General features: G+C 43.3%; 3 protein-coding genes and 1 long non-coding RNA gene across 16 annotated transcripts; 3 read left to right on the top strand and 1 right to left on the bottom strand.

The window, feature by feature from the left end:
- Window positions 1-47,233: 47,233 nt before the first annotated feature.
- Window positions 47,234-74,618, top strand: LOC124117095 (DNA-binding protein P3A2-like). 7 transcript variants are annotated; one of them, XM_046478818.2, is made up of 9 exons: window positions 47,234-47,521; window positions 49,363-49,569; window positions 51,316-51,430; window positions 52,220-52,355; window positions 66,823-66,972; window positions 67,399-67,557; window positions 70,830-71,105; window positions 72,303-72,507; window positions 72,623-74,618. In XM_046478818.2, exons 2-9 carry the CDS (start codon window positions 49,380-49,382, stop codon window positions 72,796-72,798), a joined length of 1,407 nt encoding a protein of 468 aa, XP_046334774.1. In that variant the 5' UTR covers window positions 47,234-47,521; window positions 49,363-49,379; the 3' UTR covers window positions 72,799-74,618. The 7 variants fall into 7 exon arrangements, with proteins under 7 accessions (XP_046334774.1, XP_046334772.1, XP_046334778.1 ...); XM_046478816.2 differs by having other exon boundaries at window positions 47,235-47,525; XM_046478822.2 differs by lacking the exon at window positions 47,234-47,521 and adding an exon at window positions 47,542-47,563.
- Window positions 74,619-77,605: 2,987 nt separating this feature from the next.
- On the bottom strand, window positions 77,606-199,264 carry LOC124117092 (adenosylhomocysteinase-like 1). Of its 6 annotated transcripts, none has more exons than XM_046478810.2 (18): window positions 198,626-199,264; window positions 168,208-168,292; window positions 120,066-120,124; window positions 114,660-114,747; window positions 113,632-113,732; window positions 99,164-99,235; window positions 97,961-98,086; window positions 96,858-97,034; window positions 95,399-95,445; window positions 91,138-91,201; window positions 90,268-90,356; window positions 89,191-89,261; window positions 86,349-86,443; window positions 85,050-85,148; window positions 83,208-83,276; window positions 82,484-82,562; window positions 80,614-80,734; window positions 77,606-79,693 (listed from the first exon to the last, which is right to left on the bottom strand). In XM_046478810.2, the coding sequence occupies exons 1-18, from the start codon at window positions 198,695-198,697 to the stop codon at window positions 79,687-79,689; spliced, it is 1,521 nt and encodes a 506-aa protein (XP_046334766.1). In that variant the 5' UTR covers window positions 198,698-199,264; the 3' UTR covers window positions 77,606-79,686. The 6 variants fall into 6 exon arrangements, with proteins under 6 accessions (XP_046334766.1, XP_046334765.1, XP_046334767.1 ...); XM_046478809.2 differs by lacking the exon at window positions 198,626-199,264 and adding an exon at window positions 173,413-173,604; XM_046478811.1 differs by lacking the exons at window positions 168,208-168,292; window positions 198,626-199,264 and adding an exon at window positions 152,280-152,352.
- LOC124117094 lies at window positions 154,830-215,654 on the top strand. Of its 2 annotated transcripts, XR_006858225.2 has the most exons (4): window positions 154,830-155,009; window positions 169,775-169,878; window positions 173,633-173,958; window positions 215,404-215,654. It is a non-coding gene; the product is annotated as an uncharacterized LOC124117094 (long non-coding RNA). The 2 variants fall into 2 exon arrangements; XR_006858226.1 differs by lacking the exon at window positions 173,633-173,958.
- A 168-nt stretch (window positions 215,655-215,822) lies between these two features.
- LOC125383247 lies at window positions 215,823-236,374 on the top strand. The gene is made up of 6 exons (XM_048401570.1): window positions 215,823-215,856; window positions 215,887-217,073; window positions 231,648-232,952; window positions 233,640-233,717; window positions 234,030-234,106; window positions 235,382-236,374. The coding sequence occupies exons 1-2, from the start codon at window positions 215,823-215,825 to the stop codon at window positions 217,029-217,031; spliced, it is 1,179 nt and encodes a 392-aa protein (XP_048257527.1). The 3' UTR covers window positions 217,032-217,073; window positions 231,648-232,952; window positions 233,640-233,717; window positions 234,030-234,106; window positions 235,382-236,374.
- The last annotated feature ends 51,984 nt before the right edge of the window (window positions 236,375-288,358 follow it).

Raw genomic sequence — 288,358 nt, 5'->3', positions numbered from 1 at the left:
CCACTCCCTCAATAAGAGTTGTGACCTCCACTCCCTCAATAAGAGTTGTGACCTTCCACTCCCTCAGTCAGAGTTGTGACCTCCCACTCCCTCAATAAGAGTTGTGACCACGTACTCCGTCAATAAAAGTTGACCTCCCACTCCCTCAATAAGAGTTGTGACCTTCCCCTCCTTTAATACGATTTGTGACATTCCACTCCCTCAATAAGATTTGTGATCTTTCACTCACTCGTATTTCCTCAATAAGTGTTATGACCTCCCATTCCCTCAATAAGATTTGTGATATTCCGCTCCCTCAATAAGAGTTGTGACCTTCCGCTCTCTCAATAAGAGTTGTGACCCCCGACTCCCTCAATAAGTGTTATGACCTCCCACTCTCTCAATAAGTGTTATGACCTCCAACTCCTCCAATAAGTGTTATGACCTCCCGCTCCCTCAATAAGTGTTATGACCTCCCACTCCCTCAATTAGAGTTGTGACCTTCTACTCCCTCAATAAGAGTTGTGACCTTCCACTCCCTCAATCAGAGTTGTGACCTCCCACTCCCTCAATAAGAGTTAATAGAAGTTGTGACCTTTCACTCCGTCGATAAAAGTTGTGACCTTCCACTCCCTCAATAAGAGTTAATAGAAGTTGTGACCTCCTACTCCCTCAATAAGAGTTGTGACCTTCCACTCCCGCAATAAGAGTTAATAGAAGTTGAGACCTTCGACTCCCTCAATAAGAGTTTTGACCTTCCATTCCCTCAGTAAGATTTGTGATCTTTCACTCACTCAAAAAGTGTTGTGACCTCGTATTTCCTCAATAAGAGTTGTGACCTTCCACTCCCTCAATCAGAGTTGTGACCTCCCGCTCCCTCAATAAGAGTTAATAGAAGTTGAGACCTTTCACTACCTCAATAAAAGTTGTGACCTCGTACTCCCTCAATAAGAGTTGACCTCCCACTCACTCAATAAGAGTTGTGACCTTCCCCTCCTTTTATACGAGTTGTGACCTTCCACTCCCTCAATAAGATTTGTGATCTTTCACTCACTCGTATTTCCTCAATAAGAGTTGTGACCTTCCACTCCCTCAATCAGAGTTGTGACCTCCCACTCCCTCAATAAGAGTTAATAGAAGTTGTGACCTTCCACTCCCTCCTTAAGAGTTGTGACCTCGTACTCCCTCAATAAGAGTTGTGACCTCCCACTCCCTCAATAAGAGTTGTGACCTCCACTCCCTCAATACGAGTTGTGACCTCCTACTCCCTCAAAAAGAGTTGTGACCTTCCACTCCCTCAGTCAGAGTTTTGACCTCCCAATCCCTCAATAAGAGTTGTGACCTCGTACTCCCTCAATAAGAGTTGACCTCCCACTCCCTCAATAAGAGTTGTGACCTTCCCCTCCTTTAATACGATTTGTGACTTTCCACTCCCTCAATAAGATTTGTGATCTTTCACTCACTCGTATTTCCTCAATAAGAGTTTTGACCTTCCCCTCCTTTAATACGATATGTGACCTTCCACTCCCTCAATAAGATTTGTGATCTTTCACTCACTCGTATTTCCTCAATAAGAGTTTTGACCTTCCTCTCCCTCAATCAGAGTTGAGACCTCCGACTCCCTCAATAAGAGTTAATAGAAGTTGTGACCTTTCACTCCCTCAATAAAAGTTGTGACCTTCCACTCCCTCATTAAGAGTTGTGACCTCGTACTCCCTCAATAAGAGTTGTGACCTCCCACTCCCTCAGTAAGAGTTGTGACCTCCACTCCCTCAATACGAGTTGAGACCTCCTACTCCCTCAATAAGAGTTGTGACCTTCCACTCCCTCAATCAGAGTTGTGAACTTCCACTCCCTCAAAAAGAGTTGTGACCTCGTACTCCCTCAATAAGAGTTGACCTCCCACTCCCTCAGTAAGACTTGTGACCTTCCCCTCCTTTAATACGAGTTGTGACCTTCCACTCCCTCAATAAAATTTGTCATTTTTCAATCACTCGTATTTCCTCAATAACAGTTGTGACCTTCCACTCCCTGAATCAGATTTGTAACCTCCCACTCCCTCCATAAGAGTTAATAGAAGGTGTGACCTTTCACTCCCTCAATAAAAGTTGTGACCTTCCACTCCCTCCTTAAGAGTTGTGACCTCGTACTCCCTCAATAAGAGTTGTGACCTCCACTCCCTCAATAAGAGTTGTGACCTTACACTCCCTCAATCAGAATTGTGACCTTCCACTCCCTCAAAAAGAGTTGTGACCTCGTACTCCCTCAATAAGAGTTGAACTCGCAATCCCTCAGTAAGAGTTGTGACCTTCCCCTCCTTTAATCCGAGTTGTGACTTTCCAATCCCTCAATAATGTTATGACCTCCAACTCCCACAATAAGAGTTGTGATCTTTCACTCCCTCAATAAGTGTTGTGACCTTCCACTCCCTCAATAAGAGTTGTGACCTCTTACTCCCTCAATAAGAGTTGTGATCTTTCACTCACTCAATAAGAGTTGTGACCTCGTATTCCCTCAATAAGAGTTGTGACCTTACACTCCCTCAATAAGAGTTGTGACCTTACACTCCCTCAATAAGAGTTTTGAACTCCTACTCCCTCAATAAGAGTTGTGACCTTCCGCTCTCTAAATAAGAGTTGTGACCTCCCACTCCCTCCATAAGAGTTAATAGAAGTTGTGACCTTCCACTCCCTCATTAAGAGTTGTGACCTCGTACTCCCTCAATAAGAGTTGTGACCTCCCACTCCCTCAGTAAGAGTTGTGACCTCCACTCCCTCAATACGAGTTGTGACCTCCTACTCCCTCAATAAGAGTTGTGACCTTCCACTCCCTCAGTCAGAGTTGTGACCTCCCACTCCCTCAATAAGAGTTGTGACCTTCCCCTCCTTTAATACGATTTGTGACCTTCCACTCCCTCAATAAGATTCGTGATCTTTCACTCACTCGTATTTCCTCAATAAGTGTTATGACCTCCCATTCCCTCAATAAGATTTGTGATATTCCGCTCCCTCAATAAGAGTTGTGACCTTCCGCTCTCTAAATAAGAGTTGTGACCCCCCACTCCCTCAATAAGTGTTATGACCTCCCACTCCCTCAATAAGAGTTGTGAACTCCTACTCCCTCAATAAGAGTTGTGAACTTCCGCTCTCTAAATAAGAGTTGTGACCCCCCACTCTCGCAATAAGAGTTGTGACCTCCTACTCCCTCAATAAGAGTTGTGAAATCCTATTCCCTCAATAAGAGTTGTGACCTTCCGCTCCCTCAATAAGTGTTGTGACCTTCCCCTCCCTCAATAAGTGTTGTGAACTTCCGCTCTCTAAATAAGAGTTGTGACCTTCCGCTCCCTCAATAAGAGTTGTGACCTTCCACTCCCTCAATACGAGTTGTGACCTTCCACTCCCGCAATAAGAGTTGTGACCTTCCACTCCATCAATAAGAGTTGTGACCTTCCACTCCATCAATAAGAGTTAATAGAAGTTGAGACCTTCCACTCCCTCAATAACAGTTGTGACCTTTCTCTCCCTCAATAAGTGTTATGACCTCCCACTCCCTCAATAAGATTTGTGATATTCCGCTCCCTCAATAAGAGTTGTGACCTTCCGCTCTCTAAATAAGAGTTGTGACCCCCCACTCCCTCAATAAGTGTTATGACCTTCCACTCCCTCAATAAGAGTTGTGAACTCCTACTCCCTCAATAAGAGTTGTGACCTTCCGCTCTCTAAATAAGAGTTGTGACCCCCCACTCCCGCAATAAGAGTTGTGACCTCCTACTCCCTCAATAAGAGTTGTAACCTTCCACTCCCTCAATAAGGGTTGTGACCTTCCACTGCATCATTAAATGTTGTCACATTGTATTCCCTCAATAAGAGTTGTGACCTCTCACTCCCTCAATAAGAGTTGTGATCTTTCACTCACTCAATAGGAGTTGTAACCTCGTATTCCCTCAATAAGAGTTGTGACCTTACACTCCCTCAATAAGAGTTGTGACCTTACACTCCCTCAATCAGAGTGGTGACCTTCCACTCCCTCAAAAAGAGTTGTGACCTCGTACTCCCTCAATAAGAGTTGACCTCCCAATCCCTCAGTAAGAGCTGTGACCTTCCCCTCCTTTATTCCGATTTGTGACCTTCCAATCCCTCAAAAAGTGTTATGACCTCCCACTCCCACAATAAGAGTTGTGACCTTTCACTCCCTCAATAAGTGTTGTGACCTTCTACTCCCTCAATAAGAGTGGTGACCTCTTACACCCTCAATAAGAGTTGTGATATTCCGCTCCCTCAATAAGAGTTGTGACCTTCCAGTCTCTAAATAAGAGTTGTGACCCCCCACTCCCTCAATAAATGTTATGACCTTCCACTCCCTCAATAAGAGTTGTGAACTCCTACTCCCTCAATAAGAGTTGTGACCTTCCGCTCTCTAAATAAGAGTTGTGACCCCCCACTCCCGCAATAAGAGTTCTGACCTCCTACTCCCTCAATAAGAGTTGTAACCTTCCACTCCCTCAATAAGAGTTGTGAAATCCTAGTCCCTCAATAAGAGTTGTGACCTTCCGCTCCCTCATTAAGAGTTGTGACCTTCCCCTCCCTCAATAAGAGTTGTGACCTCCTACTCCCTCAATAAGAGTTGTAACCTTCCACTCCCTCAATAAGAGTTGTGAAATCCTAGTCCCTCAATAAGAGTTGTGACCTTCCGCTCCCTCATTAAGAGTTGTGACCTTCCCCTCCCTCAATAAGTGTTGTGACATTCTATTCCCTCAATAAGAGTTGTGACCTTCCGCTCCCTCAATAAGAGTTATGACCTTCCACTCCCTCAATACGAGTTGGTGCCTTCCACTCCCGCAATAAGTGTTGTGACCTTCCACTCACGCAATAAGAGCTGTGACCTTCCACTCCATCAATAAGAGTTGTGACCTTCCACTCCATGAATAAGAGTTAATAGAGGTTGAGACCTTCCACTCCCTCAATAAGAGTTGTGACCTTTCTCTCCCTCAATAAGTGTTATGACCTCCCACTCCCTCAATAAGATTTGTGATATTCCGCTCCCTCAATAAGAGTTGTGACCTTCCGCTCTCTAAATAAGAGTTGTGACCCCCCACTCCCTCAATAAGTGTTAGGACCTTCCACTCCCTCAATAAGAGTTGTGAACTCCTACTCCCTCAATAAGAGTTGTGACCTTCCGCTCTCTAAATAAGAGTTGTGACCCCCCACTCCCGCAATAAGAGTTGTGACCTCCTGCTCCCTCAATAAGAGTTGTAACCTTCCACTCCGTCAATAAGAGTTGTGAAATCCTAGTCCCTCAATAAGAGTTGTGACCTTCCGCTCCCTCAATAAGTGTTGTGACCTTCCCCTCCCTCAATAAGTGTTGTGACATTCTATTCCCTCAATAAGAGTTGTGACCTTCCGCTCCCTCAATAAGAGTTGTGACCTTCCACTCCCTCAATACGAGTTGTGACCTTCCACTCCCGCAATAAGAGTTGTGACCTTCCACTCACGCAATAAGAGCTGTGACCTTCCACTCCATCAGTAAGAGTTGTGACCTTCCACTCCATCAATAAGAGTTAATAGAAGTTGAGACCTTCCACTCCCTCAATAAGAGTTGTGACCTTCCGCTCTCTAAATAAGAGTTGTGACCCCCCACTCCCTCAATAAGTGTTATGACCTCCCACTCCCTCAATAAGATTTGTGATATTCCGCTCCCTCAATAAGAGTTGTGACCTTCCGCTCTCTAAATAAGAGTTGTGACCCCCCACTCCCTCAATAAGTGTTATGACCTTCCACTCCCTCAATAACAGTTGTGACCTTTCACTCTCTCAATAAGTGTTGTGACCTTCCACTCCCTCAATAAGAGTTGTGAACTTCCGCTCTCTAAATAAGAGTTGTGACCCCCCACTCCCTCAATAAGTGTTATGACCTTCCACTCCCTCAATAAGAGTTGTGAACTCCTACTCCCTCAATAAGAGTTGTGAAATCCTAGTCCCTCAAAAGGAGTTGTGACCTTCCGCTCCCTCAATAAGAGTTGTGGCCTTCCCCTCCCTCAATAAGTGTTGTGACATTCTATTCCCTCAATAAGACTTGTGATATTCCGCTCCCTCAATAAGAGTTGTGACCTTCCGTTCTCTAAATAAGAGTTGTGACCCACCACTCCCTCAATAAGTGTTATGACCTTCCACTCCCTCAATAAGAGTTGTGAACTCCTACTCCCTCAAAAAGAGTTGTGACCTTCCGCTCTCTAAATAAGAGTTGTGACCCCCCACTCCCGCAATAAGAGTTCTGACCTCCTACTCCCTCAATAAGAGTTGTAACCTTCCACTCCCTCAATAAGAGTTGTGAAATCCTAGTCCCTCAAAAGGAGTTGTGACCTTCCGCTCCCTCAATAAGAGTTGTGGCCTTCCCCTCCCTCAATAAGTGTTGTGACATTCTATTCCCTCAATAAGACTTGTGACATTCCGCTCCCTCAATAAGAGTTGTGACCTTCCACTCCCTCAATACGAGTTGTGACCTTCCACTCCATCAATAAGAGTTAATAGAAGTTGAGACCTTCCACTCCCTCAATAAGAGTTGTGACCTTTCACTCACGCAATAAGAGCTGTGACCTTCCACTCCATCAGTAAGAGTTGTGACCTTCCACTCCATCAATAAGAGTTAATAGAAGTTGAGACCTTCCACTCCCTCAATAAGAGTTGTGACCTTCCGCTCCCTCAATTAGAGTTGTGACCCCCCACTCCCTCAATAAGTGTTATGACCTCCCACTCTCTCAATAAGTGTTATGACCTCCCACTCCTCCAATAAGTGTTATGACCTCCCGCTCCCTCAATAAGTGTTATGACCTCCCACTCCCTCAATTAGAGTTGTGACCTTCTACTCCCTCAATAAGAGTTGTGACCTTCCACTCCCTCAATCAGAGTTGTGACCTCCCACTCCCTCAATAAGAGTTAATAGAAGTTGTGACCTTTCACTCCGTCGATAAAAGTTGTGACCTTCCACTCCCTCAATAAGAGTTAATGGAAGTTGTGACCTCCTACTCCCTCAATAAGAGTTGTGACCTTCCACTCCCGCAATAAGAGTTAATAGAAGTTGAGACCTTCGACTCCCTCAATAAGAGTTTTGACCTTCCATTCCCTCAGTAAGATTTGTGATCTTTCACTCACTCAAAAAGTGTTGTGACCTCGTATTTCCTCAATAAGAGCTGTGACCTTCCACTCCCTCAATCAGAGTTGTGACCTCCCGCTCCCTCAATAAGAGTTAATAGAAGTTGTGACCTTTCACTACCTCAATAAAAGTTGTGACCTCGTACTCCCTCAATAAGAGTTGACCTCCCACTCACTCAATAAGAGTTGTGACCTTCCCCTCCTTTTATACGAGTTGTGACCTTCCACTCCCTCAATAAGATTTGTGATCTTTCACTCACTCGTATTTCCTCAATAAGAGTTGTGACCTTCCACTCCCTCAATCAGAGTTGTGACCTCCCACTCCCTCAATAAGAGTTAATAGAAGTTGTGACCTTCCACTCCCTCCTTAAGAGTTGTGACCTCGTACTCCCTCAATAAGAGTTGTGACCTCCCGCTCCCTCAGTAAGAGTTGTGACCTCCACTCCCTCAATACGAGTTGTGACCTCCTACTCCCTCAATAAGAGTTGTTGACCTTCCACTCCCTCAGTCAGAGTTGTGACCTCCTACTCCCTCAATAAGAGTTGTGACCTTCCACTCCCTCAATAAGAGTTGTGACCTTCCACTCCCTCAGTCAGAGTTGTGACCTCCCACTCCCTCAATAAGAGTTGTGACCTCGTACTCCCTCAATAAGAGTTGACCTCCCACTCCCTCAATAAGAGTTGTGACCTTCCCCTCCTTTAATACGATTTGTGACCTTCCACTCCCTCAATAAGATTTGTGATCTTTCACTCACTCGTATTTCCTCAATAACAGTTGTGACCTTCCACTCCCTCAATCAGATTTGTAACCTCCCACTCCCTCCATAAGAGTTAATAGAAGTTGTGACCTTTCACTCCCTCAATAAAAGTTGTGACCTTCCACTCCCTCCTTAAGAGTTGTGACCTCGTACTCCCTCAATAAGAGTTGTGACATCCACTCCCTCAATAAGAGTTGTGACCTTACACTCCCTCAATCAGAATTGTGACCTTCCACTCCCTCAAAAAGAGTTGTGACCTCGTACTCCCTCAATAAGAGTTGACCTCCCAATCCCTCAGTAAGAGTTGTGACCTTCCCCTCCTTTAATCCGAGTTGTGACTTTCCAATCCCTCAATAATGTTATGACCTCCTACTCCCACAATAAGAGTTGTGATCTTTCACTCCCTCAATAAGTGTTGTGACCTTCCACTCCCTCAATAAGAGTTGTGACCTCTTACTCCCTCAATAAGAGTTGTGATCTTTCACTCACTCAATAAGAGTTGTGACCTCGTATTCCCTCAATAAGAGTTGTGACCTTACACTCCCTCAATAAGAGTTGTGACCTTACACTCCCTCAATAAGAGTTTTGAACTCCTACTCCCTCAATAAGAGTTGTGACCTTCCGCTCTCTAAATAAGAGTTGTGACCTCCCACTCCCTCAATAAGAGTTAATAGAAGTTGTGACCTTCCACTCCCTCATTAAGAGTTGTGACCTCGTACTCCCTCAATAAGAGTTGTGACCTCCCACTCCCTCAGTAAGAGTTGTGACCTCCACTCCCTCAATACGAGTTGTGACCTCCTACTCCCTCAATAAGAGTTGTGACCTTCCACTCCCTCAGTCAGAGTTGTGACCTCCCACTCCCTCAATAAGAGTTGGGACCTCGTACTCCCTCAATAAGAGGTGACCTCCCACTCCCTCAATAAGAGTTGTGACCTTCCACTCCCTCAATACGAGTTGTGACCTTCCACTCCCGCAATAAGAGTTGTGACCTTCCACTCACGCAATAAGAGCTGTGACCTTCCACTCCATCAGTAAGAGTTGTGACCTTCCACTCCATCAATAAGAGTTAATAGAAGTTGAGACCTTCCACTCCCTCAATAAGAGTTGTGACCTTCCGCTCCCTCAATTAGAGTTGTGATCCCCCACTCCCTCAATAAGTGTTATGACCTCCCACTCTCTCAATAAGTGTTATGACCTCCCACTCGTCAAATAAGTGTTATGACCTCCCGCTCCCTCAATAAGTGTTATGACCTCCCACTCCCTCAATTAGAGTTGTGACCTTCTACTCCCTCAATAAGAGTTGTGACCTTCCGCTCCCTCAATCAGAGTTGTGACCTCCCACTCCCTCAATAAGAGTTAATAGAAGTTGTGACCTTTCACTCCGTCGATAAAAGTTGTGACCTTCCACTCCCTCAATAAGAGTTAATGGAAGTTGTGACCTCCTACTCCTTCAATAAGAGTTGTGACCTTCCACTCCCGCAATAAGAGTTAATAGAAGTTGAGACCTTCGACTCCCTCAATAAGAGTTTTGACCTTCCATTCCCTCAGTAAGATTTGTGATCTTTCACTCACTCAAAAAGTGTTGTGACCTCGTATTTCCTCAATAAGAGTTGTGACCTTCCACTCCCTCAATCAGAGTTGTGACCTCCCGCTCCCTCAATAAGAGTTAATAGAAGTTGTGACTTTCACTACCTCAATAAAAGTTGTGACCTCGTACTCCCTCAATAAGAGTTGACCTCCCACTCACTCAATAAGAGTTGTGACCTTCCCCTCCTTTTATACGAGTTGTGACCTTCCACTCCCTCAATAAGATTTGTGATCTTTCACTCACTCGTATTTCCTCAATAAGAGTTGTGACCTTCCACTCCCTCAATCAGAGTTGTGACCTCCCACTCCCTCAATAAGAGTGAATAGAAGTTGTGACCTTCCACTCCCTCATTAAGAGTTGTGACCTCGTACTCCCTCAATAAGAGTTGTGACCTCCCACTCCCTCAGTAAGAGTTGTGACCCCCACTCCCTCAATACGAGTTGTGACCTCCTACTCCCTCAATAAGAGTTGTGACCTTCCACTCCCTCAGTCAGAGTTGTGACCTCCCACTCCCTCAATAAGAGTTGTGACCTCGTACTCCCTCAATAAGAGTTGACCTCCCACTCCCTCAATAAGAGTTGTGACCTTCCCCTCCTTTAATACGATTTGTGACCTTCCACTCCCTCAATAAGATTTTTGATCTTTCACTCACTCGTATTTCCTCAATAAGAGTTTTGACCTTCCACTCCCTCAATCAGAGTTGAGACCTCCCACTCCCTCAATAAGAGTTAATAGAAGTTGTGACCTTTCACTCCCTCAATAAAAGTTGTGACCTTCCACTCCCTCATTAAGAGTTGTGACCTCGTACTCCCTCAATAAGAGTTGTGACCTCTCACTCCCTCAGTAAGAGTTGTGACCTCCACTCCCTCAATACGAGTTGTGACCTCCTACTCCCTCAATAAGAGTTGTGACCTTCCACTCCCTCAATCAGAGTTGTGAACTTCCACTCCCTCAAAAAGAGTTGTGACCTCGTACTCCCTCAATAAGAGTTGACCTCCCACTCCCTCAGTAAGAGTTGTGACCTTCCCCTCCTTTAATACGAGTTGTGACCTTCCACTCCCTCAATAAAATTTGTGATTTTTCAATCACTCGTATTTCCTCAATAACAGTTGTGACCTTCCACTCCCTCAATCAGATTTGTAACCTCCCACTCCCTCCATAAGAGTTAATAGAAGTTGTGACCTTTCACTCCCTCAATAAAAGTTGTGACCTTCCACTCCCTCCTTAAGAGTTGTGACCTCGTACTCCCTCAATAAGAGTTGTGACCTCCACTCCCTCAATAAGAGTTGTGACCTTACACTCCCTCAATCAGAATTGTGACCTTCCACTCCCTCAAAAAGAGTTGTGACCTCGTACTCCCTCAATAAGAGTTGACCTCCCAATCCCTCAGTAAGAGTTGTGACCTTCCCCTCCTTTAATCCGAGTTGTGACTTTCCAATCCCTCAATAATGTTATGACCTCCCACTCCCACAATAAGAGTTGTGATCTTTCACTCCCTCAATAAGTGTTGTGACCTTCCACTCCCTCAATAAGAGTTGTGACCTCTTACTCCCTCAATAAGAGTTGTGATCTTTCACTCACTCAATAAGAGTTGTGACCTCGTATTCCCTCAATAAGAGTTGTGACCTTACACTCCCTCAATAAGAGTTGTGACCTTACACTCCCTCAATAAGAGTTTTGAACTCCTACTCCTTCAATAAGAGTTGTGACCTTCCGCTCTCTAAATAAGAGTTGTGACCTCCCACTCCCTCAATAAGAGTGAATAGAAGTTGTGACCTTCCACTCCCTCATTAAGAGTTGTGACCTCGTACTCCCTCAATAAGAGTTGTGACCTCCCGCTCCCTCAGTAAGAGTTGTGACCTCCACTCCCTCAATACGAGTTGTGACCTCCTACTCCCTCAATAAGAGTTGTGACCTTCCACTCCCTCAGTCAGAGTTGTGACCTCCCACTCCCTCAATAAGAGTTGTGACCTCGTACTCCCTCAATAAGAGTTGACCTCCCACTCCCTCAATAAGAGTTGTGACCTTTCCCTCCTTTAATACGATTTGTGACCTTCCACTCCCTCAATAAGATTTGTGATCTTTCACTCACTCGTATTTCCTCAATAAGAGTTTTGACCTTCCACTCCCTCAATCAGAGCTGAGACCTCCCACTCCCTCAATAAGAGTTTATAGAAGTTGTGACCTTTCACTCCCTCAATAAAAGTTGTGACCTTCCACTCCCTCATTAAGAGTTGTGACCTCGTACTCCCTCAATAAGAGTATTGACCTCCCACTCCCTCAGTAAGAGTTGTGACCTCCACTCCCTCAATACGAGTTGTGACCTCCTACTCCCTCAATAAGAGTTGTGACCTTCCACTCCCTCAATCAGAGTTGTGAACTTCCACTCCCTCAAAAAGAGTTGTGACCTCGTACTCCCTCAATAAGAGTTGACCTCCCACTCCCTCAGTAAGAGTTGTGACCTTCCCCTCCTTTAATACGAGTTGTGACCTTCCACTCCCTCAATAAAATTTGTGATTTTTAAATCACTCGTATTTCCTCAATAACCGTTGTGACCTTCCACTCCCTCAATCAGATTTGTAACCTCCCACTCCCTCCATAAGAGTTTATAGAAGTTGTGACCTTTCACTCACTCAATAAGAGTTGTGACCTCGTATTCCCTCAATAAGAGTTGTGACCTTACACTCCCTCAATAAGAGTTGTGACCTTACACTCCCTCAATAAGAGTTTTGAACTCCTACTCCCTCAATAAGAGTTGTGACCTTCCGCTCTCTAAATAAGAGTTGTGACCTCGTACTCCCTCAATAAGAGTTAATAGAAGTTGTGAACTTCCACTCCCTCATTAAGAGTTGTGACCTCGTACTCCCTCAATAAGAGTTGTGACCTCCCACTCCCTCAGTAAGAGTTGTGACCTCCACTCCCTCAATACGAGTTGTGACCTCCTACTCCCTCAATAAGAGTTGTGACCTTCCACTCCCTCAGTCAGAGTTGTGACCTCCCACTCCCTCAATAAGAGTTGGGACCTCGTACTCCCTCAATAAGAGGTGACCTCCCACTCCCTCAATAAGAGTTGTGACCTTCCACTCCCTCAATACGAGTTGTGACCTTCCACTCCCGCAATAAGAGTTGTGACCTTCCACTCACGCAATAAGAGCTGTGACCTTCCACTCCATCAGTAAGAGTTGTGACCTTCCACTCCATCAATAAGAGTTAATAGAAGTTGAGACCTTCCACTCCCTCAATAAGAGTTGTGACCTTCCGCTCCCTCAATTAGAGTTGTGATCCCCCACTCCCTCAATAAGTGTTATGACCTCCCACTCTCTCAATAAGTGTTATGACCTCCCACTCGTCAAATAAGTGTTATGACCTCCCGCTCCCTCAATAAGTGTTATGACCTCCCACTCCCTCAATTAGAGTTGTGACCTTCTACTCCCTCAATAAGAGTTGTGACCTTCCGCTCCCTCAATCAGAGTTGTGACCTCCCACTCCCTCAATAAGAGTTAATAGAAGTTGTGACCTTTCACTCCGTCGATAAAAGTTGTGACCTTCCACTCCCTCAATAAGAGTTAATGGAAGTTGTGACCTCCTACTCCTTCAATAAGAGTTGTGACCTTCCACTCCCGCAATAAGAGTTAATAGAAGTTGAGACCTTCGACTCCCTCAATAAGAGTTTTGACCTTCCATTCCCTCAGTAAGATTTGTGATCTTTCACTCACTCAAAAAGTGTTGTGACCTCGTATTTCCTCAATAAGAGTTGTGACCTTCCACTCCCTCAATCAGAGTTGTGACCTCCCGCTCCCTCAATAAGAGTTAATAGAAGTTGTGACTTTCACTACCTCAATAAAAGTTGTGACCTCGTACTCCCTCAATAAGAGTTGACCTCCCACTCACTCAATAAGAGTTGTGACCTTCCCCTCCTTTTATACGAGTTGTGACCTTCCACTCCCTCAATAAGATTTGTGATCTTTCACTCACTCGTATTTCCTCAATAAGAGTTTTGACCTTCCACTCCCTCAATCAGAGTTGTGACCTCCCACTCCCTCAATAAGAGTGAATAGAAGTTGTGACCTTCCACTCCCTCATTAAGAGTTGTGACCTCGTACTCCCTCAATAAGAGTTGTGACCTCCCACTCCCTCAGTAAGAGTTGTGACCCCCACTCCCTCAATACGAGTTGTGACCTCCTACTCCCTCAATAAGAGTTGTGACCTTCCACTCCCTCAGTCAGAGTTGTGACCTCCCACTCCCTCAATAAGAGTTGTGACCTCGTACTCCCTCAATAAGAGTTGACCTCCCACTCCCTCAATAAGAGTTGTGACCTTCCCCTCCTTTAATACGATTTGTGACCTTCCACTCCCTCAATAAGATTTGTGATCTTTCACTCACTCGTATTTCCTCAATAAGAGTTTTGACCTTCCACTCCCTCAATCAGAGTTGAGACCTCCCACTCCCTCAATAAGAGTTAATAGAAGTTGTGACCTTTCACTCCCTCAATAAAAGTTGTGACCTTCCACTCCCTCATTAAGAGTTGTGACCTCGTACTCCCTCAATAAGAGTTGTGACCTCTCACTCCCTCAGTAAGAGTTGTGACCTCCACTCCCTCAATACGAGTTGTGACCTCCTACTCCCTCAATAAGAGTTGTGACCTTCCACTCCCTCAATCAGAGTTGTGAACTTCCACTCCCTCAAAAAGAGTTGTGACCTCGTACTCCCTCAATAAGAGTTGACCTCCCACTCCCTCAGTAAGAGTTGTGACCTTCCCCTCCTTTAATACGAGTTGTGACCTTCCACTCCCTCAATAAAATTTGTGATTTTTCAATCACTCGTATTTCCTCAATAACAGTTGTGACCTTCCACTCCCTCAATCAGATTTGTAACCTCCCACTCCCTCCATAAGAGTTAATAGAAGTTGTGACCTTTCACTCCCTCAATAAAAGTTGTGACCTTCCACTCCCTCCTTAAGAGTTGTGACCTCGTACTCCCTCAATAAGAGTTGTGACCTCCACTCCCTCAATAAGAGTTGTGACCTTACACTCCCTCAATCAGAATAGTGACCTTCCACTCCCTCAAAAAGAGTTGTGACCTCGTACTCCCTCAATAAGAGTTGACCTCCCAATCCCTCAGTAAGAGTTGTGACCTTCCCCTCCTTTAATCCGAGTTGTGACTTTCCAATCCCTCAATAATGTTATGACCTCCCACTCCCACAATAAGAGTTGTGATCTTTCACTCCCTCAATAAGTGTTGTGACCTTCCACTCCCTCAATAAGAGTTGTGACCTCTTACTCCCTCAATAAGAGTTGTGATCTTTCACTCACTCAATAAGAGTTGTGACCTCGTATTCCCTCAATAAGAGTTGTGACCTTACACTCCCTCAATAAGAGTTGTGACCTTACACTCCCTCAATAAGAGTTTTGAACTCCTACTCCTTCAATAAGAGTTGTGACCTTCCGCTCTCTAAATAAGAGTTGTGACCTCCCACTCCCTCAATAAGAGTGAATAGAAGTTGTGACCTTCCACTCCCTCATTAAGAGTTGTGACCTCGTACTCCCTCAATAAGAGTTGTGACCTCCCGCTCCCTCAGTAAGAGTTGTGACCTCCACTCCCTCAATACGAGTTGTGACCTCCTACTCCCTCAATAAGAGTTGTGACCTTCCACTCCCTCAGTCAGAGTTGTGACCTCCCACTCCCTCAATAAGAGTTGTGACCTCGTACTCCCTCAATAAGAGTTGACCTCCCACTCCCTCAATAAGAGTTGTGACCTTTCCCTCCTTTAATACGATTTGTGACCTTCCACTCCCTCAATAAGATTTGTGATCTTTCACTCACTCGTATTTCCTCAATAAGAGTTTTGACCTTCCACTCCCTCAATCAGAGCTGAGACCTCCCACTCCCTCAATAAGAGTTTATAGAAGTTGTGACCTTTCACTCCCTCAATAAAAGTTGTGACCTTCCACTCCCTCATTAAGAGTTGTGACCTCGTACTCCCTCAATAAGAGTATTGACCTCCCACTCCCTCAGTAAGAGTTGTGACCTCCACTCCCTCAATACGAGTTGTGACCTCCTACTCCCTCAATAAGAGTTGTGACCTTCCACTCCCTCAATCAGAGTTGTGAACTTCCACTCCCTCAAAAAGAGTTGTGACCTCGTACTCCCTCAATAAGAGTTGACCTCCCACTCCCTCAGTAAGAGTTGTGACCTTCCCCTCCTTTAATACGAGTTGTGACCTTCCACTCCCTCAATAAAATTTGTGATTTTTAAATCACTCGTATTTCCTCAATAACCGTTGTGACCTTCCACTCCCTCAATCAGATTTGTAACCTCCCACTCCCTCCATAAGAGTTTATAGAAGTTGTGACCTTTCACTCCCTCAATAAAAGTTGTGACCTTCCACTCCCTCCTTAAGAGTTGTGACCTCGTACTCCCTCAATAAGAGTTGTGATCTTTCACTCACTCGTATTTCCTCAATAAGAGTTTTGACCTTCCGCTCTCTAAATAAGAGTTGTGACCCCCAACTCCCTCAATAAGAGTTGTGACCTTTCACTCCCTCAATAAGTGTTATGACCTCCCACTCCCTCAATAAGAGTTGTGATATTCCGATCCCTCAATAAGAGTTGTGACCTTCCGCTCTCTAAATAAGAGTTGTGACCCCCCACTCCCTCAATAAGTGTTATGACCTCCCACTCCCACAATAAGAGTTGTGACCTTTCACTCCCTCAATAAGTGTTGTGACCTTACACTCCCTCAATCAGAGTGGTGACCTTCCACTCCCTCAAAAAGAGTTGTGACCTCGTACTCCCTCAATAAGAGTTGACCTCCCACTCCATCAATAAGACTTGTGACCTTCCCCTCCTTTAATACGAGTTAATAGAAGTTGAGACCTTCCACTCCCTCAATAAGAGGTGTGACCTTCCGCTCCCTCAATTAGAGTTGTGACCCCCCAATCCCTCAATAAGTGTTATGACCTCCCACTCTCTGAATAAGTGTTATGACCCCCCAATCCCTCAATAAGTGTTATGACCTCCCGCTTCCTCAATAAGTGTTATGACCTCCCACTCCCTCAATTAGAGTTGTGACCTCCTAATGCCTCAATAAGAGTTGTGACCTTCCGCTCCCGCAATAAGAGTTAATAGAAGTTGAGACCATCGACTCCCTCAATAAGAGTTTTGACCTTCCACTCCCTCAATAAGATTTGTGATCTTTCACTCACTCAAAAAGTGTTGTGACCTCGTATTTCCTAAATGAGAGTTTTGACCTTCCACTCCTTCAATCAGAGTTGTGACCTCCCACTCCCTCAATAAGAGTTAATAGAAGTTGTGACCTTTCACTCCCTCAATAAAAGATGTGACCTTCCACTCCCTCATTAAGAGTTGTGACCTCGTACTCCCTCAATAAGAGTTGTGACCTCCCACTCCCTCAGTAAGAGTTGTGACCTCCACTCCCTCAATACGAGTTGTGACCTCCTTCTCCCTCAATAAGAGTGGTGACCTTCCACTCCCTCAATAAGAGTTGTGACCTCGCACTCCCTCAATAAGAGTTGACCTCCCACTCCCTCAATAAGAGTTGTGTCCTTCCCCTCCTTTAATACGAGTTGTGACCTTCCACTCCCTCAATAAGATTTGTGATCTTTCACTCACTCGTATTTCCTCAATAAGAGTTGTGACCTTCCACTCCCTCAATCAGATTTGTAACCTCCCAATCCCTCAATAAGAGTTAATAGAAGTTGTGACCTTTCACTCCCTCAATAAAAGTTGTGACCTTCCACTCCCTCCTTAAGAGTTGTGACCTCGTACTCCCTCAATAAGAGTTGTGACCTCGTACTCCCTCAGTAAGAGTTGTGACCTTCCCCTCCTTTAATACGAGTTGTGACCTTCCACTCCTTCAATAAGATTTGTGATCTTTCACTCACTCAATAAGTGTTTTGACCTCGTATTTCCTCAATAAGAGTTACTAGATGTTGTGACCTTCCACTCCCTCATTAAGAGTTGTGACCTCGTCCTCCCTCAATAAGAGTTGTGACCTCCACTCCCTCAATACGAGTTGTGACCTCCTACTCCCTCAATAAGAGTTGTGACCTTCCACTCCATCATTAAATGTTGTCACATTCTATTCCCTCAATTAGAGTTGTGAGCTTCCACTCCCTCAATAAGAGTTGTGACCTTTCACTCCCGCAATAAGAGTTGTGACCTTCCACTCCCGCAATAAGAGCTCTGACCTTCCACTCACTCAATAAGAGCTGTGACCTTCCATTTCCGCAATAACAGCTGTGACCTTCTACTCCCTCAATAAGAGTTGTGACATTCCACACCCTCAATAAGAGTTGTGACCTTCCGCTCCCTCAATTAGAGTTGTGACCCCCCAATCCCTCAATAAGTGTTATGACCTCCCACTCTCTCAATAAGTGTTATGACCCCCCAATCCCTCAATAAGTGTTATGACCTCCCGCTGCATCAATAAGTGTTATGACCTCCCATTCCCTCAATTAGAGTTGTGACCTCCTACTCCCTCAATAAGAGTTGTGACCTTCCGCTCCCGCAATAAGAGTTAATAGAAGTTGAGCCCTTCGACTCCCTCAATAAGAGTTGTGACCTTCCACTCCCTCAATAAGAGTTGTGACCTCGTACTCCCTCAATAAGAGTTGACCTCCCACTCCCTCAATAAGAGTTGTGTCCTTCCCCTCCTTTAATACGAGTTGTGATCTTCCACTCCCTCAATAAGATTTGTGATCTTTCACTCACTCGTATTTCCTCAATAAGAGTTGTGACCTTCCACTCCCTCAGTCAGAGTTGTGACCTCCCACTCCCTCAATGAGAGTTGTGACCTCGTACTCCCTCAATAAGAGTTGACCTCCCACTCCCTCAATAAGAGTTGTGACCTTTCCCTCCTTTAATACGATTTGTGACCTTCCACTCCCTCAATAAGATTTGTGATCTTTCACTCACTCGTATTTCCTCAATAAGAGTTTTGACCTTCCACTCCCTCAATCAGAGCTGAGACCTCCCACTCCCTCAATAAGAGTTGATAGAAGTTGTGACCTTCCACTCCCTCATTAAGAGTTGTGACCTCGTACTCCCTCAATAAGAGTATTGACCTCCCACTCCCTCAGTAAGAGTTGTGACCTCCACTCCCTCAATACGAGTTGTGACCTCCTACTCTCTCAATAAGAGTTGTGACCTTCCACTCCCTCAATCAGAGTTGTGACCTTCCACTCCCTCAATAAGAGTTGTGACCTCGTACTCCCTCAATAAGAGTTGACCTCCCACTCCCTCAATAAGAGTTGTGTCCTTCCCCTCCTTTAATACGAGTTGTGATCTTCCACTCCCTCAATAAGATTTGTGATCTTTCACTCACTCGTATTTCCTCAATAAGAGTTGTGACCTTCCACTCCCTCAATCAGATTTGTAACCTCCCACTCCCTCAATAAGAGTTAATAGAAGTTGTGACCTTTCACTCCCTCAATAAAAGTTGTGACCTTCCACTCCCGCAATAAGAGTTGTGACCTTCCACTCCCGCAATAAGAGCTCTGACCTTCCACTCACTCAATAAGAGCTGTGACCTTCCATTTCCGCAATAAGAGCTGTGACCTTCTACTCCGTCAATAAGAGTTGTGACATTCCACACCCTCAATAAGAGTTCTGACCTTCCGCTCCCACAATAAGAGCTGTGACCTCCCACTCCCTCAATAAGAGTTGTGACCTTCCACTCCCGCAATAAGAGTGTGACCTTCCACTCCCTCAATAAGAGTTGTGACCTTCCACTCCCGCAATAAGAGCTGTGACCTTCCACTCCTTCAATAAGAGTTGTGACCTCCCGCTCCCTCAATAAGAGTTAATAGAAGTTGTGACCTTTCACTCCCTCAATAAGAGATGTGACATTCCACTCCCTCATTAAGTGTTGTGACCTCGTACTCCCTCAATAAGAGTTGACCTCCCACTCCCTCAGTAAGAGTTGTGACCTTCCACTCCCTCAATAAGATTTGTGATCTTTCACTCACTCAATAAGTGTTGTGACCTCGTATTTCCTCAATAAGAGTTGTGACCTCCTACTCCCTCAATAAGAGTTGTGACCTTCCACTCCCGCAATAAGAGTAAATAGAAGTTGAGACCTTCGACTCCCTCAATAAGAGTTTTGAACTATCACTCCCTCAATAAGATTTGTGATCTTTCACTCACTCAAAAAGTGTTGTGACCTCGTATTTCCTCAATAAGAGTTGTGACCTTCCACTCCCTCAATCAGAGTTGTGACCTCCCACTCCCTCAAAAAGAGTTAATAGAAGTTGTGACCTTTCACTCCCTCAATAAAAGTTGTGACCTTCCACTCCCTAATTAAGAGTTGTGACCTCGTACTCCCTCAATAAGAGTTGTGACCTCCCGCTCCCTCAGTAAGAGTTGTGACCTCCACTCCCTCAATACGAGTTGTGACCTCCTACTCCCTCAATAAGAGTTGTGACCTTCCACTCCCTCAATCAGAGTTGTGACCTCCCACTCCCTCAAAAAGAGCTGTGACCTCGTACTCCCTCAATAAGAGTTGACCTCCCACTCCCTCAGTAAGAGTTGTGACCTTCCCCTCCTTTAATACGAGTTGTGACCTTCCACTCCCTCAATAACATTTGTGATCTTTCACTCACTCGTATTTCCTCAATAAGAGTTGTGACCTTCCACTCCCTCAATCAGATTTGTAACCTCCCACTCCCTCAATAAGAGTTAATAGAAGTTGTGACCTTTCACTCCCTCAATAAAAGTTGTGACCTTCCGCTCCCTCATTGAGAGTTGTGACCTCGTACTCCCTCAGTAAGAGTTGTGACCTTCCCCTCCTTTAATACGAGTTGTGACCTTCCTCTCCCTCAATAAGATGTGTGATCTTTCACTCACTCAATAAAAGTTGTGACCTTCCACTCCCTCATTAAGAGTTGTGACCTCGTACTCCCTCAATAAGAGTTGTGACCTCCACTCCCTCAATACGAGTTGTGACCTCCTACGCCCTCAATAGGAGTTGTGACCTTCTACTCCCTCAATAAGAGTTGTGACCTTCCACACCATCATTAAATGTTGTCACATTCTATTCCCTGAAAAAGAGTTGTGACCTTCCACTCCCGCAATAAGAGTTGTGACCTTCCACTCCCGCAATAAGAGCTGTGACCTTCCACTCTCTCAATAAGAGCTGTGACCTTCCACTCCCGCAATAAGAGCTGTGACCTTCTACTCCCTCAATAAGAGTTGTGACCTCCCGCTCCCTCAATAAGAGATGTGACCTTCCACTCCCACAATAAGAGCTGTGACCTTCCACTCCCTCAATAAGAGTTGTGACCTTCCACTCCATCATTGAATGTTGTCACATTCTATTCCCTCAATAAGTGTTGTGACCTTCCGCTCCCGCAATAAGAGTTGTGACCTTCCACTCCCGCAATAAGAGCTTTGACCTTCCACTCTCTCAATAAGAGCTGTGACCTTCCACTCCCGCAATAAGAGCTGTGACCTTCTACTCCCTCAATAAGAGTTGTGACATTCCACACCCTCAATAAGAGTTGTGACCTTCCACTCCCGCAAAAAGAGTTGTGACCTTCCACTCCCGCAATAAGAGTGTGACCTTCCACTCCCTCAATAAGAACTGTGACCTTCCACTCCCTCAATCAGAGTTGTGACCTCCCGCTCCCTCAATAAGAGTTAATAGAAGTTGTGACCTTTCACTCCCTCAATAAGAGATGTGACATTCCACTCCCTCATTAAGAGTTGTGACCTCGTACTCCCTCAATGAGAGTTGATCTCCCACTCCCTCAGTAACAGTTGTGACCTTCCCCTCCTTAAATACGAGTTGTGACCTTCCACTCCCTCAATAAGATTTGTGATCTGTCACTCCCTCAATAAGTGTTGTGACCTCGTATTTCCTGAATAAGAGTTGTGACCTTCTACTCCCTCAATCAGAGTTGTGACCTCCCACGCCCTCAATTAGAGTTAATAGAAGTTTTGACCATCCACTCCCTTAATAAAAGTTGTGAGATCGTACTCTCTCAATAAGAGTTAATAGAAGTTGTGACCTTTCACTCCCTCATTAGGAGTTGTGACCTCGTACTCCCTCAATAAGAGTTGTGACCTCGTACTCCCTCAGTAAGAGTTGTGACCTTCCCCTCCTTTAATACGAGTTGTGACCTTCGACTCCCTCAATAAGATTTGTGATCTTTCACTCACTCAATAAGTGTTGTGACCTCGTATTTCCTCAATAAGAGTTACTAGATGTTGTGACCTTCCACTCCCTCAAAAAAAGTTGTGACCTTCCACTCCCTCAATAAGAGTTGTGACCTCCACTCCCTCAATAAGAGTTGTGACCTTCCACTCCCGCAATAAGAGTTGTGACCTTCCACTCCCGCAATAAGAGCTCTGACCTTCCACTCACTCAATAAGAGCTGTGACCTTCCATTTCCGCAATAACAGCTGTGACCTTCTACTCCCTCAATAAGAGTTGTGACATTCCACACCCTCAATAAGAGTTGTGACCTTCCGCTCCCTCAATTAGAGTTGTGACCCCCCAATCCCTCAATAAGTGTTATGACCTCCCACTCACTCAATAAGTGTTATGACCCCCCAATCCCTCAATAAGTGTTATGACCTCCCGCTGCCTCAATAAGTGTTATGACCTCCCATTCCCTCAATTAGAGTTGTGACCTCCTACTCCCTCAATAAGAGTTGTGACCTTCCGCTCCCGCAATAAGAGTTAATAGAAGTTGAGCCCTTCGACTCCCTCAATAAGAGTTTTGACCTTCCACTCCCTCTATAAGATTTGTGATCTTTCACTCACTCAAAAAGTGTTGTGACCTCGTATTTCCTCAATGAGAGTTTTGACCTTCCACTCCCTCATTAAGAGTTGTGACCTCGTACTCCCTCAATAAGAGTTGTGACCTCCACTCCCTCAATAAGAGTTGTGACCTTCCACTCCCGCAATAAGAGTTGTGACCTTCCACTCCCGCAATAAGAGCTCTGACCTTCCACTCACTCAATAAGAGCTGTGACCTTCCATTTCCGCAATAACAGCTGTGACCTTCTACTCCCTCAATAAGAGTTGTGACATTCCAAACCCTCAATAAGAGTTGTGACCTTCCGCTCCCTCAATTAGAGTTGTGACCCCCCAATCCCTCAATAAGTGTTATGACCTCCCACTCACTCAATAAGTGTTATGACCCCCCAATCCCTCAATAAGTGTTATGACCTCCCGCTGCCTCAATAAGTGTTATGACCTCCCATTCCCTCAATTAGAGTTGTGACCTCCTACTCCCTCAATAAGAGTTGTGACCTTCCGCTCCCGCAATAAGAGTTAATAGAAGTTGAGCCCTTCGACTCCCTCAATAAGAGTTTTGACCTTCCACTCCCTCTATAAGATTTGTGATCTTTCACTCACTCAAAAAGTGTTGTGACCTCGTATTTCCTCAATGAGAGTTTTGACCTTCCACTCCCTCAATCAGAGTTGTGACCTCCCACTCCCTCAATAAGAGTTAATAGAAGTTGTGACCTTTCACTCCCTCAATAAAAGTTGTGACCTTCCACTCCCTCATTAAGAGTTGTGACCTCGTACTCCCTCAATAAGAGTTGTGACCTCCCACTCCCTCAGTAAGAGTTGTGACCTCCACTCCCTCAATACGAGTTGTGACCTCCTTCTCCCTCAATAAGAGTTGTGACCTTCCACTCCCTCAATAAGAATTGTGACCTCGTACTCCCTCAATAAGAGTTGACCTCCCACTCCCTCAATAAGAGTTGTGTCCTTCCCCTCCTTTAATACGAGTTGTGATCTTCCACTCCCTCAATAAGATTTGTGATCTTTCACTCACTCGTATTTCCTCAATAAGAGTTGTGACCTTCCACTCCCTCAATCAGATTTGTAACCTCCCACTCCCTCAATAAGAGTTAATAGAAGTTGTGACCTTTCACTCCCTCAATAAAAGTTGTGACCTTCCACTCCCGCAATAAGAGTTGTGACCTTCCACTCCCGCAATAAGAGCTCTGACCTTCCACTCACTCAATAAGAGCTGTGACCTTCCATTTCCGCAATAAGAGCTGTGACCTTCTACTCCCTCAATAAGAGTTCTGACATTCCACACCCTCAATAAGAGTTCTGACCTTCCGCTCCCACAATAAGAGCTGTGACCTCCCACTCCCTCAATAAGAGTTGTGACCTTCCACTCCCGCAATAAGAGTGTGACCTTCCACTCCCTCAATAAGAGTTGTGACCTTCGACTCCCGCAATAACAGCTGTGACCTTCCACTCCTTCAATAAGAGTTGTGACCTCCCGCTCCCTCAATAAGAGTTAATAGAAGTTGTGACCTTTCACTCCCTCAATAAGAGATGTGACATTCCACTCCCTCATTAAGTGTTGTGACCTCGTACTCCCTCAATAAGAGTTGACCTCCCACTCCCTCAGTAAGAGTTGTGACCTTCCACTCCCTCAATAAGATTTGTGATCTTTCACTCACTCAATAAGTGTTGTGACCTCGTATTTCCTCAATAAGAGTTGTGACCTCCTACTCCCTCAATAAGAGTTGTGACCTTCCACTCCCGCAATAAGAGTAAATAGAAGTTGAGACCTTCGACTCCCTCAATAAGAGTTTTGACCTATCACTCCCTCAATAAGATTTGTGATCTTTCACTCACTCAAAAAGTGTTGTGACCTCGTATTTCCTCAATAAGAGTTGTGACCTTCCACTCCCTCAATCAAAGTTGTGACCTCCCACTCCCTCAAAAAGAGTTAATAGAAGTTGTGACCTTTCATTCCCTCAATAAAAGTTGTGACCTTCCACTCCCTAATTAAGAGTTGTGACCTCGTACTCCCTCAATAAGAGTTGTGACCTCCCACTCCCTCAGTAAGAGTTGTGACCTCCACTCCCTCAATACGAGTTGTGACCTCCTACTCCCTCAATAAGAGTTGTGACCTTCCACTCCCTCAATCAGAGTTGTGACCTCCCACTCCCTCAAAAGAGCTGTGACCTCGTACTCCCTCAATAAGAGTTGACCTCCCACTCCCTCAGTAAGAGTTGTGACCTTCCCCTCCTTTAATACGAGTTGTGACCTTCCACTCCCTCAATAACATTTGTGATCTTTCACTCACTCGTATTTCCTCAATAAGAGTTGTGACCTTCCTCTCCCTCAATCAGATTTGTAACCTCCCACTCCCTCAATAAGAGTTAATAGAAGTTGTGACCTTTCACTCCCTCAATAAAAGTTGTGACCTTCCACTCCCTCATTAAGAGTTGTGACCGCGTACTCCCTCAATAAGAGTTGTGACCTCCACTCCCTCAATACGAGTTGTGACCTCCTACGCCCTCAATAGGAGTTGTAACCTTCTACTCCCTCAATAAGAGTTGTGACCTTCCACACCATCATTAAATGTTGTCACATTCTATTCCCTGAAAAAGAGTTGTGACCTTCCACTCCCGCAATAAGAGTTGTGACCTTCCACTCCCGCAATAAGAGCTGTGACCTTCCACTCTCTCAATAAGAGCTGTGACCTTCCACTCCCGCAATAAGAGCTGTGACCTTCTACTCCCTCAATAAGAGTTGTGACCTCCCGCTCCCTCAATAAGAGATTTGACCTTCCACTCCCACAATAAGAGCTGTGACCTTCCACTCCCTCAATAAGAGTTGTGACCTTCCACTCCATCATTGAATGTTGCCACATTCTATTCCCTCAATAAGAGTTGTGACCTTCCGCTCCCGCAATAAGACTTGTGACCTTCCACTCCCGCAATAAGAGCTGTGACCTTCCACTCTCTCAATAAGAGCTGTGACCTTCCACTCCCGCAATAAGAGCTGTGACCTTCTACTCCCTCAATAAGAGTTGTGACATTCCACACCCTCAATAAGAGTTGTGACCTTCCACTCCCGCAAAAAGAGTTGTGACCTTCCACTCCCGCAATAAGAGTGTGACCTTCCACTCCCTCAATAAGAACTGTGACCTTCCACTCCCTCAATCAGAGTTGTGACCTCCCGCTCCCTCAATAAGAGTTAATAGAAGTTGTGACCTTTCACTCCCTCAATAAGAGATGTGACATTCCACTCCCTCATTAAGAGTTGTGACCTCGTACTCCCTCAATAAGAGTTGATCTCCCACTCCCTCAATAAGAGTTGTGACCTTCCCCTCCTTAAATACGAGTTGTGACCTTCCACTCCCTCAATAAGATTTGTGATCTGTCACTCCCTCAATAAGTGTTGTGACCTCGTATTTCCTGAATAAGAGTTGTGACCTTCTACTCCCTCAATCAGAGTTGTGACCTCCCACGCCCTCAATTAGAGTTAATAGAAGTTTTGACCATCCACTCCCTTAATAAAAGTTGTGAGATCGTACTCTCTCAATAAGAGTTAATAGAAGTTGTGACCTTTCACTCCCTCAATAAGAGATGTGACATTCCACTCCCTCATTAAGAGTTGTGACCTCGTACTCCCTCAATAAGAGTTGATCTCCCACTCCCTCAGTAACAGTTGTGACCTTCCCCTCCTTAAATACGAGTTGTGACCTTCCACTCCCTCAATAAGATTTGTGATCTGTCACTCCCTCAATAAGTGTTGTGACCTCGTATTTCCTGAATAAGAGTTGTGACCTTCTACTCCCTCAATCAGAGTTGTGACCTCCCACGCCCTCAATTAAAGTTAATAGAAGTTTTGACCATCCACTCCCTTAATAAAAGTTGTGAGCTCGTACTCTCTCAATAAGAGTTAATAGAAGTTGTGACCTTTCACTCCCTCAATAAGAGTTGTGACCTTCCACTCCCTCATTAAGAGTTGTGACCTCGTACTCCCTCAATAAGAGTTGTGGCCTCGTACTCCCTCAGTAAGAGTTGTGACCTTCCCCTCCTTTAATACGAGTTGTAACCTTCGACTCCCTCAATAAGATTTGTGATCTTTCACTCACTCAATAAGTGTTGTGACCTCGTATTTCCTCAATAAGAGTTACTAGATGTTGTGACCTTCCACTCCCTCAAAAAAAATTGTGACCTTCCACTCCCTCATTAAGAGTTGTGACCTCGTACTCCCTCAATAAGAGTTGTGACCTCCACTCCCTCAATACGAGTTGTGACCTCCTACTCCCTCAATAAGAGTTGTGACCTTCCACTCCCTCAATAAGAGTTGTGACCTTCCACTCCCGCAATAAGAGTTGTGACCTTCCACTCCCTCAATAAGAGTTGTGACCTTCCACTCCATCATTAAATGTTGTCACATTTTATTCCCTCAATAAGAGTTGTGACCTTCCGCTCCCTCAATAAGAGTTGTGACCTTCCACTCCCGCAATAAGAGTTGTGACCTTCCACTCCCGCAATAAGGGCTGTGACCTTCCACTCTCTCAATAAGAGCTGTGACCTTCCACTCCCGCAATAAGAGCTGTGACCTTCTACTCCCGCAATAAGAGTTGTGACATTCCACACCCTCAATAAGAGTTGTGACCTTCCTCTCCCACAATAAGAGCTGTGACCTCCCACTCCCTCAATAAGAGTTGTGACCTTCCACTCCCGCAATAAGAGCTGTGACCTTCCACTCCCGCAATAAGAGCTGTGACCTTCCACTCCCTCAATCAGAGTTGTGACCTCCCGCTCCCTCAATTAGAGTTAATAGATGTTTTGACCTTCCACTCCCTCAATAAAAGTTGTGACCTCCCACTCCCTCAGTAAGAGTTCTGACCTCCCACTCCCTCAATACGAGTTGTGACCTCCTACTCCCTCAATAAGAGCTGTGACCTCCCACTCCCTCAATAAGAGTTGTGACCTTCCATTCCCGCAATAAGAGCTGTGACCTTCCACTCCCGCAATAAGAGTGTGACCTCCCACTCCCTCAATAAGAGTTGTGACCTTCGACTCCCGCAATAAGAGCTGTGACCTTCCACTCCCTCAATAAGAGTTGTGACCTCCCGCTCCCTCAATAACAGTTAATAGAAGTTTTGACCATCTGCTCCCTCAATAAAAGTTGTGACCTTCCACTCCCTCAATAAGATTTGTGATCTTTCACTCACTCAATAAGTGTTGTGACCTCGTATTTCCTGAATAAGAGTTGTGACCTTCTACTCCCTCAATCAGAGTTGTGACCTCCCACGCCCTCAATTAGAGTTAATAGAAGTTTTGACCATCCACTCCCTTAATAAAAGTTGTGAGCTCGTACTCTCTCAATAAGAGTTAATAGAAGTTGTGACCTTTCACTCCCTCAATAAGAGTTGTGACCTTCCACTCCCTCATTAAGAGTTGTGACCTCGTACTCCCTCTGTAAGAGTTGTGACCTTCCCCTCCTTTAATACGAGTTGTGACCTTCGACTCCCTCAATAAGATTTGTGATCTTTCACTCACTCAATAAGTGTTGTGACCTCGTATTTCCTCAATAAGAGTTACTAGATGTTGTGACCTTCCACTCCCTCAAAAAAAGTTGTGACCTTCCACTCCCTCATTAAGAGTTGTGACCTCGTACTCCCTCAATAAGAGTTGTGACCTCCACTCCCTCAATACGAGTTGTGACCTCCTACTCCCTCAATAAGAGTTGTGACCTTCCACTCCCTCAATAAGAGTTGTGACCTTCCACTCCCGCAATAAGAGTTGTGACCTTCCACTCCCTCAATAAGAGTTGTGACCTTCCACTCCATCATTAAATGTTGTCACATTTTATTCCCTCAATAAGAGTTGTGACCTTCCCCTCCCTCAATAAGAGTTGTGACCTTCCACTCCCGCAATAAGAGTTGTGACCTTCCACTCCCGCAATAAGAGCTGTGACCTTCCACTCTCTCAATAAGAGCTGTGACCTTCCACTCCCGCAATAAGAGCTGTGACCTTCTACTCCCTCAATAAGAGTTGTGACATTCCACACCCTCAATAAGAGTTGTGACCTTCCACTCCCTCAATAAGAGTTGTGACCTCCCACTCCCTCAATAAGAGTTGTGACCTTCCACTCCCGCAATAAGAGCTGTGACCTTCCACTCCCGCAATAAGAGCTGTGACCTTCCACTCCCTCAATCAGAGTTGTGACCTCCCGCTCCCTCAATTAGAGTTAATAGATGTTTTGACCTTCCACTCCCTCAATAAAAGTTGTGACCTCCCACTCCCTCAGTAAGAGTTCTGACCTCCCACTCCCTCAATACGAGTTGTGACCTCCTACTCCCTCAATAAGAGCTGTGACCTCCCACTCCCTCAATAAGAGTTGTGACCTTCGACTCCCGCAATAAGAGCTGTGACCTCCCACTCCCTCAATACGAGTTGTGACCTCCTACTCCCGCAATAAGAGTGTGACCTTCCACTCCCTCAATAAGAGTTGTGACCTTCGACTCCCGCAATAAGAGCTGTGACCTTCCACTCCCTCAATAAGAGTTGTGACCTCCCGCTCCCTCAATAACAGTTAATAGAAGTTTTGACCATCTGCTCCCTCAATAAAAGTTGTGACCTTCCACACCCTCATCAAGAGTTGTGACCTCGTACTTCCTTAATAAGAGTTGTGACCTCCCACTCCCTCAATACGAGTTGTGATCTCCTACTCCCTCAATAAGAGTTGTGACCTTCCGCTCCCTCAATAAGAGTTGTGACCTTCCACTCCCTCAATAAGAGTTGTGACCTTCCATCTCGCAATAAGAGTTGTGACCTTCCACTCCCTCAATAAGAGTTGTGACCTTCCACACCCTCATCAAGAGTTGTCACCTCGTACTTCCTTAATAAGAGTTGTGACCTCCCACTCCCTCAATAAGAGTTGTGACCTCCCACTCCCTCAATACGAGTTGTGACCTCCTACTCCCTCAATAAGAGTTGTGACCTTCCACTCCCTCAATAAGAGTTTTGACCTTCCACTCCCTCAATCAGAGTTGTGACCTCCCACTCCCTCAATCAGAGTTAATAGAAGTTGTGACCTTTAACTCCCTCAATAAGAGTTGTGACCTTTCACTCCCTCAATAAAAGTTGTGACCTTCCACTCCCTCATTAAGAGTTGTGACCTCGTACTCCCTCAATAAGAGTTGTGACCTCCCACTCCCTCAGTAAGAGTTGTGACCTCCACTCCCTCAATACGAGTTGTGACCTCCTTCTCCCTCAATAAGAGTTGTGACCTTCCACTCCCTCAATAAGAATTGTGACCTCGTACTCCCTCAATAAGAGTTGACCTCCCACTCCCTCAATAAGAGTTGTGTCCTTCCCCTCCTTTAATACGAGTTGTGACCTTCCACTCCCTCAATAAGATTTGTGATCTTTCACTCACTCGTATTTCCTCAATAAGAGTTGTGACCTTCCACTCCCTCAATCAGATTTGTAACCTCCCACTCCCTCAATAAGAGTTAATAGAAGTTGTGACCTTTCACTCCCTCAATAAAAGTTGTGACCTTCCACTACCTCATTAAGAGTTGTGACCTCGTACTCCCTCAATAAGAGTTGTGACCTCGTACTCCCTCAGTAAGAGTTGTGACCTTCCCCTCCTTTAATACGAGTTGTGACCTTCCACTCCCTCAATACGATTTGTGATATTTCACTCACTCAATAAGTGTTGTGACCTCGTATTTCCTCAATAAGAGTTACTAGATGTTGTGACCTTCCACTCCCTCAATAAAAGTTGTGACCTTCCACTCCCTCATTAAGAGTTGTGACCTCGTCCTCCCTCAATAAGAGTTGTGACCTCCACTCCCTCAATACGAGTTGTGACCTCCTACTCCCTCAATAAGAGTTGTGACCTTCCACTCCATCATTAAATGTTGTCAAATTCTATTCCCTCAATAAGAGTTGTGACCTTCCACTCCCTCAATAAGAGTTGTGACCTTCCACTCCCGCAATAAGAGTTGTGACCTTCCACTCCCGCAATAAGAGCTGTGACCTTCCACTCTCTCAATAAGAGCTGTGACCTTCCACTCCCGCAATAAGAGCTGTGACCTTCTACTCCCTCAATAAGAGTTGTGACCTCCCGCTCCCTCAATAAGAGATTTGACCTTCCACTCCCACAATAAGAGCTGTGACCTTCCACTCCCTCAATAAGAGTTGTGACCTTCCACTCCATCATTGAATGTTGTCACATTCTATTCCCTCAATAAGAGTTGTGACCTTCCGCTCCCGCAATAAGACTTGTGACCTTCCACTCCCGCAATAAGAGCTGTGACCTTCCACTCTCTCAATAAGAGCTGTGACCTTCCACTCCCGCAATAAGAGCTGTGACCTTCTACTCCCTCAATAAGAGTTGTGACATTCCACACCCTCAATAAGAGTTGTGACCTTCCACTCCCGCAAAAAGAGTTGTGACCTTCCACTCCCGCAATAAGAGTGTGACCTTCCACTCCCTCAATAAGAACTGTGACCTTCCACTCCCTCAATCAGAGTTGTGACCTCCCGCTCCCTCAATAAGAGTTAATAGAAGTTGTGACCTTTCACTCCCTCAATAAGAGATGTGACATTCCACTCCCTCATTAAGAGTTGTGACCTCGTACTCCCTCAATAAGAGTTGATCTCCCACTCCCTCAGCAACAGTTGTGACCTTCCCCTCCTTAAATACGAGTTGTGACCTTCCACTCCCTCAATAAGATTTGTGATCTGTCACTCCCTCAATAAGTGTTGTGACCTCGTATTTCCTGAATAAGAGTTGTGACCTTCTACTCCCTCAATCAGAGTTGTGACCTCCCACGCCCTCAATTAGAGTTAATAGAAGTTTTGACCATCCACTCCCTTAATAAAAGTTGTGAGATCGTACTCTCTCAATAAGAGTTAATAGAAGTTGTGACCTTTCACTCCCTCAATAAGAGTTGTGACCTTCCACTCCCTCATTAAGAGTTGTGACCTCGTACTCCCTCAATAAGAGTTGTGACCTCGTACTCCCTCAGTAAGAGTTGTGACCTTCCCCTCCTTTAATACGAGTTGTGACCTTCGACTCCCTCAATAAGATTTGTGATCTTTCACTCACTCAATAAGTGTTGTGACCTCGTATTTCCTCAATAAGAGTTACTAGATGTTGTGACCTTCCACTCCCTCAATAAAAGTTGTGACCTTCCACTCCCTCATTAAGAGTTGTGACCTCGTCCTCCCTCAATAAGAGTTGTGACCTCCACTCCCTCAATACGAGTTGTGACCTCCTACTCCCTCAATAAGAGTTGTGACCTTCCACTCCATCATTAAATGTTGTCAAATTCTATTCCCTCAATAAGAGTTGTGACCTTCCACTCCCTCAATAAGAGTTGTGACCTTCCACTCCCGCAATAAGAGTTGTGACCTTCCACTCCCGCAATAAGAGCTGTGACCTTCCACTCTCTCAATAAGAGCTGTGACCTTCCACTCCCGCAATAAGAGCTGTGACCTTCTACTCCCTCAATAAGAGTTGTGACCTCCCGCTCCCTCAATAAGAGATTTGACCTTCCACTCCCACAATAAGAGCTGTGACCTTCCACTCCCTCAATAAGAGTTGTGACCTTCCACTCCATCATTGAATGTTGTCACATTCTATTCCCTCAATAAGAGTTGTGACCTTCCGCTCCCGCAATAAGACTTGTGACCTTCCACTCCCGCAATAAGAGCTGTGACCTTCCACTCTCTCAATAAGAGCTGTGACCTTCCACTCCCGCAATAAGAGCTGTGACCTTCTACTCCCTCAATAAGAGTTGTGACATTCCACACCCTCAATAAGAGTTGTGACCTTCCACTCCCGCAAAAAGAGTTGTGACCTTCCACTCCCGCAATAAGAGTGTGACCTTCCACTCCCTCAATAAGAACTGTGACCTTCCACTCCCTCAATCAGAGTTGTGACCTCCCGCTCCCTCAATAAGAGTTAATAGAAGTTGTGACCTTTCACTCCCTCAATAAGAGATGTGACATTCCACTCCCTCATTAAGAGTTGTGACCTCGTACTCCCTCAATAAGAGTTGATCTCCCACTCCCTCAGCAACAGTTGTGACCTTCCCCTCCTTAAATACGAGTTGTGACCTTCCACTCCCTCAATAAGATTTGTGATCTGTCACTCCCTCAATAAGTGTTGTGACCTCGTATTTCCTGAATAAGAGTTGTGACCTTCTACTCCCTCAATCAGAGTTGTGACCTCCCACGCCCTCAATTAGAGTTAATAGAAGTTTTGACCATCCACTCCCTTAATAAAAGTTGTGAGATCGTACTCTCTCAATAAGAGTTAATAGAAGTTGTGACCTTTCACTCCCTCAATAAGAGTTGTGACCTTCCACTCCCTCATTAAGAGTTGTGACCTCGTACTCCCTCAATAAGAGTTGTGACCTCGTACTCCCTCAGTAAGAGTTGTGACCTTCCCCTCCTTTAATACGAGTTGTGACCTTCGACTCCCTCAATAAGATTTGTGATCTTTCACTCACTCAATAAGTGTTGTGACCTCGTATTTCCTCAATAAGAGTTACTAGATGTTGTGACCTTCCACTCCCTCAAAAAATGTTGTGACCTTCCACTCCCTCATTAAGAGTTGTGACCTCGTACTCCCTCAATAAGAGTTGTGACCTCCACTCCCTCAATACGAGTTGTGACCTCCTACTCCCTCAATAAGAGTTGTGACCTTCCACTCCCGCAAAAAGAGTTGTGACCTTCCACTCCCGCAATAAGAGTGTGACCTTCCACTCCCTCAATAAGAACTGTGACCTTCCACTCCCTCAATCAGAGTTGTGACCTCCCGCTCCCTCAATAAGAGTTAATAGAAGTTGTGACCTTTCACTCCCTCAATAAGAGATGTGACATTCCACTCCCTCATTAAGAGTTGTGACCTCGTACTCCCTCAATAAGAGTTGATCTCCCACTCCCTCAGTAACAGTTGTGACCTTCCCCTCCTTAAATACGAGTTGTGACCTTCCACTCCCTCAATAAGATTTGTGATCTGTCACTCCCTCAATAAGTGTTGTGACCTCGTATTTCCTGAATAAGAGTTGTGACCTTCTACTCCCTCAATCAGAGTTGTGACCTCCCACGCCCTCAATTAAAGTTAATAGAAGTTTTGACCATCCACTCCCTTAATAGAAGTTGTGACCTTTCACTCCCTCAATAAGAGTTGTGACCTTCCACTCCCTCATTAAGAGTTGTGACCTCGTACTCCCTCAATAAGAGTTGTGGCCTCGTACTCCCTCAGTAAGAGTTGTGACCTTCCCCTCCTTTAATACGAGTTGTGACCTTCGACTCCCTCAATAAGATTTGTGATCTTTCACTCACTCAATAAGTGTTGTGACCTCGTATTTCCTCAATAAGAGTTACTAGATGTTGTGACCTTCCACTCCCTCAAAAAAAATTGTGACCTTCCACTCCCTCATTAAGAGTTGTGACCTCGTACTCCCTCAATAAGAGTTGTGACCTCCACTCCCTCAATACGAGTTGTGACCTCCTACTCCCTCAATAAGAGTTGTGACCTTCCACTCCCTCAATAAGAGTTGTGACCTTCCACTCCCGCAATAAGAGTTGTGACCTTCCACTCCCTCAATAAGAGTTGTGACCTTCCACTCCATCATTAAATGTTGTCACATTTTATTCCCTCAATAAGAGTTGTGACCTTCCGCTCCCTCAATAAGAGTTGTGACCTTCCACTCCCGCAATAGGAGTTGTGACCTTCCACTCCCGCAATAAGAGCTGTGACCTTCCACTCTCTCAATAAGAGCTGTGACCTTCCACTCCCGCAATAAGAGCTGTGACCTTCTACTCCCGCAATAAGAGTTGTGACATTCCACACCCTCAATAAGAGTTGTGACCTTCCTCTCCCACAATAAGAGCTGTGACCTCAAACTCCCTCAATAAGAGTTGTGACCTTCCACTCCCGCAATAAGAGCTGTGACCTTCCACTCCCGCAATAAGAGCTGTGACCTTCCACTCCCTCAATCAGAGTTGTGACCTCCCGCTCCCACAATTAGAGTTAATAGATGTTTTGACCTTCCACTCCCTCAATAAAAGTTGTGACCTCCCACTCCCTCAGTAAGAGTTCTGACCTCCAACTCCCTCAATACGAGTTGTGACCTCCTACTCCCTCAATAAGAGCTGTGACCTCCCACTCCCTAAATAAGAGTTGTGACCTTCCATTCCCGCAATAAGAGCTGTGACCTTCCACTCCCGCAATAAGAGTGTGACCTCCCACTCCCTCAATAAGAGTTGTGACCTTCGACTCCCGCAATAAGAGCTGTGACCTTCCACTCCCTCAATAAGAGTTGTGACCTCCCGCCCCCTCAATAACAGTTAATAGAAGTTTTGACCATCTGCTCCCTCAATAAAAGTTGTGACCTTCCACTCCCTCAATAAGATTTGTGATCTTTCACTCACTCAATAAGTGTTGTGACCTCGTATTTCCTGAATAAGAGTTGTGACCTTCTACTCCCTCAATCAGAGTTGTGACCTCCCACGCCCTCAATTAGAGTTAATAGAAGTTTTGACCATCCACTCCCTTAATAAAAGTTGTGAGCTCGTACTCTCTCAATAAGAGTTAATAGAAGTTGTGACCTTTCACTCCCTCATTAAGAGTTGTGACCTTCCACTCCCTCATTAAGAGTTGTGACCTCGTACTCCCTCAGTAAGAGTTGTGACCTTCCCCTCCTTTAATACGAGTTGTGACCTTCGACTCCCTCAATAAGATTTGTGATCTTTCACTCACTCAATAAGTGTTGTGACCTCGTATTTCCTCAATAAGAGTTACTAGATGTTGTGACCTTCCACTCCCTCAAAAAAAGTTGTGACCTTCCACTCCCTCATTAAGAGTTGTGACCTCGTACTCCCTCAATAAGAGTTGTGACCTCCACTCCCTCAATACGAGTTGTGACCTCCTACTCCCTCAATAAGAGTTGTGACCTTCCACTCCCTCAATAAGAGTTGTGACCTTCCACTCCCGCAATAAGAGTTGTGACCTTCCACTCCCTCAATAAGAGTTGTGACCTTCCACTCCATCATTAAATGTTCTCACATTTTATTCCCTCAATAAGAGTTGTGACCTTCCGCTCCCTCAATAAGAGTTGTGACCTTCCACTCCCGCAATAAGAGTTGTGACCTTCCACTCCCGCAATAAGAGCTGTGACCTTCCACTCTCTCAATAAGAGCTGTGACCTTCCACTCCCGCAATAAGAGCTGTGACCTTCTACTCCCTCAATAAGAGTTGTGACATTCCACACCCTCAATAAGAGTTGTGACCTTCCACTCCCACAATAAGAGCTGTGACCTCCCACTCCCTCAATAAGAGTTGTGACCTTCCACTCCCGCAATAAGAGCTGTGACCTTCCACTCCCGCAATAAGAGCTGTGACCTTCCACTCCCTCAATCAGAGTTGTGACCTCCCGCTCCCTCAATTAGAGTTAATAGATGTTTTGACCTTCCACTCCCTCAATAAAAGTTGTGACCTCCCACTCCCTCAGTAAGAGTTCTGACCTCCCACTCCCTCAATACGAGTTGTGACCTCCTACTCCCTCAATAAGAGCTGTGACCTCCCACTCCCTCAATAAGAGTTGTGACCTTCCATTCCCGCAATAAGAGCTGTGACCTTCCACTCCCGCAATAAGAGTGTGACCTTCCACTCCCTCAATAAGAGTTGTGACCTTCGACTCCCGCAATAAGAGCTGTGACCTTCCACTCCCTCAATAAGAGTTGTGACCTCCCGCTCCCTCAATAACAGTTAATAGAAGTTTTGACCATCTGCTCCCTCAATAAAAGTTGTGACCTTCCACACCCTCATCAAGAGTTGTGACCTCGTACTTCCTTAATAAGAGTTGTGACCTCCCACTCCCTCAATACGAGTTGTGACCTCCTACTCCCTCAATAAGAGTTGTGACCTTCCGCTCCCTCAATAAGAGTTGTGACCTTCCACTCCCTCAATAAGAGTTGTGACCTTCCATCTCGCAATAAGAGTTGTGACCTTCCACTCCCTCAATAAAAGTTGTGACCTTCCACACCCTCATCAAGAGTTGTCACCTCGTACTTCCTTAATAAGAGTTGTGACCTCCCACTCCCTCAATAAGAGTTGTGACCTCCCACTCCCTCAATACGAGTTGTGACCTCCTACTCCCTCAATAAGAGTTGTGACCTTCCACTCCCTCAATAAGAGTTTTGACCTTCCACTCCCTCAATCAGAGTTGTGACCTCCCACTCCCTCAATCAGAGTTAATAGAAGTTGTGACCTTTAACTCCCTCAATAAGAGTTGTGACCTCGTACTCCCTCAATAAGAGTTGACCTCCCACTCCCTCAATAAGAGTTGTGTCCTTCCCCTCCTTTAATACGAGTTGTGACCTTCCACTCCCTCAATAAGATTTGTGATCTTTCACTCACTCGTATTTCCTCAATAAGAGTTGTGACCTTCCACTCCCTCAATCAGATTTGTAACCTCCCACTCCCTCAATAAGAGTTAATAGAAGTTGTGACCTTTCACTCCCTCAATAAAAGTTGTGACCTTCCACTACCTCATTAAGAGTTGTGACCTCGTACTCCCTCAATAAGAGTTGTGACCTCGTACTCCCTCAGTAAGAGTTGTGACCTTCCCCTCCTTTAATACGAGTTGTGACCTTCCACTCCCTCAATAAGATTTGTGATATTTCACTCACTCAATAAGTGTTGTGACCTCGTATTTCCTCAATAAGAGTTACTAGATGTTGTGACCTTCCACTCCCTCAATAAAAGTTGTGACCTTCCACTCCCTCATTAAGAGTTGTGACCTCGTCCTCCCTCAATAAGAGTTGTGACCTCCACTCCCTCAATACGAGTTGTGACCTCCTACTCCCTCAATAAGAGTTGTGACCTTCCACTCCATCATTAAATGTTGTCACATTCTATTCCCTCAATAAGAGTTGTGACCTTCCACTCCCTCAATAAGAGTTGTGACCTTCCACTCCCGCAATAAGAGTTGTGACCTTCCACTCCCGCAATAAGAGCTGTGACCTTCCACCCTCTCAATAAGAGCTGTGACCTTCCACTCCCGCAATAAGAGCTGTGACCTTCTACTCCCTCAATAAGAGTTGTGACATTCCACACCCTCAATAAGAGTTGTGACCTTCCCCTCCTTTAATACGAGTTGTGACCTTCCACTCCCTCAATACGATTTGTGATATTTCACTCACTCAATAAGTGTTGTGACCTCGTATTTCCTCAATAAGAGTTACTAGATGTTGTGACCTTCCACTCCCTCAATAAAAGTTGTGACCTTCCACTCCCTCATTAAGAGTTGTGACCTCGTCCTCCCTCAATAAGAGTTGTGACCTCCACTCCCTCAATACGAGTTGTGACCTCCTACTCCCTCAATAAGAGTTGTGACCTTCCACTCCATCATTAAATGTTGTCACATTCTATTCCCTCAATAAGAGTTGTGACCTTCCACTCCCTCAATAAGAGTTGTGACCTTCCACTCCCGCAATAAGAGTTGTGACCTTCCACTCCCGCAATAAGAGCTGTGACCTTCCACTCTCTCAGTAAGAGCTGTGACCTTCCACTCCCGCAATAAGAGTTGTGACCTTCTACTCCCTCAATAAGAGTTGTGACATTCCACACCCTCAATAAGAGTTGTGACCTTCCACTCCCACAATAAGAGCTGTGACCTCGTACTCCCTCAATCAGAGTTGTGACCTCCCGCTCCCTCAATTAGAGTTAATAGATGTTTTGACCTTCCACTCCCTCAATAAAAGTTGTGACCTCCCACTCCCTCAGTAAGAGTTCTGACCTCCCACTCCCTCAATACGAGTTGTGACCTCCTACTCCCTCAATAAGAGCTGTGACCTCCCACTCCCTCAATAAGAGTTGTGACCTTCCATTCCCGCAATAAGAGCTGTGACCTTCCACTCCCGCAATAAGAGTGTGACCTTCCACTCCCTCAATAAGAGTTGTGACCTTCGACTCCCGCAATAAGAGCTGTGACCTTCCACTCCCTCAATAAGAGTTGTGACCTCCCGCTCCCTCAATAACAGTTAATAGAAGTTTTGACCATCTGCTCCCTCAATAAAAGTTGTGACCTTCCACACCCTCATCAAGAGTTGTGACCTCGTACTTCCTTAATAAGAGTTGTGACCTCCCACTCCCTCAATACGAGTTGTGACCTCCTACTCCCTCAATAAGAGTTGTGACCTTCCGCTCCCTCAATAAGAGTTGTGACCTTCCACTCCCTCAATAAGAGTTGTGACCTTCCATCTCGCAATAAGAGTTGTGACCTTCCACTCCCTCAATAAAAGTTGTGACCTTCCACACCCTCATCAAGAGTTGTCACCTCGTACTTCCTTAATAAGAGTTGTGACCTCCCACTCCCTCAGTAAGAGTTGTGACCTCCCACTCCCTCAATACGAGTTGTGACCTCCTACTCCCTCAATAAGAGTTGTGACCTTCCACTCCCTCAATAAGAGTTTTGACCTTCCACTCCCTCAATCAGAGTTGTGACCTCCCACTCCCTCAATCAGAGTTAATAGAAGTTTTGACCTTTAACTCCCTCAATAAGAGTTGTGACCTCGTACTCCCTCAATAAGAGTTGACCTCCCACTCCCTCAATAAGAGTTGTGTTCTTCCCCTCCTTTAATACGAGTTGTGACCTTCCACTCCCTCAATAAGATTTGTGATCTTTCACTCACTCGTATTTCCTCAATAAGAGTTGTGACCTTTCACTCCCTCAATCAGATTTGTAACCTCCCACTCCCTCAATAAGAGTTAATAGAAGTTGTGACCTTTCACTCCCTCAATAAAAGTTGTGACCTTCCACTCCCTCATTAAGAGTTGTGACCTCGTACTCCCTCAATAAGAGTTGTGGCCTCGTACTCCCTCAGTAAGAGTTGTGACCTTCCCCTCCTTTAATACGAGTTGTGACCTTCCACTCCCTCAATACGATTTGTGATATTTCACTCAGTCAATAAGTGTTGTGACCTCGTATTTCCTCAATAAGAGTTACTAGATGTTGTGACCTTCCACTCCCTCAATAAGAGTTGTGACCTTCCACTACCTCAATAAGAGTTCTGACCTCCACTCCCTCAATACGAGTTGTGACCTCCTACTCCCTCAATAAGAGTTGTGACCTTCCACTCCATCATTAAATGTTGTCACATTCTATTCCCTCAATAAGACTTGTGACCTTCCACTCCCTCAATAAGAGTTGTGACCTTCCACTCCCGCAATAAGAGTTGTGACCTTCCACTCCCGCAATAAGAGCTCTGACCTTCCACTCACTCAATAAGAGCTGTGACCTTCCATTTCCGCAATAAGAGCTGTGACCTTCTACTCCCTCAATAAGAGTTGTGACCTTTCACTCCCTCAATAAGAGATGTGACATTCCACTCCCTCATTAAGTGTTGTGACCTCGTACTCCCTCAATAAGAGCTCACCTCCCACTCCCTCAGTAAGAGTTGTGACCTTCCCCTCCTTAAATACGAGTTGTGACCTTCCACTCCCTCAATAAGATTTGTGATCTTTCACTCACTCAATAAGTGTTGTGACCTCGTATTTCCTGAATAAGAGTTGTGACCTCCGACTCCCTCAATAAGAGTTGTGACCTTCCACTCCCGCAATAAGAGTTAATAGAAGTTGAGACCTTCGACTCCCTCAATAAGACTTTTGACCTTCCACTCCCTCAATAAGATTTGTGATCTTTCACTCACTCAAAAAGTGTTGTGACCTCGTATTTCCTCAATAAGAGTTAATAGAAGTTGTGACCTTTCACTCCCTCAATAAACGTTGTGACCTTCCACTCTCAATTGAGAGTTGTGACCTCGTACTCCCTCAATAAGAGTTGTGACCTCCCACTCCCTCAGTAAGAGTTGTGACCTCCACTCCCTCAATACGAGTTGTGACCTCCTACTCCCTCAATAAGAGTTGTGACCTTCCACTCCCTCAATCAGAGTTGTGACCTCCCACTCCCTCAAAAAGAGCTGTGACCTCGTACTCCCTCAATAAGAGTTGACCTCCCACTCCCTCAGTAAGAGTTGTGACCTTCCCCTCCTTTAATACGAGTTGTGACCTTCCACTCCCTCAATAAGATTTGTGATCTTTCACTCAGTCGTATTTCCTCAATAACAGTTGTGACCTTCCACTCCCTCAATCAGATTTGTAACCTCCCACTCCCTCAATAAGAGTTAATAGAAGTTGTGACCTTTCACTCCCTCAATAAAAGTTGTGACCTTCCACTCCCTCATTAAGAGTTGTGACCTCGTACTCCCGCAATAAGTGTTGTGACCTCGTACTCCCTCAGTAAGAGTTGTGACCTTCCCCTCCTTGAATAAGATTTGTGATCTTTCACTCACTCAATAAAAGTTGTGACCTTCCACTCCCTCATTAAGTGTTGTGACCTCGTACTCCCTCAATAAGAGTTGTGACCTCCACTCCCTCAATACGAGTTGTGACCTCCTACTCCCTCAATAAGAGTTGTGACCTTCCACTCCCTCAATAAGAGTTGTGACCTTCCACACCATCATTAAATGTTGTCACATACTATTCTCTCAAAAAGAGTTGTGACCTTCCACTCCCGCAATAAGAGTTGTGACCTTCCACTCCATCATTAAATGTTGTCACATTCTATTACCTCAATAAGAGTTGTGACCTTTCGCTCCCGCAATAAGAGTTGTGACCTTCCACTCCCGCAATAAGAGCTGTGACCTTCAACTCTCTCAATAAGAGCTGTGACCTTCCACTCCCGCAATAAGAGCTGTGACCTTCTACTCCCTCAATAAGAGTTGTGACATTCCACACCCTCAATAAGAGTTGTGACCTTCCACTCCCGCAATAAGAGTTGTGACCTTCCGCTCCCGCAATAAGAGTGTGACCTTCCACTCCCTCAATAAGAGCTGTGACCTTCCACTCCCTCAATCAGAGTTGTGACCTCCCGCTCCCTCAATAAGAGTTAATAGAAGTTGTGACCTTTCACTCCCTCAATAAGAGATGTGACATTCCACTCCCTCATTAAGTGTTGTGACCTCGTACTCCCTCAATAAGAGTTGATCTCCCACTCCCTCAGTAAGAGTTGTGACCTTCCCCTCCTTAAATACGAGTTGTGACCTTCCACTCCCTCAATAAGATTTGTGATCTTTCACTCACTCAATAAGTGTTGTGACCTCGTATTTCCTCAATAAGAGTTGTGACCTCCCACTCCCTCAATTAGAGTTAATAGAAGTTTTGACCATCCACTCCCTAAATAAAAGTTGTGAGCTCGTACTCTCTCAATAAGAGTTAATAGAAGTTGTGACCTTTCACTCCCTCAATAAGAGTTGTGACCTTCCACTCCCTCATTAAGAGTTGTGACCTCGTACTCCCTCAATAAGAGTTGTGACCTCGTACTCCCTCAGTAAGAGTTGTGACCTTCCCCTCCTTTAATACGAGTTGTGACCTTCGACTCCCTCAATAAGATTTGTGATCTTTCACTCACTCAATAAGTGTTGTGACCTCGTATTTCCTCAATAAGAGTTACTAGATGTTGTGACCTTCCACTCCCTCAAAAAAAGTTGTGACCTTCCACTCCCTCATTAAGAGTTGTGACCTCGTACTCCCTCAATAAGAGTTGTGACCTTCCACTCCCTCAATACGAGTTGTGACCTCCTACTCCCTCAATAAGAGCTGTGACCTCCCACTCCCTCAATAAGAGTTGTGACCTTCCATTCCCGCAATAAGAGCTGTGACCTTCCACTCCCGCAATAAGAGTGTGACCTTCCACTCCCTCAATAAGAGTTGTGACCTTCGACTCCCGCAATAAGAGCTGTGACCTTCCACTCCCTCAATCAGAGTTGTGACCTTCCGCTCCCTCAATAACAGTTAATAGAAGTTTTGACCATCTGCTCCCTCAATAAAAGTTGTGACCTTCCACACCCTCATCAAGAGTTGTGACCTCGTACTTCCTTAATAAGAGTTGTGACCTCCCACTCCCTCAGTAAGAGTTGTGACCTCCTACTCCCTCAATAAGAGTTGTGACCTTCCGCTCCCTCAATAAGAGTAGTGACCTTCCACTCCCTCAATAAGAGTTGTGACCTTCCATCTCGCAATAAGAGTTGTGACCTTCCACTCCCTCAATAAAAGTTGTTACCTTCCACACCCTCATCAAGAGTTGTCACCTCGTACTTCCTTAATAAGAGTTGTGACCTCCCACTCCCTCAGTAAGAGTTGTGACCTCCCACTCCCTCAATACGAGTTGTGACCTCCTACTCCCTCAATAAGAGTTGTGACCTTCCGCTCCCTCAATAAGAGTTGTGACCTTCCACTCCCTCAATAAGAGTTGTGACCTTCCACTCCCTCAATAAGAGTTGTGACCTTCCATCTCGCAATAAGAGTTGTGACCTTCCACTCCCTCAATAAGAGTTGTGACCTTCAACTCCTGCAATAAGAGCTGTGCCCTTACACTCCCTCAATAAGAGCTGTGACCTTCCACTCCCGCAATAAGAGCTTTGATCTTCTACTCCCTTAATAAGAGTTTTGACCTTCCACTCCCTCAATAAGAGTTGTGACCTTCCACTCCCTCATTAAATGTTGTCACATTCTATTTCCTCAATAAGAGTTGTGACCTTCCTCTCCCTCAATAAGAGTTGTGACCTTCCACTCTCGCAATAACAGTTGCGACCTTCCAATCCCGCAATAAGAGCTGTGACCTTCAACTCCCTCAATAAGAGTTGTGACCTTCCACTCCCGCAATAAGAGCTGTGACTTTCTACTCCCTCAATAAGAGTTGTGACCTTCCACTCCCTCAATAAGAGTTGCGACCTTCCAATCCCGCAATAAGATTTGTGACCTTCCACTCCCTCAATAAGAGTTGTGACCTTCGACTCCCGCAATAAGAGCTGTGACCTTCCACTCCCTCAATAAGAGTTGTGACCTCGTACTCTCTCAATAAGAGTTGTGACCTCCCTCTCCCTCAGTAAGAGTTGTGACCTCCCACTCCCTCAATAAGAGTTGTGACCTTCACCTCTTTTAATACGAGTTGTGACCTTCCACTCCCTCAATAAGAGTTAATAGAAGTTTTGACCTTCCACTCCCTAAAAAAAAGTTTTGACCTCCCACTCCCTCAGTAAGAGTTGTGACCTCCCACTCCCTCAATAAGAGTTGTGACCTCCTACTCCCTCAATAAGAGTTGTGACCTTCCGCTCCCTCAATAAGAGTTTTGACCTTCCACTCCCGCAATAAGGGTTGTGACCTTTCTCTCCCTGAATAAGAGTTGTGACCTTCCACTCCCTCATTAAATGTTGTCACATTCTATTTCCTCAATAAGAGTTGTGACCTTCCACTCCCTCAATAAGAGTTGTGACCTTCCACTCCCGCAATAAGAGTTGTGACCTTCCACTCCCGCAATAAGAGTTGTGACCTTACACTCCCTCAATAAGAGCTGTGACCTGCCACTCCCGCAATAAGAGCTGTGACCTTCCACTCCCTCAATAAGAGTTGTGACCTTCCGCTCCCTCAATAAGAGTTGTGACCTTCCACCCCTCAATAAGAGTTGTGGATGGGTCTCGCAGCAGATGCACAACACGAGACTGCTGGATTAGGAAAACAAACAAGAATTTACTGGTCAAGGAGATTCTGCGTGTGGTACCGTTGGTGGCATATAGACAGTTCCAATTCTGATTTGTTGACTAAGTTATGCTGTGGGATCCAGGTGAACAGCAAGAAAGATGTTCAACATACCATCCTAGAACAAAAATGCTGTCCTGTCGTCCTCTTTAACCATGTTAAACTTAGAGAGGTTGGGGCCCCCTACCTGTTGTATAAAATGTCCAGTGTTGCCCTGAACTGTATCCCTTTTCAAGCCTTCTCAGCCTTCAATCATAAAAGTATTGACGACAAAAGTGTTTTATATTATGCTGAGGTAATCTATACTGCAGGTTACAGCCTTCAGCAAGTTCTCTAGTACGATGTGTGAAGGCTACACCATGTTGCAGGCATTTTGCTGCATGTGGCCCTAATCACTCACTGACTCACTCACTCAAAATTGAACAAAACATGAGAGGGCGCATAAGGAGCATACCGGCAAGTGTTCTGTAAGTGTAAGATTACAATTATGTTAAAGAAATATTTTCAGAGACTAAGTGTAAGTCTACCACAACTTGATTCATGTGTTACGTTCAAAGAATCCCCCTGTACTATTATTGGCATGGGGTATGATAGGAAACATGTCATATAATATTATCCTTTTCATCACATACCACAAAGTCTAATTGTTAAATTAATCCATCAATAAATTCCGCGTATGCGCATCTCGCCGACTGAGACAAAATCGTGTCGGAATAGCTTCATGTATCGGTTTTACGTACCGTGTTCTTGTCTTTTTCATTTGTTCACAAAACCTTCCGTGTCCGTTTCGCTTTACAATCTGTCCTCAGTTTTTTCCAACATAGTATCTAGCTCCATAATTCTATTTGCAAATGAATACAATATATTTTGACCTTGTTTGTAAGCAATTGTTACGGTAAAGCTAGCCTTGCCGAGTAGACGAGCAGACGACGCACTAAGGGGCGTAACTCCAATTTCTTACCATACGGACTGATATCGATCGCCCATTCATGGATACACCATATCAGTGAGTGAGTGAGTTGGGTTTTACGCCGCTTTTAACAGTATTCCAGTTATATCACGGCGTGTCAGCTTAATGTGGGAGGAAAGCCCGAAGTGATGCAGGTTTCCGACGTTTACTAGTTCGGTGAAACCCACGATCACGGGTATGGTGCTGACAAACCTAGAAACATAATCGGGGTGAACCAGGCTTCGAACCCACAATCATAGGTCGCTGGTGGGGCCCAAGGGACGCAACTCTGCACAGCGAATGGCGGCGCCTTAGACGACTGGGCCACCCATGCCCCCCTACACCATATCAGCCCGATAGGGGGTGTAATACGGGTTTGGTTATAACACCGCCTGTGATATGACCGTCTCTACTCTACAGCCAGTGTCCCTACAATCAGCTCCCTGTTTTCGATGAATGGTGAAAACGCTGGACACTGGCTGAACCTAAATGTCGAAGGAAAACCAGTTGGTTGGTTGGTTGGTTGGTTTGTTGTTTAACGCCGCACTCAGCAATATTCCAGCTATATGACGGCGGTCTGTAAATAATCGAGTCTGGACCAGACAATCCAGTAGTTAATATTATGAGCATCGATCCACGCAACCAAGTCAGCGAGCCTGACCACCCGATCCCGTTAGGCGCCATTTACGACAAGCATAGTCATCTTTTACGGCAAGCATGGGTTGCTGAAGACCTATTCTACCCCGGAATCTTCACGGGGCGGAAAACCAGTAGTGTAAAGGTAGATGCTCTTTGGTGGCAAGGTCTGTTAATAACTATACTTGTGGGCACGAGAATATATGTTAGGGAGTTGTAATTTCGAGATCCGACAGGAAATATTAGTCATCCAGTGCTACCTGTAGAAAGTTGTGTTTTGAAATGTAATTTCTTTGATAGGCATTTAGAAGTTGGAGTACTAAGTACGGACAGGAATTTATGGATGAACAACTTCTTTATTACAATTAAGAGCGACGTTTCGGTGTAGGTTCTAACACCGTTATCAAGGGGCATCTACCTTTACACTATTGGTTTGAAATGTAATGTTATTATCGCAAATAGCATTCCGAAACAGCTGTATGGCGTTTTACAAATGACAAACAAAACCTCGAAACAATGTTTTAAGACCCGAGAAGATCAGGGTTAGAATAGGTCTTTAGCCTCCCATGTTTGTCGTAAAAGGCGACTATGCTTGTCGTACGAGGCGACTAACGGGATTGGGTTGTTGCAGACTCGCTGACTTGGTTGATGCATGTCATCGTACCCTAATTGCATTGATCGATTCTCGTGACGTCAATCACTGAATCGTCTTGTCCTGACTTGATATTTACAGACCACCGTCATATAGCTGGAATAGTGAGTGCAGCGTTAAACAACAAAACAAACATTGAATATGTCTTTCAATACCAAATCTCTCAACCAATCAAGTTTATTTCGTAATTCAGGCCACATGGGCCATATAGCACTGTTGTAAGATAAATCATATTTAAAGTCACATTTCCAGAGTGTTACATTAGTATCACAGGGGCAAAATAAATTTCCAAACGTAATTTTATATTTATAATATTTCTGTAATGAGGTAAAAAGAAACCCACCTATTTCTCAAGTAAATATATTTCTTACATAAAAGAGACATTGTATTCATCCTCTACTAAATCTTTTATGTCTGGACAACAGTTATTCACTGAGATACTCGAGGAAGATAAACAACTTAAATCCAATAATTAATGTAACGAAACTACTTGTAAAATCAACATGTGATTGTGTCTGTATATATACGCGAGACTCAGTGTGGGGGGAATGCCCAAAGGAATGTGTTTCAACTTCGTTGAAAACAGAGATCTCGACATGCAAACGACAAACATATCGCAAAAGGGTGTAACACTTTATTCATGGCGTGTTTGTCGTTCATACAAGGTTTTGGGGTGTCAGGTGGTATCTAACAGAGACTGTATGGGCACACAATGGTATGTGATCGCTCGTTCGAGTCTTGTGACAATACAAAAAAAAGAACCACAACATCAATGCCCTCATAAAAATGTCTCAACTTTCTGTATCGGCGATGTTTAAAATTAGGCCTATATGTAGTTTCAAATTGTTTCATTTTTTCGAAGTTTTTAAATTATATGTACCATTTTCACTTCACGGAGTGAGAAGTACTTTACGTGTCAAAGCTCGCTATAAATGTATCAAATTAGCTCGCATAATATTGAATTGTGTTTTCATCCGTTTGACACCTTGTTAGTAAAATAATGTTCCATACAATATTATTCCAGTCTCATCAATGTGGGTATGTTGCATCTGGATATTTTTCAAGTAATATTTGTGTGCAGAAAATCGTGATACATTTTCATAAGTACAGAATGAATTTTACGAAATGTGGTTGTGGTAATCAATAATCTTCACAGATCTACAACTGGCTGAAGGAAGTCACCATTCACAGGTACATAGACAGTGTATCAGTCCACCGTTTCAACAACCCAGATCTACACATTTGTCACCCACTAAAAGACAAGTATTCAGTGCACTCGAAACTGATATGTTCACGTTCACATGTTCAGGTTTCTTGTACGGCTAATGTGCCTATTAATCAGGGACTCTTCTTCATAAGCGGACGAATAATTCATCAGCCTCCGCACACATCAACAGTGCGGAAGGATACATCAATATTGGCTCGATCAAGGAGGATATTGGTGGGTATGTAGGAGAGATTCAGCTGGTTCTTCCATTTCATGGTACATTTCTTGATCTTGGAGCAAAAACATAATGATCTATTAAGGAAAGTGGCTTATCACAGTGTTTTAGTGTGTACATCCAGAAAATTTACTTCGATAGGGCTGCGCAGACGCAGAGGGCAGTTTCTGAAAACAAGATGTCTGCCAGAAGATTGCAGAGATTTGTCGTCAACTCCTAGCTGTGTTTTGCGTTTGGAACTTTGCCTACCTCGATGAGTGGCGATGAAATGAAATTTCTAACGGAAGTTCTGTAAATAAATTCCATTGGACCCATTAAAATGTATTGAATAAATAATATCCGAACGAGTATACCGTCCTCCGACAAGTGCACGATATGTGTAACTCATGACTGGAAAGAATGTCTAATACCCTCCGCGCAGGCTCAAGCGCAGTCGCAAAGCTCGGCAATATTTCGACTCCCGCTTGCGCACAGAGATGTGCGCTGCTGGACGGCCGAATGCAGACGACACGTTTGATGCCTATAAACGTACCCCCATATTCAAAAAATAATCTCCCATTTCGAAACCCCCAAACCCGTGTTCCTTCAGGCTTCATGTCGGCCATTATCATAATGTAGATCAAAGGCCCTGGCAACCATAATGGTCAAAAATACTTCACTTGTTTCTGATCGGCTTCTACTGACGTTGTAATACAAGTTAAATGTTAATTTTTACCACAAAAATATGTCCACAACTCCTCAGCAATACTAAGTTTGCCGGTCCGTACCACTCTTATGAAAAACCCAACTTGTTGAAAAACTCAAATGTTTGCACAAATTGCAGTGAAGAAAGTCATAGTAACCTGCATCATTCCACGACCATTCCTGTTGTTAGTAGTATTTGTTATTTTATGTGTGACTGCTTACAACTGACAATTGTTTTGGTTTATCAATATATTTTATGCATGGAAGGAGGGGGGAAGAGGCAGAGATACTTTCAGTTCAGTTAATTAATATTGTAAGTTCAATCTATCTTACTTGACGCCAGCCCCAGATAGAGATGCTAAAGTTGCAGACTATACGTATAGTCATTTCACAGAAATCAGGCGTATAATACATCTGGTAAATTGACACAAACTGAATATCAGATAGTGAGGGATACCCTATATGTCTTAGTATTGTCTGTAACAAATTTAAATGTAGGCCTACAAGTAAGAATGTGTTAAAAGAAATATAACAAATTACAGTGCTTACTGTCATGACAATTATGACATGACAACAGTCTGCACAAGGAGTTATCTACACCTGCTCAGAGGCCGATATTCGATTCAAAATCCACAGCACATCAGTAAAAACATATAGGAATTGTATATTTACCAATTCATGTTAATGAACTATGATAACCAATATTGCTAATGTTATGTTTTGTTTAAGGTGACTTTCGCTGAAAAATGTTAATAAAGCAGATGTTATAATGCTAAGCTGTACTTGATACTATGTTAAATAATCTTCAGAAATTAAGAAAACTTCCAATTTGGATTGAAGGATTTGGATTTTTCCCCAGTTTTCTCTCCTGGTACCAAGAGCACTTTATTTGAAATCCAAGTTAAGTCCCTGGGTGTCATTGTACAAAACATTAGCACCCTGGTCTACAACTTTTAGTCCTAGCTCAAAATGTGTGTCGAGTAAAATTTCTTTCAGATGGCCTCGTTAACTCCAATGATTTACCATAGACTGGAATAATGCAATTCTCACTACTCAAGGTTTTCAATAACAATTGTTCAAAATACTCCCATGGATGCTATGATAAATGGCTGGACCTTTGTTTGATAGTTTTTACATGCTTCCCATTGTGTTACAGTAACCGTATCTGACAGTATGAATCACGCCGGCATGTCATCTACAGTGCATGGTACTATAGCAGGAAATGTGACCATGACTTCTCAGATCAATGCTATGATGGAAGATGACTTGAGTGAGCCTAGCTCCCCTGAGAGTGGTTTTGATACATCCGACTTCCTCCAAGGGACAGTGACTGATGATGTGACTGCCCAGCTTGCAGCTGCTGGTAAGAAAGAGTGTGCGGTATTACCGGTACACGGTATATTGTGGTGCAAATCTTCAGCAATACGTATTGCGGTACTTTTTTCAGTGTAGCAATGCAGTCAAGTCTCGTTAATCCGACACTCGTTAATCTGACACTCGGCTTTATCCGACACAAATGATGGGAACCGATTGATTCAGTGCTATTTAGTCCCGTTAATCCGACATTCTCGCACTCCGACACACCTAATTTGCAACGAATTACCGAAATCACTCATTAATCAGTCTCGTTAATCCGACACAGTGGTCAGCGTACTCCTTGGTCATCTACCCGCGAGTACACAACCCCGTGTTTTGACACGCACTGGCTGCAGAGATTAACTTTAACAATTAACAGGAAAAGCTATTCAAACCTGTATGTACAAAGCTATACAAATGTAGTTTACAGATTGAAGCCAGATAAATGTGCATGAAGCCAGTTTAAAATATGAACAGGTATATAAAACATGGTCGACTGGTATGTAAACAAGAAAGCATGGATGACTTCATTAATATCAAAGCCTGGCTACTGATCTTGGATCGGCAAATGCGATTGGAGCGACGCCACGTGGTATTGCTGTTGGACAACGCCCCATCCCATGCTACTGTCGACACAACTAATGTGAAATGTCACTTTTTGTCACCAAACACCACATCGCACATTCAGCCACTAGATGCCGGGATTATAAAGAATTTCAAGCTTTATTATAAGAAACAGCAAATGAAATTACACCTCGACAATGTTGATGCTGAAGAACCACAAGCCCTAGACGTCAAGCGAACAGGGGACTTTGAGAAATGTGCCTTCAAAATGTGAGAAACAGAAAACACTGACAGACTATTTTAAGTAGATGAAGCAAGTTGTTAAGACAGTAGCACTTGCATTTACATGAGGAAACGTGTGTGGTTGATGTGATATATTCAGTGAGTAATGTCCGATTTTCGATCACAAATCACTTAATTTCGTTAATCCGACATACTCGAGACTTGACTTGACTGTATATTGGGGAAAATATAAATAAGTATATTTATGTGTTCCTAATCAATATGGAGATGGAAAATAGTATCTTTCTGATACAACTTGCCTCTGACGATCTTTCTATCAATAAGCGTGTACACATCGCGACTGTCAAGCTCCTCTTGTTTTGTTTTTATTTTTTAATCTCTTTATCATACATTTATTCACTGAAAAAGGAAAAATAGTGAGGGACACTGACCCTCATGAAAATGTAAATTGGCAATATATTGCAATACAGGTTAAAGTGAGGCAGTATATTTCAATACAAAATCCAGGTCAATACACAGCCCTACTGGTAAGTGTACATCATCATCATCATGACAATTCATATACAAATGGGAAGTAGGTGTAACAATCTGTGAACTTACTGTAACATAACTCTTGCAGTGAATAGTAGGTACCCATATGGTTTGTAGTAAATACTAACTGAGGATGGTCCTATACATGCTAGTATGCATTATAATCATAATAATTAGGATTAATGACTTGAATCTCTGTAGATCATGTAACTATAGACATGATAGATAATTATTGACAGATTAAACATAAACATGATTAGCAGAATGTATGGTTACTACATCAGCTGTGTACATCACTCCGTCATTGGCAGTTGTATTTGGTTGAGCAAATTAAAGAAGTGCTTGACAGATATAATTATGTCACTACTCCGTGGATCAGTACAGCTCTAATCATCTGCTACTGTTACTGTTGCAGGGCCTGTTGGGATTGCTGCTGCTGCTGCAATAGCCACTGGCAAGAAGAAGGGGCATCCACATCAGTTTGAAACAAACCCCTCCAGGCGCAAGCGTCAACAGACAAGGCTGCTCAGGTGAGCTGGGAGAGAAATTTACATTAGCCTTCTAGCCTGGCAGCTTGTGGAACGTTAGTCTTTGTAGGGAGTGTCTATATGTGTTATCACTTCAGGCTGGGACATGTTTTAGGTTATGTTTGAGCGTTGGTAAGCATGAATTAAGAATGCTGGTCATTTCGATAAGATCTTCAAGGCACAAATGGATTGAAAGGCGAAGTCACATGGTATTTGGTCAGAAGTTGTCATACCTCAAGCCTGCAATTTTCTGAAATTAGTGACAATTATTAAACAGTCAGTAGAGAATTTACTAGAGAATCTTGCTTTAAAATTAACTGTTTTCTTGCATATTCATCATATAGCTATAAACATTATAGTAAAATGCTCGGGAGTTTGTAGTGTGTACATCATAGAGTGAACATTTAATTTGAAGATATTTTAGTGAAACCTGGCCACACTTCTGACGTTAAAGATTTTCATAATTTTCAGTGTCCTGTGTTAAACACATTTTTACTTGATCACTGCCCAGGGTTCAAAATTAACACAAACCTAGGCTGAGACAAGTAAAGAATTCAGGAAGAACTAGTGACATTTCTGTGCGGACAACCACTTTTAGCATTACATAGACGACAAGTCCATAGCAGATCTTTTTTTAGGACAAGAGAACATGGTGAAAAAATAAACTAATTTCTGACCCTGATGCCTAGATAAGCATGCTGCATACCCATGTATTACCCGGTATAATTTGTTATGATAAAGTTTACTCTATTAGCTTTATATGTGAGTGCTGATGTTCTGTTTATTCTGCAGGAAACTGAAGAGCACCATAGAAGAATACACAACCCGTGTTGGGCAGCAGGCCGTTGTCTTGTGTTGTACACCAGGCAAACCAAGTCAGACAGGATCGTCTTTCAAAGTGTTTGGCTCTCAGCCCTTGGAGAGTGTGGTATGACTTTGTTTTTGTCAGTCCAGGATTTGAGAGTTCCTAGTTGTCCACAATTTTTTTGTTAAGATGGTACTGAAATGAGTTAATATTGATATCATACCTTTATAAGGGCCTGTAAGATTCATTGAAATATATGTGTATATGGGTGTGGCTTTATGAGGTCATCTATTGATACAAAAGTAATACACAAGATGCAAGGAAGAGATACTAGCATGGTCTGAAAATGAAGTTAGGAAAGCTATTTTCGGACAATTCTATGGCATGTACTGCATGAGTTCTCAAGTCACTATTAGAAGTATGTTTATGTGGCTTTCCATTCATTCCAGTTCATGAACAAAGAGTGTTCGAAATAACTGCCCATGGCTGGTAACTTTTCTGTCGGGCTGAATGAATTTTCCTCCACCTGCCTGACTGTCTGGCAGATAATGTTAGGACTACTTATGTATTCAGAATTATTATGACTCCTTGTAGATTCTGAAGTAGGTGTTTGAAATATAGTAATTGAATCTTAACATGATTTATCTCTTCTTTTTATCCCCCCGACATATAATCAGTATGTCTGTCCGTCCGTCCGTCCGTCTGTCTGTAATCATTGTTTGTCCGGAGCATATTTCCTAAACTGTGCAACCTAGCTTCCCAAAACTTGGTACACTTACCAATCAGGCTCAGTAGTAGTACCTTTTGCTATTTAGAGAATTTTTTATTTTTGTCGTTTCCATGGAAATATGATGAACTTAGGAAATTTGAGGGTAGTGCTCTTGTCCGGAGCATATTTCCTAAACCATACAACCTAGCTTCCCCAAACTTGGTACACTTAACAATCAGGCTCAGTAGAAGTGCCTTTTGCTATGTAGAGATTTTTAGAATTTTTTATTTTTGTCGTATCCATGGAAATATGATGAACTTAGGAAATTTGAGGGTACTGCTCTTGCCCAGAGCATATTTTCTAAACCGTACAACCTAGCTTCGCAAAACTTGGTACACTTAACAATCAGGCTCAGTAGAAGTGCCTTTTGCTATTTAGAGATTTTTAGAATTTTATATTTTTGTCGTTTCCATGGAAATATGATGAACTTAGGAAATTTGAGGGTAGTGCTCTTGTCCGGACCATATCTCCCGAACCATACAACTTAGCTTCTCAAAGGTTTTTACACCTATCAAGCAGGTTATGTAGTGGTGCCTTTGCTATTAACAGATTTTTTCTTTTTTTTTCTTTTTTCAATTTAAATTGAAAATTGATGTACTTAGGGTAATGTCCTCGTCTGGAGCATATCTTCTAAACCATGCGACAGAGATTCACCAAACTTTATGCACATATCAATCATGTTCACTAGTAGTGCAGTTTATTATTTATAGATTTTAATAACATTTTTTTCTAAGGTATACTATTTATCGATATCATATACTATATATGATGTGAGCTACATAACCTAGTACATTCTCTTTATGCCTTTGTGTCATGAGGCTACAACAGAGCTATTCATATGCGAATCTGCGAAGTTGTTGTTATTACAATTTCATGAGATCATCAGAAAGTGAGCTACATGAACCAATATTTAATAACCTTCATTATATTTCTGTTTTTGGCATCAAGGAAAAAGATTACCTTAACAATCTAAATGCTCAAATGGTATACACAGTTTACCGACATGCCAAGTCGGGGGGGATATGTCATCTTCGGATGACTCTTGTTTTTTATCTTTCAATATTTATAATGTCTGAAGGTAACTTTGAAGATTGGCAGGCAACACTTATGAGACACCTGCCCGACTGTCTTGTTGGGTTTTAAAAATTATTTAAAAAACTGTGAACAAATACATCTCAGTCGGGTTAATTTGACAAGTGTGGGATTTTCATGTGTTGTGTATATTTGTTAAAAATTTAACGAAATTAAAATTTGTGAAGTTACGTTAGTAGTGGCCTCAACATATTCTTTTGTTTGCAATATATCATATATTTTAACCTTGTTTTGACCATGCCCTTAAAAGGCATATTTTTAAACTTATCCTTTCTCACACTATGCGTCTCTCTTTCTTCTTCTATCCTAAGTGGAAAACGTGCTAATACAAAGGTTTCCAGCTTCTAAAGAAACAATTCGCCTGTACACACCTCACATCACCATGGTTACCTCCCAACAATCTGGTTCATGCACACTCTGTATGCATGTTGACCTTTGTGAAGTCATTAGCTTGAGGTCCAGCTCCTTTTGTGGACGGTGAAGAAGCCAGTAAGGGCAACACAGAAGGAAGTCAACTGCATGTACCGTTTCCTTTTCCGAGTGTAAAAGTGGCGAATCTCCCAGGAAGGGAGACTCCACCTCACGGTGACTCTGCCCATATCCATGACATATCCGCCCCAAGCCGTCCCGATGGATCCATCACCTGTCGGCGGAAGATGGGCCTCTTTGCAGAAAACTGGATCATTTTGGACAATCCCTTTGTTCTTCGTCTTCTACGGGACGGTATGAACTACCTCTCATTCTGACACCGCACACAACGTACGTGCCGTCGTCTTGTCAGTATCCGGTCAATCAACTTCCCATTCTCATTGACGCTGTAGAAAAGTTACTCACAAAGAGCGACAAAGATGCCTGGGTACAGCTCTGACCACTTCAGGCTTCTATTCCCCAATTTTTCTGGTTCTAAAGAAAGACAGCCGCACACTACGCCTCATTATCAACGTGGAAATATTCAACAACTTGTACCTAAAGTACTGTTGGAAATGCTAGAAAACTTCTGGCTTCATTTAATAAATACGAGTCATGGAACTATAAAAAGACCATATATCAAAATACTGCAAATTGCCCTAATCTAGCCTGTCCTAACTGACACTGTGATTACGCTTAAAATGTACTTTTACAGGTAAAATGATGATCAACTTTTCAAATATTCGTGTGATGTCATGCATGTATGAAATGGCCTATAACCTGAGGTACTTACTTAACGTCTGTCCCGAGGTGATGACCTCACACTGTCCTGTGCATTCTCACAGGTGCAAATGTCACCAAGTTGGGGGGCGGTCTCAAAATATTGCTGTTATTGTACTTAATTGACATGTGCATTGATGGGGTAGCAATTTAGGATATGTACTGCATTATATTTGCTTGGGAACATGATGGAATAGTTAAGAGCTCTGAAACAGGATGACTCGTCACGATATGGCTGAAATATTGCCGATGTGACGTTAAATATTAACTCACTCACTCACTCACTGAAACAGGATGAGTATTGGAAGGTTGCGGTTTTGGAATCCAGAAGTATTTGTTGTTCTCCATATGATTTCTTGAGGTAGCATTTATCTATTTATGATGACGTACATATGAATCTGTACTTTTGAATGTTGTGTTATGTCTTGCCAAGATGGGCACAACAGGGTTGAGGGTTGTGCCGCCAGCACATATGTCCTGTTTTTATTCAGCTGAAATTTTTCCATGAGTTGAACTTTCGCTTTATATGGTCTGAAGTCGACAATGTCATATATTCCTGTATGGTCGCCTTCAGACTACTCATGGTTTGGGCGACAGTATTTGATTCCCGGACGTTATATTAACTGGCTGTTATCCATGACAATGACACTGACATTGTTTAAAATGGGCAATAGCTGAAGTTCGAACCAGTCTATGAACACATCACCTCCTATAATTTCCTTATGAAAATCACCAGTTTTCTTTTTTGCCTCACAAACTAAGACACATCTATCAGTAAGCCCCATATCATGGGTTGCAGCATGCAAAGCAATGACAAGTTTACCTTTACCTGATGGTCTGTGGGGGCTTTTTGTCCATCTGCCGATAGCCACATGTAGTCAGTGGAATGATTCATCAAGGTAAATCTGGACACCCTGACTGTGATAGTTATGAATGGTTCGGAGATAATGTGACCTCATAGACAGGATGGAATATTTTCCCCTGAAAAGTGCTTGGTCATCACCACGCGCAGTGTATCGAAATCCCATCTATTGGAGAACATTAGTTTGTGCAGTTAACATCAGTTGTATCTTTAATTCCTCCCTAATTCTACTACAAGTAGGGTTACCTTCTGCTCATAAAGCTTGTACACTATAAGCTTAATCACCCTGAATCAAGCTGTCTAATATCCTTTTACATCCAGTTTTGTTTTTGAGACCACCGCTATACCTGTTTTGTTTTATTTATGATACTGTAGACTTGATGGTATGAATTGAAAACCCAATAGCTTGGGCAGTTCAGTAATTCACCCTATCTAAATTAATAAATGGTTTCTCTCTATCTCTCTAAAGTGTAAAGAACTTGTATACATTTCCCAGTACAGACTCCATATCGTGTACCATGGTTATTGCTATGCAAGTGTAATGTAACATGCTTCATGGGAGCAATGTTAACAAAGCAGACACATCGTCATTTTGTCATTTTAGAAGATGCAAATCTAGAATTTTCTCAAAATGATTTTTGTGTGTGGATTAGATGTTTTATGAAGACTACATTATTATCATTATAACGAAGTCACGTGCACATATTTCTATAGTCCGTTTCAGATTGCCACCATTGGACTTAGAATAAATGTAAACTTCCTGTTTTCGTTACTTCCAACCACAGGTAGTGCGATCGTTAGTTACTCAATATTTTAATAACAACAGTCTGTGAAAAATGATATCCTTTTTTGACAGTCAAAAAGAAGTTTTCTAGCATTTCCGACAGTACTTTAGAAGTACCTCCTCACTTCCGGATGACTTCGATCTCACTGTTACGCACAATTCTTCATCCCAGTGATTTTATGATCAGCTTATATCCACAGGTCGCATATTTACATGTCCCCTTCCTTCGGGAGCACCAACATTTCCTTCGGTTCCTTTTTCCCGTCCGCCATTATCAATGGAAAGTGCTCCCGTTTGGAATTTCTTCGTCTCCATGGTTATTTACCTGCGTCACCAAGTCCATCGCCAGATTCATATATAGACAATTGTTTTCTGGCCAAGGAAGATCCAGAAATGTTGCGCCTGCATCTCTACTTCACACAGAATCTTCTTCATAAGCTTGGATGGCTCATCAACACCAAGAAACCCGAACCAATCCCTGTCCAACGTCTCTAATTTATTGGGACACGCGTATGCAAGATGTTCGTGCCCCAGGATCAATGGATGAAGATACATGCCTTGTTCCATAGGCACTCAGACAATCACTTCCTCTGGGCCATGGCAAAGACTCCTTGGTCTCCTGACACCAGCACAAGCTCTCACCAGGAGAGGTCAACTTCACATTAGACCGATTCAACGATCTCTGAAGCCATTTCTCTTGAATGACGACTGTCAGGTTCAGGCTGCCCTGCCAAACCATCTGCGACCATGTGTTCAATGGTGTCTCCTCCCCTTAAATGTTTGTGAAGGAGTCTCCTTGCAGCACTTGTCCCGACCATACGTCTCTTCTCCGAAGCCTCGACTGGGGGGTGAGAGCGCATTGTCAGGTACTACAGGTTGCAACGAAAAGTTGGTTTCACATCAACAACCTAGAGTTCAAAGTAGTGATTCTGGTGGTGTGACTTTGGGCGACACTTCTTTGCGCGTCCAATTTGATGATCCAGTCGGACAACCTGCCTCTGGTGTGGTACATAAAGAAGACAAGATGGGCTCAATGAAGTTGATGTCACTACTTTCTCTGACATTCGACTTCTTTCAACTGATTGACTCACTCAACATTCAGGTTCTGGCGATACACATCCCTGGCGTCTCCAACGCCATAGCTGTCCCTGACCCGACCCGACCCGACCCGACCCGACAAACCAATCTCCCACGTCATGGCATCTACACCAATAATTTTCAAGTGGATTTGCCAACTATTTGAGTCATCTCTTCGCAACCTTGTTCAACACTCAGCTATCCCGGTTCGTATCTCCCATTCTCGACCCTGAGTCTTCGGATCACGATGCGTTAGCAATATCGTGGGAAGGCCTTCCCCTAACCGGTGTTCTACCTTACACTGATTTTGGTCGCTCATCCAACTTACAGACGGAAGGTTTTACAGTCTACCTCTCAGGAACGATCTTCTGCAACCTAACTCCCAGCTGCTTTACCAGTTGCTCAGCACCCTTCATCTGTGCGTTTGGCACATTTTCAGAAATCCCTTGTTATATAGCCAATAGTATGTCCGTCTGTCCGTCCGTCGGTCCGTCTGTCTGTCTGTCTGTACTCATTGTTTGTCCGGAGCATATGTCCTAAACCGTACAACCTAGCTTCACAAAACTTGGTACACTTACCAATCAGGCTCAGTAGAAGTGCCTTTTGCTATTTAGAGATTTTAGAATTTTTTATTTTTGTCGTTTCCATGGAAATATGATGAACTTAGGAAATTTGAGGGTCTCCCGAACCATACAACTTAGCTTCTCAAAGGTTTTTACACCTATCAAGCAGGTTATGTAGTGGTGCCTTTGCTATTAACAGATTCTTTTTTTTTCTTCTTTTTTTTCAATTTAAATTGAAAATTGATGAACTTAGGGTAATGTCCTCGTCTGGAGCATATCTTCTAAACCATGCGACAGAGATTCACCAAACTTTATGCACATATCAATCATGTTCACTAGTAGTGCAGTTTGTTATTTATAGATTTTAATCTTTTTAATTTGTAGCCCCTGACATATAATACTAAGGTGTACTATTTATCGATATCATATACTATATATGATGTGAGCTACATAGCCTAGTACATTCTCTTTATGCCTTTGTGTCATGAGGCTACTACAGAGCTATTCATGTGCGAATCTGCGAAGTTATTGTTATTACAATTTCATGAGATCATCAGAAAGTGAGCTACATGAACCAATATTTAATAACCTTCATTATATTTCTGTTTTTGGCATCAAGGAAAAAGATTACCTTAACAATCTAAATACATTTGAAGGTACACACAGTTTATCGACATGCCAAGTCGGGGGGGGATATGTCATCTTCGGATGACTCTTGTTGTCAAAGGGTCTTCTAGACGGGTAGCCAAATCGTTCTCGGAAGCTCCTCGTTTGTCAACCAAGTCCTATAAGAAATGGAAGGCTTGTGAGGCCTATTGTCACGCGCGTGGTATTTCGTCACCCATTACTGCTTCTCCACAACAGATTGCTGAATATCTTCATCTCCATCCAGGCATCCTGTAAGCTTAAAGGTTCTAGTTTAGCTACATACTTGGCTGCGATAAACTCCATTGTCACGACTTCTACTGGTGCAAAGATCTCCCTGGTGGCCTTATTACAATCCTCGATTCAGTCATACAAATTGGTGGACCAGTTCTCTTGGTTTTGTCCTCCGATCTGCGATTTGACTGTCATACTAAACCATCTCACTTTGGCTGATTTCGAACCATTGGCCGGGAAAGATATTTAGGACATTTCATTTAAAATGTTTTCCTTTCTATGATCTTGCGACGGCTGCTCGAGTCAGGGAGATTCATGCCTTAGAATTTGTTTTGATCATACTTTGCATGGGAAAGTTTTCCTGGAATTGAAATGGGATTTTATTGCCATAAATCAACTTTCCGGTCCATGTGATTGGTTATCTACTATTCAAGCTTTAATGTCAATTTTGAATCCTGAAGATACCGAAGTCGTATCGTGTCCTGTCACGCTCTTTGGATTTATCTTGATGCGGCAAACCCTCTTCATCATTCCAGGAAGAGGCTCTCTACAGCACTGGTAACAGAAGTATCCCGTACCATGATTTGATTTTGGTATTCACTCGTTCATACTTCAAGCTTACACTTTTACTTGCCCTTCTGCTCCGGTTGCTTCGAACCCTCATGAAACTCTTGCAGTCGCCTCTACTATGGCTTAGCACAGTAATTGTGCCTTGGCTGCAATTATGGAAGGATGTTTTTGGAAATCAGATACATTTCACATCTCATTATCTCCGAGATACACCAATGTGGACCCCTGATTCTTGCATAACAGATCTCCTGGACACACCTGCGCAGATAGAAGTTGATGTAAACCTGATTGTTCCGTATCTTACGCCATGTTTTTCTCCTTAAATTAACCTTTTTCAATGTGTTTTTTACTTTTTCAGGTTTTTCCCTGACTGAGTATCAGTCTGTAGAGACCTCGTTATTCATCATATGGTGTGGCCAGTTTACTGGTGTGTCGATCCTTTATTCCACTCACCTCTGCCTTGTGTATCTATATTGTTTGGTACTGGATCGACGATCCTCTTGTGGGTATAGTAGATCGTTTCCTCTTCTCGTAGAACCAACTGATTCGAGGGTTCGTCAATGTGTTAAGAGAGATGCCAAGCAGATTACGCCTTATTGGCCATGGGAGATTTTGACGAATTGATTGGCTGGATTTAATTACAAATCACTTGTAAGTCGTACTTGTTTTGTTTTGCTTTACGATTATGCTACCCTCCGTTGAACATGATTTATATATAAGTATCCGACTTTTATTTTTTTTCTCTCAGGGTCACAACTCTTTGTGAAGTGTTTCATCCTTATTCACGAGCTTTGTCTTTTGACACTAGATAAGCTATACTTAATATAGTTTTGTATCCTTATGTAGTTTCAGCTTCATCGTGTTATCCTCTGGTTGTAGCCTCTACTGTGTAGGCTAGGGCGATGCGCCCACCTTCGAACCGTTGGATAAATGCATAGTGTGAGATGGGATAAGTTTGAAAATGTGTAAGTTCCACAATAAATTGTATATTTATATACTTATCCTATCTTACATGTTATATGCCCATCTGTCCATGCCCACATCACAATTGTCTTAGTCTATAAAGCTTTAGAAAGAGAATGTGTTGGTTGGGGAAATCACATGGCTAGCGTGTATACATTCATACAGTGTGCGTGACTCAGATCGGGAGGTGACCATGGTGATGCGAGGGTGTTCAGGCAATTGGTTGGGGATATAGCGATCAGCCAGTCGGTCCGTCCGTCCGTCCGTCTGTCTGTCTGTCCATAATCATTCCCTTTTCCGGGGTAGAACTCGAAAACCATTCAGTGTATTTGATCAAAACTTGGCAAAGCTATCAGTCACATACTGAAGTGGTGCCTTTTGCTATTTAGGAATTTTAATGGCAACAAGTTGGACTTAGTTTCTATAGGGTAGAGTTAGTTTCCGGAGCATATCTCAAAACCCATTCAATACTTTCTAACAAATCTTTGCATGTCTATCAGACTCACACTGAACTGGTGCCTTTTGCTATTTAAGAATTTTAGAAATTTTCCGGAGTTCGTTTCCGGAGCATAACCAGGGTTTGACAAATGTCTTATCTACACACTAGCCCACTGGTACAGTAAGAAATAAAAACTACTGTCCCAGATATTAAGTTACAAGTCGAACAGAAATTCAGAAATTTAAGAGAGCAAACACTTGTCAATATAGTTAGTCATTTTATTTATATATGATATCAACCATAAAACAAATTTTAACACTTGTCTTCATGTGTTGACACAACTCAGTAAATCTCTGCTCCACAAACTAGAAAGTCAACCAAGTGAACTGGCAATAAAATGCATTCAGCATGAGGACATGTGCCTTCTTCTCCTCCACAAATATAGCAGCACAATCAGAGGTGTCACTTGTAACAGTGTAACTGATAACAAAACTCAAAATAAGTCCTTGCCACTGTTCCACAAAATAGAAAGTCAATCAGATGAACAAGAAATAAATGCATCCATCATGAGGGCATGTGCTCTCTCTTCCTGCACAGACAGATCATCAAAATCAGAGTCGCTGTAGTAATCAGATTCAGGATTACTGTCATTATTGTCACCAGCTTCCGCAGAGGGCCTTTCCTCCATCACATGCAATTGAGGTAAGGGCATTGGTAATACCATCTGCATTGGCTTTGCCAATATAATGGACATGGATCTTACAGCAAAATGTACTAGACAGATTTCTGCCTCGGTGTGAGAAGTATCGATACTACCATCATTGATGACTGAACAAAATTTGGCTTGTTCAAAGTTACTTTTACTGTCATGCATTACTGTGAACTTGTTACATCGCTTGTCATTCCGATAATTCTTTCCTACATCAATGCCTTGAGCCTCATTTAGTGTGCACAGTCCAGCAAAGTCCGAGTATGGTCTTCCATACTTTGCAAGGTAGTGTGCTATTCTAAATAGCACTGACATTCTGGCAAATACTTGTGAGTTTAACAACTGAAGTGCTTTTTCTGCTTGTGAAGTGCCAGGTTTCTGTTTGCTAGCAGCATTCTTTAGAAACCATGTGATTTTGACTTGTCATGCCCTCTGATTGTATCTAGTTTAAAATTGTTGCAACCTGTAATAAAAGCTCCTGCTTTCTCGTACTTCCGACACACACTGCAATAAATCTTACTGACTTTGTTTGTTTCATGCACTTCTAACCATGGAAATTTGAGCTCCCATGACTGTTGGAATGTCCTTCCCCTCTTTCTTGCACTTTGTGTTGGTTCACAGGGCTTTTCAATTTGCCGCAGTGGCTTTAAAAAATTCCACGAAGCAGTTCTGGCCTTGACGGCCATTACAGAATACCGGTATTAATTTGGTTGGTCACATTAATCCCTTCCTGTTTGCTACTATGGAATTTATTGGTCTCGGTAAAGGGGCATTCACACGGTACAACTAGTTGTATCCAATTTGTTGCATGCAACACATTGCATCGTGTGAACGGGCAAGTTGGTCCAACTTTTGACGTATGCAACTTGTTGGACGTGAGTTGTACGAAATAGGTCATGCTCTATTTTCATGCGACAAGTTGTATGAATGCAGCCAATCAAAACGCGTATGAAAATCACGTGACATTTACATTTGTAAACAAAAATGGCGACTCCGATTCACGTCGGTAACTTCTGCTTTTCGGTATCCTAAGTGTCACCACTCAATAAAGGACCTATGAAAAGTAGGTACGTAGAATACCACTGTACCAAATTATATATTTTGAAATTTGCATCCGTCTAATTCTCAAGGTTAAACTATCCATAGTGTTATTTGAAACGACAGACTATGTGACTGAACACTGTAGTGTAGACCAAGATGAGATAAGGTCCATAATATATGTTTCTCAAACTTAAAATACATTATACACACAAATACACTTTACAGTTATAGATTCTGTGGGAAATTATCTATTATATGATGACATTAACAACTATTTAGGCAAAGCATATGTATCACTAACCATGCTAACGACATCTGAAAATAGTGTACAGCAAAAATATTGCCATTTTCGCATTTTACCAATTCACTGTTCTAAATGTGATTATTTTTTTCAAATAAGGTATAGCTACATGAGAAGTTCCATTACAAAACCATTGGGTGTCTGCTCTTTGTCAAAACACCAATCATCATTCCGAAAAGACTCCAATAACCCTATATTCGTTTTCGAAACATAAGAACTCTTGACTGAACCGCCATGTTGATAGCTTTGCAAAAACAGGGTTCTTTTTGCGTTAAATGAGATGCCTATCACATCACATGTATTTCACACTCAGCTACGATACATACATCCCTGAATACATCATACCAATAAGAATCAATTGACATTTTGTCTAAGTCACTAATACAAACGGTCCAAATGAAATCAACCGAAATATTCAAGTGTGAAACTAAACCCTCTGCTCTGAAACCAACCAGTGGGCCTTCTCATTTACAAAAATGTAAACAAAACTAACTTCTAGTTTTACTTAACATTTTCTACTATTCTGAGAGATTTAGGCGTCAATTTGTTGCTTACATTACTTCGGATTATTACAAATATGCAATCCTTGCAAGAATTGAGGAATAAATAATTAGTCTAGATACTTATTTGGAAAAGTCAACTGAAATCGTTCCATGTGACGCCATGATATTGACACAAAATCACACACACTGACGACGGTATTGGCCTGCCTTTCCACGTAGTATCAAGGCGAGAATTGAAACATAAAAACAAGCAGAACTTGTTGATTTCAGATTGATTCTGATTGCTAAACATACATGACTCATTTATGTATGTAGATCTATGTGATCCCAGCACTACGGTAAAACCTACTCCAAACATTCCGCGTACTGCTATCAGTGAACTCGCTGTGTTATGACGGGAGGTTACCGGTAGTGATGTCATATTAGTATACATCAACATCAGCATCGTTGTACATATTTGTTATTTCCTTTGAGGTGCGGTCGAACTAGTACACAACGCATTCAGTTCATGAAGTATTTTACTGTTTCAATCTTCAATTATACCGGGTATTTTGAATATCTCTTCAATATCTTTTCACCCAGTAAAATAATGCACTGCTGCAAAATGGGTACATGTATGTAGTACTGTTACTAATATAATCTAAAATGCCATATAATTTATGAAACTCATAATAATCAGCTGTTTTTTTAGCACAGAAATTGACATTCATCGTGTTGTTCTTCCTATAATATGCTTTGTGAATGTACCACACTGCAGCATATACATATTTCCTTTGGAGAATTGTGAAATATTCATTGTGGCAAATTTATATAGATAGGTTAAATAAAACATACCCTTCATTTCTTAAATGAAAGTAAATGTATACCTGAAGGAAATTCGTCACGTTATATTTTTATTAATGTATACTCATGTGTGGACAACTATTTGTTTTACATTTAGATTTTATCGTTTAATTGGCGGAACATTGACAGCTAAAGATTGCATCAGGTGCGCGTTTCAAAATAGGGGCTGACCATTTGAGGTTCCAAGGTGGGTTCGGGTCATGGTCTGTTGGGGTTTGGGTGTGCATTGGTGTGTGGGGTTGTGGAGCTGTGATAAAGCCCAACATTGTGTTCTTCTAATCTCAATTTTCTATACTATGAACGAATATTAGTGGTAATATACTGTTACTTTTTTGTGGTACCGATTTAAACGTTTCTTATAAATTGGGATATAAGCTAAAAGTACTGAGTTTTGGGACAAGTTTTGCAATGACTTAGGTTAAGAATTGCGGAGTAATGCCCCTTTTTGTCTTTGTACATGTGGACATCGCCCTCGTGTTTTGACGTCAAAGCGGATAATTTGTTTTCGCCACATGAAACAAGTACGCTTTCGTATCGAATGTGTCACGTTATACATAATCATACAATTCTTATATGTCTGTCATGATGTTGTTCGGATATAAGACAGTATTTTGTTCGCTCACAGTTTACATAAAGCTGTCAAAAAAAACATTTCGTCACACTGTACTTTATCTATGTACGATTAAATGTGGCTACATATTTTAGAAGCTTTTCCGTTAGCTAAACAGAAACTTGAACAAAATTTAACACTTTTTAATTTTAATTTTCCATTATGGGGTTAAAAATTCAATAATATACAAGTCTGTTAAATTGCAAAGTCAGAGGATGGTCCAGTACCGCCCAACCGCAATTCTCGCACAGCGTTGATTTTTCAAAGCTATGCGTCTGAACATTAACTCAGCAAAAGGGATTCCAGCGATAATGTAGTGAATCACAAGCTTTTTGTCAGAGATCTGCGAGACCCGAGTTGTATGCAACTCGCCGCCGTGTGAATGCCGAGTTGTAAACAACTTCAGTTTGTGCAACTAATTGCATACAAGTTGTATACAACTAGTTGTACCGTGTGAATGCCCCTTAAGGGAGGTAACTAAGATTGGTAGTTGGCAGAGGGAAGTTGATGTACAGCTTTTGTTGACTGAATAAAAGATAGTGTGTTTCAACCTGACTTAACTCTAAAAACGTTAAATACTTTCTTACAAAACTTTGCATGTCTACCAGGCACATACTGATCTGGTGCCTTTTGATATTAAGCACTTTTAGAAATTTTTATTTTTTACATTTCCATGGCAACAAGTTTGATTTAAAGTTCAATATAGGTTGGGTTCACTTATGGAGTATAACAAATAAACTGTTAAATATTTCCTTGCCAAACATTGCATGTCTATATATAAAGCACATACTGAACTGGTGCCATTTGATATTTAGGAGTTTTAGAAATGTTTATTTTAGAATTTCCATTGCAGCTATTTTGACATGGGCTAAGAGAAATGTTGGGTCAGTTACCTGGTTTGGGACCATAACGTGTTAAAATGGGCGGGGGATATAGATGACTATATGCTTGTTTAATTATTGTTTATTGTAATTTGTTTGCTTTAAAAAAAACCACAGAAACACTTGTTTTACTTTCCATTTCATATGGATTCGACCATTGTGGATCTTTTGTGGGTAAACAATAAACAATGTATGCTTCTTCAAGAACATTCAACTCTTGACTCATTACATACAGAATTGCACATTTACTTGTGGTTCCTTTACAGACAGCTGCCGGTAGGGGGAGAGATATGTCATCTTTCTGATGACTCTTGTTTTAGAAGCTTGAAACCTTTGTATTAGCACATTTTCCACTTAGGATTGACGAAGAAAGAGAGATTATACAATTTATTGTTAAATTTACAAATTTGGCCCTAAGGAAGCTGAACTATGTTTCTCCTTCTGGTGTCATCATAGCTTGTTCAAATCAATAGAAATTTGAGGTGTTAATAGTATTATCTAAGTGTGTTGTTGTAGATCCGGAACTGTCGGGGGATGGTGATCCAGGAGCTGGAGACCTCCCTGCAGGACCAGGCTCCTCAGTCACAGTGTGACAACTCCCACCTCCACGAGCTGCCTCTGCTCGTCATCGATGGCATCCCGACACAGGTCGACAAGATGACACAAGTGAGTTACCATAGTTACACTAACTTCTGCTGCTACTTTAGTGTACTCTGTCTGGTATGGTATTTTGATCTTGTGACTTCGAATTGGGCCTCTGCAGTGCCTTTTGTCTTTACTTGTACTTAAACTGCATTATGTTCTAGAGATGGGTCCCCTGTAAAATGAGAGAGATGCTATAGAAACTTAATTTTGACCTTAATTGTAATCAAAGTAGTATTTGACATATAACCATGTTACCTGGGATGAAGTACGAAGTAAACACAAAATTATGTTTTGTATTTACCCATTAGCATATGTTGAACAATCTCACTTTGAAGGAATTTGTTAATCAGTTCTGGACAAACAGATTCTTCACTAATATATTTTAAAAAAATGATCATCTCTGCTTATTAAATGGAGTGTTTTTAGCACCTTTTCTTGTTGTAACAGGCACAGTTGCGCAACTTCATCCCTGAGATGTTGAAGTACTCAACTGGCCGCAGTAAGCCTGGCTGGGGAAAGCCGGAGTGTAGGCCTGTATGGTGGCCTAGTGACCTCCCCTGGGCGAACGTTAGGAGTGATGCACGTAGTGATGAAGAAAAGAAAAGGGTACTGTCACATTACGTTTATTAGGAGGAATCACAAGATTGTCGTATTCCTTTTCATTAGGACATTTATGTTACATAGGTTTCAAGAAAGTTGGCTTGAAGGGCAAATGTGCTCTTTCAACACCACAGGCCGGTACACCGGCCAAGCCGTAGTCACATCAAAATAGTATATAATTTCATGAACCTATCTGTCATATCATTCATTTATTAAATCTATCACAATGTCTGAAATATGTATTCCATTTCAAATTATCACTTTTTATCAATAGATTAAAAATTATTCACTAGATCTATTTCCCGTGATGTTATTGAAAATAAAATTCTCGACACACCCTTCGACAGCGGGTCCACATAGGACATGTCAAAGAGCAAAATAAAAACTTTTTAAACAAATCTTTAAATTTATTATACAAAGTAATAAATAAAATCAACAAAAATATATCTTAAAGTTGTCAAACTTACATCAAAGTTATTATTTTCAACTTTTTGTGCGATCGCTTGTAATGTAAGTCAAATGTCATCTTGGCTTTTGTTGCCTCGATTTCTTGGCTTGGATACGATGTTTAATGCCAAAATACATGCCTGAAAAATCTTTGTCACAGCTCCTAACCTAGCACGATACATCCACAAAGCTCCATATTTTTAATATAGATCACGATTTTCTGCTTGAATCTCGTAATCCACACATCCTGTCAACTGTTTACTTAGGCAAATCTTAGCACGATATATTTCATCGCATGATCGAATACAGGACTCGTCGTGGTGTGTCACGGCTACTTGCAAGTATACACGTGTTAAGTTTTTTATGATAGTTTCTGGAATGTTTTTGAAGTGGAATTACCCCTACCTCCATTCGAAATTGATTAGAAAAGAACCTATTTGTTCAGACGAAGTCCCTTGACCCAACCTCGGTCGTATGCATACTGATTATGCAAAAAGGAAGTGATGTAAACCACATAATCAACACAGCCTTACTGCGGTAAGATTCGCAAACTCGGTAAAGAAAATCAGCAACGATCAATCCTAATTTATGTGTCATAAAAGTTGAACAAAGAACAACAAACATTTTGCGTATCACATAATTACAAGTAATACGTTACCACTGTTATACCGAGGCTGTTGTCTCCCACAGAGATCTCAATTACCTCATGCAGAACGTGCCTAGCCACCTACCCTCGATATAACAGTGGTAATGTATTACTTAATGTAATTTGTAGAATTTTCCTATTCGGAATATTCTATAAGTAATACATTACCACTGGGCTGCTGCCCACCCGTCCGTCCCCCAAGCACTTGCTCTCGCTAGAGACAAGAGTGAAGGATGTTACATGACAGCATAGGTGGCTAGGCACGTGCTGCATGAGGTAATTGAGATCTCTGTGGAAGATGTCGCTATAAGGGCAGTTGTGGGAGACAACAGCCTCGGTATAACAGTAGTAACATATTACTTATAGAATATTCCGAATAGGAAAATTCTACAATTTAATAAGTTTGCAAGCGTGCCGCATGACGATCCATTATAAATTAACTGCTGCAATAATATAGCGCACCATCCTGCATGGTCACCTGATCTCGCGAGTCACTGTTACCATGTTCTGAAGTATATACCCTTGATGTGCCTGGCTATTTTTAGTTTGACACGAGGTTGTGATGTTTTCGACCAGTCACCAAGCTAAGAGAATTACAAATGTATCCGAGCGGCTTGATATGCGGCACATGATTGGCTGAAGCAAACCTATGGACTATAGCGAACATTAATACATGCAAAACCGAAAATCGATCCCGGTTTGGGTATATGTCGTAAGAAGGGAGAGAATAATGAAACTGGTTTGATTTAGCAGAAGTGTTAATCAACATGCTGTCTTGTTTGGCAATAAATACCTTTACGCAAAGACGTACGGCTTTGATTTCAATAACAGTGGCCATTTGATATGAAATTAATAATGGTCCAGTCACTGCGTCCACGAGACCCACACATGTTACGCAGGTGTGTTCAGACTCATATTTGTACGTCCAAGACGCAAAAACCCGCTCTTCAGCCAACACTGTGTACATGCAGCAGTTTACATTTCATTTCATCTTCTAAAAGTAGGAAATATACCATATGACTCAATTACTTGTATTATTTCTTGTGTAAACCACATTCAGACACACGACAGAATGTTTTTCAAATTCTTATGTAAACAATGTACAAAGCAACATAAGATTGATTATCAGGGTTAAATGTATTTTGAGGCCTATATTTAAGAACTAAATGATGAGTAGGTGTTGTGTATCCTACCATAAAACACTGCAGGGAGAATATTTATGTTGAGGTCACATCCAGTAGTTTTGCTTTGCCTGAAATGAATGCAGATGATATCGCACAACAGAATTCAAAATAGTAATGTGTTTTTTAAGAATTTTGAGTTTTATTTGACTTCAAAGTGAAAGTTGAAGTGGAGGGATGTTGCTGTGCAAGGGGGGTTTGACTTATCTTCTGAAAACAAAGGCTTAGATGATATTTTGCAAGTCTGATGCATAACATTACAAAGTACAGTGGGCTTCAGGTTTAGTTTGGTATATTTAGATAAAGAGTTAAACTTTCTTCCAGAATATTGGGGGCAGTCGGGTAGCCTAGTGGGTAAAGCGTTCGCACGCCACGCCCAAGACCCGGGTTCGATTCCCGACATGGGTACAATGTGTGAAGCCCATTTCTGGTGTCCCTAGCCGTGATATTGCTGGAATATTGCTAAAAGCGGCGTAAAACCATACTCACTCACTCACTCCAGAATATTGAGAAAATAATATTTAGATATCTGTTACTGATTTGAAGATTTGTGTGGATCATCATGAATATTATACTTTCAGATACCATCATCTGCACTCACATTTAGCCATTGTTGATGAAGAACATCGCATATCACAGAAACTGCTTTTCCCAATGTGTTACTTGACATGATTGTTTGTTAAAATATTAATATGTTCTATGAAATTTCAAGAACATAACATGGGGATAATACTGTTCTCTACAGGTTTTCACACAGACAATAACAACATCTTCTAGCTTGATGGCAGCATTTGACTACATGTAATATTCAACTCACTTTGAATTATCAGGAGCTGTTGTATTAGTAATAGTAATAATAAGAATATATATTTAGGCTTCTTCCACCCGAGGTGTTTTTGCCATTGAAAATGAGCATGTTTCAGTATTTACATATTTTGCCAAAACGCTTCTACTATATCATCTTTGTTACTATTATCTGTTACTAACTTTCCTGTCATATATAGGTTTCCTGGACTGAAGCTCTCCGTACAATTGTGAAAAATTGTTACAAACACCATGGTCGTGAAGACTTGCTTCATGTGTTCAATGATGATGGCACGTCCCAGGCACAGGCCCAGAACCACACTGCCTCACACTACCAGGGGACTATGGTACAGACTATCAACAACCCAGATGGAACTGTATCTATCATCCACATCGACACTGGACCCACAGGCAACTCAGTTGTCACTCTGCCTGATGGAACTCAAGCCACAGTTGTACATGCAGTTACTGCACAGGTGAGTTGTGTTGCACAAGTATGCACAAAAGAATAACAACATGCATCATGTCAAACTATGCCCTGCAGACATGTTTTGTTATTGTTATGGAAAAACAAAGTTTGTGACGTGGCTGCTGCTGTCTATGAATGTAATACAAACTCTTTGTTACTCGCTCGTGAAGAGACCACACGTTTAATAAACATACAGCTGTATTACACATTGTGTAATACCAAAGTGCGTGCTTATGTACTGAGGGAACAAGTTTCACAAACAAATATTGAAAACTCCCAACATCCCTGGGATTATTCAACTACATTGTATGTATAGATGATAGATGACCGAGATGAGCTTATGCGCACCTGATAACTCCACCAGTCCTGTTGCTTAGCTGACGTCACACGGCATAGTTTTGCTGTTGGATTTTGCAGCAAAATTCCACAAATTACATCAAGGGGTATTGTAACATGATTGTAAACTTCGTGGTGCAGGGCCCCCTTCCACAAGGCGATTGCGTCACAACGACAGTCGTAAGTCTTTGTTATAGTATGGGAGTTATGATAACCCTAGCGCTACTGTAGCTTTGTGGAATTGACCCTGAATTCTAAAGGTAGGCTGTTGTATGGTATTAGATAATACGGGGCAAATTTTGAAGTATTATTCTGTTAAAACTCATTTCGATTATGCTGTGGATCATGTAGATGTCTGCCTATTCACATATGACTGTGAGATTTATGAAACAAAGTTAGAAATGGCAAGGAATAAATAAAATACTATACTCGCTCCCATGTAATACCAATTTTATGAAACTCATGAATAATTCTATTATTGGACTCACTTTCGCCCGTCAGTTACCAGAACTATTCAATCGTTTTATAAAAATAATATTACACGGGAGCTTGTTTAGTATTCTATATTAACTTGTTGAATCAGTGTTCACTGTGGTTGATGCATGTAATTGTGTCACATCGATGCTCATGATATCAATCACTCGATTATTTATAAACTGTCATCATATAGTCAGAATATTGCTGAGTCTGGCATTAAACAACAAACAAAGATTGTACCTCCATCAAGTGGATTGTTACTCCTGCCATGAATAATTAACTGGCTCAGACTTATAGGATAACATGATTAAGTTTAGTAGCTCATGGTAAAACCTGTCTGTGTTTGTGCCTAATTAAATGTGTGTATGATACAGATGTTGATGTTTTGCAGCAACTGCATGACAACCACCAGCAGGAAGCAACTCAAGCAGTGCAAACCCTAGCAGAAGTTGCGGCCAATCACCAGGAGGTTGGTCAACTAGTCACCCCTGTCAGCGTGGAGATGGCAGATAACACAGCCACTGTCACTACACTTACTGGCGCCTCAATCAACTCAAGTGGACAGATTATATTCACAGGAGATGGTTCTCTAGGAGGTAATTAGAAAGTCTTGTCCCATATTATGTACATTCTTTATGTACCTAATGTGTTTATAGCTTTTCATCCTCACTTTTCACAAATGAAATTATGGTGTTGATTTCTGTTGTGCAGGCATTGTGACCATACCAGCATCCGTGTATCATACAGTAGCCTCCAGCATGGGTACTATAGGAGATAACCCCAATGTGCAGATTGCCATGGCTCCCCTGACCCAGCTAAAGACAGAGGTGCCCGACGCAACACAGGCTGTGGAAGTGACATCAATCGACCAGGGACAAACCTCATGACATCAATTTGTGTGATGTAGTCACATTTGCACCCCACTGATAGGACACATCTCTTTGCTAGCTTGTTCTACCCATGAAACTCCACTTCACGCACATGCACATGAATGATAGCACTATACATTGTGATACAAGACTCAAGAAACAGTAGACAATATTTGACTTTGCCTATTGCATTTTTTTGAAGCGGTCAACCTGTCTGTACATATGCTACTAATTTGATGTCCATTACTTATAAGCCAATTCTATTAAAACTGGCAAGTTATATAAGATCATGTATGGAAATGTTCCACTGACATATTTTCTTCATTGTATCTAATTCCTGTGTCCAATTACATCTCTGTATCACTGCCGTGATTTATGAGAATAAACATCATGCATGCACTAAAATATATAGATACTTTCCTTCAGTTGCATCATACAGCAGACTTGACCATGCTCTTCCAAAGCTTTGGTTTTGAATAATTTACCACTGTATCTTGTCATGTGACATATTGAACACTTGCAGCCCTTACTTAACAAAACCCCAGAAATCCTAGTCTTCATAGTTCTACAGAAGATGAAGCTGTACATAGTTTGCTGCAACTGTCTTCTAGTCCCCTGCTATTAGTGCTCTGTAGCTGTGATGTACGCTCATGTGAAAATGTGATACATTCACAATCCTCAGGCATATTTCATAAAAGTAGTCAATGAGAATTGACTCGTGGTAAAATATTCTCTTTGAATGTAAAATTGGACAAATTATGTTCTGTAAAAACATTATCTTTTGTAATATTGTTTCCTCATGGAGCTGAATGATTACTACTACTCACCAGTACATACACAAACAGTATTTGATTATTACCTCAAATATTCATTGATAATACCAGTTTTAGATACCTGCAGTGATTCCTGGGAACCTTGCCACAAAGTCGTCTAAAGGGCTTTGACAATCATAACTCAATGTTAAAAAATAGGAGTTGTGATAGATCAGTTTGTGATTGGAGCCTAGGATTTACTTGCACAAACTGGTCACATAAAGGCTTGGGCTACTTTAAGTCCATGATTGTGTATAGGAGTATAGTTAAACCGCCTTGATCACTCAAGTCTTTGCAAAATTGTAGACATATCAATCCAGTGATGGAGTGGGGCATTCTTTTTGGGTCTTCATTTTCTATTTTTTTGCTTTTTCATTGAATCCAGTGGACACAAGCTGATGGTTGTTGGGTAGGTAGGAAAGTAGATTTTATGACAAAAGTTGCAAGTCTTTTTGCCACACCTCTTTTAACATTTAACATGTTTAATTTCACTTGTTTTACCAATGGTTTAGGTGTATTGTCAGTATCTTGATGTGATGTAAGCCATTTGCTTATAAAAATATGTTGGTATAATATATGAATAATAATTTCGGAGAATACATCCATCAGCAGTGTTTCTTCTTTGATATGTAGTTTTAGCCAGGAAGCATGTAGTGATGTCTCAGGCTGTAGGTTAGAAAACTGGAATTATTGACAATTTCCGAAATGAAATATAAATGAATTGAGCAAATGTTTATATATAGTAGTATATCTTAAATGCATGTGTTTTTGTTTGTATTGTTCTTATGTTCATCATTTGTGCCAAAGGCGTGGTAGATGTTTGTATATATTTGTACAATACTAGCAGTGTAAATACCATTGTTATTATCAATGACAAAATTAATTTATTGTGCTGAATCTCAGTTACATGTATTGTCTAAAACCTAAGCACTTATTGTCACCTCTGTATTTGTTTCATCCAGATGTCTTTATCCTATGTTTGGAATAAGTCTTTATTCTAAATAAACTGTTTTACTATTACTGTTACCATCGTCTTCTGTTTGTATGAGGATCTCCAACATGTTTTATTAGCTGACCAAACACCTTATCTATGATCATGCCAATTATAGCTTGATGGAAGGAATGACATGAAACAGTTTGTGTGGGAGTGAACCAGTCATTTAAATGGATGCAGTTCAGTTTGGAAAGAGGCAGAAGTTGTGGATCATGGGTTCGAATCCCTGACTTGTCCCCAATATGGATCCTGGATGCTGTTGTACAAAGCGATCTTGGCGTGGAGGTGATCATAACTCCCGTACCTTCACAGACTTACGACAGTAGGGCTAAGGTTGTTTTGTGCAACGGCCTGGTTTGTTTGCACCATATAGTTGCATGTGGGTTTCACCAAAGTGTTTAACATCTTTGCCTTGCTTAACTTTGGTCTTTCTCTCACATTAAGTTTGACATGATCCGGGTAGAGAATAGGTCTTCAGCAACCCATGCTTGTAAGAGGTGACTAACAGGATTGGGTGGTCAGGCTTGCTGACTTGGTTGATGCATGTCATCGAATCCCAATTTTGTAGAATGATGCTCATGATATCAATCACTGGATTGTCTGGTCCAGACTCAATTATTTACAGACCGCCATCATGTGGTTGGAACATTGCTGAGTGCGGCGTTAAACAACAAACAAGCAAAAGATATACTGTCAAAATTTCGTTACTCCAAACTCAATCCAGGCCATAAGGGTGCTTATTTACTGCATTGAAGAATTGTTAACGAGTCATAAGAAAGATGACATATCCCCCCCTCCCGGCAGCTGTCTGTAAAGTAACCACAAGTAAATGTGCAATTCTGTATGTAATGAGTCAAGAGTTGAATGTTCTTGAAGAAGCATACATTGTTTACCCACAAAAGATCCACCATGGTCGCATCCATATGAAATGGAAAGTAAAACAAGAGTGTTTCTGTGGGTTTTTTTTTATGCAAACAAATGACAAATTACAAGAAACAATAATTAAACAAGCTTATAGTCAACAAAGTCATCTATATACCCCCGCCCATTTTAACAGGTTATGGTCCCAAACCAGGTAACTGACCTAAGTCAAACTTGTTGCCATGGAAACATAAAAAGGTTAAAAATTTATAAAATTCCTAAATAGCAAAATGCACCAGTTCAGTATGTGCCTGGCAGACATGCAAAGTTTTGTAAGACACTATTTAACGGTTTTTGAGTTATGCTCCGGAAATGAACACCACCCTTATAGAACCTAAGTCCAACTTAAACGTAAAAAATAAAAATGTTTTTAACAGTTTCGGAGTCCTGCTCATGTCCAGCATGCTTTCATGAAAATTGGAAAAATTCCAAAATAGCAAAAGGCACAACTTCGCCACTTAAGTGATATAAATGCAAAGTTTGATGAAGAAATATTTAACGGTTTTCGAGTTCTGCTCTGGAAACGATTCAGACGGATGGACATGCCCATAGCTATATCCTCTCACATTATATGCTGGGGCTGTCACCTTCCTTAATATTTGCAAATGGAGGTCATAATACAAGGGTATGCATGACATATGTTGACTGTACCTATATACCTCCAGTGATGTCATCCTATTGTACTCAAGTCAGGTTAAAACTCATAAACGGGGATGTTATAATATCCAAGGGTTTTATTAATACAACTTCTCTTTAAATTGTAACATATGAATTGTAACACAGTGTAATGAAATGTAAATGTAAATGACAAATGTTTTCTTTATCTTCCTGAGGATCAAACACGCAACCTTTGTATCTGTAGCCCAGTTAGTGTAGCACAAGGCTACAGAGGCACTGATAAATCACATTGCTTTTTAAGAATGTCTTTTTCAAGTATCGTTTGCCAGCAACAGATATGTTACACCTGTTTTCTAAGGTTCATGGAAAGTATGTTTAAAAAATAAAAATGTTGATAAATGTTGTTTTTTAGTTTCTTTTTTCAATTTATAAGGATGATAAAACACTTCCCCTTCCTATGATATTTATAACCCTTATCCTTGGGATAAAACCAGGGATGCTGGTCTTAATATCATAGACCTGTGAAGATTCCGGGGAAGAATATGTCTTCAGCAACCCATGCTTGACGTAAAAGGTGACTATGCTTGTCGTAAAAGGTGACTAACGGGATCGGGTGGTCAGACTCGCTGACTTGGTTGATGCATGTCATCGATCTCAATTGCGTGGATCGATGCACCTGATATCGATCACTGGATTGTCAGGTCCAGACTCGATTATTTACAGACCGCCGTCATATAGCTGGAATATTACTGAGTGCAGCATTAAACAACAAACCAAAACCAACCAACTTAAATATCATAAAACCCTTGGACGTGCTTTGTCCTACACATATTAATTTATATGTAAATCACTTAGAATTAAGACTGCCAAAAAGATATGTTCAAGATATAAAAAAAATGTGCAATTATTCAAAATATGGTATGCTCTATTTGGTACTCCTCACACTTCCTGTGCATAGCAAATGGCTGGCATGTTTTACAATTGAACGCCAGCAAATGTTTAGGTACACCATTACAAGGATTATCCATGCAAAGCTTCCTCTCAAGGGACATGTATGATTTTAGAGATGTAGAAAATGTGAACAGTCGGATGGACAAGGTGCCATGAGATAAGCCCACTTGAACCCTAAATTAATTACCATGGCAATCATGTAAACATGTATTGAGAAATATGTGTTGTGTAGAAAATTCTGTTTATTTGTCTTTCTATTCTTGTTACGTTTACATGATTCCGATTTAAAATAATCTTTCAGAAAGTATCTGGTAAGCTTCTGAGCCTTGTGGCCTATTTAGGATACAGTGTAACTCATCGTTTATGAAGCTGCTGTCAAACAATAAACAATTTGTTTCATATGAAAAAACCCAAATATCCTTGAGCTGAAAATTCATATGTGTGATGGATGCTGCATCTCCAGCCTGTAAATGTTTAGTGCTTTGTCTACACAGATAAGGAGTTTCAGAACAAGAACAACACTGATTAGTAATTTCTACTGTTTATTCTCTCATACTACAGCGTACATGTCTCCCGTACTCACTTTTTAGAGGATTATACATAATGAAATATACAGCTGCTGTAACACTGGCGACCTGACTAGTGCCTGGCACGCACTACTTGCTTGCAGAGAGATGGGAGGAGGGGACAACACTTACTGGCCCTCAGGGTCTCGTTGTACAACCATTTTAAGGCAGGAACGGGCTAGTAAGTAGTTAAAAAGAAATCAAATTCTGACATGCATAAAATGCTAACAGGTAATGGATCATCTGACTGCAGTGTGTATGTTGTGCTGGAAAATCCCTCCTCCCTGCTCCCAGCATGTGGTGTATTGTAGGAAGATGGTGGGAAAGGCATCTTCTTGCTAGTCCCCTGGTCACCACACATCTGAATATTTAGTATCTACAACTCTCCAGATAAACTGGGTGAGATTCGAGTGCATAGAATTGGAACATTTGGAACACAATCTGGAATCTGGGCTACGTCACGATTGTCTGGGATATGTGGTAGATAAAGAGCTATAGTGTGCTGAAGCCCATGCATTGTGCGGTATGGGACCCAGCCAGCTTGCCACACTTGGCTTGGTCACATACACTGGCTACTTACACTCACAAGGCGAGGCAGTGTAGCCAGTCCTTGTTACATACAGATCAAATCACTACTTTCATATTCTCAACAATCTATTATGTTGTTGGTGCCACATTGTGCTAGCTGAACCTGTCTGGGAACCTGCTAGACATGAAATTTGACTAGCATGGCTTTTGCACCTTTTTTTACCTATACATTGGGGGGTCAGTAACAAACAGAGCTATACAGGATATTCATGGAATGGAGAAAACAGTCTGAAACCTAGTGATGGTTGACATCACCAGAGCTAGGCATGAAATCTGCTAAAGCAATCAACCCCAACTAAACAAAGAATATACCGACATGTCAACGATGGCAGAATCTGTTGCTCAGAAAGCAATGTATGTGCAGCATAAGGATACCAAGGAAATATGTACAACAAACCTCATCACCATCCATCTGTATCACAGCCCAGAGAAACACACCATTGATAAAATCTCCCTTTCAAAGTAAAACTGGTAATTGATTTCTAAGCAACATGACTCTGCGCACATAAAATTCCTCTTGCTCCTTGGAAAGCGTATTTGATTACGCTTGAAGTCAAGCTAACCACATACAGTGAACTAAGAGATTATGTAATACTCTTGACATGTCATGTGTCATACATGCTAAGCAAAACAATACAAGTCATCTGGGTAATAGGTTTAAATTACAAGTGTTAAATACTCCATTCAATCTTACAGCTCAGCATGCTGACCTCCAACCTACTGCGGAGAATAGAAGCATAAATGTTACAGATATTTCTTTCCTGTCACAACTCAAAAGATGAAAAATTAGGACCAGCCTTTTCATAAAACCATTCTTGGAATAAAAGGAACGACAGACATGAATCCTGGGTGTGTCAAATCTCAAATGTACATCGGTCCTGTCAATTTAAAGTTCAGGGACAGAACTGTATGAAAACAATATATCAAATGTGATCTAAAATCCCAAATTTCGAAGGATACTTAAAAGAATTTATACAACCAAATGAAGTACACTGGATATCACTAAAAGAATGATTTCCTTGAAAACAATGGTAGATGACCTTCACACTATACACAAGGGTACCAGGAAAAGCAGGACTTGGGTAACACTCATCAAAGTGTTGCGTTTATGGTAATGAGAATTACTCAAGTTGGCTTGCACAAATTTCCTGGTTTGTGAGAGACTGTGGAAGGTGTCTATTGTGGCGGTGGTTCGGCATCAATGAGATATTATCTGTGATTGGCAAAAATGCTGAGTTTTATCGCAACACAGAGATTCTGTTTGCGACACTTGTCTTGGAAACCTGAGAACTAGGCTAATAATTGATGTAGTTGGACATCACATTGAGGGCTGGTACATAAGTAACTCCTTGTAGATGTACAATATTCCTGTTCAACTGCACCATGTTGAAATGGAATGCTCGGAGGTTGATGACATCACTGGCATTGCCTTCTTACTGATAAAGAGAGCACTGTGTTAATATCTGAAAAGAAAAAGGGATCATATTACAAACAAAATGATGAAAAAACATATTTCATTGAAATATTAATACTTATCCGTTTCTATGTGTGCAACGACTGTATCAGTTTCTATTTTACAACATAGTTCAAGCTCAGTGATTGAAATAAGCACCTGCCTGTAGGCCCGTGTCAGGTAGGTCTTGTGTCGGGCCAAGAGTTTCAAATTTGTACGGGTTGTTATGGCCTGCAGTAAATTTATGTGTCACAATAAGCTACAGTTTTTTTTAAAAGGGGGCCTCAAGAGTCATGACCTGCAGCTTCTATTTACCCTTGGAAAGGGAGTTAACTGACCATAATTGTTCAGTTTCCACCCTTGCCGAACTAGGCTGGAATTATGGAGTTATATTTTGGCTGAACTAACAAGTCTATGCACAGTCCAATCAAAATTGCGCAACAAAATCAACATTCAGTTCATAAACGACATGGCAACTGCCGTGCAGATTTCGATTGAGTGCAGGATTTGCAGATTATGTGTACCGTCAACTGTGCATTGACATACTTTCCAAACATTTTCATGTTTATAATCAAGGTGTTCAAATGATTTGACACACTTTGCTAAGTAAAACCCATTTTATTACAATATCGATCTTGGTTATCGATCAGATTGTCTTGACTGCAAGGTGCAACTTTGTTGGCAGCAAAAGCAAGTGATATGAGAGATGGAAAATGATTGGTCAATAGGGGGGACATAGATGGGACATAACTAGTAATAGTCAGTGGTGGTGCTAAGATCAAGGCACAAAATTCCAGCCTAGTTCAAGCAAGTGAGGAAACTGGACTTTTTATAGTCCGTTAACGCCCTTGACTCAGGAAGTGGTAGCTGGCAGGTTATTTTATTTTATTTTGATTTTATTTCAAACACTGCTCCAGCTGCTTCACTCACCTATAGTAGTTTGGCTTGAAAGGACCAGCCTTGTTGAGGCCCAAATATTTGGCCTGCTCGTCCGACAGTTCGGTCAGGTGAGCGTCAAATGTTGGTAGATGCAGACTTGCCACATACTCATCTGAAAGAGTAACAAAATCTTAAATCTCCTACAACTCAAAGACAGTCTTCAACAACACTACAACTCTGCTATTATGTGAGGTAGTGTAAGGAGTGAGTGAGTTCGGTTTAACGCCGCTTTGAACAGTAGTCCAGTTATATCACAGCGTGTCAGCTTCATGTGGGAGGAAAGCTCGAAGTGATGCAGTTCTGAGACGTTTTACACTTCGGTGAAACCCACGAGCACAGGTAGGTAGTGTAAGGAACATTTAATAGGTGACTAGGCTCAAGTCAATTGGCTGTTATAGCCATTCAAGTTATTCCAGTAAAATACAAAGCCTCTCTGAAGTCTTTGATAGGTATATATATGATATGACAATGCGGAAAAAGCAATTAAGAACGAAGCGTGGTTGTTTCACGATAAAACATTGTTCTATCATGACTTCATTCTTAAAACATGCCCTCACAAGTTAATGACGTTGTAAATTGTATGATTTTATATTTGAGAGGGAGATGTTAAGTGAGTTGTTCCCTATAGATGTAGCTGGGCAACGCAGATATATAGAATGGCCGAACGATCTCGTCCAAAAGTATGAGAGTATATGATAATCAGTATTGGGAGAAAAGTTCCAGTTAATCGACATGAAAATTGTGAGAATATGCAGGAAAGACCAAATTTAACCTCCCTGTTCATAAAATGGACTTGTCCGACATTGCTGTAGTCAGTTTCTATTAAAGGAGTCATCATTATTTAAGAACAGGCAAATATGTTTAAAGCTGCATTCCACATGGTTTATTCTCCCTGCAGTGCTTTATTGTACCATAAAAAAAAAACGAGTTGTTTATTTCTTAATAAGAAGTTGGAAGAACATGAATACATGACACTTTTTATTGATAGCAACAAAAGAAAAAGGATATAAAAGAACAAAAAGAAAATGCTAACCATAACAAGTGTCATGTATTAATGCCTGTCTGCATGAGGATCTGAGGACACCTCCACAGAAGTTCGCAACAGGTGAGCTTTCTAATCAACCAATCAAATTCAAATCTAAAAAATTCTTGGTTCAAGTGTGCAAAGCATTCAGACAAGCATATCCAACTTCAGTATATTGAAAACAAATATTATCTAGGAAATCCGAACACAAAAAATCACACCGCGCTATTATACTGTTGCGGACATTTCATACATCCTGTCATTGGTGAGTGTTTCTTTTTTTGTTGTTTTATGATGCACTCAGCAATATTCCAACTATATGGCGGCGGTCATGATGACATGCATCAACTAAGTCTGACGCATCCCATTTGTAGCCTCTTACGACAAGCATAGTCGTCTTTTTTGTCAAGCATGGGTTGCTGAAGACCTATTCTAACCTGGATCTTTATGGGTCTATTGGTGAGCGAGTACCATGGCATCTACACTAAAGAGGGTTACTATAGTGGATTAAATTGTTGTTTGGTGGCGGTTTTCCTTGGCAGAGGTTGAAATGTTTGAATAATAAAATATCTAAAATTTAATAAATGACATCTCACTGGCTCAAGAATCCTCATCCGTCATTTTGAATGGGGGTGTGGGGGTGTGGGGGTGTGGGGGATGTGGGGTGTGTGGGGGTGTTGGGGGTGTGGGGGGTGTGGGGGGTGGGGTGGGGGGAGAGAACATCATGTATGTCCAAAGGTCCTTGGTGAAACTGAGACAAACTATTTTTGTATTGCCTGCCATGTTTGAAGAGCTCATGAAGTTGGCAATGTCATGTGTCGTTTGGTGTTCACTTACCCATCTTCTTTGGCAACAAGTAGACATCCTGTTTGTATCTGCCTCCTGGGGCGTTGAACAGCTCGATCAGGGCCAAGGCCTGCAACAGCATCACTTACAGTCACAGACAGCAACATTGAACGGTTCCCATACAGACGTATCTAGACTTGGTCCACTTCTCAGTCTAATCCATGACGACATACATCAGTATTAAAAATACAGGCCACTATCACTAGGTGGCAACTGAAGGCACTGAGTCAAAGTCACACCAACTTATCACTGGATTACATTTAACACACAGCCACAAGGAGAGATAACACATTATACATTGTAATGGCATGTGCTGTGCAAGTATCAAGAATATATTCATAGTGTATATTGTACATGACGAGGTGATCAACCATGAATGGAGAATGTATAAAAGAGCCAGCAAAGGATATTGTGTAGGCAGCCATGGGGATTGAGGACTGTATACAATAGCCAGCACAGGATATTGTGTAGGCAGCCATGGGGATTGAGGACTGTATACAATAGCCAGCACAGGATATTGTGTAGGCAGCCATGGGGATTGAGGACTGTATACAATAGCCAGCACAGGATATTGTGTAGGCAGCCATGGGGATTGAGGACTGTGTACAATAGCCAGCACAGGATTGCTAAGGTAGCCCTGAGATGTGGGGGCCGTATAACGTAACAAGAAAATGCGTACAGTCATGAGGAATGGGGTCTGTTTACAATAACTCACCTGAGTTGTGGCAGTGATGGACACAACAAATGATGGTACAGACGAACAGCTGAGGTTGACAAGACGGCCCTGCAACACAAATCAACAAACTTCATCAGTGATAACGCTAACAGGTAATTCCAGCCCTTTCCCTCTAACCAGGCACCTCCAGCCCCTTCTCACTACCCAGGGATCTCCAGCCCCTTCTCACTACAAAGGGATCTCCAGCCCCTTCTCACTACCCAGGGATCTCCAGCCCCTTCTCACTACCCAGGGATCTCCAGCCCCTTCTCACTACCCGGGGACCTCCAGCCCCTTCTCACTACCCAGGGATCTCCAGCCCCTTCTCTCTAACCAGGCACCTCCAGCCCATTCTCACTACCCGGGCACCTGCAGCCCCTTCTCTCTACCCAGGCACCTCCAGCCACTTCTCACTACCCGGGCACCTGCAGCCCCTTCTCACTACCCAGGCACCTCCAGCCACTTCTCACTACCCGGGCACCTGCAGCCCCTTCTCTCTACCCAGGCACCTCCAGCCACTTTTCACAACCCGGGCACGTCCAGCCCATTCTCACTACCCAGGAACCTCCAGCCCCTTCTCTCTACCCAGGCACCTCCAGCCCCTTCTCACTACCCGGGCATCTCCAGCCCCTTCTCACTACCAGGGCACCTCCAGCCCCTTCTCACTACCCAGGCACCTCCAGCCCGTTCTCACTACCCGAGCACCTCTAGCCCCTTCTCACTACCCGGGCACCTGCAGCCCCTTCTCACTACCCGGGCACCTCCAGCCCCTTCTCACTACCTGAGCACCTCCAGCCCCTTCTCACTACCCGGGCACCTCCAGCCCATTCTCACTACCCAGGCACCTCCAGCCCGTTCTCACTACCCGAGCACCTCCAGCCCCTTCTCTCTACCCAGGCACCTCCAGCTCCTTCTCACTACCCGGGCACCTACAGCCCCTTCTCACTACCCGGGCACATGCGGCCCCTTCTCACTACCCAGGCACCTCCAGCCCCTTCTCACTACCCGGGCACCTCCAGCCCCTTCTCACTACCCGGGCACCTGCAGCCCCTTCTCTCTACCCGGGCACCTCCAGCCCCTTCTCTTTATCCGGGCACCTCTAGCCCATTCTCACTATCCAGGCATCTCCAGCCCCTTCTATCTACTAAGGAACCTCCAGCCCCTTCTGTCTACCCAGGAACCTCCAGCCCCTTCTGTCTACCCAGGCACCTCAAGCCCCTTCTCTCTGACCAGGCATCTCTAGCCCATTCTCTCTACCACTCTGTAATCTGGTCTGTACCCAGTGTAGGGAAATCTAATTTCCCCTGTACATACTCTGTATCCCCCAATACTCAAGACCTTACTGTACCATTGTTTCCCCAAGTACCCGAATTTGTACCCTTGGTAATCAGGTGTGCACCCAGGTCTGTACCTCAACCCCTCCCTGTCCCCGTATCCAGGTCTGTACCTCAACCCCTCCCCGCCCCCGTATCCAGGTCTGTACCTCAACCCCTCCCTGCCCCCGTATTCAGGACTGTACCTCAACCCCTCGCCCCCACCCCCATATCCAGGTCTGTACCTCAACACCTCCCCCCCGCCCCAGTATCCAGGTCTGTACCTCAACCCCTCCCCACCCCCATATCCATGTCTGTACCTCAACCCTTCCCCACCACCGTATCCACGTCTGTACCTCAACCCCTCCCCCCCGCCCCCTTATCCAGGTCTGTACCTCAACCCCTCCCCGCCCCCGTATCCAGGTCTGTACCTCAACCCCTCCCCGCCCCCGTATCCAGGTCTGTACCTCAACCCCTCCCTGCCCCCGTATCCACGTCTGTACCCTGTGTACCCCAGACAAAGGCTGACCTCCGCAAGCAGTATGATCCTCTTCCCATCAGGCCAGATGATATGGTCCACCTGGGATCGTACTTTCTCCCATGTTAGCTCAGGGGTTCGTAAACTGGCCTGTAACAAGAAGATATGTACATACGTCAAATATACATCTGTAGTTAGCGATGCATTGGATAAAACAATTATTAATACAGATAGATGAAATAGTGCCACAGTACTGTAGCTCACTGGGATATGTAGTCAAGTTTCAAATGTCAAAGAATGCCAATTAACAAATATGGCAGTCAGCATTGCTATTCAAATATATTTTTGCATATATACTAAGGACAAAAGCTTCAACATTTATGAAACAAAAAACTTTCCACAATGTTCTAAATCTGCAAGAATGAATGTACTGATGTAGGACACAATTGCAATACACCAAAGTTAAATTTATTCAACACAAAGTTATTGTAAGCCTTATGGTACTTTTTCTAATGCCATACGATTTTTCCAATTGTTTCACAAAAATTACAAGAAAATCCTAAAGATTTGACCCAAATATGATGTCATTATAAGGATAACCATTTATGCCACAGTTCAGCCTCCTCTCTGGCAATTTCAGAGATGATAACAGGGCATTTTGCGAGAATTTAAGAGAATTACAGTTGATTTGGAGCAGAAAGGATTGAGCATTTGCAATAAAAATGTTTTTTTATACAGCTGCAGTAGCGGCCATATTGAAAATCAGATTCAAACATCTTAAACAAATTCCACTATTAACAACACATTTTCCAAATTTCATTATAATATCAACAAAAATGAACTAAGTAATGGACATAAAATTGCGTTTTCAATATGACCACTGAGATATAAAAAATTTAGTGCAAAGATCAAACCAAGGTCAAAAACAAAAGTATCTAAAAAAGTGGAACATGTGTTGAGCTCCACTACTTACAACACACACAGCAAATCTCATTACATTCTAAAATTTTGAACAAACTTGAAACCCCTCATAGTAACAAACATTCACATTAAATTTTAGCGGAATCCATCATGCCATTTTGGAGATAAAGTCGAAAATGAAACATATTTATGGTCAGCATTGACTGCAATGACACTTAACGACGACATAGGCCTCCTGACAAAGTGAATGTTCTTCACACATACTTGAAAGATATTTTCATTCAAGTGATGGATGAATTAGAGTGACAATTGTGAATTGTGTGATCTTGTGACATCAAGAATCGGCAGTTGACTATCAGAAATAGATCCATGACATGGTGGATGACACACAGATGTGCACTGTCCCGTACATAAAAAGTGAGTTCTTACCACATCAATCTCAGTGTTGGAGTGCCCCATATTACAGACAATACAACCATTCTTCAGCCTATCCAAATGCTGGCGATTCACAACATTCTTGTTACCTGGAATTTAAGCATATTACATGCAGTCATCGTTCCAAGATGATCTTGGCAAAATATATATCATATAAGGCCTGTACCATATGTCAATTGTTACTTATACCTAAAGTGAATTTACCTGTATCGGAAGTGACATGTTACCTGTATCTAAAGTGACATGTTACCTGTATCTGAAGTGACATGTTACCTGTATCTAAAGTGACATGTTACCTGTATCTAAAGTGACATGTTACCTGTATCAGGAGTGACATGTTACCTGTATCTGAAGTGACATGTTACCTGTATCTAAAGTGACATGTTACCTGTATCAGGAGTGACATGTTACCTGTATCTAAAGTGACATGTTACCTGTATCTAAAGTGACATGTTACCTGTATCTAAAGTGACATGTTACCTGTATCAGGAGTGACATGTTACCTGTATCTAAAGTGACATGTTACCTGTATCTAAAGTGACATGTTACCTGTATCATAAGTGACATGTTACCTGCATGGGTAAAGAGACGTGTTACCTGTATCGGAAGTGACATGTTGACTGTATCTGAAGTGACATGTTACCTGCATGGGTAAAGTGACATGTTACCTGTATCTGAAGTGACATGTTACCTGTATCTGAAGTGACATGTTACCTGTATCTAAAGTTTCATGTTACCTGTATCGGAAGTGACATGTTACCTGCATGAGTAAAGTGACATGTTACCTGCATGAGTAAAGTGACATGTTACCTGCATGGGTAAAGTGACATGTTACCTGTATGGGTAAAGTGACATGGTACCTGCATGAGTAAAGTGACATGTTACCTGTATCTAAAGTGACATGTTACCTGTTTCTAAAGTGACACGTTACCTGCATGGGTAAAGTGACATGTTACCTGCATGAGTAAAATGACATGAAACCTGCATGGGTAATGTGACATGTTACCTGCATGCGTAAAGTGACATGTTACCTGCATGGGTAAAGTGACATGTTACCTGCATGGGTAAAGTGACATGGTACCTGCATGAGTAAAGTGACATGTTACCTGTATCTAAAGTGACATGTTACCTGTATCTAAAGAGACACGTTACCTGCATGAGTAAAGTGACATGTTACCTGCATGGGTAAAGTGACATGTTACCTGCATGGGTAAAGTGACATGGTACCTGCATGAGTAAAGTGACATGTTACCTGTATCTAAAGTGACATGTTACCTGTATCTAAAGTGACACGTTACCTGCATGAGTAAAGTGACATGTTACCTGCATGGGTAAAGTGACATGTTATCTGCATGGGTAAAGTGATATGTTACCTGCATGAGTAAAGTGACATGTTACCTGCATGGGTAAAGTGACATGTTACCTGCATGGGTAAAGTGATATGTTACCTGCATGAGTAAAGTGACATGTTACCTGCATGAGTAAAGTGACATGTTACCTGCATGAGTAAAGTGACATGTTACCTGCATGAGTAAAGTGACATGTTACCTGTATCTAAAGTGACATTTTACCTGCATGAGTAAAGTGACATGTTACCTGCATGAGTAAAGTGACATGTTACCTGCATGAGTAAAGTGACATGTTACCTGCATGAGTAAAGTGACATGTTACCTGCATGGGTAAAGTGACATGTTACTTGCATGGGTAAAGTGACATGTTACCTGCATAAGTAAAGCGGCATGTTACCTGTATGAGAAAAGTGACAAGTTACTTGCTTGGGTAAAGTGACATGTTACCTACATGGGTGAAGTGACATGTTACCTGCATGAGTAAAGTGATGTGTTACCTGTATCTGAAGTGACATGTTACCTGTATCTGAAGTGACATGTTACCTGTTTCTAAAGTTTCATGTTACCTGTATCTGAAGTGACATGTTACCTGTTTCTAAAGTTTCATGTTACCTGTATCGGAAGTGACATGTTACCTGTATGAGTAAAGTGATATGTTACCTGTTTCTGAAGTAACATGTTACCTGCATGGGTAAAGTGACGTGTTACCTGTATCTAAAGTGACATGTTACCTGTATCTGAAGTGACATGTTGACTGTATCGGAAGTGAGATGATACCTGTATCGGAAGTGACATGTTACCTGGCTGCATGGGTAAAGTGACATGTTACCTGCATGGGTAAAGTGGCATGTTACCTGCATGAGTAAAGTGACATGTTACCTGTATCTAAAGTGACATGGTACCTGTATCTAAAGTGACATGTTACCTGTATCGGAAGTAACATGTTACCTGCATGGGTAAAGTGACATGTTACATGCATGGGTAAAGTGACATGTTACCTGCATGGGTAAAGTGACATGTTACCTGTATCGGAAGTGCGTGTTACCTGCATGGGTAAAGTGACATGTTACCTGCATGGGTAAAGTGACACGTTACCTGTATCGGAAGTGACATGTTACCTGCATGGGTAAAGTGACATGCTACCTGCATGGGTAAAGTGACATGTTACCTTTATCTTAAGTGACATGGTACCTGCATGAGTAAAGTGACATGGTACCTGCATGAGTAAAGTGACATGGTACCTGCATGGGTAAAGTGACATGTTACCTGCATGAGTAAAGTGACATGTTACCTGCATGAGTAAAGTGACATGTTACCTGCATGGGTAAAGTGACATGTTACCTGCATGAGTAAAGTGACATGTTACCTGCATGAGTAAAGTGACATGTCACTGCTAACATGACAGCTTGTATATATGTGAACAACCCCCATCTATGTAGGCAATGAGGTGTGACAGGTGACAACCATTCAGTAAGACAGTTAGTTACCTGTACATGTGATGAGGATGTCTATCTGTCGGACAACTTCATCAAGCTTCACAACACGGAACCCATCCATACTGAAACAGTGAATACACAATACATGCTAGCCTCAACATGGGCTTTCTTAACAACTCATCATGCAAAGGTAGTCCATCTGCAACAAGACCTAACACACTGCAGCATTAGTTGGCAAACAGTCGGAAATTTGAATACCCAATGTCAAAGTAGCAATATTTTTATTCCATGCTTAAAAAGTTCGTCAGTCGCAGGTACATCCTTGAGTACAGATATACGCAATTCATCACCTTAAGCATTAGGTCACAATTATCTCTCAAAAGACGGAAGTGCAACAAAATATACAAATGATCAGTCTGTATAGTCATTAATTTTTAATTAATAACAAGACATATTTCCTAACTGTCAGCTCTACAACAACTGAGGATGAAGTCTTGAAAAATTAACTTTGTGACGTCCACAATTGTTGCATATTCGCCCAAACTGCTCCAAACAGTCTTAGAGAATAAAGGTCTTCTGGTGGGAATGGGGAATGTCCACAAATATGATTTATGAATTAACAAAAATAATAAACTGTTTGATATTTGATATTTTCGAGAATGAATTAGTGTTTTTCACAAAATAATTACTAAATACAATATTAACACTATTATACAAGTCATAATTTCATAGTCTTATATAACCAGGGACCTAAAATAAGAGTGGTGAGTGAGTGAGTGAGTATGGTTTTACGCCGCTTTTAGCAATATTCCAGCAATATCACGGCGGGGGACACCAGAAATGGGCTTCACACCTAAAATAAGATATTGAGATATAACTTACTATTCCAGGAGTTAGTTTCATTTACGATTTAATAACTGTACAAATATTTTGAAAAACACTTACGTCACTGTTAATTTTACAGAATTATACTGAGCCATTAGAGGTTTGTAGCATATAATAAACATGAGAATATTTGACCATATGCAAGGAATTGCTTTTAAATTTCTCCTTTACTAAAATTGATGCATTTAATAAAAACAAACACTTTCACCAGAAATTGACTGGACGGAAACACTGTCTACCTACCAGGCTTGTAGAGCACAGATGGGGTCAATCTCCGTGACCATCACTGTGGCGCCAAGCCCCTTCAGTGCAGCAGTGCACCCCTTGCCAACCTGTGAACAGAAACACAACTACTGCAGTCAACCACACACACAACTAATGCAGTCAATCACACACACAACTAATGCAGTCAATCACACACACAACTAATGCAGTCAACCACACGCACAACTAATGCAGTCAACCACACGCACAGCTAATGCAGTCAATCACAAACACAACTACTGCAGTCAACCACACACACAACTACTACTGTCAACCACACACACAACTAATGCAGTCAATCACACACACAACTAATGCAGTCAACCACACGCACAGCTAATGCAGTCAATCACAAACACAACTACTGCAGTCAACCACACACACAACTACTACTGTCAACCACACACACAACTAATGCAGTCAATCACACACACAACTACTGCAGTCACTCACACACATAACTACTACTGTCAACCACACGCACAGCTAATGCAGTCAATTACACACACAACCAATGCAGTCAATCACACACACAACTACTGCAGTGAACCACACACACAACTACTACTGTCAACCACACACACAACTAATGCAGTCAATCACACACACAACTACTACTGTCAACCACACACACAACTACTACTGTCAACCACACACACAACTACTGCAGTCAATCACACACACAACTACTGCAGTCAACCACACACACAACTACTACAGCCAATTACACACACAACTACTGCAGTCACTCACACACATAACTAATGCAGTGAATCACACACACAACTACTGCAGTAAATCACACACATTTTCTATATTACTGATAGCACACAATATTTGTATTCTTACCTCACCATAGCCACAGACCAGCACCTGCTTTCCCCCAAACATGACATCTGTAGTTCGCTTCAACCTTTAAACAAAGAAATACAGTTTACAGCCACAACACAGTGAGGGAATTAGTTCCTTGTGCTATTCCTGTATTCACATTTAGTAGAGAAAACGGGGAGCCTACTGATAATATCTCATTGGTAACATACTTGCAACAGTTTACTGGTCGTCTCTCATTGGTAACATACTTGCAACAGTTTACTGGTCGTCTCTCATTGATAACGTATTTGCAACAGTTTACTGGTCATATCTCATTGATAACGTATTTGCAACAATTTAATGAACAGGTCAGTTGTTATGCTTAGTTTTGCTGCAAGATGGTGCATGAATATGATGGTGCATGAGTTATCAGCTCATCTTGAAACATCAAAGAAACAATTATATTGGTTATATTGTTCCTTCAAAAACCTACAAGAATAAATAATTGCACATGTTTTTGCACACATTTATTGCTTAACGAATTTGTCAATTGTCAACATTCAGCCCATTTATGTGCAGTTTTCCAGTAAACAACTCAATGAACTTGATAAATCAGTCACACAGAATACACCACATCTGTAGCGATGTCATACACAATTAGCAGTTGTCTTTGTTGGAATGACTGAAAGAAAAGGTTGCTAAAAAGTCTGAAAGAAAATACTCCTGGAAAAACAAACAAGTAGAGAAATTTAAACTCTGTTAACTTAAGTCATTGTTTTAACTTTCACCAGACACTACTGAGGTACATGAACGAAGAGGGCCCAGTATGAGTAGAGAGTAGAGAGTATAGGGGAGGTATTCACATTCCAAGATTGTTGTACTTTATGTGTGTACGTGCATGATTGTACTTCAGGCAGAGTAACAACAAGTACCATCTTTTAACATGTTTGATTACGACGGGCCCGGGGCACAAACACACAGACCTTCTGCTCTAGCGGCAGATACTAGACCATGTAGATTATGTAGGTGGACCGTAGGAGTATAGAGTATGAGTGGGTAGGTAGTATTGCTAGATAATATGAGTAGAGTGTATGGTTAGAGAGTATAAGTAGAGAATATGACGGAGACTGAGAGTATGGGTAGAGAGTAGAGACTGAGAGTATGGGTAGAGAGTATAGACTGAGAGTTTGGGTAGAGAGTAGAGTATGGGTATAGAGTAGAGACTGAGGGTATGGGTAGAGAGTCGAGACTGAGAGTATGGGCAGAGAGTAGAGACTGAGAGTGTGGGTAGAGAGTATAGACTGAGAGTTTGGGTAGAGAGTAGAGTATGGGTATAGAGTAGAGACTGAGGGTATGGGTAGAGAGTCAAGACTGAGAGTATGGGTAGAGAGTAGAGATTGAGACTTTGGATAGAGAGTTGAGACTGAGAGTATGGGTAGAGAGTAGAGACTGAGAGTATGGGTAGAGAGTAGAGTCTGAGAGTGTGGGTAGAGAGTAGAGACTGAGAGTATGGGTAGAGAGTATAGACTAAGAGTATGGGTAGAGAGTATAGACTGAGAGTATGGGTAGAGAGTAATGTACATGTGTGAGTAGCCCAAGCTGAGGTGTCAATGGACATGTGTGAGTAGTCAGTAGCCCAAGCTGAGGTGTCAATGTACATGTGTGAGTAGCCCAAGCTGAGGTGTCAATAGACATGTGTGAGTTGCTCAAGCTGAGGTGTCAATAGACATGTGTGAGTTGCTCAAGTTGAGGTGTCAATGGACATGTGTAAGAAACCCAAGGCTGAGTCCTCAATGAACATGTGTGAGTTGCTCAAGCTGAGGTGTCAATGTACATGTGTGAGTTGCTCAAGCTGAGGTGTCAATGTACATGTGTGAGTAGCCCAGGCTGAGGTGTCAATGGACATGTGTGAGTAGCCCAAGTTGAGTCGTTAATGGACATGTGTGAGTAGCCCAAGCTGAGATGTCAATGTAGATGTGTGAGTTGCCCAGGCTGAGGTGTCAATGTACATGTGTGAGTTGCCCACGCTGAGGTGTCAATGAACATGTGTGAGTTGCCCAAGCTGAGGTGTCAATGTACATGTGTGAGTAGCCCAAGCTGAGGTGTCAATGAACATGTGTGAGTTGCCCACGCTGAGGTGTCAATGTACATGTGTGAGTAGCCCAGGCTGAGGTGTCAATGTACATGTGTGTGTTGCGCATGCTGAGGTGTCAATGGACAGGCGTGAGTTGCTCAAGCTGAGGTGTCAATGTAGATGTGTGAGTAGCCCAAGCTGAGGTGTCAATGTACATGTGTGAGTAGTCAGTAGCCCAAGCTGAGGTGTCAATGTACATGTGTGAGAAGTCAGTAGCCCAAGCTGAGGTGTCAATGTACATGTGTGAGTAGCCCAAGCTAAGGTTTCAATGTACATGTGTGAGTTGCTCAAGCTGAGGTGTCAATGTACATGTGTGAGTTGCTCAAGCTGAGGTGTCAATGTACATGTGTGTGTTGCGCACGCTGAGGTGTCAATGGACATGTGTGAGTTGCTCAAGCTGAGGTGTCAATGTACATGTGTGAGTTGCCCACGCTGAGGTGTCAATGGACATGTGTAAGTTGCTCAAGCTGAGGTGTCAATGTACATGTGTGAGTTGCCCACGCTGAGGTGTCAATGGACATGTGTAAGTTGCTCAAGCTGAGGTGTCAATGGACATGTGTGAGTAGCCCAAGCTGAGGTGTCAATGTACATGTGTGAGTAGCCTAAGCTGAGGTGTCAATGTACATGTGTGAGTAGCCAAAGCTGAGGTGTCAATGTACATGTGTGAGTAGCCCAAGCTGAGGTGTCAATGTACATGTGTGAGTAGCCCAAGCTGAGGTGTCAATGGACAATAGGAGTAGGAGTAGTCTAAACTAAGCTGAGGTGTCAATGTACATGTGTGAGTAGCCCAAGCTGAGGTGTCAATGAACATGTGTGAGTAGCCCAAGCTGAGTCGTTAATGTACATGTGTGAGTAGCCCAAGCTGAGGTGTCAATGTACAATAGGAGTAGCCTAAGCTGAGGTGTCAATGTACATGTGTGAGTTGCACAAGCTGAGGTGTCAATGAACATGTGTGAGTTGCCCAAGCTGAGGTGTCAATGAACATGTGTGAGTAGCCCAAGCTGAGTCGTTAATGGACATGTGTGAGTAGCCTAAGCTGAGGTGTCAATGTACATGTGTGATTAGCCCAAGCTAAGGTGTCAATTGACATGTGTGAGAAGCCCAAGCTGAGGTGTCAATGGACATGTGTGAGTAGTCAGTAGCCCAAGCTGAGGTGTCAATGTACATGTGTGAGAAGTCAGTAGCCCAAGCTGAGGTGTCAATGTACATGTGTGAGTAGCCTAAGCTAAGGTGTCAATGTACATGTGTGAGTTGCTCAAGATGAGGTGTCAATGTACATGTGTGAGTTGCTCAAGCTGAGGTGTCAATGTACATGTGTGAGTTGCCAACGCTGAGGTGTCAATGGACATGTGTAAGTTGCTCAAGCTGAGGTGTCAATGTACATGTGTGAGTTGCCCACGCTGAGGTGTCAATGGACATGTGTAAGTTGCTCAAGCTGAGGTGTCAATGGACATGTGTGAGTAGCCCAAGCTGAGGTGTCAATGTACATGTGTGAGTAGCCCAAGCTGAGGTGTCAATGTACATGTGTGAGTAGCCCAAGCTGAGGTGTCAATGTACATGTGTAAGTAGCCAAAGCTGAGGTGTCAATGTACATGTGTGAGTAGCCCAAGCTGAGGTGTCAATGTACATGTGTGAGTAGCCCAAGCTGAGGTGTCAATGGACAATAGGAGTAGCCTAAGCTGAGGTGTCAATGTACATGTGTGATAAGCCCAAGCTGAGGTGTCAATGAACATGTGTGAGTAGCCCAAGCTGAGTCGTTAATGTACATGTGTGAGTAGCCCAAGCTGAGGTGTCAATGTACAATAGGAGTAGCCTAAGCTGAGGTGTCAATGTACATGTGTGAGTAGCCCAAGCTGAGTCGTTAATGGACATGTGTGAGTAGCCTAAGCTGAGGTGTCAATGTACATGTGTGAATAGCCCAAGCTGAGGTGTCAATTGACATGTGTGAGTAGCCCAAGCTAAGGTGTCAATGGACATGTGTGAGTAGCCTAAGCAGAGGTGTCAATGGACATGTGTGAGTAGCCCAAGCTGAGGTGTCAATGTACATGTGTGCGTAGCCCAAATTGAGGTGTCAATGGACATGTGCGAAGATCCACTTCAATTACTTAAGGAGATCGGGCAATGAGAATATGAGATATGTATGTGATAGTACATTCAAACACTTACGCATCCAAGATGGACTCTCTGCAGCTGTACAGATTATCAAACTTGGTCTAGAAAGAAAAGAAACAATGGGTATACCACAGTTGTCCATGAGAGCACTTGTCATCCTGACAGGAATATAGATGTTACCCAGTATAGCAAGCAAATCTACCACAGAATCAGTCGGTTACGTCTACTCCACACCCAATCACTTGGAACAAGTAGTAGGAGCGGTGCCGATGTTGCTCACGCATGGCAGACCAGACCAGACCAGACCAGATGACAACTTGTGATGATATTACACAAAGAAAATGACAGAATGTAACCTAGAGACTTCCTGATATTACCAGATTGCAATGTGACCAACTGTAATATGATTAGATGCTCCACTGATTCACTGACCAAGAGGAGTGACACGACTTGAAGCAAAGGACACTACACTTCCCTCAAGCAACATAATTACATAACCAGGAGGACAGTCAGCAGAAGATGTCTACCCTCTGGCCACAGAGACACATATCAAATTGAATTAGCTAAATTGAATCCAGAAATAAATCAGATATTGAATTATTTTCTTGTGCTATGGCATGTCAAAAAGAATATGTACTAATCTTACTCCCTTCCTATGGAGATTGCCTTTAGGTTCAGGTTGTGCTACAACTTGGAACATTCAACAGTCAGGGCCAATCTGAGATCACACTTTGACAGCACAGAAAGACACATTTAACATCCAGTAATTTGAGAAGAAAGAATGAACATAATTAAGTCTGTCAGACTTAAGCAGATAAATGCTGAGGGCCAAAATAGACCTATATAGTGTGAACCACATTGTCAGTCCATCCACTGACCATTAACCCATAACTATCTCATTTCATGGTCCAAACACAAGTAACTGTACATCCTCAAGACTATATCCTAGGTACCTGACCAAAAACCAAGAACTACTGAGTCAAATCTATTCAGCCCCTATATTAGCTATTGTGATACTGTTTAAGGCCAGGCTTTTTTTATTTTTAGGATTATGGATTTTTCAGCCCAAAGTCCAGGGTTGGAGGAGGGAAAAAAGAAAGAAAAAAAGCCAGATGCATTTTTTTAAATGCAGAATGCCTCTGGCCTACTTTATGAACATATTCTGCGCTCAAAAGACCGCCATTTGTGACGATAAAGCCTCTCATAACAATATAAATTCTATCACCTCCAACAGGGACAATTGTCAAGGGAGGCTATTCATGTTCGGCTTCGAGATCAACAAAGATCGATTATGTATCTCTTTACTAGTTTACAACGGTAAATTCATGTTTTTTTATTAAAAGTTGATGATAAAAAATTAAATAACTGTCTAAGCGGCTATCAGCGGGAAAAAAAATGGGGAATCTGATTAGTATTTCGGTGGGTCTGTAATCCGAAAAATATAAAACGCCTGGCCTAATGGTGATAGTTTAGGTGACCTGAGAGGTCAAGGACACAAGGTAGGTGCCATTACCTTGGTGACCGAATCATTGACATTCATGGCTGGCACAGTGAGTTTGCCTGATTTGGAGAGCTGGTACAGTCTGTGTACTCCGGTCACACTCTCCTCCACGATGCCCTTGATCATGTTGAACATGGCTGGGTACTTCTTCAGCATGAGGTGTGTAGCATCCCCACCATCATCCAGGATCTAATAACACATACAAACAGCTCACACCATCTACATATACTGTACCAGCAACAATCAAAATACTGATGTAACAGAACTAAACAAAGAACACTCATCATCTGTATTTATTTATCAGCCATGTACCACCAGGGTTAGCATTGGGTGACCTCACTGTGTGTTGACTATTACTGGTCAGACACAGCAGAGATGACAGGCCCTTACCACCAGGGTTAGCATTGGGTGTCCTCACTGTGTGTTGACTATTACTGGTCAGACACAGCAGAGATGACAGGCCCTTACCACCAGGGTTAGCATTGGGTGTCCTCACTGTGTGTTGACTATTACTGGTCAGACACAGCAGAGATGACAGGCCCTTACCACCAGGGTTAGCATTGGGTGTCCTCACTGTGTGTTGACTATTACTGGTCAGACACAGCAGAGATGACAGGCCCTTACCACCAGGGTTAGCATTGGGTGTCCTCACTGTGTGTTGACTATTACTGGTCAGACACAGCAGAGATGACAGGCCCTTACCACCAGGGTTAGCATTGGGTGTCCTCACTGTGTGTTGACTATTACTGGTCAGACACAGCAGAGATGACAGGCCCTTACCGCCAGGGTTAGCATTGGGTGTCCTCACTGTGTGTTGACTATTACTGGTCAGACACAGCAGAGATGACAGGCCCTTACCACCAGGGTTAGCATTGGGTGTCCTCACTGTGTGTTGACTATTACTGGTCAGACACAGCAGGACTGACATTGCCCTGTCATCAATAGATGATCACAAGCATGATGGCCTGATAGAGCAGCAATACTGTGCCTAAATATACATCTGCTTAATTGCAGATCCCTTTTCAAACATTCTTATGATGAGATGATCATGATGGAACTTGTGAATCACTTACGAACAAAGAGCATCTGAGGACTAGTTCCAAACTCTTACTGACCATGTTTGGCTGCCAGCCATCTGCGTTAATACACTTGTCTATAGACCACCAGAAGTCCTCCTCAGTCTCTCCTTTCCAGGCAAATATGGAGAATCCTGCCTCTGCCAGCGCTGCAGCAACCTCATTCTGAAACAATTCATCTCACTACATTCTTCAGGTCAAGCTCAGAACTTTCCTAAAAAACTATAAATATTCCTTTAGATCAAAATCAACTGAAAAATGACAGAAAGTCATCTGTGACCTGTGACCTCTTGGTAATTTCTACATGCTATAATCATATGATCCAATGAACAGGTGTCTGTCTAACCATGTGATACCCCTTAAAGGTACTATCCACAATCAGCCAATCACAAGCACCTACCAGAAGCTGCCTGTCAGGACAGAGCACAAGAACATTTCCCTAAGGGAATCTGCTCAGCTGAATCTCTGTAGCCTACACAGTATTATCAGGCATTGTGTAAGTAGATTACTACATATGCAAGGATTACTTGGCAGCAGTGAGTGAGGGAGAGTGCACTAAATATTTCAGCCATATCAGGCACCCATCACCTGGCAGGTGGGATACAGTCTGGATGAAACTATATCTGGATTCTACAAGGTTCAAGGAGTAACCTAAGGGCACTTTAGGTAACAAGGATTCAATGTTTCCAGGGGCAAACCAAGCAGGCAAGGTTCTGTATGTGTATCCTAGAGCATGCCACTCTCAGCTATTCCTGAATTGATGTCTGCAACTATGTTGTACATTCCCCTTCTGGGTGCTCAACCTGGCTGTCTGGATGCATGACATCTATTTCCGGACCCGATAAATACTCATTTGGAGTGACAATCAATACCTAAACAAGCTTTATGTCCCTCCCTCAGCTTCTCCTCTCATCACCATCATTGTTACTGGTACTGACTGTAATGACTTACCCTGAATTAATCAATCCTTTTCCTATTCATCTGTTTGTTGATTCTTTTCTGTCCACAGCTCACATATGCATGTAATTTGTTTTATAGAAACCATGTGTATTACTCACAACACATACCAGAACCAAATGGTGTGTACCTGTGTAGACTGTGTCGAAACACTGGTAAATCAACTGATTCCGAAATTTTGTTTCTGACTGTAAATTGAACACCTAATAATTGTACATCATAAGCAGAGTTAAATGTATGCAGTTTTGAAATACTGTGGCCTTTTGGACGGCCCGATGACTGTACCTGTGTTGAGTAGATGTTGCATGCTGCCCATCTGACGGAGGCCCCAAGGGCGGCCAGTGTCTCTATCAGCACCTGCAACAGCAACACAAGCTTATTACTCACAGTGTACACAAACATATATCTACAGCATTTACTTGTCTGTCAACATTTTCTTGGTACATACCCTCATACATACATATGAGGCCTCAAACAAAGCAATCATGTGAGTGAGTGAGTTGGGTTTAACACCGCTTGAACAGTATTCCAGTTATATCAGGGCGTGTCAGCAGTGATGCAGTTCACAGATGTTTACTACTTTGGTATGGTGCTGACAAACCTAGAAACATAATCGGGGCAAACCGGGATTCGAACCCACAATCATAGGTTTCTGATGTGCCTTAGGGATGCAACTCTGCACAGCGAATTGTTGCGCCTCAGACAACTGGGCCCCCCATGCCACCCATGCCCCCCAGAGATCATGAAGAAACACAGTCATCACACATTGTATACTGGCTGCAAAAATCAATTTGTGGTGAAATGCAGCAATGATGAGCAAGAGATTACAACAGACACCTCTCCTATGTCAGCATTTCAATGAGCAATATCCCACTGGACCAGGGAAACACACAAAGAGAGGTTCATTGACTCATAGCTTGGGGACATTACATACCATTACTACAATGGAGTGCAAGTTATTACAAACATGTCTTACAAACACAGGGGTTGGTTCAGTACACAAAGAAGCAGAACTGTCTTACCAATGACCTTCTAGTGACCTTGACCTTCAATGAGAGTCTTAAAACTGTACCAATTCAATGCCCCGCCTCAAGGATAATTAATGTTTGATTGTTGTTTAACGCTGCACTCAGCGATATTACAGCTATATGACGGCGGTCTGTAAATAATCAAGTCTTGACCAGACAATCCAGTGCTTGACATCATGAGCATTCATCCATGCAAGTGAAATATGATGACATGCATCAACCAAGTCATCGAGCCAGACCTTCCGATCCCGTTAGTCGCCTATTCAAACAAGCATAGTCTTTTATGGCAAGCATGGGTTGCTAAAGACCTATTCTACACCGGATCTTCACGGCTCCCTTAAGGATAACATTTCCCAAATTTCATCCAACTACTGTGAAAAGTTATCATAAACTGCATATTGTATGACCTGGAGCATATTTGACCTTCCATATCATGGAAGTATTTCAAAAACATTCCAAAGTGCTATCCTGCATCTTAGCCAAATAGGATGCCCCAGGTGGAATTAAATATAACTATGACAAGCTTTAAAAGGGAAAATACATTTTAGGGAAAATGACAAACAATTACTTTACGAATGACCTTCAACTTGTACATAATCATTCAACCAGACTGCAGCTTGCTCCAGTATGGCAAGTACTAAATTTCACCCTCATTATATAGTCAATGCTGCTTGAATTATCATTTCAAAGAACTTTTCTTCAGTCAATGAGTTTGACTTGCTTGGTTTGTTGTTGAACGCCACACTCAGCAATATTCCAGCTATAAGACGGTGGTCTGTAAATAATCGAGTCTGGACCATACAATCCAGTGATTAATATCAAGAGCATCAATCAACACAATTGGGATCGATGAGAGTTTGAGTCTGGCTTGAGGATGACCTTGACCGGTCAGTTGTCAAACATATGCCAGGACTATAAAGGAGACATATATCATATCCCTGGGATGTCCAGGAGCTACATGGTTTCAAAACCAACTGTGGAGGCAGTGGACAAACATCAGACAAAACTAAAAAAGCATCCCAATTTACATAGGACTGGTTCGTTATTTAAACAAGTCCTTTGACCCAACAGTAAATATGTCATGAAGAAAGAACAGAACATGACTGACATTGATTGTCATTGTATTGCAGTAAATATATCAATTATGTGCATGTTTTATTCAAAAATCATTACGCAAGGCTAAATAGAGAAAGTTTTTGCTTACTTAATTTACTTAATTTGTGAAGTATTAGTTACCGTGCATGATATTTTCTATCAATGTGCCATTTTTCAACTTTAAAAGAGATACAGATAATTTTAAATATATATATATCTAATGATTCATGAAAAATATCAAATCTAAGTCTTTGCTACCAGCCTACAAAGATCTGAGGACATCCCAGGTCACATCTGAACGACCTTTCGCAAGCTTTGACCAACTAATGAAATGACTAAGAAATCAACATTAGCCAATCAGAAAGCAGATTTCTGAAGCTTTATGGGAGTAGTTTCAAAATGGCAACTTCCATTTAAAACTACACTCTGAATTTTTTTTTCATAAAGTTGTCGATCCAAAATTTGAAAAGTCTAATACATGTAGATGGCTGAGATTGTATGGTAGTAGTTTCCACAGGCTCTGGAGACTCTCTCATTTCAAATGTTTATCCCAATGAAGGGAGAGGTAGACAGTGCTTCGCATTTGGAATCAGTCGTACAGCCCATAGCTGTCATTCAGAATACCCAGTCTTAACCTTTCCAAGTTTGCATAATAAGAAAGCACATTCAGACTTTCATGATCTCGTAATCCAACCAACTTACATACAATTAACTCCATTTGTTAGTCCAAACAATATGAAACATACTGAATCAATATCATATGAATCAATTCACTCGATTAACTCCATTTATTTCATTATGAAATGGTGCGATACATAAGTGTTTCCTTAAAGATATGGCCATTTCATGTCCCTATTGCCATGGTTTTAATTTTTACATTTTTCAAAATGGACACAAAATGTCATTGAATCATTGTAGGTAGTGATCATGACAATCTTCTTTGTAACTTCAAATCAATAAAAGAACTTTAAGACTATGACACATGGTTTGAATTTACGGCAAAACGGTATTATTGTGGTTCATATTGGGAAAGGGAGGTCACTCTAATTTCAAACGGGAGCTATCTCATTGTTTTCGTATTTGCGAGAAATGGCGTCAGTCACGTTGTTGGTCCAGGTATTAAATGCCCAGCTTATCTCTAAGGTAATACGTATTCTTAATTAAATGTTTGAATGCATTATATATTTATGTTTCCATCTGTACATCTTCTTAGATTGGTTTAGTGCTGATAACCGTTTTCTAAAATGTGGGCCCACGTTAGACGTTCTTCTGTCATAGTGATTGCAACAGGAGGGACCACATTTATAAATTGCTAAGCTTCATTAGCTTGGCTTACTTATAACCATTTTCTAAAATGTGGGCCCACATTGTTCCCGTCTAGTGATCGAAACAGGTGGGCCAACATTTGTAAATCGCTGGGCTTCACTGGGTTGACTAAGTCATTTAGGCTAGTGGGCTCACATTTGTCATTACTTTGCATGGGTGTGTCACATTATATATTATTCTTATTTTGTAATATTGATGGGAAATATCTTTATAAATCATTTAGTGTCACGTTAATTCCACGAAAGGCACACAAAGTCTTTGAAGTTTGAATAACGTCATCATAGCTGACCACACTAGTTTTGCAAAAATAGTTACAAAGCAAGAAACTTAGATCTACTTCAAATATAATTTACAGAGGCAATACCACTCATTCTACTTTTGCCAGTATAACACATCAATCTAATCATAAGTTTTGGTGGTGATATAAGCCTGAAAATATGTCTACACTTGAATTGATCTCGGACATGATACAAGCCTCAAACGTTTCCGAGAACTTGTTCCATAAAAGGAATAACTCATGAATATTAATGACCCCACGACCTAGTTTGGCGGTGTTCGTAGAAGTGAGTTCTGCTGTATTGTCATCGCATTTGTACATTCTAATCCAATTATAAGTCATAATACTTATTTTAAACAGACAAAATAGCAGTTTGTAATGCGGGTTTGTTAACATGGTACATATTCTCAACAAGTGTGTTTAGTTTCGAATGTGGGCCCACCTTGAAATTTTGAATAGGCAAACAGAGTTAGCTCCCTTCACGAACCACCGATAATACTGTACTACAATTTGCAGCTGTGGAATTCATTTTGAATTGTCCAACAGAACTGATCATACTCTTGACTGACTTTACCCTGATTTTCCCTCCTCCAAAAGTAGATGACTAGTCCCAAAGTACAGATCATTAGGTTCAATTTGGCAGTTGTGTCTACAAATATATGCACACTGGAATAAATGCAGAACCAATGTGTATCTATCACTGCTTACTTTGTGTAGATGATACACTGTACTACTGTGTTTCTCTGATACACGACATATGCAAAGATGCTGCTCTGTTAAATACAATGAACACACCAAACAAGCTGCAGGAACCAGTTACAGTCTAGGGTCTCTGCGAAGGAAACTAGCTTCAGAATATCCTTCTCAATTAACAAGCAGTTAACTATCAGTTCCTGTACTGCTACATCTGGAGCTCTGCTTCTCTCACCTCATCAGCCTGACTACACATGACAAACAAGCAACAGATTTTCTGTTTACCAGTAATATATTCCCTTTCTCTACTTTCTGCACTACTTTCTGCACATTTTCTCTAGTCTAAGACATTATCATGGTGTAACATTTATACAAATTTTCATATAATTATAGAACAGCAAGTAATATATATTAGGATCCAGAAAAAATGCAGACACAAAATATAAGTAGTTTCAGTTACAGCCTTGGATAGATACTAGCCTAAGGTAACAAGAACCCATCTCCCAGACATACTATTCAGTAGTGAGTGAGTATGGTTTTACGCCGCTTTTAGCAATACTCCAGCAATATCACGGCAGGGGACACCAGAAATGGGCTTCACATACCATTCAATAAGACAAAAGTTATGTCTACACAGTGAACTAGATTTAAAGCTTTTAGATAAATACTAGCCTAAGGTAACAAGAACCCATCTCCCAGACATACTATTCAATAAGACAAAACTTATGTCTACATAGTTTTATTGATTGCCTTGAACTATTTTATTTAAGTAAATCTGTCATCACCTATATTAGAATAACATTCAGCAAATACATTATTTTTGACTCATTATGGTTCAGCCCCCATACAAGCACATCTCTTGTGATATCATAATGACTTTTTTCAAGCACCGAGTAAATATGTCAACAAGATTAGTGCCAGTCCAAAAGGATTAAGTATTCACCCTCTGTCTCGCCATTCATTCACTGTAGGGCACACCCGATTGTGCATCAACAGCCAATAATATTCCTTTTATTGTTCTATATTTTAGTTAAATACAAACAGAAGCAAGATGTTAGGCAGTAGGGGTTTGACGCTCTAACCAAGCAGACCTCTCACCCACGGCACAGAGGGTTGTACCAACTCTCTGTGGCACCCTCAGCTATATTTAAGATATTGTTCATTGTTCTTGTAAATAAAAATTGTAATTAGTTTCTTGCGACTCTGGCTCTTTGCTGACTAATTCCCCATGAAAACCAGCAGCCATTTGGAAGATTTTGAGAACAGAACCACTGTACCATAATAATTGATGGAGAACTGACCTACTCACAGGGATGTGGAATGCCACTGACCTTCTACACAGTGAGATGTAGTGCCACTGACCTTCTACACAGAGAGATGTAGTGTCACTGACCTTCTGGACAGAGGAATGTAGTGCCACTGACCTTCAACACAGAGAGATGTAGTGTCACTGACCTTCTACACAGAGAGATGTAGTGCCACTGACCTTCTACACAGAGGGATGTAGTGCCACTGACCTTCAACACAGAGAGATGTAGTGTCACTGACCTTCTACACAGAGAGATGTAGTGTCACTGACCTTCTGGACAGAGGAATGTAGTGCCACTGACCTTCAACACAGAGAGATGTAGTGTCACTGACCTTCTACACAGAGAGATGTAGTGCCACTGACCTTCTACACAGAGGGATGTAGTGTCACTGACCTTCTACACACAGAGATGGAGTGCCACTGACCTTCTACACAGAGAGATGGAGTGTCACTGACCTTCTACACACAGAGATGGAGTGTCACTGACCTTCTACACAGGGAGATGTAGTGCCACTGACCTTCTACACAGAGGGATGTAGTGTCACTGACCTTCTACACACAGAGATGTAGTGCCACTGACCTTCTACACAGAGAGATGTAGTGTCACTGACCTTCTACACAGATATGTAGTGTCACTGACCTTCTACACAGAGGGATGTAGTGTCATTGACCTTCTACACAGAGGGACGTAGTGCCACTGACCTTCTACACAGAGGGATGTAGTGTCACTGACCTTCTACACTGAGATGTCGTGCCACTGACCTTCTACATACAGAGATGGAGTGTCACTGACCTCCTACACAGAGGGATGTAGTGTCACTGACCTTCTACACAGAGATGTAGTGTCACTGACCTTCTACACAGAGAGATGTAGTTTCACTGACCTTCTACACACAGAGATGTAGTGCCACTGACCTCCTACACAGAGATGTAGTGTCACTGACCTTCTACACAGAGATGTAGTGTCACTGACCTTCTACACAGAGAGATGTAGTGTCACTGATCTTCTACACAGTAAGATGTAGTGTCACTGACCTCCTACACAGTGAGATGTAGTGCCACTGACCTTCTACACAGAGAGATGTAGTGCCACTGACCTTCTACACAGAGGCATGTAGTGTCACTGACCTCTTACACAGAGGGATGTAGTGCCACTGACCTTCTACACAGAGGAATGTAGTGCCACTGACCTCCTACACAGTGAGATGTAGTGTCACTGACCTTCTACACAGAGAGATGTAGTGCCACTGACCTTCTACACAGAGGCATGTAGTGTCACTGACCTCTTACACAGAGGGATGTAGTGCCACTGACCTTCTACACAGAGGAATGTAGTGCCACTGACCTTCTTCACAGAGAGATGTAGTGTCACTGACCTTCTACACAGAGGAATGTAGTGCCACTGACCTTCTTCACAGAGAGATGTAGTGTCACTGACCTTCTACACAGAGGGATGTAGTGTCACTGACCTTCTACACACAGAGATGTAGCGCCATTGACCTACACAGAGAGATGTAGTGTCACTGACCTCCACAGAGAGACGTAGTGTCACTGACCTTCTACACAGAGGGATGAAGTGTCATTGACCTTCTACACAGAGATGTATTGTCACTGACCTCCACAGAGAGATTTAGTGCCACTGACCTCCACAGAGAGATTTAGTGTCACTGACCTCCACAGAGAGATGTAGTGCCACTGACCTCCACAGAGAGATGTAGTGCCGCTGTCCACTGGGCTAACAAAAGTACAACAGTCCTGGACAGACTGGACAGACTAGACAGGCTCCCTTTTTAATGAAACCTGCTAAGTCTTAATTAACAAGAGCATCCAAAACATTCCCCTTGCCTCAGAGACAAGTAAAAAAATTACATGACAAAAGTTCCAGACACAAGTTTCATTCACATATTGATTTTTCTCAGTGGAAACCTCTATCAACATTAAATGGACAAAGTCTGATGAGAAAAGAAATCTCCATCTCACAAAAGGAGACATCTCTGTCCATGACATCTCCAAAATAATTGAAACTCCTACATGTCAACACTAGTGGCTACTGATGCCCTTTGAACTTTAGGAACATAAATCTTTCACCAATCTGAAATCATATTTCTATTCCTGATACTCAGGAATCACATTTAATAGCACTGATAGGGAAACATGCAACATAGACGCCCCCTCATCAAATTTAGATTCTAAGTAGGCTAAGTAGCAGCAAGACACAGTGATATTTTTCTTGCAACAGCAAACAGAGCTTCAGTCTCGTCCCAGCCACTTCCGTTAGTTCATCTTGGGAAGATTCAAGTGACATTAATTCCCATCCTTTGGTATGTCTAATGAGCCCTCATTAAAGCTGTTGTGGTTGGAGGGTCAGGGAGGGACTTCAGCTGTCTTTATCTCATTGCTCACACCAACTACAAAAATGCTGGCATCACAGCCAGGTGAAATACAAACCAGTCATTTGTTGTGATTTACCAGCAACGTGATTTACAAGTCACCTGGACATCCTAATAAACAAACAGGGAATCTTGCTGAGAGATTTAGACATCTCCTCTCTCATGGCTCTGTGTATTCTTAGTAACTGCAGGGCTACTCATTATTGGAAGACTAAATCAGTGCATATCTGTCAAATAAGGAAGGCAAAGGCAGATCTCAGCCAAGCTGAAAAAGGGACAGGTGATGCTATAATGAAGGCCATGTCTTGTAATCAGTTTTTTGGACAGTAATGATAGGATGTCATGCAAATCAATGTAGTATCGTCTCTTTATTTGGATGCAAATAAGACTACTGTAGTCGATGTTGCAAGAAATACTCAGTAACTTACATTGAAATTCATGTCTCATACTTTCATCTTCAATGCTCTCATCATAAATCACAAGTGCTTTCTCCTGACCACATCACCCCCCCACCCCCCTCCCCCCGAGTCCGAGTGACATTACTTCCGCCTAATGTGCTACCAATGGATGTCACTTATTGATCACTTATTGGTGGTGAGGTTGGAAGGAGTCAGCTAACTCCAGCCAAGAAGCGATGGGAACAGGACTGGCTGCCATCTGATGTAGACACTTTCCCTTCCAAGTTCCCTGCAGTGTTATGCACACAGCAATGCCTGTCATTGTCTCACATGCAAAAACCACTACCTCATTTATTCTCATAAGTGTCAGTTGCTGCATGTTTAGATGAAGCATGTCTGACATACACTATAAAATCATGATACTGTTTCAGCACAATTCCATCTGAACTAACTACAACAGATTATGACAAAACTTGCTAGATAGATTGAACAATAACACATGAACATCAAAGGAATTATAATAACAATACTGGTAGGAGAATTTGATCTTCAACACCAACAGGAAAATGACATCACTAGCAACATAACTTCATGACACTACCTACTTCATGACAATACCTACTTCATGACAACACCTACTTCATGACACCACCTACTTCATGACACCACCTACTTCATGACACCACCTACTTCATGACACCATCTACTTAATGACACCATCTACTTCATGACACCACCTAACTTCATGACACCACCTACTTCATGACACTACCGAACTTCATGACAACACCTACTCCATGACACCACCTACTGCATGACAACACCTACTCCATGACACCACCTACTTCATGACACCACCTACTTCATGACACAACCTACTTCATTACACAACCTACTTCATGACACCACCTACTTCATGACACCACCTACTTCATGACACAACCTACTTCATGACACCACCGACTTCATGACACTACCGAACTTCATGACAACACCTACTCCATGACACCACCTACTTCATGACACCACCTACTTCATGACACAACCTACTTCATTACACAACCTACTTCCTGACACCACCTACTTCATGACAACACCTACTTCATGACACAACCTACTTCATGACAACACCTACTTCATTACACAACCTACTTCATGACAACAGACAACACCTACTCCATGACACCACCTTCTTCATGACACCACCTACTTCATGACACCACCTACTTCATGACACAACCTACTTCATGACACCACCTACTTCATGACACTACCGAACTTCCTGACACCACCTACTTCATGACAACACCTACTTCATGACACAACCTACTTCATGACACCACCTACTTCATGACAACAGACAACACCTACTCCATGACACAACCTACTTCATGACACCACCTACTTCATGACAACAGACAACACCTACTCCATGACACCACCTTCTTCATGACACCACCTACTTCATGACAACACCTACTTCATGACACAACCTACTTCATGACACCACCTACTTCATTACACAACCTACTTCATGACAACAGACAACACCTACTCCATGACATCACCTTCTTCATGACACCACCTACTTCATGACACCACCTACTTCATGATACCACCTACTTCATTACACCACCAAACTTCATGACACCACCTACTCCATGACACCACCTACTTCATGACACCACCTACTTCATGAGACCACCTACTTCATGACAACACCTACTTCATGACAACACCTACTCCATGACACCGACTTCTTCATGACAACACCTACTTCCTGACAACAGACAACGCCTACTCCATGACACCACCTTATTCATGACACCACCTACTCCATGACACCACCTTCTTCATGACACCACCTACTTCATGATACCACCTACTTCATTACACCACCAAACTTCATGACACCACCTACTCCATGACACCACCTACTTCATGACACCACCTACTTCATGACAACACCTACTCCATGACAACACCTACTTCATGACAACACCTACTCCATGACACTGACTTCTTCATGACAACACCTACTTCCTGACAACAGACAACACCTACTCCATGACACCACCTTCTTCATGACACCACCTACTTCATGACACCACCTACTTCATGATACCACCTACTTCATGACACCACCAAACTTCATGACACCACCTACTCCATGACACCACCTACTTCATGACACCACCTACTCCATGACACCATCTACTTCATGACACCACCTACTTCATGACACCACCTATTTCATGACAACACCTTCTTCATGACACCACCTACATCATGACACCACCTACTTCATGACAACACCTATTTCATGACAACACCTATTTCATGACAACACCTTCTTCATGACAACGACTACACCTACTTCATGACAACACCTACTTCATGACACCACCTACTTCATGACACCACCTACTTCATGACACAACCTACTTCATGACAACACCTACTTCATGACAACACCTACTTCATGAAAACACCTTCTTCATGACAACAACCTACACCTACTTCATGACACCACCTACTTCATGACACAACCTACTTCATTACACAACCTACTTCATGACACCACCTACTTCATTACATAACCTACTTCATGACAACACCTACTTCATGACAACACCTACTTCATGACAACACCTACACCTACTTCATGACAACACCTACTTTATGACAACACCTACACCTACTTCATGACAACACCTACACCTACTTCATGACAACACCTACTTCATGACAACACCTATACCTACTTCATGACAACATCTAACTTCTGACACCTACTTCATGACAACACGTACTTCATGGCAACACCTACTTCATGACAACACCTACTACAGTGTCAGGTGTGTAGGTGTCCAGGTGTGTTGAGATATGTCTAGGTATGTAAAAGTGTCAGGTGTGTAGAGGTGTGTAGGTGTGTAAAACCTACTTCATGACACCACCTACTTCATGACACTACCGAACTTCATGACAACACCTACTCCATGACACCACCTACTTCATGACACCACCTACTTCATGACACAACCTACTTCATTACACAACCTACTTCATGACACCACCTACTTCATGACACCACCTACTTCATGACAACACCTACTACAGTGTCAGGTGTGTAGGTGTCCAGGTGTGTTGAGATATGTCTAGGTATGTAAAAGTGTCAGGTGTGTAGAGGTGTCTAGGTATGTAAAAGTGTCAGGTGTGTAGAGAGGTGTGTAGGTGTGTAAAAGTGTCAGGTGTGTAGAGAAGTGTCTAGGTATGTAAATGTGTCAGGTGTGTAGAGGTGTGTAGAGGTATGTAGGTATGTAGGTATGTAAAAGTGTCAGGTGTGTAGAGAGGTGTGTAGGTATGTAAAAGTGTCAGGTGTGTAGAGGTGTGTAGGTATGTAAAAGTGTCAGGTATGTAGAGAGGTGTGTAGGTATGTAAAAGTGTCAGGGGTGTAGAGAGGTGTGTAGTGAGGTGTGTAGATATGTAAAAGTGTCAGGTGTGTAGAGAGGTGTGTAGAGAGGTGTGTAGAGAGGTGTGTAGAGAGGTGTGTAGCAGGGGTCTGGAAACGATCATATGTGCCGGACATGTCCGATTGAGAATCTCAAATGTCCGGTTTAAAATATTGCTTACATTTAAATTTTTCTGGACATTTTTAGGACTGAGCAGTTTCTGTCTGCAGTTGCCAAACCCTCAAAGTCTGGACGATCATTTTGTAAGTCGTTGCTTACTTGCAGATTTTATTGTTTTCAGTAGCTTGTCGTATATTGAATCTTGATTGACCACCATTTTGTTTTCTGTGACGATCGATATCATATTTTTTTATGGTCAATAATAAAGTACAGATGAAAAAAGTATTCAAATAATTATTGCTATCAACGATATTTTAGTATTTGTGATTATATTATCTGTCATGTTTTTAAAAAATCTTTAGTTTAAAAAAAATCTTTTCCAGGGAGGTCACGTGATAACCAAATGTGGGATATAGTCTCGATTCAAATGTTACAACGCATACACTTGAGCAGATACAACTCATGAATATTACCGTATATGACCGCGGATAAGCCGACCCCGTAGATAAGCCGAGGTGTTAACTTGACCATTGAAATACGAAAGAAAATGATATGACCCGCAGATAAGCAGAACCAGGAACATTTCATATTGTGGGAAGCTGTTTCTCGTGGTTTTTTTTAATCTCATAATGATCGTTATATGTTGCCATCAACAACGAAGCGCCATTTTGTGAATCGGTGTATATAGAATTATGAACCCGTGAGAAAATATATCAGCTAGAGCGAAGACTCGCAGTTTGAATTCAACATCGTAAGCATGGCGTTTTCGTTGGAGAATGTCAGTCAGTAAAAATATACCAACTTTTATAACCCCCTTTACACCACTATTGTACATGTTAATCCAATAGAATTAAATAAACTATCATACTATGAACCCATTGAATGACCATCACTTACTCACAGGCTTCTCCAGTTTATTAAACTAATCTCTCGAAAACAAAGGAATTAAGCTCCTACTCCCAACACGATCGCTAAGCACCCACAACTTGAAAATGTTTGTGTAAACAACATGACAATACCAATCGGCCCGTTATTATCAATGCTCATTTCCTTGTGTACCGTGTTGCTTTTTAAACAACAGGAAGCAATCACAGTGGTCACCGTTTGTGACGTCACAGGAAACAGCTGATCACATGTTTTTGCAAATGGCGAACGGAATAACTCGCGCGATACAGTTGTTTATTTGCCTCTTTCAATAAAGGTAGACACTTGTTCACTATCAATTTATGAACTTTGAAAAACGTACGTAATAGCTATTGGCGATTTCATCTGGGGATTATATATTATAGCTGTGAATTACATATATTGTTACATGTAAAAATTGTCGAGTTTACGAAGAACGATAAACTTTAAACATTCAATTGAAAACTTATTAACGGAAGTAGTAACATGCATAACATTTTTTTAATAATGACAACATTGGTGTATAATAATAACTTTATTGATAATTTATAACAATAATGGCTCTAGTCGTGGCAACTTCCAAACTTTCGGGAAGTTGTGATCTATCGGACCGTCATTCAGGCGATGTTTCTGACAGATCACGATCTGAAAAATACTATCATGAAAGTGTATCCCGTGGATAAGCCGACCCCTTTCTACAGAATCTTTTTTCTGGTCCTCAAAATTCGGCTTATACGCGGTCATATACGGTAATTAGACCGTTCACTACGTAAACAGATCGTTATTACACGGACGTATATACAATATATACGTCTTTGGTTATTATAACAGAAATAAACGTGTGTTTTCCATGCAATTCTAAAATGATATTATTTGTTATTCATTGTCCGGTGAATTAAACAATTTAAAATTAAACAATTCATAATTCATCATATTATGAATACGTAACAACTTGTAATGTGTAAAGACGTACTAAAATACGCTATGTGAAGGGGGCGTGGCCGAAATGCAAATGTCCGATTGGGATTTTAAATTTTCCGGACCCCTGGTGTGTAGGTATGTAAATTTGTCAGGTGTGTAGAGAGGTGTGTAGGTGTGTAAATGTGTCAGGTGTGTAGGTGTCCAGGTGTGTAGGTATGTAAATGTTCTAAGCTCTTATACTTCATCTCAAACACTGCTTCTATAGACAATAAAACAATATAGCAATCACTGAACCAAGTAAACTTGAATTCCCCCTCGACAACAACAGAGTTAGTTCTATAAATATTGATCTCTAGTTCCACGTACGTGTATTACCTGAAATCAATGAAACATTTCTCCACTGTACAGTAACATTAAAAGCATGTTTGTGATGCACCAAATGTGCTTGAGTTTTTAGGTAGCAAGAATCACCTAGTCCACCAAGAACAATAAAACCAAAAAGAGCAAGTTCACTGCTAATTGAGTTGAATGAATATCTTTAGGAAAAAATGGATGAAGTAAACAATTTTCAAGAAACAGGCCCTATTATCCATTGACTGAGTTATTTGTAGCTAAATGACTACAGTAAAGCCAAGGAGTCTAACAAATCCTCATCAATGTGATCAAGCCTGCTCCTTGATGGAAGACTGTACTTAAAAAGGATATCAAAGAAGCTATAAGTAAGAAAAGTATGCCACAAGATTTAAACGAGATTAATCAAGATGTAAAGTAACCTAAATACCCTTCTTCTACATTAAGATGTTATTCCAGTAAAAGCTCTGAAAGGCAAGAGGTTACTTACGGCAGTTTGTGCTGTGATATGCGTGCACCCAATTATTTTGGCTCCCACCAGGGGCTTATCTGCCTCGGCTCTTCTCCGTAGTGCCATAAGACCTGGCATTTCTGAAACATTCAATATATGATAACATTGGTCAACACTCAAACCCCTTTGTTTCTGAAATATTCAAAATATGACAAAGTCAGCATGTAGTGAACCTTAAATCCACAGGAGACTGAATCAAGCAGTCATCAATGCATGCCCTCCTGAAGCAGGGCCCTCCTGACAAAAGTAGCTGGTATTCCACTCTACCAACTTTACCACCCTTCACTGAGGTAGCCTTGGGTAAACTACTGCTACATGAATGTACAGCACCCAAAGATATATTTAGATCCGATGTCATTGTTAAACATTAATTCCACAAGCCATCTACATCCAAATATTCTAGTCTTCTGTGAAGCCATCAGCTAATGATGTAGCTCAAGGCCAAGGGCATCGTAAAAGGTCAACACTGACTTGTTTTTCAATCTTGTACTGACTTTGAGTGTGGGTAAGGGTTACAAGCTACTGTAGACAGCACAGGACTAGCCAGTAGGTTTAGGGAGCTGTCCAGGTGCGGAAAGGTGTGTCCAGGTATGGAATGGAGTGCCAGGTGTGTAATGAGGGTGTCTACATGTGTGGAAAGTACAGGTGTGTAGGGAGCGTAGAAGGTGTGGGACTAGGGAGCACTGGTGTTGAAGAAAGAAGACAGCAATGGGTGACTGCTGTCAGGTATAAAATGGTGGTGGTTTTTCAGTATGGAAGTCATCATCAATATATTTTTTATTTCAATCCATTGCCGCCATGAAATGATACAGCCAAGAAATGGACACAATAGACAAACTGTCAAAACAACACAATCAAACATACCCGAACTAACAAACAAATTTATTGGAAGAATCTTTCTATCGAGTTAGAAATTCCTTCTTTGAGAATATTACTCAATGTGTGAAGGTCACGCCATCTATGCATCAAGTAACGCCTAAACAGGACAGCACTGCCCTTCAACTCACCTTGTTCAGCAATCTCAATCTCTCGCCTCCCAAATGCATTGTGTTCCACATTTCTCACACAGAAGTCACCAAAACCTTTGGAATTTTTCTGAAATAAAAGGAAATTTGACATTAAAACGTTAATGAAAAAAACACTATGTTTATTCTGCCAACATCAAAGGTACATACTCTGTGTCTCTAACGCCATAACGTGCCAGCAGATCTGTATCTCCTCAGGCAGTACAGTCGGAGGACGACTTTGTATCATGCAATTTATCACTTTCAAACAAGCCACCTTTCCAGGGGCAATGTCAGTTAGCATGTCCTTATATTTTCCAACACATTCACTGAGGTATATGCTCAATCAATACAAGAAAACAAGACTTGAGGTTTCAGGTTGTTAGTGGATGTGTAGATGCATGATAACACTCCACAATGACCACAAGGCTATAACAAGCCACAAAGTCATCTTTCAACTCCGCATCAGTATTTCCAGCAGCAGGGATCAAACTTAGGAGACACAAAACTAAGTGATGGAAAACAGTCTGTTTGCCGGTGGTCTGTAAATAATCGAGTCTGGACCAGACAATCCAGTGACTGACATCATGAACATTGATCTACACAAATTGGATATGATGACATGCACCAACCAAGTCAGCGAGCCTGACCACCCAATCCCGTTAGTTGCCTCTTACGACAAGCATAGTTGCCTCTTACAGCAAGCATGGGTTGCTGAAGACCTATCTCCAAGGGTCTTGAAATTAGCGATTTATGAGATGATTTGAAGCCAAAACACCACCATGATTGAAGATATTCAATGACAAATTATAGATCATCTGCCAGAGGTATTGAATTTTTTTATTTCAATTCAAGTTGAAATAAGGACTTTTATGCATATTTGATTTGTTGAAGGCCCCAGACGACTGCATCGTACATGAAATATCGTGCTGTCCCCGACAGCTCTAACATGGTACAAGTGGTAATAGCAGAAGAAATGGATTTAGTTAGGAAGTTTCCTGATCATGATCTGACTATTGATGTGATACACTGCCATGGACAAAACACATGTGATGCTCATTTCAAAAGATTTATTTCAAAACTACCAAAAGATTTCTTAATGCAAACTTTTCGTGGGTGGTTTGGGTACAGACTTCCAAGCATGTAATTAAGTCAATGTGCAATGTTTTGAAATGATAGAGAAACGTTCATAGTGATACACTGATAAGTTCTATTGAGAATATCATTCCTTTTCGACACAAATTGAAGTTATCAGTATTTCCACTGCAAGTGTAGGTTTGCCTGAAGCAGGGCCTCCTGGTGTAGATTTACATAAACCCTGCATCTGAATGAGGGAGCAGAGAACTGAGATGAGGGCAGGGGGATGTATCCAAAACGCAGCATCTGTGTCCTGATAAGGAATATTTCATGGCAGGGAATGAACAGTATGTTGACAGAAGTGTCAGGGAAATGGGTTTTCCACTACTCAGTAACCTGTGGCAGCTGTGTTATGACACCTGGTAAATATTGTGTCACAGCTGTGTCATGACAGCCGGTAAATATTGTGTCACAGCTGTGTCATGGCAGTCGGTAAATATTGTGTCACAGCTGTGTCATGGCAGTCGGTAAATATTGTGTCACAGCTGTGTTATGACACCCGGTAAATATTGTGTCACAGCTATATCATGGCAGTCGGTAATATTGTGTCGCAGCTGTGTCATAGCACCCTGTAAAATATGTGTCACAGCTGTATCATGGCACCCGGTAATATTGTGTCACATCTGTATTATGACACCCGGTAATATTGTGTCTGAGCACCCGGTACATATTGTGTCACAGCTGTATCATGGCACCCGGTAATATTGTGTCACATCTGTATCATGACACCCGGTAATATTGTGTCTGAGCACCCGGTACATATTGTGTCACAACTGTATCATGGCAGCCGGTAAATATTGTGTCACAGCTGTATCATAACACCCGGCAATATTGTATCACAGCTGTGTCATAGCCCCCGGTACAAATTGTGTCGCAGCTGTATCATGGCACCCGGTAATATTGTGTCACAGCTGTATCCTGGCAGCCAGTGATATTGTGTCTGAGCATCCGGTAAATATTGTGTCACAGCTGTATCATGGCAGCCGGTAAATATTGTGTCACAGCTGTATCATAGCACCTGGTAAATATTGTGTCATAGCTGTATCATGGCAGCCAGTAAATATTGTGTCACAGCTGTGTCATGGCAGCTGGTAAAAACTGTATCACAGCTGTGTCATGGCAGCCGAAGCATTGGGGGATACCATCCATGGACAAGCCAGTCAGGTATGATGGCACAGAATCAACCAGGCCATACATTTTCCCATTTCATCTCCATTTCAGTCACCTCTTATGACAGCTTTAGATATTGGCACTAGTCCTGTAGTCCTTACCAAACTGCCCAATAGTAAAGGTATCCTAAGGACTAGTAGAAATTGGCCCATTTTAAGGGTTTTGCTATATGTTATCATTATAAAGACCAGTGGACAAAAACTGTTAGTTTCTAACCCTGTATGACATGATGGTTCTTTAAATCTGTTCTTCCTCAGAATGTTAATGGGGAGATGCTACCAGGAGCCTTACAGCATTTTTCACATGGCCAGATGGTATTCAGTGTTGAGCAAATATATCACATATTTGTCAAGCATACCAAGGTAGGTAGGTTGACAAATGTTCCCTTACTGTATCAGAGGTACTTTCATTACCAATTACTTCCATGTGCCCGGAATCAATGTTAATTGGAATATTACCTTCACCTTCTGGGTGCGAAGCATTAACAGGGCTAGAAATGCAATTTTTGCCAAGTGTGCCACAAGGCACAAGGTATAAAATTTAGTTGTGCCTTGGGAAATCATGGGGTGCCCAGCCAATTATTTGTTACATTTCAGCATTAAAATTTTTAACAACCATTCAAGTGTTTGTTGTTTATTTGTGTCTCTCTGGTCAGTAGTTCAATCAAAATGTTAATAAATTCATGTAATTGTAAGTAAGTGAGACATCTGTGATCTTAATAGTAAGCGATTTATTCAAGTTAAAGTGAGTTACAAACTTTCTTTACTGACTTCCATTTAATGACTGTGACAGACAAGCCCCATCTGAAGTAAAATCCACTTAGATATACCTATTTCTGTTTTATTTTCATTGTTTACGTAATTGAAAAATCATTTTAAATAGAATTATAAATAGTTTCTGTCATCACCCATTTCCCGATAACAGCGGCTGACCGCTCAGTAACATGAAGAAATACCCCTGTTTTCGAGGCTTCGTTTGAATAACACGTTCGTCGAAGAATGGCATATGACACATCGCTGGAAAGCTTATTCCTTCATCTACACGCTCGTAACATCGCCTGTTTTTTTCCGTAGTTATAACAAGAGATTGTATTGGATTAAAATTGGTTTCTAATGACGCTTTCTTGCCGAAATCTGCTACAAGTTTCATGATAGGTCAATTTTGAGCATGTGACATAAGGCAGCCAATCAATTTACAGCTGTGATACCAAGCTTGTGTTTGATAAATTTTAGAAGTTGGCGAAAGATTTTTGTTAAATCGTGTTATTCTGAACGCTTAAAGCAGGAAATTACGATATACATTAAAAATACGGAACTTCGTGAATGTATCGTGCTAGGTTACGAGCTGTGACAAAAGATTTTTCATGCATATATTTTTACATTAAACATCGTGTCCGAGCCGAGAATTCAAGGCGACGAAAGCCGAGATGTCATTCGACTTACATTACACACGATCGCACGAAAGGATGGAAATAATAACTTAGATGTAATTTTGATTACTTTTAGATAGAATCTATATTTTTGTTGATTTTATTTATTACTTTGTATAATATATTTAAAGATTTGTTTAAAACGTCTTTATTTTGCTCTTTGACATGTTCAATGTGGACCCGTTGTCGAAATGTGTGTCATCGCGGGAAATAGTGAATAAGTTTTTAATTTATCGATAAAAAATGATGAATTGAAATGGAATACGTATTTCAGACATTGTGATATGTGATAGATTTAATAAATGAATGATATTACATGTAGATCTAGGTCCATAAAAATATATACTATTTTGACGTGACTATGGCTTGGCCGGTTAACCGGCCTACGGTGTCTGGGGACTCGATGCTTCTTGGCCGGAAAACCGGCCTACGGTGTTGAAAGAGTTAATTAATTGCTGATGAGATTTATATTTATCATTAAAATATGCCTTATATGGCAAAGGTAGGTTATTAATTCCTATTTTCCAAGCGTGCCATCGAGGCATGAAGATCATGATTTAGCCGTGCCATTTTCATTTTAGGCGTGTGATGGCACGCAAAATACGGTTAATTTCGAGCCCTGATTAATCAAAACTACTCATATGTACTGAATTGGTTTTTCAAATTCATTTATCCATTCATCTTGTAAATTCAGCTACAGCCATCTTCCCGAGGCAAGAGTGTCCACTAGCCTTTTTATCAAAGTCTTGTTTCCACACCTGCCACATCAAGCCCACTTTCCTGTGCTAAATATGATTGGACTATCGTACATATAGATAGTCCAATAAGAAAATGTTTCACAAAATCAACATCAATGACTGGTACACCTCCATATGAAAGTGATTTACCACTGCCTGTCTTTGTTGACACAAATGTCTTTTTCATTTTTTAAACCCCCGAACAATTGCCTATGTTTTTGTTATGTGATCAGATAGGTTGTCGCCTATGGTAGTCGCCATCTTTGTGAAGCTACCGGTATATAAGATAAGAACAGTGATCTGATTGGATATCACGTTTTCATTACAAGGGGCACAACTTATGATTTATGCAAGGTGGCGCCAGGGTCGAGCCAAGAAAAGTGGCCTTGATGTGGCAAGGGTAGAAACAAGGCTTTGATATAGGCTAGCAGACATGCTTGCCTCGGGAAGATGAGCTACAGCTTTCATTGATTGCATGTCTGGGTTCAGAGATGTTGGTGATTCAGTCCACTCAAACTGATCAGATTTATAACTGAATTGGACACACTCTTACAAGCATTGTGGAAATTTGAAAATTAAATGCCATGAAAACAACAGACCTACTTCTAATGATTTGCTAGATTTCTCTCTGAGTGACACTGGACATGATCTCTACAGAAGGAAATCCCTATCAATCCAAACATATTAAGGCTAGTATCTACTGTATCAAACAAGAGTCCACAATGACGAAGGCATGTAACACTTAGAAAATAACTGATTATGTGTTCCAAATGTTCATTTTGTAAGTTCCAAACTGGGCACGGGACTTTCAACATTATTTCACAAGGGTCAGATATTTGGCATTTCCAAGTTGTGAGAAGGCAAAATATTACATTTAAAAATGATAGTTTCATGACCCCAAATTGAGACATGAGTTTAACCAATGGGTTTACTTACCTGAGGTTTCTCTCTTGGACTGATATCTTCTTCATCAGATGAGCTGCCTGTGTAGGATGCTGAAAAACAAATAAGAACTATAAAAATTTACATCCCAGAAAAGCAAACCTGCTACATGTAATTTACTTCACTTCTACTTGAAGAGATATGTAACATATTGTCTCTCTTTCACCTGCAGTACTGCCCATCACATTAATTACACATGTTCAGCACATGGAAAACATTCACTGACATTTCCATTAGATTGGATTTTGTTGGGTTCTTTATCAAGATGTGATTAAATCCCCAAATCCTTGACATTTTGTTAGATGTATTTTATTCTGTCTGCTTTAAGCAGATCAAAGTGTCTTGAAATAAGGTACCCCTGTACATTAATTTGCAAGAAAAACAACACACAGCTTTGGTTTGTCAGAGAGGCCTGTCAAAAATAGCATGGTTCACTATAAACATCAAAAGATCTTCTTTTTTTACACCATCACTATTCATACAATAGAAGGCCATGGCTCAAAATGTCTGGTCTCAAGTGTACATTCAAGCTGCTGATATATCCCTAATATGGACATATTGAGTCTAATTACTGTATTAGAAACTTTAAACATAGTTCCAACACAGGTTTAGGTCCTGTAGGAACTGCATAACCTAGGGGTCTCTGTGTAATTAATTCTAGTGGGCAGGAGATGCCTCAAGCAGTTAGTCTACATGCTCTGCAGGACGGAACTGTCAGGCATGACAAATACTCTGACTTAGGCGACAGAGAGGTGGAAAGATGAGGACAGGTTTATTTGTGTGTGACAGGCAGCGTCATTGGTTTCACCTTGGCAGAAGGGAGGTAGCCTATGCCAGCCGGCAGAGGACACAATTCACGGTCATTACATGTGTCGGGCTTCCTGCTATGTACAGAGGAAATTGGCTGCCATATGATTTCTTGTAGAGACGCCATCATTTTCCAACCTTGTCTTGTCTTTGAAGCAAATGTCAGTATATTTATAACTATCAAGCTATTATCCCCAATATTCTCTAGCCATATATCTTTACATAGAAAGAGGGACAATGTCCTCAAACTAAGGCCAAGCTATATACAAAGTATGCATCATGAACAAAAACGAGGTTACATATCGGATCTTGTGTGGATATGTACTGATATGATTTGAAAAAGGCTCTTGTTGGGAAACATAAGTATACTATCATTCAATGCATATGCTGAAAAACTAAATAGGTCACTGATGTCTACTGTCTTACAACACAACTGAAAGAAACAGGTTACAGAATAATGATAATAACCAACTCTGTGTGACCTGACATGGAGAGGTGTATGCACCTCTTCCTATACAGCAGGTAGCTGAGACACAGAGCCAACCTGCCACCAGACAAGGATGAAGTAATGCAGGGCAATGTGTGAGTGGCTCACAAGACAAACACAATGGCATCAAGAAGCATTAGAAGCATTGTGAAGAATGATTGAAACTTCTTGCAGTGTTTGATGAAAACAGACATTCAAAAACATTAGTGTCTTTTTTAAGAAACACAGATTCTGAATTACAGGTTAGCTTAGACCACTCAATGCACAATGTGTGTATTGTGTGGGGCACTGGTACCACACCCTGGATACTTACAAACACTATGGTCTCTCATTATGATGGTAGTTGCTGCTAGTGTACTCCTGTGTTAAAGTGTATGACTGCCGTGAAAGCTGGACGACTGTCAGGTAAGAGTGGAATACCTGTGTTGTCCAGTGACTGTCAGATAATAGAGTGGACAATCACTCTCTCTCCTCCACTGATGTCAACCAAGACAGGGGTACAGGTCTAGTGCCTACCACAGGATAGTAATTGTCATGGGTGATGTATGAAAATATGAACGTCATTTCTTAGCTGACAGGTGTAATGTATGCATATCCTGCGTAGACTTCCGACTGCCTTCAGGCACACACCTATAAAGGATTGGAAAGCTCCAAGCCACTGAGGTCAGCATTAATAAGTGTCTATTGTGATGTCCTGATTTGTTTTGGTGATGACAAGCGATGTCTACACACAAGAGTATGGACTGTTTTAGCAGGTAAAAGTATGGTGCAGCACACAGCCCCAGGCACAACTTCTCAAACACGGCCAACATCTCAATCTTAGCCCGAGGGGACATCTGGTAATCAGTGACGTAACACTGCACTTATGTCGAACTTGATGTGTAGATTTAGTTACCCTTGGGATAACATTGTCCGATAAAGGTCATGGGCCTTATTAGAAGTTCACACAGCCTATTGAACTAAGTCATTTACCAATTCACTTTCCAAGTAAATATACATGATTCCTTCTTTCTCCTGGCAGGTGTGTTGACCTGCACCGTGGATCAACTTGATGGTGATGTAACACGGTCAGCAACCTCTGGCCACTATTTGCTACTGACCCCAATAACAATCTGTAGCCATCCATCACCTGGTGAGGACAGAAGGACCTCTGCACATGGTGTTTTATATGCACCAGCTACAGTGTGGAGCAACTAGATTTGTCACATGTCACCAACTTACCTACAAACACAGTGATTACTGTACGTCAGTCCATATTGCTTCATCACAATATAGGTTAACTGATCTCCAGTGTTGGTACACTTGAGTTTCTGTCCAGAGCCAGTGTACAACGGTCTCCTCTTTGTCAAACACAACAGATAAATTATGGCCAGTGGCGCAGACAGGATGACACAATATTGATAATCAGTTTGCTGGCACAAAGGTCACTCCCTGAGGTCAATGTCTTTCACAGAATACATCACAATGTTTGTGTCTCACTCTAGCAATATTCCAGCCATACGACAGCAGCCTGTAAATAATTGAGTCTGGACGAGACAAATCAGTGATTGATATTATGAGCAACAATCTCTGCAATCTTTTTAAAAATGTCACATTGTCAACTAAGTCACGGAACCTGACCACCCAGTTATGTTGCCTCTTACGTCCAGCACAGATGACTAGGGACCTAAAATAGACAAAAATGTTTATGGGTAACAACTTCTTTCTTATATTGAAATTGTGATGTTTTTAAATACATTTGGTACAGATTCAGTTTCACTTGACAATAGTACAAGAATCTATACCAAAACATCGCAACTATAGTATAACAAAGAAGTTGTTATCCAAAACACATTTTTATCTACTTTGTCATCCGTCAACTTCTAAGAAATGCCTGTGAAACAATACTGGGGATCCATTGCAGTGTTTGTGTTTACGGCGTCCCATATACAAAAATACGCACTGAAAACAGGACGCAAAAAAACAATATACACGTGTCCCCTTATGCGTGAAGTGAACTTTTTTCAGAATGAAAAACGCGTAACTTATTGTTGTTTTGTTTCGTGTTTCTCTTGCTCCCCAAACCCATGTGATAATGTGTATCCAATATTCGCTGGGTTCCGGCGCTAGCCAGATTTCCGTGTGTATGTGGGAAACTGAGAGGTATCTGATGACGTTTCTCTTCCATGTTGTGTCCGTAATGGCATTCCATTATGCGGAAATAGAAACGGAAGCCAATCGCAGACCTTGTTAACAGTATTTTATCAATGTCAAAGACTAAGGTCCAAATCGCATCGCCGAAACTTTGTCAAAAGAAAAATAGGTTTCAAGAAAGTTCGCTTAAAGAGCCAATACACAGTAGGCCAGTAGACCGGCCAAGCCTGGGTCACATCAAAAGAGAGGGTAGATCTATATAATTTTATGAACCTACCTGTCATATCATTCATTTATTAAATCTATCACATTTCACAATGTCTGAAATACGTATTCCATTTCAATTTATCATATTTTATCGATAGATTAAAAATAAATCACTATTTCCTCGATGTTATTGAAAGTAAAATTCTCTGACACACACTTCGACAACGGGTCCAGATTGAAAATGTCCAAGAGCAAAATAAAGACGTTTTGTTGCAAATCTTTAAACATAGTATACAAAATAATAAATAAAATCAACCAAAATGTATCTATAAGTTGTCAAACTTACAGCTAAGTTATTATTTCCATCTTTTCATGTGATCGCGTGTAATGTAAATCAAATGTCATCTCGGCTTTCGTCACCTCGATTTCTCAGCTCGGATACGATGTTTCCAATATGCCTGAAAAACCTTTGTCACAGCTCCTAACCTAGCATGATACATCCATGAAGTTCCATGTGTTTAATATAGATCGTGAGTTTCCTGCTTGAAACGTTCAGAATAACAAAAACCTTTCACCAAAATTTTAAATTCATTACACAGGTACCATTGCTGTAATTTGATTGACAGCCTTAGGTCATGTGCTCTGGTTTGACCAATCACCACCCTCGTAGCATATATTGATAAGAAAGCATGTTACAGCTACGAAAAGACTCTGGGCGAGGTTTTGTGTAGATGAAAAAATAAGCTTTCTAATTCGAAGCTCTGAAAATGGACGTATTTCTTCATGTTACTGAGCGGACAGCCACTGTTATCGGGAAATTGGTAATGACAGATTCTATTGACAATTATTTTTAAAATACTTTTCTGATCACGTAAACAATGAAAATAAAAAAGAAATAGGTAAGTGGATTTTATGATTTTCATATTACACAATACCCTTCTCGACTCTAAAAATAAATAAATAATTTCCCCTATGCTGATTTCCTAGCTAGAGCTGGCTAGACTTGCTTTTGTATATGTTTCTAGATTGGTGTTGTTTTCATAAAATAAATATATTCCACAGTCATGGTGCATGGTACAAACAAATATTTTCCTTGATAAATGTTGGCTACATCTATCACATGAGTGTCCCCAGGAACTCGGTGTCACAGGTGTCACAGCTGTTGAAAGAGTCAAGTGGCTAATCTATGAAGATTCAAAGATGTTTTGTGTACATACATAAAAAAAACCGACACTTAAAGATTTTAACCACCTAAACCCCCCCTAGATAGGACCCATTATTTTGGAGAACAACGCAAACACTGCATTGTATCCCTTGGCTCATAGTTTAGACAATTATACAAATACAAGTACACTAATTTATTTCCCTGCAGTTTACCAAAAGACAGCTATTTATCACTGAACAAACCTATTACAAATGTTTGATGAACATGAGTGAGTGTGTATGGTTTCACGTCGCTTTTAGCAATATTCTAGCAATATCACGGCGGGGACAAAAGAAATGGGCTTCACACATTGTACCCATGTCAGGAATCGAACCTCGGTCTTCGGCGTGACGAGCAAACGCTTTAACCACTAGGCTACCCGACATCCCCTTGATGAATATGAAGACAATATCACTGGTACAGCCGAAACTATATTACTGAAACTAGTGGCTGCAATACAGTTCCTTTCATCATGAAGCTCTTTTCATTCACACACACACAAGCTCTCTGTTCACATAACTAGACTGATACAACATTACAGCTGTGTATTAAGCCTGGGCTCTAAAGGGGAAAGCATTTGAGAGGCTTCCCTGCCCTATCAGTGTGTGCGGGCTACAAACTGATGAGCAAAATCATACATCATTGCATTCACAGTAGTCAACAGTTCTGGTGAATCTCACCCGGCCATTAAATCAGATTAGCCAGAGTACAGCTTGGACCACAGAGAAAGAAGGCCTCCCTGTGTCTGCATCGTCAGTACATGCCAGCGTATAGCTGGGATCATAGAGAGAGAGAGAGAAGGCCTCAAAGTGTTGACCAGTCAGTACATGCCAGAGTATAACTGGGACCACAGAGAGAGAAGGCCTCCCTGTGTTGACCAGTCAGTACATGCCAGAGTATAGTTGGGACCACAGAGAGAGAAGGCCTCTACTGTGCACCATCAGTACATGCCAGAGTATAGCTGGGATCACAGAGAGAGAAGGCCTCCCTGTGTTAACGAGTCAGTACATGCCAGAGTATAGCTGGGATCACAGAGAGAGAAGGCCTCTACTGTGCACCATCAGTAAATGCCAGAGTATAGCTGGGATCACAGAGAAAGAAGGCCTCCCTGTGTTGACCAGTCAGTAGATGCCAGAGTATAGTTGGGACCACAGAGAGAGAAGGCCTCCCTGTGTTGACCAGTCAGTAGATGCCAGAGTATAGTTGGGACCACAGAGAGAGAAGGCCTCCCTGTGTTGACCAGTCAGTACATGCCAGAGTATAGTTGGGACCACAGAGAGAGAAGGCCTCCCTGTGTTGACCAGTCAGTACATGCCAGAGTATAGCTGGGATCACAGAGAGAGAAGGCCTCTACTGTGCACCATCAGTAAATGCCAGAGTATAACTGGGATCACAGAGAGAGAAGGTCTCCCTGTGTTAACGAGTCAGTACATGCCGGAGTATAGCTGGGATCACAGAGAGAGAAGGCCTCTACTGTGCACCATCAGTAAATGCCAGAGTATAGTTGGGATCACAGAGAGAGAAGGTCTCCCTGTGTTAACGAGTCAGTACATGCCGGAGTATAGCTGGGATCACAGAGAGAGAAGGCCTCTACTGTGCACCATCAGTACATGCCGGAGTATAGCTGGGATCAGAGAGAGAGAAGGCCTCTACTGTGCACCATCAGTACATGCCGGAGTATAGCTGGGATCAGAGAGAGAGAAGGCCTCCCTGTGTTAACGAGTCAGTACATGCCAGAGTATAGCTGGGATCACAGAGAGAGAAGGCCTCTACTGTGCACCATCAGTACATGCCAGAGTAAAGCTGGGATCACAGAGAGAGAAGGTCTCCCTGTGTTGACCAGTCAGTACATGCCAGGACCCTTATGAGGTGAGGTGATATGGGGTTTAACGTCTTGTTCAAGATTATTGCACTCATATTGTGATGTTGCATGCACGTGTGCGTGCATGTTTGTACTAGTCTGTACTAATGCTGAATTTATAGTGCAGTTTAACATGAGTATCCCACTCAGACATAGTATACTGACTCCGAGCCCACTAGTGCTTGTTTTAGTCCCTTAATGCTGAGCGCCAGACAGGGTAACAACAAGTTCCATCATTAAACATCTTTTGGTATGATGTAGTATGGAGATTGAACCCCCAACCTTCTGCTCTCCAGGCGGAGGCTCTACCACTAGACCACGGAGGAAGGCCAGGACTTTTGTCATTGAAGGGCAACACCGTGGCAAAAAGCTGACAGGATATTTAGATATATTTTCGCAATAAGTTTATAATGTTGGTATGACATGATATCGACAGTTTTCATACAGTTAATAAATCCTCAGGTTTCTTCACTTCTGTCCACAGTGGAAAAATGTCTTACTAAACATGCATCCACTGAAACAGCGCTATATCATTCCTATACATGCAGTGCAATAAGGGGGCACAGGCATCATTTTACAAAGTTGTGTAACTTGGGCTTGCCAGAAACCTATGATCATTGGTCCAAATTTGCCCTAATTATGTTTCCTGGTTTCAGGGGAACATGCAAAGTGGGCCATTACAGATGTTATAACTGTTGTCCTCACAGAACCACTTCCATCCGACTTCTGACCACTGGCACTTAGACTCTCACAGTAATTAAGTCTTTGTAATAAATATTCTGTCATTACCCAAAAGTCTATGTCATTACCCCAAACATAAGGGGATAAATTATACTTCCATCTTGCAGGTACACATTTACATTAACATTTAGGAGTTGATGGCTTCATTGTGTCTATAGTCTATGTCAGGCTGCTGGTGAAGACTTGCATGGATGCATACGTAAGTTGTCAACCTGATGCCATTCCTCGATCAGCTATTGGTGCATTATTCATCATTGAATAAAACTTAGGTGAGACATACATGGCAGTCAGTCTTAGTGTTACTACAGGCTAATAGCTTGCAATAAAACACAATAATTTATAATTCTTTCCCGCTTGATGGTGGTGACTGAGGACTTCATTAATTATGTTAATTCAATATGATGATAAACAATAAAGTAGTTTATTATGGATATACTATATATGTTTCAAACTATAAAAGTGACTTTTCACTTGAGTAACATAACACTTAATGCCCAACTATACTTTCGCTCTGCCTCAATGACACTGTGGTTTTCAGAGAAATATCAACAAGATCAGGAAGAAACTACACAATAAACTGGACCACACGTCTATTTATGTCAATGACCTGTTAATCTCATGTATTGATCTGCCCCACTCATGGATATTCCAACTTCTCAGGTCTCTTGATTATATAAACATGTCATTTTATAAGAAATGCCAAATATCCTCTTTATATTTCACAACCCCCAGAACTCTATACCCATATTCATGTTATACATGTGTGCAGCAAGGAGTTTTGACAAGCACAAATGTCTGGACATGTATATTTAATGCTCATACACCAGACGAAATCACTTATTTATACATATAAATATATACATGTACAGTGATCCCTCGCTACAGCGCTACCTTTTGGGTCCAAATAATTGATGAGTGTAAAAGATGATCAGCGTTTTAACTGAGGTGTGGTTGTAGTGGGTAGATGACCAACAAAACAGTACCGGTACATGGTCAGCCTACCTCACATGTTCTACGCCAGCAGTACCGGTACATGGTCAGCCTACCTCACATGTTCTACGCCAGCAGTACCGGTACAAGGTCAGCCTACCTCACATGTTCTACGCCAGCAGTACCGGTACATGGTCAGCCTACCTAACACGTTCTACGCCAGCAGTACCGGTACATGGTCAGCCTACCTAACACGTTCTACGCCAGCAGTACCGGTACATGGTCAGCCTACCTCACATGTTCTACGCCAGCAGTACCTGTACATGGTCAGCCTACCTCACATGTTCTACGCCAGTAGTACCTGTACATGGTCAGCCTACCTAACACGTTCTACGCCAGCAGTACCGGTACGTGGTCAGCCTACCTAACACGTTCTTCGCCAGCAGTACCGGTACATGGTCAGCCTACCTTACACGTTCTACGCCAGCAGTACCGGTACATGGTCAGCCTACCTCACACGTTCTACGCCAGCAGTACCGGAACATGGTCAGCCTACCTCACATGTTCTACGCCAGCAGTACCGGTACATGGTCAGCCTACATCACATGTTCTACGCCAGCAGTACCGGTACATGGTCAGCCTACCTCACATGTTCTACGCCAGCAGTACCGGTACGTGGTCAGCCTACCTAACACGTTCTACGCCAGCAGTACCGGTACATGGTCAGCCTACCTTACACGTTCTACGCCAGCAGTACCGGTACGTGGTCAGCCTACCTCACACGTTCTACGCCAGCAGTACCGGTACATGGTCAGCCTACCTCACACGTTCTACGCCAGCAGTACCGGTACATGGTCAGCCTACCTAACACGTTCTACGCCAGCAGTACCGGTACATGGTCAGCCTACATCACATGTTCTATGCCAGCAGTACCGTTAATGGTCAGCCTACCTAACACGTTCTACGCTAGCAGTACCGGTACATGGTCAGCCTACCTAACACGTTCTACGCCAGCAGTACCGGTACATGGTCAGCCTACATCACATGTTCTACGCCAGCAGTACCGGTACATGGTCAGCCTACATCACATGTTCTACGCCAGCAGTACTGGTACATGGTCAGCCTACATCACGTGTTCTACGCCACCAGCACCGGTACATGGTCAGCCTACATCACGTGTTCTACGCCAGCAGTACCGGTACATGGTCAGCCTACATCACATGTTCTACACCAGCAGTACCGGTACGTGGTCAGCCTACCTTACACGTTCTACGCCAGCAGCACCGGTACGTGGTCAGCCTACATCACATGTTCTACGCCAGCATCTGATTGTCTACTTAACATAGAAGAACAGCATGGCCTAGGTAATATATTTGTGTGATGCAATGCCTGACACAAGGTTGTAACAGCTGGCGGAAGTGTGTCACGAACCATCACCATGTAAGGTGGCCCAGTATATTCATCCATGGTCCAGTGGATAGAGCATCTACCTGGAGAGTGGAAGGTTGGTAGTTTGATACCCTGGCTGTGTCGTACCTAAAGAAGTTAAAAGATGGCCCAAACAAATGACAGATCAACACAAAAAGTGTGTACATATAATTTAAGTCATATATCTCATCATACCAAAACTGTTGACTGATAAGACTAAACCAAATAATTCCCTCTATTCTTTATATACTTCCTATACATTCTCATGACATGAATTAGTAATGGTCAAAGCCATGTCACATATGTTTTCAAAAGTCAAAATCGTAATTCCATATGAAATAGTAACAATATAAAACAGTTCGTGAATTGACGTACGATACTCTGTTTTTCAATCAACACATTATGAGTAGTCTGTCTCACAGTCCCTGATAGATATTATTTTCCCTTTCGTCCAGCCCTTACAGTAATGCTATAGCCAGTCCTAAATAAAGCAAATCTAGCTTTTCCCAAGGTTCTGAATCTCCCATCTCACTGGGGCGCCTTTTCAGTTTATATGTAGTTGTATGTTTCCATCAAAATGACATGTTTTCCGAGTGTTAGTGTACACCATGAGGAACATCCCTCTCTGTCAGGGCACAATCACAGTGACACAAGTCAACAAGTCACCAAGCCTCACCACCTGATCCAGTGGCCTCACAAAACAAGCACAGATAGCTGGGAACCTGTTTTAACCTAGACTTCCAACAGGGAGGTATGATATCTGAGGTGCTTACAAACTTTCATCAAGAATTGTTAAAACCTCTATTAAGAATCTTGCCATTCCACTGGTTAATCCGTATCACGTGATGCAACAATACATTTGAATGTAGACCCCCAAATCCCGTTACTGACTGTGACCTGAAACATTAACCCGTCAACAGATCAGTATTGACCTGTCATGCGATGAATATTCACTCATCTGCTGAATGGCTTGTGGTAAACTGACATTTACATGGTTTTATGGTTTACAGCTAAGTTACTGTAATGAAACAGAGGATGGTTTAAATGCTTCATAAATGTAATATTTCAGGATAACAAAACACATGATTTCTTTTGAAGAGGTTAATATGCGAAGGACTGATCCCTTCGGTGGTCTGGCCACCTTGGGGGTCGGGGCCTCGGGGCCTCGGGTCCTTCTCTTCTCATATTGACCTAATCAAGAGTAATTATTTGTATACTATTGAATGTTTTATAAGTTTAAAGTTGAAATGAGTGTTTTATTTTGCAACATGTTATTGCTTTAGAAATACAGAAGTAACAAAAGGCATACCTGATGTGTATACAAAGTTTAATGACGAAATATTGAGCCTTTAGTTATGCTCCAGGCGGATGGAGCCTGTTTCTGTACCCCTAGCTAAACTTTGTTTAGGCGGAGGTTAATAATTGGTGGTTCACATAGTTGGAAATATGGCAGAAATAACGGTGAATTCTTTAGTAATCAGATATGATATGTAATGAGATATTCATGTGTTGAGCTGAAGACCAAAGAGCCTGGGAGTAACAAGTCTAATTCACGGCAAAATCCATATCCAGGTTGCATCAAGGTACATCCTCTTATACATGACCCTGCTTGATGCTGATCTGGATTCTATCGAAATAACTTCACTTAACTGACTGATAGTGACAAGCCGTTAATGGCCTCCATTTCATGGATGTCAGCACCAATTAACCAGCTTCCAATCAGTGTTGACCATACCCAGACTAGATTGAGAGGCCTCACTTGATCCCAGGCCGCTCATATCCCCCTCATCTGCCATGAGGGCATCCTGACCATGACCCTCACACACAAACATCAATCAGCCTGACAGGCTGCAACTGCATGGTCACATACACAGGCCAAAACAATGTTCAGTTGAAGTTGCATGTCCTGAATGAAAGAAGCTTAACTGATGTTGACAGTTGGCCAGGAGCTGCTTTCATGATGTGTTGGTGGCTGGCAGGGACAACCAGTATAGTCTGTGTCAGGCAGCAACTACAGCCTGTGTCATACAACAGTCACTACAGCCTGGGTCAGACAGCAACTACAGCCTGGGTCAGACAGCAACTACAGCCTGTGTCATACAACAGTCACTACAGCCTGGGTCAGACAGCAACTACAGCCTGGGTCAGACAGCAACTACAGCCTGTGTCATACAACAGTCACTACAGCCTGGGTCAGACAGCAACTACAGCCTGTGTCATACAACAGTCACTACAGCCTGGGTCAGACAGCAACGACAGCCTGGGTCAGACAGCAACTACAGCCTGTGTCATACAACAGTCACTACAGCCTGGGTCAGACAGCAACTACAGCCTGGGTCATACAACAGTCACTACAGCCTGGGTCAGACAGCAACTACAGCCTGTGTCAGACAGCAACTATAGCCTGTGTCAGACAGCAACTACAGCCTGTGTAAGACATCAACTACAGCCTGGGTCAGACAGCAACTACAGCCTGGGTCATACAACAATCACTACAGCCTGTGTCAGACAGCAACTATGGCCTGTGTCAGACAGCAACTACAGCCTGTTTAAGACAGCAACTGAAGCCTGGGTCAGACAGAAACTACAGCCTGTGTCAGACATCAACTACAGCCTGGGTCAGACAGCAACTACAGCCTGGGTCAGACATCAACTACAGCCTGTGTCATACAGCAACTACAGCCTGGGTCAGACAGCAACTATAGCCTGTGTCAGACAGCAACCACAGTCTGTGTCAGACAGCAACTCATCCTGTTTTATACAACAGTCACTACAGCCTGGGTCAGACTGCAACTAGAGCCTCCATCAGACAGCAACTACAGCCTGTGTCAGACATCAACTACAGCCTGTGTCAGACAGCAACTACAGCCTGGGTCAGACAGCAACTACAGCCTGTGTCAGACAGCAACTACAGCCTGGGATTTTCAACAGTAACTACAGCCTGGGTCAGACAGCAACTATAGCCTGGGTCAGACAGCAACTACAGCCTGGGTCAGACAGCAACTACAGCCTGTGTCATACAACAGTCACTACAGCCTGGGTCAGAAAGCAACTTCAGCCTCCATCAGACAGCCACTAGAGCCTGTGTCAGACAGCAACTACAGCCTGGGTCAGACAGCAACTACAGCCTCCATCAGACAGCAACTATAGCCTGGGTCAGACAGCAACTACAGCCTCCATTAGTCAGCAACTACAGCCTGTGTCATACAACAGTCACTACAGCCTGGTTCAGACAGCATCTACATCCTGGGTCTGACAGCAACTACAGCTTGTGTCACACAGCCTGTGTCAGACAGCAACTATAGCCTGTGTCAGACAGCATCTACATCCTGTGTCAGACAGCAACTACAGCCTGGGTCAGACAGCACCTACAGCCTGTGTCAGACAGCAACTACAGCCTGGGTCAGACAACAACTCTAGCCTGTGTCAGACAGCATCTACATCCTGTGTCAGACAGCAACTACAGCCTGTTTAAGACAGCAACTCTAGCCTGTGTTAGACAGCACCTACAGCCTGTGTCAGACAACAACTCTAGCCTGTGTCAGACAGCATCTACATCCTGTGTCAGACAGCAACTACAGCCTGGGTCAGACAGCACCTACAGCCTGTGTCAGACAGCAACTACAGCCTGGGTCAGACAACAACTCTAGCCTGTGTCAGACAGCATCTACATCCTGTGTCAGACAGCAACTACAGCCTGTTTAAGACAGCAACTCTAGCCTGTGTTAGACAGCACCTACAGCCTGTGTCAGACAACAACTCTAGCCTGTGTCAGACAGCATCTACATCCTGTGTCAGACAGCAACTACAGCCTGTTTAAGACAGCAACTCTAGCCTGTGTCAGACAGCACCTACAGCCTGTGTCAGACAACAACTCTAGCCTGTGTCAGACAACAACTCTAGCCTGTGTCAGACAGCAACTACATCCTGTGTCAGACAGCAACCACAGCCTGGGTCAGACAACATCTACATCCTGTGTCAGACAGCACCTACAGCCTCCATCAGACAGTAACTATAGCCTGGGTCAGACAGCAACTACAGCCTCCATTAGTCAGCAACTACAGCCTGTGTCATACAACAGTCACTACAGCCTGGTTCAGACAGCATCTACATCCTGGGTCTGACAGCAACTACAGCTTGTGTCACACAGCCTGTGTCAGACAGCATCTACATCCTGTGTCAGACAGCAACTACAGCCTGGGTCAGACAGCACCTACAGCCTGGGTCAGACAGCAACTCTAGCTTGTGTCAGACAGCATCTACATCCTGTGTCAGACAGCAACTACAGCCTGTTTAAGACAGCAACTCTAGCCTGTGTCAGACAACAACTCTAGCCTGTGTCAGACAGCAACTACATCCTGTGTCAGACAGCAACTACAGCCTGTGTCAGACAGCAACCACAGCCTGTTTAAGACAGCAACTACATCCTGTGTCAGACAGCAACCACAGCCTGTGTCAGACAGCAACTACAGCCTGTTTAAGACAGCAACTCTAGCCTGTGTCAGACAACAACTCTAGCCTGTGTCAGACAGCAACTACATCCTGTGTCAGACAGCAACCACAGCCTGTGTCAGACAGCAACCACAGCCTGTTTAAGACAGCAACTACATCCTGTGTCAGACAGCAACCACAGCCTGTGTCAGACAGCAACTACAGCCTGTTTAAGACAGCAACTCTAGCCTGTGTCAGACAACAACTCTAGCCTGTGTCAGACAGCAACTACATCCTGTGTCAGACAGCAACCACATCCTGTGTCAGACAGCAACCACATCCTGGGTCAGACAACAACTCTAGCCTGTGTCAGACAGCAACTACATCCTGTGTCAGACAGCAACCACAGCCTGTGTCAGACAGCAACCACAGCCTGGGTCAGACAGCAACCACAGCCTGTGTCAGACAGCAACCACAGCCTGTGTCAGACAGCAACCACAGCCTGGGTCAGACAACAACTCTAGCCTGTGTCAGACAGCATCTACATCCTGTGTCAGACAGCATCTACATCCTGTGTCAGACAGCAACTACAGCCTGGGTCAGACAGCAACTACAGCCTGGGTCAGACAGCAACTACAGCCTGTGTCAGAAGACACTACAGACTGTGTAAAGACAAGGATACAAATTAACCAATCACGTTTACTGGCCTAAATAGTGATAACATACTAGAATATCAACCCAAAAGGTTTGAAATTCTACCAGCTCTTTGGATATCCTTTACATTATGGAAACTGGCTCAGGATAGTGTGCCAGTGCTATGCCTGAGTTACCCAAGTGCAAGTGATGAGGGACCTGTGTTGACTGCCTGTCACTGTGATCAACAACGTCACACACACAAGTTGATCAGCAAACATGTGATTACTGACACGCAATTTTTAGATATTTCTAATTAACTGTGAGATGAACCATACCACCTTCCCACTCAGGCCTCCTTGTGTTTGTACCTCTGCCAGGGTTGTATGAAGACTGTGTATGTCAGAGGTGTGTGGGTCAGGCAACACATGTTCCATATCCCAGAAACCTTGACACAATGGCCAACTGGAACATTGTATATCAGCCAGCCTCTCTTCAGAAATCTCAGGTTTGACCTAGCTGGAAGATATCAATGCAATGAAAGTGGGAACATATACAAGGCATGATATGTTAAACCCTGAGTGACGGACAACCATTAACACTGTACATAAGATAGCTACACGATAAAACGCAAAGACCAATGAAGAATGAAGCATGGTTTATTTCACGATAAAACATTGTTTTATCATGATGTCACTTCTGGAGACTCAAATATGGCTCGCAACTTGATGAAGACGTATATTGGACATTATTTCCGAGAGGGGAGTGTCCAGTGTCTAGTGTCCAGATGTAGCTGGGCAATGCAGATAAAAACGATGGCTGAACGAACGCTTCCAAAAGCAAGAGAGATATAACAAAAAGTACAGGAAATCGACGTGAGGATTGTGAGAATATGCAGGAAATATCCACCTGTGCATAAAATGGACTTGTCTGACATTGCCGTGGTCGGATTCTATTGACAGAGTCATCATTATTAGAATACAAGTAAATATTTTTAAAACTTGTACATTTTACCATAATCATAATCCTTAAAGAGGCTGTACATAATGTTGATATCTTATATAAGAAATAAACGACAGTATGATAAACAACTCCCACTCATCGTTTATTTCTTAAATAAACCACAAATACATGCTGGGCTCTCTGTTATACTAAGAAACTGCAAACTGTATTGTTTTTCTCCATACAGTTTCTGCCAAACAGCGAGATGTATGAATAACCAATTTCGCCATAAGTGAGGATGTGTGTTACACCTCTAGTTGTACCCTCAGATATCACAGCAAGGGGAAAGGCATCCTCCTCCTCAATAATGAACTTTTAGAAGTAAGGTTGCATTCACATTGACAATAACAAATGTGTAAGACTGTCATTACGAAAGAAACTGCATTGCTCTGGGTTGACTGTCATGAGGTCTTCACGCATACATCTGCAGTGTCAATTGTGGCTCTATTTATTTAGCTGGTATTTACACACAATGTTATCTCTCTTCCACATCAAACAAACTGAACTGATTCACATGCCATATTATGTCTACATGTCTTCAAAAATGTTCTCTCTCAGCATCATTAACATTTCCAACACCTAAGTACCACTACTACGTACTAAGTCATTATGTGAGAAATGCTTTTTTTCATGTTTTTATGCTATTATGTTAAATAGGGTTCAATTGTATTTTTGAACTATATGTTCCTCAACAAAAAAAACAATCAACAAATCTAGATAAGTAGTGACAACTGACTCCATGAAGTAGTGTTAGCAACATCACACACTTGATGGCACTACTGAATAATTGTCTCATAAACATATATGTACGTAATGCTTCATTGTCTTTGGGCCACTACTGAAAAGCAGGAGGTACAAGAAATAAAACAGAGTGACGAAATATCCCCCGCCTGTACACCATAGTACCAAATATGAAGACAATCCAGCGATTAGTTCTTGAGATATTGTGGCAACACCGTTTTCCAACTCCAAAAACAGATTTGCCTGCTGTGACCTTGAAAATGGGGTCAAGGTCACCAAATCTGTCAGGTGTATGCGGTGTCTGTATATACACTATAGTTCCAAATATGAAGACAATCCAGCGATTAGTTCTTGAGATATCGCGGCAACACCGTTTTCTAACTCCAAAAGCAGATTTGCCTGCTGTGACCTTGACAATGGGGTCAAGGTCACCAAAACCGACTGGTGTCTGCGGTGTCTGTATATACACCATAGTTCCAAATATGAAGACAATCCAGTGTTTAGTTCTTGAGATATCGCGGCAACACCGTTTTCCAACTCCAAAAGCAGATTTGCCTGCTGTGACCTTTAAAATGGGATCAAGGTCACCAAAACCGACTGGTGTCTGCGGAGTCTGTATATACACCATAGTTCCAAATATGAAGACAATCCAGTGTTTAGTTCTTGAGATATCGCGGCAACACCGTTTTCCAACTCCAAAAGCAGATTTGTCTGCTGTGACCTTGAAAATGGGATCAAGGTCACCAAAACCGACTGGTGTCTGCGGAGTCTGTATATACACCATAATTCCAAATATGAAGACAATCCAGTGTTTAGTTCTTGAGATATCGCGGCAACACCGTTTTCCAACTCTAAAAGCAGATTTGTCTGCTGTGACCTTGAAAATGGGATCAAGGTCACCAAAACCGACTGGTGTCTGCGGAGTCTGTATATACACCATAGTTCCAAATATGAAGACAATCCAGTGTTTAGTTCTTGAGATATCGCGGCAATAAACAGGTGGGACGTACGGACGGACGTACGGACGGTCGTGAATACTATATCCCCCGCTTCGCGCTTTCGCGCGGCGGGGGATAATAAACATAAAAATATCTATTAGTCTCCCACTAGTAATATAGACCCTCACATAACAAAAATAAGTTATATAAAAATTCTGTGCGTACATCACTATCAGTGATTCAAGAAGCCAACTGCAGTTTGAACTATACAGCAGAATAATTTAATATAAATAAACAAACAAATAAATAATTGACATTATAAGTTGTAGCAGGATCACAAGGGGTACATGGTGATCCTGCTACTATAAATTTATCTTCATGACATGTTTTAAAATGACATTGCAAAAGAATGAAAACAAATTCAAAATTGACAGAACACAGCTGTTTGAATGAGCTGAGGTTAACTTATGCTATGTAACGTGACTTTCATTGACTCATAAAAAAGTGTGCAACTTTTTGCATCGAAGCGAGGTATAAGGGATTTATTCCGCCTCTCAGAAATCCACGTGCTTGCTTGTGGCGGGGTATAAGGGATTTATTCACTGCTGAAAAATTTATTTCCCTCCAAGGCCGGATACACAGTATCATGTGGTATCAAGATCAAGTATCAAGATCATGTGGACCAATCAGATCTCATCGTTCTGACATGAAGGTATGATAAAGCTATTTATTTTTATTTTGACCGCCCTTGAGTGAAAAAGCTGGAATAAATGCGTGAAACATATATTAAATAAGTGTGGCCTTACAATTCCTATAAATTTTCAATATATACATATATTTGTTATATCCTAATTCTTTATATTTTATTCCTTTTGCAAACTAATCATGTCAAATATTCCTTTTTCGGTTCATTGGGACTAAATTAAGGTTCTAGAAAGCAAAGCATGATGTAATGTATGGTTGTGAAATAGTTTGGGTGGGGCTGGATTGTCAAGGGCAAAAGTGTCGTTGGGGGAACATGTTCTATGCTTTATTGACCTACTGGCAACACATGCAAACACAGCATACGGTGCATGTACAGCTACATGAGAAAAAATGTACCACCTAACTACAAACTGTCACTTGTATGACGTCAGTCCCAATACATCCTGTCTATAGTAATCCCACATGACAACTGCTTACAGAATGAGGCTCAAATTTTTTATGTAAACCTGATTAAAAAGTTTACAATCACTGGAAGTGAGATGATGAAACTTATTTGTCTTGTCTCGTCTCACTGATCATGTCCATGTTAGCAGACAAATCCTACATGAGGAAATATTGCATAACTAGAACATGAAGACCTCATTTCAATCTTAACTCTAGTGAAAAAACCCAGCAAAATTGAAAAAGGTTTGCTATATTTATAATTATGTAGGCATGTTTGTGTCCAGCTAAGCACTGCATGATAGATGTGCTAATGACTGCCTTCATGTGTACCACATCCAACACAAACAGAAAGTGCATGGTGACCAACTCGAACCCTACAGAGAAAGTGAAGTATTCTATTGAGATGACAACCTTTTCTTTGTTAGCACATCATTTATTACTAGTGTTAGTTGTATGGGTACTAAGCATCTGGTTTCCAAGGTGACCATACACGTGGTGGATCACAACAGTATCAGTTTGCAGCTTAATCTATGGTCAAGATATCAGCTGTGTTCACCATGGCAATTATGTCTTTTGATCAACGATCAAGTTAGTCAAACAACTAAACGCTACATAATCACACCCCATTAATATTTCAGGTCAGGATTTGGGTTCTCAAACTGAGTGTTTCCTGTTGTTTCCTGGGTGTGAATGGAACGTGAGCACCGTGTTGCCTGTCCTACACATACATCCAAGGAAACAACATTGCCTTCTTGGAGGGAAACACAGCATATACCTCATGCAATCAATACCCACCAAGGAGGCTATTATTACCCTCATTAGAAAGAAGTGTGGGTTGCAGTGCAGGTATTTCCCATGGTATCAAGTTAAGATCTATATCATTTACATCCAGAAACAATGTGTAGTTCCGTCTATGGCTAGTGCCAAAATAGGCAGCCCAGTACAGGTAGGACTGCATCAAGAATCATGTACTAATGTCTATTGTTCCAGGGGCAACACATCAACACCTGTGTGTGTGTGTGCGTGCGTGCGGGGGTGCGTACTTATAGGTGCAGGTATCTTGTGAAATGTATGCAGGTATAGTATCAGGGCCCAGTGATAGTATCAAGCATCCAGTGAGTGTAATGTCCATGTGATGGTGGTTTCAAACTCCTGGAAATTTGGTGCTAACTATATAGCTGACCAAAACCCACATGGGAAGCACTTATACACATGGAAAATAACTGAGCATCGTTCAGGTGCATATTAATATCTACTACCATAATAATAGCACAGTGGATATTAATATTTACTACCATAACTATATCTCAGATGATATTAATATCTACTACCATAATAATATCTCAGTTGATTTTAATATCTTTTACCTTTACTATATCTCAGTGCCTAATAATATCTACTACCATAATTATATCACAGAGGATAATATCTACTCCCATAATTATATCAAATTATATGATGGACTATAGGTAGCAGATGGAGTGGGGAGTACTGGTGACTGGTGGGGAGTACTGGTGGCAGGTGGGGAGTACTGGTGGCAGGTGAAGTGGAGAGTACTGGTGGCTGGTGGGGAGTACTGGTGGCAGGTGGGGAGTACTGGTGGCTGGTGGGGAGTACTGGTGGCAGGTGGAGAGTACTGGTGGCAGGTGAAGTGGAGAGTACTGGTGGCAGGTGGGGTGGGGAGTACTGGTGGCTGGTGGGGAGTACTGGTGGCAGGTGGGGAGTACTGGTGGCAGGTGAAGTGGAGAGTACTGGTGGCAGGTGGGGTGGGGAGTACTGGTGGCAGGTGGGGTGGAGAGTACTGGTGGCAGGTGAAGTGGAGAGTACTGGTGGCAGGTGAAGTGGAGAGTACTGGTGGCAGGTGAAGTGGAGAGTACTGGTGGCAGGTGGGGTGGGGAGTACTGGTGGCAGGTGGGGTGGGGAGTACTGGTGGCAGGTGAAGTGGAGAGTACTGGTGGCAGGTGGGGAGTACTGGTGGCAGGTGGGGAGTACTGGCAGGTGGGGAGTACTGGTGGCAGGTGGGGAGTACTGGTGGCAGGTGAGGTGGGAAGTACTGGTGGCAGGTGGGGAGTACTGGTGACAGGTGAGGTGGGAAGTACTGGTGGCAGGTGGGGAGTACTGGTGGCAGGTGGGGAGTACTGGTGGCAGGTGAGGTGGGAAATACTGGTGGCAGGTGGGGAGTACTGGTGACAGGTGAGGTGGTAAGTACTGGTGGCAGGTGGGGAATACTGGTGGCAGGTGGGGAGTACTGGTGGCAGGTGAGGTGGGAAGTACTGGTGGCAGGTGAGGTTGGAAGTACTGGTGGCAGGTGGGGAGTACTGGTGACAGGTGGGGAGTACTGGTGGCAGGTGAGGTGGGAAGTACTGGTGACAGGTGAGGTGGGAAGTACTGGTGGCAGGTGGGGAGTACTGGTGGCAGGTGGGGAGTACTGGGGGCAGGTGGGGAGTACTGGTGGCAGGTGGGGAGTACTGGTGGCAGATGAAGTGGGGAGAACTGGTGGCAGGTGAGGTGGGGAGTACTGATGGCAGGTGGGGAGAACTGATGGCAGGTGGGGAGTACTGGTGACTGGTGGGGAGTACTGGCGGCTGGTGGGGAGTACTGGTGGCAGGTGGGGCGTACTGGTGGCAGGTGGGGAGTACGGGTGGCAGGTGAGGTGGGGAGTACTGATGGCAGGTGGGGAGTACTGGTGACAGGTGGGGAGTACTGGTGGCAGGTGGGGAGTACTGGTGACAGGTGGGGAGTACTGGTGGCAGGTAGGGAGTACTGATGGCAGGTGGGGAGTACTGATGGCAGGTGGGGAGTACTGGTGACAGGTGGGGAGTACTGGTGGCAGGTGGGGAGTACTGGTGACAGGTGGGGAGTACTGGTGGCAGGTAGGGAGTACTGATGGCAGGTGGGGAGTACTGATGGCCGGTGGGGAGTACTGGTGGCAGGTGGGGTGGGGAGTACTGGTGGCAGGTGAAGTGGGGAGTACTGGTGGCAGGTGGGGAGTACTGGTGGCAGGTGGGGAGTACTGGTGGCAAGTGAGGCAGGGAGTACTGGTGGCAGGTGAGGTGGGGAGTACTGATGGCAGGTGGGGAGTACTGATGGCAGGTGAGGTGGGGAGTACTGATGACAGGTGAGGTGGGGAGTACTGATGGCAGGTGAGGTGGGGAGTACTGGTGGCCGGTGGGGAGTACTGGTGGCAGGTGGGGTGGGGAGTACTGGTGGCAGGTGAAGTGGGGAGAACTGGTGGCAGTTGAAGTGGGGAGAACTGGTGGCAGCTGAGGTGGGGAGTACTGATGGCAGGTGAGGCGGGGGTACTGGTGGCAGGTGAGGTAGGGAGTACTGGTGGCAGGTGAGGTGGGGAGTACTGGTGGCAGGTGATGAGTACTGATGGCAGGTGAGGTGGGGAGTACTGATGGCAGGTGAGGTGGGGAGTACTGATGGCAGGTGAGGCGGGGGGTACTGGTGGCAGGTGAGGTAGGGAGTACTGGTGGCAGGTGAAGTGGGGAGTACTGATGGCAGGTGAGGTGGGGAGTACTGATGGCAGGTGGGGAGTACTGGTGGTAGGTGGGGTGGGGAGTACTGGTGGCAGGTGGGATGGAGCTATGAAGACAAATCAACAGATGATAATTCAATTTATGGGATTACCACAACAAGTCATAAAATTGAATGCAAGGCACCTGCATGTGCCATCATTATCATATGCAACAGTAAATATTGCTGAATTATGTTAACTACAGTAATATCAGTTTTCATTACTCATATTCATCTACTGGGAATTATTCCTAGTCTATGAGTGATGGTTTAATGAAATATCAATAATGAATTCAACTAATACAAGAATTTGTGATGCTCACTGATTTGCACATGGATACACAGCAATATGTGCAGCATAATAGCATATACTACGACAGTGGTCCCAGAGTTAGGTGGTTAGCGTGTGACTTACAGAGAGAATCGAGTGTGCCAGTGCTGGTTGTGCTGGACCTTCTGTCCTGAAGGGCCATCAGCTGCTGGGTGAGGCGCTTGTCCAGCTGGACGCTGTGACGTTTACGTCCAGCACGCGCACGGTATGCGTCCTCACCCTCTTCATCCACCATGTTCTGCATCTTCTCACCTTCATGAAACTTGTCAAAGTTCTCACTCGAGTTGGTCTTGAAGCTAAGGAACTTCTTTGCTAGAATCTCCGACATATTTGTGTGTATTTACAATGTAGATCTGTCTGGTTGGGATGCAATGTACAGCTTGTACAGGAGTCTGCCTCAGAGCTCCCAGTGACAGCCCAGTGACAGCCCAGACAGGTGAACACGGGCAGTGGGTAGGTCCGTAGTATGGGTGGAGAGGCGACTACGACACTGCCACTTGTCTTACCATGACACTCGTCCCCTTCCTCTCACACCTCACACAGTGTCAGACAATAACAAATCTCCAATCAATTGAGTTAATCCTTCAGCAGCAGCAGCAGAGTGAGGCACGCTACTGCATGGAGGAATCAGAGGGCACCTTGGCTAGCAATATACTCCCCGTCTTCTCCCACTCACTGAACACACACTGCCTTTCAGATGCCAGCTGACTTGGGTTGGCCACGACCTGTGTTATGGTTGTAAGCTTGCTTCAACTCCCTGACTGACTTCCTATAGCAATAGATAACAACCTGCACTCCACAAAGCAGGATCTCTCCCATCCGTCTATAGTGGATCTCACACAGCCATGGAACAGTCCATTCACACACAGGGGGAAAATAACCAAGCTCTCAAATTGGCAGAGACGGTTATGTTTGATCACAATAGAATTGTAAGATTAGTCTCGGCTTTTTTAACCTGTAAGGATTTGCCAGCCTTTCATCATATAATACACATGATTAAGACAAGCAAACAGTCAGCCTTGGATACATGTCTGACAGCCAATCAGCAAGGCTGGTAACTGCTCAGTACACCAAACTGTGAATTTATTAGTTTACGAGTCTACACCAATTTCATCAATCTTTGCATTCAATCAATAACTTGAGACCTACTCTCAAAGCCACTTCTATAATAAACTATCCCCTAACACAAACAACCAGGCAGAAAAATAAACTTCTCAAAAAGTAAAAAATATGGCAAAATCAATAATTCAGTGTGCAAACATATTCCATGTAATCATTATTATACCACACCTGATCAAAGCCTAAGCAGCATGTTGAAAAGGACAGTACCCACAATACCCTTGTTTGATAGGCACAGAATGTACACTGTCATAACCACCAGCTATAGCCTATTTCAATCTCCCACCAATGTAACAGAGATGTGTGGTGAGAAGGTTGACTTGCAGCAGACGTGTGTGAGATTACCTGCTTCCCTTGTTGCAGCCTCACCCTGGCTACACAATTCCTGTACCTTTATGTCACGGAGAGCCCAGACACACTCCAACTAATGCATCTTCCTGAGGTAAGGGAGTTAACTGACTGTAAAAGTCGATTTTCCACCCATGCCGAACAAGGCTAGGATTTTGGGGTTCGCTTGTAGCGCCACCAGCGGCTATTATGAGAAATATTCCTTCTATGTTTCACCTCTCATATCACTTGCATTTGCTTCAAACAAAATGAAAGCGCCCAGTCAAGACGATCTCATCGATAATTAAAATCATTATTGTGATAAAACAGGTCTTACTTCACGTCAATTCACATCAACACCATGATTTAAAACATGAAAACATTTCGAAAATATCTCTTGATCCTGAGTTGTCTGTACACATGCTTTGCAAATCCTGCAATTTGACCTAAATCTGCATGGCAGGTTACGAAGCGGATGCCGATTTCGTTATGTGATTTTGATTGGCCTATGCATAGACTTGTAAGTCAAGCCAAAATAGATTTCAATAATTCCAGCCTAGTTCGGCAAGGGTGGAAACTGGACTTTTATTAACTCCCTTGTCTCGGGAAGATGCAACTAATGCCGCTACCAGGGCTTGATCTCTACACAAACCAGTAACTGCCACATCCTACTGGTTCCCAAGCCAAAGAACTTCAAATACAACTTATGTCAATGACCAATCAATTATGACAAAGAGAAGGAGCCATTAAGATCTGTATGCACCTGAATATTTGGATCTTTGAAACAAGATTAGATTAATTCCAAATTATTCACTATACTGGTACATCAAGTTACAATATATACATACAGATTTTCATATGCATAGTGCACATTTGAGTATATTGCAGACTACACCCCCTATTCTTGGGTATAAGTTTCAGGAAAACTGCTATTTCGTGTATTGTGCACAGTGAAAAATTACATCGTATCATGTCTGGGGAACGAACAGATGATAACAAAATTGGTCAATCAAAATGTGAGTGAGTGAGTTGGGTTTAACGCTGCTTTTAACATTATTCCAGTTATATCACAGTGTGTCAGCTTAGTGTGGGAGGAAAGCACCAAGTGATGCTGGTCTTAGACGTTTACCACTCCGGTGAAACCCACTAGCACGGGTATGGTGCTGACAAACCTATAAACATAATCGGGGTGAACCGGGCTTCGAACCCACAATCATAGGTTGCTGGTGGGGCCCAAGGGACGCAACTCTGCACAGCGAATCGCAGCGCCTTAGACGACTGGGCCACCCATGCCCCCAATGAAAATGTTAAATTTGTGATAAAATATTACTTGATATGATGATTACCATTTCAATTGTATTTCCTGTTCTGCTAGACATTGTTTTATATGCAGGGATTACCATGTGAACTTCTCTCATAAACTAAGCAGGAAATATACACATTTCCTCCCCGATCTTAGCATTGATTCAGCTTAAATATGCCAAATAATATAACTTAAAAGAATTATGATGGAGTGATCAGAAGGAAACGTATCTGAAACTACTTTTTTACCAGGAATAATATATTATAACCTAATGTTATCTTATTTTCATCTTTTACTATATATAGTTACAATATCAATAACCAGAAGTGTAGCACTTTGGCACATTTGTCGTATATCTTTTACATATGGAACAGTTTGACAAGTCACCATTTGAGGCTTTTCGCGGTTTTGATAAATTGCTCTAGAAAACAATGATACGTAACATAATAGTCAAACAACAATAATATGATTTTCAATGATTCAAAGTATGGCATTAATGATATATGTATCCATTCTCTGACAACTAAGGTTCGTTTCAAGCTGTCAATAGCTGTCATCTGACTGTCGTTACTGTAAACAACGGGGAGATGATGTGATCTACTGATCAGTTCACAATTTTGCCAACTTATATGTAAACAATATTGAATGAAACTTTGAATAAAACTACTAAAGTAGATTACAACCTTAAGTCCAGATATACAACGAATATGTTTTATTATCATATATTGTAATAACAGGATTAACTTGTGTAATTCAGTAAGGATTTGTCGACATGCTTCTTCTGGTGTTACATGCTCACTGTAGCATCTTTCAGTTGGGGGGTCAAAGATACAACATCTCTACATATTTGTGGTAGATACACGTCAAAGTTGCTGCATTTATGTGGTAGATACAGGTCAAAGTTGCTGCATTTATGTGGTGGATACAGGTCAAAGTTGCTGCATTTATGTGGTAGAAACAGGTCAAAGTTGCTGCATTTATGTGGTGGATACAGGTCAAAGTTGCTGCATTTATGTGGTAGATACAAGTCAAGATGCAACATTTATGTGGTAGATACAGGTCAAAGATGTCACATTTATGTGGTAGATGCAGGTCAAAGATGTCACATTTATGTGGTAGATACATGTCAAAGATGTCACATTTATATGGTAGATACAAGTCAAAGATGCCACATTTATAAGGTAGATAAAAGGTCAAAGATGTCACATTTGTGTGGTAGATACAGGTCAAGGATGCAACATCTCTACATATTTGTGGTAGATACAGGTCAAAGCTGCTGCATTTATGGGGTAGATACAGGTCAAAGTTGCAATATCTCTACAAAAATCTAATTCTGAAATGTACCTAGTCAATGATGACTGCAATCATTGGATTTATAGTGGTCCTTTCGAGCTGCAGGCCAGCATAAATTCTGTAGGCTTATCAAGGAGCACTGTCCAAGCTCAAGACATGTTTTTATAATACATATCTCCCTACTTTACAGCACAATCTAGTCTTTGCAGCAAAACATTCTATCAATATTTGAAATAGTTTCTCCAGGCTCAGGAAAACATATGTACATGACCTATTCAAACTATTTCACAATACAGAGCCCAAGTACTGCAGCTCACCTTTCATTAAGTGGTCAATGTTTTAAGAATGACACACCATGCAGTTTGACTGCAGTCTGTTAATCCAGACAATACCATCAGAGTGACCATGATCAATTCCTTATTGTATAAGCACTACCAACAAGTACCATATTGGCCATGACTGAACTGACTCATTATAGTAGGCTGTCTATCTGTACATGACACAGTGGTCGTGAGAGAGATATTACTGTTATAGTAGGCTGACTATCTGTACATGACACAGTGGTCGTGAGAGAGATATTACTGTACTGTTATAGTAGGCTGACTATCTGTACATGACACAGTGGTCGTGAGAGAGATATTACTGTTATAGTAGGCTGTCTATCTGTACATGACACAGTGGTCGTGAGAGAGATATTACTGTTATAGTAGGCTGTCTATCTGTACATGACACAGTGGTCGTCAGAGAGATATTGCTGTACTGTTATAGTAGGCTGATTATCTGTACATGACACAGTGGTCATGAGAGGGATATTGCTGTACTGTTATAGTAGGCTGACTATCTGTACATGAGACAGTGGTCATGAGAGAGATATTGCTGTACTGTTATAGTAGGCTGACTATCTGTACATGACACAGTGGTCGTGAGAGAGATATTGCTGTACTGTTATAGTAGGCTGACTATCTGTACATGACACAGTGGTCGTGAGAGAGATATTGCTGTACTGTTATAGTAGGCTGACTATCTGTACATGACATATATGTGTAATGAGGTACCTAGTGTGTCATACACATGTAGTGAGGTACCTAGTGTGTCATACACATGCAGTGAAGTACTAAGTGTGTCGTACACATTAGTGAAGTACTTAGTGTGTCATACACATGTAGTGAAGAACTTGATGTGTCATACACATGTAGTGAGGTAGTTAGTGTGTCATACACATGTAGTGAGGTAGTTAGTGTGTCATACACATTTAGTAAGGTACTTAGTGTGTCATACACATGTAGTGAAGAACTTAGTGTGTCATACACATTTAGTGAAGAACTTAGTGCGTCATACACATGTAGTGAGGTACTTAGTGTGTCATACACATGTAGTGAGGTACTTAGTGTGTCATACACATGTAGTGAAGTACTAAGTGTGTCGTACACATTAGTGAAGTACTTAGTGTGTCATACACATGTAGTGAAGAACTTAATGTGTCATACACATGTAGTGAAGTACTAAGTGTGTCATACACATGTAGTGAGGTACTTAGTGTGTCCTACACATGTAGTGAGGTACTTAGTGTGTCATACACATGTAGTGAAGTACTTAGTGTGTCATACACATGTAGTGAGGTACTTAATGTGTCATACACATGTAGTGAGTACTTAGTGTGTCATACACATGTAGTGAAGAACTTAGTGTGTCATACACATGTAGTAAGTACTTAATGTGTCATACACATGTAAGGAGGTACTTAATGTGTCATACACATGTAGTGAAGTACTTAGTGTGTCATACACATGTAGTGAAGAACTTAGTGTGTCATACACATGTAGTAAGTACTTAGTGTGTCATACACATGTAGTGAGGTACTTAGTGTGTCATACACATGTAGTGAAGTACTTAGTGTGTCATACACATGTAGTGAGGTACTTAATGTGTCATACACATGTAGTGAGTACGTAGTGTGTCATACACATGTAGTGAAGAACTTAGTGTGTCATACACATGTAGTGAAGAACTTAGTGTGTCATACACATGTAGTGAGGTACTTAGTGTGTCATACACATTAGTGAAGTACTTAGTGTGTCGTACAGATGTAGTGAAGAACTTAGTGTGTCATACACATGTAGTGAGGTACTTAGTGTGTCATACACATGAAGTGAGTACTTAGTGTGTCATACACATGTAGTGAAGAACTTAGTGTGTCATACACATGTTGTGAGGTACTTAGTGTGTCATACACATGTAGTGAGTACTTAGTGTGTCATACACATGTAGTGAAGAACTTAGTGTGTCATACACATGTAGTGAGGTACTTAGTGTGTCGTACACATGTAGTGAAGTACTTAGTGTGTCATACACATGTAGTGAAGTACTAAGTGTGCCGTACACATATAGTGAAGAACTTAATGTGTCATACACATGTAGTGAAGTACTAAGTGTGTCATACACATGTAGTGAGGTACTTAGTGTGTCATACACATGTAGTGAGTACTTAGTGTGTCACACATGTAGTGAGTACTTAGTGTGTCATACACATGTAGTGAAGAACTTAGTGTGTCATACACATGTAGTGAGGTACTTAGTGTGTCATACACATGTAGTGAGTATTTAGTGTGTCATACACATGTAGTGAAGAACTTAGTGTGTCATACACATGTAGTGAAGAACTTAGTGTGTCATACACATGTAGTGAGGTACTTAGTGTGTCATACACATGTAGTGAGTACTTAGTGTGTCATACACATGTAGTGAAGAACTTAGTGTGTCATACACATTTAGTGAGGTACTTAGTGTGTCATACACATGTAGTGAAGAACTTAGTGTGTCATACACATGTAGTGAGTACTTAGTGTGTCATACACATGTAGTGAAGAACTTAGTGTGTCATACACATGTAGTGAGGTACTTAGTGTGTCAGTATATGCCTCCAGGGCCTTGTCTGGCTGTCATATAAACAACATGTTTCACATGCCATAAACTCACATTGAACAAATATTTCATGTTTTGTTAACTGTGTTTCATCGCCTGCAAGTGTGTCCCTGACGGGTCTGAAGAGTGCATGTCGGCTATCTGTGGCTCACATAGAAAAGGTCGTGGGCCGGTCGGGGCTCTCATTGCTAGCTATGTGGACCATCCTACATCAGGAATAGGCCACACTCACAACATATCAACAACAAATAGAAGAAAGATACATCCCTATTGCCTTGAATGCTACTTGCTGGCACACGATTTTCAAACAATTCGTTTCGAAGTAGGTTGAATGAGAGATTGGAGTGGATAACAGTGTTGATTCTGTCTACATCACATGTGTTTTTTGGCTGCTTTACTCTTCCACATCTGTTGTTGCTGCTAATGTTACTCTGCTTAGCCTAATCCACACAACAGTTTGTAGGGTGGGGCAGGGCAGGGCAGGGCAGGGCACCTACACTGTCTGTCTAGGTGGGTTCTTGAGGTACCAGAATACAGAATGGCTACCATATTGACAGCACCCTAATTGGTCACATTTAACAGAAAATCTCATAGCAATATCATTTGGTTTAACAATTCCTGAATCAAAGCCTTGTTGGGGTGGGACTTTCCGTCCTAAAATATCAGAGAGTGGAAGGTTCAAGGTTCAATCCCCGGCCGTGTCATACCAAAAGACGTTTAAAGATGGTACTTGTTGTTACCCTGTCTGGTGCTCTGCATAATGGGGCTAAAACAAGGATAGGTCGGCTTGGAGTCAGTATACTGTATCTGAGTGGGGTATTCATGTTAAACTGCGGCATGATATCTCAGTGAGCTAGCACTATAAATCGGCATTAGTCCAGACTAGTACAAGCAGCCACACACCCCCCCACACACACACATGCATCCACGTCACTATATAAGTGGAATAATCTTGGACCCAATTTCACCTCACCTCACCTAAAATATCAGCTATTCAATATGTATATCTGCAGTTAGAATCTTGGAGTGTAAATAGACCAATGACATCAACACAACGAGATCACTCAAGCAAGGTCTCATGAGGATCACTTACTGACAGCTTTACCAAATAATGGCAAGTTTGGCTTTTCTGCTATGGCCATGCAAGTTGCTGCCTGTTGATCAGTTGTCATATTTTCTCAAAGGTAATCATATCCATCCACAAGGCAAGCCATTCACAAGCTTACATACAGAATCCTCTGTGTGTACAGGGCATCCCAATACAACAGTCTATAGTTGGCAGGAGGGTGGCTACCAGTTTACATGGCGACAATAGTGCACACACAACCGTCTACAAACATTTCTCAGACCCAAACAACATCAAGCTTTTTGTCTTCCTGAAACAATTTATAGAACAAAACATAAAATAATTAAATTTGTTTCTCCTTGAAAAAACATTGCAAATTGGGTCCCATGGTAGTTATAGTGGTATCACTGTCTATTTGTGCATGTTTTTATCTTGTATGAAACAAAAAAAGCATTCATTCTATGTGTACAAGTATCATAACATGGTTGAAAGCAAGCTGTATTTTCAACAACAAAATAGCCATGAGGTCATGTGAGTTTGATCACATAATTTTTTACAGAATATTGGCAACATTACATGCAAAAGGTCACAACACATGGTCTTGGTAAACTAAAAGCAGAAAAAAATAAACTGACCTTTATACAGACGTCCTAACTACATTAAATTACACATTGATAATTCAGTGATTGTAGAGTAGAGGAATATGCACTTTGACAATATTTCAACACAGCAACAACAATGGTGAAAGGTCAAAGATGAACATTGTGCCAACATAAAAACGAAGAAAAAGTACCAAGTTCTGAAGCATACCCCAAACTCAATGCATATCACAGTTCACAACACTACATACACAAACGGTTCAGTAATGGGTAAAAAGGTTATATTCAACATGGCTGCCAGATTGTCTAAATTCAAAATCAGATAAGAATTCAGAAAGCAATATTTAGAGACGCTATACAAAAACCTTCACGGTTACATAGATGTTGAAAATGTGAAAGATTACGACTGACAGACAACAGGCAACCTGCTATGACATGATATCTCTTGAACTTCAATTGATGAAGCAATGTTGGCTCATATTTACAGGCGACGGAATCCCAAACTATCAACAATTGGACAACATATGCAGCTGATGATATCATAGGCCAACAACCTGAGCACAAAGCTTGATAGTTTGCGGTACCTAAACAAAGGTTCTTTTGAAGTGGTCTTTACCTTAACAAAGCTTAATTTCATGTAATCACTCAACATGGGAAGTTGCCTTTTGGGGTCAAGCTGTTCTTATGGTGAGGTAAGGTGAATGGGGTTTAACATTGTGTTTAAGATTATTGCACTGCGACGTGCATGCACGTGTGTACTTGCCCGGACTAATGCCAATTTAATAGTGCTAGCCCACTGTGAAACCATATGCCACAGTTTAACAGGAATACCCCTCTTAGAAATAGTATACTGACTCCAAGCCGACCAGTTCTTGTGTTAGCCGAGGGCCAACAAGTACCATCTTTAACAGTCTTTGGGTATGACATGGCTGGGGATCGAAACACGAATCTTCATCTCCGGGCGGACGCTCTACCACAAACCACGGCGGGGGTCCAGCTTTTCTTCAATAATAATGAAGTCCAATGTTGCTAATCACCTGTACTGGGATCCAGTATCCCTCGACATACATCAGACTGAAAATATGCAGTGTTCATGAGTGGTAAAACATTTCCTTCAGTGAAGAAAGCAATTCATGCAGGATAGGTGACAGCTCTTATCTGTAACATTAATCTTCAGCACAATAAAGTACAGTGTAAAGCTGGTTGTAAAGTCTACTGCAACACGTCCCAGACAGCTCATCTCCACTTCTGTAGCTCACCTGGCTCACAGGATCAGTTCAGTAACATCTATTTATATTCAAATACTCAAACACACACAAAAACACGCAATGTTAGATCATAAGTCACATAAGAGCTCCAAAACTTACCCCAAAAGATTACAAAAATGTTTTAACATTAGGGCCGACCTTTAATCTTAACCATCAAAGTGCTATGTCTATCACGCAAAGTAACTTAACCATTATAACTCAAAGCACAATAATGGGAAAAAGTGTCATCTAAAAGTCAGATGATAAGCAGTCATAAACAATCTTAACATTTGAGACAACCAACAAAATTCGACTGAGTGTGTTCCTAGAGTATCTAAATGTGGCAATTCATGCTGCCTGACATCTAAATTCTAAAACCTTTGAAGGATCATCCATACAGATAGCAAATTATAATAATTTCTTTGACAGAGAAAATCTTAATTGTAACAAAAGAAACATTGCATATGTTATTATATGCTCTGGTTGTAAAGAATACTTTTTGGAGACATTTAACTTAAGCTGAAATTACACATAAATTTGCACAGATCACAAATATATCAGACCAATAGCCCCACTGTACCTTTAAGTAAGCATTTGGACAAATTTAGAAATGTGCAATTTACAATTTTTCTAATGTACAAGCTTTACGTTCTGACAATTATTACAACAATTACTATTATGACAAGCTGTTAGAAAATAAATAAAACAGGTTCATCAGACTGTTTTCCATTAAGTTGAATCTCCCTTGTTCCCTTGGCATGGTTTGTTGTGTCATTGTACTATGATGTCCCGATGTTCTAATGCATTATCTATTATGTATGGCCTGAAGAGAGTCTGTTTACTATCGCTATGCCGGCATGTAACGATAGCTTGACCATGCCACTGTTGATACAAGCATGGGGACTGTGTAGAGATGGGGTTTTTCATTTAAATACCTACAGTAAGTACAGTGGATACTGTTTGTGCACCTTTTCTTGATACAATACTTACATCTTCCAAAGACTAAGTTATGACCACTGCATCCTTTCAAAATAAGCTGTACGTTGAGCTGAACATGAGCCAAAATGACATGCAGATAATTTCTAAACGTCAAACTTATATGCCATAATTGAGTGAATAGCATTAAAAAATTTCAGTGAATATCACTAATTAAATCAAGTAAATATCATCAATGAAATTGAACTTATTTCTCTTGTCAGTTCAACTAAAACTCGAGTGAAATAAAGACAACCCTTATAATCTACTATAAAAGGACTAATTTACTCAACTTAATTATTATAAATATTGAATGACAGGGAAACTGAGTGATCATAAATCATAATTTATCATTACATATGTTCACAAGTCTGAGCCTAGTAAAATTCAGGAAAGATTAGTGACATTTTGTTGTGGACCACCACTGATACCATTAGTTAGAAGGCAACTCTGTAACAGATGTTCATGCAGGCAAGTGAAAATAAAAAAAATAATTTCCAACCCTGCATTTCTATCATAGAAAGCCATTACAAACTTTTCACCTTAATTCGAATAAAAACGCAAAGATCAAAGACACCTTCATGATATCATCTAAAGATTCTGGTCCGTGAAGATCTGGGCTAGAATAGGTCTTCAGTAATCCATGTCGTAAGAGGTGACTATGCTTGTTGTAACGGGATTGGGTGGTCAGCTCAGTGACTCGTTTGATGCATGTCATTGTATCCCAATTGCCTAGCTCAATGCTCATGATTTCAATCACTGGATCGTCTGGTCCAGATTCGATTATTCACCGCCGTTATATAGCTGTAATATTGCCGAGTGCTGTGTTAAACAACAAACAAACAATCTAAAGATTCCATTCATCATGTATCTGGTGGTTTGTGGATAGAACATGCCAACATTCCCACAAGTAGGGTGAGAGTACAGCAAGGAGTGTAGGGATGTGGATGTACCAGGACTAAAACATTGGAAAGTAGTTACCACAAGACAAACTGAAAATGATTGACCTGAACTTCCAAAATTGGATTTGCCAAGAATCATGTCGGAAAAGCTACTCCTTCAGTACACATACAAGCTCATAAACATGACCTGAAAGGACCAACATGGTATAAATACTTCAGTCACTATACCGAAGACAAAAAATAGGATAATCTCCCCAAATCAATCCAGATTAAAACCCTAAACTGCAGTGAACTACATTTAAGCTCTGATCAATAACAGGAAGTGCAAGATGGTTGAGCAGGTTGGTGAGTAGATGGGAGAAATGGTGCAGCAAGGTATTACTTGGCAGTGAGGCAATGAGTGCCGGAGAGATTCCTCCAGCTGGAAATGGGAAACAGAGTATAGGCAGTCCTGCGATAGCCAGTCAAACCAGGATCTTCACTACAGCAGTATGCTGTATGGGAAGCAGAGAAAGGAGGAGGCAGAGAGAGAAGGGAGGGAGGAAGGAAGAGGGCATCAGCTGATACACACAAGAAATGGACTGTCCCCCTCTGTCCCTGTCTCGTCCCTGTCTCCTCCCTGCAACCTGGGGTGCTAGGCAAGGTGAGTCATACCATCATTCCAGCATGCTGCATGTTTACATTGTCCAGGGTCACCTTTAACTCAGCTGGTAAACTTTATGTGATGTAACCAATTCAACATTTTTTAAATGGAAAAAGAACACCACAAAATAAAAATATGAATGAGGAAACACCTTTAGTTGACGGCCACATCAGTTGACAGCATGTATTTTAATGCCAACCACACAACCACACAACCACAAACAACACAGGCCAATTGACAGGCTATGGCAGCATGATCACTTTTAAAAACCCACAGTAACAGTTTCTGACATGTTGAGGAATTTCAGTATGCTGGCCATGGTAAGAGTGGGACAGCAGCTTGTCATAACTACACGGACAACTACAGTTGTCAATCAGTTGTCAATCAGATGGGCATTGATTGCTGGAGATGTGCCCAGCTGATGGGCTGGCACGGAAGGATGTATTCCTCACTCCGAGGCAGGAGCTGTAGACTGCTCTCTATTACGGGAAACAGGAAGTGAAAAACTTTGATTAACTGATCAATAATTCATGCTTGTTATTGCGAGTTGTTTGAGAGAGTTACTGTATATACAATAGCGAAGTGACTTCCCCTTTTCAATGACGGTTCTACCCAAACACTGTGTATGTGACAATGTGTATCAGGAGCACTTACATATTCTGGAAAATTGGAAAGCATAAGATGTAATTGTCATGATAATTATTCCCACTGATCAGGTGAACTGCAGATCTCCAATGACCAGTTTCCCTGTTGGCACCCGGTTGTCACCCTGGTTGTCTGTCCCTAACCTACTGCTACTATGAACAAGCTCGGTTGATTATTAGTGTTCATAGAAAACCGGTTGATAACCTCTTTATTATATAATGGCATTCTTCAATTCTGTGCTCGAAAATCTCTTTCCATTTCTTACAAACATTACCTAAACATTGCAATTTTTCCTGGAATGTGCGCATTAATATATATTACATCAGAGGGTAAGTGACGCGTCAGTCGCACAGTGACAGTAGCCAATATAGTTCCAAGAGAAACCTGTTTCTTATACAGTGGCGTAACTACATACATGCAAAACAACAATTGCCTACACAAAGTTTTTTCTTACCAATCCATTGGTCTGTCCTATAGAGTAACTGCCCTTTATCAAAGGGAAGCTACTCTAACCCTAGTCTATGAAATGTCACGGCCACAGTCAGACGTTGTTGACAGTCGGCTGGTCTTGTCATAACCTTAGGTGTGCAGTCAGATGTACACACAGCGACAAAACGAAACAAGGTAACAATTCGAACATATTTCAGCCAAATCCAACTGTTTTAATTTGTGGAAAAGGTTCCAAGCCGCATAGGTCTACAAGCATAGATATGGAAAGTGATCCCGCTTGGCTAGTGCCCCCGCTAAATTGTTTCGCAATTTATATCTCCAAAGGTGCCAAAACTTGTAAAATGCCTTAGCTACTACACAGTTAGACACTGGTTTTATTAAGACTATACTTTTCATAATGATAGCAATTATGCCAGTAGTTTCTCCAGACTCCCAATGGTTAATTCTGTCTTGATCGCCGAATGACACGGGTTACGCCATGTTTGTTTATAAACAGTGAAAGTAGTCCCTACATGACCTTTGATATTTGCATCTCTATCTGCATATGACCCCAACGGATATCGTTTTTATCCGTTGGCTTTATCCTGCCAAGATACCCACCCATTATATGATAAATCAACTTATCCATGTGGTTGGATGAAAACAAAAGCCATTTGACATATAGAATACATGAGCTTTCACTGACACTTGTTGACACCCTTGATAGGACATCCAGCTCTTGCTAATGTCTGTATAAGAAGTCTTTCAAAAGTTAATACATCCGTCGCTGGTTAGCCAAACTATATACAACATGGTATACTTTGTCTGTGATCAATACTTGGGAATATGTTCACCTAGCAAAGAAACTTTTTCAGGAATAAACAATGCAAACACATGACACTCCCAGTCTTCCATGGTATTGACTTACCGAGTCATGTACTGAATAAGGGAGTACATCAAACACACTTGTAACTTAGCATTCATAAAGAAACACCTCGTCCTGGATCAGTGTTACAAAACACCTATATAAGTGGCAGAAAAGAAACAAAACAGAATGTCATAAATGTCCACTCAATTGGTTATGACATCAGTAAATATTGCAGAAACTCAGGATCGTATTGTAACAGAGAAGCTGCAGCACCGGTATCACTGGTATCAGTATCTGGAATGAAGTGAAGACTGAAGACATTTCACAGTGTTAAAATGAGCCAGTGTCTTCACTGCTTGTGGACACTGGGGTATCCAGGAGGGGCTGGTTAGGCAGTTGCTAGTGGGTGGGGAGGTGGTCAGAGTTAGAGAAAGAACCATTGTTAGAGTGTATCAGCACACAATACGATACACGTCATAACTGTGAGATGAGCCAATCAGAGGAGGGGTGACGTGTCTTGATGTTCAACCATCTGCGGTCACATGATTTGGTGATTTGACATTCGACACTGTATTGAGCAAAGGTGTTGTGTCAGATCAGAGTAATTAGTAAGTTCAACAAAAATTGTCGCGTGATAAGTTTTTAATGTCATGTTAACATGATATACATGGCTTTTCCATTGGAGGAAAGGTCATGAAGTCACATAAACACGAACCTGATGTTCATTAAGTGTATGAACGACACATTTTGACCTTCATAAGTTTTTCACTAGACTGTAGTCGTGAAATGATGGACTGCTTCCACATTCCTGGAGAAACCTTGTATGAATAAATACAGAAGCATGGATTCTGATCATTTAGACCTTAATCTTGAACTCCGCGTTCTAGCATACATTGGGATAAGTGAACTAAACGAATGCACATCCATACTATCGACTCAACCAATACCTATACTGACAGTGACAGTCTACAGCAATCTATGAATTTACCTCATTATCTATTTGACACATCTTCATAATAACCTTTCAATGATCTGCAAATTGATCAATGATGACCAACATCACAGTTATGTTAACAACTTCGGAAATCTCTTTCATCACGTTTATCGTGTCGGACATTTTGACATCCTGTATTGAATATAATAAATGTGACTGACTTAATCATGTAGTTCATAAGAGACCATTCTCATCTAATCTATTTCTTGTAACCAAAGTACAAAATATGTTGCTGTAGTGCAATTTGAGCATATATTATACACTGTCAACCGATCTTGAGGGGTATATGGTGCGATGTACCCTGTGTGTGAGCCTATGTATCCCGAACTGTCAAGCAAAGTGTACATAGGCTCACATACAGGGTATATCACACCCAAAATATATGTCCAATTTAGTTTCATTGAGTAAAATGCTTTGATTCAGCTATTTTGTCAGGTAGCAGACGAAGCAAACGAACCGAATTACTTCCCTTTACCCAATGCTTTCGGATAAACATTGGTTCATTTCAGCTCAACGATACTTATGTGAGGTGAGGTAAGTAAGCTACCTAAGGTATTCCGATTGATTTCTCAGCGGGGTACATGAGCGGGCTACATGGTAAATAATTGCCCGCTCCTTAACCAATAAGAAACTAGTATCTTCATATAAAGTGAGATAAATGCACATGCTACCTTGCTTGCCTTCTGAGGAACTATCATATTCCGTGTTACTGCTGGTTGTTGTATGACTGTCAGTGTAATAAATTAAGTCACATATACATAATTAAATTGTTATGCATCCTTCGAGCTATAAACCACATTCAGGCAGTTTGGCCCTCACTCTATGAAGGTTCATACTCCAATGAACTCACAAAGTGAAAGTCAGTTTTAAAGTGAAACAGAACACAAAACCGAATATGTGTAAATGCACATTTGAAATACTGTACAACCAACTGGCATTATGGCTCCTTTTTCTGAGGTGGCAGGCTACTTAAAATGATAGCTATTAAAGAAAATCCTTAACTAGCTATGCTTCAAATATATTTGTTATTCATCATACAAAATATAAAAAGGAACTGCACCTAGAGCCCATTACACTGTCCAAAATGCACTCAAATTCTACACTTTCCATGCTTCCCATTACTGTCAGTTATTGTAAAAATTCAATGTCATACATAAATGTGACCATGTGCTTTAGTCACCATAATACACTTAAAACAATGCTAAGTCTGTTAATTACCACTGAGATAGGGGCTTGCCCTGTGGACATTGGGTACTTGGCCAAGTAATGGAACTGTTAAAGCTTATGTGGAAGAATTACCTATCACTGCACTGACTAATGGACTGGAAAACAAGATAGGGAGGAGGCCAAGATGTTGTTGATAACACCCAGATGGCCGTTTTTCATCTTGCACATTTACATAAAACTAGGTGGTCACTCACTCTGACAAAATGGTCAAATGATAAATCAGTTTTGGAAAGATGTCCAAAAAAAGGAACACCTGCACTCAGATAATTGTTTCATAAAAATATCACACAGAGGTGCATATAAACAAAATATTCAGTCTTGTTAAAAAAAGAAAATCTTGAAAAGATCTGAGGGTTGTTTTCTACACCATGTGAAACCATGTATATTCTGATTAGAACAATCATGTCATTTATTATTTAATAAATGCCCTAATTAATATCTTAACCTCAATAAAATTAAGTAGAATATAAGTAGGTGTAGTATATAACGTGTAGATACCATAATGATGCATCTCATGAGAAACCTGTTCTATCTTTGGAAGTAAACATATTCCTGTTTGCACAAACTGTTCAGCTACAACTCATGCTATCCTCCACAAAGTGTCACGTGCTCCATTACTTCACCATGTTCATATCTCAGTGATTCAGGACATGTCTGTATACAAAGAATCCTGTTGAGTATGCTAGAACTGACAACAGAGAACTAGTAGGTATTAGGACAAGACATATTGCATTTACCATACCTTTTTTTTCTCAATGAAGACTAAAAGTTTGAACTTTTACTATAAATATGAGACAATGAAAAATGAAAGGAAAAAAAACAAGCAAAAAATTCAATGTATTAAAAGCTTTTCAAACATCACCTAAAACATGAAATAATCGGCCCCATGCAACATGCACAAACAAGGTAAGTCTGTGCTTCCCAAGCACCAAGTACTTCTGTTACATCAGACTGTCCTGACCAGGCCTGTTGGTGATAGCTTGACCATTAATGGTTTCAACAGGTCACAAATGGATGGGCCAGTCATGTCCGATATTTGTCAAAATATAGGGCATTATTCCTCATAATACTTGGTGAGATTCATTACATTACACATGCTAAGTGGTTACTAGCAATCTGCTAATATCCTACTTTTGGCTGACCGAACCAGATGTTACATGATATGAGTTCCTTTAGTACATTAGTCATGGATGATATGTGTCTGGTTGTAGTGGTACCATGTAATGAATGACCAAATGTACAAATGATGTGTAAAAAGGACTGTTAAATGTTAAGCTATTTTGAATCTGCTGTAATTTTCAAAACGTGGAAAAGATAAAAATGCTACTGGCCTGTTTGGCTACAAAAACTACAAATTCATGAAAACTAGTGAACAAGAGCTGTGTGTGGTGGTTTACTGTATCTTCAGTTTAACACTGTGAGCTCATATAAGTAACAACAGAAGCAGCTTTGTGATTTCTGTGCAAAGTAGACACTATAAAAATTAGTGTTTGTGTGCATAAAAAAAAAGAGAGCTTCAGAAACAACAAATGAGTACAGACAGAAAAACTGATATTGTCTCACATGTGTCAGGGTATTGTCTCACATGTGTTCGGGTATTGTCTCACATGTGTTCGGGTATTGTCTCACATGTGTAAGGGTATTGTCTCAAATGTGTCAGGGTATTGTCTCACATGTGTTCGGGTATTGTCTCACATGTGTTCGGGTATTGTCTCACATGTGTAAGGGTATTGTCTCACATGTGTCAGGGTATTGTCTCAAATGTGTCAGGGTATTGTCTCACATATGTCAGCATATTGTCTCATATGTGTCAGGGTATTGTCTCATATGTGTCAGGGTATTGTCTAAAATGTGTCAGGGTATTGCCCCTCATGTGTTAGGGTATTGTCTCACATATGTCAGGGTATTGTCTCACATGTGTCAGGGTATTGTCTCACATGTGTTAGGGTATTGTCCCACATGTGTCAGAGCCCAGCTTACAAGCAATAGTCGGTAATACGAGTGAGTGAGTGAGTCTGGTTTAATGCCGCTTTTAACAGTATTCCAGTCATATCACGGCGTGTCAGCTTAATGTGGGAGGAAAGCCCCAAGTGATGCAGGTCTCAGACGTTTACCACTTCGGTGAAACCCACGAGCAGGGGTATGGTGCTGACAAACCTAGAAACATAATCGGGGCGAACCAGGATTCGAACCCACAATCATAAGTTTCTGGCGTGCCTAAGGGACGCAACTCTGCACAGCGAATCGGGGCGCCTTAGACGACTGGGCCACCCGTGCCCCTGTCGGTAATACGAACGATCATAAACAGAGCGACAGAAGAAAACTTCCACACATGGTCATGTTCGTGCTAACAACAGTCATATTTATTTTATTAATGATTGAACGTTCATTATATCAAAAATGCACCGTAAGTTAAAGCTTGGTCATAATTATTAGCTGTACTTGTACTGATTTCATTGAAATAAAAACTTCACACGCGAAATATTTTAATTGAAAATTTATTATTTCATTTCTGCATGCACTGTACAAAAACTTACCGCGAACACTGGGTATTGTATCTTTTCTGTCGTGGTATTGTCTCACATGTGTCAGGGTATTTTCTCACACATCTGGTTATTGTCTCACATGTGTCAGGGTATTTTCTCACATGTCGTGGTATTGTCTCACATGTCCCAGGGTATTTTTTCAAACGTCTGGGTACTGTCTCACATGTGTCAGGGTATTTTCTCACATGTGTCAGAGTATTTTCTCACATGTGTCTGGGTATTTTCTCACATGTGTTGTGTCAGGGTTCAGATCCCATGCTTTAATATTATTGTAAGTGTTTGGGGCAAGCGTCATGTGTGACATGTTTCTGGGGCAAGTGTCATGTGTGTCATGTGTCTGGGGCAAGTGTCATGTGTCTGGGGCAAGTGTCATGTGTGACGTGTGTCTGGGGCAAGTGCCATGTTTGACGATTGTCTGGGGCAAGTGTTATGTAAGACGGGTTTCTAGGGCATGTGCTATGTTTGACGTGTCTGGGGCAAGGGCCATGTTTGACATGTCTGGGGCAAGTGTTGTGCGTGATATGTGTCTGGGGCAAGGGCCATGTTTGACGTGTCTGGGGCAAGTGTTGTGCGTGATATGTGTCTGGGGTATTTTTCAAACGTCTGGGTACTGTCTCACATGTGTCAGGGTATTTTCTCACATGTGTCAGGGTATTTTCTCACATGTGTCTGGGTATTTTATCACATGTGTTGTGTCAGGGTTCAGGGCCCATGCTTCAATATTATTGTAAGTGTTTGGGGCAAGCGTCATGTGTCATGTTTCTGGGGCAAGTGTCATGTGTGTCATGTGTCTGGGGCAAGTGTCATGTGTGTCATGTGTCTGGGGCAAGTGTCATGTGTCTGGGGCAAGTGTCATGTGTGTCATGTGTCTGGGGCAAGTGTCATGTGTGACGTGTGTCTGGGGCAAGTGTCATGTGTGACGTGTGTCTGGGGCAAGTGCCATGTTTGACGATTGTCTGGGGCAAGTGTTATGTAAGAGGGGTTTTTAGGGCATGTGCTATGTTTGATGTGTCTGAGGCAAGGGCCATGTTTGACGTGTCTGGGGCAAGTGTTGTGCGTGATGTGTGTCTGGGGCAAGGGCCATGTTTGACGTGTCTGGGGCAAGTGTTGTGCTTGATATGTGTCTGGGGCAAGGGCCATGTTTGACATGTCTGGGGCAAGTGCTGTGCGTGATATATGTCTGGGGCAAGGGCCATGTTTGACGTGTCTGGGGCAAGTGTTGTGCGTGATATGTGTCTGGGGCAAGGGCCATGTTTGACGTGTCTGGGGCAAGTGTTGTGCGTGATATGTGTCTGGGGCTAGGGCCATGTTTGACGTGTCTGGGGCAAGTGTTGTGCGTGATATGTGTCTGGGGCAAGGGCCATGTTTGACGTGTCTGGGGCAAGTGTTGTGCGTGATATGTTCTGGGGCAAGGGCCATGTTTGACGTGTCTGGGGAAAGTGTTGTGCGTGATATGTGTCTGGGGCAAGGGCCATGTTTGACGTGTCTGGAGCAAGTGTTGTGCGTGATATGTGTCTGGGGCAAGGGCCATGATTGACGTGTCTGGGGCAAGTGTTGTGCGTGATATGTGTCTGGGGCAAGGGCCATGTTTGACGTGTCTCGGGCAAGTGTTGTGCGTGATATGTGTCTGGGGCAAGGGCCATGTTTGACGAGTCTGGAGCAAGTGTTGTGCAGGATATGTGTCTAGGGGGAGGGCCATGATTGACGTGTCTGGGGCAAGTGTTGTGCAGGATATGTGTCTGGGGCAAGGGCCATGTTTGACGTGTCTGGAGCAAGTGTTGTGCAGGATATGTGTCTGGGGCAAGAGCCATGTTTGACGTGTCTGGGGCAAGTGTTGTGCAGGATATGTGTCTGGGGCAAGGGCCATGTTTGACGTGTCTGGAGCAAGTGTTGTGCAGGATATGTGTCTGGGGCAAGGGCCATGTTTGACGTGTCTGGAGCAAGTGTTGTGCAGGATATGTGTCTGGGGCAAGGGCCATGATTGACGTTTGTCTGGGGCAAGTGTGAGTAAGTGTCTGGGGTAAGTGTCATGTGTGACTATGGTCATGACACTCATGTCAATTTTCTTGGGTTAACTGTTCCCATGTTCCATGGTAGAGCACAATGTGAATACCATGCAAACAGTAGCATGTAAGCTTGGACCACACAAACAATAGGGGGTATTGGCTCATCTCAAGAAAACAGACACTACATGAGCAGAGCAGCCAGAACTACAAGTACCACAGTAGGTAGTGATAGAATACAGGCGGAGCAGGGAGCAGACATATACAACCTGAATCAGAGTCAGTGATGGGCTCGAGTTGCCCCCCACGCCCTCCTCGCCCTCCGCCGCCCCGCCCTCCTGGAACAACAAGTGCACTACTGGCTCACCCACATCAACACCACATACAACAACACCCCACTGACATCACCAGCCATACTTCATGCGTTCTTAAAAAGCTTTCATTATGTAATCAAATTCATAACAATAGCTATGAAAAGTAATGAAAAGTAATGAAAGGCAATAATAGTAACTACAAAGTAATCGTAAACATAAAACATGTCAATCATTGATGTAGCACTGAAAGTGACAAGAGAATTCCCTGGAAATAAACATTGGTGTGTATACTCACATATATATACACTGCACGTCCATGGCACAACACACTGTATACAGGCTTTCACTTCTAAAATCCATATGCATATATCACTCAGGGTAAGAAATCCCAATCAAATAAATATTGTGTCTGTCAGCGTGTTCTGACAAGTAACACCAATAAAACTTCAAGAGTTACATCCCTTTGATCACTGACTGACTTGATGCATGCATATGCCTGGCATTGTGTGCATTTCACCAATTGACTACTGTTGAATCTTAGTAATTGATCTCTCCATAATCTAATTACACAGTAACAGATTTTATTAGAAACACCACTAAATATTTCAAAAACAGTGATCTTTCTGAATCTGTTATATATATGGTCTTACAATTGCTGGAGTTACCTCCCTTGCACTAGTATCCATTAAATATACCCACAGGTTCACTGTCTATCAATGCTTAGTATAAGTTACTGTTTTCGATATAATAAGCATCCAGGGCGCTCTCAAAATTAGAAATAGGGTTGCTTATTAGAATATAATTTTAATAATTTTTTTTTACAGAATTGAAAGATTGTAAATTTTGTGGTTTGGCGAACGCAGAAAATGATCGCTCTCAGCATTTTAGAAGTCTCTTACAAATAATACTACCTGCATGCTTGCACATATTAATTTACATATCTATGTATTTGTGATAATGCAACTCCACATCAACGATGAGTAAAAATAAAGGTCTACGACCATCATTCCAAACAGGAAGTACTGGTAATCAGCAGGAAAAGTTAAAAATTTACAATAGACATCTGCTTTGTGTTTGTGATTTTCAAATATTACCTTATATAACTTACCTTTATTTTTCGGTAATAATGAGGATATATTTAATGTTTATTACTACTTCTTTGTTTTAGCTACCAATTTGTAAAATTAACTTGAATATTTTTTGTCAAAACGTGTTTGTTATGTCGGCTTTTGTGCTGGTCATGACAGGTCACCGGTTCAACAATTTATATATCCAGCATTTGAATGAAAATACTACAACCCCCTACCTGAGATTAATTCCAAAGACAATGTATGCAAATATCCTTAAAGTACATCTAGTTTCATAAGTAACATAACTTCGCTTAACACCACTGCCACGCGCTAATTTCCATGTGACATGACTGGACTTTTCTCTTGTTTTTAAACAACTTTGAAATCAGAACAGACTGATGCTTTACATATTGTTTTGCACAATTATTTGCCACTTCAACTGCGACTGTGAGGTGCACGACAATATATATTTATGCATCAAAGTGATCATACCGCTACCTCTCCCTATGCCTTCGATGACAGCATGTGATGTAAACAAATGAAGACTACGCAATTGGAAATCGTTTTTCACGTTTTGAGATATTTTCTCATTGATAGTTGACTGTGACACATTTTTATCTTAATGTGTAGATTCATTAAAAAATGAAACAGAAGAAAATAAGATCATTGTTGCATTAATAAATAGGAGTTGGTATGTGGTAAAGCAAGCTTTATGGAACCGGGTGAAGTTGTAAGTATCGTAGGGACACTATTTCACCGAAATTATTATGTAAACATTATTGAATGTAATTTTTATTAAAATTAATATAATAGATTACAAATGTAAGTCCAGACATATAATGAACACTTAAATAGTGTAACAAAAGGGTTAACTTGCGTGATTCAATATGAATTTGTTGATATTCTATTCTTTTTATTTTTATATAGCGGATCATGACAGTCATATACTGACAACCTGAAATGATACTAAAGTCTGTGTATATTATACATATGAGATATATTTTTCCAGAATTTAATTGCCCATAATTAAAGATGCATATAACAAATGAGTGCATTAGTATACACATATAACTATGTTTTGTGTACATAGATCAATCGGAAGTGGCGCTTATTGGGATTGTTCACTTGCCAATATATAAGTAAATATCACCGTAGGTGCTTATAAGAACGGGGAGTTTATTACGTCGAATATGGTATCTCTGATTTTAAGCTAAAAATGTCTCCAATACCATCTCTTTTATACCAATTCTTTAACATTACTAAGCTGATTAGATCCTGGCCCCGACTATATTCCTCATGCTTTTCCAACATCCACCATTCTGTGTGTCTATATTTTTTAGACTAGCTGCTCACCTGAGCATGGTACATGTGTTAGACTAGCTGCTCACCTGAGCATGGTACATGTATTAGACTAGCTGCTCAGGTGAGCATGGTACATGTATTAGACTAGATGCTCACCTGAGCATGGTACATGTATTAGACTAGCTGCTCACCTGAGCATGGTACATGTATTAGACTAGATGCTCACCTGAGCATGGTACATGTATTAGACTAGCTGCTCACCTGAGCATGGTCTAGTATTAGACTAGCTGCTCACCTGAGCATGGTACATGTATTAGACTAGATGCTCACCTGAGCATGGTACATGTATTAGACTACATGCTCACCTGAGCATGGTACATGTATTAGACTAGATGCTCACCTGAGCATGGTACATGTATTAAACTAGCTGCTCACCTGAGCATGGTACATGTATTAGACTAGCTGCTCAGGTGAGCATGGTACATGTATTAAACTAGCTGCTCACCTGAGCATGGTACATGTATTAAACTAGCTGCTCACCTGAGCATGGTACATGTATTAGACTAGCTGCTCACCTGAGCATGGTACATGTATTAGACTAGATGCTCACCTGAGCATGGTACATGTATTAGACTAGCTGCTCACCTGAGCATGGTACATGTATTAGACTAGATGCTCACCTGAGCATGGTACATGTATTAGACTAGATGCTCACCTGAGCATGGTACATGTATTAGACTAGCTGCTCACCTGAGCATGGTACATGTATTAGACTAGCTGCTCACCTGAGCATGGTACATGTATTAAACTAGCTGCTCACCTGAGCATGGTACATGTATTAGACTAGCTGCTCACCTGAGCATGGTACATGTATTAAACTAGCTGCTCACCTGAGCATGGTACATGTATTAGACTAGCTGCTCACCTGAGCATGGTACATGTATTAAACTAGCTGCTCACCTGAGCATGGTACATGTAATAGACTAGATGCTCACCTGAGCATGGTACATGTATTAAACTAGCTGCTCACCTGAGCATGGTACATGTATTAGACTAGCTGCTCACCTGAGCATGGTACATGTATTAGACTAGCCTCTCACCTGAGCATGGTACATGTATTAAACTAGCCTCTCACCTGAGCATGGTACATGTATTAGACTAGCCTCTCACCTGAGCATGGTACATGTATTAGACTAGCTGCTCACCTGAGCATGGTACATGTATTAGACTAGCCTCTCACCTGAGCATGGTACATGTATTAAACTAGCTGCTCACCTGAGCATGGTACATGTATTAGACTAGATGCTCACCTGAGCATGGTACATGTATTAGACTAGATGCTCACCTGAGCATGGTACATGTATTAGACTAGATGCTCACCTGAGCATGGTACATGTATTAAACTAGCTGCTCACCTGAGCATGGTACATGTATTAGACTAGATGCTCACCTGAGCATGGTACATGTATTAGACTAGCTGCTCACCTGAGCATGGTACATGTATTAGACTAGATGCTCACCTGAGCATGGTACATGTATTAGACTAGATGCTCACCTGAGCATGGTACATGTATTAGACTAGATGCTCACCTGAGCATGGTACATGTATTAGACTAGCTGCTCACCTGAGCATGGTACATGTATTAGACTAGCTGCTCACCTGAGCATGGTACATGTATTAGACTAGATGCTCACCTGAGCATGGTACATGTATTAAACTAGCTGCTCACCTGAGCATGGTACATGTAATAGACTAGATGCTCACCTGAGCATGGTACATGTATTAAACTAGATGCTCACCTGAGCTGTAGCTATCCGTGGATGACTGGGACACAGACCGGCTGTGGATGCGTGGTCTGTTTGGCGTTAAGTTGTATTTAATTTCCTGAAAAAGAAATCAAATACTTTAAGAAAACAGATCATAAAAAAATCATTTTAATCTATGCACAAAACAAACAATTTACAGCTAAATTTGTTGTACATCAATCCTTACAGGCTATGAGTGACTGAGTTTGGTTTAACACCGCTTTTATTAGTATTCCAGTTATATCATGGTGTGTCAGCTTAATGTGGGAGTAAAGCCCGAAGTGATGCAGGTCTGAGATGTTTACCACCTCGGTGAAACCCACTTGCACGGGTATGGTGCTGACAAAAGTAGAAACATAATCGGGGTGAACCGGGCTTCGCACCCACAATCATAGGTTTATGGCGTGCCCAAGGGACTACAGACTAAGATTATTGTATGTTTCAATCAAAACTTAGCGATAGTGAACCACACAATTATTGAGTTAATAGCCAAGGCTTACTGAAAGAAATGTGAAACAACATACATATTTGAAAATTTGGGAAGGATAGTGACTGCAAGCCACAGTGTGTGACCGTGACCTTTTTGATACCTCAGGGGTACTTAATCTTAGTACACACTTTAGTTGGGAGTGGTTTCCCTTTATATTATTCATTTAACAAGGAACAGACATTATACTCAAATGTATGTTATATTCCTTTATATCTAGCAAAGGTAATTAATTATATTTTGTTCTCTTTTGTTCAAAAACAACAAACTAGATTGCCTAAATTATAGAAGATACCAAGTAAATATAAATTGACCAATTTCTTTCTGAAAAAAGGTTTAACTGCTGAGATTAACATCATAGATTTATTCCACTGAATATGCTGCAATGCTGTTGACAGCAATAAATAAGACACAAGAGAGATCATATGTTTATGCAGAGGGTCGGTTGTATCCACTGGCTCACCATACAACTGCAACCACTTCTTCACAGCCTTTCTGTATTTTGTGAAGACTGTCATAACATATGATTTCATAAGATAAAAGTACAGGATATCCATGTTATTTTAACAGACAAAAGAAAAAAAACATGTTATGATAAATTATACTAAATTTAGAACCATATATTTCCCGAAATCACGGCTGTATTAATTCAAATGGTGGAAGCAGTTGTTTTGGTAACAGTGAGGGAAAGTTGAAAGCAATGTAAGTTTTTCAATTATTTTGGACCATTTTATAAATGACACAAGGTGTGATTGTGTAGGTATCCTCATAGATTCCACTGTTTGCATACACAGCCAAGAATGTGCTTTTAGACACTGACATGAGTCAAGCTCAAGATTACCTTATCTCTACCACTGGACCATCTCAGCTGAGATTGTGATCCTAAATCCAAGCCATCTTACAATCATGTGCAAGTGGAACATTGGTGATTAAGTTTATTGTAAGTGCCTAAGATTGTTTGGAACAAAGGCTGTTCTGTGTGAGTAGGTCAAGGTGTCTTTATGATTTAAATATAATAATAGAAGACTTACACTAATCAACACTCATCATGCGCATATTTTTTCTCCATGACAGAAAACATGACACAACTAAAATTACAGTGGAACAGGACTTGCAGGAGACAACAGCCACACTGACCATAGCTAACAACTAAGGAGATAATTCAACAGCATCAAAATGTGAGTCCTAAATACATCACAATTCACCAACATTCTATACAAAACATTGACACCTCAGGAGTTACAACCATTCCTGTAACTCCATGAGCCACTGCCAAGGGCAGTTGAGATGTCAATGGTGCACATTTTGGGGCCTTTCACTTTGTACAAGGTGAAAGGGAGAGAACTCTTACAATAATATCATTCTCTCCAGCCAAAGTATTTCCCCCACAAACAGTACCCTCAAGTGTATATAATCTTTCTCTGGGAGGAATTCCACTGACAAAGCCTAAGTACAGAAAAAAATATACAGGTTAAAAAGTTCAACTAGTAGTTCATGCAGGCTAATAGACTGCACTGAGAAAACATGTGAAATTGTTAAATCCACTAACATTTGATGAGACCTTCAGTGGTGTAACAGGTTTTGAGGTAAGAACATAAGAAGATGTTGCCATGCAGTACAGGAAGTTTAATGTCACCAACAGTATTGCAAGAAAAATGATGGAACTGCCATGCAAATAAAAAAGTTGGCTGTACATAGTGGTGTAGAAGTCATGTTAAAATGACCAATAAATGCATCTCTGAGAAGCCATTGTCACACACATGGCAGCCCTGATGTACATGAAGCACCATAGATTAATGACTGAACATGCCCCCTTGGTGTGTCATGTAGGAAGCCATTGTCACACACATGGCAGCCCTGATGTACATGAAGCACCACAGATTAATGACTGAACATGCCCCCTTGGTGTGTCATGTAGGAGTCCAGTGTCACACACAAAGCAGCCCTGATGTACATGAAGCACCATAGATTAATGACTGAACATGCACTCTGGTGTGTCATGTAGGAAGCCAGTGTCACACACAAAGCAGCCCTGATGTACATGAAGCACCATAGATTAATGACTGAACATGCTCCCTTGGTGTGTCATGTAGGAGTCCAGTGTCACACACAAAGCAGCCCTGATGTACATGAAGCACCACAGATTAATGACTGAACATGCCCCCTTGGTGTGTCATGTAGGAAGCCAGTGTCACACACAAAGTAGCCCTGATGTACATGAAGCACCATAGATTAATGACTGAACATGCCCCCTTGGTGTGTCATGCAGGAAGCCAGTGTCACACACAAAGCAGCCCTGATGTACATGAAGCACCACAGATTAATGACTGAACATGCCCCCTTGGTGTGTCATGTAGGAAGCCAGTGTCACACACAAAGCAGCCCTGATGTACATGAAGCACCACAGATTAATGACTGAACATGCCCCCTTGGTGTGTCATGTAGGAAGCCATTGTCACACACATGGCAGCCCTGATGTACATGAAGCACCATAGATTAATGACTGAACATGCCCCCTTGGTGTGTCATGTAGGAGTCCAGTGTCACACACAAAGCAGCCCTGATGTACATGAAGCACCATAGATTAATGACTGAACATGCCCCCTTGGTGTGTCATGTAGGAAGCCAGGGTCACACACAAAGCAGCCCTGATGTACATGAAGCACCATAGATTAATGACTGAACATGCCCCCTTGGTGTGTCATGTAGGAGTCCAGTGTCACACACAAAGCAGCCCTGATGTACATGAAGCACCATAGATTAATGACTGAACATGCCCCCTTGGTGTGTCATGTAGGAAGCCAGTGTCACACACAAAGCAGCCCTGATGTACATGAAGCACCATAGATTAATGACTGAACATGCCCCCTTGGTGTGTCATGTAGGAAGCCAGTGTCACACACAAAGCAGCCCTGATGTACATGAAGCACCATAGATTAATGACTGAACATGCCCCCTTGGTGTGTCATGTAGGAAGCCAGTGTCACACACAAAGCAGCCCTGATGTACATGAAGCACCACAGATTAATGACTGAACATGCCCCCTTGGTGTGTCATGTAGGAAGCCAGTGTCACACACAAAGCAGCCCTGATGTACATGAAGCACCACAGATTAATGACTGAACATGCCCCCTTGGTGTGTCATGTAGGAGTCCAGTGTCACACACAAAGCAGCCCTGATGTACATGAAGCACCACAGATTAATGACTGAACATGCCCCCTTGGTGTGTCATGTAGGAAGCCAGTGTCACACACAAAGCAGCCCTGATGTACATGAAGCACCACAGATTAATGACTGAACATGCCCCCTTGGTGTGTCATGTAGGAGTCCAGTGTCACACACAAAGCAGCCCTGATGTACATGAAGCACTACAAATTAATGACTGAACATGCCCCCTTGGTGTGTCATGTAGGAAGCCAGTGTCACACACAAAGCAGCCCTGATGTACATGAAGCACCATAGATTAATGACTGAACATGCCCCCTTGGTGTGTCATGTAGGAAGCCAGTGTCACACACAAAGCAGCCCTGATGTACATGAAGCACCACAGATTAATGACTGAACATGCCCCCTTGGTGTGTCATGTAGGAAGCCAGTGTCACACACAAAGCAGCCCTGATGTACATGAAGCACCACAGATTAATGACTGAACATGCCCCCTTGGTGTGTCATGTAGGAAGCCAGTGTCACACACAAAGCAGCCCTGATGTACATGAAGCACCACAGATTAATGACTGAACATGCCCCCTTGGTGTGTCATGTAGGAAGCCAGTGTCACACACAAAGCAGCCCTGATGTACATGAAGCACCACAGATTAATGACTGAACATGCCCCCTTGGTGTGTCATGTAGGAGTCCAGTGTCACACACAAAGCAGCCCTGATGTACATGAAGCACCACAGATTAATGACTGAACATGCCCCCTTGGTGTGTCATGTAGGAAGCCAGTGTCACACACAAAGCAGCCCTGATGTACATGAAGCACCACAGATTAATGACTGAACATGCCCCCTTGGTGTGTCATGTAGGAGTCCAGTGTCACACACAAAGCAGCCCTGATGTACATGAAGCACTACAAATTAATGACTGAACATGCCCCCTTGGTGTGTCATGTAGGAAGCCAGTGTCACACACAAAGCAGCCCTGATGTACATGAAGCACCATAGATTAATGACTGAACATGCCCCCTTGGTGTGTCATGTAGGAAGCCAGTGTCACACACAAAGCAGCCCTGATGTACATGAAGCACCACAGATTAATGACTGAACATGCCCCCTTGGTGTGTCATGTAGGAAGCCAGTGTCACACACAAAGCAGCCCTGATGTACATGAAGCACCACAGATTAATGACTGAACATGCCCCCTTGGTGTGTCATGTAGGAAGCCAGTGTCACACACAAAGCAGCCCTGATGTACATGAAGCACCATAGATTAATGACTGAACATGCCCCCTTGGTGTGTCATGTAGGAAGCCAGGGTCACACACTAAGCAGCCCTGATGTACATGAAGCACCACAGATTAATGACTGAACATGCCCCCTTGGTGTGTCATGTAGGAGTCACACACAAAGCAGCCCTGATGTACATGAAGCACCATAGATTAATGACTGAACATGCCCCCTTCATGTAGGAAGACTCGGATGACACTGTCCTACACTGATGTAGTGACAGAACTTCTCAACTGGTGTACAATGCCATGTCACCACCTTACCTTCCCATTCAGCTTAGCCTCTCCATTGGCATGGCCATTAGCACCATTCTCAGTTGTTCCATTGGTATCTGGGATGGTTTTCATTTTTAGATACTCAGTTGTGGAGTTATTTCTAAACTGTTCCAATAACTTCAGTAGAAGACAGAATCACAACCCTTCCGAAAACACAGCTCCCAACACAACTGCCAGGCTTTTCAATAATCTCTGTCTTACCTTTCAGTGAACTTACGATGTGAATAGAGACTGTGTAGTGACCAAATGTATCACTTTTCCTCAAATGCCCATGTTGTATTGATGCTGATGTGACTGTCAGTAGTGCTGAAACCACTGACCTGCCTTCAACTCCTCTGGGGAGGCAGTGACAACTGGCAGTGACACGGATGATGCTTGACTGAGTCTGCAGGCCCCATTAGTGGCAGCCATGCAGAACCACCACTGGAGCTCCTGTACAGAGAGTATAGGACAGCCAGGCTGAGACATGGAAGAGCTGGGTGGAGCACATCCTGGCAGAGCCCCAGCCCTTTCCCCTGACTGGGCTGACAGACAGTAAGTAACAGCTGAGAAGAGCTTCACTCCCCCTTACAGGACAGGCAGACAATTGGTAACCCTTTTCTGCCTGCCATTTCTTTGTGAAATGATGAAGTAAACATATTAGCATTATCAAAATTTCATGATGCCTGTAAGCACAATGTCCCCCCAAACAAGTCTGTAAAGTATTGAAGACCACTGAAGAGATAATTCCCCCTAATGAGCTATCCTACATGCAATGCAAAGTAATTGACATTTAGCATGTATTATGATGTTCCTCGTACAGCAGTGTGCATCGCTCTGATTATATGTTGCTCATTGCATGGTGAAACACTATCCGAGGAAATGACAGACAACATGGAAATATGAACATATCACCTGATAACGGGCTGGACCACTCTTATGCGCCACATACGGAAACAATATCCAGTGTTTCAGCTGGTACTGTGCATGAATGATGTGAAGCCATTCTGTACAAACTAGTCATGGCATCCACTTGCAGAGTTTTCACTGGCATTATTGTGTCATTTATGTGTGGTTGACACTTTGTCAGCACAAGTGGTTGGTTGCCATGACTACAGTGCATTTTCTTAGCGTCATAAAGAACCTGTACCTATTTGCAAATTACCAGACTAGCAGATTGTGTTTGTGTTACACTTAGATGGTTTGTTCAGCCATTGGTGAGGTGAGGTTAAATGGGGTTTAATGCCGCGTTCAACATTATTACACTTATATAGTGACGTGCATGCAGATGTGTGTGTGTGTGGCTGCTTGTACTAGTTCAGACTAATGCCGATTTATGGTGCTAGTTCACGGAGATACCATGCCGCAGTTTAACATGAATACCACACTAAGACAAATTAAACCATGGCTCCTTTGTCATTGACTGTGGTCTAACTAACTGAAGTGTTAGTTAAACACCACTTGGCAATGATGGAAATTCTTTTTCCCCATTACATTTGTCTTGATGATAGAACAATTTCATGAAAAACATTTGTCGCCAGCGGGATTCGAACCCGCAAAGTTCGCACAGAAGGCTAACAAATGCAGTCTTCTGCCACGGCGACATGTGAGAAAGGGTATGAAATTAACAACTAAATATTTACTTATTTACTCACATCAGTACCAAGTGCTTATCCCTTTATGAACTGTGAAATGTGTTTTATGCAACTTTTATCCAGTATGTTTCTCTATGCATTCTGGTATGTGTACAGTACTTGTGATTTTCTAGCTTTTCGTTCAAAGAAACAAAAAGAAATTACTAGTATCTTGATCAGGGCTATATTTGATCATAATAGGCCCATCAACATGGCCAAGTAATATTTAGTTGATTGATAAATGTGCTCGAGTTGGTCCAAAATGAATGGTATACTTGCCCCAGGACATGCATTTCATAACCCAAATCAGCAAAGTGCGAAAGGCTTGGGGAACACAATTCACATGCTTCACGCAGGGCCGACTCACAGTGTTCTCACAGTTGAGCATACAGTTCCTAAATATCTTTCAAAATACCATTAACAAAACAATGTTTTTTAAGCATTTTAGGTGCCATAAATGTTGGACATGGTTTAAGTATGTTAGACCACGAGGACCCCAGTGTCTAATCGTTGAAATGGTTGATTAAACCATTTCAATGATTAGACACTGGGTCCTGGTGGTCTAACCTATACGTATACTGACTCTGAGCCGGCCAGTTTTTGTTGGTCACCAGAACTAAATTTCAACCATCAATTCAATACCTTAAGGGAATAATATTGATAACATATTCACTTAAGTTGGCATTTCCTTGGAAACTAATTTAATTCTGATGTTAGATAAAGTTTAAAATGTTGCATTCATAGCTTGAACATAGGAGAAAATCACTGCAGCATGCATATGGACTTATGAGCTGGTACAAAGTCATGTCAAAACACATTTCTCCTTGCCATTTCAGTCAGACTAATAAAAATGTCAAGACATTAAACTGCCCATAATAAACACAATGTAGTGGTCTCTTAAAGGAATAACAACACTCCTCAAGAAGCAGAAGTCATGGTACACTCTTAATTGTCAGGAGTATTGAGGCTGAAGGTGGCCAAGGGGAAAGGGGGAAGAGGGGAGGGGGAAGGGGGGAGGGGGAGGGGGAGGGGGAGGAGGGTCAGGATCAGATCCATGGTAGGTAAAATGGTAGGGTAAGTGGATGTGGGGTCAGCATGAGATCTGTGGGGTCAGGATCAGACCTGAGGTGGGGGGAGGTGGGGTCAGGATCAGAGCTGAGGTGGGGGAGGTGGGGTCGGGATTAGAGCTGAGGTGGGGAAGGTGGGTCGGGATCAGAGCTGAGGCGGGGAGTTTGGTCGGTATCAGAACTGAGGTGAGCTGAGGTGGGGGAAGTGGGTCAGGATCAGAGCTGAGGTGGGTCAGGATCAGAGCTGAGGTGGGGGAGGTGGGGTCAGGATCAGAGCTGAGGTGGGGTAAGGATGAGAGCTGAGGTTGGGTCAGGATCAGAGCTGAGGTGGGGTCAGGATCAGAACTTGGGTGGGGGAGGTGGGGTCAGGACGAGAGCTGAGGTGGGGGAGGTGGGGTCAGGATCAGAGCTGAGGTGGGGTCAGGATCAGAGCTGTGGTGGGTGGAGGAGGTGTCAGGATGAGAGCTGAGGTGGGGTCAGGATGCATCATTCATCAAATCTGCAACAAGAAGATTATTCAAGAAGCTTGTATAGCATATGTATGCAAGAGACCATAACTTTGCAAGAACCTGGATTCCCTGGGTATGTTTTATAAGATCTAGTGCATCATTCTGGTAGATGAAGAGATGTTGATGCAAACCACATCATGACAAGGCTGCTATTAGAGCTGATCATTAAAACTATCAAATCAATCATTTTCTTGGACAAATTGATGATCATGATCATGATTTTATTCATTTCCATCTTTGTTTACTGCTTGAAGTGCAACAATGAGAACCCTGCCCAGTGTAGTGGAACAGATCAAGGTCCTTGTCTCCTATTTGTCACAAACACGATGTGGTCAGTAGGCTGTAGAAGTACAAGTTGTTCACACAGGATGCTCGGCCACAAAACAATGTATACACTGTAGCAGACAGGGCACATTGAGACACATGCTGCAGACAGGGCACATAGAGACACATGCTGCCAACAGGGCACATAGAGACACATGCTGCAGACAGGGCACATAGAGACACATGCTGCAGACAGGGCACACAGAGACACATGCTGCAGACAGGGCACACAGAGACACATACTTCAGACAGGGCACATAGAGACACATACTTCAGACAGGGCACACAGAGACGAATGCTGCAGACAGGGCACATAGAGACACATGCTGCAGACAGGGCACATAGAGACACATGCTGCAGACAGGGCACACAGAGACACATACTTCAGACAGGGTACATAGAGACACATGCTGCAGACAGGGCACATAGAGACACATGCTGCAGACAGGGCACACAGAGACACATACTTCAGACAGGGTACATAGAGACACATGCTGCAGACAGGGTACATAGAGACACATGCTGCAGACAGGGCACACAGAGACACATGCTTCAGACAGGGAACATAGAGACACATGCTTCAGACAGGGCACATAGAGACACATGCTGCAGACAGGGCACACAGAGACACATACTTCAGACAGGGAACATAGAGACACATGCTTCAGACAGGGCACACAGAGACACATGCTGCAGACAGGGCACATAGAGACACATGCTTCAGACAGGGCACACAGAGACACATGCTTCAGACAGGGCACACAGAGACACATGCTGCAGACAGGGCACATAGAGACACATGCTGCAGACAGGGCACACAGAGACACATGCTGCAGACAGGGCACATTGAGACAGATGCTGCAGACAGGGCACACTGCAACACATGCTGGCAAGGCAGGTTACAAAAGACATTCTGATCAAGCCTACCCCAACCACCTCATCCAACATACCCATTTACACTTGCTACATCAACATGGTGTCTTGGTTGCCACATACACAAAAAATCTGAAATCAATACAAGCAACAACATCCAGTGTCTTGAAACCTCTTACTGCAGTAGTCTAACACAAACACCTCAGGGATAGTGCTCAACTGTCATTGAACACAATCATTGATAAATGATATCAAAGATTCAGGTTTCTAAGAAAACCGTATTGATGCACTTGTCTAGGTGGTCCATGTATATATAAACAAGATGATTTGACAAACCCATTTTCTTGTCTTTATCAATTAAAGTCATTAAGTCCCGCTAAGGTGGTCGGAAACAAACCAGCCTGCCAGACATTTACCATGTTTACTCAAATGTTATGTTACCTTTCTGTATTTCTTGAGATTACATATCTTAACAGTATGGAAAGAATGCATGTATTATTGTCTACTGTTCTCATTCCATTCATGTCCAACAATGGACAGATCAGTAGTTTCAGATGCTCCCTTATTTATAAGTACTTGATGTAAGTAAAGAGCAGCGGTAGAAACTAACATTTTTAGTCCACTAGTCCTTACAATGATAACATATAGCAAAACCAATTTTTTTTGGCAAATTTCTACTAGTCCTTATGATACCTTAACTATTGGGCAGTTTGGTAAGGACTACAGGACTAGTGCCAATTTCTACCACTGAAAGAGGCTTCACTGTACATCAACAGATATATACAGAAAGACTCTCTCCGTGCACACATGGCATGGGCCAGAGGAAGTTTTAGTGCTGTTCCGGATTGTTGAATTTCACTAATAATTGGGTCAGGCTTCAGACATCATGAATATGCATATACAGTCGTGCCTCGTTTATACGGACACTTGCGTCATTTCACAATTCGTCCGTATAAACAAATTTCCGTGTAACTGAAACCAGCTTCTTACTGGAAGAGTTACTTTAATTTCCTTTCAATTATGCAACTCATGACATATGACAGAGCAAACGAAGAACCGTCTGCATTCGCACAAAGAGCCACACTAACACGGTCCTTGGATCGTTTCGTACCACTAACAGGCTTGGACGCAAGTGTCTGATTTGGTCCCAACTTAAAAAACAACCCAGTTTCATCAATGTTAAAAATGTCTTGCTCCTCGTATTCTTGCAGTTCTTTTCGAAGATCTTCCCTTCCTCTCACAACAGCGTCCTTGTCTGCACTAGCAGCCTCCCCTTGAAATTTCCTACATGATACACTATGTACAATAAACATGTACAATAAAATATACGTACAATATACAAGTACAATAAACAAGCTCGTCTCAAATGTAACTCAGTGTCACTTGGTTAATTGACTTCTCACGAATCAAAGGATTACCACCAGCAGAAGTGTATTGTCCGGGTAAGTGAGACAATTTTGTGTGCATTTCAGTGTTTTGTGTATGAAAATGACCATCCGGTTCAGGAAACTGAATTTCCGTATATATGGGTAAATTTATATAGTAATTATTTTGTTTTGAATGAAAATCATCTGGGAACCGAGTTTCCGGATATCTGAAGTCCGTATAAGCGGGGCATGACTGTATAATGTTTTATTATAATGTGAAGTGGCATCTACTTGAGAATATTTTGCCACTTGATTTTTTTGTAAAAAGCATGACTAGTCTTTATAACTATACTGCTCCATTCATACAGGAATATTTCCTTCTTTCCATGATACACAAAAATACACAGAAATATTGCTATAAGAAAACAACTTACAAAACATTCTTTTCCCGGCTATCTCATGACTAGCTTTGTATGGAGTTCTATAACATCTCTGTACCTCAAAGGCATATGCATGACACATTTAATGCTGAGGAATATGTTTGGCAACCACAATGTAAGGAAATAAGATCTTTCTATTGATCGTAAAAACTTGTGAACAATATAATAACTTGGTGCATTTCCAATAAGGAAAGAATATTTGTAGAAATTTCATCCATCTGTTTCATTTGAAGGAAGCAGGTGCCAATTGCAGATAAAGTTGGACTTGGGAGATGTAATTCTTAGTTAAACGATGAGGTACTTCTAGGCCAGAGCATCGTTGTCCAAAAAGCTTTCCAGTATACTTGACATTGTTGCTTTCTTATGTCCTTCGGTATAATACTGTTTAGTCACCAAGAGCTTTCCCAGCTTATCCGGGCTTCTCCTATGAGGCTACTAAAGTCTTCCCTGTTCTTTACTTGCTGGTCCTCCAATATCTGGGCCGAACCTTTTCCATGTCCTTAAGTGTAATTCTAACATTGTAGTAAGGACTGCTGACAGTTGTTTATTAATCTGGAAGTCCCTTTATCCTGAACATCCTGGGCTGAGATTGTCAGTGGTGTGGTTGCCTGCAGCAGGACTGCCTCATATGCCTGGACACAGTGGGGGAAGCAGGGAGAAGATCTGAGCCCTCCCCCCAGTCAGCTTAACTCCAAAATCCTCTTATATGACAATCAATACATACGCTATGACATGGACACAAACCCATCAAACAATTCATATTTAAATCTCACTTACACAAGGAGACAGTTGCCCTGTAAACATATTCATCACACAGCGCCATTACTTCATGCCCGACAATATGACATTCACATGACTCGTTCACAGAAATCACAGCTTGTGTACACCAGACAGGCTGAAGAAATACACATCAATATTACTTACTAATCCTGGTAAATGTACACCAGCCTGACAAATGTCTTTTAGTCAGATAAACAACCAGACAAACAGACACCTGGGAATACCAGTAACCTGAAGAGAGGCTGAACAATGCTGGACCTTTCATGTAAAAGTCCATGTAAGTCAAGGAGAACCTGTGTCTTAAACTGACAGTGTTTAGACAGGACTTGAGGGTTTTAAACTTTCAACTACTCGTGTTAATACATTTGATGTAAAACACTCAGGTAGGATTCTCTAGATCTTGAAACTTAAATGCAAATTATTTCAATATAATTCAGCACAATCCTGTTTTCTGAACAACCTCAGAAATGTCCACAATGTCAGAGAAACGAAAAAACACAGATATCATACAAGTGTCAGACTTGGGTAAGCCTTGGCAGGATAAAAAGGTGTTCTTCCCTGTAAAGTCAGAACACAACTGTTGGGTTCCTTTGTAACTGATAGGGAAAAGGGTGTGAATCTCCTGAGCTTTATCGCATGACAAACAATTTGATCACCTTCGCCTCAAATGAAAAGGTTGAGATGGTCATGCACATGATTGTAAGTCAAGCCCCTACCTTTCAGCACACAAGTCATCAGGGCAGTGTCATCAACTCATAATGCATGTGGGAAGCAGGATTCCTGGACAAGTCCTATCAGTTGAGATCATAAAAACAAATGAAGCTCAGTATCATATACAAGCATGCTCATTAGCATGCTGGAAACAACAGATGAATCATGAAACTTAGCTCCATTGATAATCATGCTCTAATTGGCTAGCTGAATGTTGGCATACATTAGAAATACACATTGGCATTATGCATTTTTTTGGGTGATCACTGAACTAGACCAATATTCTTGTGAAGGAAATCTAAATGAGCATGTATCTATGCTGGGAAATGTTGAGAGTTAGAATCTATCTTCTGAAGCAGATCCAAATTTAAGTACTTTTGGAGCCTGTGAGAACCTCGGAGTGGTTGGACAAATTTCTCTCATTGATATTAAAAGTGTGCCATATGTTGAAAATATTACTGACTTGACTCCAAACCAAAGTATAACACAGATGGACACAAATAGCAACATATACGCAAAACCAGGGGTCCGGAAAATTTAAAATCCCAATCGGACATTTGCATTTAGGCCACGCCCCCTTCAAATAGCGTATTTTAGTACGACTTTTCACACACATTACAAGTTTAAGTATTCATAATATGATGAATTATGAATTGTTTCAATTTAAATTGTTTAATTCACCGGACAATTAATAACAAATAATATCATTTTAGATTTACATGGAAAACATACGTTTGTTTCTGTTATAATAACGGTCTGTTAATGTAGTGAACGGTCTAATTAATATTCATGAGTCATATTCATGAGTCTGCTCAAGTGTACGCGTTGTAACATTTGGATCAAGACTATTATCCCATATTTGGTTATCACGTGACCTGACGGGAAAAGTTTTTTTTAAACTAAAGATTTTCTTAAAAACAAGACAGATAATTTAATCACAAATACTAAAATATCGTTGATAGCAATAGTTATTTGAATACTTTTTTCATCTGTACTTAATTATTGACCATAAAAAAATTGGATATCGATCGTCCGAGAAAGCAAAATGGCGGTCAATCAAGATTCAATATACGACTAGCTACTGAAAACAATAAAATCTGCAAATCCTCATTGTATGTCAACCAAGTGAAAGTCGTTAGCCACGACTTACAAAATGATCGTCCAGACTTTGAGGGTTTGGCAGATCCGCTCGACTGATCTGCATCGGTCGACTGGCTGTCGTCACGCTTTCGCTTCTTGTCTGAGGTTACGTATCGTAGCATTGTGAGGATGATGAGGTACATCGATGATGCAAGGTATTAATGTACAGTTGTAAACACCTTTCACTCAAATTAACAAGATGTTCTCAGTAATTAATCCTCGATTAATCAGTGTCAACTCAGTTTATTGCCTATTACAGTGATTGACCGATTGGACTATCATGTAGGTACGATGTATTTTCAGCAATCAAAACAAACAAAGCTTGTCAGTGTAGTTAATCTTCATTGTGTTGCAACTGCAGACAGAAACTGCTCAGTCCTAACTGTTGATCATGTCCGGTCAAAATTTAACAATGTCCGGACAATACTTTTTAAAATGTCCGGTAAGCAATATTTTAAAACGGACATTTGAGATTCCCAATCGGACATGTCCGGCGCATATGACGGTTTCCGGACCCCTGCGCAAAACCATATTGGGCCCATAAATGTCAAGACAAGTAGACTTCAACTTCTCACAGGTAGATTTTAAGTAACATGTATTATTTGCTCAATACTGACCCCCAGCTGACCTTGTGAACTTCAGCAGCCTTTTGTGTATGACCATCCATAGTCTGGTCCAAACCAATCTTATCGGTGTTCACAATATGCAGATGATGCCAAAAGCCAGAGCCCCAGTGTAGCATTATAAACTCTATTAAATGTCTATCCTTGAGTTGCTTCAAGAGATAGGACTCATCAGCAGTGCCACAACAATACAGAATACAGTTCTCAATCCCATTATCAGGTATTGGACACTTGGTTTAAGCTGTTTGTTGTAAATCCTACCTAAACCTTATGCATGACTTAGGCAGTGATCCTCAGAGGGACATCAGCTCCAAATAACATTGGAAACCATGTATTTGAATGAATAATATTAAGCTCTTCTCTAAGGACACATGGCTGTGCAGAATGTTCATGCTGCCATCTTCTGGTTATTGTCTTATTACGATCTGACAGCACCAAATTAATAATAATAGGTTTCCTGTCTGTGTCAAACATTCTGGTCTACTAGCCCGAAGCTGTCACCTGACATCATTTCTTCAGAATGAAAGTCTTAGTTGTGTATGATATCACACTTTCCTGTCCCATTGAACTGATATGACTGAATTTCACGATACATCAGCATTAACAAAAGGTTAAACAGTGTGAATTTTAAATATATTCAAGGCCAATCAAAATAGCTTTCACATTGGATCTTTATCCATCTGTCTTCAGAAGCAGGGAGAAGATTTGTGACACCATTCACTCAGATTTCCAGGAGACTGCATAGGCTATAAACTGTTACATACCCTGAATTGACTTAACCCCAAAGTCAGATACGGAGACTCAAATCCTGATAAAAGTAAGTAAATACCCATTAACAATACAGGAAAGAGCGTGCCTACAGTGTGCTTGGTATATATGTGCCCCAAGCAACCTGCATAATGCACATCATTAACTTTGTTCTACAAATTAATCCTTGAAATATCAAGTGCAGTACAAAGCCAGCAGCTTATAAGCTCTTGTTGGGGTTATCTGAGCTCCCAGCGCTGTCCTGTTGCCAGGGTACACACATGTGACAGTCCAGCTCTATGCAGCGAAGCAGGGTCCAAGTCCATCATCTGGTGCACCTATTGCCTATATCTGTATGAATTTCCAATACTCTGCTTCATTGTTAAAGTTCTCTCACCTCTTGTCTTGTGACAAGCACAATGGTTGAAATGTGTGCCCATGCTAAAGATCAAGGTTAGATTTCCCATTTGAAATATATCTATGAGTGTTTCAGTTTGGGACAATTTCAAGCCAGACAGATGCACTGTCAAGTCAAATAAATTGCTAATCAAGTTTTTATGTCACCAGTCCAGATTAAAAACAAATAACTACAGATGAGAATAATTTATACTTATTTTATAAGTTATTATCCTTTATATTATTAACTAAATCTTCAAGATTTCAAGACCGTCAGAATGAGGGAGTGGTTTAACAATATTCCAGCCATGTCACAGCACACCAGCCCATCATGCATGGAGAAATGAAACCCTGGGCTTTGGCAAGCCCATGACTTTATCAACTTGGCCATCTCCAGGATGTCATGAACTTGTACTGAGGGCCCATGGAGATGTTGTTCTCTCTGGAGTTGACAGTACACCAAGCAGGTTGATGGGGTCACCCTACCACATTTCCCCCATAAAGCTGACAGCAGCTGAACACCAATGGTGTCAGTGTCAGTGCCACAAGTCACATGTTTGACAATACTTCAGATGCACTAGAAATGGGCAGATATTTCCTTTGTCTTGAAAGTCATCTTGTCCTGTCAATAACACTGGGTGGTGGTCAACATGGTAAATGAAGTAATATATGTGGTACCATAGTCAAGAATGTAGACAACAGGATTTATGTACTAGTTGATTGTTCAATTTCGGTCACAAGTTTAGTTATATTATGAGTCCATAGATAAAACAATAATATTATGACCAGGATGAAAGTCGTAAAAAACTACTGTAAATCTTGAAATTTACATGAGCGTGAATTTAATACGAAAAATGCAACGGGTCTTTGTTCGCATTAATGAAACTTTGCATTTATGTCTCCAAAATGACATCAACAATAAGCCAGCCTAACTGCACACTTTGGATCGTTACTTAATTACATTGGGAATTTAACTTGCGCTTTCCGTGTTTCCAACATATGCGTATTTCGCCCACGGACATTTAGTGTTTTGTTGAAAAGGGTATGTGTGAATAGGTGAGGCAACCTAGGTGGGGCTTTTAGGGTTGTTTACTTAATTTGGAGAAAAAATTTGGAATTTTGAAATATGCCATGCAAAAGAGGGGGGGGGGGGCTTTCCAACTGCAAGCGTAGGTCGCACACCGGACAGTGGACAGTACTAACTTACTTACTTTGGAGATTTTAACGACTGATGCGTATTTCGCACACGGGCCCGGCCAGGCCATTTAATGTGTTTCCGAAAGGGGCGAAAGTGGTGTGTGCAGCCCAAGAGGGGGCTTTAGGGGTTGCTTATATAGAATTTGGGAATTTTGAGATTTGGAATAGATGCCGATGGGGTTGGGGAGGAGAACTAAGGGAGCTGGGTATGGTGGATGTTTGTTTGTTTATGTGATTTTGATTTGGTAGATTATTTTGTTTTTAGATGCATTTTATTAGTTCCGCTTTGATTAAGAATAGGCCTAAGGCCTTGAAGTTTTCTAATTTATTTTGTGGGTTTAGTATTGCTTCTAGAGTGAGAGCCTTGTTTAGATTGAGGGTGGTTTGTAATGCGGTTTGATGGGTAAGGTAGTGTGTGCAGTGGATGAGTGCGTGTTCTGGGGTTTCTAGTTGTTTGCAGTGTGGGCAGTTACCTGTAGTGTTTTTTTATTTTTTTTAGGTGGTTATTTAGGTTGGTGTGTCCTGTTTGGAGTTTAGTGATTACTCTGTTGATTTTTTTTGATGGATGGAGAAATTTGGTTTGGTTAGTGGTTTGCTGAGTACTTTTTTGATTTGGCTATTTGAGTTTACATATAGGTTATGCCATTTTTGGGGGGTTTTTTGCTTGTTTACACTTTTAATTTCTGATTTTGAGATGGGCAAGTTTAAGCTTATTTCTGGGATTTTGAGGGATAGTTTAGCTGCTTTATCGGCGTTTTCATTACCGTATATTCCTACGTGGACAGTGACTGACTGATATAGAAGATTTAACGTGCGCTTTCCGACTGCAGCGTATTTCGCACACGGGCCTGGCCAGACCATTTAGTGTATTCCGAGAAGGGTGAAAGTGGTGTGTGCAACACAAGAGGGGGCTTTTAGGGGTTGCTTATATTGAATTTTTGGAATTTTTAAATTTGGAATAAATGCCGAGGTGGGTGGAGGAGGGAACTAAGGGAGCCGGGTGAGGTGGGTGATTGTATGTTTATTGGATTTTGGATTGGTGAGTGAGTGAGTGAGTATGGTTTTACGCCGCTTTTAGCAATATTCCAGCAATATCACAGCGGGGGACACCAGAAATGGGCTTCACACATTGTACCCATGTCGGGAATCGAACCCGGGTCTTCGGCGTGACGAGCCAACGCTTTAACCACTAGGCTACCCGACCGCCCCCTTTGGATTGGTAGATTAATTAGTTTTTGGATGCGCTTAATTAGGTCTGTTTTGATTAGGAATATGCCTAGGGCCTTGAAGTTTTCTAGTTTATTTTGAGGGTTTAGTATTTCATCTAGAGTAGGAACCTTATTTAGATTGAGGGTGGTTTGTAGTGTGGTTCTGTGTGTTTGGTAGTGGGTGCAGTGGATGAGTGCGTGTTCTGTGGTTTCGGGTTGTTTGCAGTGGGGGCAGTTGCCTGTGGTGTGTCTTGTAAGTTTTTTTAGGTGGTTATTTAGGTTCGTGTGTCCTGTTTGGAGTTTTGTAATTAATCTGTCAATTTTTTTAGAGGGGTGTAGGATTTTAGGTTTGGCTAGTGGTTTTCTGAGCACTTTTTTTATTTGGCTATTTGAGTTTTGATATTGATTATGCCATTTTTTGGTTATTTTTTGTTTGTTTACACTTTTAATTTCTGATTTTGAGATGGGTAGGTTTAGGCTTATTTTTGGTATTTTGAGAGATAATTTAGCTGCTTTATCGGCGCTTTCGTTGCCGTAAATTCCTACGTGGGCGGGGATCCACAAGAAGGTTATTTGTTTGCCTGCTTTTGTTAGGTCGTTGGAGCTTTTAAGTATTTGGTTTATTAATTTAAGTCGTTTTTTGGTATTTTTGTTTTGGAGGGCTTGTAGTCCACTAAGGGAGTCGGTGAGAATTAGGATTTTATTGTTGTTTTTAGATTGTTGGTTATGCAGGGCTGAGGCCATGCCCATAAGTTCGGTCGTGAATATAGATTGGTTGTTAGGGAGTCGGTAAGATTGTGTGGATATAACTGGTTGTGTGGTATGGACTCCGAAGCCTGTGTGGTTGGAGATCGGGTCTGAAGATCCGTCAGTGTATATGTGACACCAATTTGGCCAATTTTCGTGTATGTATGCAAGTGTGGTGGTTTTAGCTATGTTTGGTTCGGTTTGTTTATTTATTTGATTAGCTAGCGTTGTGTCTATTTTGGGTATTTTGAGTTTAGGGGTGAAGATATTTGATTTTTGCAGTTTTGTTTAAGATTTTGAGTTTGGTGTTCATTGAGGTAGTTAGTTATTCTTTGGGATATTGGGGTGAGTAAGGGGTGTTTGCGAGCTAGAGCTTGGTTTCTTGGGCTAATGTTTTGGTTAATTAAGTTTTGGATGAGAGGGTTTGTTTGGGATGCGGCCCAGAAATTAAGGCTTAGATGTTCCCTGCGTAGATTTAGTGGCATTTCCCCTGTAAGGGCCTGAAGTGAGGTGTAGGAGGTGCCATGTTGGTGCATGTAATTAGTTTAAGGGCTTGGTATTGTATTGAGTCAAGTTTTTTAGATAGAGAGTTGTTTAGGGTATTGTATATGGCACAGCCATAGTCTAGTTTTGATCTAATTAGTGCTGTATAGAGTGAGAGGAGGGTATCTTTTGCTGCATCTAGTTTTTAGGTTTTGGACGTGAGCCTCCCAGGTGAGGTGTTGATCGAAAATGAGTCCTAAGAATTTGGTTTGTTTTTGGAATTTGATTGTTTGGTTGTTTAGCTGGAGGATTGGGTAGGCAGGTTTCATGTTTTTATGTTTGAATACTACTCCTGTTGATTTATCTGAGTTAATGGAGAAGCCCCATTTGTCTGCCCATTGTTGTATTTTATTTAGAGATTTTTGGATTAAGTTTTCTGCCATTTTAATGCTTTTAGTGCGGATCCATAAGGCTCCGTCATCCGCAAATTTTGAAGTGTTTAGTTTAGGGGATAAGCCCTTGAATAGATCGTTTATCATTATATTGAAGAGGGTTGGGCTGAGGATGCTGCCCTGGGGAGTGCCATTTTCTAGGGGACACTGGTCTGATAGCGTATGGTCTATACCCACGGTTATTTTGCGATTGTTTAGGAAATCTTGGATGAAGTTTATTATTTGGCCTTTTAGTCCTATTTATTTCAGTTTTTGTATTAGCCCGTGGTGCCATACCATATCGAAAGCTTTAGAGAAGTCGAGGAATATGCCTATGGTGTATTGCTTGATTAGCTGTCCTGTTTTTATATCCTGTTCTAGTCGGGCGAGGTTATCGAGAGTTGATTGGCCAGGAGTGAAGCCGCTTTGGTCGGGTTTTATGATTTTGTTTTGGTCTAGGTAGTGCTGTAGCCTATTTTTAGTCATAAGTTCCATTATTTTGCAGAGATTTGAGGTTAGGGAGATGAGCCTATAGGAGTTAGCCTGATCTGCTGGTTTATTTGGTTTAGGTATTGGGATTACTAGAGCTTCCTTCCGTGAGGATGGGACCTGTCCGTTTAGGTAGACTAGGTTGTATAGTTTAAGTCAAGTTTGGAGTAGTTTGGTAGGGAAGTGTTTGATTATTTGGTAAGAGGTGAGGTCTAGGCCATTGTTTAGTACGTGATTTAGTTCTTCTAGGGTGTAAGGCTGGTTTATTTCTAGATTGTCTTGTCTGTTTTCTTTGGAGAATTTGGTTTCATTTTTTAGTTTATCTTGGAATTTCTTACTGAAGTTACTGTTGCTACTAACTTTAGAGAAGTGTTTGGCTAGGTTGTTGGCCTTTTGGGTGGGGTTAGTTGAGTTTTTATATTGGGGCTTTTTTTGTGCCGTTTGATGCCTCTGATGGCGTGAATTTTGCGCCACACCTTCCTAGCGTCGGTGTGGTGGTTTAGCTCCTCACAGAATTTTTTCAAGTTTTTGGTTTTAGCAGTTTTAACTAGGTTTTGGACTTGGTGGTTAAGTTCATGGGCTGTTTTGAGATGAGAGGGGTCTCGTTTAGCTCTGTTGAAAGCTGATTTGCGTTTTAGTCTAGTTAGCTCTATTTCCTCATTCCACCAAGGGACTGTGGGTTTTCCTCGGTTGGATGATTTGAAGGGGATTGCGGATTTGGCTGCGTTGATTATGAAGTTAGTTAGGTTTTGACAGAATGTTTCGGGGTCTTTTGTTTATAAATCGTTTAGATTAGCTTGGTTGCATAATTCTTGGAATTTGTCCCAGTTGGCATTTTTGTACTGAAATTTAGGTTCCTGTTTAGGGGTTTGATTTGGTATTTTTAGATTTCCTAGGGTTATATTTATGGGAAAGTGGTCGCTGCCTAGAGGTACTGGGTGGACGTCCCACATCAAACTTTGTGCTAAGTCTGGCGTATATATTGTTAAGTCGATAGCCGACATGGTGTGGTGGATTTTGTCGTATCTAGTTGGTTGGTTATTGTTTAATAGTATTAGGTCATTTTTTTCGATCCACTCTGATATTAGTTGTCCATGGTTGTCTAGTTTATCTGCAATGCCCCAGGTAGGAAGATGGTTGATTTATTTCCTAATTGGTAAAGGATGTCTAGGTCTGTATCTTTAATTGGTTTAAGTGTTGAGTGATAGATGTTAATGATTTTTTTTTTTTGGTTATTGATGGTGACTTGGATTCCATTAGCTTCTAGATTAGGAGTGTTTACTTTAACTTCCTCGTAGTTAATATCCTCTCTAACGTAGATGATTTGACCTCCTCCTGTTCTGCCTGGGATGGCTTTGGACCTGTCAGTTCTTACTGCGTTATAATTTGGTAGGTTGAATTTAGTTTTATGTGAGAATTTGGTTTCTTGAATACAGGCTACATGGGGACCTTTATCTATTTTGAATTTAGCATAAAGTTCAGAACCATGGCCGGCAAGGCCATTGGCATGCCATTGAAAAATGTTTAGGCCTTCCATTGGGTAACTGGGTGGATTTATGTTTGGTTTAGGCTTGGTTTAGGTATTTACTTTAGTAGGTCATTAAGGTTGCTGCTGAAACGGTCGAAAGGGGTGGTGACGAGTTTTAGTTTATGTGCTACACCAAAGAAGGCTTTGGAGCTGGCTTCTGGATTAGACTGCTTTAACATGTAAGCTAGTAGGACTAAGTTGTTTAGTTTTTTGCTTGCTACGTTTTGGGTGAGTTTTTTTCTATAGCTGTTGGTTTTGGGGGCTGACAAGGTTAGATTGTTTATTTCCTCTGAGGATGTGTACTCGTCCTCTTCGGTTAAGTTAGTTTGGTCACTCTCTTCGGTGGTGGGTTGCATGCTGGGTTTGGGTGTAAGAGTCTAAATGGTTTCTGTAGTTTCCCTGTTGACTGGATGTTAGGGGGGTGCCTGTAGGTTTTGGGGTGTCGTTGCTCTGTGGCTGTGATGGCTTGTATTGGTGCTGGTTGTGTGGTGGTCTTTGTGCGTTGGGTTTTGCTTGCGGGTGTAGATGTGGTAATTGTGGGGTGAGAGGCGGGGAGGGTGGGAGTGTGGGTTTGTGGGATGTGTGGGGTGTTTGTTTCGTTTGCGATGTATGCGTCTTGCTGATTTTGGTCCCATACGGAGCCTGGGTATACTGTTTTGCGTGCGTGAGTGTTGTTGTTTGGGGGTGGTGTTGGTAGTAGTGCTTTGTATGCTTGCGGTGTGGGTTTTTTGGTTTGGATTTTGGCCGTGTTTATGGCTATATGTTTGTTGGCCTGTTGGGAGAGTGATAGTCTGTGGGGGCATTGGTTGGAGAGTGATGACTGTTTTATGGATTTGCAATGGATGCACCAGGGTGTGCATATGCCTGGGCAGTCCGTTTGGGCACAGTTTTTGCATTGAGTTTTTTTTAAGGTACATTGGTTAGCGGTGTGATTATATTGTAGGCAATTAGAACATTGCTTTACTTGCTTGATGTATGGTTTGACCTCTAAGTTATGGTTAGCGCCGAAAGTGATATGTTTGGGGGCTTCAGGGTGTTTAGTTGTTTTTTTAAAGTTTATTATTACAATAGGTGTGGGGGTGGTTTTCCCGTTTCTGTTTGATTTAATCCTGCGGAGGCTAGTTATTTGTGGTTGGGTTTGGATAGTGTTAGCTTCTTGGGCAGTGGAAATACCAACTTTAATATATACACAAACACTGTTTATTGAGCAGCCGTTGTAACAAGTATATAAAAATGTCATTTAAATAATAGGAATTACACAATAGACATCCGGTTAGTTATCACTGCTGGGGTCAAGAGTTCTACCCACTCGTGTCAAACTAGGCATCATTGACCACTCCAATCAGTGAACTGTTGTTGGTTCAATTATTTTATTGTCTTTGAGTCAGCAAAATAAACATATAACCTGCATGTTGTCTTTAGAAAAAAACACTGTTAATTGTTATTACAGAAGTGTTTTACTAAGTGCTAATAAGCGGTACTATTTCCTGTTTGACTGAATTAAGGTAAGGATATTTATCATTCCAATGGGCATGAGGTGGGGGGAGTCACACTTTTGGCTTGGGTCAGCCTTTGTATATAATTTCAAGATTTACAGTATTTGATAGCAACAGGAATCTGCCCACATTGCAAACAACAAGAAACCCCAGAACACCCAGTCATACACTGCACCCACTACCTAACACACCGAACTACACTACAAACCACCCTAAATCTAAATAAGGCTCTTACTCTAGAAGCAATCCTAAACCCACAAAATAAAATAGAAAAATTCAAAGCCTTAGGCATATACTTAATCAAAACAGGACTAATAAATCGCATTTAAAAAAACCCCAATAAACTACCAACACCAAACCACATAATCAAACTAACAAACTTCCATATTCAGGTCCCTTAGTTCGCCCCCCAAACCCTCTTGGCATTTTTTCCAAATCTCAAAATTTCCAAAATTCTATATAAGCAACCACTAAAACACCCCTACTGGATTGCCAAACAACTTTTTCCCCTTTTTCGGAAACACATTAAATGGCTTGGCCGGGCCCGTGTGCGAAATACGCTGCAGTCGGAAAGCGCACGTAAAATCTCCAATATAAGTAAGTAAGTAAGTAAGTATTTGATCTCTCGGCTTGGACACTCGCCCTGCAAACACGTCCTCCTGAGCTCTCAAAACTACAAGCCGACTATGAGAGACCTCTCAAAGTCACTACCGAGGGAGCTTGTCTTCATCCTGGAGATTAAGGAAAGTCTTCCCACTACCCCTCCATCCCCAACAGCAGCACCGGAGCTCGCTCCCCTCGAATCCAGAGGGGAGGAGCCCTTTCGCTCGCCTGAGGGGACAGGACACGGGAGAAAGAAGAGGAAGAGGAGAAGCATATTCTCCCCAGACGCTTCACCCCTCTCAGCTCCTACAATCACCAAGTCCATAGAGTGTCAGACCGCCGACCCACCAGGCCCTGCACTCAATGACAGCCACACCCAGACCGCCACTCCACCAGTCCCTCCTCTCCGCGACAGCCACACCCAGACCAACCCGGTCAAGGTGCCAAAGGAGAAGCCAGAGGACGCGCGCCTCATGCTTACCCGGGAAGCGGCTAGAGTCATGGACCTGTTCAAGCACCTGCCCCCACCCGCCTCCGGGAAACCAACCAACAGGATCCATGGTTATGGTCCAGACCATAGAGGGCGAACGCTTCGAACACGAGATCCACAGTTTCCAGGACCTCAAGGACTTCCTGGAAAACAGCGATGTTGTCTACTCCAACAACTTCGTCGCCACCATGGCCGCCCGCCTCGTCGACGGACTCTTCCCAGGCATCTGCCGGGAAGAATGCAAGATCGCTTCCACTCTCCTCACCGGCGCTCTCAAGTAAACGCCTCTGGTCGCCACACAAGCTCGCCCGCTGACGCCGTGCCTTCCCACGCTTGACCCCCTCCCCCCCAACCCACGCCCAACTTTTACCATATTATTCAGTCTTCTTTTACCACCCTCTCCCCACCCAGCCAACCCCCACCCCCTGCAGCTTTATTAGATTAGTCCTGTAAAAGTTACATTTTTTTGGGTCACACTTCTTTATTTATTCATTACGCTTTTTTTTCCCCAATAGTATAAAGTGCTTCCCCGTGTGCGAAATACGCTTTAGTCGGAAAGCGCACGTAAAATCTCCAAGTCTGACTGACTGAGTATTTGATACACTCGGCTTGGACACTCGCCCCGTGCAGACGTGTCCTTCCTAGCTCGCAACCCACGCTCTACCATGAGAGATATCGCTCTATCGCTACCTAGGGAGCTAGTTGCCATCCTGGAGCCCTTGCTGGCTTACAGGGTTGGGGACTACTCCCTCCGGACTTCGTACAAGTCCAACTCATCCACCCTCTCCATCTCCTTTGACCTAGGCCAAAAGGCCTCTGGTCAAGGCTCCGGCCAAGACCAAGCCTAAGGAGAAGAAGACCCCTGCCCCTACCCCTGCTGCACCACGCCCGGTACAGAAGGCCAGGCCGCCTACAGTGAAGAAGGCTCCACCAATCACCCCCATGGAGATCCAGGAGAGCCTTCCCACCACCCCTCCGCCCCTGACAGCTGCACTGGAACTCGCTCCTCTCGAATCCAGAGGGGAGGAGCCCTTTCGCACACCGGTAGGGACTGGCCACGGGAGGAAAAAGAGAAAGAGGAAAAGTATCTTCTCCCCTGACTTTCCCTCCCTCCCATCACCTCCAACCTGCAAGACCACGGAAACGCAGACCGCCACAACACCAGGCCCCTCCCTCAACACCAGCCAAGTCCAAACCGACCCGGTTCTGGAACAAGATGTTGAGGTAGACGTCCGTGCCCACCTTGCACAGCAGGCAGACCTCATCCTGGAGCAGCACAAGGTCCACCCTAACCCCTGCTACCAGAATGAGAGCGGCAAGATTTACCCCAGCAACCGCCCACGCCCACCCTTGGTGCTGGTGCAGTACTGGGGTGAAGAAAGGTTTGAGCACGAGATCCACAGCAACCAGGATCTCTCGGAGTTCCTGGTCGACTGTGATCTCCCAGTCAGCCCGCTCTTCATCACCAACGCCGCCGCCGCCCGCCTCACCACCGCACTGTTCCGAGCTCTTCCTCCAGGAGAGCTCGACCTAGCCAGGAGGCTCCTGGCTGGGAAGAAGCAGTAACTTCCTTCGCCACACCAGCTCGCCAGCCGACGCTGTGCCTTCCCACGCTTGACCCCCTCCCCCCCCCACCCAAGCCCAACTTTTCCACATTATTATTATTCTTTTACAACCCCCACCCCACCCAGCCAAACCCACCCCCCTAGATTAAATTTTTAGGTTTACTTAGTTTACATTTTTTTGGGTCGCACTTCTTATTTATTCATTACGCTTTTTTTCCTATTTAGTTAAAGTGCTTCCCCGTGTGCGAGATACGCTTAATGTAATTTATTACATGCGGAAAGCGCACGTTAAATCCCCTAACGAACGAACCAAAGTATTTGATACAAGTCACAAAACACAACACTACACACATTACATTTATGCATGCCTCATAGTGATTAACATTACAGTGATGTTGTTTGATGACATCTGAAGGCGCCAACTACAAACGTGTTACTTCAACTTCACACAAAACACATGGCATGTTCAGGGAAAGGGAAACTCAAGGACAATTGGCTAAGTAACATCCATATTTCAGAGCTCTAGATAAGCTTTTGGCTATTTGGGTATTTTACCCATGGGTTTCATTTTGATTGGGTATCCACAATTCTTAGAGGTATTCAAATATGTTTTACCTACCTGTTTCTTGACAGTTGGGTTTTTAATTTACAACCTGTTTTGTAACAATCCCCTTCAATGATTTAAAACTATGTTAATATTAGTATACCCGTCTTTGTCTGCTTGTGACTCCCTTTCCGGGAAGCATATTTTTGTTTGCAAATCTTAGCATTGTAAGAAAGGCGCTTTTTTAAAATCACCAATCAGCGACTGTTTAAGAAACAACATGTACATTGACTAGGCATGATGTGCTTTTCAAATGGAATCTAAGTATCATTATGGTTGTCGCACAAGCTTTTCCGAATGTAATTGTCGGTAAGTGAATTTCGCGATAGATAAATGATTGAGTATAACTATCAGCCTAACAGTTTTAAAATACGTAATTGTTTTATCTAATAGTTATAATATACACATTAATTTTATTTCAATAGCGTGTTTTTAGTTTTTGCTGTGTAATTGATACATATGGATTTTATTTGTCTGCGTATTTCAGTTTATTTAATGCGTTTTTTACACAAATACACAGCTTATCTCTAGCTCTGATATTTTCATCATTTTCATATGTAACAATTTTGTGAATTTTGTAAAAATAATTGTAAAAAAGACAAGCATACATATCTGCATATATTTGGAAAGGGTCATCTCTTTTTATTCAATCATTGATAAAAAAGAAATACCACCCCATCCTCATAACTGATCTGCTGCATCTTATAGTTTACCACCCCAAACAATTGAAAATTGAATTATTATAAATGTGGCACATATTAAACAAAAACCTTCAGTCACTCTCCACTCTTACTGTGAGCTAATTATTACTGCCGGGATCCTGTAGGCCGGAATAATACTGTATGCACGGAGGGTCACTGCCCTAAGAGAAACAACAGTGTACTTGTAAGACACATCATTATGAAGACCACCATATAGCTATTGTCCTACTGTCTGCTTCCACAGTACTGGATAAGACACCGCTAAAACACAGCCAATGGCACATTTCTTTGAAAAATGACAGATTCAGAATAAAAAGGGCACATTGATCTTTGTGATATGTCAGACTATTAGTTCCGTCCCCAACACAATTAACCGTAATCCATCCTTATCATCGTCAGTCCCTAATGCAAGGAGGCTGTCACAGAAACACATACAATCAAATTAGTGAAGAAGACTTTCCAGCTCCTGTTGCTTCTCAATCACTCCCTTTATCTTTCAACCTGAGGTGCCTCTTCAGCACTCATCACAGCCACATTGGAGTCCTGGCAGCTTATACATGGAGACTACATTACTTGCTGATCATTCCCATACATAAAGTACTCACACATCACCTCCGTCCAACTCCTCAATTAACTCCTGATGTTGGAAAATTAACACCACGTGACTCATCTAACTTCATGTAGCTTGTCAAAAACTATCAATTTTAACTCAATTATTACCTGGCAAAAGTAAAACTTTTAAAATTCTCCTTTTAAGCTGTAAAGGCCTATTCAGTGGAATGAAATGTTCCATACCTCCAAATTGAAGGATTATGTGGTAGGGAAATCTTGTATTTTAACATTTTCAAAAGACACTTTTCATATTATTTGATACAAAAGAATTGTTGGGATAAGGCACTGAAGACTTTGATAGTTAAGTTGTTGGAGTCCACGCCATAACCTTGAAACACTATGAAAATCACAGAAAGTATGTGAGTAAGTGAGTGAGAATGGTTTAACCCTGATTTTTGCAATATTCCAGCAATATCCCGGTTGGGGGACGCCAGAAATGGGCTTCACATATTGTACCCATGTAAGGATTTGAACCCTGATCGCTTTAACCACTAGGCTTCCCCAGTGCCCCCAGAAAGTATGCGAAAATCAAGTACCGTATTCGACGTAATGACCGCCCAGGGTGCTCCAAATTGTTTTATTAGAGTATTGGTGAAAGAGTTGAAAGATCGTAAATTTTGTGGTTTATGCTGACAGCCTGAAATGATACAAAAGAAAAGTCTGTGCATATTATACACGACAGATATATTTTTCAAGAATTTAATTGCCCGTAATTAAGGGTGCATATAACACACAAGTGCGTATTATACACAAATAAATAATAAATGTCTTATGTACATTGATCATTGATCAAACGGAAGGGTGCTAATTGGGATTGTTCACTAGCAAAAATATTAACAAATATCGCCATGGGCGCTTATTAGAGCGGGGCGCTTATTACATCGAATACAGTAATCTCATACCCCTGCCTTACTTCTTCCATCACATACCTCTGTCCTATTTACAGCCAGTGCCTGTCAATCCATTAGACCACATGTCAATTTTGACCAGATTGGAGATTTTACAAAATAATACAAATACCTTTGTGATACAAACTTGGTTCCTCTTATACTGGTTAGGCACCAGATGAAGTAGAAGAATATTTATTGTACATAAACACCCACAGGGGGCAGGGTTCAAAACATGAACATGACTAATTAAACATTAACATACACAATAGAATACAAATATTGCTATGATTATACTGTTAGAGAGGAGGATGTGTTTATAGTTACATGACACTGCCTTATGTCAAGCTGGGCAATGGATGAGAAACTCTTGAATGTCTACTGACCACACATTACTGACCCGCTGACAGTCCAATGTCAAAACAAGATCCTAGATTTTCTGTGAATTGGCATGTCAATGGCACAGGCAGTCAAGCCTACTGTCTACACAAGGTCACATCAATTTGAGCTCTGCATTTTTGTCAAATGAATGAAGCCATTTTGTAGACGAACACAAACCCTGTGTATTTCTTGCTGTGACAAACATTCATTAAGCATTAATGCAACTTTATCCATGATTAAACATGACGTTTGCAGTCAGATTCAACCAGGCATGACAACTGTTCATAAACATGAAATAGTTTCCTTTTAACGGATTTCTGTTCATATTAAGTTACAAAGTGTGTGTGTAGGTGTCTGTGCCTGTGCCTGTGTGTCTTTAAGTTGGTGTGCATGTGCGTGTTTGTGTGTGCATGTGTATGTGTGCCTCTGTGTATGTGTGTGTGAGAGAAAGTAGGTGTGCCTGTGCGTGTGTTTGTGTGCGTGTGTTTGTGTGCGTGTATGGTGTGTGTGAGAGTAGGTGTGCCTGTGTGCCTATGTTTGTGTGCAGTTAATATCCCCAATACATTGTAAAGAAGGAGTACGTCTTATGTGGAGTTACATGTGGTACCTGTTACCCAGACCGGGGAAAATTGAGCATGAATGTAGTGTTTATTTCTATACAATCACCTGATGACCAATGACACATCTGTGACAGAGTGGAACATTTTGGTGTCCTTGTTTGTGTCAGTGTGACACAGCTGACAGTGTTCTGACTGCGAGTCACCAGACACTATGACTGCTGCAGTGGCTCACTCACTAGCATGTTGTAATGGGAAAACCGTATGTCTCCACAGTGAGGGGCTGAAGGACCGGCTAGGAAAGTCAGGGCAGTCCAATGTTGCTATTCCCGTTGGAGAGGGGATTCACTGAGAACTGAATGTCCTCTCACAGCACCAGCATGTGTACAAACAATACAGTCATCAGGACAAAGTTCACAGCATCTGTCTCCCATATAGGACAGTGTAATCAATATGTGTATCACTTTATAAAATGAGACACATAAATATTGTTCTTGTACAAAACGACAGCTTTACACATTAAAAATACAATCAATTTAGTTCTCCTCAGTAATGATTGAATTAAGATAGATTTGGTAACATGTGGTGGGCTGCCATGTTCACAGTGAGAAGTGTATATGAGATTCTACTACCTGTACGACTTTTTCCTCTATTGCATGTGACGGCCTACGAGATCGGCTCAGCATAGGCTGTAAGTTGGCCATCTTGTATCCTCCTCCTCCAACAGTAACAACAGTCCCCGCGGCACACAACGTCTGTCTGCTACACCTGGGAGAGGCAACACTGGCTGGCTTGCTGGCTGGCCCCACTGTCACACAGCAGGCTGGCAGAGAGAGGCAGCGACAGATGACTGGGACACTCACTCACTGTATGTGTGTGCGAGACTGTGTCCAGGCAGGCAGTGTGTGAGATCGAAGCGACAAGTTGTGTACATAGATAGGACTGGCCTGGCTAATCTAGCCACGAGGTGAATTTCCCTCTTGAGGTATGGAGATTAAACTCCACTGCCACCTGCTGATACACGCCACTCCTGTAGTGGGAAGTACTGCCTGGGTTCAGATCCTGGTCCTCACTACAGCAACAGGTATATGGCTCGCTGCTTCCAGCGAGTGATGATGCCTAGCATCTAGTTTAGCTATTCCCAGGTAACAACAGGTTTGCTGGATGTCACAATGAATGAGGAGTTTACAGAAAACAAGCTAACCAATCCAGAAACTCTGCTATGTTTCCCAAGTTAAGTGGATTTGTACCTTGACAAACTCTACCAACAACTGAGATGTTTTTAAATCAAGACTGAAAGCAAGGTAAGATTATTAAATTTGCTTCTATCTAAATTTGGAACAACCACTTACCTTTTGATCTACTTGAAGTCTACTTTTATTTACTTTCATACCCCTTATACACATAATTCTTCAGGATAAACATCACATATCATGTTGTACATTTTCAACTGGCAAATTAATCTTCAAAGCAATGCCAAAGTAGGCAAGCATCATAAATTGCTGGCACTAACAAGTGGCAAGGGAGGATAGTTTAATTTATGACATATCACACCATATAGCTGACAGACATGAGCTTGCACAGACCCTCTACCTCCTCAACCCACATGATGGGGTTATGGTCCACCCCACTGCAGCTAGAAGTGATCCCCAGATATGGAAACAGCCTAGGCAGTGGTAATATTCCTCATGTGCTATCAGTTTCATCTGCATAGCCATAACAGTCTGGGGATTTGAGGGAGATGCCCCTTCTAATGCATGGCTACAGCTGCACTATCACATGTCTCTCTGTCGACCCCATAGCTACAGCTGCACTATCACATGTCTCTGTCGACTCCATGGCTACAGCTGCACTATCACATGTCTCTCTGTCTACGTCATGGCTACAGCTGCACTATGATATGTCTCTGTCTACCCCATGGCTACAGCTGTACTATCACAACTCTCTGTCTAAGTCATGGCTACAGCTGCACTATCATATGTCTCTCTGTCTACCCCATGGCTACAGCTGTACTATCACATGTCTCTGTCGACTCCATGGCTACAGCTGCACTATCATATGTCTCTCTATCTACATCATGGCTACAGCTGCACTATCATATGTCTCTCTGTCGACCCCATGGCTACAGCTGCACTATCACATGTCTCTGTCGAGTCCATGGCTACAGCTGCACTATCACATGTCTCTCTGTCGACCCCATGGCTACAGCTGCACTATCATATGTCTCTCTTTCTACGTCATGGCTACAGCGGCACTATCATATGTCTCTCTGTCTACGTCATGGCTACAGCTGCACTATCATATGTCTCTGTCGACCCCATGGCTACAGCTGTACTATCATATGTCTCTGTCGACCCCATGGCTACAGCTGTACTATCACATGTCTCTCTGTCTACGTCATGGCTACAGCTGCACTATCAATAGTCTCTGTCAACCCCATGGCTACAGCTGCACCATCACATGTCTCTCTATCTACATCATGGCTACAGCTGCACTATCACATGTCTCTCTATCTACATCATGGCTACAGCTGCCCTATCAATAGTCTCTGTCAACCCCATGGCTACAGCTGCACTATCACATGTCTCTCTATCTACATCATGGCTACAGCTGCACTATCACATGTCTCTCTATCTACATCATGGCTACAGCTGCACTATCAATAGTCTCTGTCAACCCCATGGCTACAGCTGCACTATCACATATCTCTCTATCTACATCATGGCTACAGCTGCACTATCACATGTCTCCCCAAGTGTCTACCCCACAGACAGCTCGACAATCACATATCCCAATCCTACAGCAAGTTGGACAAGTAAATATTGCAAAAATGAAACTTTATATCATTTTTTTAAGACTGAGACAGGAACATAGCTAAACATACGCATCAAAGGTTGAAACACCTTCTAAATGTGAAAACCTGGAATAAGGAGAGGGATATGTCATCAGGGTCATAACTATTCTTGTAAAATCATGGGACTGTTTATCCATTCTTTTAAAAGTTGATTGCTTGAAGAAAATGCAGATACTTATTTCGGAATGTTGATAGACTTGGCAGCATGCCTGGTGTTCTGCTGATAAACATGACATCTAGCCTGTCTCCACAAGCCTGTACCCGACAATGTTGTACACATTAGTTTCCATCCTGCCTAAGCCAAAGCTAGACAAACAGTTCAAGGAAACATCAATAAGCATTTATGAACTAAAGTCACATATCACACTGACAAGGCACATATGCAACTTAAGTTGCTGAAGTGTCACTGTACAGTAAACCTACAGACGAAAGGGCCGGACACACGTGTGTTGCTGTAGTGTCACTGTACAGTAAACCTACAGACGAAAGGGCCGAACACACGTGTGTTGCTGAACTGTCACTGTACAGTAAACCTACAGACGAAAGGGCCGGACACACGTGTGTTGCTGTAGTGTCACTGTACAGTAAACCTACAGACAGAAGGGCCGGACACACGTGTTGCTGTACTGTCACTGTACGGGCCATCTACGGACAGAAAGGCCTTAACACACATGTTGCTGTACTGTCACTGTACGGGCCATCTACAGACAGAAAGGCCGGACACACGTGTGTTGCTGAACTGTCACTGTACAGTAAACCTACAGACAGAAGGGCCGGACACATGTGTGTTGCTGAACTGTCACTGTACAGTAAACCTACAGACGAAAGGGCCAGACACACGTGTTGCTGAACTGTCACTGTACGGGCCATCTACAGACAGAAGGGCCAGACACACATGTTGCTGAACTGTCACTGTACGGGCCACCTACAGACAGAAGGGCTGGACACACATGTTGCTGAACTGTCACTGTACGGGCCATCTACAGACAGAAGGGCCGGACACATGTGTTGCTGTACTGCCACTGTACGGGCCATCTACAGACAGAAGGGCTGGACACACGTGTTGCTGAATTGCCACTGTACGGGCCATCTAGAGACTGAAGGCCTTAACACACATGTTGCTGTACTGCCACTGTACGGGCCATCTACAGACAGAAGGGCCTAACACACATGTTGCTGTACTGCCACTGTACGGGCCATCTAGAGACAGAAGGGCTGGACACACGTGTTGCTGAATTGCCACTGTACGGTCCATCTACAGACAGAAGGGCCGGACACACATGTTGCTGAACTGCCACTGTCAGGCCACCTACAAACAAAAGGGCCGGACACACGTGTTGCTGAATTGCCACTGTACGGGTCATCTACAGACAGAAGGGCCGGACACACATGTTGCTGAACTGTCACTGTACAGGCCATCTACAGACAGAAGGGCTGGACACATGTGTTGCTGTACTGCCACTGTACGGGCCATCTACAGACAGAAGGGCTGGACACACGTGTTGCTGAATTACCACTGTATTGGCCACCTACAGACAGAAGGGCCTAACACACATGTTGCTGTACTGCCACTGTACGGGCCATCTAGAGACAGAAGGGCTGGACACACATGTTGCTGAATTGCCACTGTACGGGCCATCTACAGACAGAAGGGCCAGACACACATGTTGCTGAACTGTCACTGTACGGGCCACCTACAGACAGAAGGGCCAGACACACATGTTGCTGAACTGTCACTGTACGGGCCATCTACAGACAGAAGGGCCGGACACATGTGTTGCTGTACTGCCACTGTACGGGCCATCTACAGACAGAAGGGCTGGACACATGTGTTGCGGAATTGCCACTGTACGGGCCATCTAGAGACTGAAGGGCTGGACACACGTGTTGCTGAATTGCCACTGTACGGGCCATCTAAAGACAGAAGGGCCGGACACACATGTTGCTGTACTGTCACTGTACGGGCCATCTACAGACAGAAGGGCCGGACACATGTGTTGCTGAACTGTCACTGTACGGGCCATCTACAGACAGAAGGGCCAGACACACATGTTGCTGAACTGTCACTGTACGGGCCACCTACAGACAGAAGGGCCAGACACACATGTTGCTGAACTGTCACTGTACGGGCCATCTACAGACAGAAGGGCCGGACACATGTGTTGCTGTACTGCCACTGTACGGGCCATCTACAGACAGAAGGGCTGGACACACGTGTTGCGGAATTGCCACTGTACGGGCCATCTAGAGACTGAAGGGCTGGACACACGTGTTGCTGAATTGCCACTGTACGGGCCATCTAAAGACAGAAGGGCCGGACACACATGTTGCTGTACTGTCACTGTACGGGCCATCTACAGACAGAAGGGCCGGACACATGTGTTGCTGAACTGTCACTGTACGGGCCATCTACAGACAGAAAGGCCAGACACACATGTTGCTGAACTGTCACTGTACGGGCCATCTACAGACAGAAGGGCCGGACACATGTGTTGCTGTACTGCCACTGTACGGGCCATCTACAGACAGAAGGGCTGGACACACGTGTTGCTGAATTGCCACTGTACGGGCCATCTAGAGACTGAAGGCCTTAACACACATGTTGCTGTACTGCCACTGTACGGGCCATCTACAGACAGAAGGGCCTAACACACATGTTGCTGTACTGCCACTGTACGGGCCATCTAGAGACAGAAGGGCTGGACACACGTGTTGCTGAATTGCCACTGTACGGTCCATCTACAGACAGAAGGGCCGGACACACATGTTGCTGAACTGCCACTGTCAGGCCACCTACAAACAAAAGGGCCGGACACACGTGTTGCTGAATTGCCACTGTACGGGTCATCTACAGACAGAAGGGCCGGACACACATGTTGCTGAACTGTCACTGTACAGGCCATCTACAGACAGAAGGGCTGGACACATGTGTTGCTGTACTGCCACTGTACGGGCCATCTACAGACAGAAGGGCTGGACACACGTGTTGCTGAATTACCACTGTATTGGCCACCTACAGACAGAAGGGCCTAACACACATGTTGCTGTACTGCCACTGTACGGGCCATCTAGAGACAGAAGGGCTGGACACACATGTTGCTGAATTGCCACTGTACGGGCCATCTACAGACAGAAGGGCTGGACACACGTGTTGCTGAATTGCCACTGTACGGGCCATCTAGAGACAGAAGGGCTGGACACACATGTTGCTGAACTGTCACTGTATTGGCAATCTAGAGACAGAAGGGCTGGACACACGTGTTGCTGTACTGCCACTGTACAGGCCATCTACAGACAGAAGGGCTGGACACACGTGTTGCTGAATTGCCACTGTACGGCCATCTACAGACAGAAGGGCTGGACACACGTGTTGCTGAATTGCCACTGTACGGTCCATCTACAGACAGAAGGGCCGGACACACATGTTGCTGAACTGCCACTGTCAGGCCACCTACAAACAAAAGGGCCGGACACACGTGTTGCTGAATTGCCACTGTACGGGTCATCTACAGACTGAAGGGCTGGACACATGTGTTGCTGAATTGCCACTGTACGGGCCATCTACAGACAAAAGGGCCGGACACATGTGTTGCTGTACTGCCACTGTACGGGCCATCTAGAGACAGAAGGGCTGGACACACGTGTTGCTGAACTGTCACTGTATTGGCAATCTAGAGACAGAAGGGCTGGACACACGTGTTGCTGAATTGCCACTGTACGGTCCATCTACAGACAGAAGGGCCGGACACACATGTTGCTGAACTGCCACTGTCAGGCCACCTACAAACAAAAGGGCCGGACACACGTGTTGCTGTACTGCCACTGTACGGTCCATCTACAGACAGACAGGTCGACTGCTGTATCTGCCACTGGTGACAGAAGGCACCAACAGAAGGCACCAACAGCAGGTTGTGAACCAAGCATTATCCAAAAGTGTTACTTCCAAGAAAGGCACGCCTAGTCCTATTCTCATTTAGTTTTTCAGGCAGTAAGTACTGTGATCAGCAACCATTCCTGCTGTCATGTATGATGAGGTGTTACAGCTGGCCTCTCCAGTTGGGGAATCAACTCCCTTTTGGCATGAGGTCCTGTGAATCTTCTTCAACGGGTTTGTCTTTTGAGGAACGCTGCTGTACTCTTGTATTCCAACCAGTTTGTAGATTATACAGCTTTTACCAAACAATCCAGTAAGTGAGTGAGTGAGTGAGTGAGTATGGTTTTACGCCGCTTTTAGCAATATTCCAGCAATATCACGGCGGGGAACACCAGAAATGGGCTTCACACATTTACCCATGTCGGGAATCGAACCCGGGTCTTCGGCGTGACGAGCAGACGCTTTAACCACTAGGCTACCCGACCGCCCCCAATCCAGGAAGTGACATCCGAGTATTGATCAACTCAATTGGGATACTGTGACAGGCAATCAACAATCCACCAAGTCACCAACACTGACCACCCAATGCACCTTTTCACCGCTTAAGACAAGCATATGTTGCTGGAGACCTATATTATTTCCCAGAATCACCACTGTTATTTTTTGTTAATGAAACACTTGAAAAGGTTATGAACAATCAGAACTTTCTGTTTACTGTTAAACATTCCAGGCGAAACACTGTTAGTCCAATTTTCTGCTTCAGGAGGAGATTCACAACCCTTGTCCAATCCTGTTTCCTACTTACATGACTAAGGACAGGACCCTGTGGAAATCTGGGGGAGATAAGCCAATCAGTTCAAAGAATAGAAAGTCCTCCTAACGAAGTCTGCAGGCTAAGGTCCCAGTTATCATAAATATTCACTAATTAGCACGATATCCATTTCAAAAGACTTGATTAACCTCCTCAGTCAAGGAATCACCACTGCCTGCACACATGAATAATAATTGGTGTTAAAGCACCAACTGGTAAACAGATCAACTCAATTGGGATACTGTGACAGGCAACTGACCACCAACACTGACCACCCAATCCACCTTTTCACCGCTTAAGACAAGCATATGTTGCTGGAGACCTATATCATTTCCCAGAATCACCACTGTTACTTTTTGCTAATGTAACACTTGAAAAGGTTTTGAACAATCAGAACTGTTTTTGATCACTGTTAAACATTCCAGAGGAAACACTGTTAGTCCAATTTACAGCTTCACAACCCGTGTCAAAAATGATTAGCTTTTAGTTTGGTAAGGAAATAATTTATTCCAATGAACATAACTAAAAGTGTCTGACATCAAGGTACACCGATACCCCGGTAGCTGACATCAGGGTACAACGACACCAGTGGTTGACATCAGGGTACACCGCCACACCAGTGGTTGACATCAGGGTACACCGACACACCGCAGGTTGACATCAGGATACAACCACACACACCAGTGGTTGACATCAGGGTACAACGCCATACCGGTGGTTGACATCAGGGTACACCGACACACCAGTGGTTGACATCAGGGTACACCGCCACACCGGTGGTTGACATCAGGGTACAACGACACACCAGTGGTTGACATCAGGGTACACCGCCACACCGGTGGTTGACATCAGGGTACAACGACACACCGGTGGTTGATATCAGGGTACGACGACACACCAGTGGTTGACATCAGGGTACACCGCCACACCGGTGGTTGACAACAGGGTACAACGACACACTGGTGGTTGACATCAGGGTACAACGACTCACCAGTGGTTGACATCAGGGTACACCGCCTCACCGGTGGTTGACATCAGGGTACAACGACACACCGGTGGTTGACATCAGGGTACAACGACACACCAGTGGTTGACATCAGGGTACACCGCCACACCGGTGGCTGACATCAGGGTACAACGACACACCAGTGGTTGATATCAGGGTACAACGACACACCAGTGGTTGACATCAGGGTACACCAAAACACCGCAGGTTGACATCAGGATATAACCACACACCAGTGGTTGACATCAGGGTACAACGACACACCGGTGGTTGATATCAGGGTACAACGACACACCAGTGGTTGACATCAGGGTACATCGACACACCGGTGGTTAACATCAGGGTACACAAACATACCGCAGGTTGACATCAGGGTACAACGACACACTGGTGGTTGACATCAGGGTACACAAACACACCGCAGGTTGACATCAGGGTACACCAACACACCGGTGGCTGACATCAAGGTACACTGACACACCGCTGGTTGACATCAGGATACAACCACACACCAGTGGTTGACATCAGGGTACAACGCCATACCGGTGGTTGACATCAGGGTACACCGACACACCAGTGGTTGACATCAGGGTACACCGCCACACCGGTGGTTGACATCAGGGTACAACGACACACCAGTGGTTGACATCAGGGTACACCGCCACACCGTCGGTTGACATCAGGGTACAACGACACACCGGTGGTTGATATCAGGGTACGACGACGCACCAGTGGTTCACATCAGGGTACACCGCCACACCGGTGGTTGACATCAGGGTACAACGACACACTGGTGGTTGACATCAGGGTACAACGACTCACCAGTGGTTGACATCAGGGTACACCGCCACACCGGTGGTTGACAACAGGGTACAACGACACACCGGTGGTTGACATCAGGGTACAACGACACACCAGTGGTTGACATCAGGGTACACCGCCACACCGGTGGTTGACATCAGGGTACAACGACACACCAGTGGTTGATATCAGGGTACAACGACACACCAGTGGTTGACATCAGGGTACACCAAAACACCGCAGGTTGACATCAGGATATAACCACACACCAGTGGTTGACATCAGGGTACAACGACACACCAGTGGTTGATATCAGGGTACAACGACACACCAGTGGTTGACATCAGGGTACATCGACACACCGGTGGTTAACATCAGGGTACACAAACACACCGCAGGTTGACATCAGGGTACACAAACACACCGCAGGTTGACATCAGGGTACACAAACACACCGCAGGTTGACATCAGGGTACACAAACACACCGCAGGTTGACATCAGGGTACACCGACACACCGGTGGCTGACATCAAGGTACACTGACACACCGCTGGTTGACATCAGGATACAACCACACACCAGTGGTTGACATCAGGGTACAACGCCATACCGGTGGTTGACATCAGGGTACACCGACACACCAGTGGTTGACATCAGGGTACACCGCCACACCGGTGGTTGACATCAGGGTACAACGACACACCAGTGGTTGACATCAGGGTACACCGCCACACCGGTGGTTGACATCAGGGTACAACGACACACCGGTGGTTGATATCAGGGTACGACGACACACCAGTGGTTGACATCAGGGTACACCGCCACACCGGTGGTTGACATCAGGGTACAACGACACACTGGTGGTTGACATCAGGGTACAACGACTCACCAGTAGTTGACATCAGGGTACACCGCCACACCGGTGGTTGACATCAGGGTACAATGACACACCAGTGGTTGACATCAGGGTACAACGACACACCAGTGGTTGACATCAGGGTACACCAAAACACCGCAGGTTGACATCAGGATATAACCACACACCAGTGGTTGACATCAGGGTACAACGACACACCGGTGGTTGATATCAGGGTACAACGACACACCAGTGGTTGACATCAGGGTACATCGACACACCGGTGGTTAACATCAGGGTACACAAACACACCGCAGGTTGACATCAGGGTACAACGACACACTGGTGGTTGACATCAGGGTACACAAACACACCGCAGGTTGACATCAGGGTACACCGACACACCGGTGGCTGACATCAAGGTACACTGACACACCGCTGGTTGACATCAGGGTACAACGACACACCGCAGGTTGACATCAAGGTACACTGACACACCGCAGGTTGACATCAGAGTACAATGACACACCGGTGGCTGACATCAAGGTACACTGACACACCGCTGATTGACATCAGGGTACAATGACACACCGGTGGTTGACATCAGGGAACACCGCCACACCGATGGTTAACATCAGGATGCACCGACACACCGGTGGCTGACATCAGGGTACACCAACACACCAGTGGTTGACATCAGGGTACACTGCCACACCAGTGGTTGACATCAGGGTACACCAACACACCGATGGTTAACATCAGGGTACAGGGAACACATCAGGGTACAACGACACACCGATGGTTGACATCAGGATACACCGACACACCGATGGTTGACATCAGGATACACCGACACACCGATGGTTGACATCAGGGTACACCGACACACCGCAGGTTGACATCAGGATACACCGACACACCGCAGGTTGACATCAGGGTACAACGACACACCGATGGTTGACATCAGGGTACACCGACACACCAGTGGTTGACATCAGGATACACCGACACACCGCAGGTTGACATCAGGGTACAACGACACACCAGTGGTTGACATCAGGGTACACCGCCACACTGATGGTTAACATCAGGATACACAAACACACCGCAGGTTGACATCAGGGTACAGGGAACACATCAGAGTACACCGACACACCGGTGGCTGACATCAGGGTACACCAACACACCAGTGGTTGACATCAGGGTACAACGACACACCAGTGGTTGACATCAGGGTACAACGACACACCAGTGGCTGACATCAGGGTACACCGACACACAGGCTGACATCAGAGTACACCGCCACACCGGTGGCTGACATCAGGGTACACCGACACACCGGTGGCTGACATCAGAGTACACCAACACACCGGTGGCTGACATCAGGGTACACCAACACACCAGTGGTTGACATCAGGGCACACCGACACACCGCAGGTTGACATCAGGGTACAACGACACACCGCAGGTTGACATCAGGGTACAACGACACACCGGTGGTTGACATCAGGGTACAACAACACACCGGTGGTTGACATCAGGGTACAGGGAACACATCAGGGTACACCAACACACCGCAGGTTGACATCAGGGTACAACGACACACCGGTGGTTGACATCAGGGTACAACGACACACCGGTGGTTGACAGTATGAGCATCAGAGTAACATGCCCTGATATCAATGATTGTTCCCACTAACAGGTCAACACTTGAACATGTACAGGACATTGTGATGTTGGTTGGTTGGTTTGTTGTTTTACGCTGCACTCAGCAATATTCCAGCTCTATGACGGCGGTCTGTAAATGATCTAGTCTGGACCAGACAATCAAGTGATGACATCATGAGCATGAATCAACGCAATTGGGATATGATGACATGCTTCAACCAAGTCAGTGAGCCTGACCACCCGATCCCGTTAGTCGCCTCTTACAACAAGCATAGTCGCCTTTAAAGGCAAGACATTGTGATGTAACAGGAATATTGATGATTGTAGTTTAATTTACATTGTGTATGACCATGCTTATAAATTTCTTCAAAATTTAAATTAAATTTCCAAATGCAACATACAATACTTTTTGGGGGTAAGAAGACCATCTGATTATCTGTGAAACAAGCAGTGGATGAGTGAGTGTTGGTGCTGGGTCTGACTAGTAAAACGATCAGTCACACTGTGTCACCGCCCACCAGAAGGGATCAGCTCGCCAGACAACCCAACACTTGTCATCATTTGCCAATTACAGAACATAATAACCATAATTGAGCATATTGGTGGCAAGTCGCCATGTAGGGCTTGTCACAGGGAACTTGATATAGGGCAAAGGCACAGCTGGAGATTCAATACTGGAATACTAACTGTCCTGTGAAAACTGCTCATTTTAAAGCGGAAATGGTTTCAGTTGTATGTTTAACATTTTCAGCTTTCATTCTTCCTGTCTAACAACATAAAGTGTGTGACTGAATGGGTCCTTGACTGGGCGGTCCAAGTACAGGCATGATAAAAGAACACTGGGAATTGACTTATAATACAACTCATCCATTGCATCAAAAGAATTTGTTCAGATAGACTCACATATTGTGTTAAATTATTCATCCATTGAAGATACAACTGTTTAATAAACATATGTACCCGTGAAGATCCAGGTTAGAATAGGTCTTCAGCAAACATTGCTTGTCGTAAGAGGTGATCAGGATCAGGGGGTCAGACTTGCTGACTTAGTTGATGCATGTCATCGTTTCCCAATTGAGTGGATCCATGCTCATCATATCACTGGATTGTCTGGTCCAGACTTGATTTTTTACGAACTGCCACCATAAAGCTGGAATATTGTTGAGTGTGGCGTTAAACAACAAATAAAGAATAAACATACAACAATAATTTCTTAATTTGAAGTTTACACCATAAATGGCTTTTCCGTTGTCAACGACACAATTTGATGTTCAAACGTTTACATGATAGTCTTCATGAAATGACGTAAACACTGACTCCATATTCCCTGGGAATTCCCTTACATGAATACCTTCAGAAGTGTTGTTTATAATTATTAGACCCTATAATCTTGAACTCAGCATTTTATATTACATTGAGAAACGACAGAGAGTTTTACTGCATGAGCGTTCACGAACATCCTCGCTTCTACCCATCTTAGTGAACAAAACATAGAAATGCACATGATGTCATCCATTATCGTAGTATCGACTCGATCCGGGAAAAGACTGACAGTTACAGTCTACAGCAATCTATGAATTTACCTTTGTATGTATTCAACACATCTTTATAATCCCCTTTTCAATGACTGTCCAACTGATCAATGATGACTATCACACGCAAATGCCACAGATTCATTAACAACTTAAGAAATCTCTTCCGTCACGTTTATCGTGTCAGCCATTTTGACGTCTTGTACTTGATGTAAATGTATAACAGCGCACTGCCACTGTGACTGACTTACTGAGGTAGTTCTTAACAAACCTTTCTCACCCAATGATGAAATTATTTAAATACATCTCTTGTACAACAGATGTTCCTGTAAAGCAAGTGGAGCATACATACTCTCATGTCACCTCTCTTTTTGGGGAACTATCATACAGCTGGTTGTTGTATGGCTGACAGTGTAAACATGAAGTCACACGTACAGATCTAGCGCTACATCCCTCAAAGAGAAAGTCAATTCTTAAGTATTACACATTGTGAAGTTTGTAGTTCGAAAGGGGTAGGATGGCAGCACTGTGCAACTGTGCCCCCCCTGACAGATGAACTACTACTTGAAGCCCCCAATTGTCACACAACACCAGAGATGCAGCAACACAATCTGTACTAACAGAAAAAAGTACCTATGCCATATAAAGAATTATAAAAATCAATTTATTCTGAATTAAAATTCATCTTTAAACACATATTCATGAAGACATCTCCTTGACTTAAAGATCGTGATTCACAATTTGCACTTGTATGTTAGCGTGTTTGTGGGGAGTATGATACTCACAAGTTTGTTTAATGTGAACACACAATGATAGTGTAGCTATCAGGTGCTCATAAAAAACACTTTTGTGTAACCATAAATAATGCTTATGCAATGCCACAACTTGCTGAAAATTAACATCTATGAGCCATGAAATTGCTACAAACAGGAATGACGCAAAATGCAGTGGCCAGACATTTTAATGTCCATCGAAACACAACATCATCTCTTCGGAGTCATCCATGTGGGACGTCACGTCAACAAGACAACCATATAAGGTTGGTGCATCTACAGAATCGATACCAAACTGACACATTTACAGCTTGGACAATTTCTGGGTTGAGACCAATTTGTGGCAGAACCGTACACAACTTGTTGAGGGAGCACAACATCCGGGCAAACATCTGTCTGTACATCCAATTTTGCTTCCACAGCCGAGCTTTCAGAAGACCAGACTGGGACAGTATACTGTTTACAGATGAGTCCAGGTTTCATTTGGACAGCTCTGATGGTTCTAAAGGCGTCCAGGTGAACATTTTAGTGATGCTTGCGTTACTCAACATTGTCTATTTGGGGGTCGACGTGTAATGGGGTAGAGGTGGCATCACAACACATCATTGTTAATGGCAATTTGAATGGCATATGCTTCCTGGGGATGACATCGTTTGAGATAATCTTCTGCCAAGTTTACCCTCTGTGCAAATACCCACGTTGCACCAGGATAATGCCCGCCTACACATTGCACATGATGTAACAGACTTTGGGACGGACGTTGTGACATTGCTGTACTGCCATGGCCAGCTGTTTGTCCAGACCTCTTCCCCATAGAACATGTCTGGGATGAGATGGAACTACACATACGACAGAACCAGAAGCAACTGGTAACGCTAGTTCAGTTGGACCAAACTTTGGTTGATATTTGGAGCTGATAGGCTGTCTTCAATAATCTGGGGTCTTCAATGTGTCTCCGCTACTTCGCCTGTATCAACGCAAATGGTGGTCACACCTGATATTGACATTTAACATGTTTAAGGATGGAATTTGCATTTGTTGACATTCATCAGCTGATAAAGACCGTGCCTCAACGTGAACAAATTCCATGATGCACAAAGGCTTTATTTTATTGTTTTATGTACCAACCAACCAATGAAATATTATGAATGGGGAAAATAGAAACTTGTTCATTATGAATATATGATATTATTATTACTTTGTGTCATTTAAGTATTTATGCGATCAGCAGAATATTGCGTAGGCCTTTACAGATTGCAAGCACCTGTCAGTGATGAAGAAAGGTGACAAAAGCAGTTAAACCATCACTAAACTACAGACTTGGCAGGTATATATTTTTAAGCTTAAACTGTTGATTAAGACTTGGTTTTCATTCAGAAAGTTACAATAATACCAGACTAGTTTAAAATGACTGTTTACACCTGATCAAAACTACGTCAAACCATGTATGACAGAGCGGCCCGATAACTTTATCTTCTAAATCAATCTCATTAAAATCAAATCTGAGGACATCCCATTACATGTCACGTCAGAACGACCTTTCATCCGACCAATCAAAGAGTCGCTTACAACATCATAAAGCTCGGGAAAGCTGCTTTCTAATTGGCTGATGTCGACTTCTTGTTAGTCATTTTAGTGGTCAGTCGAAGTTTGTGAAAGGTCATTCTGACGTGACCTGTTACGGGATGTCCTCAGATCTTTGTTTAGTGGCAGCGAGAACTTAGATCTGATTTTAATAAGATTGTCTTCTAAACCTACATGAGAAAACAGTAACATAACAACAAACTGTTTTCTACTGAAAGTGAGCAAGTTCTGTTTAACCCTGATTTGGACAGTGATTTTGAAGTGACATCATTCCAGCTTAACATGTTTAAGGCATAAATCATCTAATAAAACATTACTTTGTCTTGCTGTTCTCAAATGTACACTTGCTATGATTGATGTTCAAGAATAGAACATATATTTACCATGCATGTCTTTTGTTTAACGTCACTTTTAGCAATATTTAAGCAAAATCACGGCAGGGGACACCAAAAATGGGCTTCACACATTGTATCCATGTGGTGAATCGAACCCGGGTCTTTAGTGTGACAAGCGAACACTTTAATCACGAAGCTACCCCACCGTCCTAATCTTCTTTAACATCATGCATAGTAAGTGTACATTTGATAATATCAACACAAAGTCACCCAATAACGTTAAAAAGGATAATGACAAGATTTAAAACATTTTGCAAAAATGTTGTGAAAGTCAAAATTACTTGATAAGACACCCGGGGAAAAAACCCAAGAGTTTCCGTTTAATAATGCCAGGTGGGAGAATGCATGAGGTTGAAAAACCACTTGTATGTATCTTCTACTTCTACAAGTCCCCAAAGCTCCATAAATGTGGGTCAGTCTCTCCACATAGCCTATTCCACTGTGCACAATCAAATACACAACACAGGGCAATCGGACAGTTTCCTTTCTAATCCGTACTGCTAACAATTTAGTCCAACTCAGTACCAGCACAGCTGAAGTACTTCGTGTAGGTCACAGGCGCAGGTTGGGACACCTCAAGCTGGTCAGGACAAACCTAATTTAGCCAAGCAGCTTGTAGTGAAGCATTGGGAAGCACAACATTAAAAACTAGGTGTAAAAAATTAGCTGAATTCAATTTGTCTCCAAAACCTTACTTACAATGTAAGAGACACCTGACAAGGACACAAGCCTGCAAGACTGTGGGTACAGCAGGTGAGGCTATCTTGAGAGGTAGTACCTATATAATAACACAACATTGGCCACAGAATGAATCCATTTTTCAGTTCATTGGCATTTCCTTGCATGCGTGCATGCGTGCGTGCGTGCGAACTAATGCCAACATACAGACTCCGAGCACCAGGCAGGGTAACAACAAGTACCATTTTAATGCCTTATTGTATGACGTGGCCGAAAAGGAACTCACCACCTTCTACTCTCCGGCAGACACTCTATCCACCAGACCACGGAAGATGTCTTTCCATATAGTTGGCCTTCCATACAGTTGTATCAACATAATTATGAGAGCTTTGCGATGTAAACCACAGTAACATTAACATTAGCATGTAGAGAAAACTGTACTATTCTGTTAGTAAGTAGAGTAAAAATGTAAGTTGAAATCGTCCCTACTAACATGACTAAATTACTATTAGTATTAAGTATTTCACTACACTGTAATTTGGGCTCATCCTTGTTAACCATACTTTGGTACCCTGCAGATGAAGAGCTACACTGTGAAGCCTGGCCTGTACCAAGGAGCTGCACTGTGGTGCCCCACCTGTATGAAGGAGCTACACTGTGGTGCCCCACCTGTATGAAGGAGCTGCACTGTGGAGCCCCACCTGTACAAAGGAACTGCACTGTGGAGTCTGGCCTGGCCTGTACCAAGAAGCTGCAGTGTGGAGCCCGGCCTGTACCAAGGAACTGTACTGTGGAGCCCCACCTGTACCAAGGAGCCTGGCCTGTACCAAGAAGCTGCAGTGTGGAGCCCCACCTGTACCAAGGAGCTGCACTGTGGAGCCCGGCCTGTACCAAGAAGCTGCAGTGTGGAGCCAGGCCTGTACCAAGGAACTGTACTGTGGAGCCTGCTGGCCTGTACCAAGAAGCTGCAGTGTGGAGCCTGGCCTGTACCAAGAAGATGCAGTGTGGAGCCCGGCCTGTACCAAGGAGCTGTACTGTGGAGCCCGGCCTGTAACAAGGAGCTGTACTGTGGAGCCCGGCCTGTACCAAGAAGCTGCAGTGTGGAGCCAGGCCTGTACCAAGGAACTGTACTGTGGAGCCTGGCCTGTACCAAGAAGCTGCAGTGTGGAGCCCGGCCTGTACAAAGGAACTGCACTGTGGGGCCTGGCCTGTACCAAGGAGCTGCACTGTGGGGCCTGGCCTGTACCAAGGAGCTGCACTGTGGAGCCCCAGCTGTACAAAGGAACTGCACCATGGGGGCGGGCCTGTACAAAGGAGCTGCACTGAGGAGCCAGGCCTGTACCAAGGAGCTGCACTGTGGAGCCCGGCCTGTAACAAGGAGCTGCACTGTGGAGCCCGGCCTGTACCAAGAAGCTGCAGTGTGGAGCCCGGCCTGTACAAAGGAACTGCACTGTGGAGCCTGGCCTGTACCAAGAAGCTGCAGTGTGGAGCCCGGCCTGTACAAAGGAACTGCACTGTGGGGCCTGGCCTGTACCAAGGAGCTGCACTGTGGGGCCTGGCCTGTACCAAGGAGCTGCAGTGTGGAGCCAGGCCTGTACCAAGGAGCTGTACTGTGGGGCCTGGCCTGTACCAAGGAGCTGCACTGTGGGGCCTGGCCTGTACCAAGGAGCTGCAGTGTGGAGCCCGGCCTGTAACAAGGAGCTGTACTGTGGAGCCCGGCCTGTACCAAGAAGCTGCAGTGTGGAGCCAGGCCTGTACCAAGGAACTGTACTGTGGAGCCTGGCCTGTACCAAGAAGCTGCAGTGTGGAGCCCGGCCTGTACAAAGGAACTGCACTGTGGAGCCCGGCCTGTAACAAGGAGCTGCACTGTGGAGCCCGGCCTGTACCAAGAAGCTGCAGTGTGGAGCCAGGCCTGTACCAAGGAACTGTACTGTGGAGCCTGGCCTGTACCAAGAAGCTGCAGTGTGGAGCCCGGCCTGTACAAAGGAACTGCACTGTGGGGCCTGGCCTGTACCAAGGAGCTGCACTGTGGGGCCTGGCCTGTACCAAGGAGCTGCACTGTGGAGCCTTGCCTGTACCAAGGAGCTGCACTGTGGAGCCTGGCCTGTACCAAGGAGCTGCACTGTGGAGCCTGGCCTGTACCAAGGAGCTGCACTGTGGAGCCCCACCTGTACAAAAAGCTGCACTGTGGGGCCTGGTGTCATGAAAGCATCAAGGCAGCAACTTCACCTTCTGCATGTCTTGCAAGGTCAGTGTTTCAAATCATACCACATAGCTCAATATTATTATACTGTTAACCTAATCCAGGAAATCACTGTAGGAATACAGCCATGATTGCCTTACCAACCAACTCATGAATTAAGCTTAGTAGTACATGTGACCTTCCAGAACAAATGATTGCTTGGTTGCAGCCTGGATATTGAGATAAGAAATCAAGTGTTACCCTGTGACCTGGGATCTGGCATATGTCAAGAGTATTATCAGGAGACTAGACTGATTAGATAACTTTTCACAGGCAGCATTTGACTAGCTGCAATAGTTGTCATTTAATTCCAGGAGAATATAAATTCATATTCATCATGTTCATATTCTAGCAGTCCCTTGAATTGAGGAGAAAAAGTTAAAATTGCATCTAACCATGCAAACCAAATTTTTGTCAAAATCTAAAATAATTTGATATTGTTGGGTGGCTGAAACTTTCTGAACCTAATTATAGAGGACTGAATTGATTGAGTTAGATGTTAGATGTTTCCACTGCTGAGAATGGTGAAAGTATCTCGGGCTGATGGCTGCGAACTCAAGACTTGTCCTTGGTTACAAACACCTCAACAAAATGAGCTGGGTGAGCTTCACAATGATAAACCTGGACATCAGGTGACATATATAGTGCCCCTGGGCTAACACAACTACAGTCAAGTCCTGTTAATCCGACATCGATGGTTGCATACGATTATGTCGGATTAACGAGTATGTCGGAAAAACGAAATTAAGTAGTATCAACGTTCGTGATCGAAAATTGGACAACTACACGATAGATACAAGGATTCAAACACGTAATAAAAAACATAAAATAAATATTCATATTGTTATGTTACATTGTTGGCGGAATATGTTTTCTAAGCATGCAACCTCTAAAGTTTAACACAAAACAACTGTTACGGACTGTATGACTTATTCAAAATACTTTAAAAAGCATAGTCTGGAATGGCAGTCGCAACTTTGAAACTGGTACCCAAAGCTAAGAAAGCTGCTTTCTAAGTGGCTAACGTCGACTTCCTGTTGGTCATTTCATTGGTAGGTCATAGTTCGCAAAAGGTTGTTCTGACGTGACCTGTAATGGGATGTCCTCGTCGAGAGCGAGAACTTGTATCTGATTTTAATAAGATTGAGGTAATCTAAGCATGTGATTTAGCCTGTTTTCTTTTTATTTAAAGCATTTATTGTTCATTGTTTAAGCAAGTTTATCTCTGCAGCCATTGTAATATGCAGCTACCAGCCAATTCGTCTCGCATCAAAACATGGGCAGTGTACTCGCGGTCAGATGACCACGGAGTACGCTGATCACTGTGTTGGATTTACGAGACTGATTAATGATTTTGGTAATTCGTGTGTCGGAGTCAGAGTGTGAGACTGTCAGATTAACAGGTCTAAATAGCATTGATTTAATCGGTTCCCATCATTATCGTCAGATAAAGCCCCACATAACCACACAGAACAAACACATGTACACACTGGTGCAACATCAGTGCCCCTGGCCCCACACAACCACACAGAACAAACACATGTACACACTGGTGCAACATCACTGCCCCTGGCCCCACACAACCACACAGAACAAACACATGTACACACTGGTGCAACATCACTGCCCCTGGCCCCACACAACTACACAGAACAAACACATGTACACACTGGTGCAACATCACTGCCCCTGGCCCCACATAACCACACAGAACAAACACATGTACACACTGGTGCAACATCAGTGCCCCTGGCCCCACATAACCACACAGAACAAACACATGTACACACTGGTGCAACATCACTGCCCCTGGCCCCACATAACCACACAGAACAAACACATGTACACACTGGTGCAACATCACTGCCCCTGGCCCCACAGAACAAACACATGTACACACTGGTGCAACATCAGTGCCCCTGGCCCCACATAACCACACAGAACAAACACATGTACACACTCGTACAACATCTGTGCCCCTGGCCCCACATAACCACACAGAACAAACACATGTACACACTGGTGCAACATCAGTGCCCCTGGCCCCACATAACCACACAGAACAAACACATGTACACACTCGTACAACATCTGTGCCCCTGGCCCCACATAACCACACAGAACAAACACATGTACACACTGGTGCAACATCACTGCCCCTGGCCCCACATAACCACACAGAACAAACACATGTACACACTGGTGCAACATCAGTGCCCCTGGCCCCACATAACCACACAGAACAAACACATGTACACACTGGTGCAACATCACTGCCCCTGGCCCCACAGAACAAACACATGTACACACTGGTGCAACATCAGTGCCCCTGGCCCCACATAACCACACAGAACAAACACATGTACACACTCGTACAACATCTGTGCCCCTGGCCCCACACAACCATACAGAACAAACACATGTACACACTGGTGCAACATCAGTGCCCCTGGCCCCACACAACTACACAGAACAAACACATGTACACACTCGTACAACATCTGTGCCCCTGGCCCCACACAACCACACAGAACAAACACATGTACACACTGGTGCAACATCTGTGCCCCTGGCCCCACAGAACAAACACATGTACACACTGGTACAACATCAGTGCCCCTGGCCCCACACAACCACACAGAACAAACACATGTACACACTGGTACAACATCAGTGCCCCTGGCCCCACAGAACAAACACATGTACACACTGGTACAACATCAGTGCCCCTGGCCCCACATAACCACACAGAACAAACACATGTACACACTGGTGCAACACCACTGCCCCTGGCCCCACATAACCACACAGAACAAACACATGTACACACTGGTTAAACATCAGTGCCCCTGGCCCCACAGAACAAACACATGTACACACTAGTACAACATCAGTGCCCCTGGCCCCACATAACCACACAGAACAAACACATGTACACACTGGTACAACATCAGTGCCCCTGGCCCCACAGAACGAACACATGGACACACTGGTACAACATCAGTGCCCCTGGCCCCACACAACCAAACAGAACAAACACATGTACACACTGGTGCAACATCAGTGCCCCTGGCCCGACACAACTACACAGAACAAACACATGTACACACTGGTACAACATCAGTGCCCCTGGCCCCACAGAACAAACACATGTACACACTGGTACAACATCACTGCCCCTTGCCCCACACAACCACACAGAACAAACACATGTACACACTGGTACAACATCAGTGCCCCTGGCCCCACACAACCATACAGAACCAACGCATGTACCTAAATCCAAATGCAGTAAGAATGTGTTTTCTTAAACCTATAGTGATATAAACCAACCTGGAAGTACTAAGGAGGTGTCTGTTTCCCGAACCAGAAGTAATAAGACCAAACACACAAATATTAGAATGTAAGCTCAAGCCATGATGAATTTCTGTTCAGAGCTTTAAATTTCTGTAAAAGTATTTATTAATTGTTATTGTTATTATTAGCATTATTATTATGATTATGGACAAAAAATGATGTGTTGTAAGCAGGTAAGAGCTTTTTAATCAAGCATTTGTATTTTTCATCATTTTCGTCTTTCTACTTTAATGCCTGGCATGGTCTACATACAGATGCATCATCCAGATGGCTAACAGGACAGAATACTCCTTCATATTTCCTCTTGGTGGGAACAGAGAGTAATTGTGCTGAACTTTGGAATTCAGTGTGAACCTTGCCATTCCAAATAGTGTATACAAATTTGTCAAGTAAGTAAAATGTAAGTGAACCAAGTTTATCAGGCTGTGGTTAAAGAGTATTGGCTATTGAATTTCCCAGTACAAATCTTATTTCAGTATGTATTTTGCATCCTAAACTAGGCTTAAGATTTAATTAGATGTGCTGTCAGTTGTGAGCACATGACATACTGATAATATTAATTATACAAGTGCAAAAGTGAGCGTGGCTCACTAATACCCCCGACCCGCCGAGTGTGTCAGTAGTTACAAATTAAATAGCTAGGATAGGGTTAGGGTTTGAAAAATTCATACAAAAATGGAAAATTAATAAAAACATTTTTTTTCTTTTGACTGCACCCCTCCATATGACATAGCTTATATGTACTAAGTTTGAGATGAATCCACTGAATAGTTTAAAAGAAATCGCGAGGACAAAGTTTTCAGATGGACGTTAGGGTTTGAAAAATTCATACAAAAATGGAAAATTAATAAAAACAATTTTTTTTCTTTTGACTGCACCCCTCCATATGACACAGATTATATGTACTAAGTTTGAGATGAATCCACTGAATAGTCTAAGAGAAATCACGCGAACAAATTTTTGGGACGGACGGACGGACTGACGGATGGACTGAACCTTGGTATAACTATATACCCCCGACATTTTGTCGGGGGTATAAAAGTGGTTTCCCCTCCTGTAATGCATGGTACAAGGAAAGGGAGAACAACAACAGGAAATTATTCTTCAAATGTTAGTCCTTTAACATTTAAAAGGCCACTCATTTCATGGAAAAACCACGATGTTTGGGAAATGAAAAAGACCTGTGGATATTACATTTCTTTCTACAATCATCTCGTTTATCACACATACCAGAAAATATTTCCTGTGAATAATAACTCTGATGTCAGATTGTCACCTGTAACTGTGATCAACTGGCTTATCATGGCTACGTGGTACATGTATACATTATCTCATGTCAGCTAGACCACAAACCTAAAACTTCTCCATCGATCAAGGTTGTATATTAACCTAACACTCATTATTCTGCATATAAAGACAGACAGTTCTCTCGACATGGAGAATACTAAGACACATCACGGAAATACATCATAAAAAATGTATTTGAGTTTGACAGACTAGAGTTATGTCCCTTAAATCATATTTGAAGCTGCAAAATACAAGTAATCAAATATTTGCCAAACAGAAACCTCAAACAAAAGACTTTCGTTTATAGACATGATTAGCACATCATCACTAAGGTGTGGTACCTGACTGATGCAGGACAGTGATAATAAAGGCATGGCTTATGAACCATTGTCACCTGGAGTATAGTCTATGTCCAAATTAAAAGGTCACATTTTGAAAACATTTAATCAATATGTATTCGTTAGGATATGTTTCAAATATCCTTGTATATTACATATAAACAAAAAAAGTTCCCATTTGACTTGACAATCTTTGATTATTGTGCTATGTTAAGCATATGAAGGCTTGACTAAAGGGAGGTAAATCTATTGCAACCTGCATAGAGATAGTTGAAGCACTTTAAAATCTTCTGAGACAAAATACTATCAATCTTATGAGACTATTTTCATGTTTGAACATTAAGACATATAACATACACTGATCACAACAGTTTCACATCTGTGTATGCTGTTCACAGTTCAACTCGCTCACGAAGGACAATGAGCACTGAAAGGACATTTTAGAGAATAAGATAACAAGGGGAAATAGGTCTCAAATGTCCCATGTCCTATCTGCTATCTTTCTCCAGATTTACCACTGTTCCGTACCAGCTGCGGAGGACAAGTGGAGTTATAAATCAAATAATTGATTAATTGTTCCATCCATCTAAGCAGTCAAAACCATTATCCATTTTGCCAAATGAATAATCAATAAAGCAATACCATATAGTTTGCTGTGAGAAGTATCTTTGGGGGTAAAGCAGGCAGGGATATAAACATGATAAATCTAACAACTACATCATGCAATTATGTATGTTTTCACTTGACACAAATTGAAGACACTAAGATAGGACTTCTGTCTATTCAAGGTAAATGTTTCTGGTATTATAAGCCTGGTCTTGTGGTATCTCTCCCCATCAGCCATGCTCCAGTGACTATCAGTTTATCATTTTAGATACATTATGCCACAGATACATTATTTTCACAAGGAACAAATTCTGATTCTGATCAGTTTGACAGCTCAAGTCATCTATATGAATATTCAGGGTAATAATCTGCATTACCTGGGTATATATTAAATAAAAACTACCAAAACAACATGTTTCCACACTATCCTGCTTGCATGGTAAGAGAAACCTCACATATTTACAACAAGAGTAATCAGAAGATGACATGTACCAAGTTTGGATAAAGAATGTTGAATAGTTTTTTAGTTCTGCTCCAGAAACAACACCTACCTCCGTTTCAGCTGCTATTGAATATTTAGTTAAGCACAGAATTCATTCATAAACCTACATGTCCCAACTGACTAAACCATGTAAACACTTCAATATGAGAATGATGCATTGATTCATATAGAAATCATGCATAGTGTATTAAAAATATTTTTTATATTCAAACAGGAAGACTACTCTCTTTACATGATCCAACATGTTTAAGAATTTGAGTAGATTATTGACCTGATGTGCATGAACCTTATAACTAACGGTAGCACAATACAATTTTCAAGTTTTGTAGGTTAAATATACTTTTAATTAAATACTCAAATGTTAATTTTGTTTATGCAGATCAACCAGTAGCATATAATCAAAAGTAACTCTCAGAATCTCTCCATGACCCGTGAAGATCCGGAGTAGAATAGGTCTTCAGCAACCCATGCTTGCCGTAAAAGGCGACTATGCTTGTCGTAAAAGGCGACTAACGGGATTGGGTGGTCAGGCTCGCTGACTTGGTTGATGCATGTCATCGATCCTAATTGCGTGGATCGATGCTCATGATATTAACTACTGGATTGTCTGGTCCAGACTCGATTATTTACAGACCGCCGTCATATAGCTGGAATATTGCTGACAAGCAAACAAACTCCCCAGGTATGCTTCAAAGGGGTCACATTCAGGAGGTACTGAGGCAGGTAGATTCTGGAAACTCTCAGGGTCACCTTCATATCAAGTACAGGTATAATAAGTGACATCAAGTACAGGTATAATAAGTGACATCAAGTACAGGGATAATAAGTGACATCAAGTACAATTATAATAGACGACATCAAGGTCACCTTCATATCAAGTACTGGTATAATAGGTGACATCAAGTACAGGGATAATAGGTAACATCAAGTACAATCATAATAGACGACATCAAGGTCACCTTCATATCATATCAGTACTTGATATGAAGGTGACCTTGAAGTCGTCTATTATGATTGTACTTGATGTCACTTATTATACCCCCGTTTACGAAGTAAATCGGGGGTATATAGCGTTCCGTTCGTCCATCCTTTCGTCCGTCCATCCGTCCGAGCTTTTGTACATCATATCAAGTACTGGTATAATAGGTGACATCAAGTACAGCGATAATAAGTGACATCAAGTACTGGTATAATAAGTGACATCAACTACTGGTATAATAAGTGACATCAAGGTCACCTTCATATCAAGTACTGGTATAATAAGTGACATCAAGTACATGGATAATAATTGACTTCAAGTACAGGTATAATAAGTGACATCAAGTACAGGAGTAATAAGTGACATCAAGTACAATTATAATAGACGACTTCAAGGTCACCTTCATATCAAGTACTGGTATAATAGGTGACATCATTTACAGGAGTAATAAGTGACATCAAGTACAATTATAATTTATAATAGACGACTTCAAGGTCACCTTCATATCAAGTACTGGTATAATAGGTGACATCATTTACAGGGATAATAAGTGACATCAAGTACTGGTATAATAAGTGACATCAAGTACTGGTATAATAATTGACTTCAAGTACAGGGATAATAAGTGACTTCAAGTACAGGGATAATAAGTGACTTCAAGTACAGGGGTAATAAGTGACATCAAGTTCAATTATAATACACGACATCAAGGTCACCTTCATCTCAAGTACAGGTAAAAAGGCTACATCAACATGATCAACGTCACATGAATACCAAGTTCACAATAATACAACAGAATGGCAGAATATTTGGCAAAATTAGACTTTCATTGTGGTTGCTGTGGCAGACATTATTGCTTTGATCTATGTCTTGGACAGGTAACTGGGTTACCCAGGTTAAGTAGGACCTGGGTACCCGCAGGATGACCTGTTGCCATAGGACTACCTCCACAACAAGTTGCCTGATCCTTGTTTTATATGTGTATCTAAATAGTGTTTGCCGAGGGATCTGGTAAAACAATTCCCCATTAGACGTTTTGTACCCAACAATTGAGACCTACAACCTGTATCCTGGTAGGGTCGGTAATCAGTGATAGGGGGTCTGATACCTGAGCAGTAAATTTGGACTCGTCCCAGCCCGACTTCGATCCATTATTCAGTGTGCAACATTCATTGGCCTTGTGGTTTCAATGGAAAAGGTAACAAATGTTAGGTAATAGATGGACTGATCAATTACAGCTATTAACATCAACTCACAATCAAGCGAATGTTTAGTTAAGGTGAGCTAAACCTCAGGGAGCACTGATCACAAAATGAACACATGCATTACAGAAATGAGTCAGGTAATGAGGAAGAAACATGTGGAGCACCTGTATGACATACTGACTTGGTCTTGTCATGTCCTCACAGATGTTTCCCATTGACAGTTCCTTCTAACCTTTATCGCTGCTCCCACATACCCTGGAGAAGGGACACACTTCTAGAGGGGAAAAAAACACTGTACTGGAACCTCTCTTCCCACACACACAGCCACACAATACACCTGTAAGGGTTCACAATGATTGACACACTGGAGGGGTTGAGGGCCCATGCTAGCAATTAGCCTTGCATATGTTATAAGGATGTCTTTGCTGTATATATTCTGAGTTTTCACTGGCCTGTCCAACGAGACAACAAAAGAAACCCATTTAGATTTGTTAGGTAATCACTAATGGCTTAGGTAAACAATGGAGACATCCCAGTAGCCAAGCTGACTCAACAACAGACTGTCAAGGAAGCGTTTCCACATATGTTCTTCTCTTCCAGACACTTCAGGTCTGTATTCACTGTGAAGTTAGCTATGTGTTGCACAATATAGATAGTATACAAGCATCTTAATAACATTTCAGGGAAATTAATTTAAAAAACTGACAAAGAATCAGTATTTGAACATACTGCAATTAATAACTACGTAAATACAGATAATGATCATGATGATGAACAGTTAAAAATTGTCTTACAGTCCAGTGTGCCGTTGTACAAAGCAACCTTAGCGCTACGACTGTTGCAAACCTATATTATGGTATGGGAGTTAAAATCACCTTAGCGCTAAGATCGCTTTGTACAACAACACCCTGGGCCCTGCTCCACAAAGCAATCTTAGTGCTAAGAGCATCATTATTCCCTCACTTTAGCTTAAACTTACGACAGTCGTACTCGTAGTGCTAAGATCATTTGCGTAAGAAGACCTAGGTGTGACTCAACATGTCTAAACATGTCTACATGTGCCACTGTCACCATACACTGTCTGCACAATCACCATGTGACACTGTCTGCACAATCACCATGTGACACTGTCACCATACACTGCACAATCACCATGTGACACTGTCTGCACAATCACCATACACTGTCTGCACAATCACCATGTGACACTGTCTGCACAATCACTGTGTGACACTATAATAAAGGAGTTTTCGTTTCAAAATGGGCATAATTTGTACTATTTTGTAGCTAAACAACAATACCTATTGTATTATTCTTGGTACTGTGCCATGAACATTACTCTTTATGACTTATTCAGAGCTTCACTCAGATAGGTGTTAGATATATTCCATGTGGCACTTTCAAGAGTTCCACAAAGAGAGCAAGTGATGCCTGCTGTGAAGTGGTCAATTATTTGTAAAGGTTCTACAGCCTACATGTTCCATGGAAGTAAACTATGTTTTAAAGACATCTCCAGCAGGGTGGCCAGTGTTAATTAAGGACTGAGTGTCACCCAGGAACCACTAGGCAGACAAGGCAGACTTGCCCGATAGACTGGAGCATGGAGCATTGAGGGAGGGTAATGAAGTGCCCTGTGTGGAGCTGGCAATCTTATTGATCCCTCTAGAAAGAACTGAAACCATTAACAGTCTTCAGGGAGCACATGTGATTGCCTCTTTCTGTTAGTACTAGTTTCTGACCTTCACATACATCGTCTAGAATAAAAGCAATTTGCTAATCAATGTTATTGTTGAAGGTTGCTCTGTGATAGACATACTGTTTGCAATACTATCACTGCAGGAAACTTGCCATAACATTCTGCTATTCAGTGTATACATAGTGCTTTAGACATCGAAAAACAGTCTTCAATTTTAACCAGTTTTTGCATTCTTCCGACATTAATTTTTGTTGTTGCTTGCATAAAGATGTTAAATGACACACAACAATACTCCAGCTATATTATGGCATAGTTACTGTCAATTCTACCATGAATTTGGAATTTACTCGATTCTGATTGGTCAATCAGAGGCTATTAAATCACAATAAACCCCCTCTGATTGAAACAGCTGGTTTGACAGCCGCATCACCGCGGAAACTAATATTCATAGAATAGTACTTTTTTCAGTCATTGTCGGTAGGCATATTTAAATAATTATATCTACAATTACAGGTTACAAAATGCACAGATGCGGTTACTACAATATTCAAAGGATGTGTGGCAATACATTTCGTGCAGAAAACACGATAGAAATCTACAAAGGGAATGTATTTACGTTTTGGAGACAACAGAGAGCTTGGAATTTTGGCGTTTTTCTCTATACGACTGTGACGTCATATCTTTGGCATCACAATGAGCGACATGACGTCATAATGGTGACACGCGATGTAGAGTGAAAGCCTTGCAAAGCTTGCTTTGTTTTCTTTTGGGATGCCCACCTCATGTTAGCTTACCAAGTTACCATGCTTATATGCTTTCAATGCCTGTCATATGTTCGAGTGAAGTATTAGGGTGTAAACAAACTGCTTGAGTATATACAGCGCCATATTTTGTTCAGTGATTCCGTAATTCAGATCGATGACCCACTCAAAACGCTGGACTCAACCCATGCCGCTTCACTCAGTATATTTGCTAACACCAAAGAGTTCGCGTTTTATTTAGTCATGGTAGAATGGAGATAAACATACTGTGTTTTCAATGTAGAGCTAAGTTATCTGTAGATTTAACCGCGCTAAATTTAACATTTGAAACCTCACGCTGCGCTTTCGGTCCCAAATTCAATTTATCGCGGTTAAATCTACAGGTAACCTAGCTCTACATTGGAAAAACAGTATGTTTATCTCCTAATTTAAGCTCCAAAGACGGTTATAAGGAAGCACTTCTCCACTATTTGTGGAGAGTTTAGTTACCTGGCATACACTTTGGTCAACATTAAGAATAAAAGGGCAAATAAATCTCATTCAAAGCGGCAATTTAAAGAAGATAATACAGTAACCCTAACAACTGCAATCCTTCAAAGAAAACACTTGTGTATTATAGCTTTGTGAAGTCAAATAACACATTCCAAATGTAACTAGTGTTACCTACATTATGCCTTGGTGCCCTGAAATTCATTTGGCTACTTAAATAAAAAGTTCACTTTGAGGCCTGTAAGTGTAACAAAAAATTTAACCATGTCAAACCACGCAAACATAACATAATCTTTTATGTGCAACACACTTTAGCAGTCAGATGACCATTTGTGCAACGCATCCAAGCAATCAGGTGACCTTATGCCCATCACACCCCAGCAATCAGATGACCTTATGCCAAACACACCCCAGCAATCAGATGACCTTATGCCAAACACACCCCAGCAATCAGATAACCATTTGTGCTACACACCCCAGCAATCAGATGACCATTTGTCTAACACACCCCAGCAATCAGGTGACCATTTGTCCAACACACCCCAGCAATCAGGTGACCATTTGTCCAACACACCCCATGAAATCAGGTGATCATTTGTCCAACACACCCCAGCAATCAGGTTGCCATTTGTCCAACACACCCCAGCAATCAGGTGACCTTATGTCCAACACACCCCAGCAATCAGATGACCATTTGTGGAACACACCCCAGCAATCAGGTGACCATTTGTCCAACACACCCCAGCAATCAGGTGACCTTATGCCCAACACACCCCAGCAATCAGGTGACCATTTGTCCAACACACCCCAGCAATCAGGTGACCTTATGCCCAACACACCCCAGCAATCAGATGACCATTTGTCCAACACACCCCAGCAATCAGGTGACCATCAATGGACATCATTGTAAGCTCATCTGCTAACATCTTGGCTGAATATGCTCAGGAAACTTCATATGTGATGACAGCTGTTGAAACGTCCAAATGACAAAGCACATTATCTATGATAAGTTATATTAGTTAAATGATGATGTTATGGCAGTGAAAATCAAACGGCCTGACATTGGACTGTCTGGTAGTGGTTGGTGCCCTGATTGATTCCACTATGCGAGCAGATAGTGGCAGCAGAAGACAGACTTGATATGGTATCTGCCGTACAGCTGGTCTGTTTGGCCAAACCTGTATTGATCACATCTTAATCCACTCCTTCCTGTGCCACTTGCAAACAAATCTCTTAATGTGATTTGAAGAATGATATCTTTTCTTCACTGCACCATTATCTACTGCACACAGCAGTGTCAGATGGACTTCCACGCAGTGGAAGTGGTACAAGAGTATAAGTAATTTATGTCCTTTCACTCCTTTGCCCTAATCAGGAGGTGAGGTGAAATGGGGTTTAGCATCGCTTTTAACATTATTGCACTTATATAGCGATGTGCATGCAAGAATGTGTGTGTGTGTGTGTTTCCGTGGCCGCTTCTACTAGTCCGGACTGATAGCGATTTTATAGTGCTAGCCCACCGAGATGCCATGCCACAGTTTAATATGAACACCCCACTCAGACACAGTATACGGACACCAAGCTGACCAGTTCTTGTATTAGCCCCTTTATGCAGAGCACCAGGCAGGGTAACAACAAGTACCATCTTTCAACATATTTTGGTATGACGTGGCCGGGGATCAAACCCCTAACCTTTCACTCTACCACCAGTGACCTAATCAAGAACATGTATTTGAAAATGGCCCCTAACATGCTCAAATTGCCATCACATATTACCACTGATTGCTGTCAAAGTGTCATGAGCGACAAGTAGAGGCATCTTCTTGGCACTGCACTCTAGCACACATGAAAAACACATTCCCTAACATGCAGCTTGGACACAAAAATTTAATTAAATATAGGCAAATAGCCTTTCCTTTTATCATCAAAACATATGCGGTCATCCACACTTGTTACATTGGCCCATGATTAAACTTTCCGACATTAGTGAAATTGGCATAGTTGCATTTTTTGGTAATGACCCTTTCATTGGTTAATCCTCAATAAGACAGGTTTTACTATTATATGAAATCATATCAATTTCATCAAAGAAATGTGTTCATGTGGAATGCCTTTTGATCTTTGACCCATCATCTTGTCTTCAGTGTTGTGTCTTGCATAGCAATGTTTATTAATACGGATCAGTTCTTATTTGGCATATTTTTTTGTTTATATAGCTGCAAACTTTCCCAAATCACAATTTATATTTTGTTTAGATCTTCTGGTCGGGACACCAAAGTCTGATGACACATCCAATCATCTACATTACAATATACATATATAACCATGTGATTCTGAAACTCAGTTGATAATTTTAGTGCTTAGTTTCTATTTCTACTACAGCAACAAATGGGGTGTCTCAGCTGGACATATGCAACATCATAAATAGGCTTCATACCATGCAGTTGATAAAACAGACATGCGTACGTTTTTAGCAGATGGTTTAAGGTTTAATAATGACCCTCTCTTTACCAGTGTCCATAAAAATTTAGTCCTTGTTACTTTTTCCCAATACATTGACATTCAATTTGTATGAATTAAGGAATAATTCAGTTTTTCATTGCAAATTCGTAACAAATACGAAAAATTTGGGACAGTCGGATGCTATGTGTTTATAAATTTAAAAATCAAAGGTTATTTTGGCAGGACAACGAGGGGCCAGCAAGTCTCCAGTACCTGTAGTCACACCTCGGTCTTCACAGTCTCAGAATTTTCTTAAGAATACTCTTAACTTGCTAAGAAACTTCTTAGATGTAAGAGAAACATTTGGTATTTCTTAGAATTCTCTCAGACTTAAGACCTCTTTTGCACTCTAAGAAGTTTTATGAATAACGCTGGCCCCCCTTGTAGCAAAGCTACTAAGCCCTACCTAGTTTCATATAACAAGTGCATGTCACATTCGACAGCCGCAGAAAATCTGTAAACATGTAGTATCATCACACATGCACAGTAGTTGTCAACAGATGCCACCTAGTACAACCTTCCTAGCTTACCCCCACTGCTCAACTGTAGCGTAACAAAACCGAAATACAATATGCAATAGGTGTGAATATTTACTTCTATGGCTGATCTTACTCTAAACAGTTTCATTAAAATGCTTTTCAAGCATATGAACATATACCTGTGACCAGAGTTTGAAACCGATGCAAACATTATGAAAAAGATTTATACTTGTATCTTATGAATGGAACAATGTTCCAGAGTTGCTCAAAACCTTACTCCGACTCATCATATCAAACTGGGCATCACGACTTAACACATTAGTTTGTAATTTCAAAACTGTTTCTATATCTAAATGTTCTTATCATGTTCTTATTACAGGCACTGGAGACTTGCTGGCCCCACTGCTCCCTGTGTCCTGACTGTGATGACCAAGGTGTGACTACAGGTACCGGAGACTTGCTGGCCCCACTGCTCCTCTGTGTCCTGACTGTGATGTCCGAGGTGTGACTACAGGTACCGGAGACTTGCTGGCCCCACTGCTCCCTGTGTCCTGACTGTGATGTCCGAGGTGTGACTACAGGTACCGGAGACTTGCTGGCCCCACTGCTCCTCTGTGTCCTGACTGTGATGTCCGAGGTGTGACTACAGGTACCGGAGACTTGCTGGCCCCACTGCTCCCTGTGTCCTGACTGTGATGTCCGAGGTGTGACTACAGGTACCGGAGACTTGCTGGCCCTATTGCTCCCTCTGTTCTGACTGTGATGACCATGGAGACTTGCTGGCCCTACTGCTCCCTCTGTTCTGACTGGGATGACCATGGAGACATACTCCATCTGTTCTGACTGTGATGACCAAGTAGATTTGCTTGCCCTACTGCTCCCTCTGTTCTGACTGTGATGACCATGGAGACTTGCTGGCCCTACTGATCCCTCTGTTCTGACTGTGATGACCATGGAGACTTGCAGTCCCTGTGTTCTGACTGTGATGACCATGGAGACTTGCTGGCCCTACTGCTCCCTCTGTTCTGACTGTGATGACCATGGAGACTTGCTGGCCCTACTGCTCCCTCTGTTCTGACTGTGATGACCATGGAGATTTGCTGGCCCTACTGCTCCTCTGTTCTGACTGTGATGACCATGGAGACTTGCTGGCCCTACTGCTCCCTCTGTTCTGACTGTGATGACCATGGAGACTTGCTGGCCCTACTGCTCCTCTGTTCTGACTGTGATGACCATGGAGACTTGCTGGCCCTACTGCTCCTCTGTTCTGACTGTGATAACCATGGAGACATGCTGGCCCTACTGCTCCCTGTGTTGTGACTGTGATGACCGAGGTGTGACTACAGGTACCCGAGACTTGCTGGCCCTACTGCTCCCTGTGTTGTGACTGTGATGTCCGAGGTGTGACTACAGGTACTTGAAACTTGCTGGCCCTACTGCTCCCTGTGTCCTGACTGTGATGTCCGAGGTGTGACTACAGGTACTGGAGACTTGCTGGCCCTACTGCTCCCTCTGTTCTGACTGTGATGACCATGGAGACTTGCTGGCCCTACTGCTCCCTCTGTTCTGACTGTGATGACCATGGAGATTTGCTGGCCCTGGATTACACGATTCTATTCTTTCAAAGAACAGGAAGGAGAGATGATGCATGGAAGATGTACACTGCGACAGGAAACTAGTTTTGGTAAGAAAAATGTTATTTTAACTTCCTCAGCCTCATACCTCAGCATTACATTGCTTGTCAGAAGAGGCGACTAAATTGGATTAGGTTATCAGGCTCAGACTTGGCTGACGGTATCAAACCCTACCCCATCAATGTGAGACAATGCTCATAATATCAAACACTGATTTGTCTGTCACAGATTCATTTATTCACAAGCGGCCCTCAGATAGCTGGAGACCCATAAAAATCCAGGTTAGAATAGGTCTTCAGCAACCCATGATTGCTGTAAGAGGTGACTAACGGGATCGGGTGGTCAGGCTCGCTGACTTGGTTGATGTATGTCATTGTATCCCAAATGTGTGAATCGATGCTCATGATGTCAATTGGTGGATTGTCTGGTTGATTATTTACAGACAGCTGTCATATAGTTGGAATATTCCTGAGTTTGGCGTTAAACAAACAAACAAACAGATAGCTGGAATATAGCTGAATGCAAGATTCACTCATCACCATTGTTTGTAAAGATAACTTTACAACATCATGGTTGAGTTGCCAGCTTGGGAAGCAGGACAGAGACAACCGACTTCTGAGAAACTTAAAACCTCAATGCTCAATAAGAAAACAATTAAATAAATCTCCTAATTCTGTGACTTCTTTGGGATAAACATCTCTGCAAGATTTACTTGAGAGTCCCATTTACCAATCCAGACTGGCAGACTTGGCCCTACATGTAGAGCTTCAGGGAACATCAACACTGACCAGACAACATCTTCTCGAGTCAAGGAGGTAAATGACTATAAAAGTCCAGTTTCCTTCCTTGCTGAAAATTATTATCAATTTTAACTTAAAACAGCTCACAACCAACCATGTGTATTAAACTCCTGTTATTTAGTGATTGTGAATGAGTGTGTGGTGCCGCTTTTAACAATATAAAGATGGGGGGACACCAGAAACAGTCTTCACACTGTACCCATATGGGGAATCGAACCCGGGTCTTTCGGCATGCTAAACTAACGCTTTAACCACAACCCCACTACCCCTATTATCTAGACATCAAGGACCTAGAAGCAGTAACTATGTAAATGAATACTTTTACAGGTTGTGTTTACAGCAAGATTATCACAGTGCAGCTGACAACAATGCATTTCACATGTCCGTCATTCACATCTACAAGGGTAAGATCACATCTACATACCATATTATATCCTTACATCCCCAACTCTTTCCATCAACATCTGGTGCTTTACATGTATCGTGACAGCTGGGGGTAACCTATCTTCCTGAGGCAAGGGAGTTGACTGCCAATAGAAGTCCAGTTTGACAAACCTTGACAAATAAGGCTGGAATTTCTGGGCTCGATCGTGGCACTACTAATGGCTATTACGACTTATGTCCCTTCTTTGTCCCTCCTATTGACCAATCAGATTCCACCTCTCATATCAGATGGATAATCAAAATCTATCTTGTAATAAAACAGGTATTACTTCGCAAAGTGCATCAATCATGTAACCTTCTTCATTAAAAACATGAAAAGATTGGGAAAATATCTGTTGATGCGGAGTTGGCATTTCACATGCAATGCAAATCCTGTACTGACCGAAATCTGCACTGCAGTTTACGTACCAGATGTCGAATTCATTACGCAATTGTAATTGGACTAAGCATATGTGGTCGATGTAGTTTTTGTATATATTTGTTTTAATTTCATTTCAGGTTTTTACATATATTTATTATACATAACTAGTTGTTAGTTTCATCAGTCAGCTATAACACACTGTATCTGTCCTATGTAACCTACTAATTGCCCCATGGCCAGAAGCTTAATATGCTGATTGGCCAAGCTAACACCTACTGTTAAACTGCATGCTTTGATCACCCTGCATACTCTCTTAGCACATGAACTGACAGAACTGCTCAGACCAGCGAAGAATAAAGTTGTAATCTTAAATCAAGTGAATTAAATGGCTATAATCTCTATTTTGTGTTGTATTGAAATAATACAGTATGTATAAAGTGTTTTATTAAGTAAACCAAATGTATGTAATCTAACATAAATGTTGGTTATGTCTAATTATTTAAATCTGCATAAGGTAACCTAAACACTATAATGTATCACTAAAATAAAGACTATCACTTCAATGAAATATGTGTGTATGTGTTGATTTACTTCTAGAATGTTTTAAAAGCTTTGTAATGTAGAGATTCGGATGTGGTACATGATTTCATAATTTCTGTCTTAAAGTATTGTATATGTTACACAGAATGTGTAAGCGTTATGTACTTATTTTGTGTATATACTATATAACCAATATAAAAGTCAAGCATGTAGCAAATTTATTACTGTATATATATATATATATGTGTGTGTGTGTGTGTGTGAGTGGGGGGGGGGGCAGACATCTTATCGATAATGTTGTACCTTTTATTTATTATGTAATTTTGTGTTTCAGGGTGTCTTTGATCTTTGATTTCCCAACACAAACGGCATTGCACTAAAGTCCTCACCTTGTAGCATATGATTGTTCAGTGTGTGACAAGACATCCACTATGCGGCTACACATAGACAAGTTTGTCCATAATTCCAACCTAGTTCAGCATGGGTGGAAACTAGATTTTTGTAGTCAGTTAATTCCTTTGCCTCAGGAAGATTGGGGTAACCATACAATTCAGATTGTATTACATGTATTCTGACATCCAAGAACCATTGTAGTTATCTTCCTGAGGCATTGATTGATAAGCATGATAAGTATGCAATTCAATGACTACACTTCTAGATCGTGCCTGCCTCTGTCATGAACAGCTGCTGCCCTGATACAATAACATGTGATGTCCCTGTAAATGTCACCTCTAGAGTTACAATCATAGTACTGCATGTTAATGAATGAAATAGTGGGAAAATGCCACCCTCCCTAGAGTCATATGTATATCAAAACAAATTTATTCATCTTTGTACAAAATGTACTGACACAGTATGGTAGCCTCATGGTTAAAGCGTTCACCACTCATGCTTCATGGTTCTATTCATTCTTGACTTGTGAAGTCAATTACTGGTGCTATAGCCATGTAACAGCTACTAACCCAACCACCTGCTTGCAGCAAGATGTAGTATCGATCAATATGAGCTTATGTTAAGTTTGACAGCCATGTGATGTCATTGTAAGTCTTAGACCAAACACTGCCCAGTCTCAAACTTTTCTCTAATATGAGGACACCTCCACAGAAGGTAATGGCAGATAAACCCTGAACAAACTTCTACCTTAAGGATGTGGGGGTTCTTGAGCCAGTCATATGTAAGCTTTCTAAAACAATTTGGCTACATTTCTTTACATAAGTTCCATAATTTAGATTTTATCAAGAGAAAGTCAACAGAGAACACAAGTATTCCTCCGATGGAACTTCTGTTTGTGTATACATGCCATGGGTGTAAAAAAATATCCATAATATAATGGAGTGGTGTTATTATTTACATTCAGAACTGGTCGCTTTAAGTTCATTTTCAAGATGTAAAAATCATAAGTGCTGGTCTGAATGCTTCGCTCACACATACCAAGAATGTAGACGCTTCAACACTAATTAGAAAGTTCACCTGACGTGTATTGTATTGGAGGAAAGGACCTGAATGAGATTGAACAGTGTCAGGAGTACCAGTAGCTGGTGTACATGAATGAGATTGAACAGTGTCAGGAGTACCAGTAGCTGGTGTACATGAATGAGATTGAACAGTGTCAGGAGTACCAGTAGCTGGCGTACATAACAGTGATAATAATGTATCTGTAGACTGTTAGCAGTCTCTAAATCTCATGTCAGGAGTCAGCTGATTTGCAGTTTGACATGTCAGTATAGGACCCTGTCTTTCAAAGTTGTGTAGCCAACCATGGCGTTCGCTGGAGGATGAACACTTCCATGTTCTTGACACTGAAGCGTCAGACAGAATCGTCAGTCAGAGTTCAGAGGTCAAAGAGGGCAGACAGTCCCCCTCACTACAGGGGTACTGCCGTGGGAGGTCGTATGCTCGTCCCCGCACACGATCTTCCCACTTCAGTTCACCACTACATGGAACCGCGGGGAGAACACGGGAGTTGTGGTGGTACATCGATTATCTTGAGTTTCACTTTTACTGACAACTGCAGTCACTTTCAACCTAAATATATACAAACATAACACTACACACCGACCAATGTAGATCTTCAAAATCAACACATAGCTTACATTAGGTCTGATCGCTATGCACTTACAGAATGGTCCACGGTTTGTTATGTGAAACACGTACGGCTCCACCAGTCACTATTCGAACACGTGAAGGAAGAGCGATGTTCGCTGGCTCCCGTTCACATAGCTTAAACACGATTAGAGAAATAATAACAAAATAATAACAAACTTACTCTGTTGGCTATATCCGTATCACAGATTTTTGGATCTATCCTCACATTTCTGTCTCTCTGCGATATAAGCCCAGCTGTTTCGCCGTTCTCCACGTCTCCCTCCGACATTTTGACTATAGCCAAGTCACGTGATTTTGCTTTCACGTTCTGGGAGCCTGCCCGCTAGATGGCAGTGATCTATTTCTGTTTCTCGCCTTTAAAAAAGACAGGTAAAATATTCTCATAAAATTCAGTGAACCCACCAAAATCTGACGTGTGTCAGTAAATGCTTTTAACGTATTTCCGTCTGGTTTCGTGATGTAGTTTATGATTAATGAATGCATGAGAACTTACCTACGTGAATGGTTTACAAAATAGGAGATAATTTAAGAGGTAGGCCTATAGGACCATTCTGACGTTTGCTGACAACTTAAATCAAAGGTAACTCCTATTCGGTGGCGAATGTGATACGTCCTTTGTGCGGCCACTGGGTCTGCTCGGGGGTATAGCAGACAGACACTGCTTCAAAGCAAGCTTTTATCAGGCCCATAAATTGCCTATATCGAAATGAAATGTCAAGAAAATCAAAACAAACACGTACACGCCGCTACTTGTTTCTTGTGTAATGACACTGATGCAAGCTATATAGGCTTAATCGATATCCATGCAAGGTGATATCAAGGAGACAATTTAATGCTGTATTTACCGATCATTCATTCAGTGCTGAAATTACATTGCAAGTGAGCGAATGTTGTTCAATAAATATGCCACAGCAATTTACATATAGTTAGCAATATTCCAGCTTTATCACGAGTGCCCGTTTAATCGAGTCTGGCCCAGGAAGACCATGCGCTGACTGAAAACACCGAGCAATGATCGGGCACGGTATGGCACACACGGAATTTACCAAGTCACAGATCTATCGTGACCCCTATCAAATTTGTTTTGGACTTGTGTGATCCGCAATATGGTGTCTTACAAACCGGCAGTTGATAGCACGGACATTGATCATCCATCCTAAGGACATTTTGACTTACATCACAGAGTATTTTATTTTATCACAGAACTGTTCCAATGTCATTTTAAATAGATCTTTGAAATCTTAAGAATTCAAGAGCAGATAATACCTATAGAATCGATCGTTTTAGAAGAGTAGAATGGATGTACACGTAAGTGTTAGGGTTAACGCCGCATTGACCATTATTTTATCGACGTATCGCATCGTGTCAGCTCATATATACTCAGTTTAAAAGGAAACGCACACACCCAAGTTTGCGGGGTCTGCGTCTGAGATTTACCGCTGACAATCGACGCACTGCTAAACTACCCCATTGGCAGGTTTATATGTTTCAACTTTAACTAGTAGTTTAGTCGAGGGTTTTGGTTGAAAACGCAAAATTACCTCTAAACAACGGACAACCACACGGACCGGAGTAGGGCTCTACATAACGACGTTACGAAACGATGAACGTCCGCTTCTTAAGCGATCGCACTGCTGGTCTGTGCAATAAAACGATAGGGAAACCTGTAGATCTCTAACGACTCGTGACCACCTCCGTGGTCTAGTGGTAGAGCGTCCGCCTGGAGAGCGGAAGGTTCGTGGTTCGATCCACGGCCGCGTCATACCAAAAGATGTTAACAGATGGTACCTGCATGGCGCTCGACATTAAGGGTAAACAAGGACTGGTCGGAGTCAGTGTACTGTGTCTGAGTGGGGTATTCATGTTAAACTGCGGCAAGGTATCTCAGTGAACTAGCACTATGAATCGGCATCAGTCCGGACTAGTACAAACAGACAGACACACACAGACACACACACACACACACATGCAGGCACGTCGCTATATAAATGCAATAATCTTGCATGCGACGTTAAACCCAATTTCACCCTCACCTCTCGCGAGTATTGTTGCCGCCATACCTGCTTCAAAAGCGCTTAATGCTCAATTGTTTGTTCCAATCATTGGCGTCATTCATAGAACTGACGCACGCTTGTTTCCACGTTTCACTTAAATTTATGGGTACCTTCAACACCCAACAGTCCGTGTTCCACATTAAAAAATGTGCATGTTGTTAGCATGTGCTCCGAATGACAGTTCTGGCCAGTTTGTCTCAAGGATATGAACAATATGACGGTCAGAGTTCGAAACCGAAAACGATGTGTGGAACGTTTTTTGACATGCTATTCTATCATTGTGTTTCCTTTGTTGTGCAATAGATCACTTTTATTTGATATCAAGTTGCGATATGAGATGCACGTTTCTTCTGGTACTTGTATATACGAGGGCTGGTCAAAAGGTTCTAAGCCTAACAAACAAAACCAACAATTGTGTAAGTGTTTTAAATATTATTTTCCAACATAATCTCCCTGCCTTTCAATACGCTTCTCATATCGACAGTGAATCTTTTCAATCCAAGCCAGGAAGAAGTTTTCTGAAGCGACCCTGAAAACCCCATTCACGGCAGCATTTAAGTCATCGATTTGGTCATAGCGCTTTCCACGAAGGTGTTCTTTTAATATAGGAAACAGGTGGAAATCATTTGGTGCCAGGTCTGGCGAGTATTGATGTGGGGAAACTCTTCGAACCCACATTGTCGCACAGCTGCCTTTGCAAGTCGAGAGGTGTTAGATGAGGCATTGTCACGAAACAGTAGAAATCCAGTAGGCACAGGTAATCTTCTTTAGACTTTCTAAGTAATCAACAAGGATCACACCCTTTGCACCCCAAAATACAGTGGCCCTTACTTTCTTCATTGATCTTGAAGACTTTAATTTCTTTGCGGTGCCGGGGTAGTGGAATGGGGGGTTCCATAGCGGTATAGACCAATGTTTCATCACGGTAGCGGTATAGACCAATGTTTCATCACACCTTACTAATCTCTTTTTTATTTTGACCAAATCCTCCTCAATTAGCTCTTAATATTCTCTTGCAATGTCAGTTCTATTTTCCTTAAGATCAGAAGATAGAAACTTTGACACCCAACGAGCAGATATCTTATTCATCTGTAAATCTTCATGAATAATAGTTTCAATGGATCCATGGCTTAGACCCGTGTCTTCCTCAAGTTCAGCAATGGTTATACGTCTATCTGACAGTTTAAGATTTCTATCTTCATTGATGGAAGTTGAAGGACATCCAGATCTAGGGTCATCATCAAGGCTTGTTCCCCCAGCTTTAAACATAGCCGCCCAACATTTAACAGTGGAATAGCTTGGGCACTTATCCCCATACACTTGTGACAGGCGGTCATGAATTTCTGGGGGAGTACTTTTCTCTAAAGTCAAAAACTTGATGACTGCTTGGTACTTGTTCTTTTCCATTTTTGTATCCATTTGGACCCCTTCGTTCAACTGACTGTTACTAATATGCAAGCGGCCTCAACAGACCAACTACACTTGCAATGAACTACTCAAACAATGTACTACTTTGTTATTGCCCATAGTTGAAAGTTAGTCAGACTCAGAACGTTTTAACCAGCCCTCGTGTTATATCGAACTAAAGGGGCAAAGTAACACAGGTTACAGGTGTCATCCATTTTTGTAAACCCACGATGGTGGTTACAGAATCATAAACATGCCAAGGCACGAGACTTTGAAAAGTGGAATGAGGCGTCGCAGAAAACTTGACCATCGGTGTCTCGAATTGAAATTATGTTATGAATTATGTTGTATGAACGATAACTGAGATTCTTGAATAAGTATGTGGACCGTGTTTCCAACACAACGTGTATACCGAGGGATTACACGCTATGTCATCCTCGTTGACAGGTATGGTTTGCTTCAGCAGAATGACGTTTAATTAACAGCTTTCAAAACTAGACATCAGCTCCAGTGTGGCTAAGGTTTCTTTAATTGGTTTGTTTGTTTGTTGTTTAATGCGGCACTCAGCAATATTCCATCTGTCCGACGGCTGGCTGGAAAAAATCGAGTCTGGACCAGACAACCCAGTGATTGACACTATGAGCATCGACCAACGTACTTGGGATACGATGACATGCATCAACCGAGTCAGCGAGCTGGCAACCCGATCCTGTTTCCAAGGAAACTGCCAACAGCCTGTATATAATATTGTTAGCTTCGTTCTGACTAATATTCGATTCAACGGGAAATCACTTTAAATGTAAAACTATAACAGTTACCACAATCGTGATAACTACTGGCATCACATCTACAACACGTCACAGATCTGACAGTACCACCACATCTACAACACGTCACAGATCTGACAGTACCACCACATCTACAACACGTCACAGATCTGACAGTACCATCACATCTACAACACGTTACAGATCTGACAGTACCACCACATCTACAACACGTCACAGATCTGACAGTACCATCACATCTACAACACGTCACAGATCTGAAAGTACCACCACATCTACAACACGTCACAGATCTGACAGACCCACCACATCTACAACACGTCACAGATCTGACAGTACCATCACATCTACAACACGTCACAGATCTGACAGTACCATCACATCTACAACACGTCACAGATCTGACAGTACCACCACATCTACAACACGTCACAGATCTGACAGAACCATCACATCTACAACACGTCACAGATCTGACAGTACCACCACATCTACAACACGTCACAGATCTGACAGTACCATCACATCTACAACACGTCACAGATCTGACAGTACCACCACATCTACAACACGTCACAGATCTGACAGTACCACCACATCTACAACACGTCACAGATCTGACAGTACCACCACATCTACAACACGTCACAGATCTGACAGTACCATCACATCTACAACACGTCACAGATCTGACAGTACCACCACATCTACAACACATGGCAGATCTGAGGGTCACATCTACAACACGTCACAGATCTGACAGTACCATCACATCTACAACACGTCACAGATCTGACAGTACCACCACATCTACAACACATGACAGATCTGAGGGTCACATCTACAACACTTCACAGATCTGACAGTACCACCACATCTACAACACGTCACAGATCTGACAGTACCACCACATCTACAACACGTCACAGATCTGAGGGTCACATCTACAACACGTGACAGATCTGACAGTACCACCACATCTACAACACGTCACAGATCTGACAGTACCACCACATCTACAACACGTCACAGATCTGACAGTACCACCACATCTACAACACGTCACAGATCTGAGGGTCACATCTACAACACTTCACAGATCTGACAGTACCAGCACATCTACAACACGTCACAGATCTGACAGTACCATCACATCTACAACACGTCACAGATCTGACAGTACCATCACATCTACAACACGTCACAGATCTGACAGTACCACCACATCTACAACACGTCACAGATCTGACAGTACCATCACATCTACAACACGTCACAGATCTGACAGTACCACCACATCTACAACACGTCACAGATCTGACAGTACCACCACATTTACAACACGTCAAAGATCTGAGGGTCACATCTACAACACTTCACAGATCTGACAGTACCATCACATCTACAACACGTCACAGATCTGACAGTTCCACAACATCTACAACACGTCACAGATCTGAGGGTCACATCTACAACACTTCACATATCTGACAGTACCATCACATCTACAACTCGTTTCAGATCTTACAGTACCACCACATCTACAACACGTCACAGATCTGAGGGTCACATCTACAACACTTCACAGATCTGACAGTACCATCACATCTACAACACGTGACAGATCTGACAGTACCACCACATCTACAACACGTCACAGATCTGACAGTACCACCACATCTACAACACGTCACAGATCTGACAGTACCACCACATCTACAACACGTCACAGATCTGAGGGTCACATCTACAACACTTCACAGATCTGACAGTACCAGCACATCTACAACACGTCACAGATCTGACAGTACCATCACATCTACAACACGTCACAGATCTGACAGTACCATCACATCTACAACACGTCACAGATCTGACAGTACCACCACATCTACAACACGTCACAGATCTGACAGTACCATCACATCTACAACACGTCACAGATCTGACAGTACCACCACATCTACAACACGTCACAGATCTGACAGTACCACCACATTTACAACACGTCAAAGATCTGAGGGTCACATCTACAACACTTCACAGATCTGACAGTACCATCACATCTACAACACGTCACAGATCTGACAGTTCCACAACATCTACAACACGTCACAGATCTGAGGGTCACATCTACAACACTTCACATATCTGACAGTACCATCACATCTACAACTCGTTTCAGATCTTACAGTACCACCACATCTACAACACGTCACAGATCTGAGGGTCACATCTACAACACTTCACAGATCTGACAGTACCATCACATCTACAACACGTGGCAGATCTGACAGTACCACCACATCTACAACACGTCACAGATCTGACAGAACCACCACATCTACATCACGTCCAAATCTGACAATACGATCACATCTACAACACGTCACATATCTGACAGTACCATCACATCTACAACACGTCACATATATCTGACAGTACCATGACATCTACAACACTTCACAGATCTGACAGTAACATCACATCTACAACACGTCACAGATCTGAGGGTCACATCTACAACACGTCACAGATCTGACAGTACCACCACATCTACAACACGTCACAGATCTGACAGTACCATCACATCTACAACACGTCACATAACCTGACAGTACCATCACATCTACAACACGTCACAGATCTGACAGTACCACCACATCTACAACACGTCACAGATCTGACAGTACCATCACATCTACAACACGTCACAGATCTGACAATACCACCACATCTACAACACGTCACAGATCTGACAATACCACCACATCTACAACACGTCACAGATCTGAGGGTCACATCTACAACACTTCACAGATCTGACAGTACCACCACATCTACAACACGTCACAGATCTGACAGTAACATCACATCTACAACACGTCACAGATCTGACAGTACCACCACATCTACAACACGTCACAGATCTGACAGTACCACCACATCTACAACACGTCACAGATCTGACAGTACCACCACATCTACAACACGTCACAGATCTGACAGTACCATCACATCTACAACACGTCACAGATCTGACAGTACCATCACATCTACAACACGTCACAGATCTGACAGTACCATCACATCTACAACACGTCACAGATGTGACAGTACCACCACATCTACAACACGTCACAGATCTGACAGTACCATCACATCTACAACACGTCACAGATCTGACAGTACCACCACATCTACAACACGTCACAGATCTGACAGTACCATCACATCTACAACACGTTACAGATCTGACAGTACCATCACATCTAGAACATGTCACCGATCTGACAGTACCATCACATCTACAACGCGTCACAGATCTGACAGTACCATCACATCTACAACACGTCACAGATCTGAAAGTACCATCACATCTACAACACGTCACAGATCTGACAGTACCACCACATCTACAACACGTCACAGATCTGACAGTACCATCACATCTACAACACGTCACCGATCTGACAGTACCATCACATCTACAACACGTCACAGATCTGACAGGATCACCACATCTACAACACGTCACAGATCTGACAGTACCACCACATCTACAACACGTCACATATCTGACAGGACGATCACATCTACAACACGTCACAGATCTGAAAGTACCACCACATCTACAACACGTCACATATCTGACAGGACCACCACATCTACAACACTTTACAGATCTGACAGTACCATCACATCTACAACACGTCACAGATCTGACAGTACCACCACATCTACAACACGTCACATATCTGACAGGACGATCACATCTACAACACGTCACAGATCTGAAAGTACCACCACATCTACAACACGTCACATATCTGACAGGACCACCACATCTACAACACGTCACAGATCTGACAGTTCCACAACATCTACAACACGTCACAGATCTGAGGGTCACATCTACAACACTTCACATATCTGACAGTACCATCACATCTACAACTCGTTTCAGATCTTACAGTACCACCACATCTACAACACGTCACAGATCTGAGGGTCACATCTACAACACTTCACAGATCTGACAGTACCATCACATCTACAACACGTGACAGATCTGACAGTACCACCACATCTACAACACGTCACAGATCTGACAGAACCACCACATCTACATCACGTCACAGATCTGACAGTTCCACAACATCTACAACACGTCACAGATCTGAGGGTCACATCTACAACACTTCACATATCTGACAGTACCATCACATCTACAACTCGTTTCAGATCTTACAGTACCACCACATCTACAACACGTCACAGATCTGAGGGTCACATCTACAACACTTCACAGATCTGACAGTACCATCACATCTACAACACGTGACAGATCTGACAGTACCACCACATCTACAACACGTCACAGATCTGACAGAACCACCACATCTACATCACGTCCAAATCTGACAATACGATCACATCTACAACACGTCACATATCTGACAGTACCATCACATCTACAACACGTCACATATCTGACAGTACCATGACATCTACAACACTTCACAGATCTGACAGTAACATCACATCTACAACACGTCACAGATCTGAGGGTCACATCTACAACACGTCACAGATCTGACAGTACCACCACATCTACAACACGTCACAGATCTGACAGTACCATCACATCTACAACACGTCACATAACCTGACAGTACCATCACATCTACAACACGTCACAGATCTGACAGTACCACCACATCTACAACACGTCACAGATCTGACAGTACCATCACATCTACAACACGTCACAGATCTGACAATACCACCACATCTACAACACGTCACAGATCTGACAATACCACCACATCTACAACACGTCACAGATCTGAGGGTCACATCTACAACACTTCACAGATCTGACAGTACCACCACATCTACAACACGTCACAGATCTGACAGTAACATCACATCTACAACACGTCACAGATCTGACAGTACCACCACATCTACAACACGTCACAGATCTGACAGTACCACCACATCTACAACACGTCACAGATCTGACAGTACCACCACATCTACAACACGTCACAGATCTGACAGTACCATCACATCTACAACACGTCACAGATCTGACAGTACCATCACATCTACAACACGTCACAGATCTGACAGTACCATCACATCTACAACACGTCACAGATGTGACAGTACCACCACATCTACAACACGTCACAGATCTGACAGTACCATCACATCTACAACACGTCACAGATCTGACAGTACCACCACATCTACAACACGTCACAGATCTGACAGTACCATCACATCTACAACACGTTACAGATCTGACAGTACCATCACATCTAGAACATGTCACCGATCTGACAGTACCATCACATCTACAACGCGTCACAGATCTGACAGTACCATCACATCTACAACACGTCACAGATCTGAAAGTACCATCACATCTACAACACGTCACAGATCTGACAGTACCACCACATCTACAACACGTCACAGATCTGACAGTACCATCACATCTACAACACGTCACCGATCTGACAGTACCATCACATCTACAACACGTCACAGATCTGACAGGATCACCACATCTACAACACGTCACAGATCTGACAGTACCACCACATCTACAACACGTCACATATCTGACAGGACGATCACATCTACAACACGTCACAGATCTGAAAGTACCACCACATCTACAACACGTCACATATCTGACAGGACCACCACATCTACAACACTTTACAGATCTGACAGTACCATCACATCTACAACACGTCACAGATCTGACAGTACCACCACATCTACAACACGTCACATATCTGACAGGACGATCACATCTACAACACGTCACAGATCTGAAAGTACCACCACATCTACAACACGTCACATATCTGACAGGACCACCACATCTACAACACTTTACAGATCTGACAGTACCACCACATCTACAACACGTCAAAGATCTGAGGGTCACATCTACAACGCGTCACAGATCTGACAGTACCACCACATCTACAACACGTCACAGATCTGACAGTACCATCAGTGTATATTAGTCAATGATGCTTTTTCAAACCATAACTTGAGTCAACCCAAGTTACATACTCACATAAGCAAATGAAAACACGCCAAAGGTGGACATTAGAAACATGTCCTCAATTCAATACAGATACATGCACATACTTCCACGTATGGTATAATGCTGGCATCACGTGTAGTATTAACAGTTCTGTAGATCATGAGTGTATACCCCTTGCACTGAAGGAGCCAGCAGGTCGTCAGGCCGAAGAACAATTCTCACTCTGGACAGAAGCGAATCAGCCCATGGAACAACGATCCATATTTCACAGAAGCAAACGATTAACGCGCTGCTGCAATCATTCTTGGTGTTTTAACAAACGGGACATTTATCTTTCAACATACTAAATCCGTTCTTGACGTTACCAGCTGCATGGACATTAACATTGTAATTACCAAACCTTCGCAATATGTGAAATATAAATAGGAAATCACTGACTCATAACTTGTGACAATATGAAAGGTGCCTTTCACGATTAAACTACACGTTCAATCTGAGTCGCTGACCCCAGTGTTATTCCAGAAATGAAACACTCTTGAGCAATGTTCATAATACAATGTATTCGCGGGAAAGAAGGACAGAAGATCAACAGAAAGAATGTTTTCTTTTCACGTAATGCACTGACGGCTTTGAAGCGGTGCTTATCTGGGTGAGGGAGCCTACATGGTTTCAGTGTTGAGTTGCGTCAAGACATGCGCGTGCATCTTCAAAGGAACTAACGTAACAAGGAACAGTAAAAAGCAAAATATACTCTTCAAAAAAAAGAAACTTGACACTGACTTTCAAAATGTAATACAATGCGATTGTTTCAAAATAGGACACAGAAACCATAAATTAAACACTGTTTCAAGATCAATGTACACAATGTTCAAAACAATATTCGTGTCACCTAGACAGACACACGTACACGATACAGTTACTGCACAGGGGTACAGAAAATGTCAGTATCGGTTGTGCCCACCACGTGCATCAATCACTGCTTGACACCGACGACCCATAGATGCAATCAAGTTGTCAATAACACGCTGTTGGATGTGCTGCCATTCATGCTGAAGTGCATCAAGAAGCGCCGGAAGTGTTTGGGGCGGTGGATTCCTTCAGGGAACGCGTCGATCCAACTCGTCCCACAGATGCTCAATCGGGGACAAATCTGGTGACCTGGCTTGCCAAGGTAATGTCTGGATGTTGTTGTGCTGTAAGAAGTCCTGACAAACACGTGCAATATGCGGTCGAGCGTTGTCCTGCTGGAACTGTCCGCCATGAACGTTGACGTGAGGAAGAACTTAAGGCTGTAGGATCAAGTCTCTGTAACGCTCACCTGTGAATGCACCTGCCAAATGCACGAGAGGCGTCCTACCACCGTGATGAATTCCGGCCCATACCACTCCCCAAATGGGACAACCTGCTGCACACAGTTGGGGGCGTAACGTTCACCCCGACGTCTGTACAACACGTGCGCGCCCATCAGCACGTGTGAGTAGGAAACGGGACTCGTCAGTAAACAGTACATTTATCCACCTTACACGTGCCCATCTAACCCTCTGTTGGCACCAAAGCAGACGGTCCGCCAGATGACGTGGGGTCAATACATGACGTCGAACAGGTCTTCGTGCAAAAAGTCCAGCCTCCCTCAGTCTGTTGCGTACCGTTTGATCTGATATTCTGCGTACCCCAGGGATCTGTGTGGTGGTAGGCGTGGCTGTGGTAGTGCGGTCTCGGAGGTGTCGCAGCCGGATGTATCGATCTTGTGCTTGGGTTGTCACCCTTGGTCTTCCTGACCTTGGTCTGTCGTCAACTCTGTTGGTGTTGTTGTATCGGGTCCACAGTGCGGAAATTGTCTGTCTGGATACGCCAAAGTGCCTGGCCAGTTGCTCCAGCTTGTAATCTCCCAATGGCGTTGTTCCTTTGAGCTGCATTCAGTCTTGGCATTCTGTCACCGCCTCTACTGCCGTTATAAGGACTGTATGAACTACAGTGTGTAGACCTCCGGAAGGCGTAATGTCAACTTTGCAACAGAAGACAGACAATGATGCCCGATTTACGTACATGAGATAGTGCTGTGTAAGTTTGAACGTCATAGGTACGTCATATCACTGATCACTGATGCTGAGAGCTTCACTTGTCACGTGTCTGTCGTTGTTTTATGTTGTTTTTTGTTTTTTTACTAATTCGGGCATCAGCGGTAGAACGGTCAAGACTGGCTATCAACTTGAAGAAAAGAGAAGGTTGCGGAGCCGTAGGCTTAAATCGGCGGAGGCAGAGTGATATACATAGCATAATAATACAATAAGTATACAAGCTCTTGACCGCTAAAACGTTTTCACTGGTGTCAGGAACAGGTGGACGTTTCCAAATTGCGCTGGTTTCGAATCCAGTATAGGGTTGACGTGCACACATAATGTGGGCAGTCCGTCACTCACTCATTCAAGCATGCCTTTAGTGAACAGGGGTTTTACATATCTTGTAACCTGGCTTTTAAATATTGCTCCATGTAAGAGTGTGTGAGTTATGGTTAACGCCGCTTTGAACAGTATTCTGTCATATCAAGGGATGTCACATATTTTGAAAGGAAAGTAACGCATGTCTTAGAAATTTACAACTTTTGCAAATCCCACCAATATACCGTCGAATGGGGAATTTCAACCCCAATCAGCGGATCCTGGGGTACCTGCTGATAGAAGGAAGCCATGGGTTACGGTGCTTCCAGACCATACACACAATAAGCCATGCAGTAAATACATTGCAACCACACAGGGCACCAAGACGTTCTGCTCCAATGTTCTCTAAAACGAGTGATATACATTATTATCACGAACTATTTTAGAAAAAAATTCAATTGAACTGTACCTGCCTACCAACTCTAAATTGATACACCATATTTGTCGGTGACATCATGGACTAAGGACGACGTCGTCCAGCGTCCAGCGTCAACCAACAAGGGACAAGACACCTGTAGCTTCATGGACAAATATCACAAATATATTATGATATATGCAAAGAAACTGACACTCGGGAAATAACAAAATCATTGACGTGTCACCCAGCGGTCCCTGCCAGACATCAGCCAGATCATCCACAACGAAATGCTGGTGAAATTACCTGGAAGAGCCGACTACAGCGGGGATCGCGTGACTACGGTGCGTTGCTCGTGTAATTAACCACTGGTTTATTAGCTCCGGTATTTACATACCATTGTAACGTACTTATGTTATTATTGACCCATATAAAACAATATTCCTTTTCCCTTTGCAACAAATGCCGCAAATCAAGTCCACCATTCTGCACCGCCGATTACCGACGTTGGAATCCCAGTCCGCGTGTTGCTGCCGATGACGTGCTAGCCGGCAATATCGACAGTCAACAGTCAACTATATTAAATAGTTACCGGTAATGTTTTAGGTGCACTATCGACCATTTGCGAATAACCTCCCTGCTTAAAACAAAACACACGGTTTAGGCACTCAGCACATAACGAGTTTCACCAGCCCTGTTTTGCTTGTGCCATTCCAAGCCTTAGCAAATATCTCAACTTCTCTTTCATGGAAGCTAGGGTCAGTTTGAGAACACGTATGTCTATCACGAGTACGTGAATGTTGTTTTGAGCTAGCTGTGTCACAGGTACCACAAGTTTTAGATGTGGCGGTAATACAAGTTCGGTGTTTGATCTAATGAAATTCCAATCTTTTACCCCGATACGATACCGCTCTGCGTGACAATCCGAGGTGGCGCATCTGAGAAGGTCGATAGTACGAGTGTACCCTTTTGGATGTACATGTCAATATGTATAGAATATAGACAGCAATAACAATATAAAATAAACAAAAACAACAACAGTCACAACATCTTCTGTCAGATCTGTGACCATTTCTACTCTGCGACGGTACTTTCAGATCTGGTCGTACTTTGAACGTGACGATCCTGCCAGATCTGTGATGTGTTGAAAGTAAGATGTGATCACAGGAACTCGTTATAATACATATAACATATTACATACATTTATATATTTGTATTCACTGACCAATGGCAAGTTCCTGTGGATGTGCTGCAGTAATATGCGTTTAATACGAATTTCTTGATTAACTGCATTGAGGGTGGTTCTGGGGCTTCGTTGCATCTGCTCTCGGCTCAGACAGGCCGGGGTGAATATGATGACGTCGGTCTGGGGCCAGGGCTTGTGTGAATCTGTATGTCTTAATTTCCTCCCCAGGCTCCAGGACGTGGCCGCGATCACATAACATGTCCACTGCCAGTCGAGCAGAAAAAGCAACACTTCAATAACCGCGTAGTAATGGTGGAGGGATGAGTCCCGTGCGAATTGACAGGTGCTTGCTCAATATGCAGTAAGCAGTATAGTTTGTGTGCAAAGCTTCGAGGGGAATTGTGCCACATACATGTCCCTAGTCCAGGGTGTCACATATATGTCCCTGGTCCAGGGTGTCACATACATGTCCCTGGTCTATTGTGTCATATACATGTCCCTAGTGCTGGGTGTCACATACATGTCCCTAGTCCAGGGTGTCAAATACATGCCCCTAGTCCAGGGTGTCACATACATGTCCCTGGTCCAGGGTGTCAAATACATGTCCCTAGTCCAGGGTGTCACATACATGTCCCTGGTCTATTGTGTCATATACATGTCCCTAGTCCAGGGTGTCACATACATGTCCCTGGTCCAGGGTGTCAAATACATGTCCTTTGTTAATTGTGTCATATACATGTCCCTGGTCCAGGGTGTCACATACATGTCCCTAGTCCAGGGTGTCAAATACATGTCCCTGGTCCAGGGTGACACATACATGTCCCTAGTCCAGGGTGTCACATACATGTCCCTAGTCCAGGGTGTCACATACATGTCCCTGGTCCAGGGTGACACATACATGTCCCTGGTCCAGGGTGTCACATACATGTCCCTAGTCCAGGGTGTCAAATACATGTCCCTAGTCCAGGGTGTCACATACATGTCCCTGGTCTATTGTGTCATATACATGTCCCTAGTGCTGGGTGTCACATACATGTCCCTAGTCCAGGGTGTCACATACATGTCCCTGGTCCAGGGTGTCACATACATGTCCCTGGTCTATTGTGTCATATACATGTCCCTGGTCCAGGGTGTCAAATACATGTCCTTTGTTAATTGTGTCACATACATGTCCCTAGTCCAGGGTGTCACATACATGTCCCTGGTCCAGGGTGTCACATACATGTCCCTAGTCCAGGGTGTCACATACATGTCCCTAGTCCAGGGTGTCACATACATGTCCCTAGTCCAGGGTGTCACATACATGTCCCTAGTCCAGGGTGTCCCTAGACTGACCTAGGCTTCCGGTGACATCAGGTCAACCTGCTCCAGCATAACAGAGATCTTTATTGATCCGGCCGATGATTCCCAACCCTCGGTATAGCGAACATGAGACGTCGCTCTAGTGGATAGAGCGTCTGTCAGGAAAGCCTCATACTGAAAGACGTTAAAGTACGATGGTATTTGTTGTTACACTGCCTGGCGCTCGGCATTGAGGGATATCACAAGGACTGGGCCGCATCCATGTTAAACTGCTCCAATGTATCTCAGTTGACGAGCACTTTAAAATCGGCATAAATCCGGAGTTGCACAAGCAGCACAATCACCTGTCGCTATGTAAATGCAATGACCTTGAGCGCGGCGTTAAATCCCACTCGCCTCACCTACGTCAACCTGCATACTATGTGGTCGTTTAGTTATGTCTATGTATAATAAATGGTGGTCATGACTCATGTAAATATCTGTACTGTCTTATGTCGTGCAGTTGCTGAAATAGTGCTTCGTCTCAAACAAACTCATACGCACACACGCGCACGCACGTCTTTAAAAAGACATTTTGTTATCAGCGGAGAGTTGTGCTGTGACACTTCAAGTAAAATGTCAGAAACCTTTTAGCGTGAATAAAAATGAATTTGAGCATTGTATGCTGACTGATGATTCGGTCATGATTAAGTAGTTTGGCCATATTGTGGGAGCATAATTCACTGTCAAACGGCTTACAAATCTCTATTCTAATGGCGTACACCACCATGTAAGCAATATCCTGTGCAATATGGTAAGGGCATCCGGAAAAACTACAAACAAATATTTGCCAACGTGTTCGTAGGCAGTCTGCACAACTCTAGTGCATAAATCGTTGACTTGCGAAGTGTCTTCCAGACGGATTTACCAGAGCAGCCCTATACCCGGCCCGACAAGCACTTCACAAGACGGACATAATCCAACAAACTGACTTGCTGACAGTGATCAGCGTCAAGTAATAGATCGATTTAAATCGCTGCTCATGTCCTAGCCCTGAGGTACCTGACTGTCACACACTGCAATCGGAAGTGTACTGACTGACGGCCCGACACATGGCAACAGCACAAACACTCTACGTGCGTATGTCAGGAGCATGTGCAATGACTTCCACATGCCATGCTTCAGGTAATATGTGCACAACATACATACATGTGACAAAACATGAGTAATTCGTAGACTGTAGCATCACGGCAACAGCAGCAGTCAAATTCCTGTCTAGGGCTCCTTCGAACCTCATAGGTTCCCAGTTCCTCATCGTTGAAAGAATTTGTCTGAAAGGGAAATGGGATGAATCGGTGCATGACCTAGCTGACTGGGTGTTGCAACCGGTCTATCTGATCAAACATTGAAAACATTGACATTGAAAGCTGTCGCGTAAAACAACCATCACTAACTCATATTTCACACTACACATTAATAATGCGACAGCAAGGTGTGGAAGCGGATGATACGTTCATGATGTCAAATCGGTCAGCAAACATCGACTATCGTAGTACAAGTCAGATGACATGTGTTGGTGCAGGTAGTGAAGGAGACATGTGTAGGGGCAGGTACTGACAGAGACATGGTGTTAGCTTAGCAGGCTACCTTACAGCTCACCTACACCAAATCGCTCTCACCAACAGTCCAAGATGGCTTTAATAGGGCGTTGGGCAGGAGTCTCTCATGACGCATGCGTGGCGAAAGAAGTCAAAAGTGTCCGCAACTGGACATTGTTGTAAAGCACTATGCACCCTTCTTCGCCGTCAGAGGTAGAGCTTCATAACTTGCAATTGTAATGCTTGACGGAGGACACAGTTCGGGGAACAACTCGTACAGAACAAACAGGAATAGGTTGAAACTGAAACAGTTGCGCTGAAGGCAGTCGGGACACGGACGATATCATGTTTCATCGCTGTATCTGTCCATGTTCCATGCTGTCCAAAACAGGTACACATATGTAGAACTTACATGTACAGTTTTTGTCTAACACTACAAGGCTTCCATCTATATACTTCAAGGTGGACAATTCTACAGTACCACTAAAGTCATATTCCATCCGACGATGGGACCTGGTTCACCTCGTGTAGTTCACCGTGTCTAAAACTTGTAGATACGTAGAGGACATTTGGCTTCTTTGTCAAATAACATGTATGATGCAGTTACTGTCAGAGGTGTCGTGACTTTTATTATTACTGCTGATAGTGATGTGTGCAGGGGGTAGGTACTGACAGAGACATTTGGAGGGGGTATGTACTGAGAGACATGTGTAGGAGGCAGGTACTGACAAAAACACGTATTGGGGCAGGTACTACAGAGACATGTGTAGGGGCGGGTACTGACAGAGACATGTGTAGGAGGCAGGTACTAAAAGAGACATGTGTAGGAGGCACGTACTGACAGAGAAATGTGTAAGGGCAGGTACTGACAGAGACATGTGTAGGGGCAGGTACTGATAGAGACATGTGTAGGGGCAGGTACTGACAGAGACATGTGAAGGGGCAGGTAGTGACATAGACATGTGTAGGGGCAGGTACTGAGAGAGACATGTGAAGGGGCAGGTACTGACAGAGACATGTGTTGGGGCAGGTACTGACAGAGACATGTGAAGGGGCAGGTACTGACAGAGACATGTGTAGGGGCAGGTACTGACAGAGACACATATAGGAGGCAGGTACTGACAGAGACATGTGTAGGGGCAGGTACTGACACAGACATGTGTAGAGACAGGTACTGACAGAGAAATGTGTAGGGGCAGGTACTTACAGAGACACGTGTAGGGGCAGGTACTGACAGAGACATGTACAGGGGCAGGTACTGACAGAGACATGTGTAGAGACAGGTACTCACAGAGACATATGTAGGGGCAGGTACTTACAGAGACACGTGTAGGGGCAGGTACTGACAGAGACATGTGTAGGGGCAGGTACTGACAGAGACATGTGTAGGAGGCAGGTACTGACAGAGACACGTGTTGGGGCACATACTGACAGACACATGTGTAGGGGCAGGTACTGACAGAGACTTGTGTAGGGGCAGGTACTGACAGAGACATGTGTAGGGGCAGGTACTGACAGAGACATGTGTAGGGGCAGGTACTGACAGAGACACATCTGTAAGGGCAGATACTGATAGAGCCACGTGTTGGGGCCTGTACTGACATAGACTTGTGTAGGGGCAGGTACTGACAGAGACATCGGAAGGGGCAGGTACTGACAGAGACATGTGAAGGGGCCGGTACTGACATAGACATGTATAGGGGCAGGTACTGACAGAGACATCTGTAGGGGCAGATACTGATAGAGACATGTGTTGGGGCAGGTACTGACAGAGACGTGTGTAGGGGCAGGTACTGATAGAGACATCTGTAGTGGCAGGTACTGACACAGACATGTGTAGGGGCAGGTACTGACAGAGACATGTGTCGGGGCAGGTACTGATAGAGACATCTGTAGGGGCAGGTACTGACAGAGACATGTGTCGGGGCAGATACTGATAGAGACATTTGTCGGGGCAGGTACTGACAGAGACATCTGTAGGGGCAGGTACTGATAGAGACACGTGTCGGGGCAGGTACTGACATAGACATGTGTTGGGGCAGGTACTGACATAGACATGTGTAGGGGCAGGTACTGACATAGACATGTGTAGGGGCAGGTACTGATAGAGACATGTGCTGGGGCAGGTATTGACAGAGACACGTGTTGGGGCAGGTACTTACAGAGACATGTGTAGGGGCAGGTACTGATAGAGACATGTGAAGGCGCGGTTACTGACTGTAACATCTGTAGGGGCAGGTACTGATAGAGACACGTGTTGGGGCAAGTTAGCTCACCTACACGAAACCGCTCTCACCAACAGTCCAAGATGGCTTTAATAGGGCGTTGGGCAGGAGTCTCTCATGACGCATGCGTGGCGAAAGAAGTCAAAAGTGTCCGCAACTGGACATTGTTGTAAAGCACTATGCACCCTTCTTCGCCGTCAGAGGTAGAGCTTCATAACTTGCAATTGTAATGCTTGACGGAGGACACAGTTCGGGGAACAACTCGTACAGAACAAACAGGAATAGGTTGAAACTGAAACAGTTGCGCTGAAGGCAGTCGGGACACGGACGATATCATGTTTCATCGCTGTATCTGTCCATGTTCCATGCTGTCCAAAACAGGTACACATATGTAGAACTTACATGTACAGTTTTTGTCTAACACTACAAGGCTTCCATCTATATACTTCAAGGTGGACAATTCTACAGTACCACAAAAGTCATATTCCATCCGACGATGGGACCTGGTTCACCTCGTGTAGTTCACCGTGTCTAAAACTTGTAGATACGTAGAGGACATTTGGCTTCTTTGTCAAATAACATGTATGATGCAGTTACTGTCAGAGGTGTCGTGACTTTTATTATTACTGCTGATAGTGATGTGTGCAGGGGGTAGGTACTGACAGAGACATTTGGAGGGGGTATGTTCGTAGAGACATGTGTAGGAGGCAGGTACTGACAGAGACACGTGTTTGGGCAGATACTGATAGTGACATCTGTAGGGCCAGGTACTGACAGGGACATGTGTAGGAGGCAGGTACTAAAAAAGACATGTGAAGGAGGCAGGTACTCACATAGACATGTGTAGGGGCAGGTACTGACAGAGACATGTGTCGGGGCAGGTACTGACAGAGACATGTGTAGTAGGCAGGTACTGACAGAGACATGTGTAGGAGGGAGGTACTGACAGAGACATGTGTAGGGGCAGGTACTAAAAGAGACATGTGTCAGAGCACGTACTGAAAGAGAAATGTGTAGGGGCAGGTACTGACAGAGACATGTGTAGGGGCAGGTACTGGCAGAGACACGTGTAGGGGCAGGTACTGACAGAGACATCTGTAGGGGCAGATACTGATAGAGACATGTGTTGGGGCAGGTACTGACAGAGACATGTGTAGGGGCAGGTTCTGATAGAGACATCTGTAGGGGCAGGTACTGACATAGACATGTGTAGGGGCAGTTACTGACAGAGACATGTGAAGGGGCAGGTACTGACATAGACATGTGTAGGGGCAGGTACTGATAGAGACATGTGTCGGGGCAGGTACTGACATAGACACGTGTTGGGGCAGGTACTGACATAGACATGTGTAGGGGCAGGTACTAACAGAGACATGTGAAGGGGCAGGTACTGACATAGACATGTGCTGGGGCAGGTACTGATAGAGACATGTGCTGGGGCAGGTATTGACAGAGACACGTGTTGGGGCAGGTACTTACAGAGACATGTGTAGGGGCAGGTACTGATAGAGACATGTGAAGGCGCGGTTACTGACTGAAACATCTGTAGGGGCAGGTACTGATAGAGACACGTGTTGGGGCAGGTACTGACATAGACATGTGAAGGGGCAGGTACTGACATAGACATGTCTAGGGGCAGGTACTGATAGAGACATGTGAAGGGGGAGGTACTGACAGAGACAAGTGAAGGGGCAGGTACTGACATAGACATGTGTAGGGGCAGGTACTGACAGAGACACATCTGTAGGGGCAGATACTGATAGAGACATGTGTAGGGGCAGGTACTGACAGAGACATCTGTAGGGGCAGGTACTGACAGAGACATGTGAAGGGGAAGGTACTGACATAGACATGTGTAGGGGCAGGTACTGACAGAGACATGTGAAGGGGCAGGTACCGACATAGACATGTGTAAGGGCAGGTGCTGACAGATACACATCTGTAGGGGCAGATACTGATAGAAACATGTGTAGGGGCAGGTACTGACAGAGACATGTGGAGGGGCAGGTACTGACAGAGACATGTGTAGGGGCAGGTACTGGCAGAGACACGTGTAGGGGCAGGTACTGACAGAGACATCTGTAGGAGCAGATACTGATAGAGACATGTGTTGGGGCAGGTACTGACAGAGACATGTGTAGGGGCAGGTTCTGATAGAGACATCTGTAGGGGCAGGTACTGACATAGACATGTGTAGGGGCAGTTACTGACAGAGACATGTGAAGGGGCAGGTACTGACATAGACATGTGTAGGGGCAGGTACTGATAGAGACATGTGTCGGGGCAGGTACTGACATAGACACGTGTTTGGGCAGGTACTGACATAGACATGTGTAGGGGCAGGTACTAACAGAGACATGTGAAGGGGCAGGTACTGACATAGACATGTGTAGGGGCAGGTACTGATAGAGACATGTGCTGGGGCAGGTATTGACAGAGACACGTGTTGGGGCAGGTACTTACAGAGACATGTGTAGGGGCAGGTACTGATAGAGACATGTGAAGGCGCGGTTACTGACTGAAACATCTCTAGGGGCAGGTACTGATAGAGACACGTGTTTGGGCAGGTACTGACATAGACATGTGAAGGGGCAGGTACTGACAGAGACAAGTGAAGGGGCAGGTACTGACATAGAAATGTGTAGGGGCAGGTACTGACAGAGACACATCTGTAGGGGCAGATACTGATAGAGACATGTGTAGGGGCAGGTACTGATAGAGACATGTGAAGGCGCGGTTACTGACTGTAACATCTGTAGGGGCAGGTACTGATAGAGACACGTGTTGGGGCAAGTTAGCTCACCTACACGAAACCGCTCTCACCAACAGTCCAAGATGGCTTTAATAGGGCGTTGGGCAGGAGTCTCTCATGACGCATGCGTGGCGAAAGAAGTCAAAAGTGTCCGCAACTGGACATTGTTGTAAAGCACTATGCACCCTTCTTCGCCGTCAGAGGTAGAGCTTCATAACTTGCAATTGTAATGCTTGACGGAGGACACAGTTCGGGGAACAACTCGTACAGAACAAACAGGAATAGGTTGAAACTGAAACAGTTGCGCTGAAGGCAGTCGGGACACGGACGATATCATGTTTCATCGCTGTATCTGTCCATGTTCCATGCTGTCCAAAACAGGTACACATATGTAGAACTTACATGTACAGTTTTTGTCTAACACTACAAGGCTTCCATCTATATACTTCAAGGTGGACAATTCTACAGTACCACAAAAGTCATATTCCATCCGACGATGGGACCTGGTTCACCTCGTGTAGTTCACCGTGTCTAAAACTTGTAGATACGTAGAGGACATTTGGCTTCTTTGTCAAATAACATGTATGATGCAGTTACTGTCAGAGGTGTCGTGACTTTTATTATTACTGCTGATAGTGATGTGTGCAGGGGGTAGGTACTGACAGAGACATTTGGAGGGGGTATGTTCGTAGAGACATGTGTAGGAGGCAGGTACTGACAGAGACACGTGTTTGGGCAGATACTGATAGTGACATCTGTAGGGCCAGGTACTGACAGGGACATGTGTAGGAGGCAGGTACTAAAAAAGACATGTGAAGGAGGCAGGTACTCACATAGACATGTGTAGGGGCAGGTACTGACAGAGACATGTGTCGGGGCAGGTACTGACAGAGACATGTGTAGTAGGCAGGTACTGACAGAGACATGTGTAGGAGGGAGGTACTGACAGAGACATGTGTAGGGGCAGGTACTAAAAGAGACATGTGTCAGAGCACGTACTGAAAGAGAAATGTGTAGGGGCAGGTACTGACAGAGACATGTGTAGGGGCAGGTACTGGCAGAGACACGTGTAGGGGCAGGTACTGACAGAGACATCTGTAGGGGCAGATACTGATAGAGACATGTGTTGGGGCAGGTACTGACAGAGACATGTGTAGGGGCAGGTTCTGATAGAGACATCTGTAGGGGCAGGTACTGACATAGACATGTGTAGGGGCAGTTACTGACAGAGACATGTGAAGGGGCAGGTACTGACATAGACATGTGTAGGGGCAGGTACTGAAAGAGACATGTGTCGGGGCAGGTACTGACATAGACACGTGTTGGGGCAGGTACTGACATAGACATGTGTAGGGGCAGGTACTAACAGAGACATGTGAAGGGGCAGGTACTGACATAGACATGTGCTGGGGCAGGTACTGATAGAGACATGTGCTGGGGCAGGTATTGACAGAGACACGTGTTGGGGCAGGTACTTACAGAGACATGTGTAGGGGCAGGTACTGATAGAGACATGTGAAGGCGCGGTTACTGACTGAAACATCTGTAGGGGCAGGTACTGATAGAGACACGTGTTGGGGCAGGTACTGACATAGACATGTGAAGGGGCAGGTACTGACATAGACATGTCTAGGGGCAGGTACTGATAGAGACATGTGAAGGGGGAGGTACTGACAGAGACAAGTGAAGGGGCAGGTACTGACATAGACATGTGTAGGGGCAGGTACTGACAGAGACACATCTGTAGGGGCAGATACTGATAGAGACATGTGTAGGGGCAGGTACTGACAGAGACATCTGTAGGGGCAGGTACTGACAGAGACATGTGAAGGGGAAGGTACTGACATAGACATGTGTAGGGGCAGGTACTGACAGAGACATGTGAAGGGGCAGGTACCGACATAGACATGTGTAAGGGCAGGTGCTGACAGATACACATCTGTAGGGGCAGATACTGATAGAAACATGTGTAGGGGCAGGTACTGACAGAGACATGTGGAGGGGCAGGTACTGACAGAGACATGTGTAGGGGCAGGTACTGGCAGAGACACGTGTAGGGGCAGGTACTGACAGAGACATCTGTAGGAGCAGATACTGATAGAGACATGTGTTGGGGCAGGTACTGACAGAGACATGTGTAGGGGCAGGTTCTGATAGAGACATCTGTAGGGGCAGGTACTGACATAGACATGTGTAGGGGCAGTTACTGACAGAGACATGTGAAGGGGCAGGTACTGACATAGACATGTGTAGGGGCAGGTACTGATAGAGACATGTGTCGGGGCAGGTACTGACATAGACACGTGTTTGGGCAGGTACTGACATAGACATGTGTAGGGGCAGGTACTAACAGAGACATGTGAAGGGGCAGGTACTGACATAGACATGTGTAGGGGCAGGTACTGATAGAGACATGTGCTGGGGCAGGTATTGACAGAGACACGTGTTGGGGCAGGTACTTACAGAGACATGTGTAGGGGCAGGTACTGATAGAGACATGTGAAGGCGCGGTTACTGACTGAAACATCTCTAGGGGCAGGTACTGATAGAGACACGTGTTTGGGCAGGTACTGACATAGACATGTGAAGGGGCAGGTACTGACAGAGACAAGTGAAGGGGCAGGTACTGACATAGAAATGTGTAGGGGCAGGTACTGACAGAGACACATCTGTAGGGGCAGATACTGATAGAGACATGTGTAGGGGCAGGTACTGATAGAGACATGTGTTGGGGCAGGTAATGACATAGACATTTGTAGGGGCAGGTACTGACAGAGACATGTGAAGGGGCAGGTACTGACAGAGACATGTGTGGGGGCAGGTACTGACAGAGACACATTTGTAGGGGCAGATACTGATAGAGACATGTGTAGGGGCAGGCACTGATAGAGACACGTGTTGGGGCAGGTACTGGCATAGACATGTGCAGGGGCAGGTACTGATAGAGACACGTGTTGGGGAAGGTACTGACATAGACATGTGTAGGGGCAGGTACTGACATAGACACATATGTAGGGGCAGATACTGATTGCGACATGTGTAGGGGCAGGTACTGATACAGACACGTGTTGGGGCAGGTACTGACAGAGACATATGAAGGGGCAGGTACTGACAGAGACATGTGAAGGGGCAGGTACTGACAGAGATATGTGAAGGGGCAGGTACTGATAGAGACACGTGTCGGGGCAGGTACTGACAGAGACACGTGTAGGAGGGAGGTACTGACAGGGACATGTGTCGGGGCAGGTACTGACAGAGACATGTGTAGGGGCAGGTACTGACAGAGACATGTGAAGGGGCAGGTAGTGATAGAGACATGTGTTGGGGCAGGTACTGACAGACATGTGTAGGGGCAGGTACTGACAGAGACATGTGAAGGGGCAGGTACTGACATAGACATGTGTAGGGGCAGGTACTGACATGGACACATATGTAGGGGCAGATACTGACAGAGACGTGTGTAGGGGCAGGTACTGATACAGATATGTGTAGGGGCAGATACTGATAGAGACATTTGTTGGGGCAGGTACTGACAGAGACAGGTGTAGGGGCAGATACTGGCATAGACATGTGTAGGGGCAGGTACTGACAGAGACATGTGTTTGGGCAGGTACTTACAGAGACATGTGTAGGGGCAGGTACTGATAGAGACATGTGTAGGGGCAGGTACTAATAGAGACAGGTGTAGGGGCAGATACTGATAGAGACATGTGTAGGGACAGGTACTGACAGAGACACGTGTTGGGGGAGATACTAATAGTGACATCTGTAGGGGCAGGTACTGACAGAGACATGTGTAGGGGCAGGTACTGACAGAGACACATCTGTAAGGGCAGGTACTGATAGAGACATGTGTAGGGGCAGGTACTAACAGAGACAGGTGTAGGGGCAGATACTGATAGAGACATGTGCTAGGACAGGTACTGACAGAGACACGTGTTGGGGCAGGTACTTACAGAGACATGTGAAGGGGCGGTTACTGACAGAGACATGTGAAGGGGCAGGTAGTGATAGAGACACTTGTTGGGGCAGGTACTGACATAGACATGTGAAGGGGCAGGTAGTGATAGAGACACGTGTTGGGGCAGGTACTGACATAGACATGTGAAGGGGCAGGTACCGACATAGACATGTGTAGGGGCAGGTACTGACATAGACACATATGTAGGGGCAGATACTGAAAGAGACATGTGTAGGGGCAGGTACTGACATAGACACGTGTTCGGGCAGGTACTGACATAGACATGTGTAGGGGCAGGTACTGACAGAGACATGTGTAGAGACAGGTACTGACAGAGACATGTGTAGGAGGCAGGTACTGACAGAGACATGTGTAGGGGCAGGTACTGACAGAGACATGTGTAGGGGCAGGTACTGACAGAGACACATGTTGGGGCAGGTACTGACAGAGACACGTGTTGGGGCAGATACTGACAGTGACATGTGTAGGAGGCAGGTACTGACAGAGACATGTGATGGGGCAGGTACTGACAGAGACACGTGTTAGGGCAGATACTGTTAGTGACATCTGTAGGAGGCAGGTACTGACGGAGACATGTGTAGGGACAGGTACTGACATAGACATGTGTAGGGCCAGGTACTGACAGAGACATGTGTAGGAGGCAGGTACTGACAGAGACATGTGTAGGGGCAGGTACTGACAGAGACATGTGTAGGGGCAGGTACTCACAGATACATGTGTAGGGGCAGGTACTGACAGAGACACGTGTTGGGGCAGATACTGATAGTGACATCTGTAGGGGCAGGTACTGACAGAGACATGTGTAGGGGCAGGTACTGACAGAGACACATCTGTAAGGGCAGATACTGATAGAGACATCTGTAGGGGCAGCTACTGATAGAGACACGTGTTGGGGCCTGTACTGACATAGACTTGTGTAGGGGCAGGTACTGACAGAGGCATGTGAAGGGGCAGGTACTGACAGAGACATGTGAAGGGGCAGGTACTGACATAGACATGTGTAGGGGCAGGTACTGACAGGGACATCTGTAGAGGCAGATACTGATAGAGACATGTGTTGGGGCAGGTACTGACAGAGACGTGTGTAGGGGCAGGTACTGATAGAGACATCTGTAGGGGCAGGTTCTGACACAGACATATGTAGGGGCAGGTACTGACAGAGACATGTGTCGGGGCAGGTACTGATAGAGACATCTGTAGGGGCAGGTACTGACAGAGACATGTGTAGGGGTAGATACTGATAGAGACATTTGTTGGGGCAGGTACTGACAGAGACATGTGTAGGGGCAGGTACTGACAGAGACCTCTGTAGGGGCAGATACTGATACAGACATGTGTTGGGGCAGGTACTGACAGAGACATGTGTAGGGGCAGGTACTGAGAGATATCTGTAGGGGCAGGTACTGATATAGACATGTAAAGGGGCAGGTACTGACAGAAACATGTGAAGGGGCAGGTACTGACAGAGACATGTGAAAGGGCAGGTACTGACATAGACATGTGTAGGGGCAGGTACTGATAGAGACATGTGCCGGGGCAGGTACTGACATAGACACGTGTTGGGGCAGGTACTGACATAGACATGTGTAGGGGCAGGTACTGACAGAGACATGTGAAGGGGCAGGTACTGACATAGACATGTGTAGGGGCAGGAACTGATAGAGACAGAGACACGTGTTGGGGCAGGTACTTACAGAGACATGTGTAGGGGCAGGTACTGATAGAGACATGTGAAGGCGCGGTTACTGACTGAAACATCTCTAGGGGCAGGTACTGATAGAGACACGTGTTGGGGCAGGTACTGACATAGACATGTGAAGGGGCAGGTACTGACAGAGACAAGTGAAGGGGCAGGTACTGACATAGAAATGTGTATGGGCAGGTACTGACAGAGACACATCTGTAGGGGCAGATACTGATAGAGACATGTGTAGGGGCAGGTACTGATAGAGACATGTGTTGGGGCAGGTAATGACATAGAAATTTGTAGGGGCAGGTACTGACAGAAACATGTGAAGGGGCAGGTACTGACAGAGACGTGTGGGGGCAGGTGCTGACAGAGACACATTTGTAGGGGCAGATACTGATAGAGACATGTGTAGGGGCAGGCACTGATAGAGACACGTGTTGGGGCAGGTACTGACATAGACATGTGCAGGGGCAGGTTCTGATAGAGACACGTGTTGGGGAAGGTACTGACAGAGACATGTGAAGGGGCAGCTACTGACAGAGACATGTATTGGGGCAGGTACTGACAGAGACACATCTGGAGGGGCAGATACTGATAGAGACATGTGTAGGGGCAGGTACTGGCAGAGACATGTGTAGGGGCAGATACTGATAGAGACATGTGTAGGGCCAGGTACTGACATAGACATGTGAAGGGGCAGGTACCGACATAGACATGTGTAGGAGGCAGGTACTGACAGCGACACATCTGGAGGGGCAGATACTGATAGAGACATGTGTAGGGGCAGGTACTAATAGAGACACGTGTTGGGGCAGGTACTGACATAGACAGGTGTAGGGGCAGGTACTGACAGAGACATGTGAAGGGGCAGGTACTGACAGAGACATGTGAAGGGGCAGGTACTGACATAGACATGCGTAGGGGCAGGTACTGACATAGACATGTGTAGGGGAGGTACTGACAGAGACATGTGAAGGGGCAGGTACTGACATAGACATGTGTAGGGGCAGGTACTGACAGAGACATGTGTAGGGGCAGGTACTGATAGAGACATGTGTAGGGGCAGGTACTGACAGAGACACATCTGTAAGGGCAGATACTGATAGAGACATCTGTAGGGGCAGCTACTGATAGAGACACGTGTTGGGGCCTGTACTGACATAGACTTGTGTAGGGGCAGGTACTGACAGAGGCATGTGAAGGGGTAGGTACTGACAGAGACATGTGAAGGGGCAGGTACTGACATAGACATGTGTAGGGGCAGGTACTGACAGGGACATCTGTAGAGGCAGATACTGATAGAGACATGTGTTGGGGCAGGTACTGACAGAGACGTGTGTAGGGGCAGGTACTGATAGAGACATCTGTAGGGGCAGGTTCTGACACAGACATATGTAGGGGCAGGTACTGACAGAGACATGTGTCGGGGCAGGTACTGATAGAGACATCTGTAGGGGCAGGTACTGACAGAGACATGTGTAGGGGTAGATGCTGATAGAGACATTTGTTGGGGCAGGTACTGACAGAGACATGTGTAGGGGCAGGTACTGACAGAGACCTCTGTAGGGGCAGATACTGATACAGACATGTGTTGGGGCAGGTACTGACAGAGACATGTGTAGGGGCAGGTACTGATAGAGATATCTGTAGGGGCAGGTACTGATATAGACATGTGAAGGGGCAGGTACTGACAGAAACATGTGAAGGGGCAGGTACTGACAGAGACATGTGAAGGGGCAGGTACTGACATAGACATGTGTAGGGGCAGGTACTGATAGAGACATGTGCCGGGGCAGGTACTGACATAGACACGTGTTGGGGCAGGTACTGACATAGACATGTTTAGGGGCAGGTACTGACAGAGACATGTGAAGGGGCAGGTACTGACATAGACATGTGTAGGGGCAGGAACTGATAGAGACAGAGACACGTGTTGGGGCAGGTACTTACAGAGACATGTGTAGGGGCAGGTACTGATAGAGACATGTGAAGGCGCGGTTACTGACTGAAACATCTCTAGGGGCAGGTACTGATAGAGTCACGTGTTGGGGCAGGTACTGACATAGACATGTGAAGGGGCAGGTACTGACAGAGACAAGTGAAGGGGCAGGTACTGACATAGAAATGTGTATGGGCAGGTACTGACAGAGACACATCTGTAGGGGCAGATACTGATAGAGACATGTGTAGGGGCAGGTACTGATAGAGACATGTGTTGGGGCAGGTAATGACATAGACATTTGTAGGGGCAGGTACTGACAGAAACATGTGAAGGGGCAGGTACTGACAGAGACGTGTGGGGGCAGGTGCTGACAGAGACACATTTGTAGGGGCAGATACTGATAGAGACATGTGTAGGGGCAGGCACTGATAGAGACACGTGTTGGGGCAGGTACTGACATAGACATGTGCAGGGGCAGGTTCTGATAGAGACACGTGTTGGGGAAGGTACTGACAGAGACATGTGAAGGGGCAGCTACTGACAGAGACATGTATTGGGGCAGGTACTGACAGAGACACATCTGGAGGGGCAGATACTGATAGAGACATGTGTAGGGGCAGGTACTGATAGAGACACGTGTTGGGGCAGGTACTGACAGAGACACGTGTAGGAGGCAGGTACTGACAGAGACATGTGTAGGGGCAGATACTGACAGAGACATGTGTAGGGCCAGGTACTGACATAGACATGTGAAGGGGCAGGTACTGACATAGACATGTGTAGGAGGCAGGTACTGGCAGAGACATGTGTAGGGGCAGATACTGATAGAGACATGTGTAGGGCCAGGTACTGACATAGACATGTGAAGGGGCAGGTACCGACATAGACATGTGTAGGAGGCAGGTACTGACAGCGACACATCTGGAGGGGCAGATACTGATAGAGACATGTGTAGGGGCAGGTACTAATAGAGACACGTGTTGGGGCAGGTACTGACATAGACAGGTGTAGGGGCAGGTACTGACAGAGACATGTGAAGGGGCAGGTACTGACAGAGACATGTGAAGGGGCAGGTACTGACATAGACATGTGTAGGGGCAGGTACTGACATAGACATGTGTAGGGGAGGTACTGACAGAGACATGTGAAGGGGCAGGTACTGACATAGACATGTGTAGGGGCAGGTACTGACAGAGACATGTGTAGGGGCAGGTACTGACAGACACGTGTTGAGGCAGGTACTGACAGAGACATGTGTAGGGACAGATAGTGATAGAGACATGTGTAGGAGGCAGGTACTGATAGAGACACGTGTTGGGGCAGGTACTGACAGAGACGTGTTGGATCAGGTACTGTGATTGAGACAGTTTTCTCATTGTCGCAAAGATGGTTTATCATTGGTTCTTAAACCAGTTTCACACTCTCGCAATTGCCTGCATTCTATTATTGGCAGTAACCTTGCATACAAATCACAACAAGCTATTCGGTGTTACTTTGCACATCGACGCTCACTGATCACATTTCAGTCGTGGTTAAAAATCAATTTAGAAGATAGTATCCGTGTCAAAAACTGTGTAGAAAACTATACATTGTGTATGCAAGTGTCTGGTCGCCTCTGGTAATAGAAAACTATACATTGTGTATGCAAGTGTCTGGTCGCCTCTGGTAATAGAAAACTATACATTGTGTATGCAAGTGTCTGGTCGCCTCTGGTAATAGAAAACTATACATTGTGTATGCAAGTGTCTGGTCGCCTCTGGTAATAGAAAACTATACATTGTGTATGCAAGTGTCTGGTCGCCTCTGGTAATAGAAAACTATACATTGTGTATGCAAGTGTCTGGTCGCCTCTGGTAATAGAAAACTATACATTGTGTATGCAAGTGTCTGGTCGCCTCTGGTATTATATCGATTGCGTAACAACGGAGAGGGAGAGGACACGTAACCTTGTGATCCCTGGTTGAAGGTGACTGTGTCCGGGACATCGTGCGGACCCGGTGGCTACAGACCTGTCATGTCATATTCACGGCAGGGGCCTCAGAGAATCCTTTCAATTATTCCTTTTATTATTCAATTTATAGATTGTCCCATGAATGAATAAAGTAAATTTAATATCTATTTTGAGAAAAGAAACTCGGAAAAATTACCATGTTGGTCCAAATGCAAAAGACAATGGCCTTCAGACGTAGGGACATGTAGTGGTTTTAGTACGTGCTGGGTTTCAGTCAGTCACTGTGGGATTGCTACCCCGAGGTCTGGTTTGAAACCACGAGGTGTTGGGATATCACTTCAATGACAGTTTATCGCCAATCCCTTTTCAGTTACATCAGTGGCTGTACCGTTTTGTTCCGAAGCCAAATCATCAAGCCTGACCGTCTGATCCAACTCACATAACAAGCAATGGAGAGCTTGGGATCTAGATCCTGTGACGGGAGTCCCACTGTCTATAGGTGAATGGAGCTTGGCCCATGGTATCCTTTATACAGCGCGGTGTGTTACTTCTTTGGTTTTGAGTGAGCTCTAGCTAAGGTCAAGTTTGGTATAAGAGGCGTCCGTTCTTCTCCTTATCCATTGACTTATCTTGAATATTATGGAAGCATGAAGTGGTTGTGGGTTGAAATAATGGTGAACACATATAGGTTTTTTAATTTATGGAAAGAAATTACCAGCTTCTCATATCATGAATAGGTCACCGAGAACGTCTTTCTGAAGTGATATTTAAGACGATGAGCAAGTACAAAACATGTATATAAGCTGGGTCCATGTGATGGCGAGGGCTATTGACGGTCGATCGATATAGTGGAACTGCATGCACAAACAGTGCACATGAAGGTTGTCAAAAAAGTTTTGTTTGTTCGTTGTTTAACGCTGCACTCAACAATATTCCAGCTATAAGACAGCGGTATGTAAATAATCGAGTCTGGACCAGACAATCCAGTGATTGATATCACGAGCATCGTTACACGCAATTGGGATACGATGATATGCATCAATCAAGTCATCGAGCCTGACCACCCGATCCCGTTCGTCACTTCTTACGACAAGCATAGTCGCCTCGATCTTACGATAATCGTGGGCTGCTGAAGACCTAGTCTAACCCGGATCTTCACGGGTCTATAAATGGAAGTGCATGCACGTATGCATGTAGAGTACATGTACATAATACATCCATGTTATTATAATTATATGCATCCGCTAAGGAAAGCATTTGAAATTGCTGATTCTGAAATCAATAACCTGAAGTAATGTCTGTTTAATGCGAAATCTAATTGAACTACAGAGATTTTGCCCTTGCATTAACCTTTCCGACCCCCAACCCTCCCAGTAGTTGATGGTAGGAGACAGCTTGCATGAGCGGCATGAAACGCTCATTTCCCTTGTTCATTATCCGCATTCTTTGAAATATCGGCAGTGGCAATTTCAGTTTCAGGGAGAGAAGGGTGGGAAGAGTTTGTGCGTGATTAAGAGACAGTGAGAACTAGATGGAGTGAGATTGTGTGTGAGTGAGAGACATACAGTGAGAACTAGATGGAGTGGGATTGTGCGTGAGTGAGACAGGGAGAACAAGACGCAGTGAGATTGCGCGTGAGTGAGAGACAGACATGAAGAACTAGATGGAGTTGGATTGTGCGCGAGTGAGAGACAGACATGGAGAACTAGATGGAGTGAGATTGTGCGTGAGTGAGAGACGTGGTGAACTAGATGGAGTGAGATTGTGCGCGAGTGAGAGACAGACAGGGAGAACTAGATGGAGTGAGATTGTGCGTGAGTGAGACAGGGAGAACTAGACGCAGTGAGATTGCGCATGAGTGAGAGACAGACAGGGGGAACTAGATGCAGTGAGATTATGCGCGAGTGAGAGACATACAGTGAGAACTAGATGGAGTGGGATTGTGCGTGAGTGAGAGACTGGGAGAACTAGATGAAGTGAGATTGCGCGTGAGTGAGAGACAGACAGGGGGAACTAGATGCAGTGAGATTTTGCGGGAGTGAGAGACATACAGTGAGAACTTGATGGAGTGGGATTGTGCGTGTGTGAGAGACTGGGAGAACTAGATGAAGTAAGATTGTGCGTGAGTGGCAGTGAGAACTAGATGGAGTGAGATTGTGCGTGAGTGACAGTGAGAACTAGATGGAGTGAGATTGTGCGTGAGTGACAGTGAGAACTAGATGGAGTGAGATTGTGCGTGAGTGAGAGACAGACATGAAGAACTAGATGGAGTGAGATTGTGTGTGAGTGAGAGACATACAGTGAGAACTAGATGGAGTGGGATTGTGCGTGAGTGAGAGACTGGGAGAACTAGATGATGTGAGACTGTGCGTGAGTGAGACAGGGAGAACTAGACGCAGTGAGATTGTGCGTGAGTGAGACAGGGAGAACTAGACGCAGTGAGATTGTGCGTGAGTAAGAGACAGACATGAAGAACTAGATGGAGTTGGATTGTGCGCGAGTGAGAGACAGACATGGAGAACTAGATGGAGTGAGATTGTGCGTGAGTGAGAGACGTGGTGAACTAGATGGAGTGAGATTGTGCGCGAGTGAGAGACAGACAGGGAGAACTAGATGGAGTGAGATTGTGCGTGAGTGAGACAGGGAGAACTAGACGCAGTGAGATTGCACATGAGTGAGAGACAGACAGGGGGAACTAGATGCAGTGAGATTATGCGTGAGTGAGAGACATACAGTGAGAACTAGATGGAGTGGGATTGTGCGTGAGTGAGAGACTGGGAGAACTAGATGAAGTGAGATTGCGCGTGAGTGAGAGACAGACAGGGGGAACTAGATGCAGTGAGATTTTGCGGGAGTGAGACAGGGAGAACTAGACGCAGTGAGATTGCGCGTGAGTGAGAGACAGACAGGGGGAACTAGATGCAGTGATATTTTGCGGGAGTGAGAGACATACAGTGAGAACTAGATGTGTGGGATTGTGCGTGAGCGAGAGACTGGGAGAACTAGATGATGTGAGACTGTGCGTGAGTGACAGACATGGAGAACTAGACGCAGTGAGATTGTGCGTGAGTGAGACAGGGAGAACTAGACGCAGTGAGATTGCGCGTGAGTAAGAGACAGACAGGGGGAACTAGATGCAGTGAGATTTTGTGGGAGTGAGAGACAGACATGAAGAACTAAATGGAGTGGGATTGTGCGCTAGTGAGAGACAGACATGGAGAACTAGATGGAGTGAGATTGTGCGTGAGTGAGAGACAGACATGAAGAACTAGATGGAGTGAGATTGTGCGCGATTGAGAGACAGACAGGGAGAACTAGATGGAGTGAGATTGTGCGTGAGTGAGAGACAGACATGGAGAACTAGATGGAGTGAGATTGTGCGCGAGTGAGAGACAGATAGTGAGAACTAGATGGAGTGAGATTGTGCTTGAGTGAGAGACTGGGAGAACTAGATGGAGTGAGATTGTGCGTGAGTGACAGTATGAACTAGATGGAGTGAGATTGTGCGTGAGTGAGAGACAGACATGAAGAACTAGATGGAGTGAGATTTTGCGGGAGTGAGAGACATACAGTGAGAACTAGATGGAGTGGGATTGTGCGTGGGTGAGAGACTGGGAGAACTAGATGATGTGAGACTGTGCGTGAGTGAGACAGGGAGAACTAGACGCAGTGAGATTGCGCATGAGTGAGAGACAGACATGAAGAACTAGATGGAGTGAGATTGTGCGCGAGTGAGAGACAGACAGGGAGAACTAGATGGAGTGAGATTGTGCGTGAGTGAGAGACAGACAGGGAGAACTAGATGGAGTGGGATTATGCGTGAGTGAGAGACGGGGTGAACTAGATGGAGTGAGATTGTGCGCGAGTGAGAGACAGACATGAAGAACTAGATGGAGTGAGATTGTGCGCGAGTGAGAGACAGACAGGGAGGACTAGATGAAGTGAGATTGCGCGTGAGTGAGAGACAGACAGGGGGAACTAGATGCAGTGAGATTTTGCGGGAGTGAGAGACATACAGTGAGAACTAGATGGAGTGGGATTGTGCGTGAGTGAGAGACTGGGAGAACTAGATGAAGTAAGATTGTGCGTGAGTGGCAGTGAGAACTAGATGGAGTGAGATTGTGCGTGAGTGACAGTGAGAACTAGATGGAGTGAGATTGTGCGTGAGTGACAGTGAGAACTAGATGGAGTGAGATTGTGCTTGAGTGAGAGACAGACATGAAGAACTAGATGGAGTGAGATTGTGTGTGAGTGAGAGACATACAGTGAGAACTAGATGGAGTGGGATTGTGCGTGAGTGAGAGACTGGGAGAACTAGATGATGTGAGACTGTGCGTGAGTGAGACAGGGAGAACTAGACGCAGTGAGATTGTGCGTGAGTGAGACAGGGAGAACTAGACGCAGTGAGATTGTGCGTGAGTGAGACAGGGAGAACAAGACGCAGTGAGATTGCGCGTGAGTGAGAGACAGACATGAAGAACTAGATGGAGTTGGATTGTGCGCGAGTGAGAGACAGACATGGAGAACTAGATGGAGTGAGATTGCACATGAGTGAGAGACAGACAGGGGGAACTAGATGCAGTGAGATTATGCGTGAGTGAGAGACATACAGTGAGAACTAGATGGAGTGGGATTGTGCGTGAGTGAGAGACTGGGAGAACTAGATGAAGTGAGATTGCGCGTGAGTGAGAGACAGACAGGGGGAACTAGATGCAGTGAGATTTTGCGGGAGTGAGACAGGGAGAACTAGACGCAGTGAGATTGCGCGTGAGTGAGAGACAGACAGGGGGAACTAGATGAAGTAAGATTGAGCGTGAGTGACAGTGAGAACTAGATGGAGTGAGATTGTGCGTGAGTGACAGTGAGAACTAGATGGAGTGAGATTGTGCGTGAGTGAGAGACAGACATGAAGAACTAGATGGAGTGAGATTGTGTGTGAGTGAGAGACATACAGTGAGAACTAGATGGAGTGGGATTGTGCGTGAGTGAGAGACTGGGAGAACTAGATGATGTGAGACTGTGCGTGAGTGAGACAGGGGGAACTAGACGCAGTGAGATTGCGCATGAGTGAGAGACAGACATGGAGAACTGGAGGGAGTGAGGTTGTGCGCGAGTGAGAGACGGGGTGAACTAGATGGAGTGAGATTGTGCATGAGTGAGAGACAGACATGGAGAACTAGATGGAGTGAGATTGTGCGCGAGTGAGAGATAGACTTGGAGAACTAGATGGAGTGAGGTTGTGCGCGAGTGAGAGACGGGGTGAACTAGATGGAGTGAGATTGTGCATGAGTGAGAGACAGACATGGAGAACTAGATGGAGTGAGATTGTGCGTGAGTAAGAGACTGGGAGAACTAGACGCAGTGAGATTGTGTGTGAGTGAGGGACGGGGGGAACTAGATGCAGTGAAATTATGCGTGAGTGAGAGACTGGGAGAACTACATGAAGTGAGTTTGTGCGTGAGTGAGAGACAGACATGGAGAACTAGATGGAGTGAGGTTGTGCGCGAGTGAGAGACGGGGAGAACTAGATGGAGTGAGATTGTGCGCGAGTGAGAGATAGACATGCAGAACTAGATGGAGTGAGATTGTGCGTGAGTAAGAGACTGGGAGAACTAGATGGAGTGAGATTGTGTGGGAGTGAGAGACAGGGGGAACTAGATGCAGTGAAATTATGCGTGAGTGAGAGATTGGGAGAACTAGATGAAGTGAGTTTGTGCGTGAGTGAGAGACAGACATGAAGAACTAGATGGAGTGGGATTGTGCGCGAGTGAGAGACAGACATGGAGAACTAGATGGAGTGAGATTGTGCGCGAGTGAGAGACGGGGTGAACTAGATGGAGTGAGATTGTGCGCGAGTGAGAGACAGACATGGAGAACTAGATGGAGTGAGGTTGTGCGCGAGTGAGAGACGGGGTGAACTAGATGGAGTGAGATTGTGCACGAGTGAGAGACAGACAGGGAGAACTAGATGGAGTGAGATTGTACGCAAGTGAGAGACAGACAGGGGGAACTAGATGGAGTGAGATTATGCATGAGTGAGAGACAGACATGAAGAACTAGATGGAGTTAGATTGTGCGCGAGTGAGAGACGGGGTGAACTAGTTGGAGTGAGATTATGAGTGAGTGAGAGACAGACATGGAGAACTAGATGGAGTGAGATTGTGCCTGAGTGAGAGACAGACATGAAGAACTAGATGGAGTGAGATTGTGCGCGAGTGAGAGACAGACATGGAGAACTAGATGGAGTGAGATTGTGCGCGAGTGAGAGATAGACATGGAGAACTAGATGGAGTGAGACTGTGCGTGAGTAAGAGACTGGGAGAACTAGATGGAGTGAGATTGTGCGTGAGTGAGAGACGGGGGGAACTAGATGGAGTGAAACTATGCGTGAGTGAGAGAGTGGGAGAACTAGATGAAGTGAGTTTGTGTGTGAGTGAGAGACAGACATGAAGAACTAGATGGAGTGAGATTGTGCGCGAGTGAGAAACGGGGTGAACTAGATGGAGTGAGGTTGTGCGCGATTGAGAGACGGGGTGAACTAGATGGAGTGAGATTGTGCACAAGTGAGAGACAGACAGGGAGAACTAGATGGAGTGAGATTGTGCGCGAGTGAGAGACGGGGTGAACTAGATGGAGTGAGATTGTGCACGAGTGAGAGACAGACAGGGAGAACTAGATGGAGTGAGATTGTGCGCGAGTGAGAGACAGACAGGGGGAACTAGATGGAGTGAGATTATGCATGAGTGAGAGACAGACATGAAGAACTAGATGGAGTTAGATTGTGCGTGAGTAAGAGAGTGGGAGAACTAGATGGAGTGAGATTGTGCGTGAGTGAGAGCGGGGGGAACTAGATGCAGTGAGATTATGCGTGAGTGAGAAACAGACATGAAGAACTAGATGGAGTGAGATTGTGCGTGAGTGAGAGACACACATGGAGAACTAGATGGAGTGAGGATGTGCGAGGGTGAGAGACAGGGAGAACTAGATGGAGTGAGATTGTGCGCGAGTGAGAGATAGACATGGAGAACTTGATGGAGTGAGATTGTGCGTGAGTAAGAGACTGGGAGAACTAGATGGAGTGAGATTGTGCGTGATTGAGAGTGGGGGGAACTAGATGCAGTGAAATTATGCGTGAGTGAGAGACAGACATGAAGAACTAGATGGAGTGGGATTGTCCGCGAGTGAGAGACAGACATGGAGAACTAGATGGAGTGAGTTTGTGCATGAGTGAGAGACAGACATGAAGAACTAGATGGAGTGGGATTGTGCGCGAGTGAGAGACAGACATGGAGAACTAGATGGAGTGAGATTGTGCGCGAGTGAGAGACGTGGTGAACTAGATGGAGTGAGATTGTGCGCGAGTGAGAGACAGACATGGAGAACTAGATGGAGTGAGGTTGTGTGCGAGTGAGAGACGGGGTGAACTAGATGGAGTGAGATTGTGCGCGAGTGAGAGTCAGACATGAAGAACTAGATGGAGGGAGATTGTGCGCGAGTGAGAGACAGACATGGAGAACTAGATGGAGTGAGATTGTGCGCGAGTGAGAGACGGGGTGAACTAGATGGAGTGAGATTGTGCACGAGTGAGAGACAGACAGGGAGAACTAGATGGAGTGAGATTGTGCGCGAGTGAGAGACAGACAGGGGGAACTAGATGGAGTGAGATTATGCATGAGTGAGAGACAGACATGAAGAACTAGATGGAGTGAGATTGTGCGCGAGTGAGAGACAGTCATGGAGAACTAGATGGAGTGAGATTATGCGCGAGTGAGAGACAGACATGGGAACTAGATGGAGTGAGGTTGTGCGCGAGTGAGAGACGGGGAGAACTAGATGGAGTGAGATTGTGCGCGAGTGAGAGATAGACATGGAGAACTAGATGGAGTGAGATTGTGCGTGAGTAAGAGACTGTGAGAACTAGATGGAGTGAGATTGTGTGGGAGTGAGAGACAGGGGGAACTAGATGCAGTGAAATTATGCGTGAGTGAGAGATTGGGAGAACTAGATGAAGTGAGTTTGTGCGTGAGTGAGAGACAGACATGAAGAACTAGATGGAGTGGGATTGTGCGCGAGTGAGAGACAGACATGGAGAACTAGATGGAGTGAGATTGTGCGCGAGTGAGAGACGGGGTGAACTAGATGGAGTGAGATTGTGCGCGAGTGAGAGACAGACATGGAGAACTAGATGGAGTGAGGTTGTGCGCGAGTGAGAGACGGGGTGAACTAGATGGAGTGAGATTGTGCACGAGTGAGAGACAGACAGGGAGAACTAGATGGAGTGAGATTGTACGCAAGTGAGAGACAGACAGGGGGAACTAGATGGAGTGAGATTATGCATGAGTGAGAGACAGACATGAAGAACTAGATGGAGTTAGATTGTGCGCGAGTGAGAGACGGGGTGAACTAGTTGGAGTGAGATTATGAGTGAGTGAGAGACAGACATGGAGAACTAGATGGAGTGAGATTGTGCCTGAGTGAGAGACAGACATGAAGAACTAGATGGAGTGAGATTGTGCGCGAGTGAGAGACAGACATGGAGAACTAGATGGAGTGAGATTGTGCGCGAGTGAGAGATAGACATGGAGAACTAGATGGAGTGAGACTGTGCGTGAGTAAGAGACTGGGAGAACTAGATGGAGTGAGATTGTGCGTGAGTGAGAGACGGGGGGAACTAGATGGAGTGAAACTATGCGTGAGTGAGAGAGTGGGAGAACTAGATGAAGTGAGTTTGTGTGTGAGTGAGAGACAGACATGAAGAACTAGATGGAGTGAGATTGTGCGCGAGTGAGAAACGGGGTGAACTAGATGGAGTGAGGTTGTGCGCGATTGAGAGACGGGGTGAACTAGATGGAGTGAGATTGTGCACAAGTGAGAGACAGACAGGGAGAACTAGATGGAGTGAGATTGTGCGCGAGTGAGAGACGGGGTGAACTAGATGGAGTGAGATTGTGCACGAGTGAGAGACAGACAGGGAGAACTAGATGGAGTGAGATTGTGCGCGAGTGAGAGACAGACAGGGGGAACTAGATGGAGTGAGATTATGCATGAGTGAGAGACAGACATGAAGAACTAGATGGAGTTAGATTGTGCGTGAGTAAGAGAGTGGGAGAACTAGATGGAGTGAGATTGTGCGTGAGTGAGAGCGGGGGGAACTAGATGCAGTGAGATTATGCGTGAGTGAGAAACAGACATGAAGAACTAGATGGAGTGAGATTGTGCGTGAGTGAGAGACACACATGGAGAACTAGATGGAGTGAGGATGTGCGAGGGTGAGAGACAGGGAGAACTAGATGGAGTGAGATTGTGCGCGAGTGAGAGATAGACATGGAGAACTTGATGGAGTGAGATTGTGCGTGAGTAAGAGACTCGGAGAACTAGATGGAGTGAGATTGTGCGTGATTGAGAGTGGGGGGAACTAGATGCAGTGAAATTATGCGTGAGTGAGAGACAGACATGAAGAACTAGATGGAGTGGGATTGTCCGCGAGTGAGAGACAGACATGGAGAACTAGATGGAGTGAGTTTGTGCATGAGTGAGAGACAGACATGAAGAACTAGATGGAGTGGGATTGTGCGCGAGTGAGAGACAGACATGGAGAACTAGATGGAGTGAGATTGTGCGCGAGTGAGAGACGTGGTGAACTAGATGGAGTGAGATTGTGCGCGAGTGAGAGACAGACATGGAGAACTAGATGGAGTGAGGTTGTGTGCGAGTGAGAGACGGGGTGAACTAGATGGAGTGAGATTGTGCGCGAGTGAGAGTCAGACATGAAGAACTAGATGGAGGGAGATTGTGCGCGAGTGAGAGACAGACATGGAGAACTAGATGGAGTGAGATTGTGCGCGAGTGAGAGACGGGGTGAACTAGATGGAGTGAGATTGTGCACGAGTGAGAGACAGACAGGGAGAACTAGATGGAGTGAGATTGTGCGCGAGTGAGAGACAGACAGGGGGAACTAGATGGAGTGAGATTATGCATGAGTGAGAGACAGACATGAAGAACTAGATGGAGTGAGATTGTGCGCGAGTGAGAGACAGTCATGGAGAACTAGATGGAGTGAGATTATGCGCGAGTGAGAGACAGACATGGGAACTAGATGGAGTGAGGTTGTGCGCGAGTGAGAGACGGGGAGAACTAGATGGAGTGAGATTGTGCGCGAGTGAGAGATAGACATGGAGAACTAGATGGAGTGAGATTGTGCGTGAGTAAGAGACTGTGAGAACTAGATGGAGTGAGATTGTGCGTGAGTGAGAGACAGGGGGAACTAGATGCAGTGAAATTATGCGTGAGTGAGAGAGTGGGAGAACTAGATGAAGTGAGTTTGTGCGTGAGTGAGAGACAGACATGAAGAACTAGATGGAGTTGGATTGTGCGCGAGTGAGAGACAGACATGGAGAACTAGATGGAGAGAGATTGTGCGCGAGTGAGAGACGTGGTGAACTAGATGGAGTGAGATTGTGCGCGAGTGAGAGACAGACATGGAGAACTAGATGGAGTGAGGTTGTGCGCGAGTGAGAGACGGGGTGAACTAGATGGAGTGAGATTGTGCTCGAGTGAGAGACAGACAGGGAGAACTAGATGGAGTGAGATTGTGCGTGAGTGAGAGTCAGACATGAAGAACTAGATGGAGGGAGATTGTGCGCGAGTGAGAGACAGACATGGAGAACTAGATGGAGTGAGATTGTGCGCGAGTGAGAGACGGGGTGAACTAGATGGAGTGAGATTGTGCACGAGTGAGAGACAGACAGGGAGAACTAGATGGAGTGAGATTGTGCGCGAGTGAGAGACAGACAGGGGGAACTAGATGGAGTGAGATTATGCATGAGTGAGAGACAGACATGAAGAACTAGATGGAGTTAGATTGTGCGCGAGTGAGAGACGGGGTGAACCAGATGGAGTGAGATTATGGGTGAGTGAGAGACAGACATGGAGAACTAGATGGAGTGAGATTGTGCGTGAGTGAGAGACAGACATGAAGAACTAGATGGAGTGAGATTGTGCGCGAGTGAGAGACAGTCATGGAGAACTAGATGGAGTGAGATTATGCGCGAGTGAGAGACAGACATGGGAACTAGATGGAGTGAGGTTGTGCGCGAGTGAGAGACGGGGAGAACTAGATGGAGTGAGATTGTGCGCGAGTGAGAGATAGACATGGAGAACTAGATGGAGTGAGTAAGAGACTGGGAGAACTAGATGGAGTGAGATTGTGCGTGAGTGAGAGACGGGGGGAACTAGATGCAGTGAAATTATGCGTGAGTGAGAGAGTGGGAGAACTAGATGAAGTGAGTTTGTGCGTGAGTGAGAGACAGACATGAAGAACTAGATGGAGTGGGATTGTGCGCGAGTGAGAGACAGACATGGAGAACTAGATGGAGTGAGATTGTGCGCGAGTGAGAGACGTGGTGAACTAGATGGAGTGAGATTGTGCGTGAGTGAGAGACAGACATGGAGAACTAGATGGAGTGAGGTTGTGCGCGAGTGAGAGACGGGGTGAACTAGATGGAGTGAGATTGTGCGCGAGTGAGAGACAGACAGGGAGAACTAGATGGAGTGAGATTGTGCGTGAGTGAGAGACGGGATGAACTAGATGGAGTGAGATTATGCGTGAGTGAGAGATAGACATGGAGAACTAGATGGAGTGAGATTGTGCGTGAGTGAGAGACAGACATGGAGAACTAGATGGAGTGAGATTGTGCGCGAGTGAGAGATAGACATGAAGAACTAGATGGAGTGGGATTGTGCGCGAGTGAGAGACAGACATGGAGAACTAGATGGAGTGAGTTTGTGCGTGAGTGAGAGACAGACATGAAGAACTAGATGGAGTGGGATTGTGCGTGAGTGAGAGACAGACATGGAGAACTAGATGGAGTGAGATTGTGCGCGAGTGAGAGACGTGGTGAACTAGATGGAGTGAGATTGTGCGCGAGTGAGAGACAGACATTGAGAACAAGATGGAGTGAGGTTGTGCGCGAGTGAGAGACTGGGTGAACTAGATGGAGTGAGATTGTGCGCGAGTGAGAGACAGACAGGGAGAACTAGATGGAGTGAGATTGTGCATGAGTGAGAGTCAGACATGAAGAACTAGATGGAGGGAGATTGTGCGCGAGTGAGAGACAGACATGGAGAACTAGATGGAGTGAGATTGTGCGCGAGTGAGAGACGGGGTGAACTAGATGGAGTGAGATTGTGCACGAGTGAGAGACAGACAGGGAGAACTAGATGGAGTGAGATTGTGCGCGAGTGAGAGACAGACAGGGGGAACTAGATGGAGTGAGATTATGCATGAGTGAGAGACAGACATGAAGAACTAGATGGAGTTAGATTGTGCGCGAGTGAGAGACGGGGTGAACTAGATGGAGTGAGATTATGCGTGAGTGAGAGACAGACATGGAGAACTAGATGGAGTGAGATTGTGCGTGAGTGAGAGACAGACATGAAGAACTAGATGGAGTGAGATTGTGCGCGAGTGAGAGACAGACATGGAGAACTAGATGGAGTGAGATTATGCGCGAGTGAGAGACAGACATGGGAACTAGATGGAGTGAGGTTGTGCGCGAGTGAGAGACAGGGAGAACTAGATGGAGTGAGATTGTGCGCGAGTGAGAGATAGACATGGAGAACTAGATGGAGTGAGATTGTGCGTGAGTAAGAGACTGGGAGAACTAGATGGAGTGAGATTGAGCGTGAGTGAGAGACGGGGGGAACTAGATGCAGTGAAATTATGCGTGAGTGAGAGAGTGGGAGAACTAGATGAAGTGAGTTTGTGCGTGAGTGAGAGACAGACATGGAGAACTAGATGGAGTGAGATTGTGCGCGAGTGAGAGACGGGGTGAACTAGATGGAGTGAGATTGTGCGCGAGTGAGAGACAGACATGGAGAACTAGATGGAGTGAGGTTGTGCGTGAGTGAGAGACGGGGTGAACTAGATGGAGTGAGATTATGTGTGAGTGAGAGACAGACAGGGGGAACTAGTTGGAGTGAGATTATGCGTGAGTGAGAGACAGACATGGAGAACTAGATGGAGTGAGATTGTGCCTGAGTGAGAGACAGACATGAAGAACTAGATGGAGTGAGATTGTGCGCGAGTGAGAGACAGACATGGAGAACTAGATGGAGTGAGATTATTCGCGAGTGAGAGACAGACAGGGAGAACTAGGTGGAGTGACATTGTGCGTGAGTGAGAGACAGACATGAAGAACTAGATGGATTGAGATTGTGCGCGAGTGAGAGATAGACATTGAGAACTAGATGGAGTGAGATTGTGCGTGAGTAAGAGACTGGAAGAACTAGATGGAGTGAGATTGTGCGTGAGTGAGAGACGGGGGGAACTAGATGCAGTGAAATTATGCGTGAGTGAGAGAGTGGGAGAACTAGATGAAGTGAGTTTGTGCGTGAGTGAGAGACAGACATGAAGAACTAGATGGAGTGGGATTGTGCGCGAGTGAGAGACAGACATGGATAACTAGATGGAGTGAGATTGTGCGCGAGTGAGAGACGTGGTGAACTAGATGGAGTGAGATTGTGCGCGAGTGAGAGACAGACATGGAGAACTAGATGGAGTGAGATTGTGCGTGAGTGAGAGACAGACATGAAGAACTAGATGGAGTGAGATTGTGCGCGAGTGAGAGACAGTCATGGAGAACTAGATGGAGTGAGATTATGCGCGAGTGAGAGACAGACATGGGAACTAGATGGAGTGAGGTTGTGCGCGAGTGAGAGACGGGGAGAACTAGATGGAGTGAGATTGTGCGCGAGTGAGAGATAGACATGGAGAACTAGATGGAGTGAGTAAGAGACTGGGAGAACTAGATGGAGTGAGATTGTGCGTGAGTGAGAGACGGGGGGAACTAGATGCAGTGAAATTATGCGTGAGTGAGAGAGTGGGAGAACTAGATGAAGTGAGTTTGTGCGTGAGTGAGAGACAGACATGAAGAACTAGATGGAGTGGGATTGTGCGCGAGTGAGAGACAGACATGGAGAACTAGATGGAGTGAGATTGTGCGCGAGTGAGAGACGTGGTGAACTAGATGGAGTGAGATTGTGCGCGAGTGAGAGACAGACATGGAGAACTAGATGGAGTGAGGTTGTGCGCGAGTGAGAGACGGGGTGAACTAGATGGAGTGAGATTGTGCGTGAGTGAGAGACAGACATGAAGAACTAGATGGAGTGAGATTGTGCGCGAGTGAGAGACAGTCATGGAGAACTAGATGGAGTGAGATTATGCGCGAGTGAGAGACAGACATGGGAACTAGATGGAGTGAGGTTGTGCGCGAGTGAGAGACGGGGAGAACTAGATGGAGTGAGATTGTGCGCGAGTGAGAGATAGACATGGAGAACTAGATGGAGTGAGTAAGAGACTGGGAGAACTAGATGGAGTGAGATTGTGCGTGAGTGAGAGACGGGGGGAACTAGATGCAGTGAAATTATGCGTGAGTGAGAGAGTGGGAGAACTAGATGAAGTGAGTTTGTGCGTGAGTGAGAGACAGACATGAAGAACTAGATGGAGTGGGATTGTGCGCGAGTGAGAGACAGACATGGAGAACTAGATGGAGTGAGATTGTGCGCGAGTGAGAGACGTGGTGAACTAGATGGAGTGAGATTGTGCGCGAGTGAGAGACAGACATGGAGAACTAGATGGAGTGAGGTTGTGCGCGAGTGAGAGACGGGGTGAACTAGATGGAGTGAGATTGTGCGCGAGTGAGAGACAGACAGGGAGAACTAGATGGAGTGAGATTGTGCGTGAGTGAGAGACGGGATGAACTAGATGGAGTGAGATTATGCGTGAGTGAGAGATAGACATGGAGAACTAGATGGAGTGAGATTGTGCGTGAGTGAGAGACAGACATGGAGAACTAGATGGAGTGAGATTGTGCGCGAGTGAGAGATAGACATGAAGAACTAGATGGAGTGGGATTGTGCGCGAGTGAGAGACAGACATGGAGAACTAGATGGAGTGAGTTTGTGCGTGAGTGAGAGACAGACATGAAGAACTAGATGGAGTGGGATTGTGCGCGAGTGAGAGACAGACATGGAGAACTAGATGGAGTGAGATTGTGCGCGAGTGAGAGACGTGGTGAACTAGATGGAGTGAGATTGTGCGCGAGTGAGAGACAGACATTGAGAACTAGATGGAGTGAGGTTGTGCGCGAGTGAGAGACGGGGTGAACTAGATGGAGTGAGATTGTGCGCGAGTGAGAGACAGACAGGGAGAACTAGATGGAGTGAGATTGTGCATGAGTGAGAGTCAGACATGAAGAACTAGATGGAGGGAGATTGTGCGCGAGTGAGAGACAGACATGGAGAACTAGATGGAGTGAGATTGTGCGCGAGTGAGAGACGGGGTGAACTAGATGGAGTGAGATTGTGCACGAGTGAGAGACAGACAGGGAGAACTAGATGGAGTGAGATTGTGCGCGAGTGAGAGACAGACAGGGGGAACTAGATGGAGTGAGATTATGCATGAGTGAGAGACAGACATGAAGAACTAGATGGAGTTAGATTGTGCGCGAGTGAGGGACGGGGTGAACTAGATGGAGTGAGATTATGCGTGAGTGAGAGACAGACATGGAGAACTAGATGGAGTGAGATTGTGCGTGAGTGAGAGACAGACATGAAGAACTAGATGGAGTGAGATTGTGCGCGAGTGAGAGACAGACATGGAGAACTAGATGGAGTGAGATTATGCGCGAGTGAGAGACAGACATGGGAACTAGATGGAGTGAGGTTGTGCGCGAGTGAGAGACAGGGAGAACTAGATGGAGTGAGATTGTGCGCGAGTGAGAGATAGACATGGAGAACTAGATGGAGTGAGATTGTGCGTGAGTAAGAGACTGGGAGAACTAGATGGAGTGAGATTGAGCGTGAGTGAGAGACGGGGGGAACTAGATGCAGTGAAATTATGAGTGAGTGAGAGAGTGGGAGAACTAGATGAAGTGAGTTTGTGCGTGAGTGAGAGACAGACATGGAGAACTAGATGGAGTGAGATTGTGTGCGAGTGAGAGACGGGGTGAACTAGATGGAGTGAGATTGTGCGCGAGTGAGAAACAGACATGGAGAACTAGATGGAGTGAGGTTGTGCGTGAGTGAGAGACGGGGTGAACTAGATGGAGTGAGATTATGTGTGAGTGAGAGACAGACAGGGGGAACTAGATGGAGTGAGATTATGCATGAGTGAGAGACAGACATGAAGAACTAGATGGAGTTAGATTGTGCGCGAATGAGAGATGGGGTGAACTAGTTGGAGTGAGATTATGCGTGAGGGAGAGACAGACATGGAGAACTAGATGGAGTGAGATTGTGCCTGAGTGAGAGACAGACATGAAGAACTAGATGGAGTGAGATTGTGCGCGAGTGAGAGACAGACATGGAGAACTAGATGGAGTGAGATTATTCGCGAGTGAGAGACAGACAGGGAGAACTAGATGGAGTGACATTGTGCGTGAGTGAGAGACAGACATGAAGAACTAGATGGATTGAGATTGTGCGCGAGTGAGAGATAGACATGGAGAACTAGATGGAGTGAGATTGTGCGTGAGTAAGAGACTGGAAGAACTAGATGGAGTGAGATTGTGCGTGAGTGAGAGACAGGGGGAACTAGATGCAGTGAAATTATGCGTGAGTGAGAGAGTGGGAGAACTAGATGAAGTGAGTTTGTGCGTGAGTGAGAGACAGACATGAAGAACTAGATGGAGTGGGATTGTGCGCGAGTGAGAGACAGACATGGAGAACTAGATGGAGTGAGATTGTGTGCGAGTGAGAGACGTGGTGAACTAGATGGAGTGAGATTGTGCGCGAGTGAGAGACAGACATGGAGAACTAGATGGAGTGAGGTTGTGCGCGAGTGAGAGACGGGGTGAACTAGATGGAGTGAGATTGTGCGCGAGTGAGAGACAGACAGGGAGAACTAGATGGAGTGAGATTGTGCGTGAGTGAGAGACGGGGTGAACTAGATGGAGTGAGATTGTGCACGAGTGAGAGACAGACAGGGAGAACTAGATGGAGTGAGATTGTGCGCAAGTGAGAGACAGACAGGGGGAACTAGATGGAGTGAGATTGTGCGTGAGTGAGAGACGGGGTGAACTAGATGGAGTGAGATTGTGCACGAGTGAGAGACAGACATGGAGAACTAGATGGAGTGAGATTGTGCGCGAGTGAGAGATAGACATGGAGAACTAGATGGAGTGAGACTGTGCGTGAGTAAGAGACTGGGAGAACTAGATGGAGTGAGATTGTGCACGAGTGAGAGACAGACAGGGAGAACCAGATGGAGTGAGATTGTGCGCGAGTGAGAGACAGACAGGGGGAACTAGATGGAGTGAGATTATGCATGAGTGAGAGACAGACATGAAGAACTAGATGGAGTTAGATTGTGCGCGAGTGAGAGACGGGGTGAACTAGATGGAGTGAGATTATGCGTGAGTGAGAGACAGACATGGAGAACTAGATGGAGTGAGATTGTGTGTGAGTGAGAAACAGACATGAAGAACTAGATGGAGTGAGATTGTGCGTGAGTGAGAGACAGACATGGAGAACTAGATGGAGTGAGATTATGCTCGAGTGAGAGACAGACATGGAAAACTAGATGGAGTGGGATTGTGCGCGAGTGAGAGACAGACATGGAGAACTAGATGGAGTGAGTTTGTGAGTGAGTGAGAGACAGACATGAAGAACTAGATGGAGTGGGATTGTGCGCGAGTGAGAGACAGACATGGAGAACTAGATGGAGTGAGATTGTGCGCGAGTGAGAGACGGGGTGAACTAGATGGAGTGAGATTGTGCGCGAGTGAGAGACAGACATGGAGAACTAGATGGAGTGAGGTTGTGCGCGAGTGAGAGACGGGGTGAACTAGATGGAGTGAGATTGTGCGCAAGTGAGAGACAGACAGGGAGAACTAGATGGAGTGAGATTGTGCGTGAGTGAGAGTCAGACATGAAGAACTAGATGGAGGGAGATTGTGCGCGAGTGAGAGACAGACATGGAGAACTAGATGGAGTGAGATTGTGCGCGAGTGAGAGACGGGGTGAACTAGATGGAGTGAGATTGTGCACGAGTGAGAGACAGACAGGGAGAACTAGATGGAGTGAGATTGTGCGCGAGTGAGAGACAGACAGGGGGAACTAGATGGAGTGAGATTATGCATGAGTGAGAGACAGACATGAAGAACTAGATGGAGTGAGATTATTCGCGAGTGAGAGACAGACAGGGAGAACTAGATGGAGTGACATTGTGCGTGAGTGAGAGACAGACATGAAGAACTAGATGGATTGAGATTGTGCGCGAGTGAGAGATAGACATGGAGAACTAGATGGAGTGAGATTGTGCGTGAGTAAGAGACTGGAAGAACTAGATGGAGTGAGATTGTGCGTGAGTGAGAGACGGGGGGAACTAGATGGAGTGAGATTGTGCGTGAGTAAGAGACTGGAAGAACTAAATGAAGTGAGTTTGTGCGTGAGTGAGAGACAGACATGAAGAACTAGATGGAGTGGGATTGTGCGCGAGTGAGAGACAGACATGGATAACTAGATGGAGTGAGATTGTGCGCGAGTGAGAGACGGGGTGAACTAGATGGAGTGAGATTGTGCGCGAGTGAGAGACAGACATGGAGAACTAGATGGAGTGAGGTTGTGCGCGAGTGAGAGACAGACATGGAGAACTAGATGGAGTGAGATTGTGCGCGAGTGAGAGACAGACAGGGAGAACTAGATGGAGTGAGATTGTGCCTGAGTGAGAGACAGACATGAAGAACTAGATGGAGTGAGATTGTGCGCGAGTGAGAGACAGACATGGAGAACTAGATGGAGTGAGATTGTGCGCGAGTGAGAGATAGACATGGAGAACTAGATGGAGTGAGACTGTGCGTGAGTAAGAGACTGGGAGAACTAGATGGAGTGAGATTGTGCACGAGTGAGAGACAGACAGGGAGAACCAGATGGAGTGAGATTGTGCGCGAGTGAGAGACAGACAGGGGGAACTAGATGGAGTGAGATTATGCATGAGTGAGAGACAGACATGAAGAACTAGATGGAGTTAGATTGTGCGCGAGTGAGAGACGGGGTGAACTAGATGGAGTGAGATTATGCGTGAGTGAGAGACAGACATGGAGAACTAGATGGAGTGAGATTGTGTGTGAGTGAGAGACAGACAGGGGGAACTAGATGGAGTGAGATTATGCATGAGTGAGAGACAGACATGAAGAACTAGATGGAGTGAGATTATTCGCGAGTGAGAGACAGACAGGGAGAACTAGATGGAGTGACATTGTGCGTGAGTGAGAGACAGACATGGAGAACTAGATGGAGTGAGATTATGCTCGAGTGAGAGACAGACATGGAAAACTAGATGGAGTGGGATTGTGCGCGAGTGAGAGACAGACATGGAGAACTAGATGGAGTGAGATTGTGCGCGAGTGAGAGACGGGGTGAACTAGATGGAGTGAGATTGTGCGCGAGTGAGAGACAGACATGGAGAACTAGATGGAGT

This window comes from Haliotis rufescens, unplaced genomic scaffold (assembly GCF_023055435.1).
Source record: "Haliotis rufescens isolate VD_foot unplaced genomic scaffold, xgHalRufe1.0.p SCAF_22, whole genome shotgun sequence".
NCBI lineage: Eukaryota > Metazoa > Mollusca > Gastropoda > Lepetellida > Haliotidae > Haliotis > Haliotis rufescens.
The sequence above is the reverse complement of the archived record's forward strand: the minus strand, read 5'-3'. Positions and strand labels throughout refer to the sequence as shown.

Excerpts from the sequence above, each read along its gene's own strand:
- LOC124117095 (XM_046478818.2), top strand. The coding sequence starts at position 49,380 with ATGAATCACGCCGGCATGTCATCTACAGTGCATGGTACTATAGCAGGA. Across the intron at positions 49,570-51,315 it reads TGCCCAGCTTGCAGCTGCTG|GGCCTGTTGGGATTGCTGCT; the intron begins GTAAGAAAGAGT and ends TTACTGTTGCAG. Across the intron at positions 67,558-70,829 it reads GTGATGAAGAAAAGAAAAGG|GTTTCCTGGACTGAAGCTCT; the intron begins GTACTGTCACAT and ends TGTCATATATAG.
- LOC124117092 (XM_046478808.2), bottom strand. The coding sequence starts at position 142,941 with ATGTCGGAGATTCTAGCAAAGAAGTTCCTTAGCTTCAAGACCAACTCG. Across the intron at positions 114,748-120,065 it reads GTCCAAGAGAGAAACCTCAG|AAAAATTCCAAAGGTTTTGG; the intron begins GTAAGTAAACCC and ends CTTTTATTTCAG. Across the intron at positions 99,236-113,631 it reads ATATCACAGCACAAACTGCC|GTGCTGATAGAGACACTGGC; the intron begins GTAAGTAACCTC and ends TTGCTGTTGCAG.
- LOC125383247 (XM_048401570.1), top strand. The coding sequence starts at position 215,823 with ATGCAGTGTGGAGCCCGGCCTGTACCAAGGAGCT. Across the intron at positions 215,857-215,886 it reads CCGGCCTGTACCAAGGAGCT|CTGTACTGTGGAGCCCGGCC; the intron begins GTACTGTGGAGC and ends TGTAACAAGGAG.